The following is a 259,831-nucleotide window of genomic DNA, read 5'->3' as shown; positions in this document are numbered from 1 at the left end:
TAAACAGAGCTCTTATGTTTAGCATATCTATATAACGCAATTAAATGGTTAGGCGCAAATGTGTTGTACACACAGCGTGTGCAGAGGTTCAGGAGCAAAAGTCCCATGGAAAACTTGTCACGGCAGACCCGATGATGTTTGCATGAACATGCTTTTCGGCTTCTCTTTATTGACTACTTTTCACACACAGTTGCTGTACACATGCAGCTTTAGCTTTCCAGCACACAGCCCGACACATAACACAACAGTGGAGAGAGCACAGACTTTAAGGTGGCGAGTCGTGATTGCGGACACTCAGGTGCGTCCACCTCTTCTGCAGAGGCACTGTAGGCCAATAAGGATGGCGGCTCAGTTTTTGTTTGCTACATGGATAATTTAAGTTCAGCTTTTTTAATTAATTTCAGAGACCTTCAACTGGATGTCTTTCTTTTTTGTAAATTTTTTTTTTAAGATTTCAAAATGTGTTCATTACAATAAAATTTCATTTTCTTTGTAGCACTTCATGGATTTCATAAGCAACACTTTATAGTTGTTTATACAAAGCATAAAGGTAAAAAAACAATGTATGCAGTGTTATGTTCATTTTAGATGTCAAAAAGTATTTGCGGCTCCCAGTGTTTTCTTTTCCGTGGAAACCGGGTCCAAACGGCTCATTGGGTCTTAAAGGTTGCTGATCCCTGGTCTATAAGGTCTAAAAATTGATGCTATAGAGACCTAATCACCCAGTAGAATATTTAACCTGTCATATGTGTCTTTGGCCTATTGTCCATCACTGACATATAACAACTGCTCCTTATTAAAACTCAAACGACTGATTACACATCAACACTGACTTGTCAAAGTTCTTTTAAAATTATATATAAAATTGCTAGCTCAAGTTGATGACAGAGGTTACAACAGAGGTTTGTCCTTAAATGTGTTTGTCTTGATAAGTTGTTGGTAACTACTTGTAGAAGACAACAGATACATTGACCAAACCATCTGATACATAACTCCAATTACCTCCCAGTGTTCCTTAAACCTGTTATTGTGTGTTATGTGTGCGTTTGAGGATTTCATTTAGTAAAATCTTACTTTGCATTTGCAAATCCATATTTTGAAATTGCAAAAACTTTACAACAATGATGGTGAAACCTACTTAACAGCAAAGCCAGACACAAATGACCAGTTTTCTGGATTTTTATTGGAAACACAAGGGATTATTTGCGCAGAATTGATCCTCTGTCCCCTACGTTCAAGCATTTCCTTTGACAGTCCCGTGCCCTGCACCAGTTTATTCTGTTTTGCTCCCTCCCTGTCTCGTCTCGTGTGATTATGTTCAGCTGTGTTTCCTGCCTGTTTGCCATTTCCATAGATTTTACAGCACATAAAGGCTCTGTCCCAATTTAGGGTCTGCACGCTTGAAGTACGCATTTCAAGTGCGGTTACGTCACTGCCACGCAACGACGGCTGTCCCAATTCGAAGTGTACTTCAAATGCATACTCCAAATGCGCCGTCGATTTCCCCAAATATCAAACGTGGTCCGGTGCACGCTTCGTGGTCCCATATATCCCACAATTCATAGCGCGGCGGTGGGTGTGGATAATTTTGTCGCAAAATACGGCAGAAGGGAGCGGCCGAAGAGGTTTTTTTTTTCCAAACTTTATTGAACTTATAAAGCGAACAGTCAGTCATTCCAGTTCAGTTTGTACAGTAGACATACAAGGCAAATAAGAGTAACAATATACAGTACAATGAAATAAGGTTGAATAAATAAAGGATTAAAAAAAGAAAAAAGAAAAAAGGGGGGGGAATGTGACAGACTTCATAACAACTTTGTACTTGAAAGTTGTGACAGCTCATTCGTTAAACATTTCTGAATGAATTTCAATCAATGATAAACCTTTTTTATTGGAAGTTAATTTAAGAGAGTTTAAGTAATATTCAATTTCAATCAAAAACAAATCAAATGATGGGGTTGAGTTTTGAGATTTACATTTATGTATATGGAATTTCCCTAATAAGATGGAGCGGCCGAAGAGTGAACTGTCAAAAGTACTGAATATGACGTCACTTATTTATGTGCGAATGTTTAATAATTAAAGTCAGTCATATATCCACAAACACAACAAGCTGAAAGTCAGTGATTGATATATATATATATATATATATATATATATATATATATATACACACAAAGCTGTATGTAACGTGTCTCGCGGTTAGTATCATGGTTGCTAGGCAACCTGAACAGCGTGACGAAGCGTATACCGTCCCATTTCACAAGCCACTCACTTCCGCACTTCTCGTACTTATAGTACCCCAGATAGCAAGGAGACATTGAACAGATGTTGATTTTCCATCTGAACCATCAGAATCGTCAGGATTGAAATGTTAACACAAAACCAATGTTGAAACAACATTGAAATACTGATGAAACCTGACACTGACATTGAAATAACATTGATTCACTGTTGTTCTGTCATCGTTGATTGTTGATCTATTTATAGTTGACAAGGTGACAACAATCACGTTGAAAAACCAATGATTTATGGTTGAGCGGGAAATTGAAGCTTCCACCACTTGGACTATTCCATAGCACCCCTCTCAGTGGTACATCCCTCCAGGTAACCATTGTCTTGTACAGTAGAGCGGGACATTCGATTTACTCTCAGCGGAATTGACCGGAGAAGGCATCAGTTCATGCACTGCACTGGCCTGCACCACGATTAGTATAAGGTAAGAATGAATGAATTTTCTTCTATTCGTTATTTCCACGGTCGCATTTGAATAACAGTAAAAAAAAACTGGTTAATGTACAGTTTCGGACAAAATGTGGGAGCCCGAAATCGTGTCTATTACAATCCGGCAACAAGTAAATTGCACTGCGAACAAAGTCTATCAACAAAGAAAACATTTTCGTTTCATACTTTTCTGTTATATTCCCTTACAAAACTAGCGTTAACGCTTCGAGGGTTCCTTTGTTCTTGCCGTCGCCTCGGCGCTTGACCCAGACTTTCACTCTGTAGTTGCTTTTTAGCATAGTACTACAAAAAAATTGTAAATCTGTGATATATGATTGATAAACGTAAAGGTAACTGTATAAATGTGTTCAATGACTTTGTTACTTTTAATGATTGGTGAGCACCCGCTTCGATTCGCACTCAATTCAGACTTTATGTTGCACGCTCACCTAACTTTACGTTGCACGCTCACCTAACTTTACGTTGCACGCTCACCTAACTTTACGTTGCACGCTCACCTAACTTTACGTTGCACGCTCACCTAACTTTACGTTGCACGCTCACCTACCTTGCGTTTGCACCTTTTGTCCACACGTAAACTGTGTTTTCATTAACTGAAAACTGAGGCTACGTCCACACGTACACGGCTATTTTTGAAAACTGAGATTTTCCGTTTTCGTTTTAAAAAATAATCCCGTCCACACGTAAAGGCAGAAATGAAGGAAAACGCTGCTAGGAACATGCCAAAGCCATTCACACATAATTCACGCACTGGTGATGGCAAGCTACATATACAAATATCAAATATATGTGAGTTAGAACAACTTATACTTGAATGCAGAATGTTACACCGTCACTTATGGATATATTAATTTTTTGCCTCTCACTGCTTAAGCCATTAATTTTTCTAGAATTGTTTTTTTTTTTTTTTAAACAGATGCGACCTCACAAAAGATATTAACTATGCTGTCAGACCTGACGAGAGCTGTGAACGAACTGCGTGATGAGGTCAGAGCCATCCGCAATACCGGCTGCAATGATTCGGTAGATGCTGGGGTACTGCCTCTGGATTTGCCCTTGCACAACATGGAGGACCTAAACAATGCAGAGGCAGCTCTTCAATCAATAGAGGCAAATAAGGCAATGGTAAGTATATAAAGTTTATGTACACTTTGTAACTATAAAGTGTAATAGCTGTGATTTAAATACATAACAACGGCCTGTTGATTAAACACACAAGCACTTGCATACACATTTAAGACATGAGACACGCTAATTCCATCTATTGAAATGTGTCTATAGGTGAGACGCCTTGCCTTGATTGGAGGGACCACACTGGAGGTGCGAGTCCGCCGTGTAATGGCTTATGCCATTACAAACGAGCTGGCCTCGTTACTAAACTGGGCAGGGAAAAAAACCAAGGACCAGACAAAGCAAAAAAGGGCATTTAAAGATACAGCGCTCTGCAAATGCATATTTGGTAAGTTTTACCGTTTTTTTGCTATATTACTTTGTCTTTCTTAATAACAAGACTTTCATGTCCGGTTAATCTGGAGATGGAGTCTTTGGTCTTTGGCTTGTTTAGTCCTCGGGTTGTAGTTTGTACAGCCCAAGGACCCCATGTTTATTTTGTTTTAAAGGATACACGGCACACTATGCTAAGACTTATCACTTTTTCCGCTCATAGCTCTTTGGGAATCAAATGCAGCAGTTTGCAGATTTACGCCTGGTGACTTTCATGTTTATCAGCCTAGGAGTTTACATACTTTCTCCCCGCTGAAGACAGTTACAGTGGGGCAAAAAAGTATTTATCATGTGCTATAACATGAGCTTATTCATGTGCTCTAATTCACTTTTTTTGTTTGTGTGTGTGTGTGTGTGTATTTTTGTCCTAGATGGTCTGACGCAGCAGTTAGGGGCAAACTCTATGTCCGAGTTTGTCTTTGCACAAGCAGTGCAGAAATGGCTCCGGTACGCCCCATATCGTTTGGGTGGTGCAGGACGCACATCATGCATCCCCATCCCGAAGTAAAAAATTACAAATTTATGTTAAACATAAATGTAAATAGAAAACTGTGTTTTAATAAAGTATTTAGCAAACGAAACATATGCCTATTGACCTTTTTTTGTTTATTTTTTTTCTCTGTTACATCACATGCAATGCTTTCTTATTTTAGGATAATAATATTGACATGATACATCGTGAGACTTTTGTTTTTTATAAAGGGTGTCCAATTTGAGGAATAAGTACAATTATGTGTTTAGGTGGTTTAAGTATTGATGGAAACATGCAGTAGTTTAGTATTGGTTAAAATACCTATAAAGAGAGGTAGATTTCCAGTCATGATTTAACTGTTGTTTTAATAAAAAGCAACTGTGCGAAAGAGGTGGAAAATCAACACCATAGCTCAACAGTGTTTCAATATCAGAATCTGACATTGTTTCAATGTCAACAGTATTAGAAAATACAACGTTGAATCAATGTCAGGTTTCAACATTGATTCAACATCAAAACCTGACGTTGTTTCAACATTAAAAACGGGTGCAAGAGTGACGTTAGGTCAACGTCACACTTCAATGTTGATTCAATGACACAGCCTGATATTGACTCAACAGTGTTTCAATGTTTCCTTGCTATCTGGGACGCACCGTACGTAGTGCGCGTACTTCAAGCGTGCAGACCCTGAATTGGGACACAGCTAAAGAGTGACATCAGCCCACAACTTCTGCATATGACAATGAAGAAAGACTCATACTCTGCCTATCCCGGAGCCTGAGCAGGGAAACTGCTTGTTTCTACCCGCTTTGTGTACTTATTGCTCTTTACATGATAGAGCCTGCATTTTATCTTCTTTGGAAAATGCTAGTTGCATAAGCCAGGACTGAAGATGTTAGGGCGTAATGACACAGAGGCCAATACGGAATGCAGCAGGCAATTTCTGCTATGTGGTACCTGTAGGCTAAGACTCCGGTGAGTCAAGAGACAATTTGTAATCTGATAACAGTTTTGGTAATGTCACACGACATACCTGATTACTTTATTAACTTTATTTGACAAGTATACCAGATTTAACCTAGAAGTTGATATGAATGTAATAGTTTAAGAAGTAGCCACAGTATTAAAGTGTCTTCATTCTGAATGCTGCACCTTTTTTGTGCTTTTTTTCTGAGACACAACATAATAATAAACAGAGCTCTTATGTTTAGCATATCTATATAACGCAATTAAATGGTTAGGCGCAAATGTGTTGTACATTCACACTATTTAACCAAAGATATGAACCTAATTAGCTAGGATGCATGAAGCCATACTCTTTTGATAAAGTTCAGGACTGAACGACTGAACACAATCAAATGAGGAGACAGGGGAAGCAAAGCGGAACATGGAACACACAGGGCACGAGCCTGTCAAACTAAAACAGGAAGTATGGTGCAGACAGACGAAACCCAGGGAACAGAAGGAGAAGAGAGAGGGAAAGGAAGCAAGGGACAGATAGAGCGAGAAAGAGAGAGACCAGACCCCAAATACGAATGTATACAAATATAATTATATATTATTGTTGTTATATAAAGGAACATGTGTATGAAATGTAAGTGGCACACTAATTTCAGAAAGTAATAATAATAATAGTTATTATAATTTTTATTATTATTATAAAGTGAAATAATAGTCTTAGTTATAACATAATATAAACAGAAAGTGATACCTAAATTTCTGTTGTCAGCTCCTTTAAATGCAAGTCCGAAAAATAAATGAATAAATAAATAAGCTATTATAATTATTATTTATTCATTTGGCTTGAAAAAAGTTTGTTTTGGTACAACAGAGCATCAGCTTGATCCTAGATCTGCAAAACCTGATCTTACACTTACACCAACTGCGCTATCGTGGGGTTCTCATTTGTAACTCATTAATCAAAGTCAGTTTTGGTAGATTACACTGATGACTATTAAAACAAACTGGCTATGTTTTCGTACATCAAGTCAATCCCATGATGAGGCTGAAGGAGCGAGTTTCTTTCTGCCTCCCATTGATTTGAAAAGCCTCACAATTCAAACCAGTGAGAGGCAGCTGAAGGAGAATCGTGCTTCTGATATAAAGACGGAACACGTTGTTAGAAATTGCTGAGGACAGTCTGTGGTCCTGAGAACTGGGGGCTGCTCTAAAACAACCAGCTTTATAGAGAAAGAAAAAACAGTGCTAAAAGAGAGTGGATCATTTCAATATAGAGACTGTCTGAAGGTGAACATATTTGTCTTTCTAAAAGTTGCACACAAAATATGCATTAATTTATTTATAAATCGTTTCTACTTTGGCATCCAGTACAAAAAGTGAAATAAAAATAATCTTTAAAAAATGTATTTAGGAATTTTAGGAATCTTTTAGAAAAAAAAATCTTGTGAAGTAAGACACACAGAGTAGTGAATTTCAACACGTATATATTTTACTTGCAAGGAAGGAAAAACATACACAGTGAACGTCTATGCAATTACTCATTGGGGCAATCCCGCCAGTTGTATTTATACACTTAACAACTTTATGCCAAGATTCACCTGTGTGCAGGCAGGAGAAGGAGCCAAACGCAGACACGAGGGATAAACTCAAAATGCCACAGCTTTATTGGCAGACATTGGGAAAGCATACACAACTACAATGAAACTAAAATGGGAAAAAGCTAAACTGATACTGAAGGAGACACACAGGGTTGTGTAGATCATTTTAGACCTTTTAGATTGCTTGCTCACATTGCTTTTTAGTAACAGGAAGCTATTTGAATACAAGAGAAAACAAAGCAGGTTAAATAAATGTTTGTATTTATTTATTTGAATCCTTAAAGGACAATAGGTCCGGTCAAATATTAAACATTTACAATATAACTATGCAATATATTATATTAACAACAAGGCACTAAATCAAGCAGGCAGTGTTTATGTTTGCTTATAGCTTAAATGTCCCTCAAATCCTTACTAAATTCCTTACCATTCTTAAATTCCCATACCTATCCTTACCATTTCCACAACTATTTTACATGAATCACATTCAAAGAAACAGAAATTCATGGAATTTTTAGTGGGTCCTTCTAACATATTTGTATTCTTGATATTGGCACTAAGTGTTTATCATTCATTAGAATTAACAATCACAGTACATCATGGACTTTACTGCAAGTATTCAGTTGTATGGTTCAAGGACGTGCAAACAGTTGTCACTTATATTTTAGTTCAGTGCAAGAAACAAAGTTACATTTAGATTTTGTTCAAATTTAGATTTGAGCAACAACATTGTGCACCAGCTTGCTGTGTTACAGTATTGATTATTGTCAAGTTGTGTGAATCACTACAATGTGAATCCCCGTAAAACTGAAGTGAAAAGCTACGTTGTCTTTTGTTTTCTTTACTTAAAGTACCTAAATTCTGTCTGTGATACGACATCTTGGGATGTGTTAAACAACAGAGCAACATGGTTTGGCTGGACACAGGCACAACACATCATGTGAAGTATTGTATACTACTGATAAATGGACAGGTTCTTCTATATAACACTTTTCTACCCTACCTGAGCACTCAAAGCGCTTTATATAGCGTCCCTCATTCACACATTCATACAACGACTTCTTCCTGTGTTTAAGTTCGAGCTAACATTCACACTGTGATGGGTGAATCAGAGAGCGATTTGGGGTTAGTATATTAGGTTGCAATGCAACCATAATAAATATGGTAACAAATTACTTTGTAAAATAATGTTAACCAGTGTAATGTAATTTGTAATTAATTACTTTTTTGAGTGATAAAGCCAACACTGTGAGTAAATATGTGGGGAAAAAAGAACTTCAAAGACGAGAGTAACAGATCCACACTGACCACGTATACATCAGCCAGTGGTGACTAGTCATGAACATTTGGAAATAATGAAATGGAGTGACTGAAGAACAGAGTCATGATTGAAATCAATGAAAACATTAACTTTGTTAAAGTAGTAGGTCTTCCCAGCAATCAGTTTAGGGGAGCTGCAGCGATCATCTCTTTCCAGGATGTAAGGCAAAGGCAGAGCTTTCACTTTGGCCTCCATCCCATGGACCTTCAGCACACTCCTGAACACAATGCTCTGCAGCGACACACTTTCCACAGTCCCAATGTGCACTAAACAATGAGACACACAAGTACTTTACATATACTTGTAAACAGCATTTGTTCTGATATTTAAAAAAAATCTAAATAACAGATGATATCTTACTTTCTTTGCAAAGATCGATTTTGTTCAGATTATCCACAGATAGAAGTCTGGATCCTAAAAAAAAGAACATTGTAGGTGCATTATTGGTTAAATACAGAATCTGGGCTGAGGCATTGAGATAATATGACATACACTGAAGATAAACTTTGTGAGAGAACAGCTCATCAGACACAACAGACCATTAATCATCTTTCTCTGATCCTGTCCTGGTTCATGGATTCTTCTCAGCCCCCCAGCACAGCATGACCACAGGGTGGTGTTATAGTAAAGGTGACCACAGCATCTGAACCCTGTCTTGGCAGAGTAGAGCACCTCTTTGTCCTCATTTGAGCAGCAAATGTCCTGGTTTTTGAAAAGATATATAGCATTTTATGTTAAATAAAAGCATGATTGATTGGACTCATTGAACACTGTGTTAGTTCAGGCAAGCCATAAAGTCAACTTCAGCCTGTAATGTTGATACAGAGCTGGTATCAGGCACATTTTTGGAGATTAATAGAAAATATTACTTTGACTAAAGTCAGTCTGACTGTCAAATATACAGTAAATACCTCCAGCAAACAGTTTCAAGATAGAGAGATGAAGCATTTGAAAGGAAGTGATTAGAATGGTTCATCAACCCTGATAATTATTGCTGGTTCAGATTAGAATGGCTTCTTTTGCTAATAATCTCTACCGAATTGTTGTGACTCTAGCTTTTGCAGAAGGAATCATAAAATGTACACAGAAGATGATTAATCTGCTTTAAAAAAGCCTCTAAATGTTTATGAAAAGTTTTTAACAGTTGGCCAAGTAGCTCCAGTGATGAGTCACTTGTTACATCATGCTGTTTTCATTCACTTTATGCTGACTGTGCTTAAGTTAAATATATTTTTGATTTGTAGTTCAGTTATGCAGAGTTATGCAGTTAGAGAGAGAGTTGCGGTTTCCTGTTTACCCCTCAGGCCCATATCAGTTTCTCTACTTTACCAGTGTTATTCATGTTGCTTCAAAATTACAGACAGGACTCTGAGATAGTTAAAAAGCTCAAGAAATCTAACTTTTCAACAGTTGTTTATTTTTTCCATTTTCATATTGGTCAAATCATGGTTTATGCGTCATTTTGATATGACACCAAGAGGCAGAAGGCACCAGTCAGAAAGAGGCGCTTTAACAATGATAGGCCACTGTAAACAAGACACACAGTGTGAAAAGTTATGGGACAGGGAGGCCAACTTAGCTGTGTTAAATCTAATGACATAATACAGTGGAATACACGAATAAGATGAACAAACAACAGATTTTCATCATCATTACTAATTCTACCTGTGGCTTTTGCAGAATGGATCCGCAGCACTGCGCATCCCCTCCATGCTTGTCTAATGATGTCAGATTGTACAGTGTTCCTGCACAGCACTTCATCTGTGGGTCTTTAATGTTGTAGGCTTTGACCCCACAGCAGTGAATGTTTTCTGATTTCAGATGTCTGGTTGGAAAACAGCGGGACACATTAATATCAAATAAGGACAAAAATAAATAATTATGTCTGTAAGAGGCTGAGTTAGATGAGTCTGTAAGGAGGCAACAGATGAAATGGAGGAAACACACTTTGAGGCTGGAATTCTTGCATGCAGTTCATTTACAAAAAAATGTGATTACCAGGTTAGTGGAATGAACAACCAATGAAGAAACTTGTGCCAACAAACTTAAGATTTAAAAAAAAAAAAAAAAACTATGGAAAACTATAAATCAACTACATGAAACTCTAAAAGGCTTACCTGGTAAGATCCCAATCCCCCCTACTATAAAGGGGCTTGGAACTTATCATTGCCTGTTTGGCAGTCTGGATCTCCAAAGTGGATTGCATTATGGAACAGAGTAAACCTGTTTACTGTTTTCCTGTTTGAGGTTTACTCTGTAAACCTCAAACATCCCAGATAAGTTGAATTGTCAATACTGACAATTTAACTTTGCAATAAATAGTTTTGAATGCATAGGCCCCCTGCACAATTATGTTATAGTATGAAGATGATGACTTGGGAAATGCTAACATTACCAGAAATATGTATTTTATCTAACCTACTTACCACTTGAAACAAACTAATAAAGAAGTGGTTCACAGCAGCATTAGTGTCACATTCACTGAGACAACTCTATTCTTTCGGCTAGATATAAAACAATAGAAATTGCCATCTTAGTGTTTTGTGGGCCATACTCAGTCTTAGTCCTCAAGAGGCATGGGTTATCCTGTGACAGAGTCTTTATGTATAGTGTTGGATGTCATTCTGGAAGCTAACGTCTTCATTTAACAGTCTTTACACAAGCTGTGCACTGAAAGCAGAACATCAGAGCTCCACTTTAAGCTCTCAGTCATTGTCTACATAGAATGCATTTATACCAAATGCACTTTGACAGCTACTGCAACTGGAAACAGACTCAAGAGCAGCCAAAAAGTCAACCAGTTCAACTCCAACAGACATAACCATAAAAGTGAATCCTGAGTAAAAATACCTGGTGAGTTGGGCAATAATCTATATATTAAATTCAAATGTGTCACTTCAAATTGCAAAATACTTAATGATGCAATAGCTAAATACTTTAGCTCTAAGATGAGTCATGACCACACAGAAACAAGACACGGAACACAATGAGACACCACACAGACTGAAAGAAATGTATTTTAAGAGTCCTGGGAACCAAACGAAGGCAGGGAAAAGTTTGTTACGCAACTGTCTCTGTGTCTTAGAAACCATATGAAATCATCAGCTATGAAAAATGTTTCATTCTACTTCTCTTCTCTCTCTCTCTCACTCAGAAGACAATACATTAAACTAGTTTCCATGCTCCCAGCTGCTCTGACTGACTAAATTCAAAACAGGAGCCATTAGATACTAATCAGATAAAACAAAAGAAGAAATCCCTTTTCAGTGGATTTTATCAGCAATGTAAAGCAATATGTCTGTGAAGGTTCTCAGTCATCCAGGCCATCATAGTCAAAGGAGCTTGCAAAGAAAAGCGTCTGGACTTCTTTAAGTTACTTGAAGATGTTTCACCTCTCATCCGAGAAGCTTCTTCAGTTCTAAGGTCAAATGGTGGAGAGTCCCAGATATAAACCTAGTGGGAGTTTCCCCCCACAGAGGGACAAAAGGACCCCCCGATGATCCTCTAATCGCCTGAGCCAAGGTGTGAAACTGGGTGTGGGTCCCAATCAGCCAGATTTTCGGGTGAGTTCATTGTGAAACCTGGCCCCACCTTATCATGCGAATTCCTGAGGTCAGATGGCCCAGGATGTGAGTGGGCGTTAAGGCGTCTGGGAAGGGATCTCAAAACTGGATTATAGATGGCAGAGAGTTGGTGTCGTAAACCCCCGCCTCTGTTCAAAGATGGTCGCTCACAGTGGACATAGATGGCTTCTTTCACTCCTCTTTCAAACCATCTGTCCTCTCTGTCCAAAATGTGAACATTGGCATCCTCGAAAGAGTGTCCTTTATCCTTAAGATGCAGATGGACTGCTGAGTCTTGTCCTGTGGAGGTGGCTCTTCTATGTTGTGCCATGCGCTTGTGAAGTGGCTGTTTGGTCTCTCCAATGTAGAGGTCTGAGCATTCCTCGCTGCACTGTACAGCATACACCACATTGTTAAGTCTGTGTTTAGGCGTTTTGTCTTTCGGGTGAACCAGTTTTTGTCTGAGCGTGTTGCTGGGTCTGAAATAGACTGGGATGTCGTGCTTGGAGAAAACTCTCCTGAGTTTCTCTGATACACCAGCTACATAGGGGATGAAAATGTTGTTGCGTCTGTCTTTCTTATCCTCCCTCGCTGGTGTCTGATCTTCTTTTCTGTGCCTCTTTGCTGACTTTAAGAACGCCCATTTAGGATAGCCGCACGTTTTGAGTGCTTCCTTTACATGTGTGTGTTCCTTCTTTTTTCCTTCAGGCTTAGAGGGAACATGTTCTGCCTGGTGGTGTAGGGTCCTAATTACTCCAAGTTTGTGTTCCAGAGGGTGATGGGAGTCGAACAGGAGGTACTGGTCCGTGTGTGTGGGCTTCCGGTAAACTTCGATGTTGAGGTTGCCATTCTCTTCAATGTGCGCTGTGCACATTGAAGAGAATTGACAGCGTCTTCATTAATCCCATGCAAACGTACACCTATCTGGAACAACCCTGACATATTACAAAACAATAATATGATAAACTTTTCAGATTGGAGTGGCAAAGGAATCAAATATTTAGAACATATACTAGAAGGAACAGAATTTATTTCATTTGACAGACTAGTTACACAATATGGGATCAACAAGAAAAGATTTTTAGAATATCAACAAATTAAATCCATAGTAAAAAAGAAATTTAAACCGGGTCAAGTTGAACTACAAACACCACCAAGTGTGGTTCAATTTCTTACTCTTAAAACCCCCAAATTACTATCCAAAATATACAGAATGCTTTCTAAAACAGATGAATCAATATCACTTCCTATTGCAAAATGGGAAGCGGATTTATCAGTTAACTTAGACCTAAACTTCTGGTCTCAGATTTGCTTAAAAACCTTTCATCTAATTAGAAATCCCAGTCTTCAATTAATTCAATACAAAATACTACATAGAGTGCACTATACAGGTCATCGGATATTCAAGATGGGCTTTACGTCTACCAACAACTGCTCACACTGCCAAACCAATTCACCGGACAATTATATCCACGCTCTTTGGTTCTGTCCACCAGTTCAGAAGTTTTGGCGCGAGATATGTGAAGACTTATCGAAGTGTCTGAAATGTAACATTCCAACTTCCCCCTTAGTGTGTTTGTTGGGCAGCTTAGATAATGTCACTTCAGAAAAGAATATCGCCCATATGGTTTTCACTGCCCTATGCATAGCCAAGAAAACAGTCCTCATGAACTGGAAAAATAAAAATAATCTTAATTCTAACCAATATAGAAATTATCTATTAGATTACATTAGTCTTGATACAGCCTCTGCCACCACATCAGATCAATTGCTCTGGGCTCCTTTGATCAGTTCCATCACCTAGTGGGGGTGGGGGGTCATAGTTTGGTCCCGCCTTCACTGTTGTGATTGGTGTGGGGGTAGGGACAGGCTTAGGGCGTCGGGGGGTTCCCCGGAGGCATTTTCCTTGGGGGGCTCAACCCGGGGTAGCGGTCATGTCTGGTTAGGGGCTCTGTTGGCTCTCAGGTGACTGTTTCCTCGCGGCTGCGTGCAGCGGGACTAGGGGAGGGTCTGTGCTGACGGACGTGGGTTACTGACCTGGTAGCCTGGCTGCCCCTGGGTGGGTCTGGGATGGGCGTGAGGTTCTGGGGGCGCTCCGTCTCTGGGCTGGGGCCCGGGCCGGGCCTCGGGGGCTTGGGTCCTGGTTGGTGTGTTGCCGGGTTGTGGGCGGGTGGGTGCATGGGGGCCCAGCCCTGGAGCAGGGTGCCGCCGGTGCATCGAGCCGCCTGGGGGGCTCTTCAACTGGTGGGGAAGATTGTCACATCTTGCAGGAGCTTTCCTCTCCTCAGGGGCTCTCTCTACAGGAGGGGGAGATACAGGAGAGGTGGAGGAAGATCTCAGCCTGGGTGTTTATTGTCTTATGTAGTCTGGAAGAAGAGTGGATGGTGGGGTGGGTGCAGTTTTCTCTGTGGTGGGGTTGGGTGGACTGTCCTGGGCTCTGTGGGGCCGGGAGGCGCTGCTGCGCTGGGCCCCGGTCTGGATGGGCCCGGGCCCCCTTTCCCTGGTGGGTTGTGGAGTATGGGGTGCCTACTCCGCGACCCTCCGGAAGGAAGGGAGGGGCAAGTGACCCCTCCCTGGGGCCAGCTCCCCCGCTGACCCCAGGGAGGGGTCACTTGCCCCTCCCTTCCTTCCCTCCCCATCTCCAGCTGCCTCCCTCTTCCCGCTCCACCACAACCACCCACACATGCAGGACCTTGGAGTAGGGGTATGTCACCAGGGTGCAGAGGAGGCCACCCCCCCCCCCCCCATCCCCTTCTGGCTGCCTCTGCCTCAATTTTATCCCACAACTTAGACATTCACATTACTCACACTCTCATTACACATACATATAGGATCTTGGGGGTGGGCACGATACACGGAATCCAAAGTACCATCAGGGTGTACACCCCACCCCTGGCGTCGTTGCCCACCTCTCAATGTTAAATACACGTAGACATTGAGGGCCAGAAGGAGGGACCATGTGCTTACCTGCTGCTCTCTGGCAGGTAGCTCCATGCCCTCCTGGGTTTTAAATGCACCTTAGAACACACATGCATCAACACTACAATGAGCGGGTGGAGGGAGGTTTGGAGTCTTCTCTCACCCCCATTCTCTGCGACCTGCTGGAGCGGGGGGGCTAGGAGGAGGAGTTGGCCATCCGACTGCGGTCTGGAGTGTGGGGCCTCCCTGCTGCTGCGGAGTCGGGGCGGTCTGCCTCCCCCCACCGCAGGGAAAAGGGTAACACCACCTGGGTCTGGGTGCAGTTCCCCCCCTCCAGGGGCAAGGGTACCTAGACCCGGGGCTTAGAGTACGCTTGGGGAGTGTGATCGTGTGTACAGCGTCTCTTTATGTCTGTCTCCACGTTGGTTGAGTGTGGAGTAAGTGTATATGAGAGCATGAGGGTGGGAATGGATGTTTGTAAATGTGTGTGCCTGTATGTCTGTGTCTATATGTCAGGTTGGGTGTCAGGCGCCACCTCTCTGGGGACATCTTAGGCCCTCCAAGGTATGGAGGCCTATCTCCCCCTACCACCACTTCCCCTGCCAGTGGCGGACTCCCTCAGACATCGGTGCGTTGGTGGTTCTTTGTGTCCGGGGATGGGCGTCCAGGTACACACCGGCTCACTCCTTGGCGGCCTGGAGCCTGGGGCTTGCTCGGGCCACTTCGGAGGTGGGGTGCCCCCGGCCTCTCGGCCTGGGGCTCGGTCACTCAGGCACGGCTGGCTGCCGGCGGAGCTCACGGGCGCGTCACTGCAACTCCCCCTGGCTTCTGCTCCGCGGCTGCTGAGTGAGCCCTCATCTGGGACTCTCCTCAGCTCTTTCTGGGACAGTGGCGCGGCTGCCCCTCTGTTGGTCTTCCTTGGTCTCTTGTGTTCTGGGGGCCTCTGGATGTCTGGAGTTTTGATCTCCTCCATACCTGCTTCATGCCCTGGAGGACGGGGCTGTGGCCCCCCCACACCCTCTAGCAGATCATTACATGAAGGAACCTTTTAAAAAACAAAAAACAAACGCGTCCATGCTCACAGGTGTACACACGGGTGATCACACCCACAAACTACACCCTTTTTGGCTCCTACCTCAAAGCACACTGTGTTCTGTTGATCTTATGTGCTGCACAATAATGTTTAATATTTAGTATTTACTGTCATATTCCCATATATCATTGTGATGTTGTTTATTCTATCACTCTTGTTCTCTTCTGCTTGTTTTCTTTTTTCTTTCTCAGCAGGTGACCCAGGTGATCGATATATGCATTTTTTTTTTCTTTTTTTCTTCTTTTTTTTCTTTTTCTGCCCATTCTGTTGGTTTTTGGTTTTTGCCCTTCTCCCCCGTCCCTCTTCTCAGCTGTTTCTCTTTCCCTCTTTCTTCTCCCCTTCTTTCCCCCAGTCAAGTCTGTCCCGTATTCAGTAAGTGAAAATAAAATAAACAATAAAAGGTGAATCAAATGGACCATTATGGCAAGGCTGGGATGGTCAATTTGGTAAAGTAAATCCGTTGGGCATCTTTCTTTGCCTTTAGACAACAATTCTGATGGCAAAAGAGCCAAACGGGACAGGCAAAAAAAAAAAAAAAAAAAAAATGTGCACAGCGCAGTCCAGGAAAGGCAAACAGTTATCCTTTGTGTCTTCCCTGGTGAACTTGATGTTTTTATCCACAGCGTTAATGTGCGCAGTGAAGGATTCCACTTCTTGTGTCTTGATTTTGACCCAGGTGTCGTCTACATATCTGTACCAGTGGCTGGGTACTCTTCCTTTGAAAGAGCCAAGAGCCTTCCTTTCCACTTCCTCCATGTAAAGGTTGGCTACAATAGGTGACACGGGGGAGCCCATAGCACAGCCATGTTTTTGTCTGTAAAAGCCTTCGTTGTATTTGAAATATGTAGTGGTGAGGCAGAGGTCTAACAGTGTGCAAATCTGATCGGGTGTGAAGTTGGTCCTGTCCTCCAAGGAGCTGTCTTCTTGTAGTCGTTTTCTGACAGTCTCCACGACCTCCGTGGTGGGTATGCAAGTGAAGAGAGAGACTACATCAAAGGACACCATGGTTTCATCTGGATCCAGGGTAAGTTTCTGGACCTTGTCGGTGAAGTCGGTGGAGTTCTTGATGTGGTGTGGGGTGTTCCCCACGAGAGGAGCAAGGATGGTAGCAAGGTGTTTAGCAATGTTATAAGTGGCTGAGTTTATGCTACTGACTATGGGTCTGAGTGGGACAGCTTCCTTGTGGATTTTAGGAAGTCCGTAAATGCAGGGTATGGCATCCCCTGGGTAAAGGCGGTGATATGTAAGGCGGTCAATAATTCACATGTTCACATTTTGGACAGAGAGGACAGATGGTTTGAAAGAGGAGTGAAAGAAGCCATCTATGTCCACTGTGAGCGACCATCTTTGAAAAGAGGCGGTGGTTTACGACACCAACTCTCTGCCATCTATAATCCAGTTTTGAGATCCCTTCCCAGACGCCTTAACGCCCACTCACATCCTGGGCCATCTGATCTCAGGAATTCGCATGATAAGGTGGGGCCAGGTTTCACAATGAACTCACCCGAAACTCTGGCTGATTGTTACCCACACCCAGTTTCACACCTTGGCTCAGGCGATTAGAGGATCATCAGGGGGTCCTTTTGTCCCTCTGTGGGGGGAAACTCCCACTAGGTTTATATCTGGGACTCTCCACCATTTGACCTTAGAACTGAAGAAGCTTCTCGGATGAGAGGTGAAACATCTTCAAGTAACTTAAAGATGTCCAGACGCTTTTCTTTGCAAGCTCCTTTGACCCCAATGTAAAGCAAGTAAACAGAACACATGCACACAATCACCTGTGTCCATTGCAGCAGATCTCAGTATGAGGCTGGTAAATTTCTATCCCACAGCAGTGTTGTCCTGGGCTGCCGTGAAACTGAGAACAACACATGGTCCCTTTAGCCGGGTTGTAAGGAATACCCATCTCTGAACATTCCTCTCCATCATCTCTGCCCTCGTACAAGCTCTTATTACAACACAGAACTCCACGTTGTGCCGAGCCATACGGCGTCTCTCCACAGCACTTGAAGAATCAGATATAATACAGTAAACTGTGCAAGCAGACACAACCAGACTCTCTAGTTTACACATTCAAAGCTAAACAGAGAAATGCATGAGTTATGAAGAAAAAACAGATGAAAAATGCAAATTAAGAACATAAAACACTTGCGAAAATTCTGCATTACATACATGTAACATCCATGCATTATGTTTCTACAGTCTTTTAGCCTTACCAGACTTTTGATCCTTTTGCATTGGCAGTAATGAATACGGACTATCATGGTCCCCGTGTCTGCCCGGCCGGCCCCGCAAGGTTACATGTGTTTTTGTTTACTCTCTCTTTCTCTTGCCCTGCTGCATGGGCGGAGCTCTCTGCGGGCTCCCGCCCTTGGTCCACACACCTATTGCCCATCAGGCTGCCATTATGTGTTTGCCATTTAAAGCCAGGACGCAGACAGTCTCATCACTGGATGATTGTGCAAGACACGTTAGTGAGACTCTAGCCTCAGTGAACTTTTGTGTGTAAATCTGTGATTTTGCTTAACCAATCTCTCTGATGAATAGTTTTCCCGGACCCATAAACTACCCGCTGTGTGGACGTGTGTGAAGAAGAGAGCGTGTGTGAGAGAGCTTCCCCTTCCCGGATTTTCCCCCTGGACCCTAGGAACCCCGCATTTCCTCCACTGTAAATATTCTGCACCTGGTGATTGTGTAAAAACAAAAACTCTGTTTTTGGGACTGAACTCTGCTCTGCGCTTGAGTTCCCATCATTGCTTGTGACACGGACGGTGTTAAGGGAATTTTACACGTAGAAAACAGAGATAGAATCCAGCCTCTGGCACTGTGTGAAAGCAGTGGCCTGGACCTCTGAATTCTGTTGTCAAAGAGTAGCACTCTTGCCAACTTTCTACATTGTAAAGCTATATGATTGAATTTAATAATAAAAGGTATGTATGCTTTCAAACATTTTTCTGCTTCAGTAAAACAGTGCTTTAGATTTTCAACTTTCAGTGGAAATGGTGGTTTGATCATTTTTCCCTGTAGGGGCTGGGGAGCAATTAGTACATTACCTGATCGATCCAAGGCTTCCACGGAGATACACGTCCATCGCAGCAGACCTGAGTATGTGGGTTATACACTGTAGCTGTGGCCTTCCTTTGACCTAAACAGGGTGGTTTAGAGAATAGAAAGAGGAGAAAGGAGATATAGCGAGCAAGTTTTAACTCATTCACTCTTTGAAGTCAGAGCTTATGTGTTTTCACATCCTTTGAACAGTCCTGAATTTCAAGTGATGTAAAAACATTGTTACACTTTTTGATTTCCGCTAACAATGAACGAGTTCAGACAGACACCCAGAATTCTTCTGATTTCCCCCCTCTTATTTCTTGCATAGTCATGATCTCATCATCTCTTAATTTACCATTAGACCCGTGACCTGTCAAGAGCTGGAATAAGCTCAAGAATGTGTATAATAACTGATAACTATATGAGCAATTTCTTCTTCCTGTTGTTGCTACAATAACATATTAATGTTTCATGACTATCAATGCAAGTTCCTACAAGAATGATCATGACAAAATCACATTATTGTGATCTCATAGTTTGTTAACTTGGACCAAAAAAAAAAAAAAAGGCTAGAAATCCTAGAGCATGGCTCAGCTGATTGTAGAAGGGGGGTGGATGAATATGTCAAACACAGGTAGGAAGGTAAAATCCTTCTTTTTATGTTTTGCTGCTACTGCTTCTTTGGGTATCATGTCGGTTTGCATTCTCAATACTACATTCCACTAAATCCACTAAAGGTTCTTTAAAACAATCTTCTTTCTTTTGTTTTAACTGTTTACCTCTAGAGGTATTTTCCAAAATTATAAGTACCACAGAAACAAATGACGCGTTCAAGTAATTCTTTGTTTTTTTACAATGATACACATAAGACAAACATGACAAAGACACAATTGCTCACTCAGCTCTAACTGCCTTGTTGGGGTGAGGTTACTTGTTCAACTTACTCTACTACATACTACATACACCACAGAGTGATGTAATACAGTAGTAACAACCAAAAAAACTACAAAACAAAGGCAAACAAACAAATAGATAGTGACACCTGAGTTGTCGAGTGAGTGAGGCTTGTGGTTACTCTCACAGCAACGATTTTGCTTTGGATTGTAACACGACGACCCACAGAGATGTGTGTTTGGTTCAGTGCTGTGGATGTGTGTAAAACAAGCAACAATCAACACAAAACAGTCCATATCACATTAAAAAAAAAAATAAAAAAAAAGAAAAGAAGTATGGAAACAATTTGTTTTATAATGTAGGCTGCACAACTTATATTCAAATTTTATGCACATTTCAGTGCAGTAATGGATTTAATGATTTTCTAGAAGTTTGGTTGGTTTCTAATCCTTGACCTCCAATCATGCTATAGTTATATTTTTTTGGGAGTCAGTGGAAATGGAAAGGATCTCCTAAGTGTCCTAAGCATTATTTTTAATCTTTCAGGTTATTGTAAAGACATACATTCTGACCGAAATAAACAAACAAAAAATGTATTCCCAAACCTAACCAAATATTTTAGTGTCTAAACTTAACCATCATGTATAAGTGAAAGTAATCAGGGAGCAAAAACAAAGCGAAACAATGTGGAAAACAGAAAACTTCTTAACTTTCTTAACTCCAAAAAACCTGAACTTAATTTTTTTGACCGTTTGAGAATATAAAGAAAATTAAATGAATAGTCAAAACAATCCTTTGCTACTTTGTAAAATAGTCATACTTTGTGTTATGTCTGTAAGTTACCTGCATGATTGTACATCTTTCAGTGGAGTGTTTCATTCACACTAAAGCTTGCTCAAAAGGGCTTGCTGAGTTTCTATCTGTATAAGGTTCTTAACTATGTAAAGTGCACTGACGGTATATAAAGTGGAACTATATTGATTGATTAAAACTTTTTATTTTGAACATGTTGAAAAAAGTACAACAACATAGAATTAAAAGAGACAAATAAACAAAACAAAAGAAAAGAAAAACGAGGAACCACAACCAAACGTTTTCATTAACTTACCATTTGGGTTGGAGCTTGAATATCTGAAAAATAAAATAAAAGATTTAACACACACACACACACACACACACACACACACAGAGAGAGAGAGAGAGAGAGTCTTGTTTTCATATCTTCGTGGGGTATCTCGTTGACATAATGCTTTCCCTAGCCGCTTACCCTACTCATCAAAAATAAACGCCTAATCATAACCCTTAGTCTAAACTTAACCATAACCTAATTGTAACCCTGACACTAATTGTACCCCCCCCCCCCCCCCACACACACACACACACACAAACAGATTTCTGTTTAATAATTAATTTTAAAAAATAGGATTTTATTCCTGATTTGCCTCCTTGTCCCTTTTTTCAAACTTGACATTTTTATTGTTACTTCCAGAGGTCCCCTGGACTTCCCAAGAAACACAACACCTACCTTCTGTTTCATACCTGTGGATATAAAGCACAAAGAGTTTTCATTAACCAAAACAAACAAACAAAAACCCCTATAAAACCCCTATAAAAGTACTATACTTAATTTGAGAATCACAGTGTGGTATGATAAGTGTTTAGGTTTTTATTTTGTTAAAAATAAATGACAAGTTCTGATATTAAAATATAGTTGACTCACAGCAAGACAAATTCGTCAACTGTACTTCAGCACTATGATTCTTATAACAGCAGCACTCAGTTTTGACGTTGAACTGGCCATGATGACAGCACACATGATCTCTGGACTTCCTTGTCAGGATCTTTTTATCATTATTTGGACCACAACACAACTTATTTTCCATATTGTAAATCTCTGTGGAATCTCTGTTTTTTAGATTAAATATGTTAATCTCAGTAAATGATCAGCTCTTTAAACTAAATGCTCGGTTTACATGTTTTTCATAAATGATATCCATTAAAGACTGCTTTTTCATTCAGGATTATAAGGTCTTATCAGCTCTACTCACCTTCACCACAACTTCCATTCTTTGGTGATGGTTTGTTGAAGTTGGTATTTCCACTTGAAAGGCCTGTAGAGGGAAAGACAAAGTCAACATACAGGCTTCACTCACAGTAATTAGCATAAGCTTCCTTTAACCATCCAAAGGAAAATGGAAAAAGGAAAATTTGCTGCAAGCAAACTAATCGAAAGCTCTTTTTTTTTCTTTTTTAGCAAATGTAACCATACATACAGTTTGACATACCTAAAGACTGATATGTAAAGTTGGACTCAAACTACAAAAAAATGTCATGAAATCCATTCAGCAAAGTATGACATGCTATTATGTACTGAGCTGACCTGGAGTGAAATTCCTGACACAGCAGGATGAATCCTTCGATTGTATCTCCAACTTCTCCTCATTTGAACAGCAGCACTGAGTCTCAGTGTCATACTGGCTGTGACCGCAGCACTCATGGTGACGGGAATTCCTCACCAGAATTGTCTTATTATCAGCTGGACCACAACACAACTGTTTGTCCTTATCAAAAACATCTGTGGAAAAGATCATTGTCTTTTTTTTTTTTTGACTTCAAATATAACTCAACTGAGAAGCTGCTCCAGTATCCTCAAAATGTTTGAATGGAGTACATTTCACAGAATTGTAAAATTGTTCTACTGAAAAAACAATAATGTTTCTGTGTTTAATTAATAACATTTCACTGACAGCAATGATTTGTAATGAAGATGTAATTTAGTCTTCTTTTCCAACTGTGTGTCTGCTCACCTTTACCACAGCATTCAGCCATTGGTCCAGGTTTTGATATGATGGATGATTGACAACATATTTCATTGACTGGGTTGTAGGCCTTCAGGTCACAGCACTTGGACGCCTTCTCACTCAGACCCTGAGTAATACTAGCTGTAAAAACAAGATAACTTATTGTAAACAACAGAAAATTTGTTATGGCGAGTGGTTTATGGTAATGAAATCACTGCAAGGAAGTTCAGAAGTTTAAAGAAGCAAACAGTTGAATCTAAAAGTATCTGTCTGTGAAGGTTCTCAGTCAGATAGGTCATCGTAGTCTGAGGAGCTTGGAAAGAAAAGCGTCTGGACTTCTTTGAGTTGCTTGAAGACGTTTCACCTCTCATCCAAGAAGCTTCTTCAGTTCTAAGGGTCAAATGGTGGAGAGTCCCAGATTTAAACCCAGTGGGAGTTTCCCCCCAAAGAGGGACAAAGGACCCCCTGATGATCCTCTACCTAATCACATGAGCCAAGGTGTGAAAGCGGGTGTTGGTCACAATCAGCAAAGATGCACAGAAAAGAAGATCAGACACCAGCGAGGGAGGATAAGAAAGACAGACGCAACAACATTGTCATCCCCTATGTAGCTGGTGTATCTGAGAAACTCGGGAGAGTTTTCTCCAAGCACGACATCCCAGTGTACTTCAGACCCAGCAACACACTCAGATAGAAACTGGTTCACCCGAAAGACAAAACTCCTAAACACAAACGTAACAATGTGGTGTATGCTGTACAGTGCAGCGAGGAATGCCCAGACCTCTACATTGGAGAGACCAAACAGCCACTTCACAAGCGCATGGCACAACATAGAAGAGCCACCTCCACAGGACAAGACTCAGCAGTCCATCTGCATCTTAAGGACAAAGGTCACTCTTTCGAGGATGCTAACGTTCACATTTTGGACAGAGAGGACAGATGGTTTGAAAGAGGATTGAAAGAAGCCATTTGCGTCCACTGTGAGCGACCATCTTTGAACAGAGGCGGTGGTTTACGACACCAACTTTCTGCCATCTTTAATCCAGTTTTGAGATCCCTTCCCAGACGCCTTAACGCCCACTCACATCCTGGGCCATCTGACCTCAAGAAATCACATGATAGGATGGGGCCAGGTTTCACAATGAGGTCACCCGAAACTCTGGCTGATTGTGACCCACACCCATTTTCACACCTTGGCTCATGTGATTAGGTAGAGGATCATCAGGGGTCCTTTTGTCCCTCTGTCCAGACGCTTTTTCTTTCCAAGCTCCTTAGTCTAAACGTATCCCGGTCAAAACTTACATTAACTACTGATTTTATCTACTGTTCTGATTTTATCTGTTTTGATTTTATATACTGTTTTGTTTGTTTGTTTGTTTGTTTGTTTGTTTGTTTGTTTGTTTGTTTGTTTGTTTGTTAAGTGGGTTTAGAGCTCTCCAACTGGGTCTAGACTGGGTCTAGAGAGTATTTTAAATTCAGGGAATTTAAAATAGAAAGTAGCTCGTCCACAGAAGGACTGGTAGCTCGCGCGAACAGGTGTGAAATGTGTGTGTTTAGTTAGTTTGTTTGTTTGCTTGTTTTAATCAATTTTAAATCATGCTTTTTATTTGTTTTTGTTTCTAATGTCTCTGTAAAGCACTTTGAATCACCTTGTTGTTGAATTGTGCTATACAAATAAATTTGCCTTGCCTTGCCTTGCCCGGTAGGTTTTTCTTATATTTGAGCTTAAAATCTCTTGCTTGGAATAAATTATGGGCTGGATGAAAACTGTGACGATAAATTTTTAATCTTTTGTTGTATTTCTTCATGTACTACAACCATTATAAGAAAGAAATGGAAGAATGCAAGAATGACTTAACGAAAAACGAAAATAAACTTCTTCTGCCGAACCCTAACCCCGTAAATAAATTGAAACATCTAACACTAAGCGCTAGCAGATGGATCGATCAATGATGAATATTTTTTTGGCAGACTCTTAAAATTTAGATGTGGTTGTCTTCTATATTTGGATTGTAATGAACCGCTGATCTGTACCATAAGTCATCCTTGCAGGGGTTGTCGGAACTGTATGCGCAGTCGCACGAAGGACAGATGTGCTCAGAGGCATGCTCCGTAACGCGTATAGAGCAGTCTGTCGCGGCAGGAATAAGTTGTACAAAGTCCATGTAAGTTACGATAATACTTTGATAAGTATGATAAGTGTGTTTCTAATGTAAGGTATGTTGCTGCGTTTGTATTGTGAGCTATCTGAAAACCTTTTTATTCTGTATTTACGTTACTTACATCCATGTGCTATTTTTTAGCTAGACATGTGTGTCATGCAAGCTAGCAGCACCCCATGAGAAATGGGCCAAAGTGTTTAAGTGTTTACCGGAGTTTTGCACCCTTGGCAAGCGGACTGAGGTATGTGATGAGAGATGATCTGTTGTTATATTTTATTTAACTGAACTGTGTAATCCCTTGATGCTGTTTGAAGTAACCCCTTTTGTTTTATTTAATCTGTGACTGTATATCTCAGAATTACTTGTTTGAACTTGCCTGAATTAACTTAAGCTCATTGTTGTTATTGCTCATTGTTATAGTTCAAAAGGTACTGTACGGGTATCAATTTTTTCTTATTTTATAGTTTTCACGGTGCTCAACGTCCAGAGAATGAGCCGTGTGTGGTGAGGAAATAAATGGCTGCACCCGTTAGAGACTCTTCTGTCGTTCTTGATGCCAAGGGCTGCTACATGGATGTTTCTTGTCTTATAAAGCACAATATATATGCTTCAAGTTGAATCAAAGTCATTGCTGATTGGGTAAGGGGGTTAAACGTAATGTAGCTTTTCAAACCAAAGTAGGAAGTTTATACAATCATCTGCAAGTTTAATTTGTAAAGTATTAATATTAACCTTTTTAATCTCAAGCAGTGCAATTTAACATCTCTGCAAACTGCAGCTACCAAAACAGGAGTTTAAAGAGACCGTTCTGATTCCTGAAGCGTAAATGAAAACAACAAACCAGTAAAACACTGAAGCTGCTTCTTTACATTCAGTCACTCTGGTTCTTTCACATTTACAAAGTCAAATTAACATTGGCTTTTAGTTAGCTAATTCACAAATTCATTACCTGTGATGATCTTTCCATGTTGAACTTTACAACAAGTGGCTGTAGCAGGATTGTAAGGCTCCTTTCCACAACAAAACAGATTTGAACCTGGATGAAGTTTGTTTTCACAGCAAGCAGCCTCCTGGATGTCATACTGTGTTCCATTGCAGTCTTTTCTAAAAAAGCACAGATAACAAAACCCAGGATATTATCCCTGTCACTCATTTCTATTCCACATACATAACATTATAACATAAGAGTAGATTTGGTGAAGGTAAACAAGTTTAAATCAAAAGCAATAGACAGTGCAGGTGGTGGAGGTGAAGAAGAGAATGCACGCAGGATATATTGGACAAAGGATAAAGAATGTTAAATATGAAGCTGTCAGGCAAGAGGAAAAGATCCCAGATTAGATTTGTGAATATATTGAAGGAGGAAATGCAGAGGGCTGGTGTGATAGAAGAGGATAGAAGAGATAGGGTGAGATGGAGGAAGATGATCAGTTTTTGCAACTCCTAAAGGGAGCTGTCAAAAAAAGAAAAAGAATCTATAACTGTATGTCAACAGCAGTGCATTTACACTCACTATCTATTTCATTAAGTATACTCGTTCTGCTCCTTTTTAATGCTAATATCCAATCACCTAATTAAAAGGGAGCGACTCAGAGCATTTAGACATGTAGACATGCTCAAGAAAACCTGCTGATAGTTGAAACTGAAGTGACTATGAACATGGAATGGTTGTTGATGCTGGAGAGTCTGTTCTGACTATTTCAGAAACTGAAATCACAACTTGTTACAACCAAGAAACAAGATATGCAGAAAAACATCTCTGAACATAACATGTCAAACCTTTAAGCAGAGCACGCCTGCTCCTCCTGTCAGCTAGGAACAGGAAACTGAAACTAGAATTCAGGACTCACTAAAATTGGAAAACAGAAGACTGACAAAATATTCTGATGAGTCTCAAACCATATCAAACTAGTTTTTTGAACATGACAAGCTCACTGTACTTAAATGACTAGCGCAGTCACCAGTTCTCAATCCAACAGAGCACCTTTGGGATGTGATTGAAAGAGATCTCTTTCAAAGAGATATCTGCAGCAAATGTTTGACGTTATCAAGTCATTATTCACCAAAATCTCTGAAGAATGTTCCCAGCAACTTGCTGAATGTATACCATGAAGGGTTAAGTCAATAATCCAGAAAACAAACTTTACATAAATGTCATAAATTGATTTACATAACATTAAGTGAAATTAGTATTTGATGCCCCACAACCTGCCCATAATTCTAGCTTCTCAGGAAGCCCGAAAATCCTATAAAAAAGGCAGCTTTTTTATAGGATGTGAGCTAGGAAGAGTAGGTGCTTGGTTGCTCAACCATTTGCAGAACTTCAAAGTAATTTGAAATGTGAAATGACCTTTAAATTCTGTATGTATATATGACATGTCTGCTTCATTTTGACAAGTAAATGATCATTTTAGGAAAACTAATCTTCTTTGTTTTTCTTTCCTCCTCTCTGGAGGGATTCTGTCATAGGCCAGTTTGAATTGAGAAGGCGTGGTCTAAGAGTATATAAAGGTGGACTGCTGGATGAGAGGTGGATAGGTTGCCATGTTGGAAGTTGCTGTGTGTGTGTAAAAGATTGGCCAATAAACTAAGGTTGCTCTCTGTTCAGTCAGGTGAGTTTGATGCCTGTGGGTTTCATAACACACATCTCTGCCTGTTTGCAGCAGAGGCGGAGCCAAACATTTGAAACACCCGGGGCTTAGCCATAAAGGGTAGTATGCATGTGGGAATTTTTTTTTTTTTTTTGGGGGGGGGGGGTAGAAATGAATGAAAAAGATTAATGGGCTCTGTTTTGAGTTTTGTTCAAAAAAGAATGACTTCATATAGGAAAAATATATATCACATATCACGTATCACCTTGAACTAGTTTTTTAATTAAGCAGCAAGGCAGAACAAAGTCGGGGCTGTATCAAGACACGAGGACTAAACCCCAATTCAACCAGACCCAGAACTGATCCGGAATTAAAACAGGACTACAACAGTTCAAAACCAGGACTACTGAGGACTTAACCAAGACAGAACCACAATCAGAACTAGATGATAGTAGCACTAAAAATCATCATAGACCTGCACTACACTTATTTTTTAATTCTACCAAAGTACAATATTTAGATTGAAAAAAGTTTATATAATTATTTAGCCTTGTTGTGCAAACATTTAGTCTTGTTGTGCAAACAAGCCTGCAAGCGCATGGCACAACACAGAAGAGCCACCTCCACAGGACAAGACTCAGCAGTCCATCTGCATCTTAAGGATAAAGGACACTCTTTCGAGGATGCTAATGTTCACATTTTGGACAGAGAGGACAGATGGTTTGAAAGAGGAGTGAAAGAAGCCATCTATGTCCACTGTGAGCGACCATCTTTGAACAGAGGCGGGGGTTTACGACACCAACTCTCTGCCATCTATAATCCAGTTTTGAGATCCCTTCCCAGACGCCTTAACGCCCACTCACATCCTGGGCCATCTGACCTCAGGAATTCGCATGATAAGGTGGGGCCAGGTTTCACAATGAACTCACCCGAAACTCTGGCTGATTGGGACCCACACCCAGTTTCACACCTTGGCTCAGGCGATTAGAGGATCATCAGGGGGTCCTTTTGTCCCTCTGTGGGGAGTTACTCCCACTAGGTTTATATCTGGGACTCTCCACCATTTGACCTTAGAACTGAAGAAGCTTCTCGGATGAGAGGTGAAACGTCTTCAAGCAACTTAAAGAAGTCCAGACGCTTTTCTTTGCAAGCTCCTTTGAAACAAGCCTGCACAACTTAATAAATATAGAATTTGAAAAATAACAAACCTAAAAAGAAACACTAGGTACTAGATACATGAGTACCTATGATACGGTGATACTTTTGGTAAACAACCATTTGACTAACATGTGTGTCTCACCTGCTCTTGTTCCATCTCTGTTCCTCTCTCTCCCTCTTTGTGCTGACAATCATCAAATATACAGTTGAAACCAGATATTTACTTACTCTTGAGATAAAAACACTTTTTTAATTGTAACATCAAATCAGACTAAATGTTTATTTTTTTTAGATTGATAAATATAAAAAACATATTTGTTAACTTTAAGAGTAAAGAGAGAAACTATCTGTATTTCTTAATTGCAAATGGCACCAAATTGTATTCATAATTGAGCCACACTTATGGAGCTCCACAGTTCTAGCGGGCGATCGTGGCTCAAGAGTTGGGAGTTTGCCTTGCAATCGGAAGGTTGCCGGTTCGAGCCCTGGCTTGGACAGTTGTGTCCTTGGGCAAGACACTTCACCCGTTGCCTACTGGTGGTGGTCAGAGGGCCCGGTGGCGCCAGTGTCCGGCAGCCTCGCCTCTGTCAGTGCGCCCCAGGGTGGCTGTGGCTACAATGTAGCTTGCCATCACCAGTGTGTGTGAATGGGTGGATGACTGGATATGTAAAGCACTTTGGGGTCCTTAGGGACTAGTAAAGCGCTATATAAATACAGGCCATTTACCAGTTCTTTTCCTGGTGTTTTTGTTGACATCTCTTAATTTTCCCATTTCAAAGAAACAGGCTCTGTGTTTTGCCTTATATGCATCCACAGGTGTGCCACCAATTTACTCACATGGACTCTACTAACCTATCAGAAGCTTCTTCAGCTCAGAATGAAATCGTCTGGAGTTTTCTTATTAATTAACAATAAACTTAGTGTATATGTACTCCTAAATTTGATGAAAGTGATAAAAATAGACAGCTCTCTCTCTCTTTATTCTGACATTTAACTAATTCAAAAGATATTTCAATATTTATTTAACCAAAACAAAACAAGTTTACTCTAAATTGATGATGTACAGTAAAAAAATGTTCTTGTGTTTTCCATAAAGTGTATGTAAATATCTGGTTTAAACTGTGAATATACTGCTGTGTATTGAAATTCCTCTTGTTTTGCACAGAAATATACTGAACAACATCCAAAGCATAATATATAAAATACTACCAGAGTTTTTTCTTTGAAAGAAGCCCCTTATGTCCATTCTTGTATATCAGTACATTACTGAAACTGATTTATTAATTATTTGTTGATTCACTCGAAGAGCAAGTAACGTAATATTGGTCAAGTGATCAGTTGGATATCAATCTTTCGTGATACACCGTCATATTTACATTATTTGTACAGTACGAATGATTTTCTTTGGTACCTGGTCGAACTTCAGCTCTCCTCTGTCTGCCTGGCTGCGTTTCTCTAACAGCGCACTCGCAGGCAGCAGCTGCCCCGCCCCGCTTAGTGTCTGAGCTCGGATCATACCAATATTAGGGGGGATTTACGCACAGTCGTAAATTCCCGATGTGTGCACTATGTGCTTCGAATATTGTGTGAAGTTTTTGTTTTATACAGTGTCAGCCAGGCATCTAACTATGAAAAGATTACACTCCAAAAGACCCTGGGCTTTCTGAAAAATCAACCCGTGCTTAAGCCCAGTAAGCCACCCCCCCCGCTCCGCCCCTGATTCTGATAGTTTCCTATTTCCAGTGTCTTGTGTTTAGATTACTTTAGTTTACTGAAATGTGCTCCAGAGAAATTTTCAGAAATACTTTATGAACCAGTCCTGGTCCAACAGTCACTTTACACCAATGTGATGTGAAATGTATAATTTACTTGTTTGTCTATTTAGTAGTTAAACTTTTAACTTGAACACTATATATTTATTGATGCTGGACTCCCCCCGCCCCCTCACCCCCCTTATTTGTTTATCCTATTCTTCTGAGGAACATCATAATCGTCATGGGTTCCCTGAGCCGCCAGGTCAGTGCTTGACCTAATAATGGTCGAAATACATCACTTTTTGGGGGGGTTGTTTTAACACAACTTTTGAGAAACAATTGAGAAAGAGTCGACTTACCGAGAACAGTGGTTTTTGGAGGCTGCATTTTCTCCAACTGCAGGCTCTGCCAACAGATGCAAAGTCAAAGGTGTGAGTCATGGCATTAACAAGCTAAAACGTGTTAATATGTCAGCAGGTGTTCTAAACGAATATAATACATTCAGCATTGTTCAGACTTTAAAAGGTGAAAAACAAAAACGCCCCCCAGTTCTTCTTTAGAGACGAGTACAGTATCAGTTTACCGCATACACGCATAACTCTCTGCCAAATCAATTACCTTTCACTTTTCTATAACGCCCCTGTAAATTATTATCTTATGACGAAACACAGGCAGCGCATTCCCGACAAAGGTTTGCAAACACAACTGAAAAACAAGTGAAAAACACAAAGCAAAAACCCAACAATAATAATAGTTTGGTACCTGGCTATGGAAACCTTTTCTGTGTACTTTCATGAAATTCTTTCATAAAAAAAGAAAAAAAAAAGCCCCCTCTAAGCATCCACTCACCGCTTACTCAGATTATTTAAATTAATATTTCAAATAGATTAAATAGGCTTTACACATAAACAAAGAGCATTTATTTTTAAAATAATAATGCTTTAATTTAATGAGTATATGATTTACATTTTAAATTACACATGGTGCTTTGTTTTATCTCCACTTTCTTTAACACAGGCAAGCTCACAACAAACATCAGTGGCCCTTTATTCTGAGCTCATTAAATAAATAAATAAAAATAAAACCTACTTACCATGAGCAGTGCTGAAGTCAATAATTAAACAAACTGAAAGAACAGGCAGATAAGAATTACTGTAAAGTTAAGAAAAATAAATTATTCAAATTATTCAAAATCTATTTCAGTAAAGGTGTGAAATTCACCTACCAAATCCGAGAGTCCAAAACGGAATCATCTGGGAGCCTTTTGGTTATCTGACACTGAGATGCAGAAGAAGAGGCAAACAGCTGCTTAAATACTTTTAAGACCACGCCTCCCTTGTGACTAAAAATAACCCTAATATCATGCCAGGGCATGATGTCAGGGTTGATTAAAAAAAAAAGAAAAGAAAAGGGAAAAAAAAGAACCTCCACTGCAATATTCATTTGTAAAACTTCTGAAAGTGCAGCATGATTGGGGAAAATATGCATTTTTTTTACTCCCGCTCATTTGCTGCGAGTAAGGGCACCCTCCGTTTCTGAGGTGCGCCTGTTGCTTGCTGCACAGAAAGAGGGATATTCAATTCAATTCAATTCAATTTTATTTATATAGCGCCAAATCACAACATAAGTCACCTAGATACATAGATACAGAGAAAAACCCAACAATCATATGACCCCCTATGAGCAAGCACTTTGGCAACAGTGGGAAGGAAAAACTCCCTTTTAACAGGAAGAAACCTCCGGCAGAACCAAGCTCAGGGAGGGGCGGCCATCTGCTGCGACCGGTTGGGGTGAGAGAAGGAAGACAGGATGAAAGACATGCTGTGGAAGAGAGACAGAGGTTAATAACAGATATGATTCAATGCAGAGAGGTCTATTAACACATAGTGAGTGAGAAAGGTGACTGGAAAGGAAAAACTCAATGCATCATGGGAATCCCCCGGCAGCCTACGTCTATTGCAGCATAACTAAGGGAGGATTCAGGGTCACCTGGTCCAGCCCTAACTATATGCTTTAGCAAAAAGGAAAGTTTTAAGCCTAATCTTGAAAGTAGAGATAGTGTCTGTCTCCTGAATCCAAACTGGAAGCTGGTTCCACAGAAGAGGGGCCTGAAAACTGAAGGCTCTTCCTCCCATTCTACTTTTAAATACTCTAGGAACAACAAGTAGGCCTGCAGAGTGAGAGCGAAGTGCTCTAATAGGGTGATATGGTACTACAAGGTCATTGAGATAAGATGGGGCCTGATTATTTAAGACCTTGTATGTGAAGAGCAGGAAGCCAATGAAGGGAAGCCAAAACGGGAGAAATCTGCTCTCTCCTTCTAGTCCCTGTCAGTACTCTTGCTGCAGCATTTTGGATTAGCTGAAGGCTTTTCAGTGAGTTTTTTGGACATCCTGATAATAATGAATTACAGTAGTCCAGCCTGGAAGTCATAAATGCATGAACTAGTTTTTCAGCGTCACTCTGAGACAGGATATTTCTAATTTTAGAGATATCCCAGCTGTCATAGGGCGAGAGGCAGGGTACACCCTGGACAGGTCGCCAGTCTGTCGCAGGGCTAACACATAGGGACAGACAACCATTCACACTCACATTCACTCGCACATTCACACCTAGTGGCAATTTGGATTATCCAATTAACCTATCCCCACAAGTTGCATGTCTTTGGACGGTGGGAGGAAGCCAGAGTACCCGGAGAGAACCCACGCAAACACGGGGAGAACATGCAAACTCCACACAGAAAGACTCTTTATAGCCTATTAGTTTTATTTGCGAAGGAAATTAGAACAAACATCCTAATGAGTGATTTGGCAGAACTACGTTGTATTTATAGAGTTGCTAATTATTTGGCATTATTGCAGGCAAACCAGCCTATGAAATGGATTAAACACATCATGACTGGGTTCCAGTGCTACACAATGAGCACTCCGAAATCCCTGCTTCAAACATACCACCATGCCAATCAGATTACTTATTCCGTGTGAGGGTGAAGAGGTGACCCTTCTGGATAAGATGGTGAAGGTTTGCTGCATTTTGGTGAACAGTGTGGTAGTAAAACCAGGGAAAAATGAAACTTGCTCTTGTTAAATATTCTTAAGTCTTGTGCTGTATAAATAGCGGTAATTTTTCAAAAGATACAGTAAATTAAGTAGTGTTAGTAGTGGGTGATATCGTGTAAACGCTGTCATGATTTTGTGTAAACATTTTGTCATTTTCTATAAAGTGGTTTTAATTTTTTTTTTAAAAGGCAAAAATTGGTTTGTTTCTTTATTCAACTTTTGAACAGTGGTACTCAGTCAGTACATATTCAGTAAATGCAAATTATTTACACAGCAGTGCACTACAGGCATAAATCTAGACCCCTAGATAAAACATTATGGGTCATTCCCACAACCCACAGCTTTACTGCGTTCCAGCAAAGTATCCAATAGCAGTGACAACTCCTCCACAGTAGCAGGCGGGATTTTTCTTTTTTGAGGACGGCTCCTTTTACCTTTCAATACGGATGGTCTGTTTATGTTTTGATCGAGAGCCTTTTTTTGGGCAGCTGAAGAGGAGAAGTCTATCTTATGGCCAACCTCTGGCTGTATCTTGGTCATATTACCAGGCAAAACCCAGTATGCAGGTTCATCTGTAACAGTCCTTGTGCCACGGATCAACACTGTTGCTTCTACTTTAAACAGAAGAGCAGTGACATGGCTGCAGGTCTCCACGACTCCGGCCATACAGGTGCAGTGGGCGGCTTCAACCTTCCCTGTGATGCTCACAATGACCCATGGCTGCAATGCTGGTTCATTCAGTCTTTGAGAGTGCAGTACCTGAAACATACAAAGTTAATTTAAAGACAAGAACTATGAGCCAAGGCCGACATAAATGTGTTTTATCTACTTTCTAATCCATTTATCATAAATGTAACAAAGTGTTTAGAAAGTGAGCACATACATGTAATTTTTCCTTTTTTTTTAATGCATCCATCTATAGAACGCTGCATGTTATATTCTAAATCTGCCTGTTCTCTTTCAGAAACCTGCCTGCAGAAAATGAACCTAAAGTATGTAATGCAAGGATGTAATCACTTGCACTTCCCAGCCACCGTATACAGACAAAGATAATACAAAACCAAGAAAGACTACCATACAAGCTATACCACAGGCACAACATACCCTTGCATCAATGAGGTAACCACTGGCTTCTCTGAAAGATAATACTATACAACTCAGTTACTTATTAAAATTTCTTCAATCTGGATGGAATGAGGTTAAAAAAAAAAAAGTCCTAAGGACTGTGATGCTGTGATGTCCACTCCAGGCAAGATTTTGTTGACGCACACTTGAATGCGCCAGAATAGCAAATGTCTGTCTTTATTGATGTGCTCAGACTTACTGACGATCAATCAAGTGAATCTGATTAAGAGCACCTGACTGCTACATATCCTCTGAATTCATATGGAAGTAAGGGTGTACTGTGAGTAATCTTGTGAAAATCTTCTTTTTCCCATGAGTGTAAATAATTTGTGCTTTGTGTCTATACAGGGAGTGCAGAATTATTAGGCAAATGAGTATTTTGTCCACATCATCCTCTTCATGCATGTTGTCTTACTCCAAGCTGTATAGGCTCGAAAGCCTACTACCAATTAAGCATATTAGGTGATGTGCATCTCTGTAATGAGAAGGGGTGTGGTCTAATGACATCAACACCCTATGTCAGGTGTGCATAATTATTAGGCAACGTCCTTTCCTTTGGCAAAATGGGTCAAAAGAAGGACTTGACAGGCTCAGAAAAGTCAAAAATAGTGAGATATCTTGGGGATGCAGCAGTCTCAAAATTGCAAAGCTTCTGAAGCGTGATCATCGAACAATCAAGCGTTTCATTCAAAATAGTCAACAGGGTCGCAAGAAGCGTGTGGAAAAACCAAGGCGCAAAATAACTGCCCATGAACTGAGAAAAGTCAAGCGTGCAGCTGCCAAGATGCCACTTGCCACCAGTTTGGCCATATTTCAGAGCTGCAACATCACTGGAGTGCCCAAAAGCACAAGGTGTGCAATACTCAGAGACATGGCCAAGGTAAGAAAGGCTGAAAGACGACCACCACTGAACAAGACACACAAGCTAAAACGTCAAGACTGGGCCAAGAAATATCTCAAGACTAGTTTTTCTAAGGTTTTATGGACTGATGAAATGAGAGTGAGTCTTGATGGGCCCGTGGCTGGATCGGTAAAGGGCAGAGAGCTCCAGTCCGACTCAGACGCCAGCAAGGTGGAGGTGGAGTACTGGTTTGGGCTGGTATCATCAAAGATGAGCTTGTGGGGCCTTTTCGGGTTGAGGATGGAGTCAAGCTCAACTCCCAGTCCTACTGCCAGTTTCTGGAAGACACCTTCTTCAAGCAGTGGTACAGGAAGAAGTCTGCATCCTTCAAGAAAAACATGATTTTCATGCAGGACAATGCTCCATCACACACGTCCAAGTACTCCACAGCGTGGCTGGCAAGAAAGGGTATAAAAGAAGAAAAACTAATGACATGGCCACCTTGTTCACCTGATCTGAACCCCATTGAGAACCTGTGGTCCATCATCAAATGTGAGCGTTACAAGGAGGGAAAACAGTACACCTCTCTGAACAGTGTCTGGGAGGCTGTGGTTGCTGCTGCACGCAATGTTGATGGTGAACAGATCAAAACACTGACAGAATCCATGGATGGCAGGCTTTTGAGTGTCCTTGCAAAGAAAGGTGGCTATATTGGTCGCTGATTTGTTTTTGTTTTGTTTTTGAATGTCAGAAATGTATATTTGTGAATGTGGAGATGTTATATTGGTTTCACTGGTAAAAATAAATAATTGAAATGGGTATATATTTGTTTTTTGTTAAGTTGCCTAATAATTATGCACAGTAATAGTCACCTGCACACACAGATATCCCCCTAAAATAGCTAAAACTAAAAACAAACTAAAAACTACTTCCAAAAACATTCAGCTTTGATATTAATGAGTTTTTTGGGTTCATTGAGAACATGGTTGTTGTTCAATAATAAACTTATTCCTCAAAAATACAACTTGCCTAATAATTCTGCACTCCCTGTATGCTTTGTGTGAAGCTGCTTCATTAGCAAAAGAAAATATTTTTACTTTTTGTTTTAATGAATACTTAAAAAACAAACAGACAAACAAACAAAAACTTATCTTTAACCAGTTCAAAATGTAGAAATGTATTCCTTTAAAGTCATTTCGATGTTTTGAATGTATTTGTCCACTAGATGGAGCCAAAATACTTCAAACCCATGTTGTCACCATTTGAGTGAAAAGAAATGGTGGCTTGTTTGACTTCTGGAATCAGTTGTTTCGTTATTAAAATCATCTCACACGTAAATTAAACATCTCTATCCATTTAAAAAAAAATTTTAAAAAAACCTAACTCCACGCCTTCCTCCAAAAAGTTTTCGAATATGTCAAATGTTCACCAAAATAGAAAGCAAACAGCCATGCGAGGTGTACCAAATGAAGTGGTCAGTGTATATGCTGCATTTATGAATAGGTACCAGTAGAAAGGTAGGGATGTGACCGGATGCAACGTTGCGCCAACATACACTACCGTAAAATGTAACGTATGTGAGGAAGAACGCTATGCTTTGGCGACCTCTTGAGGCAAAAAAGCACTCGAAAGAACTTGTATTGACTCGTACTGTACCTATGCGTGCTGGGACGCCGCTCATCTGTTTGGAGGTTAACTCGAGTGATTTGAGGTTCTGGCGCAATGGCAGGTAAGGCGATTTGTCATCTAAAGCAAGTTGTAGCTACTCAAATGTGAACACATGAACACATAACTGAAGTTTTAAATCACACGCAATTAATACAAACAAGCAGCACGGGTTGAGGAAGTTGGAGAATGGCTATAGCGAACACGGATCTGACTGCTAATTGAAAACTTCATTTTTTCTCTCTTTTTTCTTCTCTCTCTCTTAGTCATTAATTATTCGTTGCCAGAGCTCAGGATGAAATCAAACTTGACCTGGTAGTAAGGCAAACCACCGGTTAAAAGCTCTGCTGTCATTTTTTGGCACAGCTGCAGAGTGAAAAGCAAAGGAGATCCTCCTCCGATCTAAATCCTGTTTAGTATCCGCAGAGATTGTGTTTTCACAAAACGCATTGGCCCAAGTGATGCCCTTAGAGGAAATGACGTGATACTGTTAATTGTTCTGCTTTTTATTTTATTTGTATTCTTTTCCCTCCTTTTTTCAGCGCGAAATCGTTTGTAGTTTCACTTTTGTACTGCCCACCCACTTTTTTTAATAATCGGTTTACATATCCACACAGCGCGGGATGAAGATCACTGGCCAGAATATATCAACACAGATTTTAAAAGTTACATTTAGTTATAAATTAGCTGCATTTATCTCGAAAAGGAAATATTTTTAGAAATATCTTGTGTTTTCAGATGGGAAGCACGCCACTGGAGTGCTTTTAATATGCAGCACTAAAATATTAATTAAATCTCAAATCAGGTACACCTGTAAAATCTAATGCAAACCAAACAGAGCTTTATAAAGAGATCACTGCTCAAACTTGCAGTTTTCCAAAAAATTCAAACAAACACTGGTCAGACAGCTGAGAACTGAGCTTTCTAAATCACAGATGTGTTTCAATCTGTGTACAAGCGTGTTGACTAATTTTTTACCACTTGAAGTCACCTTAAGAAGTCAAAATGAGAGCAAATTATTCAAGTTGTTACGTGAGTTTGTGTTGAATCATCTTAAACCTGATAAATGGGATTTTCTTTCTCCTAGAAAGCGCAAGCTCGATGCTTGTGCGGGTGAGGAGTAAGTTTGTTGAAAAGACCTCCAACCCTCTTCTTAACCAGCTCCTGGATGACATTTTGGAGGATGGCATCTTGAATGATGGAGAGAGAGAGTCAATAGTTGAGGAGAACAAGAACCGAGCCGACAAGGCGCGCTGCCTCATTGACACTGTGAGGAAAAAAGGAGATCTAGCCAGCAACAAGTTGATTCGTCACCTTCAAAAAAGAGATCCTATGCTTTTCGCTGAGCTGGGTCTGACTGTCTGACCAGGTGAGATGGGATACATCAGTGGAGCTTATCAACACATATGAGCAAAAGGAGGCTTTAACCCTGATTTTATAGAGTCACAAACTGATGTTGTACTTTGACACTGAAATACAGAAATAGGATCTATCAGGCTTTGACTTTGGTTGATGCCACTTAGGTTATGTTTAATCTCTACGCATTGTTGTTTGGCACCATGTTTTTTGTTTTTTTTTTACCGTTACCTGATTTTTCGTATTTATGTTTTTATCCACAGGAGGAAACGAAAACCTCGTGAACACTCATCCCTACTGCCGAGACTTTGTGAAATAAAGAGATGTGCAGTGAACATGCTCATCTTTCATCATCATTACTTTTCAAAGCAATAATATCAACATGAATGATCACATCTAAAGATACAATACTGTATCTTAATTTTTTTTTTTACACTCTAGAGCACTATTATATGATGCTTTTATATTTTGCCAACGTGACAATCAGAAAAACAATCTATTTGTGCTCTCAAATGTGCATGAACATAAAACTGTAATGTTTCCAGGTTCCTCTGTACATTATTTTTTGCATGTGATGGATGAGAATTACAATCTGTTTACGTTAAGATCATTTTATAATCTAGTTGAATTAAATCTCAACGACAGTAAATGAGCTTGTGTGTTTATTATATAGTATGATTCATTTGCATGTACAATGACATGTGGACCTTTATAGCGCATGACGGTTTTTTTGTTTATGTTTTTTGTTTGTTCGTTTTTTTTGTTTGTTATGGCTCCCAAGTGAATGGTTAGCATGGGTGCCACGGTGTTTTATAATGTTACTGTATAGTTTTAGCCATTATAAGGTACAGTTTAATGATCCGGGTTACTCACATCAAAGTAGGAGCACCACAGGCCTGCTCTGACTTTTATACAGAAATTTATGCACTGTGCGGTACTACTATGTAGGTCATATGCGGAAAGGAGGAGCCTTATATCGTTCATCTCTGATAGCAAACATTACGCAAGCATAATCAGGTTAAAGTCAGCAGCAATTTAAGCAGGTTGGCCACACAAGTTTTGAGCAATGGCAGGTAAGAGCACACGGACTAAATGCATTTTGTTCTACGTTGTCATATATGAGTTTAGCCAGCGAGCAGGAATGCAGCACAATAGGCATAAAGTGTTTACCACCACTGGATTGTGTTACGAACGTTTTGCGGAAGACAGCGGCGGAAAATATGTATTCTTACACTTTCGACAAAACAAAAGTGTTTGTCAGAGAAAAGTTTGAATAGTGTGATTCGACATTTGTTATTTTCATACTATGTTTATGCCAGATTGGATCCATACTTTCGTTTTGCACCCCGGAAAACTATTCCCGCCCGGATGTCTGTTGTTGAAAAAATCTTCTAGTGGAAGGTTTTCAGAGATGAGAGAGCGAGGGTTTAAGTTTCTTTGTTGACAACTATTTGCGTTATGTATACACACTGAATCCACGGAGGCTGTTCTTTAAGTACAACTTCTAAAGATGGGAGGTCACACATTTCCAAAGTGCGACAGGATAGCATATAAAGTTTGTTTTGTTTTGTTTGTTCTTTATTAAAATATCCAAATTTGTATGTTGACGACAGGCATCGGTAATGGTTTCGTTATGCACTAAAACAGTAGCTTCGTTTTTACTCTGCACTTTATGAGGAAGAAGGACATATCAGCCATTTCCTCCGTCAATCCGAAGAATACCGGGCGTTATAACAAGGCAGGATGTCCTACGTAGTGCGCAAACATTCACTCTTTGCACGGAACCAGCGTTAGAAATGCTGAAGTGATTCATGCACATGAAATGTTGTAGATTAGCGCTAATATCTCAGGGGATCATTCTGTAAATGTGGGTCTTTCACCGTTAACTGCATTAAGATGCCGGATTATTAGATACAACTAATATATTTTACTTTGTTACAAAGCAATAAATCTGTACATAGATCGCAATGTTTGCTTTTAATTAAAAAAAAAGACTATTCAACTTTTAGAGTCATTGTGAAAACCGCAGTTTGTAGTGATGCTGACATGTGTTATGCGTTACTGCTCCCCACCACAAAGTGAAGCGTCCAAAGACGATAATACAGCTGAAAAGGCTCAAACCGAGCAACCCCCCCCCCCCCTCAACGTATTCGATATATTAAATAAAAACAGCAAAATGTATACATCGCCCATTTAGTTTGAGACGAAAAGTTTTCAAAGGTCAGCAATCTTTCTAAACATTTCTAAAATGACATATTCTCTATTCTAGATAAGGAGCTTGGCAGGGTACGGTCAGACTTTGTGACGAGTGTGTCCAAAGCGGTTATAAAGATGCTGCTTGACGACCTCGTAGAAGATGGTGTGCTGAATGATATGGAGAGCGAGTCAATACTTGAAGAGAATGACAGCAGGGCTGATAAGGCGCGCTGTCTCATTGACGCTATGAGGAAAAAAGGAGACCGAGCCAGCAGCAAGATGATCGTTCACCTTAAAAGTAGAGACTCTTCTCTTTACGAAAAGCTTGGTTTGTTTTGCAGTCAGCCTTCTCAGGCAGGTGAGAAACCTTAAAAAATATTTTTATTAAAAAATATAGTGCAGAAGATAATGTAATGATCACACAGGTACAAACAGAATAAAATACATTATTTCAAGCAATAATCTGTTTTGTCAGCCTCAGCTCCAGATCCTCGGGAGCCACCGGAATGGTCAGATACACTGATCCACACGACTGAGAAATTCTGGAAGATGAAAATGGATGATAAAAGTGTGAGTCATTCACAAACCTCATGCAAAATATCTCAGTTTGATAATAAGAAATAAAGTGTTTTCTTATTAAAGTTAATGTTGAGACACAAGATAGATTTTTCAACTTTTTTCCCTTTATTTTTGTTTTGCAGATTTACCATGTGACCAAAGACGCCTTTAAAAATCGCGTAGCTCTGCTGATCACTAACATGAAGTTTACTGATGGGAAATTCAATAGAAATGGAGCTGAGAAAGATGAGGAGAACATGAGGAAGCTGCTCTCTGCTCTGGGTTATGAAGTGGTGAAATACACAAATCTCACAGGAAAGGTATTTTTATTAAAAGGGAAAATCTGGGGAAAATTTTATGTCTGGTTTGTTTTGAGATACAGGAAGTTATGCCTTGACTTTTTTTTTTTGTTATGTTCTTACAGGCTATTAATAAGGCTCTAATTGACTTCTCCAAACATCCAAAACTCAAAGATACAGACAGTGTGTTGGTGGTTATAATGTCTCACGGGAAGCTAGGAGCAGTCCTTGGTGTCGACTGCAAAGAACCCATTTGTGATAATGAGGAACAAGATGCGTATGAGGTGAACAACATTTACAAGCAGTTGAGCTCAGACAAGTGTCCTGCACTTCTGAACAAACCCAAGATCATCATCATCCAGGCCTGCAGAGGAGGTGATCACCTTCTGTTCTTACAGTTACAAAAAAAGGCTTAAGTTATAGATTTGCTGGAGTCTTCTTATCTTACAAGTACATTGCATATGTTTCAGAGGAGAGAGGAGGTGTGCTTGTTAGTGACTGTGCAAAGCCAGATCTGGTCTGTGATGACGTGAAACAGCCAAGTCCATCCCTATGTGCTGATGAAGAGGGCTTAGAAGACGACACTCTACGATGTGTACACAAGGAAAAAGACTTCATTTCTCTTCTCTCCTGCACTCCAGGTCAGTGTAGCTAGGCAATTATTAAAACTTAGTGACACACACACAGTGATGACACACATGAATCTGTAATGATAACACTCCCCCCCCCCCCCCCCCCCAAAAAAAAAAAAAAAACCTGTATCCAATTTCTGTCTCTGAATTTTCTTTCTGCAGATACTGTGTCATATAGAGACAGGAATCAAGGGTCTATCCTCATACAGTACATTGTTCAGGTTTTCAACACCTTTGCACATCAAGACGACGTCGAGGAGCTCTTCAGAAAAGTAAGCGCTGCAAGTGTAAATTGTTTTATACTTATTGGAAGCAAGTCTCATTACTTCACAACCATGTTGATACTGCTTGTGACATTTATGTGGACAGTTACGTTAAAGCAATATTTAAATTACACTTCAATTATCACTGGGAAATAGTGCATGTACAGTATTAAAAGTAAAATAATAAAAGGTTAAAAAGTTTGCAGAGTATGGCCCAAAAGAAGGCTTTCAAAGCATTTTTCATCTCCTGGAAGTTACGCTTACAGGAATCAATAAGTGCCATATCTGTCACTTGTGTTTCTGGAACATGTGGAAAGTTGTATTGCTATAGTCAAGCAGTAATTACTTTGTTCTCGTGTCATTAGTGTGATAATGTTGTACATTATTACTGTGATAATGTCGTACATCATTTTAATCATACAGGTGATGCAACGCTTTGAAGACTTCAGTGTTCAAAACAGGAGACAGATGCCAACAAAAGACAGATGCACACTGACAAGACGCTTCTACTTCTTTCCAGGCCTCTGAGATATTTTTACAGTTATGTAACTCAACTTTGCTGCCATTTCAATTGATGTTTTTAGTGCTCAGAGTTAGGTCATTTTATCATTTCCAAAGAACTACAAAGAGATGCAAACCTAGAAGCAAAAAGATGATATGATCTCACAGTTAGACAAAAATGGCCACAATAAGATGCAAAATAGCTACAAACAGATGGAAAATACAATGATAATAAAAATTTTAAAAGAATGAAACAAAGCTGCCATCTGTCTGTCTCCTTTGTTAAAAAAAAATCCTGATGACATTTCTAGCTTCATGTGAGACCCATGCACACAAAACACATCAACATGAAATATCCTCTATGTGGCAATTGGAGACGGTTGGATGGACGAACTGGAAGAGACGTCCAGCAGAAACAGGGTCAGAGAGGGACAGACATACTCTCTTCCACAGCATGTCTTTGTCCTATCTTCCTCCCTTCACACCATCTTTGCAGAAGATGGACACCCCTCCCTCAACCTGGTTCTGCTAGGGCTTTCTTCCTGTTATAAGGGAGTTTTTCCTTCCCACTGTCGCTAAACCTCTTGTTTGCATAGGAGTCCATATGATTGTTAGCTTTTCTCTGTTTTCTTTGTATTATTTTTTTTCTATTATTCTAGAGTAACATGTAAAGTATCCTGACATAACTGTTGCTGTGTTTTCATGCTATACAAAAATAAAGAAATAAAAATAAAATGCGCTTTGCTTTTATTTTCCACTCACTGCCTTTCTCTCTCTTTGGATTCATACACCACTGCTGCATTTAACTTAAGGAGTTACTACACTCTGCCTCTCTCTCCTACAGTGTCTTGCTCTCAATTCTTCTCATCTCTGCCCTTGTCGCCACATCTTCCTGTTAAAAAAGAATCCACTGGTGTTAAGTGCTTGTTCAAAGGGGGTCATCTGACTGTAATTGTGCTTGTTTGTTTGTTTATATCATAGGACCTTTAGCCTACAATATAAATTGCCCTGAGGTGACAACTGGTATACTGGTTTAGGGCTTTTGCTATACTGCTCCACTTGATGGTCATAGCTTAGAAGATTTTTTTTAAAGGATCTTTTTTAATTTTCAGTCCTTACAATGCCCCAGCAGGTAGGGGCACCAGCCACTGACAGGGAGTGTGGTGGGGGAAATAGCCCCCACACCTGGGGATGCCCGAGACTTTCAGAAGGAGGTGAAGCCTAAGACCCAGCCTGACACATACAGGTCCTTCTCAAAAAATTAGCATATAGTGATAAAGTTCATTATTTTCTGTAATGTACTGATAAACAGTAGACTTTCATATATTTTAGATTCATTACACACAACTGAAGTAGTTCAAGCCTTTTATTGTTTTAATATTGATGATTTTGGCATACAGCTCATGAAAACCCAAAATTCCTATCTCAAAAAAGTAGCATATTTCATCTGACCAATAAAAGAAAAGTGTTTTTAATACAAAAAAAAAGTCAACCTTCAAATAATTATGTTCAGTTATGCACTCAATACTTGGTCGGGAATCCTTTTGCAGAAATGACTGCTTCAATGCGGCGTGGCATGGAGGCAATCAGCCTGTGGCACTGCTGAGGTGTTATGGAGGCCCAGGATGCTTCGATAGCGGCCTTAAGCTCATCCAGAGTGTTGGGTCTTGCGTCTCTCAACTTTCTCTTCACAATATCCCACAGATTCTTTATGGGGTTCAGGTCAGGAGAGTTGGCAGGCCAATTGAGCACAGTAATACCATGGTCAGTAAACCATTTACCAGTGGTTTTGGCACTGTGAGCAGGTGCCAGGTCGTGCTGAAAAATGAAATCTTCATCTCCATAAAGCTTTTCAGCAGATGGAAGCATGAAGTGCTCCAAAATCTCCTGATAGCTAGCTACATTGACCCTGCCCTTGATAAAACACAGTGGACCAACACCAGCAGCTGACATGGCACCCCAGACCATCACTGACTGTGGATACTTGACACTGGACTTCAGGCATTTTGGCATTTCCCTCTCCCCAGTCTTCCTCCAGACTCTGGCACCTTGATTTCCGAATGACATGAAAAAGTTGCTTTCATCCGAAAAAAGTACTTTGGACCACTGAGAAACAGTCCAGCGCTGCTTCTCTGAAGCCCAGGTCAGGCGCTTCTGCTGCTGTTTCTGGTTCAAAAGTGGTTTGACCTGGGGAATGCGGCACCTGTAGCCCATTTCCTGCACACACCTGTACACGGTGGCTCTGGATGTTTCTACTCCAGACTCAGCCGACTGCTTCCGCAGGTCCTCCAAGGTCTGGAATCGGTCCTTCTCCACAATCTTCCTCAGGGTCCGGTCACCTCTTCTCGTTGTGCAGCGTTTTCTGCCACACTTTTTCCTTCCCACAGACTTCCCACTGAGGTGCCTTGATACAGCACTCTGGGAACAGCCTATTCGTTCAGAAATTTCTTTCTGTGTCTTACCCTCTTGCTTGAGGGTGTCAAAGATGGCCTTCTGGACAGCAGTCAGGTCGGCAGTCTTACCCATGATTGCGGTTTTGAGTAATGAACCCGGCTGGGAGTTTTTAAAAGCCTCAGGAATCTTTTGCAGGTGTTTAGAGTTAATTCGCTGATTCAGATGATTAGGTTAATAGCTCGTTTAGAGAACCTATTCATGATATGCTAATTGTTTGACATAGGAATTTTGGGTTTTCATGAGCTGTATGCCAAAATCATCAATAATGAAATGCTTGAACTACTTCAGTTGTGTGTAATGAATCTAAAATATATGAAAGTCTAATGTTTATCAGTACATTACAGAAAATAATTAACTTTATCACAATATGCAAATTTTTTGAGAAGGACCTGTAGACAGGCATGTTTTCATAGTTTCCCAGAGCAGACACTTCCAAGTAAGGCAGGTGAAGGGAGGGGGATTACTTGTGAATTGAAACTTACTGAACTTGCTTCTCTTCTTCGAGATCTTGCAATGATAAGAATATCTGTGGTCTTGATGCAGTCAACCCTACAGGCATAGTTCAGTGTATTGGAAACACTCAGCAAAGGAACGGTAGATGGAAAGAAAATTATTATATGAAATGAAGAGAGATGGTGATTTTTCTCTGGTTATGTTTTTTTGTTAATTTTTTGTCATTAACGTATAATATTGGCCATTAAAACATCGTAGAGTTGAAATGTTCAGACAAGTTCAAACATGACTTGACATGTTGTGGTAATTCAAAGGACACAGAAATGTTGATACTGTCGGTAAACTGCTTTTATCTCATCTTTCTGTTTTCTTTGACAGCAGCCCAAGTTTCACTTTTACTTCCTGTTCCTTATGTCTGCCTTCTTTTTAAAGCAAGCTGTTTTGATCATAATTCAGTATACACAAAATGCGTGTAAGTTAGGAGTGAAACTATCTGAAAATAAATTGAAAATAAATTAAGTTATAAATGCAATTTTGGAGAGTTTATATGCCTAACGTGCAGCAGATGAACCTATGAAAGTAAGAAGAAACATTGTCACAAAAGCAGCAGCTTGCCTATGCACTAAAACAGGAAGAAGAGTTTATGAACTCTTGTTCAATACAAGTTAAGGCTTAAATAAAAATGTTAAAAATGCAAAAGCTAGTTGATCCTTGAATTTAAAAACATCTTACATTTCATTAACGGCTCTATAACCACTTATTGGCATCTCTTTGTTCCTAGGAAATCAGGCAGTGCTGTCCAAAACAGCACACATGAGCACACATAAAGGTTTGCAAATGGTAACATACAGAAAGCACAAGTAGTGCAGGAGGTGCTCAGGAACATGACTCTTAGAAAATATAAAAGATGTGTTCTTTGCAAACAAAGATATTTGTCATGACTTCATTTCTAAGAGACCACTGCTCAGAAGAAAAAGAAAATATTTTATGTTGCATTTCAAGTTTGACTTGATTACAACCACTTCCATGGAAGTGTGGTTTCCACACAACTATTAATAGATAAAACATCTTGGCAAACACACAATCATTTGTACATGCTGGAGGACACAGGTTGCAAATTTGTGAAGTAAAGTTTATGAAAGATGGCAGGTAAGACAGAAGTTATCATGATCCATGCACTTTCCAAGTGTTAATGTGTGATAGATTTTGATTTTGACATGATTATTTGATCTCATTCTTCCCTCTAGATAAGGAGCTTGCCAGAGTGAGAGGACGGTTTGTTGAAAAGGTATCAAAAGCCCTTCTTAAACAGCTCCTGGATGACCTTTTAGAAGAGGGTTTGCTGAATGATGGAGAGACAGACTCTGTGCTCGAAGACAACAGCAACAAAGCAGACATGGCCCGTGCTCTCATCGACATGGTGAAGAGGAAAGGAGATAAAGCTAGCAGGAAGATGATCGAACACCTGGAGAAGAGAGATCCTACACTTTACTCTGAGCTGGGTCTGTCCTGTGGTCAGCCTCCTGGTGAGTTCACCCTGTTTGGAAGAAGGAAATAAAGAATAAAGTCTGAACAGTGCTTTTGCTTTTTCCAACTGCAGCGTCTCAGAAGGAGCAAAGCTGGTCGTCCAAACTCATCGCCACAACTGACTCTTTCTGGAGGACAAAGCTGAACGATAAAAATGTTTGTCATGACTGTTCAAACACTTTTAACAAACAAGATTCAAATTTGGAATACTTTGTAAGTTTATACACTTAAATTTTACATTTATAACAGTAAATATTCTGTCTTTACATTTGTATTTTTAGATTTACCCTGTGGCAGAAAAGTCCATCAGCAGTCGAGTGGCCCTCCTAATCACTAATCGAAATTTTTCTGATGAGAGATTAACCCGAAAAGGAGCTGAAGTTGACGAGGAGAACATGGATAAACTTCTCCGATCTCTGCATTATGAAGTGGTCAAATACAAAGATCTCACTGGAAAGGTATTTAAATACTAATCTTTTATTCTTTCCTAGCAAATTACGGCTGAGTGACAAAATAACTGATGCTGGGACTTTTTGTGTTCAATCAGATGATCGATGAGGCTCTGATGAATTTCTCCAAACATCCCAAACTCAAAGAGACAGACAGTGTGTTTGTGGTGATTATGTCTCACGGGAAACGGGGAATTGTCCTCGGTGTCAATCACAGAGAAGAAGTGGAACCAGATGAATTCCCTGTTGACAATATTTACAAGTACTTGGGCTCACAGAAATGCTCAGCACTGCTAAACAAACCAAAGATCATCATCATCCAGGCCTGCAGAGGAGGTGACTTTCAATCATTTCATCTGACCAACATCCACAAATGTCCTCGTAGCTACAGTTTGGACCTGAATTAAAAGCATGCTGCGTGTGTTGCAGAATCTGGTGGCTCCGTGATGGTTAGTGACAGTGCAAAAGTGGTCTGTGATGATGTGTCACAGAGCCGCTTTGATGAAAACAGCATTGTGGATGACTCTACTCGATATGTGCACAAAGAAAAGGACTTCGTTTCACTTCTGTCCAGCACCCCAGGTCAGTTTGTCTGCTGATGGGTTTCATTATGCAAAAGATTTCTGACATTATTAAGATAAGCATCTGAAATTTGCACCAATAACACACAAGCATAGTCTCAGTCTCAGTTTTCACATGATTTCCTGCAGACACTGTTTCATACAGACAGGAAGACCGTGGGTCTTTTCTGATCCAGTTCATCAAGGAGGTATTCAACACGTGCTCTCATGAGGACGACATCGACGAGCTCTTCAGAAAAGTAAGTACCTGAAAACTCGTTTGGTGATAGTGCTGCAGGCAAACAGATGCAGTCACTGGTTATGTTTTCATCACACAGGTCATGCAACGCTTTGAAGATTTTCCCTCTGAGAAACTGAGACAGATGCCAACCAAAGACAGATGCACTCTAACCAAGCGCTTCTACCTCTTTCCAGGCCGCTGAGACAGGATTGAATTTTGGTCAAAGGAAACACATAATAAGTGCTAATAAGTACATTAATGATTTCATGGATTATCACTTCCTAGTAATAAGGGATTCATACTTATCTGTAGTATAACGAGGGATATGCATTGATTATTGTGAATTATATGTAAAATATTGATTTCTTTGTTTCTGTTTTTACTGCTTTGTGAAAGTGAATGTGAGATTTTGTCAACTTTTAATACGTTTGGACATTTTAGTAGCTATATGAGTGAGTGTATCATTTACATTCATCAGTTGTTCTTGTCTATAATGTCATCACTGTTACTGTTATGTGTCTAAATAAGTAAATGAGCCCTTAGTTACAGTAAATGAATCTTGTATTAACTAAAATGTTAACACCAGCGGTCTCCAACCTTTTTTGCGCCACGGACCGGTTTATGCCCGACAATATTTTCATGGACCGGCCTTTAAGGTGTCGCGGATAAATACAACAAAAATAAAACTAGTACCGGTACCGAAAAAAAGAAAATTTATTCATAACACACGCGAAAAGACCAAAGAAAACCGAGTAAACGATAAAAACGATAACTAAATAACGCTGAAAACCGATAAAAACCCTGAAAACCATACATTTCACACCTGAGCCTCAACTCTCGCGGCCCGGTACCAAACGACTCACCGGTAAAGACATAAAGACCTGGATGGCTGCTAACTTTCTGCTCCTTAATTCTGATAAAACTGAGGTTATTGTACTCGGCCCTGAAAAGCTTAGAAATATGGTATCTAACCAGATTCTTACTCTGGATGGCATTACCTTGGCCTCCAGTAACACTGTGAGGAACCTTGGAGTCATTTTTGACCAGGATATGTTCCTCAATGCACATATTAAACAAATATCTAGGACTGCTTTCTTCCATTTGCGCAGCATCTCTAAAATTATAAATATCCTGTCTCAGAGTGACGCTGAAAAACTAGGCTGGACTACTGTAATTCATTATTATCAGAAAGTTCTAAAAAGAACTTTCGGGTGAGAGAAGGATGGCCGCCCCTCCCTGAGCCTGGTTCTGCCGGAGGTTTCTTCCTGTTAAAAGGGAGTTTTTCCTTCCCACTGTCACCAAAGTGCTTGCTCATAGGGGGTCATATGATTGTTGGGTTTTTCTCTGTATTATTGTAGGGTGTAACTTACAATATAAAGCGCCTTGAGGAGACTGTTGTTGTGATTTGGTGGTATATAAATAAAATTGAATTGAATTGAATCATGTGGGTCTATGACCACTGGTCCAACATATAATTATGCTTAATACAAGCATTTTGTTAGTAACTCAGATTTTTATTACTGCACATTAATTATCTTTAATCTACATGTGGGCTACAATAATAGAAATTACAAGTATATAAAGTTACATATTTATAGAAATGTAATTATTTATGTAAAAGTTTTAATAAAATTGCCAATAGGAGGTGGTTAGCTTGTGATATTACTAATTACTGTGACCTAAATTTACTGTTTTTCTATTGAAGATCCAGTGGCAGATGAGTTATACATTGATTTAAACACATTGTATAGACTAGAAAGCTTTAGTAATTTATACCTGACAGCCCTTGTTATTTATGCTTTTTGAATAGAGTTTTAAGGAAATACATCACTTTATTTTGTATTTTAATTAGAGTGAAGATTTAAGATTGTGAGGGCCCAGTGGGATTTTCAGTTTTTTAAGCAGGCTGCAGCATTTTTGACTGTGGGAATGAGCATTTTAAAACATCTTAGTATAGTACAGTTACTGACATATTAACACATTCACATTCAAAGAAATCATTAGATGCTTCCTAAACTTGTTCATCTGGGGATGAGCATGTCTTTACTTTTATGATTGGCTAGCTGACAACAGATAGGTCAAAAGATCCTTAACTGGGTGGAAAGAAAGCGTGAGCTCGTGCCTTTAAAAGTTGTGCAGTGTTTTGGCCACATCCTGTATGATGGTGGTTTTCAACCTTGGCCATCTGATGTAGCCCCCACCCTCAAAACCCTGTTAGATGGGTTAAAAATAATTCCCTTCAGCACCACCTTATAAACACCTGCACTGTTTTATCTCTTACGCTCAGTGCATGCAGCCTACCTTTGTAGCAAACTGCCTAAATCTTTAATCAGTTGGTAGTGGGTTTATATTTCAGACATGCATCTAAAATGTTTAGTTAGCAGTCCATATAACAGCTATATTCATGAGCCTGTTTTAACCATTTATCAGTTCTCTTTAGCTAAAAATTTTATTCATTTATTGAGAATTTCGTGGTTTCAAGTGATGAAATGCTGCATGAAAAGCATGGTTTGCTTGTTTCACTCAAGCCAGAAGCTAGTAGTGCAAACGTTTTCACTGATGATTTCCTGCATCTCGGTGCATCTCTTTCTTTACAGGAAGATGACCCTGATGGTGTGAAAGTAGTTTTGCAAATAGGAAGTAGCTTTCTTGGTAAAAAAAAAAAAAAAAAAAAAAAAAAATTGAAAGGAAATCCACAAACCTGAAACTCTGTAACATTAAGTGTACAACTTTGAAATGCCTTCAAATACTAAAAGAAAAAGTAGGTGAAACTCTGGTCTCTCTCATGCAACATTTAGAGGAATTATGGGTCGCACAAGACTTTTGCTCAATTTAAGGTTTAAAGAAGAATAGAATTAAGAATAACTCAAAGTATTCATTTGGAATCTAAGAAAAAAAAGTGCATACTTTTAGTGGTATGCAGTGTAAAATATCTGAATGTTCAAACTGACTGTAAAGTTTTATCCATTTAATTTACATTTTCAAAACTGAACTTTAAGTTCTTAAATTTTAATGGTAACGGCAGTCTCTTTAGCAGCTCTTCAATTCTATGCAGAATAGTAAAAGTATAAATAAAAAATGTAAGAATAGCAGTAGCAGGGTGTAATAAAATCAGTCTAAAAGGTAAAGTGGAGAGGGATAAAAGGTAGTGTTCAGAGTGGGTTATTTTCCTTATTATTCAGCTGGTCTTCTTGTGCCAGTCACAGTGTATATCTCTGTCATATCTTGGTCATATGCACTGTGATTCTGATGACACCCTTAGCAGCTTTGTCCACCCTCTGCAGGTCCTTCCAGTCTTGTTCTGTGTGTACCAGGCAGTGCAGCACTATGTCATGAAACGACATACAATACAATACAATGTTGTAACTGATGTAAACCAACTCATGTGAGGTAAAATACAAGCAGATGATGGTAAGTTGGTGTAATGAGTAATTGAGATGACAGTGACAATTACATTTAACTTGTAAATTAGAGCAACCACAGCCACATACAGACATTATGTTAACTGATGATAGTGAATGTCTGGTACTGTTTCTCTGTGTTAAATCTGTTAAATAAAAACTCAATCACTTCACATATTTGATTATCACAACAGGCACAAGACTACAGAGGAAGTAATTGTCATCTGATTTAAATGTGACAAAACGGGAAATTGCAGAGTCCAGCGAGCTAATATAAGGTTAGGTGCCAAAAGGACAGAGCCTGCGCCTAGAAGAGGGAAGTAGGTCGGAAGTTCATGTCTACAAAAACAACAAGTTCAAACTGGAACAAGTGCCATTAGGAAGTAAGAGGAATTACACTCTTAATTCTGTATGAGAAGTTTAAATGTAGATTTGAGTGCAGGGTAACCAGATCCAAATAAATTTAAACCAGGGCGTAGGACGTGAAGGATAACATGCGACATGTTGCTAATGCTGAGTTGTCTGAAATATGGATTTATTCAGCTTAAAGCAAACACGCAAAAACTTTGCAGGTTTGACAGTTAGCATGTGAAGAACAAATACTACTGCAATTTTCAAATCTTCAGTGTAAAGTTAAGAAATACAATAAAAACAAAAGGAAGCTGAAGTTTCTTCATATGGTCTTTTCTGCCTTCTTGCACTCATTCTCGCTTCTTCTTATTTATTGTGTGACTATATGTCATACTTTCCACTTGTGAAACTGAAAGAACTCCACTAACTTTACTCAGGTAGCTTCCCAGTGTTTCATTGGGCAGACATCCCTTTTCTTTCCCAAATTTTCCATCATATTTTGACAAAATCACTGCCTTAGCAGATTTTAAGGCTGTGCAATTTCCCCTGTTGAGTAGAATATAATATGCTGAAAAGTTACCAAGATGCATCATGACAACCTTCCCTGCTTTCAGTTCAAATGGATAAACAGTCACATGCCAGAGAAGTGTTGATTTATTTAACAAATATTGCCAATAAATGTGTGGGGCATCGTCTCACTATACTGGATAAGGGAAAAATAGATACAATACAGTACAAGCTATAGGTTAAAAGATGGAACTGAGCACTGGACACATAATATAGTTGGCTGTTTGTGGATGGTAATGTTGGCTTTGTTGTTAATGTTACTTTTCTGCACCATCTAGATAAATGCCTGTTCCTTTTGAGTTCTTGAAGTTGTTAGTTCTAATAAAAGAAGACTGCTACAATTTTCAACTTTATTTAGGGAAATGTGACCAGCAGCAGTGATGCAGTTTTGCCATCAGATGTGGTCCTCTGGGCTTCCTTTAAACATACATCTGCGCATAAACCTGGAAGAACTCATATGAAGCTACCCAAGTGTTGCCATTTCAGTTTCGGCTTGTCCATTCAGCAAGCTAAACCTAGACACAGAGTGCTGCTGCCTGACCTTTCTTTTAGAAGTGAAGGTGTGTTTTCTATGAAGTGGAAGCATATCCATATTCAGATGTGTCGCAGATCACATCAGAGGCAGTGAAACGTGTAAACAGGTCTGTGCAGGTTCTGTAATGCAGGTAGTCTAAGAAGTTTGGAAAGAAAGCGACTGCACTTTAGATTTTGTGAAGATGTTTCATGGGCTAAACCTTTCAGTTCTAAAATCAAATGGTAGACTGTCCCAGTTGTTAAACCCTACTTGGGTACCTTGAGAGGGTCACTAAGCCAGTATTAATTATGTGGATTGTCACAGTGAAACATCTTCAAGAAACTTAGTCCAGTCATTTTTTTCCCAAGCTCTTTGGGTCTAAACAGATCTTTGTCATTTTAATCTTTATTTTGCATTTTTCCCATGCCACAGAAAACGAGAAATTGCTGAAAGCGGTATTATGGCTACCCACAAGTCCCGCTCTGCCCCAGCTTTCAGGTTACTGCACTTCTGCTGCTGATAGAAAGCTAAGGACAGGTTTGGTTTTTGCTACTAATGATGTGTTGGTGCACCAATAATCCTGCTTTGTGCATTCAGGTTCAAACGTTGTGTATGTGCTTGACTGAAGAGTCAATGGTGCAAAGCGACCAACTGCAGGATTATGACTGAACTCCTCAAAATCAGAATCCTGTCTAGAAAAAGTGACATCATAGTCAGTTCATCTTGACAAGACAGCCCGTCCAGACCAGTGAAGGAGAGCAGTTTGGGACTGGGCTGGAGGAAGGCTGAATATTTGACGTCCCTCTCCAATTTTGCAATCATGTTTGTGGACATTCTGGTGCTTAAATAACTTGCTACCAACACATCAGGTCACCATTCACGTTTTCACTGGTATTGGACTTCTGGATATATTATTCCCCTGTGGAATCATGTGTGCAAGGCAAACTACAAACTCAGTGTAATTTTTTGGGACAAACTTTACTTAAAAAAAGAAAAAAACAAGACTCATTAAACAAATAAACCCATGTCATTACAATACAACACAAAGGCAACAAGTTGAGTAGGCAACATGGTAACATGGTTGCAGTCTGTGCTGTCTGATGTTTCCCCCCAAAAATGATATGAGTCTTTTAACAGGGCTACTTTGGGTTCATGCTGATGCATTCATTGACTCAGTGAGTTCATCAATGGAAATAAACATACAGTAGAAGTAGCTTGACAGGATAATATGCAATGTTTAAACCTTGGGGTTTACAGAAACGGCAGAAATAAACAAAAGGTTTGTCACTTCATTAATCCAACCAGACTAGACTCCACTTTAACAGCTTATTTAAATATACTGGCAGTGTTAGAGAGCTTTATATTACTTTAGAAAACAAAGACACATTTGGCTACCAACAAGCACTCATGTTTTCATCCAACGACTCACATACAACATGTTCAGACATGTAGCTACCAAGGAACTTGCAAATATCCTTTCAAATCTTATATATGCATGCATGCACTCAATCACACTCAACACTGGAGCAACGGTCAAAAATGCTGCACAACCGGTAAGGCCAGATGAAATTAAGTACAGTAGCGTTGCTTCTGTCAACTACAAGAGATGTGCAATTAGAAAAAAAGTTTGGCAGTGTGTTAAATATACGAGCAAAATACCCAACATCAACGTAGCTATGTTCTTTTTGATGTATTCCCTTTTGCAACAGAGTACAAAACACCACTTTACAGTGAACTAAACCATGCAGGGCTTTTAAGAGGGAGGTAGAAGACATCAGAGAGAGAAAGTAAGAAGACTACAAAAAAGATAAATACATGTGCAAATGAACAGAGGTCTACAGATAACATAGCTCTGAAAACATAACCGATGAGTTACCTGTCACTTTGCCTGTACAACACAAAAAAAAGACACATCTGAATCAGTGTCATACTTGGAAGTTGGAATGTTTTAGTATAGCGTTACATTTCATTTAGTAACTTTTTCATTCAAGAAACATCATATCGTTGACAACACTCGACACTCTGATAAACAGTTTGCAGCACCACACATTTACAAAATAGCAACTCATGCGAAACAAAAACAAAACACCTCTGGCCCTGTACACTGTGTGTAAAATTTATTGTACATTATGTAACGTATCTTTTGCTGAACACGTAATAGATTGCATTTGTTAAAACAGGAAATTGGAAATGTGTGTTATTCTGCTTTTAGCTCTGTCGTGTGACTTTGTGTGTTTTTTTTAGTGTGATCGTGGCTGAGGTTTAGCCCAGTGTTCCCCCAACAATGGAAGCAATGACGACTCCCAGAATGATACAGCATATAATAATCATAATTTTCTTCTGAATGGTATTAACAAATAAAAGAAAAAAAACATCCAAAGCAGCAAATGGGGAGCAGAGAAAACATGTTAGTTATACTGTTTGTGCTTTACTTGAACAGAGTTAATAATAATTTGAACAAAATGCAGTTTACAACAAAAGTAAAAGAACCGAGCTGGGAAAAAAATGCAATTTAATTCATTCTAATAATGCTGGAGTGTGACCAAAATGTTACATTATTTCTACATCTTCTTTTAAAAGAAATCTTTAAATCCTGCATTTTGCTCATACCATCTGTCATATACACATGCCACAAACAGAAATCATCTCTGTGGTTAAAGCCATCACATGCACAACATAAAAAGCATCGATTTGGCTCCATCTAGTGGTTATCCAAGAATATGCAAGCAAGACTGCAAATTTATCAAAAAGTAAAAATCCACCAAACACAAACTTCACTTTTAAAACGTGTTTAGCAAAGGTCCCTCTAATGAAGAAGTTCAGCGTGCAGCAAATAAATCCTGTGGACTTGCACAGTTTCCAACAACTCTTAAAGAAACCGTTTAAGGAAATATGCCCTTAGTTATGAGTCACATACATCTCATCACATCAGTATAATAAGGAGAAAATAAAAGTTCAATTAAACACATCATCTCTCTCTATGAGACACCCTCATGCAGTTCTAAAGTTTTACATATCAGGACATAAACAAAATCATCTGGTTATTACAGCTAAACTAAAATTATCCATCCATTCTCTACTGCTTATCCTTCTCAGCGTTGCGGGGGCGCTGAAGCATATCCCAGCTTCCTGAGGGCGAGCGGCAGGATACAACCTGGACAGGTTGCCAGTCTGTTGCAGGTCTAACACACAGATATAGGGCAACCATTCACACTCGCACTCCCACCTATGAGCAATTAGCCTATCCCCACTAACTGCATGTCTTTGGACTGTGAGAGGAAGCTGGAGTACCCGGAAAGACAAACATGGGGAGAACATGCTAATTCCACAAAGAAAGACTTAAATTAGTTCATTCAATTTTAATTTACTCAATAAACCAAAACATGTGACATTATTTGTTTAAAAAAGGCAAAGTGCAGAAGCAGTGTGTGAAAAGCTAAGTAAACAACATGATTCAGTAGTTCGTAGAACCAACTCCAACAGCAATAACTTGAAATAATCATTTTCTGTACATATTTCTCAGCATTTTATATTAATGTTTTTTTTTTTTGGCTTACTCTTCTTAACATTGCTTCAGCTTGTTGAGATTTATGCGCATTTAATGAAGCACAGCTATTCCACCAGAGCATTTCAATCTAGTTGAAGTCTGGACTTTAACTTGGCCATTGAAACACCTTGATTCTTTTCTTTTTCAGCCATTCTGTTGTCGTTTTGCTGCCATGCTTGGGATCATTGTCAGTGACTGTAAGGTGCCCAGCTTCTGTGGTTGCACAACCCAAATCATCATGAGGTGTTTGATATGCTATAGGGTTAGGGGGGTTAGGGTTAGCGCCTTCGGTGCTAGGCCCTCAAACTGGTCATCCTTCTGCTCAAAGACCTGTTTCGGAGAAATGAAAATATCTTGATCTCTGAGCTTCAGGGAGAAAAGTGCCCCGACGCTCTGAAAGGACACGTCAAAGGCACAGCGTTAACAGAGAACCTGGCGACCCAAGACTCGTTCCCAACAACAGAGAAGGATGAGGGACAGAGCAGTACACAGGGATGGTTCTCGTTGAGGCATAGACCTTAACGAGAACCCTTCTCCACTATCAAATGCATTAGATTAGCAGCACGTGGCTGCTACTTACCCTTTTAATTCCTCTGAAAGTATTAAGAATGTACTTAGTCTTTCACACACTGGTTCTGCATTTTGGATTTTTAAAAAATAAATAATGACACATATGTCATGTGTTGTTATTCATCTGAGGTTCTTTTTACCTCATTTTAAGCTCTGTAAAGTAACTGACTAAACCTTTAAATGTGCAACTATAAACTTACATTTGTTTGTTATAAATCCTAATTTCACTCATAAACTATTAATAGCTTATTTAATTTACCTGGTCATTTCAGATTCATCGATATATCGTGGATGTATCGGGTGAGAAGGAAATAAAATCTCTACATTGTTGCAGTATCTTAAAAATCATGATTAAAAAAAATCACAATTATTAAAAAAAACTAAACAAAAAAGAAAACATCCACCCAGCTGTTAACACATCACCACAAGTCAATTGTTTTATATTTGTTAGACTTTTCCAAAAGCAGAAATTGCACGGAAGCATAAACACTACAGATGAAAACCTGGAAGGGAGAATACATTTTTGGAGATTGCTGTAATTCCTGATCACTCCTCCATAAAGTCACTATGGCTGCGAAACAATAAAATCTCTAAGGCACATATTTGACCAACCTAACTCAAAAGTGGATTTCCCAAAATGTTTAACTATTTTGTTTTACCTTTAGTAATACATCATTGTTAAAACTAATTGGTAGTAAGCTTATTTTGATGACCATTTTAGTAATAATGCAATCATCTTCAATTTGTGTTTGTGGGACAACAGAGAGAAACATGCACATGACAAAGCTTTGCAACTCAAACAGGCCAAGCACAAACCGTTCCTGGAGCTGAAGCACACATTAAGAATAAAAGTTGATGCAGATTATATTTGAGTGTTCATAGCTTGCTGCACAGACCTCAGACCAGTAATGCAATGACTTGCTTCCCAGTTCACAAGCAGTGCTCACTGCACACATTGCAGAGGCCACCATACAGTACATTTAACACATGAACAGTTGTGTGTGTTTTTTTGGCATTCATGTCACTCATAATGACTGTCCTGTCTGCCATGTGATGATTTTTTTTAGGCTCCTAACTGAGTCCCACTGCGAGCGAAATAATGAGGATGGTGATACAAATCGCAACACAAACTCCTATCAGGATCACCTTCTGGATGGGGGACCATGGGGAGGGAGAACAAGGAGAGCACAGCGTTAGATAATGAGTCAGGGGATTGAGAGGAACATGAGAGAGACAGAAAGAAAGAAAGAAAGAAAGAAAGAAAGAGAGACAGAAAGAAAGAAAGAAAGAAAGAAAGAAAGAAAGAAAGAAAGAAAGAAAGAAAGAAAGAAAGAAAGAAAGAAAGAAAGAAAGAAAGAAAGAAAGAAAGAAAGAAAGAAAGTTTGCAGTCTTTAATTATAAATGGGGAAATAACCATGTAGATGACCCTTGCACTGAGTCATTGGATGTGTGCAATTTATCTAATGTTGAGCACCTGGTTAGACGTTGACCAAGAGGTGGCAGAATTGCTCCATTGTGTTGCAGATTGTTTAAAGGAAGGAAGACTGCCATGATTCCTTTCAAAAGCATTTGTCAAATGTTTATATACTATGGGAACAATCAGCTTCACATAATCCTGTCCAAAGATAGTGAACCTCCAGAGTTCATGATGTAAGATGATACATCTGGCTTTACTAGCAAACAACTATTCAAAGATGACAGTTTGTGCATTTTCTTTATATGCACTAAACGTGTAAAATCACTATCATCTGTTGTGGCTCCTTGTCATGCCTCTCCACCAGAATGTAGTGTTCATGTGTTAAAAGTGACTCTGGTTGTAAAGGTTGAATTAAAAATACATACAGGTTGTTTTTATTCCATTTCCTCTTAAATACAAATATGAAGATCATTTTTCTTACCAAATTGAATTGTTCTTAGGTCAGATTCTTATAGGCACTCACCGGCCAGTTTGTTATGTACACCTATTCAAATATCTAATTAGCCAATCATATGGCAGCAACTAAATTCCTTTAGGCATTTAGGTCATCTAGACATGGTCAAGATGACCTGCTAAAGGTCGTGATAGGGGAGCAGCAGTAACTCAAATAACCAACTGTTACAACTACAGTATGCAGAGGAGCATCTCTGGAGGCACGACATGATGTGCTACAGCAGCAGAACATCAAACGTTTAGGCTGGTGGTATAATTGTGTGGAGGATATTTTCTTGGCACACCGTAGTATCAAATGGTCACGATTTAAACTTTGCAGCCCATCTGAGTCTTGCTGTTGACCATATACTTTCCTTTCCTTTCCAGGGCTATATGCCATGTCGTAGAGCTCAAATCATCCCTACCTGTTTTTTTGAACATGGCTGTTCTCAAATGTCCTCCACACTCACCAGATCTCAATCTAATAGAGCATTTTTGGGTTTTAATTTTTGTATCATCATGGATGTGTAACTGACAAATCTGCAGCAGCTGTGGACTAAAATCTCTGAGGAATGTTCTTAGAACTGTGTTGAATCAATAAAAGGAAGAACTGAAGAATTAAGGCAGTTCTAAAGTCAAAAGATGCTCCAGCTCAGTACTAGCAAAGTGCACCTAATAAAGTGTCCGGTGAGTGTATATGCTAAAGTTACTGAGGCTGAAAGTCATTGCTGTAGACTTAAATACACTCACAATAACCACAGTCCATACACAGATACATGACAGGTGAGCATGCACAGCAACCACTCCACTATACACATGCACCGATTCCGACTTTAACTACCACCGTTCCACATGACAGCACGTTTTTCCGTTTAAGCAACTCACCCTCCGGGCTTTACTCTGGTATTTAACAGCCTTCTTAGTGTCTGATACCGCCCTCTCCACATAGTCTACCGAGTGCTCCACATTGTACTCAATGCGGTCTATCATTTCCCCCTAGAAGAAGTTAGTTACAGAGGAGGTGTGGAGGACATGCAGACAAGAAGAATAAAGAGGAAGCCAGATATGTAGGCAGGAGGAGGAGGAGCGGATACAGATGGAGGCAAGTGACAGGGGAGGAATAACAGATAAATGAGTAGGAGAGAGAAGAAAGAAGGAGAAGAAAAAAGAGAAAAAGAAATAATTATGTCACCCGTCTGTTGGTCTTTTTGAACTTTTTGCATTTTGGGATGTTGTCCTTTCCCTGCTCCACATAATCCTGGGCCTCCATAACACAGTGCTCAATGTTGTTCACGAGGTTGCCCTGCACAAGAATCAGAGATGGAGACACATTAAGGTAATAGTAAGAAGAAATCTGTAGTACCAGCAATGTTTAGATTTCATAAATATGTTTCAAAGCAACCTGACTAGACTAATGAAAGCTATCATTACATGAATGTCATAGAACACAAAATAACTGTGATATCATATCTCTTATCATTTCCATTGTATTGGTAACAAACCATGATTAAAACAGCATTAATCAACAAGATAGAAAATCATAACTTTTCACATTAGCACTGACCCACAATCACTTGACAAATCAAATGGCTACTAAAGTGACCCAGACTGCTCTCTGTGCATGCACTAAAACAAAGACAATTCAAAGTCCACACAGGTGAAAAGTCACGAGTTAGAGATAAATTACCTTGCTGTGTTAGAAGGGGAACAACGTTCTGTGTTCTCCAGAGCTTAGAGTCATTGGAGTGGGGGCAGTGTTGTGTAGTGAAGAAGAAAACAGAGGCGAAAACCAAGAGAGTGGGAGACAGAGAGAGCAAAGCTGAGAAGGGTAGATTTAACAATCACACTCCAGTTTAATCTTAAATCATGTGGCACTGAGAGCATAAAGGGTTAGTTAATTGAGCTGTTTAGAGCACACACATACAAACACCCATTTCCACTGAATTATTAGACGTTTTCCCGCTAAATGTTATTGCATTGTGCCATCAGTGTAACCAAAATCAGTTTCATGTAACGATTTACTTCAATATTTCACATATTTTCTTATTTTTCATATTTTCAAGTGTTCTCTAACTCAGAATCCATTCTGTACAATTCAGGCCGATTATTTCTGATGAAGGAAATAGTTAATCTCTGTGGGGGTTAAGCCGCGCACACACACACACACACACACACACACACACACACACACACACACACACACACACACACGCAGCAGCCCTTAAGTTCCACACTTTGCTACGGAGACAAAAGGCAACTCAACACTTAAAGAAAACCCGAATATGTATCAGAAAATTAGGGAACTGTTCACTCCATGAGGCTAATGTGCAGCATTCAAATTTTGCAACATAATAAAAAGACTAATCCTGAACAGCTCTAAATGCATGAAGCTAAAGCCTGAAATATTTAAGGTTTATTTATAATTAAAAGCTTTAACAAAATGTGACTCTGTTAAGTTGCCAACTTGAAAGTTGCAGATGTCAGATTTATTTTCCAGCTAATGATCGCAGCAGGAGAATTATTTATAAAAAAAAAAAAGAAAAAAAAAAAGAAAAAACTGTCCAAAGCCAGAAATCACACGTGGAGATAATCACCAAACTCCAATCAACTTATCTTTGAGCCAAAAATGATCTGTTCCCCCAAAACTGTCTAAATTTACTGAGATAGTTTGCAAACAGACACCCAGATGGAGCTGAAAACATAACCTCCTTCCAACTGTGTTGGCATAGACAAGCCCTCAATTACACTAATACACTTAAAAACCGTTCTGCAAAATGAAAGACGTGTAGTTCCTTGAGCTTTAATAGGCAGGAGCAGCATGCTAGCATGCTGAGCTGATTAATGATTTTACTATTAATGAACACGGGGAGCTACTGAACCGCTGCAATGGCAAGATGGCCCTTTCTGCATGTAGAAACCAGTCATTATGCATCAATTGGCAGATGGATTGTCAGTTATAAACATATTGAGCATTTGCATGTTTGTTTCATTTGCATGCATTTGGCCGAGACTCAAGCAACACAGCTGTAGAAACAGAAAGGGAGAGAGAGAGATTAGTGTTTTCACCTGGCTTTCCACCAGCATGGCCATGTCCATGAACATGTCGTGAAGCTCCCTGATACTGTTTTCCAGCTTGATAATCTCATTGTGCCGCGTCTCGATCTCATTCATTGCTTGCTGGGTGATGTTGTCCATAATTATCTAAGAAGGTACAAAATTAAGGAAGTAGTGACTGACAGGTGCATTCTTTATGTTTTGCTTTTTTGTTTTTTGTAAGACTTACCCCCGAGGTGAAGATGGCTGGATTGTCACTTTCCAACATGCTCTCCAGCTCCTCGTTTGTTGTGTTTCTTCCAGCTAAAAAGGCAAAGCGCACAAACTTCAAAAAAAGACCGCCAGCTTGCTTAAACTTTTAGGGATAACTGTAGGTGCATCGATATTTCATTTAAAAGGTTTCCAAAGAGAATGAAGACCATATTAATAAAACACTAATATAACGCCCTGGACGATAACAGTCATCCCCTCCTGGTCTATATGCCAATTTGAGGATTAATTAAAATAAAAGCTGTTTGCTCATCTTTTACACATACTTATTTTCCATCCTCTCTCCATCCGTCTCCACTGTACAGGAACGGCAACACTGGATGTAATATGTAAAAGATTTGTCCAGGCAGGAAAAGGGTTAAAAACAGATGTAATAATAGAAAAACTGATCTGAATGTCGCAGGGTAAATATGTGTTCATACATCTGTCAGTATTTAACTAGACATCTCAAATTATCTCCAAGCTAAGGTTCAGACAGAAAGCCATAAACCCTGCAATTCAAACATTAATGGGCCTACAGTTAAAATATTGCTTAACTACAGGAGTGAGCCATCGGACTTCTCATTGCACTTAACCCCACATCTCTGACATTTGCAGGCCAGAAGTTTTGCATTTTTCTGATCCAGCCACACTAATGTGAACATGATTAATGGTGTAAAATACCTCGAGAAACTAACAGTTCAGTTTTTTGCTCTGTGTATATCCATTTGTTGATGTGTTTTGAAGCAAAACATTCACGGTCTCCCTTCTTTAATCCTATCAGCACGTGTCATTAACGTTTGAACGAGGATCTGTGGCTACTCTAAAACCTACAAGTTAGATTTTTTTTCGCTTTTGACAAATCACACACGGTAGCTCAGCGACTGCAGCTGAGTCAGAGATATCAGTCTGCATCTCATTTGTAGTAGCTGAGATTGAATCTGATACTCGCTGATCATCTTTTGACATTTCCCCTTCAACTGTCAGACAGGCAGAACATGAGTAAACACGGCTCGTATTCATTTGAATATGAGGCTTGTGTAGTTTTCTTAGCATGAGGAGCAGAGGAAGACGGAGAACTATCACCTACTTATTTAGCAGTTTATTAAGTTTGCTTTAATATTTTCAATCTCCCATCTCTTTCTGTGTGACAGCATTTCTTATGGCTTCTTTCTGCTGATGAGTTTGCTCCTCATCCATCTTTATTTTCCCCGACAGAGTTGCCCTACTTTACAAGCATTTCCCTACACCTACACTAATACTCTCGTTTGAGCGCTGAGTTTGCATGCAGCGCTGCTCCACTTGGGCTCCATTACTGCCCCACTGTTACTGTAAGTCATAGTCAGACACTATCAGCAGCATTTCCAATCTTTCCTTTGCACATTTTAAATCCTCTTTGGGGTTGCATGTGAATACAGGACTTTCCCTTTCTTCCCTGTGATGACACACGTGATGACCCATCAAATAGTAACTCGATGTACAGAGCTGAGCAGTTAGTTTAACTTCTCTCGGCTACGGTTAAAAAAACAAAAACAAATAGCAGGCCAAAGAAATCTAAAAGCTTTCTAACAACACTGTCTATTAAAAAAAAACTAGTGGTGAGAGAAACACTGAGCTTTTTTACTAAATAGAAGTACAAGAAAAAGCCATTTAGAGAAAAAGTTCAGAAATATTGTTGTAAAAATGATTTTAAATCATCAAAACTGCCCAATAGGCAAAATGGATTAAGATTAACAAATTAAATTAAAACACTAAGAAATATATTTTGAACATTTTCAAAGCAGATATTTTGACTCGCAGCAGGGACAGCACAAGTGCCTTCATGATGGCTGCATTCCATTTTCTTCATACTGGTTCACTGCTGTGGCATGCTGGGATATTATGGGGAAATCATTAATTCTGCCTGTTCCTTCCCTACTGCGCCACATCACAATGTCTGTCTAGAAAAAGATCTAAAAAGCACGCCATCTATAACATTTCTCCTATGGCCTCAGCGTCACAGGCCTAGAGACCAGTGGGTGATCGCCTGGCAATCACAGTTTGCTAGAGAAAAATGTGCACGTTACTTGTGCTTTAATGAAATTGCTCGCAAAGAGGTTGTAGTACTACACCAGAAACATTCTTGTGATTGCTTTGAACGCCAACAGGTTGTTGCGGTCCCCTGTAGTTGACCTGTAGTGTCGTATACTACAGGTCAACTACAGCAAGCTCAGGCAGCCACTTACCAACATGTCGGGAAATTCTCAATGACTGGAGGTTGTCAGCAACTGATATAAATTAACATAAAAGAGCCCTTCAAATTACACTGTGCTAATACAGCACTTTAATAAATGTATTTAGCTCATTTCTGCTCCTGGGGTATACTGAAACAGCAACCACAGGGGCTGACAAAAGAAGCCAACTGGAAGTGCCAAAAACCTGCAGTTCATCTAGTGGCCACTTGAGGCTGCTTACCCTTTTAACTACTCCAGAGATAATCTTAACATGCTCACAGCCTGGTACAAAAATGGTTTGGGTCTCTACAGTGAATTTCTGCTTTCAAACATCTCTCCAGGGGATTTATTTCTTCCCTTTTATTTTGTTCAGGGATAGAGTTATGATTGCTTTGACAGAACGTTATCAGCAATAGCTGTCGGCAAGACTTCGCCTCCACTAATTTGTGGCACTGAGCTGGACCCCATGACAGTGTGTGTGCTGCTGGTGCCTTCTGGAGTATTTTTAATGGAATTATGTGACAAATATTATAACCCTCTATGAGGTACAGCCCATCCAAGAACTATGTACTTCAAATTGGTTTAGTTTAGAGAGAATTTCTGTCTTTTTATTAGTCTGCTACATACTGTAATAATTAGCTGCTATATGCACTCACCAACTACTTAATTAGGTACATTTATTCAGCTGGTCATTAATGGAAATATCTATAAATGTCTAAGCCCATCATTAATAGTTTTATATTTTCTGCTAGTATAACGTCACTCCAAGAAGAAATGCACTTAAGTAAATTAAAGAATTTTAAAGTATTTTATAATAAGAAAAAGCATCAAAGCATTACTTAACCTATCAATAAGCGTTAGGGCGTGCTGATGAGTTACAACACATAGTGACCTCAGTCTGTCGCAGTAAAATGTGCAGCACGGCTAAAAGTAGAAACGCTGAAGAGTGATGCTGAAAAACTTGTTAATGCATTTAATACTTCAAGGTTCTACTTTAGTAATTCCCTCTTATCAGGTTTTTCTAAAAGCTGAACCTGAACAGACTTTATTAAATCTAAAACATAACAGAAAAACTACTAATAGCGACTAGAAAGAGAGACTGTTTCTCTTTCCTGTTAAACTCAGAACTGAATTTAAAAGCCTTCTGCACAGATACAAGGTCCTGAATAATCAGGCCCCATCACAACGTATCACCCCAGCAGAGAACTCTCAGACTGCTAGATTGTGACTTGTGGTTCCCACAGTTTGCAAAAGTAATGGAAGGCAGCTATCAGGCCCCTCTCCTGTGCAACCAGATTAGGCTCAAAAAATTCCTTTTTGACTCATAGCTTATAGTTAAGGATGGATCACGTCACCCTGCAGCATCCCTTAGCAGTGCTGGTAAAGGCAGGGAATGACAGACTTGCCATGACGCAATGAGCTCTTCTCCACTCGCCCCTTTTCACTCCTGATGTGTTTACATGCCACTAATGCCGGTCATTAACGTGTCTCTTCTATAGTTTCTTTTCTCTACTCTTTCTCCTCAGCCCTGCAGTCACAGCAGATGGTCGCCCCTCCCTGATCCCTCCCCGGCCATGGCAGGGGGTCTCTTCCCATTAAAAGAGAATTTGTCTGTCTGGAGGTGGTGTTTATTGGACTTTTCTGTCTAATATTGAAAGGTTTGTTTTTTCCTTACAATATGAAACACGTTGAGATGACTGCTGTTGGTGCTATATAAATAAAATGAGTCAAATTGAACTCAAGACTATTCAAACTGGAACTCCTTGGGGAAATTGTTTTGTAGATCAAAGAAATTTATAGTAACCCTGACATGGTGTGACCAGTTCTTCTGTGTGATATTAAAAAGAGTGTAGCGAGATAGTAGTTTGACACTTTGTGCTTTGCTTTTAACGATGATTTTATTAACTTGAAATTCTTGGAAAAAGGCAAATAACTCCAGCTCCTAAAATTTCAAATAATTAGAAAAAACACAACTCAATTCATTCACAGTAGCTTAAAGTAACAGACCTGCACAGCTTGCTTTGTGAACTCTTCTCATTCTTTCTCACCACTGGACCCCTGGGAGGGGATTTTAGAGGCAACAAAATCTGGATTCATGATCTAATCAGCGTGTGTGAGAATGCGTGTGATGAAGACTGGTGGTTGCTGTGGGGCCTCAGAGACAGAGCAGGTAGCGTGATGGTGACTGATGATGGTCGGGAGTCAGAGCCGATGATTGCCTTCACGAACAGAATTTTGATGAAGCCGCACGCAAGCATCCATGGCAGTGTCCATTCACACTTCTCTTTATATACACAGAGCGCATCATGTGCAATTCAAACTTCATATCCATATCAAACCAATGAATTTCATTTAGTTGTGAGTAAGTGGTTGCACAGTTTCATTACCATGCTTAAGAGACATGTTGAGCAATAACATTTTAGCAGCATGACAAATGGGAGGATGAGAACGAGGCACAAAGAAGAGCGAGAGGCCACATTCACTACATCGCTGTGATTGGTTTCCAGTCCTCTCTGATAATAATCGCTCTAACATCAGACTAAAACTACAACATTGAGGAGGGTCAGAGAGGAGTGACAATGAGTCATGCATAATCATGAAGACAAAAAAAATTGAGGCACACTACCCTACACTATTTATCTCACTTCCTACACACACACACACACACACACGTTCCTCATAGTTTTTTGTTTTAAGCCATGACAGTCTCTGAGGGAGGCTCTTAGCTGTTACCATGGAGACCTAAACCCTGAGAAGCCTAATATGAAGCCAAGAAGTCTCACTTCACCCATGGTGTTTATGGGCTATTAAATCATTGATACTATGTTGCTACCAGTAACAGCATTATTTCATTTCCATTGTTATATAACACAAATCAAGCGAGACCCTCCAGAAGCAGAGAGAAACGGCAAATTGCACAACCAGGCACAAGAACAAGAAGTGTAATTTTCTAGTACATTTTGCCGATCTGCACCCATGTAAAGGAGATCGATCTCTTTTGTTCCCGAGGCAGGTATGTGGCGTACATCTCTGTCTTTTCCGCTGGCGTTGCAAGCGCGCTCCTCCTAAGCTAAAAGAGCGTCCACTGAGAAATAAAACACAACAATCAAATGTCAAAGAGACCCTGCAATGCCTGTGACCAACATCCACTCCACCCTGCTGGCCTGGCCTCTCTGCTCACTGCTGCAAAATAATGGAAGCAAAATAGCATATCAAAATATGCATTCTCAATCAATAGTAAACTAAAATGCAAACACAGTGGATTAAACTCATATCAAAGTGCTTTAAAAGATTAGCTGAAATTCCATGGGTTAGTTCAGCATTTGTAAAATGCACTCACTTGCTGTCTTGCAAGAAATAGTAAAGATTTATATTTCTCTAATATTCAGCTTTTGAATATGAAAACATACTGTATTAGCTGAGCATGAATCCTAAAATCAAAAAACAGAGCCTGTCTCTACCTTAAAAGTATAAAACTGGATAACCTAAAGGTTTAAAATCACTAACAAATTAATTCTTACTCTTTTTCTAGTGAAAAGAGTGAAGTAAAGGCCACCGTGGACCCAGAATGACGTGGACCCAGCTGAAGAGAACGGTCCAGAACAGAGTCCGTTGGCGCGGTGTTGTTGCAGCCCTATGCTCCACCAGGAGTCTACAGGCTTGACGATGATTTAAGTGAAAATAGCATACAGTTTTATGGTTTTAATAATGTGTCTCCGATACATTAAAACTGTTTGAGTTCAGGTCTGAAAACCAAAAATTGTATTCATCAATCATTCATTTTCTTTCACTTATCCATTTCAGGGTTGCGGTTGGCCTGGAGCCTAACCCAGCGGGGTAAACCCTAGACATGTACCACAGGCCTAACAAGAAACACACAGCCATTCACATCTAAGATCAATTTAAAGTCACCAATCAATCTAACATGCATGTGTTCACACAGTCCCAAAGAGTTCCTGAAGTAAAAGTCATGGGGAGACAATGCAAACTCCACACAGAAATGTTGCATAACTCAAAAACGTCTTGCTGTGAGGCAATGGGGCTAAACACCACAACACACAGCGGTGTTGCCCAAATTTTATTGATAGAGATAAAATTCCAGAAGAATAGAAATGCATTTTTATTAGAAATGATGCATCTAGATCTATTTAGGACTTTATTTAGGACATTATAAGGTACTCAAAAAAAATTCTGACAACAAATCTGTGGAGGAAACACCAAAGACGGCAGTTAAAGGAGATGATAAGTGTTTTCATGCACTGACATGAGTGCACAGCTGAGGTTCACGGCTGTTGTCGCAGATAAATCTAACACTTGAGGCAAAGATACACATAAGTAAATGTATTGTTTTATGGGTTTATTGTAGCCTTCACATAACTTGACATGACAGGCGTTTTTGCGGGACGAGCCAGAAACACTAAACACCACCAATACTACCAATTTTGCTCATTTGTAAAAGACATAGGAAAGAAGAACATAAGGACGACAAGAAGTTATGAACCTTGTTTTAAAGCAAGAAAGTTGTTCTCAATTACCCGAAATAACTTCTCGGCACCGTTACTAATAGCAGCAGCTTCAAGAAAGACTTTTTTAGAGTCACTGTTGATCAGGGGCAAAAATGTTGTCTGGACAACAACGTGTTTACATGACAGTGTACCTTTCCTGTTTTCTTTTTCATGCATGTACCCAGCGGGTTTGAGTAGGAGTGAACAGGAAAGGGGATGAGCAGCAGAGGGAACATCAATACTCGGTCTGACAGAGCAGACTGTTTCCCTCTGTGTGACACACTCTCATTGATTCACAGACGTGCACACATACACATGTCAAAGGTGCAGGCACAACAGAAAAAGGCCACTTGCTACAAGACCCTAAATGATTTAAACAGTGTTAGATTCAACTATTATGGACTTCTTCTCATTCTTAAATCCCTAAACTCCAAGTCCGTCTTTATTTCATACTGATGATTTCCCGATCTTTCTTTCCATCTCTGTGCTCTCTCTCTCTAACTAATCCCTTCCTTGACGACAGGTGAGATCAACTAAGGCCTCCTGTGACTCCACCAGCTGACAAATCAAATCCAAATGGATCTAGATGAGCTCAAGGAAAAAGTGAGTCACATGCGTGTGTTTAACTTCACTAGTGGATTTGCGTTGTTCTTTTTTGCGCACTGTTGTTGTTGTTGTAGTCTACATATATTGGGTGGAGCTCATGCATACAGACTGGTTGCATGTGTCCATCTAAACTGACAGATGGCCAGAGGAAATGACATCTATACCAAGCGCCGTGCAACATAACTGCCCTTGCTCTCCTCTGCTCTTGCTATTACATGAGTCACTGTCTCTGGATGCTCGTGTGCATGTGTGTTTTTATAAAGGTGACTCTATCATGATTGTTAGGGGCAGCTGGCACAGTGCGGTCTGCCAGGATGCTGTGTCAGAGGCCATGCGAGGTGCCTGGTCCAGGAGCCCAGCGCCTACAGCTAATACCTGTCAAATCACATTACACATACAGCGTGTCACGAGTGAGATGAGCTCAGATCTGAGCTGCAGCAACCTGGCATGTGCATGCATATGGGTGTGGGTGTTGGTGATCTATGTGTTTTGGAAAGTGGTTTCAGTGTGAGGGTGGTTGTTTTGGTACACTACACAAAACAATTCAAAATAAAATATGGGTGTGGGAAACTGAAATTTCTCTCTAAACAAAATTAAGAAAAGACTGCATTTTGTAGTCTTTTCTCCACAAGTGTTACTGATGATTCTGTGGGATGATAATGGTTGGACACACTCTCCAATTTGTATTGTTTTATGTGTGCGTGTGTGTGTTCAAGTTTAAGCTGAAGACATTCAAATGCGACTTTGAGAGTGAATAAACTGAATATATTTATAAATTAAATTTGAATGTCAGCCCAGCTGAGCGAATGTTCTATGAATAACGATGTGCTGGAAGCTGTTGGAGCAGCTGCGAGATGTTGCGATGATGAAGTTTTCCTCCTGCCGGAATTTTTTAAAAAAAAGCAGAAACCTTGAAAACAGAAAATGTCAAAAGAACCTGCGCCTAGAATTACAACGCTTCTCGCTACACAAGTTTCTCTGATTGAATTTGATCAAGTCAATCAATTGAGGTTTGAGGGGTCATAGTGTGTGGTAAACAGTGTGCAGAAATACTAAAGCTCTTTCAAAAATGGTGAATACACCTCAAGTCTGCACACAGTGGCAGAAAATGGGTACAGTAGCACAGCTGGATGGTAGAGGAAGGGTGGAGTGTGTGGAGGCGAGTGTCAGGAGTGATTTGTGACAGAAAGATAACAGCAACAGTAACAGTGTGTGCAAGATGGTGACACCTGCTATGATCGATGTTTTATAGATGGTGGCGCTGATAAAAACACAGGTCTGGCTGGAGGTAACAGACCTAAAGATGCTAAGATTTTCACTGGCAGTGGCCAGATAATTAGAAATGAGTGCATGAGAGGGATAACTCAGGTTAACAATTGTTGAGACATATTTAAAGACACAAGGTTGAGATGGTTTGGACATGGTCAGAGAAGAGATGGTGGATGCACGGGGCAACTGATGCTGAGCTGTTAAGCAGGAGGAGAAGAAGATGACCACAGAGAAAGTTCACAGATGTAGTGAAGGAGGTCATGCAGACTGTTGGTGTGGCAAAGGATACCAGGAATAGAATGACGTTCCGCATCCACACTATTGTTTTCATTCATTTTCACAGAGTTGTGCGTCCACAATGGCCAAAAACACTTACGTTCCAGTACTGCGCATGCGTGAAGCACAAGATGTTGAGGAAAAGCAGCGAATTTTTTAAATGGACTAACAATGAGGTGGAGTTGTTGCTGCGAGTAACACAAAAGTACAACGTTGGAAAAGCGAGTGAGAGTTAAAGAATTTGAAGAAAAGCTATCTACATGTACAAACTAATATTAGTCTTTAATAGGGCTGTCAAAATTGAGAGCAAACATAACAACTGATGTGCAATGCCCGCCGCTATCTTAGTTTAATTGGTCACATGACTACATCACATGACTAAAATGTGTCATCGTTTTCGAAAAGGCTCCTGGTTCGCTGTACACACTGCGTCGCGAAAGCGGCGTTTTCAAATGTATCCGCTTTGGAGAACGTTTTCAAAAAGCTCCGTTTTCCTTGACCAAAACGTCGTCTCAGTGTGGATGGAAGGCCAAAACGGAGAGAAAAATATGCATTTTCAAACGAAAACGTTTTAGTGTGGACATGGCCTAAGGCACATTATCTGCTGTGGTGACCCCAAAAAGGGAGCAGCTGAAGGAAGAATAAGAAGGAGGAGTGCGTCACCGCCAACTGAGACCCTCTCTGTGCCTGTGTGGGTCCTCCAAGGCTTCTCTGGCTTCTTCCCATAGTCCAAAAAAATGCATGTTAGGTTAATTGGTTATTGTATATTGATGTAGGTGTGAATGTAGGCATGAATGTTGCTTTAGGCCCCAGTGCCAGCAGGGATAAGCTCCATCTCCCCTACGCTGGATAAACAGTTCAGGAAAAAAAGGATGCAGATCTCATTTTTAGCCTAATTAACATGAATTCAACATCTGAGCAATAAGAGGGAGGACAGATATGAAGAGGACGATGCTTGGCCTGAGGATAAAACACATGCTAGGAAATGTGGGAAAAGTGATTATGACAGAGATGACTAAAGCTGACCATTTTGTTCACAGTGTAGCAACAGCACACCTACACAAGAGTTAGATGTTATACTGTACGATAAGAGGGTGTGTTCTAGGTGGGATCAGACAAACCAGATAGAAAATACAAATTAGAACAACAATTAAGATGTTTTTATCTGGGCTATGAAAATAGATGTAGATGTTCTGAATCTGTGCAGTGTTCACACAGGTACAGTCACAGTTTGAGGGGTGGCGGTGGCTTTAGTCTCCTGGGTCTACTCACTAATCTCCAGCTGTCTCTGAATGCGTCCCTTGCAGCGCTCCCTGTAGTCCGACTGAGTGGTGTTGTATTCTGACATCACCTCGACAAATTTACGGGACAGTGTGGAGTGCTGCAGAGACAAGGAGAAACAACAAACCACTTCACCTTTTTTTTACTGTCTGGCGTCATGCTGGCGCCAGACAGTAAATAAGAGAAGTAAGAATAAAGTCAATGCTACGTGAACAGGAGTGTAGCAGTGTACCAACTGCATATTACACACTAATTATATGCAAATGTAGCGTGTTCAGAATGGAAATAGGACAAATAGGCCCAACAAGTATACTCAAAGCAGTGAGTATAATACTATACTATGAATACTAACAGAAACACTTGATATTTTCATGTGCTGTTTGATAGACACCATTAATCCACATTGTAATGGGAGGAGGTAACCTCTCACATGTGAGTTTTATTTGTGATTACGGTTAGAGTTGGGGGTTTGAATGCCATGATGTCATCATCTGTGAAGTTGTCTCATCTTTGCTGATTGTCTGAGAGAAATCCAGCGATGTCCTCACAGAGTGGGGAGGGTGTTAACTAAAGTACTCAAATATGGCTCACCGTCATGCAGTAAGATGCAACTGGAGCACAGCTGTGATTCTTCTGCTTCCCTGAACTGTACCTGTGTTTTACGTATCCTCAGGTCGGCCGATGACCTGTTCTGCCCCTCCTCTTGCTCAATGGTTTGTTGGATACCTGGGCAAATGCACAAAAGTACACATTTGATCAACAGACAGCTGCTCTCTTTGAATAAAGCCTCCAATGCTGTCTGCCTGTAGAGATTAATTAAATCATACACAACGTACAGATTAGATGAATTAACAAAGATACCAATGATTTAGCTGTTCAGTAGTAGTGAAAATAAGGGTACGAATCCGTTGATGATACCAGAGGAAAGACGAGGAGGTTAATAAAAATCAAAAATGAACTGTAACCACGAGAGCAGAACTGTGCTCGCAAATCCTCATGGTACTCTGCTAAATAGATTATGAGGAACGGCAGTTCATTTTGTGTGCAGATCTGGCATTTTGTCCTGAGGCTAGAGCAAGAAGAACGGTCCAGAGGTTATTAAAAATACAAGAATTCAATATCTGGAGACCACAAACATACACATCCAAATTTATTAGAAATCCAGCTATTTGTTTTTGAGATACCGTGTTACAAGGTGGACAAGGGAAAGGATGAACTGTTACAAGAGGAAAGGCTAGGAGGTCAAATCATAATCAATAACACTCTGGAGGCTGTGAATTTTTTACTGCATTCGGTCAATGCTTGTGAAGCTGGGAGTGAAAGTGCTGGACACTTTGTCAATAGGGGAATCAAATTCTAATTCAACACCTGTAATCAAGAGGATGTGATCTATGATCTATGTATTAAACTATAATTATAACCCGGGGGTGGTTATTATATCTACGTATAATAATGTAGTAATGCACTAAGATTGCCATACATGCATGACACAAAGATTAACTAATCATACGTCAAATCAGTCACTCAGATGAATAATTGATGATGTGGAAGAAGCAGTGACTATTAAGAAATTCATCAAGGTACAAATTACTGGGGTGACTGTTCCCGTTCTAGTTTTCCAGTGACATGTTAGTGTGTAATAGTCACTTTTTCTTGGCTGCTTCTTCGCTGTCACACATCAGGAAGATGCTGCCGAGCATAATAACGTAAATGAAAGGCCATCAGAGGCCACGGGAAGTACTGTTGCTGAAATATACAGAGATGCAGCTTTCATTTAAATCCAGTTTTTCATTTAAGATGGGATTAGATGGCTGATGAAGGCTGCTACACCTTCATGGACACATCTTACAGTGAGATGTGCAGCTACACCTGACTTGTTACTGTAAGGGTCTGTGCTCGTTTCTATTTATACACACAGCTTCAGTATAACAAACTATCACAGCTCATAGGGTGTTAAAAACATGATAACTCATAATAAATTACTTGCTTTCAGGATCTCTGAAAAACGTGTACGATCGGTCTTGATCGATTCAGCCACTGGGGATGCTTCCTTTTTGCCAATTAACTACAACTGTGTATTATTTGGAAAACCCAGACAGGCTAGAGGAGTTGCTTTATTTATTTAACACAATAATTGGTTGTGTCACAAAGGAGACATTGTATTTTAATTGTTCCAGGAAAATCCACGATGGGTTTTTGATTTACTTTAACATAATCAGTATTGTGCATCATTTAGAAATCATTTCAAATTGGATTTTTGCCTTGAATGTGTTTCCAAAACCACTGAGAGCATGATTAAATCCACTCTTTGAGCTTGTTAAGTCTGTGTCTTCACAGTGCCAGGCTGCGCTCAGTACAACCTAAGAGTGGGCGATCGTGGCTCAAGAGTTGGGAGTTCGCCTTGTAATCGGAAGGTTGCCGGTTCGAGCCCCGGCTTGGACAGTCTCGGTCGTTGTGTCCTTGGGCAAGACACTTCACCCGTTGCCTACTGGTGGTGGTCAGAGGGCCCGGTGGCGCCAGTGTCCGGCAGCCTCGCCTCTGTCAGTGCGCCCCAGGGTGGCTGTGGCTACAATGTAGCTGCCATCACCAGTGTGTGAATGTGTGTGTGAATGGGTGGATGACTGGATATGTAAAGCGCTTTGGGGTCCTTAGGGACTAGTAAAGCGCTATATAAATACAGGCCATTTACCATTTAAGAGTATTTATAACTCTAGGCACATATAGCTAATTAGGTACATCTTGTCCACAGCACAGAAAACGATCCTTTGCTTCACTACTCATACAAGTTTTTTCTTAATAAATAGTTTAGGTGCATGAAAATAAACCACTAGCACAAATATAAGAGGTCCTCAACAGCCAAAGCAGACTGTATATGCAGTACTCAATGCAGTATTGGTATTGTGAAATTGAAAATGTTCATTAATACTATAATTTCCCATCTTTATTCTTAACTGGAAAGCTATTTAAAAAGGCATTTGGTACATTTAACAGTTTTCTAGGAGGTACAAAGAATTCACTTTTTAATTGTCTTATTTTTCAATTTTGCTATTTTGATGCTTAAACCTACTTATTTGAATTCTTGGTATTTCTTGAAATAAACTTTCTTTAAAACTAAGTGAACAATTGACCTCACGAGTCACTCTAAAGCAAAAATAAGCTGCAGACACCTTACAACCAATTAAAAATAAATAAATCAGTGGTTGCCTGGTGATTCCGGTATTTTGTTATGTTGTTGTGATTATGCTGATGATAAAATGCCAGATTCAAACAACTACTTCAAATAAATAAATAAAAAACTGCATTGAGCCAGTTGTCTTGACTTCCACAAGTGCTTGCCTGCAGAACTTCAGCAGCGATTAATATAATAACTTTATGTTCATTTTGATTTACCAAAATGACCATAATTCAAAAAGACCAAGATCAACCTCTGAACCATCTGTTGTCTGTTTGCAAAGACATTTTGAATTATTCATAATGGTTAAAGAATACACATGAAATACAGTGGAGAAAATAATTATTTGGTCGTCTGCTGAATTTGTAGTTTTGCTCACTTACAAAGAAATTTTTATAGTAGTTTCATTTTAATGGAGGGAGACATAATATCAGAAAAAACACATTACATAAAATATATAGATTGAATTGCATGTCATTGATTGAAATGAGTATTTGATCCTGAAGCAAAACAGGTGGAGAACACTTTGTTGCTGAACACAGCGGTAAGCTGTTTAATTGTTCTTGGTCATCAGGTTTGCACAGATTTCAGGAGGGATTTTGATTCACTCCTCTTTACAGAAACTCTAAATCCTTTAGATTTCTGCTGTTTCAACCCCCCAAACAGATTTTCTACCGACTGAGGTCTGGAGACTGGAAAGCTCACGCCATGACCTCAAAGTGCTTCTTATTTAGCCACTCCATTGTAGCCTTGAAGACATGTTTTCAGTCTTTGTCATGCTGTGTAATCAATGGTGTTCTGGGTGACTGTGGTTCCAACTGCTTTTAGATCATGAATAAACTCCTCTGGTGTAGTTTTGTGCTGACCCACCACTTTTCTCATGATCATCCTGACCCCATGACCCATGAGGGTAACTGATGGTCATTTTATATTTATTCCATTTCCAAATTATTGCACCAACAGCTGTCAATGTCAATTCAATTTTATTTATATAGTGTTCACTAAGCTTATTGCTGATGGTATTTTAGCCCATTCCAGCCTTATGCAGGTCTACAATCTTGTACCTGATGTCCTTTGACAGCTATTTGATGTTGCCCATGGTGGTGAAGAGGTCAGGACAGGTGTGCTTTATGCACATAATGAGTTGATTCACTGATTCTGATTTGTATGCTACATCTATGCTAGCCTGAGTTCTCGCAAGGTAGGAGGGGATCAAATACTTATTTCACTGAACAGCATGGAAATCAATTTCTAACTTTTATGTGTTGTTTTTTCTGTGTTTTTGGTCAATATTCTGTCTCTCTCCAATAAAATGAAACTATCATAAAAATTAGAGACTGCTAATTCCAGCGAGCAAACTGAGCAAGGGGTTCAAATAATTATTTCTCCTACTATATATAAAAAGTAACTGCTGTTGCTCCCTCTTCAGGATCTATCATAGGGTGCACTCTGAGGTCACTCAGTGAAACACACAGAAAGCAGCAACACAAAGGTATCCTGTGGCATCAAATGACGTGAACTGGAGTGACACAGTGGACTGTGATGCAAGGCCTGGTCTGCCTGACAGCACTTTGTCAAGCGTGTGCCTCCCGATACATATATGTATGCTTATCTTTGTGTCTCCAGGCTGTAGGCATGCCAGATGAAGGATAAGGCAATCATCTTCTAGTTCTGTGCACCGAAGTATATATTTATCTTCCTTTAATACAGAGTATACCGTTTCTTTACTGAATCTATGAGTGTAAACCAAGTCGTCTGTCAGCTGCCAAATGCTATACAGTTCACTGTCTCATTATGTCTCACTTGTTACCATCTCGCCGATCCTAAGAAAGTACCAGGACCACGAGATAAACCACTGTGCACACATATAATAAACAGCGCAAGAAAATTATTTTACATGGTCATTAACCAGTTAATTGGTCTCTAATGTATGAAATTAAGATATTCAGTTTGCTAACACATTGAAAATGCTTGTCAGAATCTCTCTAGTCCCATGTTGGCAGTCCAAAGCCTTCATTTTTCAGTTTACAGTGATGTAAGTCAAGGAAAAGCTGCAAAATCTGAGAAACTGCAACCTTAAAATATTTCAGACTTTTTGCTTAAAAAAAAAAAAGATAGAAATTAAACATTTTACTCCTGGTAGTTTCATTCACAGTTATTAGAAAATTCCTCACATCCTTGTAGACAATAAAACAATTTTGAGCATTTATTACATAAAAATACTGTCATACTCAAAAGTGCAATAATTTTTGGATGCCAATCAGAGTTTTGGGAACCAACTGGTCACTAATTCTCAGAACAAGGCACATTTAAATAAATTAAACAAATGCAAAAAAGTTGAAGCAGCATAGAAAATAATAGTAGCGGCTCTGGCAGGCGAAAAGAGAAAGAAAGTATACCCACTCTTTAACTTGGAGCGTACTTTGTTGGCCAACTTCTTGATGTCTGCCATAAGATCCTCAAGTTCAGCTTTAGTTTCTGAGAGGAGATGAGACAAAAAGGAGAGGATGTGTTAGTGGATTACATACTAACTCAGCCAAGCACATAAACCACTGGGAAATACGATTTCACAGGCACCGACTCCATACTGACACACAGGAAGTGTCGCTCCCAACAGAGACAAACATTCATCACTTTCAGTCCACAGCAGCACAATTCATCCTTCTTTAACCTTCCTGCCTTCTTGGGACCTTTTTGTGCCACTGCTATGTGTTAAATGGCTGCCATTTCCACTGTGTTCAGTGGAATATAACCAAACTTGCCACAGGATAGTTTTTACCTGTCAATGTTAATATTCCAGTGTGAATTCCTTAAATCAGCCTAAAATGGCTGAGCACTCACTAGCTGGACAACACACTACACAGCTCACTAGCTGGCCAACACACTACACAGCTCACTAGCTGTACCCACACAAAATGGCACTCTGGCCCAGAGCTCACCCTGCTCTGGGCTTAAATACCCTTAATTGCTGATGGGAGTCAGCTGTACAGGAGGGAAAGGTGGCACTTCAGGCAGGAGGTAGTGGGACACGCCCACACAGGCACCCTCAGGAGAGAGAGAGGCCCTGCTAGGGCCGTAACAGACCCCTGGTGAGGACAAAGATGTGATCGTAGCAATAAATCAAATCACGATGGATGAAAAATCTGGCCTACAACAAGATGAATTTAGTATATTTTAGTATATACTGTATAAATTTGATATAGATGATGGAGTTACTAATACATTTAAAATCTCTGCCGGCAGTTTGTACTGATCGTTTAATACGCAGAAAATGTTCAAATGGAGAAAACAGCGGGTACTAGAACTGGAACAACTGGTGTAGCTTTGATCAACGATGAAGACTTGAAACATTTGCTAGTTTCAGGTCAAATCAGTATAATATGTTATAGGAAACAGGGAAAAAGGTAAAATTTATTTTGTGAGCACAAAGGAAGTTTTTCTCTTCAGTGAAACCTTCAAAAGTCAGCAGCAGTGAAGGGCCCACTCAAGTGCTTTCCATGTTCAGGTTATCACAAATGTGAAAAAGGCACTGGAAATACATTTATTTTCTGTAGCAGTCAAATTTGTGGCTTTTTCCATGTAAAAGGGCCACTGAAGCATTAACCATTGCCTGTTTAAAGGCTGAATACATCCATTTACACTGAAGAGAATTCATCTTTTTTCATATATGGATCTACATTTTCTTATAAATGTGCAGAAGTGCATTTTCATAATTTTTTCCATGTGCATTCATCACCAACACAACCTCAATTAACCTCAATTTATTTAGGGAATGCTATTTCGTTGTTACAGTGAAATAATTGCATGGCCTCATATTAGAAAGTACGTTGTTAATCATTTGCTTTATGACAACGACAGCAGTGGAGGAAGTAGCAGGGAGATAATAACATTTACAGTGCTGTGAAAAAGTATTCGCTTACTTCCTGGCTTCTTAGTTTTATGCATATTTATCACACTTAAATGTGTCAGATCATCAAACAGATGCTAAAATTTAGGAAAACATAACCTGAATAAATACAAAGTGCAGCTTTGAAAGCATTATTTCATTTATTAAAAGAACAAAAAAGCTCTTCGATCTTACTTGACCCTGTGTGAAAAAGCACTTCCCTCCTAAACCAGATAAGAACTCCAATCAAGATCTGTGATAATTGTGAGTTTGTCACATCACTGTGTAGGAATTGTTGCCCAATGTTCTTTGGAGATTTTTTTTTGAATTGCCGCCTCTGTGATGCCAAAAACAACCTGACCCATCAGGGCATGGACAGAACACCTCTGGTTTCATCTGGAAATACAAATCATTTGAGTCCCGCAAGTTGTTGTGCAGGATCTCTGCTGATGCTACTTGTTCTATTAACCTTCCCTAAAACGCTCAATAGGTCTGAGAACTTGACAGTTTGGAGGCCAAGTCAACAGCATCTTGGTATTTTGTATTTCTTAGTTTTTGAAGTATAGCAGGATGAAATGTGACAATGAAAACTGCCATTTCCATAAGTTTGGTACACATCCAAGCTTTATTGTGTTTACACAGGTGCATCCACTTACAGGTATCCACAGGAGCTGTTGCAAATCTTCTTACAACTGCCCTAATGCAAATTAGTGTTAGCTTAAAAATGCTGTTTAAGGGTTAAAGTAAAGTGCTACCCATTGCTTCAATTTTCACTACGGAGGGGAGAAAAAAAAAAAGTCAGAGAAAATGGAAAAGCTTTCACACATATTCCCTCTCTCTATCACACACACACACACACACTACCCTGGAGCATTAACTGCCATTTTTAGCACATTGCAAGGGGGTGAGAAACTCATTTATCATCTTAATGCCATAAAAGAACCAAATCTCCATATGTTAACAAGCTGTAGGAGGCCAGCATGAATAAAAGATTCTTCTAAAAAGTTATTCCGGTCAACCTATTCAATCAAAACAAACCGCCTGCAGTAGTTCTTTCTAATGAGTTTGTTTCTGCGTAGTTCCCTCCTTTTTAAAGCTGAATAAATCACAACGATAAATAACGGCCAGTTTTAGCCCCACTAAACTAAAATTCGTGCTAAACATCTGAACCCAATTAGAGACACAGCCTCAGTGGATAATTTGATTACACAGTACGAGGAATACTTCAATCACTGCTACATGTTCAATTACTGAAATATAATATTTGCACATATCTCTGATGGGAAAGAAACTGAGAAATGTGAAATCATCATCATCTCTTCCTCTGAAGCTACAATACAGATCCATATTATATGAATGCTCCTCATGGCAGTCTGGGATATAATTTTAATGATTACGGACAGTCAGAAAAGCCCACATGGATGGCAAACTGAACTCTGAAAGGAGAATGTTATATTTGGATTTTAGTGACACTGAATAATACCATTCATACCATACCATTTCATCTAAATCCTAATCAGGAGCTCATTCAAACAAACCCTCACTGATGCGATAATGCAAAAGATGGTAAACCATTTATAGACTGATCAGCAAAGCACTACAAGACTTTAATCTGCTTAACAGATGCATTTCCATATCAGCAGACATCAGCCTGTGGTACGTACAGCTCAGTGAGACAAAGCTGTGGACACACAGAGTGCTGGCTGATAGGTGTCATTTCACATACAGCATTTTTGTTTTGTTTGTTTTTAAACAGCAAAGTGGAACATTTTCATTACACGGACAGCAAACACACTGATCACCCTAAAGTCTAGCTTCAAACACATCAAGAATAAATCTGAATCTATTTTTTTTTTACCAATAAATTAAAAAAAAAAAAAGAAAAGCCAACAATAAATTTATTGTATCACCAAAGACTTCCTTAAAGCTCAAGCCTGAAAAGCCTTTTCATGATGTGTATCACTGATCCAGACGCACATCCTTGCAGGAGATTGTGTTTAAGAAATGCCAGAAAATACCTGTTTCAGTAAACGAAATGAAACAAAAAAAATTTAGGATATATTCAAGCGTCTTTTTGAAATGTGATGCACAAACACTGGGCAAAAATCCAATTAATAGCAACTGAAAGATGTAGAACGAGAACCTCGGGAATAGAACCGTGAGCACAGGATCATTTTCCAGATAAAAAAAAACAAAACAAAAAAAACTCATAATGGAAAGACTCACTCTCTTGAGTTTACAAAAAGTAGATGTGGAAGAAAAGAAGGGGGTTTAAAATTGTTCTTTTAAGAGGACTATGCATATAAAGTGAGATCATGTATTCTGTCCCTTCATTTACATTTGTAAGTCTCTATTTCATAAAAGAAATTAAAGGTGGGAAAAAACACAGAATTAATGTAAGTCTACCATATCAACACTCTCCAGCTACAATAAATAATAACCTACCAATGTTTTTAAGAAAAGAAAAAGAAAGCACAAGTTAGAGTACCAAGAAATAGCTACTCCACTCAGGAAATGAGCAATTGGGAACTAGATCCTTGGTATGTGTTTGAATAAGCCCATATAGCTTGCAATTAATTTTGCTGCCTGTGGCAACAGCAAATACTGAGTTTGTCAGGGTCAAACACTAAGGTGGTGGGCTGAGAGCTTCAAGGCAAAATAACAGTGTATGTGCTATGTATGCATGTGGACATGTGCACACTTCTTCATAAGGCTGATTAGTTTCAGTTGTGTAGGACTGAACACATCACCGATACATGACATCAGGCAGCTGGGGGCTAACCTTCTGTGTCATCCCTCATTTTAAATGTCAATATAGCAAGTCTCACTATTGACAACAGCTATATGTTGTGAATATATGTGTAAATAAAAAAAATAACAAATGAAACCAAAACAGACTTTACATAGATTCTCACAGATATGTGAGGAAGAAAAGGCATGAGAAACTCTGCTTCAGTATCTGGTGCAGCCAACTTGTGCCGCAGTAGCTGCTTATCAGTCCTGCACATCAATGTGGAAGAATTTTAACCCATTCGGATCAGAATGGTCAGAAATTTGATCAGAACACATTCATCTTTGAGATGGTTGGTTTCCACACATGAACTGCTCACTTCAGGACATTTAACAACATTTCTGCTGGCTTAAGGTCAGGACTTTGACTTGGTTGTTCTAAAACACCATTGTTATTTTTCTTTGGTAATACAACTGATGTGCTGAGGGTTACTGTCTTGCTGCAAAGCCTGCTGGTAAGATTCAGTTCACAGACATCATCCTTAGAATAGCTATAATATTTCAAAATGTCTTGCTCCATCAATCATGGGCAGCTATTCTTGCACAGTTGTGGCAAAATAAACCCAAACCATGATAATACTATGACAATGGCAGTTTTCATGCTGGAGTGCGGTCTTTGTTCCTTTTCTCCAAACATAAAGTTTCATATTAATTTCATCGGTTCATAAAACATTGTTCAAACAACTTTATGGATTCTTCCTGCGATCTTAAGCAAACTGCAAGATGAGCTTCTTGCAGTCTTCACATACACACCAGTTTCTTTTGATCGTTGACTCATGAACATTAATCAATGTGCGAAGGTCTTTCGTCTTTTTGGAGTCTTGAACTTCAATCTGTCTGACTGTGGATGGGTGAAATCTAAAGTCTTTAGAGACAGATTTGTAACATTTTCCAGTCTGATTAGCATTCATGACTGATTAGCATGAATTCCTCTTACTCTTACTTTCTAAAATGTGTTGGGATTTTGATTGTTCTTGAAATAAAAACATTGTGCTCATTCATAAATGATTACAACTTGAAATAAACCTGTAGGCCCGAGTAACAGGTTGTGATGTGATGTTTGTGAGCGGTTGGTTGAGGTTGTTGGTAGTCACTAGGTAAAACTGTTTGCAAGGAGATACATGGCACACTGAGCCTAAAATCTCTCTGCGATTGCTTTGGCCACTAGCAGATTGCTGCAGTCGCTTGTAGTTTGCATGGAAGACACTGAATTGCCTGCAAACCCGCTAACTATTCACAGGGGATTTTTTTCACGTTTGAAAAAGGGAACAACAAATCAGAGAATGTCTGCCTTCAAAAGTCGCACCTTTTCAAGCGCGTGATAGTGATAGAATCGTTTTTACTTCAATCGTCTCTGTTTGAGGGCTTAATTTAAAAAAAACTTTCATCATTCATATGTAAAAAAGTATAATATTGTAAATTCATTGTTTAATTGGGTTCTATGAGTTTTAGAACTAGTAATAAAATCTGCTGATGTCATATTTATGCAGACCATCCATCCATTCGCTTCCACTTATCCTTTTCAGGGTTGTGGGGGGCGCTGGAGCCTATCCCAGCTGTCATAGGGCGAGAGACAGGTTGCCAGTCTGTCGCAGGGCTAACACACAGGGACAGACAACCATTCTCGCTCACATTCACTCCCGCATGCACACCTATGTCCAATTTGGATTAACCAATTAACCTATCCCCACTAACTGCATGTCTTTGGACGGCGGGAGGAAGCCAGAGTACCCATGCAAACACGGGGTGAACATGCAAACTCCACACAGAAAGACCCCGATGGTGGAATTGAACTCAGGACCTTAGCAACAGTGCTAACCACCGAGCCACCAGGCTGGCTATTTATGCAGACAAACAGCAAATCTCAAACTCAGAGAACAGGACAGTTGTGTAGGACTGAATAGAAAATGATGCCTTCTTCTCCTTGGTGTGTGTTTCTCTTGCTAATTAAGCCACACACAACTACTTCTGCAGAGTTTGTGATAAGACAAACTCAAGGAGAAATAAAATATATATGTAAATTTGTGGACGCATTTCACAAACCAGCAAAAACAGACTGGCTGTATAAAGACCAGGAGCAGGAAAAAGAGCAGATGCAAAGGACGCACACAGTATGTTGGATGATTTGGTCAATGGGAGGACAATGCAAAGCTTTGATTAACAAGCAGATGAAGAAGCAGAAGAAAATATGGACATAGCTTCTGGGATGGCAAAAGTAAGGGAATGCATCAGATTGTTAACTCTGTATTCTTTCCAATGGGCACCAGCAAAAATGTCAACCTGTAAATTTTGGTTGTATGACAGTCTATAAGAAAAGCTCTCACTGCTCATGTGATCTATGACCTCCAGTTACTCAATCATAAGTTTCAATTATTACAGTGTGATGCGTAGTTTGGATTTTATGCTCTCTATTAAAGCCAAAAAAGGGTGACAAGGGCGGGAACGCTTTACCGTGCACCTAATAAGTGACTGACAAGTTGCAGTTTCTCAGTTTTCTGATCAAACATCAAAATGGGAAGACGCTAAGTTTCTTTTACTTGCAGTCTGATTGTCAGATACAAAAGAGCCTGCAAATGATTTCGTTTAAATGATGGCACAGATCTTCCCAACTTCAATAATCAATCTGAATCAAAAGTTAAACATCACAGATTGCAAGAAATTTGTTATTATACCCATTTATCTTCAATAAAATGAAGAGCCTTTTAATTTGTGGATTCTCCCCCCACTGCAGTTAAGGTTCATCGTTGTGCCCACTTATTCATGTGTTTGCACTACTTCGGAAACTCAGAGGGGTGTGAGGTTATTAACAAGCGTGTCTCTCGGTTCTGTGTAACCATAGCAACCTCCGGTCACCTGTTCGATGAGGTCAGCTACCAGTATTACAGAGAAAATACCATAAAAACTGAGCTTTGTTTGAGGCTGTGTGTGATGTGTTTGTGTGTGTGCATCCTGTGCGTGCGCTAAGGAGTTAGATTAGATTTCCCGCTTGTGGTTACCAAACAGAGGAGGCCAAGCTGCTGAATCAAGTGTCTATTCAGCCTCATTACTGACTGTGTGAAAAGAGGAAGAGTACAGGAGCTGATGAATAAGCAGAGGGAGAGGAGAGAGGGAAGCAAATTAGAGGGCAAAACTGAGGAGTCAATTGAGCTGTGGCATCACACTCCATCCCTCTTCCAGACGCTCTCAAATGAAATCTTCAGGTCATGCTTGTTGCCATCATTAAGACTGTGTTGCTATGGCGATGTCTGCAGTCAGTCCTCTCGCCAGCTTCAGATTGTTTCAAAGTGACAGAGGGAAGGAGAGCGAGAGAGATGCTACAAGGCACGGAGAAATGTAGAAGCTCGGAGAAGAACAGTGTGATCACATATCAAATAAACGCAGGAAACACAGGAATTAATTTGTTTTGAAGGGTAATAAAATTAGCTTTTTGCAGGATTTACACTCACGTTACTCTGGTTACTCCAGCTATAATCAATTTATTCACCGCAGAGCAGTCTTATGATTTTAAGTTTTGTTGCAGTTTTTTGTTTCACATTTTGTCGTTTGTACATCTAGTACCCTGTGTTTCATCATCTTTATCTGCCGTTGTTTGTTTATGCATCTCTTTTTTATGTCTGTGTTATAGTAACATCCTGTTTAATTTGGTAACAACTTTTTGTGCATCTTTTACTTCTCGTCTTTACCTTTTAGCCATCTGTGTAATTTCCCACCCAGATCTATTAGGTTTCCCTTGGATCTGGGTTCCCACTTCATTCATCTGCTTTTATAATTTTTCAGGTTTTGTTAAAAATCACAGTAACCATCTTTCCTTCGAATAGTTCCTTTAAGCGTCCCATGATGTTGTTGGCTATTTTACTAATTATTGACGCAAAGCAGAAACAAAACAGATCAGACAGGCGTGCTCAGTTAACTCTTCCCAATTTCAGTCTAGGTATTAAAGTATGTAGTCATTTACAACTTACAACACACTGTTACAACACACACTAAGACACACATATGATTAAATTGGTTAAATAAACAAACCGTTTCTCCCATGTGTAAACGCTGCAGATCTCCACTCCCACTTGCAAAAATAATGAATTAATTTAAAAAGACAAAAAAAAAAAAAAAAAAAAAACCACAAGGAGACACACACACACACACACACACACACACACACACACACACACACACACACACACACACACACACACACACCAGGCAAGTCAATGACCTTTTTCACAGTGGACTGACAATCACAGAGATTGATGACTTAACAACCAGAACGGTGGAGATTTGAAATGCTCATTTTATCAAATCTGTTACGGGAGTATTTAGTAATATCTTAATAATAACTGTTCCTGACCAAGACATCACGTGACATATAAAACAGCGGAGCAGAACACCATTGAGCTCATCAAGTTAGGGTGGAAATGCATAAAACAAGGCTAATGCAGTAATGCAGTGCTCCGGGCAATTTGCTGTGTGTCTTCCCCTCTTTCCCTGCTTCCTCAACTGTTCCTATCATAATAAAAGGTGCAAAAACCCAATAATGATAAACATTCAAAAACAGTGAAGAAAAGTGGATTAGAAAGAAAAAAGCAAAATGTAAACGTTTATGCCACACTTGCAATATTTTGCCATGCACAGACAACATCAGTATTGATTTCTTCAGCTGTTGGAAATAAAAAAAATGTAATATCACTGTAGAAATAATTCCAAAAACTTTTCCTTTAACTTTAAGCTATCAGTGTGAGGCTGTTCCTGATTATCAGATTGATGATATCTCAATTAAAGCTTTGAATCAAAAAGCAAACCTCCTGCAGTGAGCATGTTCTTATCATCCTATCACTTTCCTCAAAGGTGATCATTAAATCGTATCATGTGAACTGAGAAAAAGATCCCAGAATCCTTTCCAACGTTAAGCTTCTAGCCTACATGAACTATTACAGCAGGAGTGTTTAACCCTTCATCAAAACACAATCCGAGGTTGCTTTTCACATAACATGGGTAACATGACACTGACAAGATACCAAGCTGCTTCTGTTTCCTCCTCTCTGATGCAGGGTCAATTGGTGCCATTCCAATCTCTAACTTGCAGCTATTTATCTTCTTCTTCATCTCTCTCTCTCTCTCAGCTCCCTCTGTAAATATATTACCAGTCCTTTGTGCGTTTGCTCCGCTTATTGATCGTCTAGAGTCCAGATGCCTGATGTTTCAGAGAGACAGTGTGAGCTCATCCCTCAAATATTACTGACATTTGCCTTACTCCAGAAATGCTGTCCTAACATGGATAATGGCAAACGGAAAGCACAGTTACAATTTAACCACTAAAGTACTATGCATACAAGAAGTGTTTAAAAATAGAGCTCCTTCCTTCCTTTCCTGGGTTAGATTTGAAATCTCTGAGTACGGACTTATTTCTTTCCTGTAACTTTCTGTGTTACAGGAAAGAAATAATATTGTGTTTGGAGGAAAGAGAAAATGGCAACTGCACTCTTCATCCTGTTGTTTTTTTATTTTATTTGGTACTTTACAATTTACGGCACTTCTCATGTGTAAATGAGTGAACACCATCAATAGCTGCCTGGAGAGCTCGTCATAAAAATGATTCTGAATGATACTGGGCCTGCCCCCTGCATCGCTACGACAGACGACTTTTCTTTTTTCCTTCCAGCACGGTCATTCATAACAACTATAACGCATTTGATTTTCAATACAGTCAGACAGCACGTCAAAGAGAATATGGGTCCTTCTATAAAGCTGTTGGGGACTAATGCTGTGTACTTGAAAAGGTTGCAAGAAATCAGATAAATGCACCTTTATGACTTGAGAAGCTCTACAGCCAACTCCTCATCTTAGCTTTGGTTGGACTGGTTCCTACTTGTTCTTACAAGTAGCATCTAATGTAGCTGCTGCTAGCAGCAGACCAAGCAGGGTCTTTTTTAGTCAGGTGCCTATACGGAGAAGCCAAATGCCTTCGTTCAAAAGTTTTATGGCCAGACGAGACAAAGACTGAGCCATTTGGTTATAACGAGGTATGTTTAGAGCATGGTGGTGGTAGCATCATACACGGTTCTGTTTTGTTTCCAGTGGTACTGGTATATTGAGGATAAATTAATAAAGGAGGAGGACTACCCCAAATTCTCAATGTTTGACCACTTTCTAAGCAGAGTGGTCAAACATTGAGTCAGAATTATGCCAGAAGTTTTTTTTAATTTCTTCTAAAAGCATCTGATGAAGTTGCAACTTGCTAAGGTCATTAAACATGTTTGCTGTACATTCATTCCACACTGGAAAAAGAACAGTTCAAAGAAATCATTAAAAGCCCAAAGATTACTATTCATTCATTCATTCATTCCTTCCTTCATTCATTCATTCATGTCCACAATAAGTGGGTAGTGGTGCAATGGATCACGGTTGATCCGTAATCCAAACCAATCCCACTCCACGGTTCGGTACGCACGTGACCCGAAGATTCAAAAAAGAAGAAAAAGGTCTGCGTATGGTGTGCGTGGTCAGTCTGTCAAGCGATAGCTAAGTGGAGGAGCAGAGGAGTTTGCGGTATCTAAGCAGCCCTTTGCCGCCCAATCCGACCGGGCTAAAGCTATTACAAAAGCTATTGGGGTGTTTAGCTGCAGATGGGAGGTCGTATTCAGTTGTGCAAAACAAGGGGTTTAAACTAGTCAACGCGTTAGTTGACACATTGACGCCGTGCAGCCCCACGCACGGGGCGATCCATGGTAACTAGTTAACGGAGATTTGCCGCGTAATGCAGTTATGACATTAACGTCATTTTAACGAGATTTATGCTGACAGCACTAGTTTAAACTATGATGAAGGTGCTTGAGCCACGCTATGACATCCCGTCGCGCGTCCACTTCAGTGACAAGATCGCTCCCAGCATGTATGAGCAGGAAAAGTTTAAAGCTATGGCTGATCTGTCCCACCATCTTCTGTTGCCCTAACTACAAATGGGTGGACCTCCAGGGCAACGGAAAGCTACGTGACCGTGACCTCTCATTATATCACAGCATAGTGGTAGATAGAAAGCCCTGTACTGCCCTACATTGCACCTTAATTTGTTTTTATATAATTGCGTGGAATAAGTCTTGAGCTGAATGTTTTTTAATAGGTAAAAAAATACTTAAATAAGTAAACGGCGAGTAAAATTTTTGTCGTCTTCTTTTTTTCCCCCTGCTGATCCGAAAATTGATCCGATCCGTGACGAAAAAAACAAAACATCATCAGATCCGAACCATGAGACTTTTGATCCGTTGCACCACTATAAGTGGGTGTACACTTGTGATCACAACCGTAAATCAGCTTATGATGCTATAACACTAATCCTGAAAATCTAAAATATTCAATCTCAGAACTCAGTTTAAATGAATATGTCCTACACTCTGTGCTGCAAGAAAACACTGGTCATGTTATCTCTTTGGTTACCGCTCACTGTAGAGCACATAACCTCATTATGTCTCTGCTAACAAACCATTTCCTTCTCTCCAAGAGCCTCCCTTTGCCCTGCAACATCTTCCAAGATGATACGTCAGGGTTATAAAGAATTAATATGGTAATGATATGGTCACTTTGAAACTAATGCAGATCAGACCACTAACCCTGCACGGCATCGCTGATCTGGCTCTACAGTCGAGGACAGAAGGCACTCAGACTGATTTATCCCTGTGTGAATACGTTATCTTACCACCTTTGACCTCCATTGTCTCTTAATGTGTCCCTATTCTTGGTTGCGATAGTCCGCATTACAATAACCTCACTTTCATAGAGATCTTATTATTCAACAGTAAAAAGCCATGTCTTTGGAGGCTATAGCACCACATTATCTCAGCTCAGACATAATGAGGGAGATGTAAGAGAAAAGGAAACAGAGTGAAAAAAGAGAGAAACACAAAGAAAAAGACAGCTGAGGGAGAACAAAGAGAATACAGAAAGCTGGGGGAACTTACACAACACTTTCAAATTCTGGTTGAGGGTGGAGGAGCCTTGGCAAACAGCACTCCGAGGGTGGGAGCAGACCAAAAACTGACTAACTAGAAATAGTAACACTCACAGGCTGCAATTAAAACAAGCATCTCCAGTGCTGTGAGTTGAGGACTTTTAAGATTCAGGGGAAGGATGCTCTTTACAAATTGGAGGCTGAGATGTCAGAGGGTGCAAACGCATAAGTGGCTGGAAAAACAGACTCAGAAATGTTGTCAAATAACCTCTCAAGTATCAGTGTTAAAGGGCAGATTCTCTGCATCCAAGTGCAGATAAGAGTCTACTGCTTTATTGTGTTTCTGAGGTGCATATAACAACTGTACCACTCGTCCTTACTGTTATATTGTAGGGATAACATTCCCAGCACATCACAAAATATGTATAAAAAAAATGCCAATGTGAACACTGACAGAATAGACCGAGTCCCTCTGTTTACATAAATTTCAGCTAATGAGTTTGAGTCTGGCGTTATGATTAGGGCTGAACGATTATGGAAAATAATCTAATTGCGATTTTTTTGCCCCAATATTGCGATTGCGATGCGATATGCGATTATTTTTTAAGGTCTTTGTCTTCTGTATTATTAAACAAAGACAAGCAATACATCATATAGTATGGCCAATACTATATTACATTAATTTTAAACTGTTCTTTCCTGGAAGACAGACCTCTGTTATGATGACATGAGGTGATGCATGAATTGATGACTGACATTTTTATTTAACTTCTTCAATCACAACAGTATATTTGAACATACACAATAGTTTATTTTTAGCTTACAAACATCTGAGCATAAAGTGCTGACAAGGAACCCTGGTGTAAACATTAAAATGAAAGTCAGTACAATGTGCAGATTGCAGAAATATACATAAACAAAATCAGTGGCTTTACCACACTCAGTTTTTCGACATCTGTGAACTACTAGACAGTCATTCAATTAAAAAATAATATTAAATAAATAAAACTAATAAATAAAAAATACACACATCTTACTGATCTCTGCAGTCAGTAACATTACACATAAAGTGCAAACATAATAGCAATTGTATAAACACACACACAAACACGCCTTTAAAGTTTAAAGGCGTGAAATTGGACGGTCTAGTTCTGATTAGCGTCACCGCTGTCTCGGTGGAGTTTAATAAACTCGGCCGTCTGCTTCTTGCTATCTAAAATATAACCAGACACTGGTGTAAATTCTCGACTGTCTCATATTTCTGTTTAATAAGTTTTCTGTTTGACGTTTAGTCAGCTGTGTGAAAACCAAGGAGGAACCCACCCGGGGGATTAATAAAGTTTTATTTTATCTAATCTAATAACTTTAATCTCAGCCAAACCGATTTACTCACGAACAAACAAAACACTGAAAAAAGCCCAACAATAACATTTTTAGGTTGTCTAAGTGACTTATATATTACGTTTAACCCGAGCAGCGAAACTCCGCGGTGATCTGAAAATGATGTGCCGGGAGTTGTGCCGTTCTCGGCCGCATCAGTAACCCTCGAGCTCCCGGCTAGCTGTCGAGCTGGTGGGTAGCAGACGCCTCTGAAAACGTCGAAGCACTTTTGCAAATATGGGATATCTTGATAAACCGAGCAGATATTTGATGTTTACACAACTACTTTCTCGCCTGAAAATATGTTAAAAGTTTATTTTGTGACCCAGAAAGATTAGTATGAGTAATTTTAAAACTTAGTAGCGGCCGCCATTGCTGGAAACTGGAGTTTGGCTGGGCCGCGCTATGAATTCTGGGATATGGTAGTAATTTGGACAGCCTTCGGCGCGTCGCTGTGACGTAATCGGTCTACAAATGCGGCCTCAGGAGGATGCAGCCCATGAATTTGGACATGTCCAGAGTATAATCGCAGCCTTTGCGGTTAGAAAATTGCACTTGATCATGTCGCGATATTATCGCAAATGCGATATATCGTTCAGCCCTAGTTATGATTCATGCAAAACTCTCCAGCCAGGAGATGTAAGAGAAAACAAACATTTAAAGGCCCTTCGCTGGTGTTCTGCTAGCTTTGCATCAGTTTTAACATCACTTTGCTATCTGTGATAAAATATTCACCACCGCTTTTGCATGGTCAATAATGAACCTCGATGCTAAGAGTTGTTTACTAGTGGAGCACCACTTCAAGGTCTTACACCAGGCTGTCTGTCTTAAATGGTTTTAATGGACAGATGAGGAAGGCATGTTAAGTGCACTAGGATCAATCATTCTTCAGGCCTGGCACACAGTCGCTGCTCAGGATTCCTCCCAGAGTCCAAACACTTTGTGGCTTCCTGTGTCATCTAAGTATGGCTTGAATATATTCTCCCTGTGGTGAATGGCGTGGTTGGGATGGTCTTCAACTTTCCCAACTAGGTGTGTTCAGTGGTCATCCATAATGTGCTCCATTTTTGCAACAGGATAGCACATACAGATAATGGAAGGATTGGTAATCTTGAGATTTACTTCTATTCCCAACAACCCAGACACCTGAAAAGCCAAGTGCTAAAAAAAACCCAGCCTGAAATTGTTTTGTTTTTTTTTCCTTTTTGAGCTCTGTGTCTAACAGCTGGTTAGTGCAGCTTTCTGAACTCTTAAAAACTGAGCAGATCAGCTACTTTCCTTCTTGTCTTTTCAAATACAAGTGGATGCAATTAAAATGGGTGCTAGTAGTAAAGTACAGTAAGGAGAGAGGCATGGATAATCCAATCCATGCCTCAGTTTAAAAATCAGCAATTAAACCATTCAGATAATGAGAAGGAAACATTAGCACTGATTTAGGGTGTAAAATCCTTTGCATTTATGATGAATCACTGCTGCTAATTGCTACATGAATAAAATCCATCATTTATGTCCAAGATGCTGAACAGTAAGCACTGGCCATCCTCTCCAAAGCTATACATACTTGACATGTAATGAATAAAAGGTTAAAAAGAAAATGCTGAGGGATTTTCCCAGCATGTCAAAGTCAATTTTACGACTGTTTTTGTAACCGTCTTTGTTTAACGGATCGGGTTGTGACTGGTAGTTTCAGGATCTGCTAGGCTACGTTCACACTGCAGGTCTTAATGCTCAATTCCGATTTTTTGATCAAATCCGATTTTTTTTACTGCTCGTTCACACTACAAATAAAATGCGACAGCAAACGTGCTCTAGTGTGAACGCTCAAAGCGGCCCGCATGCGCAAAAGAAGATGTCACACACAACGCGCTCTGTTTAGACCCAGAGCAACAGTATTGTTTGACTGATGGCCCTTAATATAAAGACTTCGGACTTCACGTTTCCCAATTTTTGCTTTAAGTTGTTTTGTTATTTACATAATAATGTAAATAACCTAATAATGATCCTTATTGCTGTTTAAGAGAGGAGCGGTGCTTCAAAGGATAGCTGCAGATTTCTGTCAGAATCTGCAGATTAAACAGTACAAATAAAATGTTTACGTTGTCTTCCCAACAGTTTCACTGACATCTACGCTGGATGGCCAGGAAGCGTTCGCGATGTCGTATCGGGTGCTTCTCCGGCGCTGATAATTGGCTTCAGTCTTGTGTCGGTGACGTAAAAGACGGATTTAATGCGACTTGACCGTTCAAACAGCAGTCGCTTTCTAAAACATCGGATATGTATCGGATTCAGTACCACATACGAAAGTGACCCAGATCGGATTTGAAAATATCGGATTTGTGCCGTTCACACTGTCATAGCATGATCAGATATGGGTCGCATAGGGTCAAAAAAATCGGATTTGATGCGCTTTCGCCTGCAGTGTGAACGTAGCCCTAGTTGGGTCTCCAACTAGCCAGGACTTTCCCTGGACCAAGCATCTCCCTTCAATTTGACTGACTTTCTGAGTATTATTTAATAAAATCACTCAGTTAATTTAATGCTGCTGTTTGGACGACCTTTTTTTTAAAATGGCTTGACCAAGCCATGAAAACAGTAACAATGAACTGCACGTAGCCTACGATGGAAAACAATGTCGAGCTGCAAAAACTGGTCTTATATTTGACAAGTTTCAATTCAATTGATGTTTAAACTAAATGGGTAAATACTTTTATTAAAGCAGCATACATGCAGCTTGTCACACAGCATAAAGAGGCACGAGAAATTAGAAGGAAAGCAAGCAAACACATCCATGTGCCAAAGCACAGTAGAATCAAGCTCTGCTCAGCATCAGCCGAGCTAAACACCTTCTGTAAACATGAACTGTAATCTATTATCAGCTCGTGAACACACTTTAACATTCAGCAGCAGTGAAGCGAGCAGCAGACCATATGAATGGTGGCTTTCAGTTTCCACAGCGGGCGGTAATGCGTTACTAGAAAACACACAATCTCTGAAAGCTACTGATTATCATCCATAACAACCACAATGTCTCAGTGTCACAAACCCTAATGTGGATTAAAAAGGTGCTTTAAAAACACCTGAATACTCCCAACTGAAAATAACTGCATGCCTCACTGTATCCTAGAAATTTCACACTCTCCCGGGACTAACAGAGTGTGGAGGACGTGGATGCAACTGTGTAGGAAAAGTAATGAACGCTGACCTTTTGTTATATATTCTGCCTCACTGATCAAAAAATGAGAAGCTGTGCCCAACAGCCAGTGCGACAAGCTAAAACAAATAATGCAATCATTTAATTGTGAATGGAAAAATCAATAATGTTTCTAAATTTAAATTTGCAGCTTCTCTTCCTGCATTAGAGGAATGCACTCATGAGAACATATGGGCTTAATACACATTATGACACAGATGATTACAGAATCCATCATCATTTGTGAAACTTCTATTCTACGCAGCTGCAGAAAACCGTCCACACAAACACATAATTAACTACAAACAAAAAAGCACACAAACAGCATACGGCAATTCCCCTGAGGTAATTTTCTGTGCTTCATTCAGAGGGGTGGATAAACTGAGATATGGGATAATGTGTAATGCAGGGGCGAAAGTAACACCGCAAAGAGGCTACATGCATGACAATATGTGTGTGCGTATGAATGTAGGATCTACGCCTGTGGAGTTCTTGAGGAAACATCTCGGGCAGTGAAAGTTTGCAGCAAGCAGAAGGGGAAGAAGAGGAGGGATTCGGGGTTGTGAAGCTGGCCAAGCGCGCAGCTCCTGGGGAGATGTTTTTGAAGCCATGGTGGAAGCACAAATAGATTAATAGATCTCTATTAAAACAAACAAAAGTAAATAATCTTACATATTATATAGTACTTCATCAGTAGCAGCAGACTGGATAAAAAAAAAAAAAATATGGCAGTGTTTTTCCTCTCTCTCTCTTTCAATATAACGCACAACCCACTACTCCCATTTAAATGCTTAGGCCGCTTTATTAGGTACACCTTGCCCTTACTTTTACTTTCAGAAATGCCTTAATTCTTCAAAGCAGATTAAATGAGCTGCTGGAAACAGTGATCAGAGATTTTGCTCCATGTTGACATAAGAGCATCACATAGTTCCTGCAGATTTTTTTTTTGGCTGCACACCCATGATGTGATTCTCTCCCAAAGCTGCACTATTGGATTCGGATCTGGTGACTGTGGAGGCCATCTGAGTGCAGCGCAGTGAAGTCATTATCATGTCCAAGAAACCAATTTTAGATTGTTTAACCTTTGCGACATGGTGTGTTATTCTGTTGGAAGCAGTGATCAGATGATGGGTTCACTGTGGTCACCAAGTGATGGACATGGTAGCAGCAATGATAGGACACTAGTAGAGTTTAAACACTGCTCGACTGGTACTAAAGACAATATCCCCACACCTTTACACCACTACAGGGCCAGAACCGTTGACATAGGGCACAATGGATTTATGCTTTCATGCTGTTTAAATTCTAATCCAACCATCTGAATGTTGCTGGAGAACCTGAGACACAAAAGACCAGGCAACATTTTTCCATTTTTGATGAGCCCGTGCAAATTGTTGCCTCAATTTCCTGTTTTTAGGTGTCACTAGTGGCACCCAGTGTATTCTTCTGATACTGTAGCCCATCTGCCTCAAGATTTGACATCTTCTGCATTCAGAGATGTTTTCCTGCATGCCTGGGTTGTAACAGGTGGTTATTTGAGTTACTGCTACCTTTCTGTCAGCTTGAAACACTCTGGCCATTCTCCTCTGACATCAACAAGATATTTTCACACAGAACTGCCGCTCACTGGATATTTTCTCTGTAAACACCCGTTTTTATGTGGGGGGAAAAGCAACAGAAGTTAAGAGTCAAGATTCTTGGATGAGTAGCAAAATACTTGTGCTAGAAGAGGATAAGAAAAGGACAGACTCGCCTATTATGCATCAGCAAGGAGGTAAAGTTTGATTTGATGGGAGGAACCTTCAGAAGCAGAACTGATTCATCTTACCACGGGGGAGGAAAAAAAAAAAAATCAGTGAATATCAGCAAGACTTTCCATTTTTGATACAGCAGTGAATGAGCGTAGGTCTTGCATGCATTAGATTTCACAATGAAATGCCACTGTGCAATTACTTTTGATGACACACTCCAGCAGAAGCAGGGAAATGTCAAAATCACAATTAGAACCACAGCAGCCAAAACAAAAAAAATGATGTTTTCACACAGGCACGCACAACCACACTCACACACATATACACATGCAGACCTTATAATGCACAGATAAACGATGAAATTGGAAAAAACAATTGTGTTCCCACCAGGATGAATTGAATCTCTTTTTTGAGATTAGTTTCTCATTAGGTCAACGTTTCAGTTTTACTAAGACTGTGGCTTCTGATCATGAAATAGCAAAACAAATCCATTTCACATCATAAGATTAGCATCTATTATCATGGAAATGTTATTAGTTATTTTAGTGCTAATCATTTAGGGATCCCACCAGCTATTATATGAAGACTTAGCCAGGGACAATGTCCAAAACTCTGAGCCAGCAGATATCCACGGCAGCACATCATGTTTAACGTGACGGGCATTTTTATGAATGCAGATTAATTTAAAAAGCTGCTCCAACACTAAACTGTTGTCAGAAGGTGGTTTTGAAATTGAATTTCATAAATGTTTTCCTTCCTTTGTGGAGAATTTTTATCCAGTGCCTGTTTAAAGAGATTAAGTGCTCCTTCTTCTATCAGCTGTTCCCTTTAGGGGTGGCCACAGTGGATCATCTGCCCACATCTCACCCTATGCAAAGCATCCACATTTGCCACAGCAACCTTCCTTCACTATATGCATGAACCTCTGTGGTCTTCCTCTTTTTTCTCACGCCTAGCAGATCAGTCTTCAACATCCTACTTATCATACTACTTATTAAATTTAGTCATGCCTCAGGTCCCAGAAACAGATAATGTAAGGAAATGTAACAAGAAACACTGATGTAGGGAAATTACTGCTAAACCAAAGCAGTAATATGTAATATGTAAATATATGCACAAAAACACACAGGGTATAAAAATCCTACTCAGCAAACGAATGAGCGTCCTGAATGTACGTTCCAGGTTATTTCAGTCGCCGTCAGTGGTCACAGTGCAACGGGTAGAAAGTACAGAACATAACGACCTACCTGTAATGAACAACCCTGACATTTACATCAATCGTTGATTGATGTACGGTTCTTTAGCATTTATCACAAAGGCGCACACACGGCTCTGATTTCATTCACAGTCATTTCAGTCAGGAAATGACCTGCAGGAGAATTTGTATCATAAATGCAACACCTTTCCTCATTGCTGCTCCGCTCAGTGCGTCCATCTGCACGCTCAGGATAGATAAAGGGCCCATCTGATGCCTGCCGCTGCAAGCACATAGATATATTTGCAGGCGGGAGGGGAGGCAGGGAATAAGTGAGGAGGAAAGGAAAATTATTAGTAGGAGGTGTCACTAGCATGAGTAACATCCCCCTTGTGTGAACAAGGGTCAAGATCAATGCCCTGATATAAAATGAGAGAAGAAGAGGTGATGAGAGATTGTGGAGCAAAAAGACAGCAGGAACGATGGATTGAGTATCCAGCACAGACTGAACAAAAGCAATGTAAAGAGGGGCACAAATGGGCAAAGAGACAGCAGAGAAACTGGGAAGTATGAAATATGGTTAACAGCAGCTGAAAAGGAAAATGTAGCAGTAAAGAGTGATGGAGACAGAAAGCAGAAAAACTGAGAAAAATGGAGAAACGGGAAGGTAAGAGATTTCACCGTGAGGGTATAAATGCCCCAAAAGCAGAGAGAGGACGGATTGGTGGAGCGCTTTGAAACATTTTCAAGGTCCTCTGACTTCTACTGAAGTCTCCAGTCTGCACACAGCCTTTCTTGCTCTTTCTGACAAATTTTTCTTTATTTCCTCAATTTCTTTTAAATGACACAGTCATTTTTCTTCTCTTTGTTCAGCGGATTCTGCGACGATTATCCTGCTTTTGGCTGCCGTCGTACATTAGACGGCAAACTGTGACTTTTGGCTTTCTTCTCTTTCTCCTTTCCATTAAAAGCTTCTCTGACTCATTACTGAATCACTGCAGTATTAAACATTGATGTTATCATTAAACAGTGATAGGTGAAAACAAGGGGTCAGTCGTAGTAACCTCGGCTGAATGAATCAAGAAATCAAGTCATGGCGAATCACTCTTTCTGGAAATAAGGGAGCAACAAATCGATGGGTAAAGAAAGAAATTAAAACCAACACAACATTTAGTGATTTGTTAAGGTTGTTTTTAAGCCTTCAAAGCTAGATTGAGATCTGAGGATGGTTTTGCACAAGCGGTCTCTACCTAGCCCTGTGGTCGGGCGTATCGTGTGTCTCTGCACTGGTATATTCTCCATTTCTTTTGATGGTTATTTCCCCATTAATGTTAGTTTACATCAGTGTGGTTGGTACTGCACATGGCCTTATCCTTTTACTTTGTTGTAGGCCCCTTTTTTAAATCATTAAACTTGCTCTAGTGGTGGCATCTCTTATTTTATGATTTTGGGCGGTAGGTAACAAATGGTAAATGGTAAATGGCCTGTATTTATATAGCGCTTTACTAGTCCCTAAGGACCCCAAAGCGCTTTACATATCCAGTCATCCACCCATTCACGCACACATTCACACACTGGTGATGGCAAGCTACATTGTAGCCACAGCCACCCTGGGGCACACTGACACGAGGCGAGGCTGCCGGACACTGGCGCCACCGGGCCCTCTGACCACCACCAGTAGGCAACGGGTGAAGTGTCTTGCCCAAGGACACAACGACCAAGACTGTCCAAGCCGGGGCTCGAACCGGCAACCTTCCGATTACAAGGTGAACTCCCAACTCTTGAGCCACGATCGCCCCAAGTTTAACAAGTGAGAAATAAAACTGTGGATATGATTAATAAAAACCCATTCAAATTCTGGATAAATTAGGACTTTGGTTAAAAGAATATAAGTTATAGTTTCACCTGAATGGAAACTCCTAAGGCAGTCGAGTCCCATCAGAACAAAAGTACAGTATTTCTGAGGCAAGAGTTACCCTGAGTATGTCATTTTAAAGAGCTAAACACTAGAAAACAGAACAGAAAAAAGAGCCTTACTCTCATCTGGGTTGGGTGAGGCAAGGATGGCGCTGTGCTTCCTCTTCACCTCTTCAACTTTCTCTGCCAGCGATTCGATAAAACCCCGGATCTCTTCCACCTGTCAAGAGAGCGAGACACAAAAAGGTGCTTTAGATCTGCTCCGTAGCAGGAAGCACCTGTGACTCACCTGGCAGATGCTGTGAAGACCACAAATATGAAAGTTTTTCCAAGTTCATCCAGCCTCAGTCATCATTTCTCCATGCAAAACTGGACGATTCTCTTATTTATACCCTGTTTAATTCTGACACAGATTTCAAGATCTGGCTTGTTTGTACTACAGACTGATAAGTGAGCTAGGAAAAGTTTTCCCAGTAACCCGCTGCTGCCTCCTACATATCTTACAGATACACGAGTGCTATCGACAGCAAATAAATGGAAATGAATGCCTTTAACCCAGTCATTAAGCACACTGACAAAAACTGATCCTTGAAGTGCATCATATTCATCTCCTCCTTTGAAGTCCACTGAGGTTCAGGACTGATATTCTACCCCTTCACCTCTCGCCTATACTTCCTGCTGCCTGGCAGCCAGCTGTGCCGTCTCTGGCTCTCGGTGACAGCCGGAAAATCAGCGGGTCACATCTGTCAGTGACTTCATCAATCTTTACTTTCATCTCAGTCCATCAAACTGCTGATCATTTTCTCCTCCTTTACACCTGCTCTGCTACAGGCCAGCCTATCCCATGTCATTCCGGTCATTTCCTTGCACATCTCTCTGGCTTGGCTTTTTAACTCTAATTCCACTTTTCCTCTGTCAGTTTTCACAGCTCTACTACAAACCTGAGATTTCCCCTTCTCAGCCCCGGTGATTATTCGCCAGTTATCTCTTTAATTGGTTTCTGATTGGCTCTGTTTTTTAATAACATAATTGGCTCTGAAAGACAACTGGGAGAGAGACCAGACACCGTGGGTGGGTCGCTTAGGTGAATGCAGAGTTAAACGTCATGGGGGAAAGAGAGCAAAAGTTAAAGATGTAAGAGAGTGAGAAAGGACTGGAGAAAGGAAGGACGCCAAAGAGAGTAGAAGATGAAACCACTTTAAGCTGCCTCGGTTTAGAAATCACACGTTAGTGAGTCATGGCACATCTCTCTGCTCTTATAAGGCATCAGATAAATTTTATTGGTATGAGAGAAAAACATGATCAGATGAGGCTAAAAAGCCCACAGATGTGTAAAAACAAACTGATACACGTACTTTGAGGGTAGTTTTGCAACTGCTTGTGACTTTTTGACCGAAGACATTTGTTATTATTCTCTGTGTCTTGTACAAATGTCATGTTAAGCAGCCTTAATCCCAGCTGGATATTGCAGTAATTCATTAGTTTTAAGTTATTCTAGTGTAAAAGTCTCATTTTTATCTGGTAAGGAGAATGATTAGGAGCCTCGAGGCCACAGCGAGTCTTTCTTGCTTTGGCTCACTTCATTCTTGCATCATCAGGTGAAGCATAAATGGGCTCTGTTGCACAATGTAAGAAAAGTAAGACATTTTTTGACAAATAGCTGAAGATGAGGATCTTTTCTCTGCCTTTTCTTTTTTAGCTCACTGTTAGGCACTTATTTTCTTCGAATTATCCATATTTAAAAACATTTTTTTCAAAATTGTTCATAATTTCAAATATCAGCCTCATCTACTATCCATCTTTAGATCTTCAAATTAAACTCTTTCTACAGCATCACAATTTAGATTTAGTTGCGTCTTAGAGTAGTGTTTGCATCCATCTAAACGATCTGATACTCAGACAACGCCAAAGCAGATTAAAGCCTCAACATATTGCATACAAATGTATTCACACACTTGCTGTTGTGAATACATAAGAAATGATTACTTTATAGCAGGAGTCTAATGATTCACATACTGTGCAAGTCTTGAGCCACCCATCACGTCTCTATGTTTCTTTAGGAGAATGAGAAATAGGAGAAGCATGCAAACATATATGGAAACACAGAACATAAAGCAAAACAATTCAGCTAAACTTGAGTTGTATTACATAAGAGCTTACTCATAATCAAGTAGCTCTTCACCTTCCTAAAAGTCATTCCAAAGTTCATCTTGACACCACCAGGACGGAGCCTCCACCGTGTTTTGCAGATGGCTGTAAGCGCTCACTGTTGCATTTCTCTCATGACCTCCTGGATACATATAGACCTCAGTTTTCTAAAAGCCACACAATGTGGAAAAGAAGTTTTCAGTAACTGCTCTTTTGGATATAATCCTTTATTAATCCTTCGGATTAATAAAGTATTTCTGAAATTTACTGGGGGAAAAAAAACAAAAAAAAAAACACTGTCAAACATTTGTCTTTTGTATTTTTCATAGATTCAACTAAACAAATGAGAACAAGTGATGCATTATTGTACAGGCTGCTAGTAACAAAGAGTATAAAGATATCATTTAAAATTGGCTCTTTCCCAAGTTATTTTTATACACAACACTGCTTCATACCTTGAGACTTCCGTTGTGGTTTGGCATACAACCAAAAAAAAGAAAGGAAAAAAATATTCCTATGAAGATGATCAGATACAAGGACTTGACTGAAAATAAGTGAGGAGCAGATTATGTCTAAAGAAAGACCTTGAAAAACTTCAGAAAGCCTGAAAACTATTCTTCAAGGCAAACCCATCTCCTCGGAAGCAAAATATAAAGAAAGGGGTGGCTCAAGACTTTTGCACAGTACTGTAAACATTTATAAAAGCACGTATCAGAAAAAGCTTGCAGAGAAAAACTGCACTGCAGATTTTCATAATCAACAAAGTAAAAACGCTACTTAAATGTAAAAAATAGAGCTTTTTAATCACTTTATTGTGAACGCATGTCCGGGCTAATGAGCTTCAAAGACGAGCCACATCACATGAAGCAGATCCTAAATTAATTTTCTAATTAAACTAATTAGAACTTCTCTGTGTAGCCACTATTTCAACAGCACTAATAAAGATTACGGAAATATAAGCAATTCTTTTAGTTACAATTTTCATTGTGTGACATGTGGGATGCAGTTTCAGTGACTGTTACATAATCGCATAGTAATCGCATAAACAGGCATGCACACAGATAGATACTAAGCATGACCATAGGTGGCTACATTCATCTTTACAAAAATTCCACAACATAAAATCAATATGCACACTCAGTGTTTACAGTGTGACTCAAGGTCACAGTGGTATTTCCACTGTCCGTTATCCCTGCAGATCACTAGTGAAAGCTTAATTAACACACCCAGTCGGGGTGGAAGCCTGACCGCGCCTGCTCTTCTTCTGCTCCACTCACCATCTACATCTCTCTGTCACATATTGATACCCGTTCTTCCTCTCTGGTCTTGCTGTCTAACTTCTCCTAACGACTCTGCCACTCTCACACTCCCTGAAGCTTTTAGCTCAGTGTCAAACCGCTCTCTGTGGATCCCTCTGTCTACATGTTTCAGTCAAACTCTGCCTCCTTCATTTCTTCACTTGAGACAGACTGAAAATTACAGACAGATAAAGAGGGCTGTGTTTCTATATCAGGGATACAGACAGTCTGTCAGAAGCGGGAAGCAGCAGAAGAACATAAATGAGACAAATGTCAGAGAAATGGCTGCAGCCTGCAGCGATCCTCCGGAGCTAAAACATCCCATAATTACAGACTTTTTGAAGCTATACCCTGGATTACCTCTGTACTGACTGTCAAACCTCAGATTCAGGAGTTTTAGACTTCGCAGCTGAAGAAAGAAAGAATAGAAAACTCTCTGCACTTTCTTTTTAAATATAAAAATGTGTTGTTCTGGTTGCTGACGTACAGGCGTAGCTGAGAGATACCAAAATTGTTTCATATTTTGCATTCAACGGGGCAGCACATTGGTGCACTGCTTAGCACTGTCATTTTACACAATGAAGGTTGTTGGTTCAAATCCATGATCTCCCTGGGCCTGTGTGGGCTTTGTCCAGTGCTTCGCTTTCCACAAAAAAAAAAAAATCAACAACAACAAAAAACAAAAACTGGTGATTCTGAACTGAACAGAAAAACTCTTACTGTGATGGGCCATCTACCTGCTTCGCTAGTGCCCAGCCTCCAATGCCATGACACCCTTGATAGGCAACATCGGAACATTAGATAAGCTTTTAAACAAAATGGACAGCTGTACCAGATGTGCCAGATTGCTGAGTCACAAGCCGATTGATGATTCTCTTCCTGTTTTAGATGGTGCTCTTCTATTGTGTCGTCCCCCCCCCCTTCACCGTATACTAGCATGTGCACCAAATATTGCCACTGCCACCTTAGCCACCTGTGATCTTAATAACAGGGAATGTTTTAAAAGGTGGCCACAGCTCAGACTCAGAAAAACAAGGGAAAAAAGAGAGCATACGTTTTGAGCATGAGTCTGCACAGTGACTAAGCATTGATTCTGGCACTGAACGACATTTTTCCAAAACCATTTCCTCCTTTTTTGCTTTGAGGAGAGGGGTACAAACACTTGGACATGTCAGTCTAAAATCTTCAATGTTTTGAAGACATGATTAACAACATTTTCACAGTCAAATTATTGAGTGTCCCTTCTTGCCCTGTTGATGGGGACATGAATGTTTCATCGCAGCATGAAGGTAATTGCCTCCAAAATCCTGAATGATTTAAAGTAATCATTCCCTGGTAGAAAAGTGCATGCCAGAAAAGATTAGCATGGCAGAGCCACCAGAGACCATTCATTCTGGTGGTCACTGGTTCCAGTTTATCCTTAGTCCTTTTCCTGGTTTCCGTGCAGTGCCTGTGTGGGTTCTCTTGCTCCCAGAGTCCGATCAACCTTGAATTTAAAAAAGAAAAAACTAAAAACTTTAAGTGGTTAAAGCACCTGAGGGACCTGCTGCAGTAACAAGATAACACATTAGTAGTCATCTGATAGCCGCGAAGCACATGAACGAGCCACTAATGGTGAAGAATGAATGAAGCAGCCGATGCCGAGCCAACTACTACATGCATAACTTCCCCACTCTGTGCGCATTAACATTTTTGCTCCATTTGAGAGACCACTGTAGTAGACAAGCTCTCGATTTTCTGGTTAATCTGCATTTCGTCTCTTGCCCATTCTTTGGCTCATGAATAAAATAATAAGACTGTGGACAGAAGCAGCTGAGGTGGCCTGTTTGATTGACCTGTGATCAGATGACTCCAAGCAAGAAAAGGTTTTCCGAGGATACGCACACAGTCAGAAGAGGTATTCACAGACTAATTACTCATTTATTATCAATATTTACATACTATAAGGTGCTTTTTGATTGCCTCTGCTGCCGAGTTTCTCCAAAACTGAGCCAGTTTAACACAAACTTGTTACTAAGCTCAAACATTTGGCAGGGTGTGCACTTCACCACATTTAAATTTACATGAAGTTATGGTTGATGGAGAAATCTAAAAGCTAATGCTGGAAGTGGGTGGAGAGTAGGGATGGGTATCGTTTAGGTTTTATCTGATACCGGTGCCAAATCGGTACTTTTGAAACGGTGCCGGTGCTCAAACGGTGCTCAAACCGGTGCTTAAAGAATGGAGAACACAAAATTGGTCCAAAAACCTCTCATGTTCAGCTGTTTTTTGTAAAAATATAACAATGTTAGCCTTTTCTGCAGCTATGGGGCATACATGGTATCACTCTTGGCTGGAAGCAGTGCTTAAACAATGGAAAAAACACAAACTTTGTCCAAAACCTCTCATGTTTAACTGTTTTCCACTTTTTCTTTGGTCATTTTAGCCTTTTTAGCCAGGGTGAAGGGAGTATCTGCCATCAAACAAGAGGACAGCCGCATGTAGCTATGATGATGTTTGCTAGTTCACCTTACATGCATTAATGTAATAACGTGGTTAGCCTACTCAACGTAAATTAGCTACTCACGCAGAGAAGAACGGCTGCTGCCACCATCATCCGTCATCATTTCTGCTACACTGGCAGGGCTAGGGGCCAGGACTCTCCTCTTCGTGTTTTTGGGGGATGTTGCATAACAGGCAACCCACCCGCAGTAGATGTGCTCGGTGTGAGGTCTCGCAGCAAGCTATCAAATACGGCGCATTTCTGGGCTTTTAAAAAAAACGCTATGCGTCGCCAGGTGTTTCATCGGATTTGAGGTGTTACCTCCTTTGACAGTATCACAGTATCAGCTTAAAGCACTTGTTGCAGGCTGCTGAGTTTGCATATTTTGCTGTGAAGTACAGCCAGACTTTTGACCGCTTCGCCTTGGACATTTTTAATCTGTAGCTCTGATCTAACAGAACGTACGTACCTGGCCCCGCCTACTATCCTCGGAAACGTAAAATGATTGGCTAGAATCTAAAGTGTATCACAGCTCAGGAAAAAAAAGCACCGAAATAAAGCACCGAAATGTGCGCTGCTTTTCGGTCTGGTTACTACCGTTTATGTCAGAACCGGTGCCATCATGGCACCTGTTGTGTTTACATACACTGCTAAGATGGTGAAGGGTTGCTTACAAGGGGGACTGAATATGAACATATACTCAGTTACCAGTAGGGGGCTCTGTGACTAAGGATGATGGAAGGAGAGAAGAAGTGAAGTGTATGGTGAGATGTAAAATGGCGAACTACTGCTGAATATATACGTTCCATTACAAACCAAGCCGTCTCCGTTCTTCTGTCGAAACACCACAAATTGGCGACGAGGGTGAGTGCATCAGTTCCGAGTCCACCATCTTTTCTTCCACATGTAGGTGAGCCGCCGATTCCATTTACTACATGGCGGAAAATATTCGACAATTACATGCTAGTAATCAATGCCACGGGAGACGCATGGCCGGATGCTAGGAAACGCGCTGTTTTGCTACACTGCTTGGGCCCGGAGGGACAGCGGTTATTCTACACGTTACCGGAGCAAGGTGATACATATGCTGACGCCATGAGCACACTGGAGAAGCACTTTGTGCCGAAAGTGAATGTCGTGGCGTGCCGTCATACATTCAGACAGCGTATGCAACGAGCGGATGAGACTGTTTCTCAGTATGTGGTGGCTCTGAGAGCATTAGCTTCATCTTGTAACTTTGGACTAGAGCTGGGCGATATGAGATTTTTTCATATCACGATATGTTTTTTTCATTTCAGGCGATAACGATATCTATCACGATATAAGCCAAATAACTATATTTGTAAGATTTAAATGTGCCGTTGCTCACAAGTAAAATGTGAAATAATCAGCAGCTTGTTTTTATTTAAATATTTATTCCCCATAATAAGTTCAACAGGGTAGATGTACTTAAGGAACATGAGACTTTTTCAGATAAATAAAGGCAAATATTGCAAACTACACAAAAGGCAGCCGCTAAAGCGTTTAAGTTTCAAAATAGAACAAACAAAACAGACTACTAAATTGTCAATTCCACTTAGAAACAAAATATTAATTCTAAAAATAAATCTTAGTTTGTTTTACAGAAGAACAGACAAAACTGACTAACTTTTGTCAATATCAAATAAACTGAGAACTAAAAGGAAATTCTCAATCTCTCCTTGTTGTATAGCTTAGCTTTTCAAACAGTTTTAACAGTTACTTTAGTCTGACAAAAGCCGAATGACGAATTAGCGCTTCCAGTCAGAGACTGAGGCTACGTCCACACGTACACGGGTATTTTTGAAAACGGAGATTTTCCGTTTTCGTTTAAAAAAATAATCCCGTCCACACGTAAAGGCAGAAATGAAGGAAAACGCTGCTATGAACATGCCAAAGCAGCAGGTGGCGCTAGATTCCTAACCGTGCCGAAATGCTGGCCAATCAGAAGTCTAGAAGCCTCGGTGGGAAAAAGTAAACAAAGCTGGGGCATAGAAGCAGAACCGAGTCGTATGTGTGGACGGACAGTAACTGTGTGTATATGTAAGCATTTAAACACTGCAGAGAGTAGAATTAACAGTAACAGTATTGTAGAAATTCATTTCACCGAAACAATAACGTGGCGCACAGTGTGACGCATGCACCAGTTTATTGTATTTCCAGACTTGCTTTCGGCACAATTTACAGTGCACGCTACTCTGTTTTTTTGTCAGACTTGAAATAGCCGAAATACCTTCACACTACGGAACTTCTTTGGCTCTTCCGTTCGACAATCTCTCCGGCATTGGAACCATCATCTGTTTTCTCTTCGGTCACGCTCGGTTGATTTTTCTAGTCGGCACACTCATTTCCTCCATTACGCGCTGGCTCCATTACCCGCTGGCTGCTTCCCAAACAAACACACGTGCGGCTTGGCACTTGTGCTATACGGTAACAAGTCACGCGACGTGACTCTGCGGCTGTGATTGGTTCGGCTCCGCGTTACTTAATTTGGATTGGCTGACCTTTTTTTTTTTTTTTTTTTTTTTGAGGACAAGAGCGGCGAGGTCTATCGCGATAGCTTAATTTCTCTATCGAGTAAAAGTTATATCGCGATACATATCGTTATCGTTCTATCGCCCAGCTCTACTTTGGACAAATGGAAAGTGAAATGATAAGAGCTCAGTTGATCTCCAATGCTCATCTCAGCGCTGTGAAAGACAAACTGTTACTGGAGGATGAACTCACACTGGATAAGGCTCTAACTATTGCAAGCCAGGTAGAAGCAGCAGTCAAAAACGCTACTCTACTCTCCACACCCGGCTCGTGTCCGACCGCGCCTGTTCAGACAGTCGACGCGGCAAATTCCCACTCTCACCAGAGGAGAGGACCTCGCTCCGCTAAAGGCTGCACTCCAGACCAACGCAAACGGGGAGGTTCAAAGCAGCAGCAGCGGAAGTGCTTCAGGTGTGGTTCTCACAAGCACTTAGCTAATGATAAAAACTGCCCGGCTGCTTCTTCAAAATGCAATAACTGCGGGAAAAAGGGACATTTTGCCAAGGTATGTAAGTCGTCAGTCAGTGAAGTGAGAGAAGTAGTGGTTCCAGAATTGGCAGTACTGTGCGTGCAAGATGCTAAAATGATGGCAGCTATTCAAGATAAGCTTACCTGCACTGTCGACATTGAAACTGTACAAGGTGGCTCTAAGACAGTAGAGCTGATAGTAGACACTGGAGCTTCTGTGTCTATTCTGCCAGAAACTATCTACAGACAGTATTTTGCAGACTGTTCACTGGTGCGACCTAAAGTCAAACTAGTTACTTGTGCTAAAGATGAGTTGGCTGTGATGGGTTGTCTGCCTGCATCAGTTGCACTGCATGCACAGAATGAAAAAGTTCCTGCTTCCTTCTACATTGTCAAAGCTGGTTCCCCGCTATTAGGCCTCGACCTCATTAGAGCACTGAACGTCTGCATCGTCGGAGGCAAAGTGGACCGTATTCAGGATGAAACTGCAGATGAGCCGGATTCGTCTAACCAGAAGTCTGCTGTGTACAATGTTGATCCTATTCCACCAGCTCAACTTGGATGTGTTAAAGGGTTCATCCATAAAGTACAGGTAAACAACAATGTGCGGCCTGTACGCCAAAAGCTGAGACGCCTGCCATTAAGTGTACGTACAGAAAAGGAGGCGTTAGCCTGTGTCTGGGCGGTGGAAAGATGGCGTACATATGTATGGGGCCGCAGATTCACACTTCGTACTGACCACCAAGCTCTTACTACCCTTCTCAGCACCAAAGGTATGAACAGAGCGGGCATGAGAATCGCACGATGGTCTGCAAGGCTGATGTGTTTTCAGTATGATGTGCAGTACCGTCCTGGTGTTCAGAATGTCATCGCAGACTGCCTCTCACGGGTTCCCCTGATGTACTCCAGCACTGACATTGATGCTGAAAAAGACCTTCTCTTGGAGATAGCTGAAGTTTCTCCTCTCTTGACAGCGACACCGTTGACGGATTTTAAAGCTGAATGTGAGGACTGCCCTGACCTTTCTCTGCTGCAACAGGTTATCCGCTCAGGCTGGCCTAAGGTGAAAAGGTCTCTCCCACCTGAGATACAGCCGTATTTCCTGGTGCGACATGAACTTGCTGTGGAATCACCGTTGGTTTTCTGGGGGACACGTCTGGTGGTCCCAAGGTCCCTGCGGGAAAAGGTGATATGCCTCGCACACGAAGGTCACCAGGGCATAGTTCGCACAAAGCAGCGGCTCAGAGAGCTTTACTGGTGGCCATGCATGGATACTCAAGTCCATGCGATTCTGTCATCGTGCTCAGTCTGTCAATTGTGTGACAAAACGGCCAAAACTGCTCCTACTCCCTTACAGCCGGTTCAGTTTCCAGATGGTCCCTTTCAGCATGTGGCCGTTGACATTGTTGGACCTTTTGACCGCGGGTCGCAGGACTGCAGGTTTGCCATCATACTGGTCGATTACTTCAGCAAATGGCCAGAAGTAGCCTTTACTTCATCAGCTACTACAGACACTGTGATTAGGTTCTTGTCTTCAGTTTTTGCACGGGAGGGAAACCCTTGTGAGCTTACCACAGATAATGGACCACAATTCACTTCATCTGCCTTTGCTGATTTCCTGACGGAAAGGGGCATCAAGCACATCAGAACAAGTGTGTATCACCCTCAAGCGAACGGGTGTGTTGAAAGATTCAACAGAGTGCTGAAGGACTGTGTTCAGGCTGCACAGGTGTCCCAGAAGCTGTGGAAGCCCGCCGTGACAGAGATGCTACAGAATTACCGTGCTACAGCTCATGCAACGACTGGAGCAGCTCCGTTCCAGCTTCTCAGAGGGAGACCCATGAGAACAAAGCTAAATGTCCTGCCGTTTCCCAAAGACACAGGACAGTATGACCAATGCAGGGCCAGAGTCTCTCACCAGCAACGTAAGAGTAAACGCTACACTGATGCAAAGAGGGGGGCAAAACCTCCCCAGCTTGTGGTCGGTGACAGGGTGCGGATACGTAAACCTTTCCGAGTGGGGAAGGGAGAGAGACAGTTCACTGATCCACTGTCAGTGCAGCAACAGACTGGACTGAGCACCTTCATCTTGAGTGATGGAAAGAGATGGAATGCAGCCCGTCTCTCACTCTGCTGCGCAGAGAATGCTGAGCCGTTGCAGGCTGGTGACGAGGTTGAAAATAACACAAGAGAAACTCCTAAAAGACCTTCTGTTCCTAACAGACCGAGACAGTTACCAGCTTGGACCAAGGATTATGTTATGAAATGAGTTTAAAAAAAAAAAATGAAAAGAAAAAAAAGTGAAAAAAACACGCTTGAGCTGTTGGGTGCTAATGTTAAGTTCCATACTGCTAGTTCTGAGGTCCAAGTATAATAGAGGATTGATTTACTGTGATTTATTTGTGAGTTTTGTGACTTAAGGTTGTTAAGTTACTACAGTAACCTTAACGGTACAAGTATTCATTATAAAGGACGATTTAGGCACCAGAACAAGATTGTATGTTAAGATCACGGGTATAGTTCAAACACCCAGTAATGTTATAAGTGAAATAGGTATTGAAAATGCTGTCTGGTTGCAAAGTTTACTACTGATAATGTTCTGTGCAAATAGTAATGTTGCCATGCTAAGTAATACTGAGGTAGTAGAATTCTGTGAGAATGAGGAGAGATGTTGTGTTTACATACACTGCTAAGATGGTGAAGGGTTGCTTACAAGGGGGACTGAATATGAACATATACTCAGTTACCAGTAGGGGGCTCTGTGACTAAGGATGATGGAAGGAGAGAAGAAGTGAAGTGTATGGTGAGATGTAAAATGGCGAACTACTGCTGAATATATACGTTCCATTACAAACCAAGCCGTCTCCGTTCTTCTGTCGAAACACCACAGCACCGGACACCGGTACCCATCCTTAGTGGAGAGGTGGAGTGTGTTAAACAATCGCAGGCAGTCACTGAGCACATTTAATCAACTCACATCTATATGCTGCCCAGTTGCATGAATTTGTGCTTTTGATGACTTAACAACAATATTGTGATGATAAAAACAATATTTCCATCACACGTCGGTAAAGAAGGCTGCTTCTTCTCCTTTTTGACGCTTGTCTGTGCTGAAATATTAAATATCTATACAGACGTTTTGATTGATCTCCTTTCAGCTCAGTCACTGATGATTGCGGCTTTTTGGCGATGTGTTTGTTGTCTCACGGCGCTTTGAAAGCTCACGTATCAAAGTGCTGGTTGCCAGACCTTTTTCGTAACTCAAAAATGCTGCTAAATGCCATTCAACCTCGCCCAACCCACCTTTGTAGCAGCATTTGCAATGGTGATTTAAATACTTCAAAGGCAAATCCCAGGTGTTTTAGAAAATGAAAGTAGTGGCGCATATAATACAAGAAATATAACTGCCAACAACACAAGTAATAAAAAAATTACACTACTGTTCTCACAGTGAACGCCGTCACCGGGTAAAAACAGGCCTGGCACCATATGAATGATGATTCCCAGTGGGTCTCCCTCTCTCTGGGGCGGAGATGTCAACTGCTGCCATGCTGAAACGAGGCCCTCCCTCTGAGAGCTATAATGATGTTCAGCTTGTACTCTCAGCAAACGTGCATGGCACGCACTGGGAACACGCTCCCAAATGTATGTGAAAAGAAATTTACGCTGTGGAAAATTATTATTTTATTCTCTGATGAACTTGTAAGTTTGCAAACGTGCAAAGAAGTGAACAGTCTAATTTCTATGGTAATTTTATTTTAATGAAGAGAGACAGAATATTGACGATAATCTAAAGACTACAATCAGTATTGTTGAGAGACTCCTGATCTCAACTTCTATCTGTATAAAGCGCGTCTGTGCACAGAATCAGTTTCTTGCATTCCAGCCTCTCTACCACCCTGGACACGATCAAAGAGCTGTCAAAGGACATCAGGGGAAAGATAACAGGAGGATGATCGTGAGAAAAGCGGTGGATCAGCCAAAAACTGCATAATGAAGACAATTGGGTTTCCAGTCACCAAGAACAGCACAGTGTCCCCAAGGTCCCACTGCTCAAGAAGGCACATGTACAGGACGTCTGAAGTTTGTCAGTAAACATCTAAATGACTCAGAAGGCCTGGGAGAAAGTGCTATGGTCAGATGAAACCAAAATCGAGCTCTTTGGAATCAACTTGACCCACAGTGTTTGGAGGAAGAGACAGCTGTCCCACAGGACACCAACCCCACAGTCAAGCACGGCAATGGAAACATTATGCTTTAGGGCTGTTTATGTGCTAAGGGTACAGGAAAGTACAGGAGGGACCAATGGACAGGGCCATGCACCATAAAATCTTGTATGAGAACCTCCTCTCCTCAATCAGAACACTCATGTACGAAGTTGTCACTGCAGTGGTTGGCAATAAACCTAAAGGACTGAGAGAGTTTCTTTAAAGAGGAGTGGGCCAAAATCCCTCTTGAGATGTGTATGAACCTGGTGACTTCTTACCGCTGTGCCGGCTAATAAGGGTTTCTCCAACAAGATCTGCTTGGGTATCAACTACTTATTTCACTCAGTGACATGCAAATCCATTTATCACTTTTATGGAACGCGTTTTTGCTTTTTAAAGTTTTAATTTTGGTTGATATTGTGTCTCGGGGGCTGTTACGGCACTATTCATTGCTTGGTAAGTGAGCAAACTTACAAATGTAGCCGGGGATCAAATAACGATCCCCCGCTGACACACAAGCTCAGCATCTGTCGTGCCACGAGGAAAGACTGAGAGAAATACATGAAAAATATCAATGTTATTCAGAGTTGGGCGAGTAGAGCACTGGTGTGATTTGTTGAATCAATAAAGGCTTTTTCAAATGAAATAAAATGCAGAACAATTTATGCCACACCAGCAACAACATCAACAGTTATAAATCATAAAAACGCACCCCAGAGAAGACAAACGGCATGAGATTGATTACAGCGCTCCAAAAAAAACAGCACGATTAGATTCAATATCAGCAGAGGAAAAACACCCGGGCATGTTGTGGAGTAGGAAATTACCTGGACTGACAAGTGATTAGCCTTCAATGAGCCTGATAATGTGTAAATGGAGAAAAAGTGATTGACAGCAAAAAAAGGAGAAGGAAGGATCAGGATTGGGAGAGAAACAAACCTGTTCAAAGAATTCGTCCATAAAGCCTTTCTCCATCCCAACAGCGACTTCATCTTCCTCCTCAGTCGTCTCCTTCCCCTGGACACACACACATACACGAAATAAAAAAAAATTATACACATATATATTAATACATAATCTTAATACAATTGAATTACTTACATTACATGAACCAGTTAAATAATAAAGCAATAAACATGGTTAATAACATTTAAAAAAAAAAAAAAACACTAAAACAACATGTAAACATAATTTCTATCAACAACAACACTGATGATGACTGAATTGGACCATGTTAGGTTGTTTTTACATAATTCAAGGTTAAATGGAACAGTGAGAACACTCCCCCCCTCCCTCCTCCCAAACCTCTCCAAACATCACCTGATTAGAATCAAGGAGCACTTAATGACACTTTTAATTAGAACCACAGGTCGAGTGATTAGCAAGTCATTATTGAATTAGAACCTACGAGCAGAGAAAACCTTGACTTCTGCACCCCTCTACCTTCACTCATGCACAGATACATGTAACCATTTCAGCTTAAAGGAGCAGATTAATATTTTGATACCACTCCTATTTCTCTGTAGTTAACACACCAAATCATGCAACAGGTTAGACTTTAATCGGAGGAAACCAGCTGTTGTGACTTCGTCCAAATGGTAATAAAATCCCCTTAGCAGTTCTCCAAATTTACATGTGACTTAATAAAATGTAGAAAAATAAACCCTAAATAGCAAACTAAAAGCTTATTGTGGAAAAAACAAACAACAGGGTTACTCAAAGAAAAAGAAAAAAAAAAAAATCACAAGACTGGAACCTGTTCAAACTCAAATTCTCAAACTGTCCGACTCTTCTAGTAATTCCGGTTGTTTTCTGCTGTTACTGAGGTACATTCACGTCACTAAGGCCTGAACATTCTCAGTGAATAAATCAAAGCTTGGACGCAAAAACATAAAAACAAAAAGTTCAAAACTCTGCAAACTTTTCGCAGTCTGGCATATGATTCATTCTGAAATGCATGCTTCTAATCACACATCAGCCATTATACTGCATTAGTGGGATCTCATGTGGCCTCATCTCATTCATCACAGCCACTGTCAAACTAATTTGGTTCCCCATTAGTGGCCTATGAGATCCATTTGCTTATCAAGGCTGTGAGGACAGAGTGCAGTTTTCATCTTCTTTTGCCTGAAATGACTCCTTACTCTTATCCCAGAATTTCCAAACAGCAGTAAGAGAGTCCTGAATTATGCAAATGATGCTTCCCAGTGTCTGTCAAAATGATGACTTCATTTCCTCTCAAACCTCAAAATAAAACTGTTACCAAAATAAGAATAAGATTAAGAGTCCCTAAAACTTTAAAAACTCTTTAAACCATTAAATTAACCAGTAAATATTTAAAAACTTCAATGAATCATATCCAGATATTATTTATGCTCTCCATGTGTATGGGCAGCCAGCCAGGTTCAACCAGACAGGGAAACAAATGTGCAGGCATTACATGCATCAGGAGGCAGGAAGCACAGGAAACTTTTGCATCAAGTGATCAATTTCCAGTAAAAGAAATGAGCTACTTATCCCTTGTTAACTGTTTAACAATGGATCAGCAGGATGCACATATACATCATGCATTACTGACATAAGTTTGTACAGCTGATACTACCAAACATTCATAAATACATTTATATTCTCCAGCCACTTTACTCCTTGTCAGTGTTGGACTGAACCCATTTTGTCTTCAGAGCTGCCTTAATTCACTATTTCATAGATTCAACAAGTTGCTGTAAATATTCCTCAGAGATTTTTGTCCACATTGACATGACAGCATCACACAGTATCTGCAGATTTGTTGGCTGAGTACAGTGAACTCATTGTCATGTTCTGAAAACAAGTTTGAGATGATTTAACCTTTGTGACATGGCAAACTGTGGTCAGAAAGGGAAGGGCATGGTCAGCAACAATAGTCGGGTAGGCTGCGATGTTTAAATGATTTTCAGTTGGCGATAAGAGCTCCACAGTGTGCCAGGAAAATATCCCCCACACAATTACTCGCCTGCGGCTGCCATGCATGCCTCAGCAGCCTGGTTTGTTGACACAGGGCAGGGTGGATTCTGATTCTACCACCTGCATGCTGCAGGAGAAATCGAGACTCATCGGAACAGGTAACATTTTTCAAATCTTCCATTGTCCTATTTTGGTGAACAGGTGCAAACCGTAGCCTCGGTTTCCTGCTCTTAGCTGACAAGAGTTGCAGCCAGTGTGGTCTTCTGCTGCTGTAGCCCATCTGCTTCAAGGTTCAACATATTGTGCATTCAGAGATGCTCTTCTGCATACTTGGATGTATTTATTTGTATTATTTGTGTTACCATTGCCTTCCTATCTGGCCAATCTTGCACTAGCATCCATGCAACATTCAAAGTTGTTCAAATCGATTTCTTCTCCATCCTGATGCTCGCTTTGACCTTCATGCCAGATCCACTGAGTTGCTGCCATGTGATTGGCTGATTGAAGTGTTAATGAGCAGCTTAACAAGTGCACCTAATAAAGTGGTCAGTGAATATAGTTGCCAATGTATGGTGGCACTGCAAGTAATTTAAATACTGAGATTCATCTTTTTAAAGTCATTCTAAAGTATGAAAAATTGCTTCTGACTCTTTTTAATAATCTTTAATAATCTTTAATCCTACAACTGTTTACAACTTGCATAGTTCCCATTTCTGTATAGCTGTATATCCCAGATTCTGTAAAGTTATTTATTTCATTTCATATTCTGTATAGTTTTTCATATTTATATCCTGTTCATATCCTGTACATAGCTTGTACTCACTACAGCCTGTACATACTTATAGTTATAGAATATTCACAACATACTTCATACCGTGTACATTATAACATACCATAATAGACCCATTTCTGTAATATACTCACATATCTATATTATTGCTAATATATATTGTAATATATCTATATCACTAAAGCACTTCTGGATGGATGCAAACTGCATTTCGTTGCCCTGTACCTGTGCATGTGCAATGACAATAAAGTTGAATTCTATTCTATTCTATTCTATTCTATTCTATTTATTCAGCGAAAAGCATTAAAGTGTCAGAACGTCAGAAAATAAAGTCTGCGTAGGAGATTTTTTGTAGATTACAACTGAAAAATATGATAAAATGACTCAACGAATCTAATATGACTTAAATCAAATCATACCGCTTCTTTTTTTATGTTCTACCACGCAGACACTGAAAGATAAAAATTGTGAAAGTTTGCGCCTGTAAAAAAATAAATAAATAACTGTATTAAAATGTCTTCTTCAATGCCATTTCTCTTTGAAGAGGGTTAAAATGTGATATGCTGACACAGCAGGAGATGGGGAGGAGACATAAGGAAACCAGACGAGAACAACTGAAGAAAAGGAAACAGTTCCTGAGAAAATGCTTGTGAAGACAGACTTTAGCAAGACAAATGCCACAGATCTAAGCGAGAGGAGTACAGAGATGCTGTAATCCCACTAATATCTAGACCTACTCAAACTAATCCAAGTATACACAGAGTATATATATTCACTACAGGTACAGTAAATTGCTAACAAACTAGAATAATAAGAATAAAGGTCCTAAAAGTCCATTTTGAGACCTAATCTTTAATGTGTTGGTATGGCACTGATGTGCATTCACGGAGCTGCAGACTTTCAGAAGCAGCCAGAGTAGAGGCGGCAGCAGCAGCAGGAGGCAGAGGAGGAGAATAAGCAGGGAATCAGAATAGGCTCAGAGCACCAGTACTGTGTTCAGCCTCCACAGAGAGATGCTGTATCTCCCACAGAGAGAGGAGGGCTTTGGTCTGGTTTTACTTTGTGTGGTCAGGAGGAGAGAAGACCGAGTAGCGCACCTCAAACGTCCTCCTCCCACCAGATCTGAAGCTCCTGCTGAGCCACAAAGAGGCTGGGAGAGGCCTTTAGTGCCGCGCTCTTCACTGAGCCTACAGACTTGACTATCCACACAACAGATGCTCTGAGCAAGACACACAAACATGCATACACACTGTAGCTAGCACACTGGCAATATACAGCAGAGGGTAAACACACAGAGAGAATGAGCTTTATATACAAGCTGGTCCCCCATCATACCAGAACCTTTGAATGCTTGCTGCCTCTGGGGCTCACACTCGGGTGAAACTCCCCAACTGTGGTGTAGTCAAGTAGTGGCCTGATTATGGTGTTTATTAGATTAGAGAGTTGATGCGGGCACCATGCCAGCAAGATATCGCTCTATGAAGACAAAAGTGCCTGCACAGACACAGGAGGAGGAGGAAATGTAGTCCAAGTGTGAGGGAGGGAGAGATAAAACAGGCATAGTGAGCAGGCTGCAAGAATCACGGTTCCTATCACCAAGGTATTAAAGGAAAAAAAAAAAAAAAAAAGAGGGAGAACAGGGGAACAAAACAATTACAGAAAGCTGTTAAAGTGCATTAACATGTGCAACAAAAAGCCATGCAGGCAATAGTATGTTGATGTACAAGAAATCGGATTAAATAAAGGGGGTATGGGGGGGTGGGAATAAAATATGCTTGCAAGCATGTACGCTCTCAGACTCTGTGCAGTGTTTTATATGAAAATAAGCTGAGTAAGACCAGTGAGAGACAGTTCAAGTAGACACCCATGTGAGCAGTACTTTATCGTCCTTTTGTGTTACCATATTAAAGCAGACCCGTTTCCTGCATCTTTGTATTGCAGCCAAATCAAGCAGCTTCCTGCAGTCCCATTAGAAATGACTCATAAAAATCTGTGTCAGCTGCACAGAGGAACACTGAGTGTATAACCAGATTTATTATCCCAATACAGCTAGGTAGCATTCATTATAGATGTGCGCTCACTCAGTGACACGCAAACCTTTGATTATTTATTCATTTTCCTACAGTAGACAAACACCAAGCTAGAAACAGCAGAATCTGAACGATATAGTAGCAGATTTGCGCTCAGTTTGCAAAGCCCTGCTGCTCACAGGATATTTCGAATCTGCTAGTAAAGGAGGAAAAGAACCACGACTTTCAAACTGCAGTCTTACAGCGAGTTTTGCATGGGCTCAAGCGCCATAAAGTTTGTCAGAGAGTGAACACAAGACTCTGTATTAAAGTCCTTCACCCCTCACTTCACTACAAGGGAACTAAATGGGCACGTGTCCTTCCAGGTCCAAGTGAACTGGAAACTAATTTTGTATTTTTCATTCATTTCATGTTTTTTAGAGTTTCAGATTGTCTTTGGTCATTTCAGTCTATTAAAAAAAAAGTGAATAATTTTAGCATTACCTTATTGCTTTTGTTTGCTTTTTTTAAAGTAATATGACTAAGAAGCAACAAATAAGATGCCAAATCTGCTACACGATCAACTCACACTGGTTTTTTGCAGCCATCTTGATTTTGCACATTATTTGAATATAAACCCCTGTTCTGAGGCTTAATGCTCCAACTGGTCCCCACGGAGATAAACACTGAATAACTAGCTCCACAAACCGCTATGGCCTGTACTCATTCAAGCCCTCGAGACATTCAACGCTCTACGCTTATATGCAGATCTGCGTTCTGCTTATATGCATTCAGGAAGGTCTACCAGCAAAACTAGCAAGTGAAATGTTATTTTTCACTTTCGCTTAAAGCAGAAAATCATACCCAGAATTACTTTGTTATGAAGGGCACAATTACATTTATCTGTCACCAGAACAACCACCGCAGGAGAGTACGAGTAAAAACTATATTTAGAGGCTGTGCATGCACTGATCTGCCACAACATTAAAACCACTTCACCTGCCTACTATTGTGAAGACTCCTCTTATCCCGCAGTAAACAGCTGTGACTGGTCAGGGCATTAACATGGCATTTTTGGGGTCTCCTTAAAGTCTGGCACCAGGACATGAGAAGCAGATTCTTTGGGTTCTATTGGTTGCAGACATGTGCAAATGCCTCCTTGATTAAGTCGGGATCTAGGGGAATTTGGAGGCCACATCAACACCTTGGGCTCTTTGTTGTACTCCTGAAGACGTCGCTGATGAGTTTTGCAGTGTGACAGGGCAAAATGTCATGCTTCAGGATACCGCCGTTGCCATGAAGAGTTCGCAGTAGAGGGTATTTATGTCATCCTATGTGACCAAGTAATAAAGTTTTCCATGCAGACCACTGCCTTGTTACCAGATAACAGATGTTAACCACTTCACCTGGGGCTAGGCGATTAATTAAATATAAATTTCAATTATTCAACTCACAACTATATTGTGAAAACAGAAATAAATTAGGATAAACTGTTGCTTTTTTGCTTCTACTTTTGCTACAAAGATCTTCTTTTTTTTCCCTTTTATTGTGTGTTATAAATTCAGACTCAGCCATTCGCCTACGGCTGCCATGCATGCCTTTAAAACCTGCAAATCCACTGCCACCTGGGCCTCTCTTTGTCCCCGACTGAACCAGCAGATGTCCCGTGGTGAAAGCAGGCTACCAGGAACTGGCAGTTACCCTTGGACTACAGGCTTTTTGATCAAAAGCAACCCCCTAATCAGGGCCCAACTCTGTATCCTGTGCCTCTCGCAACCTCTTTTTTATTTTCTTTATCTTTATTATAGTTTAATTATGTTAAAAGTTTGAGGAAATCTGCTGTAAAGTGACATCTTATTAAACTCAGTCACTGCAGGGCATTTTGTTAAGTTAATGACTATTCGTGCTAATTAACCTAAATAACTGTGATTATCATTTGTTCTAAAATCGAACGGCTTTACCGTCACCTGTGAGTTTTAACGTTGTGGCTGATCAGTGAATAATTAAGCAGTCATCAAGTTGTTGCCTTGAAAATAAAAAAATAAAAGAATGCTGCAGTGACTGACTACACTGTGCTTTGCGTGCTGCGATTCCTGGCTACTGCTACATCAAATGTTCAAACAATCAGCATTTAACCTACACATCACAGGTGAGCTGTTGGATTTTTGCAGGACTGCACACAAGTCAATCCATATAAGATACAAATTCTTGTACCAAGTGGACATAAACGTAATGCAGTGAATACCGTGAAAACCCCAATAATAAGATGAACCTCTATGAGCAAGCACCTGGAGATAGTGGGAAGGAAAAACTCCCTTTTAACAAGAATAAACTTCCGGCAGAACCAGGCTTGGGAAGGGACAGCCATCTGTGGCATAGCACTGATGGTACAGAGATGGTGCTGACACATCGAAATCACAATTTCACAAACCTCACTGATCGATTGATCCACTGATTGGCTAACTGCGTGACCGACTGATGAACGAGAAGGACACAGCGTAGGGCTATCGAGACAGGTTACACAACCATGGAGCAGTATGGGTGATGAGAGGACACAGGAAGTGATAGACTGAACCAGAAGACCAGCCAACTGTAAAATTAATTCAGGTCTTTTCACATTACTGTTCCCTCTTCTCTCATATAGAACCAGCAGCAGAGAAAATCAACAAGTCTCCATCTTTAAGGGCACATACACTAATGGCAAGTGTGAATTTCAGCAGATGCAGTCAGCTGGAAAAAGCAATGTGGTTCATTTCTTCGTATGCACTGGTTTGTCCATTGACTCCTGCTGGTAACGCGCTTTTAAAAAAAAATACAGCTCAATACTGCGTTGATCTAAGATATGAATCTAAAAAGGTGCTTTGCAGTTTTGGCCTTGAGTAAAAACATAAAATATTGTGTAAGCAATCACACAGAAGAACATCTACTGTTCTCTTTCTTATCAATCATCTGAGCTCAATACACCACCTGTCTAGATTTTCAACACTCAACAACACTCTGCAATCAAACCACAGCCAATTTACTGAACTGGCACAAATCGAAAGAAGGAACTCACCAAGGAAAAAAAGAAAAAGACAATGACAGGCTATTCCTCCTTCCAGGGTGTCAAATGCTGCCATCAGAAGCTGCTGGCATCACAGAGATATGAAAAAAGGTATTGTGCCAGCTACAGCAACAGAGAGACTGGTCTCACTCCAACTTGACACATGTGGATGATTTGTTAGGACCCACTTTAAATAAACTGCAGGGTTCATGTTGCAAAGGGGAGCATGTTTAACCCAAACCACAATCTTTAAGCAAACAAGTGTGCAGCTTGAACACAGAATTAATTTACAGAAAGAGCTCAACTTAAACATATCTATATCTATTAGTGGATTTAAAAGCATCATAAGGATACAGTGAATGAGACTTGTGGATGTTTCTCTGAAGTGGCCACGAGTGTTTTATGTTTCGTGTTGTGGGTAACTAGTTTATGTTGAATCTGTAGCATTTTTCGAGATTTGTTTAGTTTGCATGGCTGCTAACATGGACAGGTGAAAGAGATTTGATCTCAGTGGGACTTCCAGGTAAAATGAAGGTAAATGGTAAATGGCCTGTATTTATATAGCGCTTTACTAGTCCCCAAGGACCCCAAAGCGCTTTACATATCCAGTCATCCACCCATTCACACACACATTCACACACTGGTGATGGCAAGCTACATTGTAGCCACAGCCACCCTGGGGCGCACTGACAGAGGCGAGGCTGCCGGACACTGGCGCCACCGGGCCCTCTGACCACCACCAGTAGGCAACGGGTGAAGGGTCTTGCCCAAGGACACAACGACCGAGACTGTCCGAGCCGGGGCTCGAACCGGCAACCTTCCGATTACAAGGCGAACTCCCAACTCTTGAGCCACGATTGACTTAAAAGGAGAGATTGTGGGGCTTCTGAACAAAGGCAGTTATTTGGCACCTACGCCAACCTAAAACATGAAGTTTTTCCTCCAAAAGGGTTAAAGAATCAACACAAGAAATAACATTTTAAAGCCAGTCATTAAAACCCATTTAAAGACGTTTCCTGGAGCCAAGGGCTAACAGGGTCCTTTTAGTGGAAATCTCTTGTTCCAATCTTAGTTCCAGAGCTCTAATCATTACTTTTTTGCTATTACCATATTATAACAGCTAACCCTAACCCATCGTGCTGGCTTAGCTGTTTGGCTAAGCCAACACGAGTTATACTACATGTTCCTCCTTCATATTTTTTTTTTTTTTAATTTTGGGGGTTTAGTTTCACTTTAGTTAGAAAAGGATATGCTTCATAAACTAGATGGGTGAATGTTTTATATTCCATTAAAAAAAAGAACAGATGTGGCTGAGGTTAACAAGACTGTATTATAAGCTGTGCCTACAGTGTACAGAGCACGCGGTAGATAGATGAAGGAGAATAATGTGGGTTGGAGAACAGATGCAGCGCTGCCACTACAGCAGCACAGTGTCAAAGTGTGAACATGTGCAACAATTTCCCTTTCCTAACAATCCTCCTCAACGTCCTCCCCCTTTAATGGTCTTCCTTTTTCTTTCTCATTCTTCCTGTCAGTCATTCTCTCGCTCTCCTTCCTCCAGACTCCAGCTTCACTACAGAATCATTACAGCAGTGAGCCCACACAGCATGGACTCAGTTACCTTTGTCTCACTCTCCCTCCTCAGACCCGCACTGTTTGTCTTTTCTTCTTTACTATCTCACCATCTCTTGCCAAGACCACCAATTGCTATGTTGTGTATGTTGTGATACCTTGCTCTCAGAAGTATCAACATTTCATTCTGCTAGACACTCACCAGCCACTTTATTCGGCAAATCTTGTTTTGCCTTCAGAACTGGCTTACTTCTTCATTACACAGACTCAACAGGGTGATGGAAACACTCCGAGATTTGGGCCCATGTTGACACGATAGCATCGCATAGTTGCTGCACATGCTGCTACTGAGATCTGGTGGCTGTGGAGACCATTTAAGTACAGTGGATTCTCGTCATGTTCAAGAAACTAGTTTGAGATGATTTGAGTTTTGCAATCCACAACTGATCCACAAGTGGAATATGCAAACGATGCGATTGTGTTTTTCAGACCAGAGGAGGAAATACTTCCAATTTAGAAATATCGTAGCATCAGAGTGATTTAAACCTGTCTTAATACGAAGTGGCACACAGTTATTGGTTAAATAATATCTTATCATGTTCATAGGAAGATTTCGTGTGAATCCTGATTTCCTGACCAGATTTCCAATGTCTGTAGTTCCTACAGGTGTCGTTTTCTGCCGAAGGAGCTCACGAGATGACTGACCTTTTAGACTAAACAGTGCATGCTTACTCCCGTTATGGCTTGCTCATAATTGGCCTATGGGTATGGATATGAATATATAAGTGACATGCTGTTCATACACAAACTTGTTTGCCCTGAGCATGTGTGTAGGAAACAGTGGATCGTTGGCCAGTCTTCACCGTTAAAGGAGTGGGTGAGAAAATGTCATAAAAGCTCCAATTGAACTTTAATGACAGATCACAGGCAGTGAAAAGATATGCTGTCATCGTTTATACTATGGCTTTGCCCACCCCTAGTCTCTTCTCTTTCTTCCCTGGGGAATATATTAAGTGCTTTGCTTGGTATCTCGCTTACCATGAGGGATTATGACAGCACCAATGCACCACTAAAGCAATTATATTCCAGATATGGAGGAAATGTAACTGAAAGTGAGAAGGATGTCAAAGAAATCAAGATGCAGAGAAACCAAATGAAGGAGCGATGAAAGAGCTATATGACAAGAAGTGGAGGAAAAACAGGCTGTCAGGAAGCACCGGTTGAAACAAAATGGCAAATTTCAAACAAAACAATTACAGCTGTTGATCTCCATTAACTGATTACATTTTGGTATTTAAGTCAGGAATAAATAAAGTTAAAAGTGCCCTTGATATCTCAAACCCAAGGTGGTGTGCTCGAAGCTACAGAATTTAGTTTCTGGTGATGCAAGTGGAAAAAAAAAAAAAAAAGTAGAAAATCACTGAATTTGTTCTCTAGTCTTGCTTGAAAAGTGACTTTCATCAAAATATTAAAGTTATGTTGGCGTTAGAGTGTTTGCTCATCAGTTTAACCGTCATTTCAGCTTTAAAGCATTTGTAATAGTAAACGCAGCCAGATTCAGGGTCGTCGCGATGCAAGAATTTCAAACCTTGACTGCAACACCCGGGTCGATTGTAAAAATTACGAGGCATAATGTGTTAAGCTACAGCCTGGATTTTTTCCTGTTTATTCGTTAAGGCAGACTGCTACCATTGATGGTAAACTTTTTTAACTTCAATCAGGGACTTTGAAGAGAAACATAACACATTTTAGACACAAATAACCATTATCCTGCTAAATTACCACTGTTGTTAACATTATACAGAGGCAATACTGATAATGTGAGAGCGAGGCATCAAATGTTATCGGTACCACTTTATTGTTAGCCATAGCTGCTACCTTAGTGATAACTTGAAGCTAAAGGAGGCGAAAATGGCACTGTTGCAAATCTAACCTAATCCAAACATACAAACAAAAATAGCCACCATCACACTTTCAGTATTTTAGTAATAAAAAGGTACCGTAATTATCCGTTCTGGTGGTATCACTCTTCTCTTTCTCTAAAGAAATAGCATTTGCTATCTATAAAAATCAGGACCCAGAGGGATGAACACCAAACTGATGTTACATTTTATTTTATTTATTACACTATTGTGGCTGAAATAACTTGGGTATCTTATGAATCTACAGAGAATAATCAAAAAGAATAAAAAAAACAAACAAACATGATTTTGTTTCTCAGGCTCATAATTATACTGCTCTGGTTTGACTCCATGTGCAAAAAGAAAGGTTAAAAAAAAAAGAAAAAAAAAAGAAAAGAGTACATAAAGCTTCCTGCTTTGCACCCAACAACAGCTGTCACGGTAAGCAGTTTGTGAACACAGAAAAGCATTTAGCATGAACAGGCTGATACTTTATTATCTACAACAAAGTATCCATGAATATTGATTTTAAAGATTCCTGATGAACAGAAACACAGATGTGTAAATGAGAAGCTTTTCACTAGAAAGTTTTCTCAATCAGTTTAAAAGTTGATGGTGTCAGGATGGTATTCACAGCTTCAGCAGTTCCCGAGGACTTACTGATGCTGTTCTGCAAAAACATCTATTTTCAGTAATTGGGGAAAATTGAACCAAGTTACTAACACAACAGAGAGACAAAAACAGGCAATTTAAATAAAGTTTAACTTATTAAAAGAGTGCTGGAGGGACACAGCAGCAAAAATCCAACAAAGTAAAAACTATGAGAAAAGAAAATAACAGTCCAAAAGTTGATAATGAAAGCTCAACTCAGAAATAGGAAAAAGACAGGAAGGTTGATGATTCGACAGATTAACTTAGGGAAGGCATAAAGACAAAATATGAACCAGGGAGAAAGATAATAAGGCATAACTGAATTCAGTCGGGTAATAATGATGGCAGGAAGCAAAGCCACAAGAAGGAAGTCCCTTGAAAATAAAATAGGAGGTGAAAAACAAAGTAAGATACAGGGACACCCGGAGGACAGAGAGAAAGGAAAACACTAAGAAATATGTTGAATGTTGTCATTTCTAAGCCGTGCCTGATGACCGAAGGTGTCTTTTGATAATGATTCTACGACTGACCAGGCTATGGCAATACTCATATCAGCCTATCACTACGAATTCATCACATACAGGTGCTTGTGAAGGACCACTAATGTAACACTTGGTGGAAGCAAAAGTAAAAAGTGGGTAAAATAAAACAAAACCAAACACAAACTTGTGTCTCGGGCCCCAGTCACACAGGCCTACAGTGAGGTCGACGACCATCGAGCAGTCATCGAATGGAGCAAACGGAAGAAGTCTTCAGGTTTGCTGCTCTGAAAATCTCCTTGCAATTGCTTTGATTAGCAGATTACTGCCCAGTGTTCATATGGAACACACTCACCTACCAGCAGACATTCGCTTACTTCTAGCTGAACAGTCACAAAACTAAATGTTCACCTTCAAAGTAAAAGCTGTGCTTTTTCCAAACGTGTTGGCCGTGGTAAGGCACAACTTTTCTAACTTTTACTGTCTGTTATTTGCGTTGTACTTTCTGAAGTATCACTATTACCGTCGTCCATGCATACTCCAGACTACCGCGGCAACCTCCTAGCAACCAAAGAAATCAAAGGTGGTTATGGAGGTTGTCAGGGGTGGTGGTGGTGGTGAGATCACCAACCAGTCTGTATGCCGGGGTGGCCAACCCGCGACTCTCGAGCCACATGCGGCTCTTTGCCTGGTTTCATGCGGCTCTTACATTCATATCAAAGGTGGTTGTGGTTGTTGTTGTTGTAGTAAAATGTGCTTCAAATCTTCAGTGCAGCTTCAGCTCACTCCATGCTAACCTCGACCAGGAATTTTGACTGAACTTCGCAAGCACGAGTTGTGATATACAAGACAAGCCTCAGTTGGCAATATTTGCACGCTCTGTGTCAAACGATTGTGTGATCAAAGAAGAACTCCTTGATATTGTGCCATTAAAAGACAGAACCCATGACATAGATGTGAAAGAAACCATGATGGCTGCATTTGAAAAAGCAAATCTGCCTATAATGAAATTAACTGCAATAGCCACGGACAGAGCACCAGCTATGATGGGATCTGTGAACGGGCTTGTGGGGTTGTGCAAAGCTGACCAAACTCTTCCTGAGTTTTGGAATTTCCACTGCATCATCCACATGGAGTGACTTGTGTCTAAATCACTCAATTTAGATAACATCATGAAGCCTGTGATGGAAATCGTCAACTACACCCGCACACATGCGCTTAACCGCAGCCAATTCAAGAATCTCATCACTGACTTGCCGCTGCAGTGCACTGTGAGGTGGGTGTCAAAAGGCCAGGTACTCTCTCACTTTTGGATGCCGTAAAACTGTTTATGGAAGAGAAGGACAAGGACTATCCCGAGCTCTCGGACCTCAAGTGGGTTATGGATCTGGCCTTTTTGGTCGACATGCTGTGTCACTTGGACAGACTGAACCTGACCCTGCAGGGTAAGTTAAAAATGCTGCCTGACCTGGTGCAAAGTGTGTTTGCGTTTGTCAACAAACTGAAGCTGTTCAAGACACATATTCAAAAGGTAGATTTATCGCAATTTCCCCACTCTGCTAAAAGCCAGCGGGCAAGTCGCCAGCGCTGCCCTGAGTAAGCAAAGAGCCAGATATGAAACGCTGGTTGAAAACTTGCACGAAAGCTTTGTGACCCAGTTTCATGATCTACAATTGAAAAGGCCATAGATTGTGTTCCTCATCAACCCATTTAATGCACAGATGGACTGTTTGAAAGTCCCGCTAGTCACAGGTGAAGCTGCGGCTGAGTTGGAGATGATCGATCTTTGTAAGGAGGACCAATTGAAACCTGCTTTAAGGGAAGGGACCATTGAGTTCTGGAAAAGTGTGCCAATGGAAAAATACCCCAATGTCAAACGGGCTGCGCTTAAGATACTGTCAATGTTTGGGTCAACATACGTCTGCAAGTCTGTGTTTTCTACCCTAAAACATGTGAAATCAAAGCATCGACCTGTTCTGACTGACACTCATTGCTTCGAGTGGCAACAATGGAATACAAGCCAGATTTGAAGAGGATTGTTCAAGGCAAGGAAAAAAGTGGCTCTTGGTCTCTGACTGGTTGACCACCCCTGCTCTATGCGACTGCGACTCAGGCCTTAAGGGCCCATTAAGTTCACCATTTTCACTCAGCAGCAGACAACAAAAGTGACGTCCCATCCGGTGGTACAAGCCGCACTTTGGTGTTCTTTTTGGCTGGTTGTGCAACTCTCCGTTTTAATGATATATCAGTAAAGAAGCTATACAGAGGCCATGTTGCAACAGTCTCGAAAGATGAGGCTTTCTGGAAGGGAAACAAAATACAAGCTCAGGGGAAAAATTAAACCTCTGTGACTTCATTGCTTCCAGTCTTGTCTTCTTTTGCTGTACCTGTGCTGATCTGGAGGTTTCGTCTGAGTGGCGACATCTGTCTTTCTGGAGAATACTGCAGTGAGTTCTCATGCCTTCAGCGCTGATATAAACAGTACAGAACTGTGGCAGCATCTATTTTTACTCCTCTACAACCAGATACACACTTTAACTTTTTCTTCTTTTTGAAAGTGGCCTATGAGCTATTAACACCTAACAATGAGGCACCAAGTCACATGAGCTTGAAACACACCTTGTGTTTACCTGAGACAGCAGTGGCATCTGATAGAAGGTGACTAGAGCGTGTTTAATAAAAGCAATCGAAACCAAAGGAAACTGCAGGGTCCGCGACAGTGAGCACAAATATTGTTATATGTTCTTGTTTACTCCAGAGTACTTAGTTAAAAATATCTGTACCACAATATTAACTACCTACAAATGCAGACAGAGCTAAACCGGGACTAATAAGGACAATGGCAATTCACAACCTTAATCACCAAGAAACATCGGTGATAAAAAGATGTTATCGGCACAGCTACAGAGCCCTTCTGCTGCCATTAATTATAAGATGATGAGAAAAGAGGGGTCAGCACATTAAAAATTCAATTTTAGCAGCGGTAACAAAGATGACCTGAAGCTAAGTCTCCCACAACAGATGGGAATAGTTTGATTACAGAATCATCTATTTATTATTAGGATTTCTTTTAGCTCATGCCTCTTCGAAGCTGCCATCCTTATGAGAAGACGCAACATAATTTTGGCACGCAGAAAACGCCACAAGCAACATGGTGATTTGCATTAATTCTAGGAGTCAATATTCAGCAAACAGTGGTACAAACGACAGTCCATTCACACATATCTAATGTCTATTAACAGCCAAGAGATATTGGATATCATTGCAACTGTCACCTCATTTGCAAAGACAGACAAGTCTCTGGTGAAATGCCAGATCGGTCACACTCATTTCATGGCTCATTAATGCAATTATGCAGCATTTATCTGTTAATGAATAATGTGTTTGTGTCAGTCTGTGTGCCTTTCTGATAATATAGTGCAATAACAACGTTAGTTTATTCCTCAAAGCCATAATTTTACAGAAAAGTCTCATTTGTTGGTCACAAGCAGAAACCAGCCAGTTTGCCCTGCAGTTTACAGAGGCTCAAAGCTTTGAACGACGACAAACAAAACCTCTGACCCCCCCTAGGATCAGCGTTCAGTTCAACAGCCACCAAAGTGGCTTCTTTTTCCTCACTGCCGGTAGTGTCAATAAAAAGGGTCAACAGTAAAGTTCAGGTCCGGGACAGAAGAAAAAAAAAGATAAAGACACAGAACAAAATGCAACAAAAAAGGTGGGTAAATGAAATAAAAACAAGACTTTTAAAGACACGAATGGGCTTTGTTGACAACTGTCCTATTAGTTAATGTGTCACTCCAATGCCAAACAGGTAGCGACAGTGATTAGCCCCAGCATTCAGAGACATAAAGAGCTGCCTGAGCCAACAATGGCTAACAAGGCTGTCTAGAGAAGCGAGGAGGGATAAAGGAAAGGAAAAATCTAGGGGAGGACAGGAAGCCATCTGATAAATCACTGATAGGAAGAGAGCAAAGAGCAATAATGGCCGAACTCACCATTGCATAGAGAAAGAAAGGAAAAGAGAGGCTTACTATTAAAGACACAGAGATAGGAACAGAGGCAGATACAGTCAATCAAATGACAAGACTGAAGAAAAAGAGCTGATAAAATGTCAGGGAAAAAAATCTGAAGGCGAAATTAACTGTTACAGGTGCAGCGCTCATAATGCCGGCCTAAACGAATAACTCGCTGCTGCAAAATGATAAACAATCACATTTGATTTATAACAGTCCCTGTGGTGTGTGGAATCTGTAATAAACTCATCAGTGTTTTTCCCTTTAGGTTTCAGAGCTCGAAGAAGGCTGACAAACGCGTCACATCATCACCATCTGTCACCAAATCACTGCTGGGCCAACTGGGAGTGCTGGGACAAGGTGAGGGGAGGGAGGAAGCCGTGTGGCCATCCTTATTATTAAGTCGGGCGGCTTTAGGCAGCAAGCTAACGAGTTATTGGGAGAGCAGAGTCGTAGGCAGGTGTTGAGCTCATAAAGTAGCTTTATGTGCATATGGGCAGTGTTGGAGCAGAACCTGTACCCTCACACAAATATGAGCAAAACTCAATTTCCTGCCAAAATGACACACGAGCACATGGCTGAGTAAACTTGCAGTGTGACACACACAAAGACACATAAGCAACAAAATCTGTAAAGCTCACAAGTCCTCCGTTTGCTCCTGATATGCTTTGTTTCGATGTGAAAAAGAATTCTTATATAATGGGGGAGGTTTTCTAGCTGAATGGGTTTGCTTATTTTACACTGAAGAACTAATCACAAAGTCCAAATAAGTGATAACACCAACACTTTTAGAAATCACCAAAAGTTCTTAAATTAAACCCGCAAAGCAAGTGTTAACAAATGCAAATACTATAAGATAGTTATGATCAATACTGACACAGAGCAGATACAGGACACAATCCACTCTATTTCTTTAGTCTGTGCAATTATGGTAAAACAGGCTCGTGTTGTTTTTCAGAGAAATGATTCAACTGACTTCCAGATGTTACATTTAGGCAAAAAGACTGCTGCCCCGAGCTCAATCCCTCCACCCTTCATTTCATGATTTGGAGACATCATCTATTATCTTGTTCAACTACAACACATACAAATCTTTGAACAACCATCCATAATTATACACACACACACACACACACACACACACACACACACACACACACACACACACACACACACACACACACACACACAATGCTGTGAACCACTTCTCATTTCTTTATATTTTGCTTAAAAAAAAAAGAAAAAAAAAAGGGAAACATGCACATCTATGTATTGACACATGTGCAAAGGACTCAGTGGCACCGTGTCAAATGGAGCAACAAAGCCAGATTTGAAATCTTTGGTTCAAATTGTTGTCAGTATGTACAGAGAAGGTCAGGAGCCATCTGTGATACACGGTAAAGGCTGTGTCATGCTTTGGGGTTGCACTTCAGGCAGTGCTGTTTGAGAGCGTGTCAAAATGGGATGAATTATGAACACAGGAAAAGTACCATGAGATACTAATGCACCATGAGGTACTATCTGGAAAGCATCTGATTGGCAGCAACTTCATTTTTCAGCATGACAGTGATGCCAAACACACTGTCATCTTGACAAAACAGAACAGAACAATAGGCAGCAAACATCCAATGAAGCGCTTTGAACGTCCTTGAAGAAGCCCAGAGAGCTACTGCAACTGTACCCAAAGACTACTTAAAGAAATTACATGAAAAGAGAGTTCAGGCTGCTGAAGAATAAAGGTGATCATACCAAATACAGACTGTCGAGCTAGCTACAACTCTGTTTTTACTTTATAGACTGTGTCTCTTCCAAGTATGTTTGCACATTTCAATAAATTGCTGCAATTATTTCTCACTTTCCTAACAAAATATAAAGAATTAGTGGTGATTTAAGACAACTGCACAGTACTCTATGTAGGTTTATGTTGTGGTGACTGCTGGCTAAGAAAGAAACCTCCACATGTCTCCCTTAATGTACTTAAGCCTAAATAGGTTGCAACACTGACTGAGTCACTAGCGAGTGGTCATCATGAGTTCCTCTAGTTTCTATTCCCAAAGCGAGGATGCTCTGTTATGCTGCTAGTCCACAGAGATCTTGAAGTAAAAGTTCCTGGGATCATGGGAATCTAAGATTTCCCCTAGTGTTAAGGTGGCCTCCCGAAACTCCCAAATCTCATTAAAACCAATACAACAGTGGAAATAGAAAATCCAAAGCAAAAATAATGAAAAGCCACAAGAGGTGGGTTTATGAGCATGCACAATATAGAACTTGATCTTCTCCCATCTTGTCCACCTGAGAGGAGAAATATAAAAAGTGCAGTTATTTGCAGAGCTACTTTCAGGTACTGGGTGCTAAACAAACCAATGAGTAGGCTACAAGTTCTTGTTCTTGAGCTTAAGTGTTGGCAATAAACTGACCAAGCTCGGCAGACTTAATTGCAAAGGTCTGCAAAATATTTCTCTAAACACATCTCTACACGAAAGCTGGAGCTCTGAAAAAGTCAGGGCGCTGATAGATTAAAAATGGATCGTTTATCACATAAATACGACTGATAATTGTTTCTTCGCTTTTCTATTATTATTCTAATAATCTTTCGTCTATACGATTGGTCAGCCACACAAGGGTTTTTGGGTCCTGGAAACTTGTAAATATATTTAATATAAAAATGAGTTTAAAGTAACTATAGAATAATCAGAAACTAAATTACTGTCACTGCTTACTGTTCGGTTTTTGACACAATCCCATCTACAGCCGGCCCTTCAGAGACAGATAAGAATCAAGAAGCCACATTAACTTGAAGCTGAAGAGGAAACCAATATTAATCTAATGCTGATGGGAAGCAGCTCTCTGTGACTTGCAATTTATTCCAGTTTTATTTGGTGCAGTTTGTCTGAAATAGGTCTGGCTGAGCTTCTCCAGCTGCCATTTCTCAGACACGACGGATATGATCAAAACTGATAAAAGAAAATAGAATCAGGGTGTTTGTGGACTGGCTGATGATTCACACTGAAGCTGCTGAGGAAAATTTGGACTATTTCTCCATCTTTCTCTTTCTCAATGATACAACTGCATCTTTCCAGCACTCCAAAGACATAGCATGGCAGGCTGAAGGCACGCCTCTCTCTCTCTCACACACACACACACACACACACACTTGGCAATGCTGGGTTTTCTCCCTTGTGACCAATTCATAGCTAGATCTTCACTGAAAACTGAAGAGCTGCAAATTGTTTCCCCTCTCCTCAGCTTAACTGCCAATTACCCAGATCTGACAATGGCCACTTTACCACCACACACACAGAAAGTAGCCTATATGAAGCTGAAACTAACATTCCTGTGGAGGATGCTACTCAGTGGCTGTACTTCTGTATCAGTCAAGCCAAAAACCTGTTAGCCATCCAATCACACGTCTTCTTGTTACCACGTTAGCTTTTTTTAAACAATTTTTAATTGTTAAAAAAAAAAAAAGAAAAGAAAAAAAAACAGCTGGCAGAAAGTCAAAGGGTGCAATTCAAGATTTCAAGGCTTTATTTCTCATCAGTGGTAAGAATAAATGGTGTCGGAGTTCATTTCCACAAGACTACATCCCTAATAAAGCACATTGCAGGGGTTTGAAAGACAAAACGTTGCGTTCCTTGTTGTTGGTGTTTAAAGGTTCTTGGATAAGACCCCTGTGACGCGCAGAGGGCGGACATTTCACAGGTGGAATGGGCGAGCTGGGACCAATTTCCCCACTCGAGTCACACACCCATAGTTGGTCAGATCGATCAAACCACACTGCACAAATTAATTAATATCACTGGTGGCATATTTCCAAAAAAAATCCTAAAAGGAAACCAGCAGTGGATTAATCAGCGACACCAGAAAGATTTGATGCTATTAAGTACAAAGTCTTAGCCGATGACCCTTTCTTTAGCACCAAAGAGCCTTTAAACTCATTTCACAACACTGACAAAAAGATCAAAGGGGCCATTGAGAAAATGACTTTTACTTTGTTTTTAACATCTAAAACCATTCCTGTCTGCTGCGCTTCATCCCGATTTACGCACAGCAAACCATGGCAGCAATACGCGCTCGTTTCCTACAATAAAACGTTACATTTGAGCTTCCATCAGGACCCGAGAGTCACAACTGTTGCTCACTCCGCGCACCTCGCTCTGTGGCCAGGAGCTTTCTGAGCACACATCGCTCCATAAAAAAAGCCCGTCTGTTCGCATTAACAGGTGGATGCTGAGCAGAAAGCACACAAACACAAACTTACATGTTTAAGTTCTTGCATGCGGTCCTTCATGATTCCCCGTTTCGCCGGTAAATTGTCGTTATTCCCTCAGTTCCCGTTGTCTTCTGGGTGTATGTGACGGTGATGGAGCGGCGGGGCGGAGACCGACGGGTAGACGTGAGCTCGACCGAGAGGAAGAGGCGCGTCTGGCGGCAGCAAGGGGCGGTGATTTTCCCCCTTCGGTTCGGATGCTGGGATGGTGAGACCACTTTACAGAGCTGGGTGACGCGCAATAAAGGTGAAGCGAGGCCTTCCGCCGTTAACCCATTACTCACCCACAACTTCCTCAATCCGGACTAATTGACTTTATTTTATTTATTTTCTTCTTTATTCTTTTCGGAGCTCTTTTATTATTTTGGCTGCATATTTAGTCCGACTGCATGAAGGTTAGTTTGACACAAAAACCAAAAGCACTGGGAGCCTGCCTGAGGGGGGAAATTGTGTTGACTGTGGTGAGCAGGTTCGGAGATAACGCCCAGGTACTTTGCATTGTGCCAAAGCGAACAGCGACCCCTGTTGAAACAGACGGATATGGCAACAGTACAAGGAGCTCGAAATGACCCAGAAATATTGCCTTCAATAACATATTTTTGTATTTAAAGCTCCATTTGAGAAAATATAATTCAAAGAATTTATTTCTGTGTGTTTAGATGCTTGATAAACTCAATCTCACTACAACAATCCTGTTTTTTCCCCCCTTTAGTCAATATTTGTTGTTTCCTGAGCAAATTAAAATAAAGACAAGGTCCAAAGAAGCATTAAAAATAACTCTGTATTAGTAGAAATTTTGACATTATCACAATCTTCCAGCTGTTTTTTCTTAAGCATTTATTCAACTCTTGGGTGGGCTGGAGTCTGTGTCACTGGTCCTTTCCAGGCACAGAATCCCTGCAGTACCATACACCACTAAAAATGGTGCCAACATGGTGCAGCAATTTATTGAAATGTGACATACTGTATATAAAGCAAAAACAGAGCTTGTACAATTTTAACAAACTTCAAAGTCAGTAGTTAGTACGACGACGGTTATTCTTCAACACAGCCTGAACTCTCGTCGGCAGCTTTCTTGTTATTTCTTTAAGGAGTGTTCAGGAATAGTTCTCCAAGCTTCTCAAATCACATTCAAAGCTCTTCTATTGGATGCTGGCTGCCTTTTTGTTTTGTTCTCGGTCAAGTTGTTCCCACACTGTCCATCCATTCGCTACCGCTTATCCTTTTCACGGTCGTGGGGGGCGCTGGAGCCTATCCTAGCTGTCATAGGGCGAGAGGCGGGGTACACCCTGGACAGGTCGCCAGTCTGTCGCAGGGCTAACACATAGGGACAGACAACCATTCACATTCAGATTCACTCGCACATTCACACCTAGTGGCAATTTGAATTATCCAATTAACCTATCCCCACAAGTTGTTCCCACACTGCTTCAGTAAAATTGAGGTCCGGGCTCTGGGGAGGCCAATCCATGACCGATAAGTGTTCCATTTGTGCCCAGCAGAGGCTTTCCATATGATATTGCGCGCTGCAGCAAAATCTCACAGTACATTTCTGCGTTCATAATTTCATCAATTTTGACAAAATTGCCAACACCACGTTTTACAGACTGCTGTAGACATTCACTGTTGTGCATCTCTCCTGACCTCCTCCGTACATATTGATGACTGTCCTTGTGTAGTTTGGCATACCACACCCTTTTCTCCCCATTTCCTTTACCTAAGAACAACTTCTCGACAGCCACCTTTCCACTGAGCTTCTGATGAAGCTTCAGCAAACAGTAGCTCCTGTGTTAGATCCTAGCCCATTTTTCATAAGGACATGACTGTCAGGTGGTGCTGCAGATAGTTTTTTTTTTTTGTTTGTTTTTTTATGCGTAGATCTTTTTACGGGGAATCTTCTTACCTCTCAAACTGTTATCTTTGATGTTCTTCATAGATTCAGCTAAAGAAATGGGAACACATTTTAAGTTTGGGGTTTTTTTTAGCAATGGGTTGCTAGTAACAAATATAAAATTGGTTCTTTGCCAACTTGTCTGTTATGTACAGACAAAACACTGGGTCATCTCTTGAATTAGATGCCTTCCTATGCTTGAATGATTCATAGGTCAGCATTTAAAAAAAAAAAAAAAAAAAAAACACATTCCTCTGAAAGTGGTCAGATAAAAAGGGCTGGACTCAAAAAGCTAAACAAAAGCAAAGAAATGCCAAGTGTCCAAAAAAACCCCAAAAGACCAACAGAAAGTCTGGAGAACAGAAGACCACTTCAAAACCTCAAGAAAGTCTGGCTCCTTGGAAGCGAAATATGCAACAATGAGGGGTGACTTAAAACTTGTGCACAAAAATTAATTTTTTCTTAGCTGCAAGAAACAATAATTTTCCTCCATTACAAATGAGGCTAGTTCAGTTTCTCCCTTGTAAACGCAGCTCCTGAAGTTTATTTCTTTTTAACCTGATTAACTACCATTTTTTTCATTATTAAGTCATTTTTATAATCATAGCTCCCTAATAAAGGCAAATTCATTTTGTGGCTCTTTCTTTAATTTCTTTTATGAGCTAAAAATAAATAATTAAACAACCTCAATACATTTTTTGTTTAGTTTTAATTGAGAAAACATTGCAGATAATACAATAAACCACAAAGATATGGCCACTTATAAAATTGCTTAGATTTATTTATACTGTTTTGCTTTTTCTTCACTGTGGTTTTTGCCACCAGCTGTGAGTACACACACATTTGTTCATGTACTTCCAGCCAAACTGAACATTGTGAGTGCAATCTCACCGCTTTTAGCGAGGAACACTCGACCAAATATAAAAACGACTGGCTGTAATTGCATTTTGCTCTTGCATCACATCCACTTGAATTAAAGGGCTGAAAAATAAATCAGAGTCCAAACACTCTGCAGTTCCAGAGGTGGTTCCGTGTGTGCGTGTGTGTGTGTGTGTGACAGAGGAGGGCTAATGAAGGCGCAGCTGCATGAGTCAGAGCTAGAAATGAGGTCTTCGCTTACGTCCAGTGTATTTAGTGTCGGCTCGAACCTCCCTGCAGGTTAACAAACACACAGCAGAGACAGAGAAGCCAGTTAAGGTGCATTATAAAATACAGGCAATAAAAGGTAAAATCCAGTTAAAGCTAAACTAAGTACATTACGACATTCAGAGCTTTAAGCTCGGCATAATGAATTCAATTTTTCGTCCTCTAAGAGTTGAAAATACACTCATGCACACACCGTCCCTGTCTCCTCCTCCTCTCCTTCTTTTCCAGGATCCAGTCTCGTCCCTTCTTCAGCGATTTTCCCTTCATGTTTCTGAAACGACATCTTTACAGCGACAAATGAATATTAATACTTAGCATTAGATGCAAAACATCTCACATATCCAGTCACTTGAGTCTTACTCTGTAAAAGGGAGGAAAACCTGCCTGACAGGGTTTTAAGTCAAGCAGGACAACGACCCTTTCTGTCATTTCTTTTGGTCTTTTGGCTTCATAAAGGCAGGTAAGACTGAACCTGCACTCATCAAAGCTGAGACCAGTTCACTATCCTATTGCAAAGTAATAAATGGGATGATTTATACGGCTGCGTTATCACAAATCATAAGCAAATCACCAATTATCCTGATGAGAATAAATTACAGCTGTAGCAAACAGTCCCCGACATCATTCATCTTTACTGATCATATTGTTTGCTGCAGAAAAAAAAAGAGATGTAGCAAATCCTTTGAAAGCTACTACCACACAGACGGGAAATAAAAAAAAAATGTAAGGTTGTTAAAATCCCATACATTCTTTCCTTCGGCAGTCAACAATGAACAATCAGCAGAAAAACACATTAGAAAACACTCAAGTGGCCTCGGGCTGAAACACATTGCATATGTCTACATGAAACACAAACACACAAAAAACTGTAAAAACACCAGAGATTGAAATAAACTGAATTAACAGCTGTTATGTCAACCCATGCAAACAGCTTTATGAAACAGTCTAATTGCTCAGGGTTGGCAGCATCGCCTGCAGTGGACGTCTTTACCTTTGTCCTGAGTACTGAACCTGGTTTGGAACAGCTTTGTCTGACGTTTCTGATCCCAGTCCCTGAAATACAGGAAAAAGACATTAACATGATCATCATCTGGCTCAAACAAAAGGCAGCAACCCACAACATCCACAGCTTTTCTTACTTTGGGAAGAACTCCTGCTACGCCGGCAAACAGACACAGGAAGAACCTGGAGATAAACAGGAAGCGTGTGTGTAAGAAAATGTAAACCAGCCAAACAGCTCCAATATGTAATCATACATCATGCAGCCAAGTCCCCCCTGTTCTAATTAGCCCTGTGTTGTGAGCACCCTGCTACCAATTTCACAGCCTATTAGGAAGGAATCAGTTGCAGACGTCAAAATAAAAAGGAGCCACTTCCAGTAAATACTGACTTTTTTGCTTTTGCACTGTTGGGGTAATCCACCACCATGCCTCCACTGAAACCTGCCTTCATGGCCTGTGTTGTTATCAGCTCGAGCTTTGGAGAGAAAAGAGGAAGGTGGTAAGTGAGTGAAGAGAAACCTTCAGGCTGTTCCTCTGCTGACACAGAGCCTTCATGGAAACACAAAGAGGGTTTTTTCCCCCTTTTACCTGTTCTGAGTTCTCAGGATAAAGCTGAAAGACTGCACGTGAGCCTCTTGACTGAAAGAGCAAAAAGAGGTTATAAAATGTTTTCATCAAAAATAAGCTTCCTGGATATTTGAGTGATAAAATCTTACCAGACATGAGTACAGAGTGCTAAAGAAGGTGTAGAGTCTCTTTGGAGGACTGTGCGTCCTTTTGTCTGCATTACAAAGCCACTGCAGGGCAGAGATACTGAAACAGGAAAAGAGTTTTTTAAAGGGGTCATAAATCATTCAAAATTCCCAGGAAGAGCCTGACTTATAAGCATCCTTTGTGCTTTACCTGACGCAACCATCAAAGGTACCAGGTCTGAACGGCATCCCGTGGCCCATGTCTCCCAGTACGAGGTCTCCTTCCACCTCTCTGTCCAGTGCAACATCTGTCACACAGAAGAGAATTACATTTGTTTAGAGTTTATGTATTTCTTGTGGTGACATAAGTGCACAAAAAACAACCAACTGTAACCGCATATTGGATCTGTTATCATGCTTAAAATACATTTTAGGCTTAAATTTCATTAGCCAATCACATGGCAGCAACTCGATGTATTTAGGCATGTAGACCTGGTCAAGAAGATCAGCTGAAGTTCACTAAGCATTAGAATTGGGACGAAAGGTGATTTACGTGACTTGAATTAAGCATTTTTGTTGATGTTATCAGGGCTGGTGTGAGTATTCGGAAACTGCTGGGATTTTCCCCGAACAACCACCTCTAATGTTTGCGAAGAAAGGTCGGAAAAATAAAATATCCAATAAGGAGCAGTTCAGAGTTAAAACATCCTGTTGAGGACAGAGGAGAATGGCTTGACTGCTTGGACTTGATAGAAAAGCAACAGTAAATCAAGAGTATTTTGAAACGCACAAAGGTCTGAGCTGTAGCAGATGGGCTACACCAGCAGACCACCACACCTGGTGCCATACCTGTCTGCTAAGAACAGAAAACTGAGGCTAAAATGTACATAAGCTCACCACAACTGGATTTAAGAAACATTGCCTGGTGATGATGAGTCTCAATTTCTGCTGCAGCACTTGGATGGCACGGTCAGAATTTGACCTAAATGACATTAAAGTGTGGATCCCTCCTGCCTTGTATTTACAGTTTAGACTGCTCGTGGTGTATTGTGGCGGGATATATGATTTTGCACACTCTGAGCATTTTATACTCTAGTTTTATGACTACCTATAAGTGTGTGAATGTATTGGATGTCCTGAAGCTAACAATGTCTTCCTTTAACTCATCTAGTTCCAGTCTGAAGCCAGACTTTAGGAATATTTTTGGAATATAGTCAAGCTTTGGCACTATATGTTGGGAAAAACATTACGTTTTAACACACGGACATCAATAAAACAGGAGGCTGACTGTTCATTCCCTTCAGGGGTGTTAGATTATGTCAGTATTTAGCTGCACATGTACAAATTTTTAATGATATATTCCGTATATCATGAGTGATATAAAGTTTGAGTGTCAAACGAACCCAACATCGCGGTGCTGATGTCGACTCCGACCCAGTAGTGTCCCTCTTCTGACAGGTAATCTCCGCTGAGACCGGAGCCACACCTGAGAGGCACAGACCAGATTGTTTCTCATCACAAATACATCAGATTACTGTGTCACATAACAATGAGTTATGTTCAAACTAAAACTCATAACAATGACTTTTCTACAACACCAGCAGACATTCTGACTTTTGCCACATTTCAACCTTTAAGTACCACGAAAAAAAATGGTGCTTCAAATAAATCCGGGAGGTACAAAACCCTCCACAGCCAATCATAAATGTTTACATCCCCCACCTCCCAAGTTTTTAGACTAAAAGCACTGCGCCATCCCCTGAGCAAGAGGCTTCTTGGAGGATAAAGATAATATCCCAGAAACTATTGGAAAATGCCCCTTTCTCAAAACTCAGTTTTTCAGGGATTTCCTTAAATGCTTTACTTCTTTTTTCTTTTCTTTTTTTTTCTATTACTAATAAAGAATTCAATAAGTTTGATTGGAGCTAGTTCTAAACGTGCATTCATTCATGCAACAGTACTGCCAATATGCGTCTACCTGTCAAAGCACTGCTTAGATTACTGATGAGCCTTTCATGTTATTGTTAAGAGTAAATATGTACTACCATGTTACATCTCTAACTTAATGCACTTGCTATAAGTAAATTCAGCCACTCACTCACCCAACATCCAACAAGAAGCAGGGCTGTCCCTCTGGCAGGCTCAAAAGCTCCACAGCTCTCTCTGACATCTGGGTCTGGATCTCAATCATTCGAGAGCTAAGAAGCAACAAAACACAACAAGATTTCAGATCTTTTATATTATTAAAACATTTTTTGGCAGATGCTAACTTAATTTTCTCGCTTATGAACACAAAATCAGGCAACTTGCTGCTAACGCACAGGCATAAAACTGTCCTCTATTCTGTTTTACTGTAAATCCGTCTGAATCAGGGGAAAAGGGGGGTAATGACACAGCTATACCCCTTTTTTGAAAGAGGAAGGGTGGTTCATACATGACAGCCACAAACAAAGACTCTTTAAGTTGTTATATGTTTGACCCAAAGGAGTTTTAGGTGTTTGAATCTTTGGTCAGTGTCCCACATCAAAGTAAGTTAGCCAAGGTGGGATGAAAGAGGCTAAACACGGGGCATCTTTAAATTTAGTCAACAAAATGTATCCTTTCCTGAGGTCTTCAAATTAATTTATACACTGAACAACTGTGCAGTAATGAGCATTCACCCAGAGGTGCAACTAATGAGTTCTCATTAACAACCCACTGTACCTGGTTTGATACAGATTAACGGATTGCTCATTTAGTCCTAAAACCAAACGCTTTCCAGTTAAACATAAAAAAACCCATCAGTCAAGAAGCCATGAAGGCAGAATAAAAATGGTTTAAATGAAGTGTCTCAATCATATACAGAATGTATATATAAAGTGCAGCGGACAGTAAAGGGGTTGGAATAAAACTACTGAGATTAGATTCTTTATGTTAGAAATGCAACCCTAACAAAAAAATTAAATGAAGCGCACAGTTTAATTATGTCAAAGGACAGAAGAACTGAGACACTGGATAAAAAAAAAGAGCTGTGTGTTACATATAAACATGTAACGTAGTCACAAACATAGTATCGTTACATCCACACTCACTTTTGGGAGTACTTCTTGGCCTCCTCTTCATTGTAGAACTGCAGAGATTAGAGCACATCAGATTGACAGATCAGTAACACCTCAGTTTACTCCTACAACCCTGCAGCTGCTTCTCTGGTGCTTCAAGCATCATTTAAACCAGACCAACACACAGCTCACCAAATCACATCCTTTGAAAAAAACAAATTACCGACTCATGTTCACTAAACAACCATTTAAACCATGTCTTTAAAGCTGCTTCAGCTGGAGGCCTTTAAAGAGCCATTTATAGATTTAAAATGCTCCTGTAGAAGAAGCACCGGCAGAAAACAAAAGCTAAAAAAAAAAGAATAAACCGTCCGACTGACCACATCTGGAGGAGCTGAGTGTTCGGGTCGTCGACAGCTGGACGCCATGCTCGCGTCTACTTGTCAATCGTTATGTTACGGGAGTAATTTTACTTAATAAACAAGCTGCCTGGTAGCAAAAGACTCACACGTGAATTATGTTGACGTCATTCACAAGCGACGGCACGCCTCTTCTTCTTTTGCACCGTTTGGAACGTTGGAGCGCTTTACTGCCACCCTCTGACCTGCCGTGCCGACCACCCTAAGCTTTCTAAAATAAATAAATAAATAAAATAAATGAAAACATATGAAAAGATCATTTTTTATTATCAATATACATTTTTACTTTGATCCTAACATAGTACTATTATCTCAAATTTTGACTTAATTCTCAAAATTAGAAATGCTAGTAAAGAAAAGATTGAAGTCGAACTGGAAGTTCATTTTTTTTTAATTAATTGAGAATAGATTGTTAGAAAAAAAACGACTAATACTTTATTGTGAATGTGGTCCCAATACTTATACATTATTTTTCGTAGCAAATTTGCAATACTTACTACTTCAACTTAAAATCTGGATCTTGGATCTTTCGACTTTAATCTAGCACATTCTTTTATTATTGCTGTTGATTTTGAGAGGGCAACATTTTGAGATAAATCTCAAATAATAATATTTGTAGATTAACTGTAATGAAAAAAATCAGATTTAAATCAGATTTATTGCCATATTTTTAATACTATATTTATTACATTATTATAATCACTAATTATAATCATTTTTGGCCCTCCATATCATCACCAACTTACTGTTTATTTTTAATATATCTTTTCATCGTGCTGCATCTTTGTGATATGATTTATTGTCTATTTTTTGCACCTTTATCCAGGTTCTCATTCCTCTTGACTCCAACAAAAACAGGAACTTTATGCAGAAACTAATTCATTCATGAAATCCTCTTATCCGTCTTACTTTGCATCCAGAGAGATAGAAACCCTTTCCTCTATAAAATTCACGTTTAATTAATCACACAGTAACAAAGTTGGAATTATCTTATCAAAGGTTGTGACGCTGTTGCATGGGTAGCTACTCTGTCTTTTACATTACAAAAGAAAATAAAAATAATGTTTTAAGAATGAGAAATTGTCATTTCATTAAAAGAAAAGGACTTAAATTAAAGCTCTCTCAAATTTTTTTACATTGTAGAAGATAAAGATAATCAATTGTCCTAATTTCCTTTAATTTTACACGAGAAATAAAGTGTTAATGTTGATCTTTATGTTACTGGTGCTCTGCTAAATGATTGGTCGGTTGTGTTTGACTACTTCCTGTAAACATTGACTCTGATTGGGTCCTCTTTCTCTCACGCGCCGGATGCTGCAGCTGTTTTCCGGCCCCTGCTCGGTAAAATGGCAGAGGTCGGTCAAAGGCTGGGGAACGGAGTTTACCGGCTGTCTGCTCTCAAAACCAGCCAGAGTCGAGCCGTGTGCCCCGGAGGAAGTCCCGGGTGTCTTATAACAAACCATGCCTTCGTTTCCGGTCGGGTTACAGAGAAATCAGTCCAGTCAGCTTCAGAAAGCACAGAAACACTTCTCAGGTCAGAGAAAGTTTCCACAGTGAAGGAAAGCGGGAGTCAGGTGTTGGAGAGTGCGGCTGCCTCCGGTTTCACCGAATTTTTAGAAAACACGGGGAGCCTGCGAGCTCATAAAGCTGCTCTTTTCCTCCAGAAGAAGCTGCTGCTTTGCAGGATGAGACTGTGGACGACAGCAGCTGTCTCCATCCACCCTGACGCCTTCAGGTCCCCCCAACAGCGCCGAGCTCTCTGCACGCTTACCTTCATCTTGGCAGATCCTGGATCAGACAGGCTGGGAAGTGGACACGGACTGAGATGTCTGAATCTGCTCCATGACGCCCTGAAGTCAAGTTTCACAGCAGCTAGAAGCTACAGCTGGAGGTCAGAAGACGCTCCTCTGCTGCACAGGAGCAGGACTGCCTATTATGACATCCTCAAAGTGTCTCTCAGTGCCACGCAGTCTCAGATCAAGACGGCTTACTACAAGCAATCCTTCATCTACCACCCTGACAAGAACCCCGGGAGCAAGGAGGCCACCCAGCGCTTCTCTGATATCAGCGAGGCTTACACCGTGCTGGGAAACATCAGCCTGAGGAGGAAGTACGACCGCGGCATCCTGAGCCGGGCAGACATCCAAAATGCAGGCAGACCCTCCAGCAAGGAGGCTTCCAGCAGATCCACGGGCTCCCAACAAAAACCTCAGCAGAGAGCCAGACAGTTCTCCCAACCTGGAGGGAGGCCCATATTTGATTTTGATGCCTTTTATCAGGCTCACTACGGGGAGCAGCTGCAGAGAGAGAAGGACCAGAGAGCCAGGAAGCAGCGGATGGAGGAGGAGCTGAAGAAGCATCATAGCAGGTGGAGGCAGAAGAAAATGATGGAGGTGGCTGTGGTAATGCTGCTGGCCATGGCAGGGCTAATTATTATCAATGTCAACGGGCCTTGAAATAGAAGCGGCAGCCGGAGGCGCTTCTGGGGCTGCACTTTATGACTCTCAGGGTGAGGAGGTGGAGACGGGAAGTGTTTGCACAGTTGCTGACAGCTGAAGAGGTTCAGTTGTTTTCAGGAGTAAACAAACCGTCTCACTCGGATTATTTAAGCTGTTTCAAGCAGCAACTTGTTAGGCTCCGTGTCTGTACTGTATACTGATTGTTTAAAAACATGGGTTCATTTCTCAAGTCTTCGATTGAAAAAAACCAAAAGAGTTCTTGCTTTTTACAGTCATTCCTCCTGTTCATGCTTAGTGATGACAAAAAAAGAGGCCAGGCTTCATTTTAATAGTTCACAGGACATAGAATTGACCTTTAAATCACGCATGATGTGTTTTTATTGTAAGCGATGTTGGACAAAAGCCCCAATTTTCCCCTTCCAGTCAAAAAACTGAAGCTAAAATGAGCCTTCAGCTGTCCCCATTTCAAAGAGGATGTCCTCTTGAAAGACAGGCTCTTTTGTTGGCAGCTCACTATTTCTATATCTGCCTGAGCTCAGGGTGGAACTGCTTTTCAGGGAAACAAAGAGACTGGGTTTTGAAGGTTTTGAAAGTTCATTTAAGAAGAGGATCGCTTAAATCCAACAACCTGTGCCTACGCTAAGTGGAAAATCAGGTTGTGCATTTGTCTGAATGTCCCTTTTTTTTTGTATGTATTGGTTCATTGTGAGCACTATGCACACATGGTGTGAACACGTCCTTAATGACCAGTGTAAACATGAGGAATGATTACAGAAAGCAAAACCTGGTTGAGACAGGCAGGGATGCTGTACGACAACAACTGAATGTTTCAGTTTCTCCACGTGTAGAAGGGCGATGGATCGAAGGCAGTGGAAACTGTAAACCACCCCACAGGTTGGGGACTTGAATGTAAGTCAGGGGTGTCAAAGTCATTGTAGTCACCGGCAGCCCATTTTGATCCACAGTCGGATGATTGGAGCGAAACCCGCATTAAACACCACAGTGGACCTGCAAAAGCACAAAACCTTCACATGTAGCTGTTGTAACTAACAAAAGCAACAATAACTTTGACCCATTTTCACTCATGTACAGTGATGTTTGTGGATTTTATGAACAAGTTAAAGATGTCGCTGCTGTCCTGTAGTGTAACGGTTCGTGTTACCAGGGCCCTGCATTTGACACCCCTGATACACCCAGTGTATGGGTGATGTCCTCATTACCTCATTTCATGTTTTTATGTCTTAAGAGGTCAAAGCTCCAACAACACCTGTAGTATTAAGATTACCCTGATGAAGGCAGCAGGCTGGTAAAAATCACAAAGCTGTTCTTTATACTGCAAATGTTGCTGGAGCTTTGACTTCTTTGGACCCTTTTTCTTTTCTGTGCATCTATGAAATAGGTGTAGAAACATGTTGCAAACCATGTACCTGGCATAGACTTGGGTTAGTCTTTCTAGCACCTATACTATTTTCTGTAGTAGCAGGCTGAAGTCAGACAGCTTTTGGTGGTTCAGGTTGATTTCTGTCTATCAAACTTCTGCAAAAGGAAGAAGATCATTCAACTTGTCCTTCCTGTATAATGCACAATTCTTTTGGCCTTCCTTATACTCCAGCTCTGTAATGTGGAAAAATCACTTTAGTAAAATTTGAAGATTATGGATTTTTTTTTTTTTTGTCCCACTGGGGAAAAAAAAGATTTGGTACCAAATATATATTTTTTTCCATACATAAGTCAAAATTTAAAATTACAATCTTGTTACTTATTTTGACTTTTCAGTGGCAAAAACAAGTTTCCATATAAGATTAAGCTGGTATTAGTTGCATTACATACTTGCACCTCCTTCCATGTATTTTAGTGTAAATATGTTTATGTATTGTAAAATTTAAATTTAAAGTCGATTATTATGTGTGAGGAAAGCTCCAGTACGAAAAATACAAAACTGTGCAGTGCATCCCTTTTCTTCCTAACTGATTCAGCATCAGGGCAGAGTCTGTTCCAGCTGCCAGAAGCAGAGGACAACAACACGGAGGGCTAACACAGAGAGACAAGCACTCATATTCACATTCACACCTATGACCAATTTAGAATTACACGTTACTCTAACATGCATGTGTAAAGGGAGAGAACCTATAAAGGTACAGAGATAAAGTCCCCGGCCAAAGAACTCAAACCCTTCTTGTATTCTCGCTGTGAGTTGAAAGCGCTGCAGTTACCTAATAATTACCTGAGCCGAGGATTCAGCCCAGCTTAGAAGCGATTACGTTTTAGTTTCAGAATCAGAATCAGAAAGGGGTTTATTGCCAAATGTTGAGCAGGTTTACAACATTAGGAAATTGCTGAATCCAGATTTCTTTTTCCTTGTGAGATAACTGTATCATGTCCTCATGAATAGAAATTAATAATAAAAAATGCATTATATGATACTGCATTGGTGTTTGCAGGAAAATAATTACTACTTAAATACTATGTGCACAGAGCACCCGTGTTTGTCCCCCCCAATGTTACAAGAGCTGACCTGTAGAGGGCATCTGAGCACAACGAAATGATCACTAGGTTACAGCTGGAGGCCTGACAGGCTCCCAGAGGCTCTTTGTGTGAGTATGAATGCATGCAAGCTGTAACATATTAAAGACATAAAAGCACTACAAATATTGACTCATGTCTTTAACTTGTTGTCTAGCATAAGTCAAACATTTGTAAACTGTGGCTTTTTAAATTGAGATCACTGGCCACCCTGATGAGTCTACGTGGGGAGCATGAAAGTATGGCAGGTCATTTTATGTCAGCCGTAGAGCTTAATTATAGAATAAAGGTGGGTGGTTGCGTTAAATATAAACACACAAACAGCGAGCAAACCCACGGTACATATGAGTTTTCATACCTCTGTTAACACAGACTCATAAGTAGGTCTCTTTTTGTCTCTGTGCTACTTTCGGCACTTTATGAGAATATGTTTGTTGAAACTCTCAAGTCTGTTACCTGCCTGAACTTTTGACCTGTGACGTCTCAGCGGGAATAACTGGAGAAAGCGTGCAAAAGTTTGTTCACATTTTATTCACAGAAATATAAAGTAGTATGTCAAGTACATCACTTTGTACAAAATTGCACAGACTCTTCAAAACTCAGCCAGACAACAGAAAAACTCGGCTGTAGGAGTGTTAAGAAAATAAAAGGGAGACGATGAGTAATCTGCGATATGTGAGATGGCTTTCTTGCAAACAAACAAGAAGAATCAATCAATTGTACATAAGTAAGACTCAATAGGAAAAATGTAATTTTACAACGGCTGAGGAATAAATATGTCTCAAAAATAGGATTCAAATTGGCACATGAACCGCTCCGTCCGCTCCTCGACTGCAATCACCTGTGAGGCTACATGGCCGCGCTTGAAGGGGCAGTTAACGCTTGATATGTTTATTACAACTGAAGAAAAGTGTTGCATATGTGCCACCTGTTACAAACAGCTGCTCGCTTGGCTGTTGCACTGTCTGTTTTTTATGCTTTAAGGAGAAAGAAAAAAAAAAAAGACTGACATGTTAGGAAATATGCTTGTTCACTGCCTTGCCAAGAGATTGCTGAGATGACTGACAGGAAATGTGAAGCTGCAGTTGCCAAATTTATCTTTTAGATTATTCATTAGAATAAGAGCGTAACAGGCAGAAATCTAGAAGGAAAAAACTCCTCATCTGCCCTCTGTAATCTAAGAGCCTTTCATCTGATGAGCACTAGCATATGCACGTACTTTGAAGGGTTCTGCTTAATCTACTATGCCAACACTTTCCAGATGGACTTAAAATTCTCTATACTGCACAGTTAATCTGGCCTGAAAATACCTGTGATTGGACAAAGTCTCCCTACCACAGGTTAGAGTTTTTAAACCTTCAAAACAAAGCCATGAGAGATGCAGGAATCCAATCATAGTTTTCTTGGATTATTGCTCACTGGTGCCAAAATCATGTTGCCTGCCCCAGTTTTAAGACTGGAGGTAAAGAGGGTTCAGCTAAGATAGGCTGACTCCATTACAGGTGACAATATCCATCTATGAGCTTCTCCGAGGCTCATTTATGTCTCCTTTATTTAGCACAAATCCCAAACTGCAAGTATGTGCTCTGTTTGGGCGAGCTTGCAGGTTGCTTGGAAAGTAGCTCCAGCCAAAAATTAGTCCAGCATGCAATCAGAACATATTGTTGTACATGTTACACAAGCGAGTCTTGGCCAGGAAAACTGCTCCCTGTGTTTCCAGTCTTTGATTTAAATTAGCTACCTGTTGGCAGCGTGGCTTCACAGGAAACAGAACTTCCTGAACTACGGGGCACTTGCAAGATAGCCCAGAATCAACTTTGGTCCTGTGGTAGCTGTAACATTCATGTGGCCAAAAAGCATTTCAAATTTTGACCATGTTTTTGAAAAAAGTGTCTGACACCATAGATATAGTTCAGTTTTTACTTTCCAGAGGGTCACCTAGTGACAAGTCTGGTTTCTAGACATCAAATAAGCACCGTGCGATTTCTACCAGCAATCACCTGACAACAGTCACCACTTACCACAATAACCGACTGCTTTTTACACTCAGGCGAGTTTCTGTTTTAGTTTGACTACAGTGCTAATGTCAGTCCGAGTCACAGCTTTGGAAACACGCCTCCGAGGGAGGATGTCCTGTCATAAATCCCGTGTGGCTCTAGCTTGCAACGAGCAAAATCTGTTCCACTGTAAGAAAATCAAAATGACTGACAGTAATTTTCCGAAAATTGAAATGATCCGGCGCAGGTCCAAATAAGTTCTGCTAATGTTTAGCTCTGTTCTGTCCCATTCATTGAACGCTTTGCTGCTTTTCACTCTCCAATGTAAGTATAACAGAGGCAGTGATAGGAAGTGACGGGGCTCTGGTTGTATTACACTAATTAGTTATTAGCAATATTTCCAAAAATGTCACACTTTTCCTTTTGTGAAAATGATGTTTTTCTTGAATAATTTTCTGCATAAAGCTTATTCCCATGTCGGCACAAATTAAAGCAGTGATGCCATATCTGTCCATTCAAGCATGGCCATGTAGTACCCTTTATTTAACTAGCTGTGTCATTCCAGGTCACACCCAAAAGCTCACCTGCAGGCCACATATACAGTGTACAATACTGCTACCATTCAAAACAACATGTCCCAAGTCCCTCCGATAAATGCTGGATTTGGTATAATTATATTTTCAAGGCATTACTTTAATGTGATCTATATAAACAGGATATCTAATCTACAGGTTATTCATATGCTGAGCGTGAATACAGAACCGTCACCAGATGGAGGGACCCCGAAAACCATGTTTCAGAAACACTACTGTAGCACACCAATCATCGAAAAATATTTGCACTCTACTACACCACCACACACTCATAGAAATACCCCAGTAGGACGACAAAATTGGAGCCACGCTTCCCTGTTCGTGCAGACTTCTATTGTTCATGTTCCATTTAAACAGCTTTAAACTGATTTGTAACACAACATATGACCGTGTGTGTCTGTGTAGAAGAAAATGCTCTCAGTATGCAGGTATGCAGGTTCGGTATGTCAGATAATTGTCAGGCACTAAGACCCTTTAGGCTGTACATGTTTGGGAAAAAACATCTCCGAGCTAACACTAACACACCCATGATTGCTGTACTTATGTTAGTGGAGAGCAAAGACCCAGGGCAGGACTCTGTAGGGAAAGCCCACAGGGAAAGTGAGGATATCCGGGACGGGCTCAAAGCAGCTTTACAAACATTAACAGAGCTCATAAGGGAGGGGCTGTTTCTTCGGGGTCATTTTAAACTCGCAAGCCTTCAGCAGGGTGGTGACACGGGCTCTGCTCCCAGGGAACTATGGGTAAGGGTGAACGGGAAGTGGTCAGTAGAGATGAATCAAAGCCATATGACTCTACTGGATGACTTCCTCTTGCTTTCTCCACCTACGATTACATTCACCACAGCCTTTTTCTGTTTTTTTTAAACAGCTTCTTCTCAACCTTAACCCATCCTTTCCTACCTGTAGCCCTCACTGTTTCCCATTAACCGGCATCCACAGAGAAATCCACAGAGGCGGAGGGTTTTTATGAGCATGGCCACGCTGCTAAGGATCATTATCATCCCATCCCTTGTCAAATCAGAGGAACAGGAAATTGCCTTGAAATAAAAACCGACAAACTGGACGCTTAGTGATCCAGTGATTTGGACCATTTTCATCATCAGCAGAGGAGAGCCCAATGTAGCTTCCAACTTTCTGGACCTGGCCTGGGTCATTTAGTAGAAAGAGTACTGGTTCTCCACAGCTCGGGCCCTGCGAGTCCCATCAGCATCATGATAGTCATCAGATGTACCACTAGAGGCCTCCAGCAGACGTTCAGAGCTATTGCTCCGGCTCTGCAAGCCTCCACCTACTCCTCCTCCAGTACCTGGGTCGCTGCGGGAGAGGGAGGGAAGGGCGGTGGGTGAGGAGGAGGTGCTTGAGGAAAGTGGGGCATCAGATGGAGGCCCCGTAGGTGCTGCGATTCCAGGAAGGTGAAGAGCTGGCTGGGCTGAATCTGTTCGGCACATTGCATCCCTGGATGGAGTAAGGACTGGAGGCGAGGTCACATCTGTAGGAGATTGTGGGGAGAAGAAAGGGATCCTTTTAATAGAGGACATATTAATTATACAGAATATTCTCTGCTACTGCTATTTGTTTGCTGGCTTCCATTAAGAGAGTTGCTTGTAAAAAGCTTCTTCACAGAGCAGTGTGTAAACACAGGCGGTGTGAACCTCCTTTATTATCCTTTCTCTCAGAGGGCAATAACACCGACAACACTGTTGCCAAAGACACGCCTGACCAGCGTATCAATAAAGTCTTTTACACCCTGAATCAAACCCTCACTGTGTGTGTGTGTGCGTGTGTCTGTCAATGAGTGCGTGAGTGTGTGCAGCATTTGAGGAAACAGAGGACTTCTTTGTGACCACCAGAGTGGCTAGGAGCCGGAGTCTCGGCCTGCATGCAAAACTCCTGCGGTATAATCGCCCCCTCACTCTCCTGTACAGGAGGGCATTTATCTCATGCCAGGAGAGTGGAGGGCAGAAGGTGGGGGTGGGTCTTTTAAATCCAGTATTGTTTACATCTGTGTTTACCAGCTTGCAGTTTTCGAATTCTCTGCCTTTGCTGGTGCATTGCAGTGTATCCAGTTATATTACCTACATCAGATCTGTGGAGTAATGACGCCACTGGTTTGACGTTACACTTTACAGTTACAGATTTATTACAGTTAAGAGTTTAGGTCCAAGCTTATCGATTTCCACAAATATTCTACGTATAAAACTGGTGAGTGAATCCTTCCTAGAGCCGACAGCTGGATGGTGAACGGGTTGAAACAGCTTGCAGAAAAGCAAGGCAGCAGTGAGCAGATGGGAAATTCTGCAGCATAAATAGTATAATATGTTACGTGTATATGATGCAGTGGAGCTCAAGTTGCTCGCCTGAACTAGTTTGCAGGGTTCATGTGATAAACAGTGAGATATAAACAGGTCCAAAGCTCCACAGGAAACCTTACGTGGAGTCTGAGTTTGAGTTCATAACAACCTAATAATCATTAGTGTTAATGATTATTAGGTTTGTGAGTAAAAATTCAGCAAATTAGCAGCTAAAATTATATTTGCCACTTTATTAGGTACATCTGTTCAACTGCTCATTAATGAAAATATCCAGTTGCCTGATTACATGGCAGCTACTCAGTGCATTTAGGCATGTAGAGATGGCACGGCTGAGATCACCAGCTGAAGTCCAAACTGAGCATCAGAAAGGGGAAGAAAGGTGATTTAAGTGACTTTGAGCATGGCACAGTGTTGCTGCCAGATGGGCTGGCCTCATTATTTCAGAAACTCCAGATCTACTGGAATATTTTCCCACAACCATCTCTAGGTTTACAAAGAAACATACAAAATCCAGTGAGTGATGACAGCGATCAGAGGAGAGTGGTCAGACTGCTTTTCGCTGATAGGAAGGCAACAGTTACTTAAATAACCACTTTTTACAACTAAGGAATGCAGAAGACCATATCTGAGTGCTGAGACTCAAATCATGGGAAAGTACTAGTAATAGAAGGTATACCAAAATAAAGTAAACGTCGAGTGTACACAACATGTGTTGTAAGTTACTGCACTGATTACCTGTGTTTGAGCTCCGCTGCACTTGTACATAGGAGCGTAATGTGATGTCAGCTGAGCCTCCAGATTCAAGAGGGATGGGGTGGGCGTGGAAGTGTCGCAGCATGTCCGATACGGTGTGGAACCAGAGGTGGTGGACGTGGCACTGCCCATTCTCATTAACTGACAGACGCAAGTGCTGGTAGGAAGAGTGGAAAGGTGGAGGGTGGGGGGCATTAACAAGTAGAGAGAGGAAGTAGAGAAAGAAGAGGAGAAAAACGAGAGACAAAGCAAAGTGCGAGACACAGTGAGCATCAGAAACAATCAGACAAACCAGACCAAGATAGAGGTCAGGACATTATTTGAGAGACTTATTGCTGTGGCAGACCGCCCAAGGCTGACACCAGAGGAAGAGGTGGCAGCTGAAACTTCCTCAGCACTGCCGGCTGGCAGGATGTGATGTGCAGGGATCATGTTACATAAGAGAACATAAAACATTGACATTACTGCAGCTTTTCCAGAGCCTGAGCAACTGCAGTCCCCAGAATTCACAGAACAAAACAATATGTATGTCATTTAGTTAAAGCTGCCAATTTTTTTTAATTAACGAAAATAAAAAATAAACATTTATTTTTTCCAGCTCACCAGATAAAACTGAAATCATTTCCAATGTGCAAGTTTCAGTCACATGACATTGCAGATCGTCCATCTACTCATCTCACCTTGGCTTTGCCCTGGAAGTTGAAGGTGAGGACGTACTCGCCCGGACGCGTCTCGCTTTGACGAATCACAAACAGCCCGTGGCTTCTCGCCCCACCGGCAAGCACCAGCTGAGCTGCACGTACGCGGGACAGCGTGCCATGGAACCACGGGTAACCTGCCAAACTGGCATCTCCATCTGAGTCTTTTGATCCTTCACTGCCACCTAAGCAGCATCACAGGAGAAACCACGGTTTATTTTTCCCCATCTGTAATTTTCTCATGTTTATTTTCTCGTAAACCTGCTTGGATCACCCTGTAAGGAAAATAAAATGAATTCATCATTACCTGCAGAGGAGTTGGAGCCCTGGGCCTCTGGGGATTGGAGGAAGCGCTCTAAAGGCATGTGAGATGGGTGCTGGGTAAAAGGAGGTTCCCTGCAACGGACTGAGGAGGTGCTGTAATGCTCTGCTGCTGTAGAGCACGATCTCTCGGGAGCACGGTACACTCCTAAACATGTTTTTATACATTATTGTATTGGTCAGTGTCAAAACATGTTCACGTTATGTTACACGGTGCTGCATCGGAGACTAAAAAAAAGTCTCTACGCTCACCCTCAGAAAGCAGCTCGCAGCTGCAAGAGGCCACCATGGAGCACTCTTTGGAGGCCTGACCATGAGGACAGGACGCCAACTCGATGTCATCGCCGCTGTCACTGTACACAAGCAGTTGGGTCAGAAGAACCGCAGGAACGTATACACATCCACACACATGAGCAAACAAACATCAGTGAGTCCTAACAGACGACTCTACACAAATCCTACAAGCACCTACACAAGCGACCTTTCTGTTTATGTCCTGAGCTGCACTGACAAATGTCCACTCGTCCAAGAAACTGGGCAGGAATGTCCGCGGTGCAAGCTCGCCCATGTTTATGCTCAAGAAAGTTGTCAAAAACTCTAGTAATTGGATGATTAATGACTGTGTGTGTTCACCCTCCTCCCCCTTTTCCCGTCCACTCTTTCCTCCGCCCCCGCTTCCGTCCCTCTCTCCTTCTTTCCATCTTCAGTCAACAGCAAATATTTATCTGGTGGTTTACCCGGGGTCTATGCAGTCCTGGATGTCAGCAACCCACGAGTTTTTCTGCAGCGAGTCGATGGTTTCCAGGATGTATTCTCCCCCGTTTTCCACCTGTGGAAGCAGCCAAAAACTGCAGTCATACACCGAGCTGTGTTCAGTGCACCACGTCAAAGCAAGAAAAGAAAACCCCACCAAAAAACAGGTGAAGTGGAACTTGACTTCAGCAAAGTCATGGTGTACTTGATTTGCATACCAGATGTTTTTTAAGTTCTGTTTCATATGTAGGGTTTTTCAGTGTTATTGATGTTAAGCAGGAAGTTGTTGTGCACAAATATTTGTGTATTTCCTACCTTAAGAACAAACGTGTTGTCCTTGTCAGGCATCTCCAGCGGCATGGTGGTCCGCACCTCCACAATGGCTGATAAAGGGATGCTAACTTTGGGCTTTGAGGACTACAACATACAAACAGACGCATATTAAAAATAGTGTACATACATGCCACATACTAAAGGCATAAAGTAAGCTTGTTGCACTTGACACCAGTGAGTCCCAACAGGTCAGTCAGGACTGAGCCAAGGTTGGTAAGATGAAGGTGTTGGAACCAAATAAACGCATTTGCTAATATACAATAAGTTGATTTTTTAAAATGCTCTTTAACATTTGCCTCCAAAAACTAAGGACACAATCTAAAGTGGGAAAGTTGCTTCTGAACTACTCATACTTTCTGTTGCAGACATGTAAAACATCCTTCCGTTGTGTTCTGAAATTGTGAACCAAGCCCTGTTTCAGATGACCTTAGACTATAAAAGTCCCAAAGCAGAGGAGGCAAATATAATTGGTCCAAAGTTAAAAAGAAAAACATTGGGTTACATCCTACAGGAGGTAACTGCAACACTTGTAAAAGTAGAAACTGTGTATTTTTCTAGCTTTAAATTAGTAGTGCGGTAGTTTAAATAGTACCACTTCACCACTTTACCCCCTCTCTTTAGTGTGAAACACACAAAGATAACTTTTCCAAACCCTCAAACTTCGCTCTCATACATGATAATTAAGGGGCAACATGCAGTCACAACATTTGGTTCAGCCTTAGCAGTACACCCACAGATTAAATAGGACCGCTCAGTTGAAATTAACATTCATTTAAATAACTTTTAAATATCTCCATGGCTCAGATTTTCTGCAGTATCTCATTTCAAAGCCTGTTTTTTGGCGATTATTCCTGCTGGCTGACTAACAAATACGACACAGGAAGGCTTTATAAAAGCGTGAACACAGAAAACATGCTGGCCTCATGTTCCCCCTCTGCAGAGAGTTGGATCCAGATGACAATCGCAGCAGATCCGGTGAATGTGTGCCGAGGTTGTGAGCCGTGAGCTGTTTCTGTGTGTGTTTCAGGAAAGGCGGAGTGGGAAGAGGCTGACTGACTGATGGTCAGTCAGAGGCTTTTATCAGCTGATCTGTCTGGAGAAAACACCGTCCTCATCTTGATCCACCTGTGCAGCTGGCTCTTGTCCCCGCCCACAATCCCTCTCTTTGGATCAGATGTCAAAAACCATTTCCTGTAATAAACTATTTCCTGTGCAATCTAAGTGGGCTCCGTCTGTCGAAAAGCCAACCAGTGCACATAGCAGTTTGTGCTTAAAACTCGAATAGTGTGTGGTTATTATCTGAGACAAGTGAGAAAAGTGACTTTGAAAAGGGGGCTTGGCTTCTTTCAAGGGCATAGAAGGCTCTGAGTTGGTATAATGACAGGACGTAAAACAGTTTGAAACAAGACGAATGCATGCATGCAACAGCTTTCCCTGACTGCTGTGTATATGTGCATTACTGTGTTTCTATATTAGTCACTTTCCTGAAAGTAAAGGCTCTGATAAATAAATATTTAGCATTTCACAATGAATAATGCATGAAATGAAAGCTGCAGTAGTGACCAAAAGTACACACATGTTTTTACTTATTTTCTGCCCGTACAAATACAGTTACAATGGTGGATGCTGATATTAAATAATGCAAAAGATTCAGAAAATGAGGTCAGCATATAACTAATCCCTTGTAGCCAATAGCGGAGGCTTCAAGTGATAGAAGATAAAACAGCTTGTTTCAGATAAACTGAGCAGCTTGTCCTAGTATAAAATAAACATGGACTGTTTTGAACTATGAATCATGCAAAGCTACTCTAGTGAAGTGCACCTCTCCTTCTCCTAACATACGAGGTTTTAAATAACCAGGCCCCATCTTTTATTGAAGGCCTCATAGTACCATAGCACCCCTATAGACCACTTTGCGTTCATACTGGTAGTTTTCTTGTGGTTTGTAGGATATTTAAAAGTAGAATGGGAGGCAGAGCCTTCAGCTTTCAGGCTCATCTTCTGTGGAACCAGCTTCCAGTTTGGATTCAGGAGACATTTACCCTCTCTATTTTTGAGATTAGGCTTAAAACATTCATTTTTGATAGAGCTTATAGTTAGGGCTGGATCACGTGTGCCTGAATCCTCCCTTAGTAACCCTGCAACAGGCCTAGGCTGCTGGGGGCTTCCCATGATGCACTGAGTGTTTCTTTGTCACTCACTTCTTTTCACTCTCTGTGTAATTGTACACCACTTTGCATTTCATCAATAGTTATTGTTAATTTTTGGCTCTCCTCTACAGTGTGTCTTTTGTCCCGTCTTCCTCCCTGAGCCTGGTTTTGTCTGAGGTTTCTTCCTGTTAAAATGGACTTTTTCCTTCCCACTGTCACCAAGTGTTTGCTCACAGGGAGTCATCAGATCACTGTATTATTGTAGAGGCTTTACCTTACAATGTAAAACGCCTTGAGGCAACTGTGGCTGTGATTTGGTGCTATATAAATAAAACTGAATTCAACTTAACTGAATAAATAGTGTGGAGCTAAAAATAAGCACAATAGTTCCACCTTTAAAGCTGGTCCTTAGGTTAACTGCCTCTGCTGCTACTCTTCCTCTTTAGTTTGTGCAGGTTAGTTTTGTGGTGCGAACCAGAGCGGGTTATCTCAGGCATTGCTGCTGTGTCATAATGCAGGCAGCGAAAGCGTGCTGCAGTGTGCCGTCTCTGCCACACAGAGCAGCCAGCAGATAGATGGACCTGACAGGGACGGAGCTGGAGTCAGAGCCAGGAGCGGGCAAGAGTGAGATTTTATGAGTCAGTTTATCTTTCATGCACTGTTGACTCTGCACTGTTATGACTTGTACTGCGCGAATACGATGGCAGTGATAAAGCAAGTCAGAGAGTTGCAGAGCAGGACCGTCGAAATGCATGTGTTTAATTAATGTGTCATCAAGGCTGTAACCGCCGCTCTGAAGTCTCAGGCTTGTTCACAGCTGATAATAATTTTCCCAGTTTGGATGTTAATAGAAGTTAACAGATGAAACTGCTTTAGAGCCGTCATTACGTTTTTTGTTCTTTTTGTAGTTCTTAGCAACTTGGCAGAGTTCGAGTGACTGACAAAACTATTTTGGTTCCCATTTTCAGTTGGTCACTGCTGACAGTTTGCCAAAGGCGCGGAAGCGATCGATATTTATTTTTTGCACATGAAAGGGAAACTTTGTGATCCCCTCACCTTATAGAAATCAATGTAAGAGCTTCCTCTCTCCCTCTCTTTCCCACAGTCTCAGCTTTTCTACTTTCATACCCCCCCACCCCCCGCACGTCTGCATCCCACCTGTCCTTACCCCTCTCCCCCATATTCCCACCAGCCATGATCAAAGGACAGTGGCAGATTTACACACAATCAGCTGCACAGCCTTGTGGCCTACTTAAGGTCAGGGGCAATGATCTGGAAATCCCATATAGACAAATGTGAAGGGTGTGTGCACACACGTGAGCGCGTGGTTTGAACTGTGTCGTTCTGCGTCAGCAGGGCTGGATCGCCCAACTAAATTTAAAACTAGAATTTAGGAAGTGCTACTACTACTGGTTATTTTTATTACTTCATCACTTTTTAAACATTTTCCTAATCTATAAATAGACTTGAGGAACTAGAAATGCACTAAGCTTGGAAAATTAAAACTGCTAAAGACAGAACTCGCAATACCAATAATGGCTGTGAAAAAAACTAGTTTCTTTTTCCATACCATTATCTGTTTTTGTTTTTGTCAGCTGGGTATGTTGAGAACACTGAAAAACTTTAAAATATATGGAGATGAGGACAAATTACTAAAAATTAAGAGGAACTTAGCTGAAATCTTATTATAATAACATAAATCTCTGTTTGTTTGTTTGAGTCTTCGGCCGCCCTATCATGATCAGGGGTTGAGCAACCAAACGTGGCACACGGGTACAATCTTAGGTCCCGAAAGGTTCATATTTATACTGGATATACATGTTGCCTCGCAAACTTCTAGCAATGGGCTGAAAAGACTTATGTTTTGCATTTATGCAACTACAACATCTGAAAATAAAATAAAAGCTTCTTATAGTTTTCTTATTGTCTTCACATCAATAACGGCTCACGTATATACAGAACAACTGAATTATACATCCTAGCAACCACATAGCAACAGGCTAAAATGTCAGATTTTTAGCATCTAAACAACATCCAGCACTATGTCTGTGCTGGTTCTCAGTGATTCGGGTCAAACTAGTCTTTGTGAAGACACGTCCCCTCTTATCCAAGAGGCCTCTTCAGCTTTAAAACAACTGGAGTAGAGACCACCCCTTTGGAGGTGACCCACTACTGACCATGTGAGTCCTCACATGAACCAAAGGCCAGTGTCCATAGGTGAAACCTCTATGAGACACTACCCCGCCATCATGTGAGGCTATGACTCATGTGAGTCACCTGAGAGGGGGTTGAAATACGTCATTGTGTAAGAACTGAAAGAGCCTCTCGGATGAGAGGCCAAACATCTCCACAAACCAAAAAAAGTTCAGCTGCCTTCATTTTCAAGCTCTGACCACCCATATTTATTCATCTCTGACGGAGATTAACTATATCAGTTTGTCAAAAGCACGAACAGGCCAAAAGAAACACGCCAACAACAACAACAACAACAATCTGAGACACTTAAGATTATTGTTTTAGTTGACTGATAAGAAAAACATCTTTCAGGATTATTATTAGATTAAACAACAAAGAGCTGGTGTCCACTTCTCAAATTCTAAGGATTTCAGGTTTTGCACACTTTTTTACATTTGAAAGCCAAAAACAACTATCTGATTAATGCAATAATAATAAATAATAGCTGATCCATTTTCATCGTAATCATTTTTTCCTTAACTCTCCACCAGAGATGGGTCAAGAAACTTGATACCAGATCCAGCCAGACTAGCCCGTACACGACTACTGGTAAGTGCCTCGGCAGACGGTGCTGTTATGGGTTTTTATGCAACGTTAATTCATTTTGACATAGATAATGTTTTCAAATTCCTAACTGACCCAAATAATGACAAAGCTGCCGGTCTTAGGCGATTATATTTGACATTGCTGTGTGTTTACATTCGGTTCTCTGGTCATGGCTGACTGATCAAACATGTGAGCCACATGAAAACACAGCTCACTCCAGCGAATGACGCTGATAGGATATGCCAAACTTAAAATGCAACCTCCTCAATTTATTATTAACTGAAAAGTCTGCAGTTAATAAGTTAGGGTTAGGGCATCATTATTAACCTTTTTTTTTTTAATGCTACTAGAGTTTAGGCAAGCAGCAATCGCAGTGGAAAACAGTCAGCCTCTAAAGTCAAACACCTGCTCAGTGGTTAGATAAGGAAACCCAGACAGGGTTAGGCATGTTTATCACAAAAGATTTAAAACCTTTCATTCCAGCACAGTTTCACCTTTCCTCAGCTGTCCTATTTTGTCTATCATGGTTTTTAAAATGTCTAGAGCAGGGGTGTTAAACATAAGGCCTGGGGGCAAGAATTGGCCAGGCAAAGACTCCAATCTGGGCCATTGGATGTCTTTGGAATAACTGAAGGAGAGTGAAGATTTTGGACTTTTATTGTATTGTTGTATTTTCCTGGTTGTGTAGCTTTTCCTACTGATAATGAGCTCATCCATTGCCATTCATACACAACGTCAAAGTAATTAAGTAGTAGATAAACATTTAAATAAAAGAAAAGTTCCCATCTACTCTAGAAATGATAGTCTGGGCCATGAGCTACCAGAACTTTAACTCTGTAATTTTACACATTTAATTTTTTCCATCCATCCATTCGCGTCCGCTTATTCTTTTCAGGGTCGCGGGGGGCGCTGGAGCCTATCCCAGCTGTCATAGGGCGAGAGGCGGGGTACACCCTGGACAGGTCGCCAGTCTGTCGCAGGGCCAACACACGGGAAAGACAACAGCACTCACATTCACACCTAGTGGCAATTTGGATTAACCAATTAACCTATCCCCACAAGCTGCATGTCTTTGGACAGTGGGAAGAAGCCGGAGTACCCGGAGAGAACCCACGCAAACACGGGGAGAACAAATCAAAAATCAAATCAAATCACTTTTATTGTCACATCACATGTGCAGGCACACTGGCACAGCACATGCGAGTGAAATTCTTGTGTGCGAGCCCCACAAGCAACAGAGATGTGCAAACTCCACACAGAAAGACCCCGGCCTGATGGTGGAATTGAACTCAGGACCTTCTTGCTGTGTGGCAACAGTGCTAACCACTGTGCCAACCACTGTGCCACCGTGCTGCCCATTAAATTTTTTGTGCTGACAAATTTCTTTCATTTATGACAGCAGCAATTCTTTATCGTGAAGAAAAACTGAGATGTTCTATTGAAACTGCACTTCTTTGGCTTATATTATCTTAAATATTTTAAATGTTTAGTTAAACTTCGGACCTTTAACTGGTCCGGCCCACTGCCTGTAGGCTGTGACATAAAGTGAGTTTGACATCCCTGGTCTACAGGGAGCACCTGACCTCAGAGGCATGCTTACTTTGTACACCTTCATGCCTGCTAAGTATAAAGTTTAGACAATAAACATCACTGGTTAGCATGCCAATGTGTAATAAGAATGGGCTGCTGTTATGATAAGCACATTCCAAGTATTGATAAGAGTATCAGTGTTGATATACCTTGGGTGGTACATAGAACTCTAGCAGGAACCTCTCCCCTTCCTCCCTCTTTGCCTTCCTCAGCAGCAGGCGGCACTTCTGCCACTGTGCAGCACCCATACAGTTTGTGTCATCAGCCACCATGTATCTCAGTGCTCCCTCTCTCTGGATTTCCAGGAGCTCAGCCTTGTGGCCTTGGGAACCCCGTGGAAGCCGAAGCTTTTGGGACCACTTCTCCCCGCCCGCAGCCTCCCCTCCTCCTCCCCCATTAGCCTTCCTGGTCCCAGAGGGCGCATCGGGTTCAGGGGAAGCCCGTCTATGCCACATTTCCTTCACCCCATCCACCACACACAGGCTCATGTTCCTCAGGGAGAAGCCCTTCTTGAATCGAGCCTTTGGGTGACTGACTGAAACGTCCTCTGAACTGCGAGACTGTCCGAGAGCGGAGACCTTGTGGGTCGTCTGAGGGCCCCTGGAGGCAGTGGTGCCGCTGCCTCCCCCATTTATTCCTCCCCCTCCGCTGTCCATACTGTCCAGGGAATCACTCGAAGCCCCGGCGTCCTTGCGTCTCTGGTAAAGGTCGTGACCGTAGGACAGCGGGCAACCCTGGATCCCCAGGAAAGGAACGATGCTGTACTTTGTCGCTGTGTTGGAGCCGTCCTCTCCCGGAGAGGATGCTTGGTTTTCCCGGGCCTGGGTCAGCGCTGCAGAGAAGCACTCTAAGAAGTGTTGGGCAAAGTGCTGCGAGAAGCTGGCATCGGCGCCTGGCGAGTCATAGCAGGGGTTCTCCGACAGAAAGCGCTGGAACTTGTCAGCGAAGTCTGCAGCAGAGGCTCGAGCATGGAGCTCACAGAACTCTCGCCAGTCGGGCAGCGGGCACGAGGAGGAGAGCTCGGGGCTACCGGGCAAAACCGCTCCGTTCATCACTGGGCCATGCCAACCCACCGAGGAGAGGCTGAAGGGGAGGAAGAAGAGCACAGTTAGTGTGGAAACTATAAATGGACTGCGACATGAATTTATCCATCTCTTGGTCTTGGATGTCACACGCAACAGTTGTGGCACAGCCTGCATGTGTGATGGCACAAAGAAGAAGATGAGGCAGACTGCAAACCAGCTTGTTTGTCATTACAATATTTACATCTTAATCATATGAAAAATGAAGTGATTTTCAGTGAAATATTTACTAATAAAATATTACACATTTTTACTTTTTTTGCACTGTTAAGCAAAACAGCTTCTTCTATGATTTATGTACACAATGTTAACAGCGTTATAGGATATGTGAAATCAGCCTATTTGTCATTTTTCTAACAGACAATTACATTTTTTAATAGTTTATTTATCGTAAGAAGATATTCAATCTAAAAGAAAAACCTCTTTAAAATATCAATCTATGAGGATATAAACGCCACCGCGTTTCTAAAAAGCCAGAGAATGACAGAAAGCGTGCCCCGAGTGTCCTCAGTTGCCGTTATAGCTCTGGCGCACAAACAGCCCCCCATTTCACTGTGTTGGGGCTTTATTCACTTTGACTTTGAGTCCAGATGTGTGACAGTCCAAGATTATGAGCAGTGCTGGCATGCCATGAAGGGCTGAAGTTGCCATGTGCGCAGATTCGATGTGACAGCGGATCGAAAGGAAATGATCCACAAAAGCTCGGTCTCTATCACTTCTGAGCCTCGCCAATTGATCATTTGTGACGCGCGCTGAGCTAATCTGAACGATCTGGAAGTGTGTTCTGTCAGATCAGGTTAGCGCGGATTGCAAATTCAACACAAACCGATCCTCTTTACATCCTGTGTGTCTCACTCGTTGGCGCTTTTCTAAATAATGAGTATTTATGAGAGCTGCTCTGATCCACTCATCCTTGCATTCCTCTGCCCTCCAGCAGGTGTGCGTTTGCATGATTCACTCCTCAACCTACCCTCTCTGGCCCCAGCAATGCCAGAGCGCAGCACATCACTGCAAAAACTCTTCGCTGCACAGTCAGAGTCATACCATCTTTGTGTCAGTAGCAACATCCAACGACAGTTTTCACCTCCCTCCCCTTCTCACTCCCTCTCTCTGCTTCAGCGCGCGAGTGACTAACACAGCATTAGCAAAGAGTGCCAAACCATCAAAAACACGCTGGTTTGATTATTTCTGTAAAAGAACGCAGATAACAAAGAAGTTAACATGTGAGTGGGCAGGCCGGGCAACATACACAAAGGGACAGCTAACACTCCCCGCGCCGCGAAGGCTTATTCTCAGAGCTGCCGGGCTTCTCTTGGCAGTTGACTCACAGTAAGAGCTCAAATGTTTGCTTACTGAAATTGCACTCTTAAACCAAATCATGCATACATTTGCACTGCAGAGTTTCCTGGAATTTCTCTGGCAAGCAGCTTTGTTGTCATTTTCAAAAGCATCAGTGTGGGTTGTCTTTTCAGAAAGGATTAGCGCTCTCGCCGCTGGAATGAAGTCTGACACGCATGTTCAACTACAAGCCAGTCGCTTTCTTTCGTTTCTTCTCCCACAGATCTGAAACAAACTGTTTGCCAGATCACAGAGAGGATGTGATAAAGGGAGCTCACTAGCACATCTTAGATTCTAAGACCTGGTGTTAAAATTTTAGAGGAGTGCGGTGATGGTTAGAGACACTTGAAAGTAAAGGAACGGCTCAGATTAACAAGGGAAAAAATGAGAATGGTTAATGTTTTCCTTTAAACTGCAGCTATTCACAAATCTATGGGAATTTGGACTTATTTTACTCCTTTACTTCATTTAAGTGTGACGAAGCGGGTGGGTCAGGGGTCTCAGTTTAAACAGATGTACAAGTTATGGTTTATTTTAGTCACATCTTCTGGATGAACCTCTTTATACTCCTCACCAGTTACCCAGTTCTCATCTATGACCCACCAAAATAGTGTTTGTGGTGGCTCGGGATTTAGAGCAGGTCGTCAACTATTCAAAACATCAGTTTGATCCCCAGCTCGTGCATCTGTATACTGAAGTGTCCTTGAGACACTTCCTGAATGCATCCATGTTTCCCATGGATTGCATGTGTGCATGAGAGTGAAAAATGTGTCTTTGGATGCAGCTTACGTTGTAAGAAGCTTCTGGGTTTAAACCCATCTGACGACGATCATCAGGTTAACTGGTGATTGTAGTGACTGTCGGCGTAATCGTAAATGCAGAGGGTGTGCCAGCACGATTTAATGAATTCACTGAAACTTGATAAGTGGAAAAAAACTGTTTTTACTATAATACGTGTACTGATTTTCCTAAATCTTACCTCTGACATATATCTGCTATACAATATCATTTTTAAAAAAAAATGTTTTTAATAAATAGAACTACAATTGAAACCAAAGTAAAAGAAAACATTTTCAAACAATAAAAACTAAACTGAAACAAGAAAACCTGTCCTGGAAAAACTGTTAAAAAAATAAAGTTAAAATGAAATCCGAATTAAAAACTAATTAGAAAATACAAAACTATAATAAATCTGCTGAATTCAGTTGAACTAAGCATAAAGGAGTCTTCATGCATTGAGTCCACACAATTCACTCTAATTTACAAATCGCAAATTAGCAACAGATTAATGTTAAATGTCCAAAGTTGCATCTATGCCTTTAAAGGGTTAAAAAGATAATCCATCAAGCTCCACAGGAATGCACTGCACTGTCCACTGGAGCAAAATGTAACATGTGTCACTGCAATTACCATACTTTACTTGAAACAGAGGAGGCCTAAAGACGTTTTTAAGTTTTGATCGCTTGGGATAAACATGCAAACTCCACCTATAAAGACTCCAGCTGGACAATGGATTTGAACACAGGACCTACTGGCTGTGAGGCGACTGTACCACCAATACTGAATAGTGAAGAAAAATGAAAGAGAGGCACCGAAATACATCCTAAGAGGTATCAGACAGACACAGTGGTCATTTTGTGACTCTGTTCAGTTTCACAAACCAAAGAAAAATCATTTGTGAACCTAAAAATGTAAACTGCATGTTGCTGACTGGAAATGTCAAAGAATAGAAATCAGCCAGTCAAATTCGGATGGAAGGTAAAAATATTATGACTAGCAAATTAAGACAAAGTGCATCATTGATTTCAGGTAGGACAGAACGTATTAGGCATCCACAGAACAGTATAGCTTCTGGAAAGAGTGACAATGGACCTGAACCCAAATCCATTCATTTACCAATTATTACAATTAACTCTTATTAAATATTATAAAGACCATTCAAGCCTAGATTTATTAGAAAGTATACAGGGTGATTTTCATAACTCAACAGTACAAGGTTTGCTTTTATAATGCCTTATAACTGATTATAAAGCATTAGTAAATGTCTTATTATCCCCAATGTTAAAACTTATTAGGAGAAAGTTGCTAAACGTTTAAAAGTAAAAAGCTAAATTCTCTTTCCACTCATTCATGAACTTCATTCACGAATCTATCACTTCATTCATCTAAACATCCATTCATTCTTTCTTTCACGGCACACAAGATTTAACCCAGTGTTGTAATAATTATCTCCCTCGCCTTGTGTGTGTGTGTGTGTGTCTGCTTGTGTGTGTGTTGCTGTTGCTGTTGCCAAGGCAAGAAAGTCAATATCCATTCAGCTATTTAAAAACCTGCACTGGGCCCACTTTCCACTCATTCAGCAGAAAAACAACAACACATTGTGAGGTGCGATTCTCACACTCCTGCCCTTCTGTAAAGATGAGGATGCGCCTCTCTCAAGGATACTGAAATGACTACACACACATACACACACTAACACTGACACACTCAGTCATCGAGTCAGCATGAAACTCAAGCCATGAGACGCTGGAGAAAGTGGACGGCATTATGGTTTTCTGAGGCTCAGCAAACTGAGACTGACTACATACTGGAAAGACACACGAGGATCTAAAGTTTAAATGATGGCAGAAACAGCCAAAGCAGAGTGATGGGGGGAGGTGATGCAGTGCGGATGAGAGAGGTGTGTGGTGGAAATAGTTGAGCTCTTTACTTGAAGTACTGACCAGAAATGTGTTTTGGGAACACATTTTTTCACTTTACATTTGACCTGAAGCGGAGGGAAAGGTTCAACTCTTTTTCCTAACGTTTGTTTGACAGATGTACTTCAGACAGTTTAAGTTTCATAAACCTAACAACACATTAAGATTAAACTGATATCTTTAAGTGAATATGTTGTGCTCTGGCCAATATATTCACTCATGGCTTGAGTTTCATGCTGACTTGATGACTGAGTGAGTTAGTGTTAGGGGGAAGCATACATCTACAACTGCGTTAGCCTGTCTTTATGTGCTGCAGGAGAGGATATCTACAGACAGGAGTAGTGCTGTGATGGCTCTGCCCAAACTCACTGACAAGAAAGGTACTAAGAGGAGTCAGGTATGGAAATACCTCGTGGACACCTGGCACTGTCTTTGTGGAAGCAGTTATTTTTCTATGGGCTAAAATGTTTGTATCAGCTAATGCTACATAAAAGCTTAAGCTAACGTAATGTAGCATTAAGTAGGCTACTCAGCAACCATGCTAACATTTTACCCTGTGTCCTTTGAGCAAAATATAAAGTCAACATTTTAATGATATAGAATGCCACTGATTTAAAACCACTTTTTAATAAAGGAGGTCATCTATAAGTACACAGAAAACTTAGGCATGGAAAATCCTGTCATACTACTTGTATTGTCACAGACCTGCTACATTTCTGTTATTGTGACTTCCTGTGTTTTCTCCACTTGAAAAAAGCAAACACTATGTTGTGTTGCTGGTGATGCAAAAATGTATCTACTTTGCTAAGGCACAAAAAAAGAAAGTAGTATTGAAGTAGAAAAACAGCAAAAGTCAAAAGCAAACGTTTTGGAGTTTTTTTTGTTTGCTTTTTTTCAAACGTTTCTAAAAAGTCTCATTTTTATCAAGCTCTTTGTAATATGGTTACAAAAAGTGAAAAGTTCATGATAAACTACACCTATGAATGGCTTTTTTAAAATTACCATTGTTTGAGAATTCGGGCATAAAACGGCCTTCGCGTGTTGATCTGGGATGTGTGTGAGGAACATATTCAGCATTTTAGCTGCTAAATATTCCACTGCTGACAGCAGCGAGTCACCTGTTTCTGCTTCTAATTACAAAGGAGCAATTTATAGGTTTATCACAACAAGCAAACTTTTCCTTTAACTCTACTTTAACTCAAAGGCCGTTAAATTTACTGTGGAGTATTTTTCTGTTGTTGTATAGGTACATTTGATAAAGTAAAGAACCTGAATACTTTTTCCACCACTTGAAGGGGGCATGTGTTTGCTCCACAGGCCAGCTGCTAAAACAATCAGTGATGTGTGGAGGTGGAGGAGACAAGGGGAGCGTAAAGAAAGGGAGACAAACTGCAGGATGGGGGGAGCAGGGGCACCCTGTAGTTTCTCACATTGCCGCGACTCCCCTCAGATTTTTTTTCAGCTCCAATGATTTGGAAGCAAAAGAAATAAAACAGACTTAAGGGGAGTCGTGGGGAATCTAAAAATGTTTACCTCCATCCTCCAGGCCTCGAAAGGCCCTTTTCCTTCCTGTTACTTGTCCCTATCGGTTGTAAAAATCTACCACTCCTGTGCACCCACCACCTCCTCCTGCTGGTGCGTTCCCCCAGGGGAGGGGGCAGATATCTCTGTCAGGTGGTCGGGAGCTCTGTCTGTAACTGTAAACTGACTCTGGGGGAGACTGCAGAGAGATTACTGTGCAGGGAGAAGTGATTGGCTATAGCCTGCAAAACACATCATACAAAATCCATTCACTTCATGTACCTTGTAGAGCTCTCACAGGACTGAACTGAGCAGAGGTAGGAATTACACATGCCTGATTAATACTGTGGTGTTTTGGGTAGTAATATAGAGCTACTGAGGAAATGATACTTTAGCTAAGCGGACCGGATGCACATGGATTTTTATTTATGTAGCCATGTCTACTTCTGTGCACTTTCAGGGATAAACACTGCACTTGCCTTTTAACAGACTTATATGCCCTATATGCTGCAAGCAGCTGCGTGCCAGGAGCACAGTCTCTGCGATTGTCTGATGAGGATGATTGGTGATGTTGTGCTCCCACTCCAGGGAGTTTGAGCCCAGACATGTTTTCTAAGATTAGCCTGCTATACAGGACAGCACACAGCTAGCAGCACACTCAGTACAGTGATGTACACATACAACATCTTCAGCGCTCTCTGAATTAATTAACAATGTGTTCTTATATAAGATGGAAATATGGCAGCGCTTTGAAATGGACAAACGATATACTGTTTATGTGTTTATGCTCTGTGTGTGCATTTGCACACAGATTTGTGCGCACCATTCATACATGCCAAAGCTAAACAAACTCAATGGACACTTTATTAGGTATGGATTGATACTACTGGGTTGGATCCAACAAGCTGCTGGAAACATTCCTTGATGATTTTAGTCCATGTGGGCGTGATAGCATCACAAAGTTCCTGCACGTCCATGATGTCAATCTCCCGTTCCACCACATCCCAAAAGTAGATTGGATGGAGATCTGGTGACTGTGGAGGCCATTTGATTGTGTTTAAGACACCAGCTTGAGTTGATTGCCCTTTGTGACATGTGCATGACCTGTAGACAACAGAGCATGAGTACACTGTGGTCATATAGGGATGGACATGGGCAGCAACGATGCAAAGGTAGCCTCTGGTTTAGACCAGATTCTGACCCTACCTCACAAATATGGCTGCAGAAATCGAAATCTAGACCAGGCAACGTTTATCCAATCTCCACCAGAACCAAAGCGTTGCCTATTGTCTGGTTTTGCCCGTGTGAAGTAACTATAACAGCACAGCACTACTATAAAAGTATAGAGTTGAAATAGATCCCCTCCCATTAATGAGTTAAAACTTAAGAAACAAAACAAGAAAAACACATTAAAACAGTTAAAACAACCAACCAATTCTGGATAAAGTTAGTCAGTCAGTACTAATACCTGAAACCATTTTAAGACCATTCAAAGTTGTACTGCAACATACCTGCACATCAGCTGCCAAACACATTAATGTTAAATATTGGAGTTGCTCCATATAGTGCCTTTAAATAAAGAGATGAATCAAAATGCTTCATGCAAAATTAAGATTTCCCTTTGCAGCAGAAACATGCTGCAGAATAAACAGGATAGCTCTTTTGTTTTGATACTTCACGCTAAAGGAGGACCGAAGCAGACACAGGAGGAAAGTCACGCTGACAAAAAACTGACTCACCTACAGAAGACACAATACGGATTATTACAGCAGTCTTCCAGGTGTGTGTAGGAGTAAAGATAGCAAAAGAGAAAGAAGGGTACTATGCACTCCAGGTTTGCCACTACAGACGAAGAAAGGATGATGGGAGTGGAAGGAAAACCAGAAGAGATGTAGAAAAAAAAAAAAAAAGAGTGAAATCCCAGGAGAGAGAAACTCGAGATAGAGAGGTATGATAGGGAAGGGGATTAGACGCTGCAGCGAGAGAAAGAGCAGAAATAGAGGTCAGCAGTGATAGACCCCGACCTTCGACTACTTTTAGATCTGTTCACTTCAGAGGAGCTGGTCAGTGACCTTTAACCCAAGCGGTGATAACCTCATTTCTCCCCAAAGCTCCTGAATGCCTGGAAGAGTTTCTGTCCTGTAACACAGGACCACCGCAGAGAGCGTCTATGTTCACTGGACGGGTGATGGCGCACGCAGACAGACGTTATGAAAGCTATACAGCCCTGATCCAGACACTGATATGCCTGAGCTGTCTGTGCGAGCCTGTGTATGTGCGCGCAGCGGCAGACAGATACAACAATGATAAGAAGCCAGTGGTGATGGAGATCGAGCATTCCTGAGGACCAAATCACCAAACTGTGACTGCACACAAATAAACTGAGTCGGCTCACCTGTGGGAGTTTTTTTCCCAGACGCTACTAATGATGTAGGTACGGCCTCATTGCTCAGATATTAAACACATAAATTAGCGTGTCCTCTGCAGGCAGACTTTCCTCTCTCTCTCTCGCTCTCTCACATGCTTCCTCTGGCAAGCGGTGACAATGTAAATGTTGAGTGAGCTCAAGCATCCATATGGCAGCCAGTGATAAAGGACGAAGTGTGTGGGAGATGCACATTGCACCACTGACTTCCATTTCCTGTCTCTCACCCACCAGGTCTAACTAATTTCACAGATGACCACAGGCCTCTCACAAAGAAGCACACAGAAGGAGGAATACTGTACAACCTGTGTGAGCGTCGAGTCTTTCAGCTGCTGGACTAGATGGGCTTTTAATTTGTGGTGAAGCTGATGCAGAAAACAGCACGATGATAGTGCCGACAGAGGTTGGAGACAGCCGCTTACACAGATCTATGTAACATTACTTTGTGGTTAACTTCAGCCGTGGATTTGTCCCTGTAGTTTTCTTATGAAGTCATCGTATTTCATCTTTTCAGTCTCACACGCCTTAAATGATGTAAAGTAAAACGTGAGCAAATCTGAATCTGAATATTTAGATCTGCACAGAAATCTAATTTTCATTACTGATCAATCTGTTGGTTATTTTTATAATTCGTGTGCCTGTGTGGGTTTCCTCCAGGGGCTCCAGTTTCCTCCCACAGTCCACAGTCATGCATGTTAGGTTAGCTGTAGATATGAATGTGAGCGTAGTCGCCACCGGTGCTCTTTAATGGACTCGCACTCAGTCCTGTTTACCCCACCCCTCCCTGTGCCAAAGTAACCCACCACCCTGACGCTGTTTCAGTTACACAAGAAATATTTTTTATGTTTATCTAACTGATTGAATATCATATAATAAATAGCTAAGCTTAATAGGCATGTCGGTACATGTCAAAGTTTGAGTAATGGTATCCTCAAGTCTTTTTTAACCACATAGAATATTACAAAGGTTTCTCCTAGAATCTGAGCTACTTTCTGCACAGCCATGTCTACAGTTTACAGGTCATGGTCCAAAAAGGAGAAAATATCCAATGAGCACCAGTTCTTTGGGTGAAAAGTGCTTTACTGATGTCAGAGGTCAGAGAAGAATGGCCAGACTGCGTTGAGCTGATAGGAAGGCAACAGTAACCATAGTTACCCCCAACATATGCAGAAGAGCATAATGATGTGGGGATTTAAAATCCTAGTTAAACATCACAAAACAAAAACAGCACCGCCAGTGCAATATTAGAGAATTTAGTTAGAAAATACGGGAATAATATGCTGTTTTCCTTCTATTACTTCAATAGAAAACCATAACCTAGAGACAGAGACGCAGTCCAGCCTCGGAGGAGTGTTAGCAGAATGGTACAATGATGTAAACATAACAAATACGAGCAGGCCCGCATCCTGGTCCAATCTGACTGATAAGGCTTCATATTGACTGACTGTCTCACATAACCAATAAAAAGACACATAAGAGAAAGTCAATAGTAGGCCTATAACAGGCCCACTGCAGGCCCGGGGAGCCTATTTAAAGCCGACAGTGAATCGCTGTGCAGGCTGCGCACTGGACTTCATGAATGGGAATCGGCAGCAGCCTCCTGCTGAATGGCTGACAGACACAGGTCCAAACGCGGGCGATGAATGGGAGTCCGCGTGTAGAGTCACGAGCTGGTACACTGATTCTGGATCCTCGCGAGCGGAACCGGACTGTACATCATACCAGATCACATCAGGCCCCCCGAGCCCTCCTGTGAGCCACCACACCGACTCCCCCAAGTCTATTAAACAGATTATCGGAAAAGCCCCCCTTCTTACACCGCGACCCCCCTCAAAACCAGGAAGCCTCACACCCCCCCCCCCCCCCCCCAAACAAGCCGCTATCATCATCAAAAGACCGCACTCGCTCTCTGCCTGGCTCTGAGCGCAGGTTTAAGCTGCGGGGATGAAGCGGGTTTAACACCCAAACAGAGCAGCGTCTTCTCCGCCTCAGCACCTGGAGGTGTGCTGCTGCTGCTGCTGTCCTCGACAAATCACGATGCTGACTCCTTTCTGCTGTCAGCACGAGCACACGAGAAAGGCTCTGCAGAAATGTCTAACCCTGCGCGTCAGGATGGTCCAGACGCGCTAAATAAGAAATAAAACGCAGCGACGGCTTCTGCGGTGCCATCAGCTCTCACCTCAATACAGGAGTGCTGTCATGACGCTGGTGTGTCTGAGGCGATCCCGGTGAGGTTGTTCACTTTTCGGGATCAAACATGGTCATTCCCCGGGCTCGGCTGCTGTCTTTACGCGAGCTCACAGCCGGTCAGCTCTACCTCCATCTCCGCTCGACGCACTATGCTGCTCCTGCTGAACGCCTGGCTCCGCTCTCCACAGACCACCATCAACCAGGGAGAGTCACAAAAGCTGCTACTTCCGCTTACTGCTTTCAGAATAGAGCTAAAAGTTTAAGGGGAAGGAATGAGTTGCCTGTAAAAAGCTTGATTATATATGTTCACAGACACGCCAAAAGTAGCTGTGTCTGGGTGGAAATTGGAGGACGAGGACATTTTTTCCTAAGATATTAACATGATGTGTGACGTGCCAGTTGTTCTCCAGCTCCTTATTGTGAATTATAGAAACCTGAACAAGCTTGGTCAATCTGACAGAACAATGGGATCATGTGGTTTTGTTGATTTTCTTAGTGGTACTTTTATAATCATATTCTGGAAAACACTATGAAATACAGACTAAAGTTAGATGAATGTATTGTAACACAGCTATGATTTAGGCGAATTATATATACCACAAACTTGTCATTTCAAACCAAAGAATCTTGATTTATTATGTATGAATTACCCAAATTTATACTAGAAAACAGGAAGAATTTCTTATATAAATAATATTAAACTAAACTAAGGTGGTACTTGGTTACTATGAGTCCTTTTTTAGAAAGCAATGAGCGTTCAGGAACATAAAAAAGGAAGTATACCACAGATTCCCTAAATTACATAATAACTAATAATAAAAATACATTTTATAAACCTCTGTAGCAAAACAGAAAAGTGTCTTCCAAATAATTTCAGTTAAGTTCAATCTCATTTATATCGCACCACATTACAACAACAGTCAGCTCAAGTGGGTTCATTCTGTAAGGTAAAGGCCCTACAGAGAAAACCCCCCTCCCACAAAAGCAAGACTTTGGCAACAGTGGGAAGTAAAAGAAACTCCCTTTTAACAGGAAGAAAAATCTAATTCACTTAGGACTGAAAGGTTGAGGGTGAGTGGAAGAAGACAGGACAAAAGTCACACTAGAAGAGAGGAATAGATTAATAATGAGTAATGAATAAAGTCAGTGATGATGATACTCTGCAGTGTTTCTACTTGTTGGTCTAGTAGAAAACGAGCTTCTAGCTGTTTTTATCATTAGTTTTATGATCAATCAGGATTTCTATCAATATAAGAGAAAATTTTCCAGGGAAGTAACAAAAGTGGGGCCGTTTATAGTTTTGCTTTTAATGCAACTTTCAGATCACACAATGCTGATTTCTGTATATTAAACACATGTGTTCTTCATTGGGTGATCACAAACTGACTGAAGCCTGGTTTCTATGAGTTATAGTGCACTGCGCTCTCCGTTATCTGAACATGGAAATACAGAACTGAAAATACATGCTGTGCAGTTAAACTGCTTGGTTCCTTAAAATCATTTTTAAAGATAACTCACTCTTTGTTCAGATTTAGCATCCACAGAAAACACACACACACTTTCGTTGCAAATTTTTGAATCACTTTCAGCATTATCACGAGGGTCTTTTATTTTGAAGGCGCATTAAAATGCTGTCATTTTCTGTGTGTCTTCGGTTGAATTGACCGCATCTTCCTGCACTGGGGGGGCTATGTGTGCGTGTGTGTTACACTGATCTATTTAACACTGCCCTTAAAGGAGCCACACCCTTTTATTGTTGCCACTGACACAATGCTGGATGCCCTGTTTATCTGTGCGTGCTATTTAAAGAATAAGTACGTGGAAAAATACATTTATTAGTTTGAAAAACAGGATATTTGATCCATTCTTCAGAGCGTGCACAGACACAGGGGCATATAAACAAATCAGCTGACCACAGACCCAGATTCACAGGAGTGGAGGACAGTGTGGGCGTCTTAAAGGAGTCCCACCTCTTCCTCGTGTTGCCCTTTAAACCAGAAACCCCAAAACAGCACTGGAGCAGCTCACCAGGGGTTCCAGGACAGCGTGTCAAACATCTAATTTTACTCTTCTGTTTGCTTTGTGTTGTCAGAGCTGATGATTAAACTGATACTGAATACTTTTATCACGAGTTCACATCAGCATGAAAGCAAATGAGGTCTGTAATGTGAACATCTAACACGATAATCAGGGATCCAAAACATAATGAAGGAAGGAAAGCTAGGATCTGATGTGCCACAAATTAACACCTTCAATCCAAAACAATTAAATCTGTCCATAAAAATATGAAAACATGTTCATAGTTTCGTAACTCTCTTCCTCCTGCTCCTCCCCAGGAAGAACTATAATCCAGAGTACATCCTATGTGGGGTTAGGGATTAGGCTCATACTTCAGGGAAGTGACAGAAAACCACAGACAAAATGGGAAATGACATTTCCCTCTGTGCATGTAACAGAAGTATTTTCAGAGGATCTTTTCTTCCATCACTTGGCTGAAGAAAGCAAACAGGTCATGTCCGCAACATCTGAAATAAAAACCTTGGGTGATGGGGGTTTAGTTTTTCTTTAAGGGGGGTTTGTCTTCGAGGATAATATCTTTTCCAGTTGGTAAAGCTCTTTGAGCTGCGTTTCAAACATGCAAGGTTAAACAAATAAAGTCAGTTTGTCCTTTATTACATAAATGTTGTTTGGGCCAAATTAGGCTTTTCACGTGGCTCTGTGATGTTTCCGTCCCAGTGGTGGGGGCACACAGAGTTTAGCTTCATGATAATCCTCCCTGAGAGGATTGAGTCTGGTGGGGGGGTTAAGGACTAAAATAATGGCCTGGTCAGGCCACAGACAGGTGGTAGTGGGAGTGGATGATTTGAAAGGTCAGTATTTAATCTGAGTGTTTCCTCTACACCTGCTTTAAGTCAGAGCAGTGACAATGTGATCTTGTTTTTTGAACTCTTTTCTCAGCTATTAAGCAGCTCTAAGTGATCTGTGTAATGATTCGCAGTATAGACAAATGATGAAAGAAAAGCATGGTGATTTAAAATGGCTTCAACGGTTTACAAGTCTTTGTAAAGTACTAATACCAGCCCAGAGACTTGGTGTCTGAGGAATATGGTCCCAAGAAATCATGAATTTAGATGTTTTGTGTCACTGTCTCAATAGAGACTACACAGAATTACCTTAACACCTGGTTCTTAGTTCTTATGACTTCACATTTGGAAAACTTTGGCTTTTATTTCACTATAAAAATGTCTTATCAGCTTATATGTTATGTCTTTTTATTTAATACAGTATGAAGTAAGCTACTTTGAGCTGCTCCTTTATTTCCCGAGGGGTTGCCACAGTAGATCGATCTGCACGTTTGGTTTGGCACAGATTTTTTTGCCCTTCCATCTATCTGGGCTTGGGACCAGCAGTACATTAGCTCGTAAGCCCCTGAGGCTGGGTTTGCCTCTCCTGCTCGGCTTTGAAATAAGGATCCTTTGCATGTAAAGCAATTTTTACAAAATATTTTCTTAAATCCCTTAAATATTCCATGGCATGTTGAAGGATTCATGTACATTAATGCGATAAATATCCAAATTGTCAGAAGACCGAAAGGTTGGTACTAAAACTGGACTCAGGGGCAGGAACCCAGAACAGAGACAGGATGTTTCACAATGTTTATTAGTTAAATTTGAAAGCGTGACAAGGACAAAAGGCAACAAAAACACAGAATTTAACGTTGCGAGGCCTAGTTAACGTGGCTAGGTGGATATGGCCTGTATTTATATAGCGCTTTACTAGTCCCTAAGGACCCCAAAGCGCTTTACATATCCAGTCATCCACCCATTCACTCACACATATGGATCTACAGAGGGGGAACTGGGCCAGAGATGCAGAGTGGAAGGAGGCAGTTAAGCAGACATACTAAGGAGAGAGGACATCGGAGTTAGGGAGGTAGTGGAGAGGAGCTCTGAAGATGGTGAGTACATTATATAACTTTACTTACTTGGAGGAAGTGAGCGATGAGAGGGGGTGACGTGAATCCGGAGTGAGCTGAGCGATGTGGAATGGCTGACCTGAGGTTCACTCTGGTTTGATTGCCTGCAAACAGCTCCAGGTGTGTGGAACTGGAGGAGGAGGTGGCCCTGCCCAGGGGTGGATACCAGGTAGACTCAGGAGCCTGATGGAAAATTCCAGCCACCCACCCCGGACCATGACAAAAATACTTTTTCACAGTACTGTAGTAGCAGTCCACCCTCCTTTGCAAATATGGACACTTTTCACACAAAACCCAAGATGGTAGTTGCAATAAAAGTAAGCCTGAGGCTTCAGGCTGTGGGTCTACAAACCGGTGGGTGATTATGAGCGCTAGAGTATGACCATTTTTTCTTCACAGTCTGTGTTTGTTACACATGTTCAGACACACAACTTCACACATGATTTTAGTTTTTGATGACTACTAACTAACTGCTTTTGCTGTTCCAAAGACGCCACGTCCCAGTGGCCCCCAGGATTACAGGCCCGTGGCACTGACCTCTCACATCATGAAGACCCTGGAAAGACTCATCCTGGACCAGCTGCGACCCATAGTCAGACAACGGTCGTGTCCAAATTCATGGGCTGCATTCTCCTGAGGACCCGGCCTTCGCGGTCTACGTGGGCCGGGTCCTCAGAAGATCGGGTAGGCCGGAAGTAAACGGCCGTGAAATTGGACGGTCTAGCCTTCTGATTAGCGTCACCGCTGTCTCGGTGGAGTTTAATAAACTCAGCCGTCTGCTCCTTGCTGTCTAAAATATAACAGGACACTGGAGTAAACTCTCGGCCATCTCACACTTCTGTTTAATCAGTTTTCTGTTTGACGTTTAGTCAGCTGTGTAAAAACCAAGGAGGAACCCACCCGGGGGATTAATAAAGTTTTATTTTATCTAATCTAATAACTTTAATCTCAGCCAAACCGATTTACTCACGAACAAACAAAACACTGAAAAAAGCCCAACAATAACATTTTTAGGTTGTCTAAGTGACTTATATATTACGTTTGTCACGGCCGGGCGGGTTACACACACAATTCGGCGTGCCCGTGTGGCGTGCTGGCTAGACCCAAGCGCGGCGAAGGCTAGCGGTGGGTTTGGAGCAGGCACGCAGTTATTCTAGTAACGATCAGTGCACGATGCGTGGCTTCGGAACGGTCGTTACCGACAGAGAGCGAGCGGAGCCGGGAAGAGAAAAAGGATTGAAGGGATAATCACTCACGGTTGCTGAATCAGGCGGAGACTGACGTCGGCAGAGTTTCGGAGCTCCTGACACGAAGAGAATGATGTCTGAGCGGCGAACAGGTGGGTGGCGTCTCTCTTTTAACCCCGGCCCCGTGATCAGCTGATCACCGGCTGACAACGTTTAACCCGAGCAGCGAAAGTCCGCGGTGATCTGAAAATGATGTGCCGGGAGTTGTGCCATTCTCGGCCGCATCAGTAACCCTCGAGCTCCCGGCTAGCTATCGAGCTGGTGGGTAGCAGACGTCTCCGAAAACGTCGAAGCACTTTAGCAAAGATGCGATATCTTGATAAACCGAGCAGATATTTGATGTTTACACAGCTACTTTCTCGCCTGAAAATATGTTAAAAGTTTATTTCGTGACCCAGAAAGATTAATAAGAGTAATTTTTAAAACTTAGTAGCGGCCGCCATTAGCCGGAAACTGGAGCTTGGCTGGGCCGCGCTATGAATTCTGGGATATGGTGGGCCACGAAGGACACACCCGACCCATCCTTCAAATTCGGAAAAAGGAGCACGCATTTGTCGGCTGCATTCGGAGGGGTCTACGAATTTGGACAGCCTTCGGCGCGTCGCTGTGACGTAATCGGTCTACAAATGCGGCCTCAGGAGAATGCAGCCCATGAATTTGGACACGACAAACATCTGGATCCCCTTCAGTTTGCTTATCACCCTCGTCTCGGAACAGAGATGCCATCATCTACCTGCTCAATCGTGTCTACACCCATCTGGACCAGCCGCTGAGCACTGTGAGGGTCATGTTTTTTGACTTTTCCAGTGCTTTCAACACCATCAGGCTGACCCTCCTGGGTGATAAGCTAATAGCGATGCAGGTGGATGCTTCTCTGGTGTCCTGGATTGTTGATTAGCTGACAGGAAGACCACAATATGTACGTCTCCCACAGTGTGTGTCTGACAAGGTAATCATCAACATAGGGGCGCCACAGGGGACTGTCCTCTCCCCATTCCTCTTCACCCTCTACACCACAGACTTCAGCCACTGCACAGAGACCTGCCATCTTCAGAAGTTTTCTGATGACTCCGCGGTGGTTGGATGCATCAGCAGGGATGATGAGACAGAGTACCGGGCTGTGGTCGGCTCCTTTGTCACGTGGTGTGAGCAGAATCATCTGCAGCTCAACGTGGCAAAGACCAAGGAACTGATCGTGGACTTCAGGAAGACCAGGAAACACTTGACCCCTGTTTCAATCCAGGGGGTCGGTGTTGACATTTCAACCAACAGACTTAATAAACTGATTCGTAAGGCCAGTAATGTTGTGGGAATGGAGCTGGACTCCCTCAAGGTGGTGTCGTGGAGGCGGATGTTGTCCAAGATAAAGACAATGTTGGATAACACCTCCCACCCACTCCATGACATGCTGGTCAGTCACAGGAGCTCGTTCAGTGAAAGACTCAGATTACCGAAAAGCACCACTGAACGACACAGGAAATCATTCCTGCCTGTGGCCATCTCCCTGTACAACTCATCCACTTAACACACTGTTTACTGCAACAGCTACACCCTTCTTGCACATGTTCTTTTTCAGCTATTTATTAATACGTGACTTTTATGTATATATATGCCTGTATATATTGTGTTATTCTTAGTTAGTGCATTGTCTGTCTTTGTTAATGTTTGTTTATAATGGAGCACTGTAACGAAAAATAATTTCCCCTAGGGATCAATAAAGTATTCTGATTCTGATTGTGTTCAAATCATACAGAGCAAGAACAATGTTTCATTAATCAAAGACGAGTTTAAGGAACATTTGATTCCTTCACCTACAATAATTAGATGAAATAATTTAAGTGCATGACTGTCACTGATTCAGCTGGCGTGTAACTGCACACATAAAAGTGTAAACTGCATGCAGAACCACAGTTTTAATGAAACTATAGGTGTCATTTATGTAAGCTGTTATTATAAATGCAGTATAAAGTGTAAGACTAAGGTGAGCTGAATGCTGAGAAACCTTCCTGCTTCAAAAGATGAATGGAGGACGTGACAACAAAACTAAATAAACACATTTTAGAGGAAGCATGGAGAAATGTGTTGGGGAAAAGGACTCAATTTCTGAGAGTGTGAATGAGATACTTTTAATCTAATGAAAGTGTGTGGCACTTAAAAAGTTTTAAAAGGGGTAAAAATGACAGATAAGAAACCTTTTGGTTTGGATGACCATGCGGGAAGCAGCCTCTCACTGCTGTTTTCATTAGCAGTGATGAAGAAATGGAGACAGAAACCTTTAAGCTCGTTATTCTCAATTCAAGCCCAGAACAGGGCAAGGAGCCGCTTAATGAAACAAAAAGAGACCTGGGCTGCACGAAGGCTCTCTCTTTGTCTCTCTCCAGAGACCCTCGCTTCTTATTGATCCTTAAACACTTCCTGCCGGAAGGATGAATCGACAGAGGCCTTGAGGGGGCAGTGGCCGCTTCAGCCTAATGCTCATCCCCAGCTTCCTCCCCGGCTATGCCACATCACATCTGTTCTAGTCCTGTTCCGTCAGTGTCTCAATGCCTCCAAATTACTATCACATTGTTCCTTTTTAATTCCTCTCATTGTGCCACAAAAGGTCACCGCTTTCCCTTTTGTCCTTTGTGCTCACATACTGCACAGCTCGATGGCAGAGGACCCGTAACGTTACTGTGCACACAAACAGCACAGCCTCCTCAGTGGGCGTCATTGATCAGAACGCTGTATATACCATATTTAGACTTCAGATGGGTGAGACACGGGTGGGAGAGAGCTGGAAGACCAAAAAGGAAGGGAAAAGAAGATGCTTTTGAGTTGATTTCCTGTGAAAGCATCTAAAGTGGTTGAGATGAAGATTGGTCTCCTGGGGGCTGTTGAAGGATCAATGTGTCAGCGGGCTTTAATAAGAAACTGCTCCTCACTCTCGCCGGACCAAAAACAGGCTACTGAGGTGCACACAAAATGTCCTGACTTTGAAGAAGAAATACTTTTCAGTAGAATTCACCAAAAAATGTGAAAGTGTAGCCTGTGTGCACATTTCTAAAGCTATAAATGAGGTTTTAAGACAATAAAATGGGAAACAAAAAAAATAAATTGACCCCTTACACCTGACACGTTGGAGGGGGGTTACAGTTTAGTGCTTTCACTTGAACACTGCTCTGAAATAACAGAGAAAGTTAAGACATTACCATATCAGCATACTATTAAATACCACCCAGGGAGGTAGTTTGAGTTGCACTGTGTCATCCACTTACCAGACAATTTATTATGTACACCTGTTCAACTGCTCCATTAACACAAATATGTAATTAGCCAATCACATGGCTGCAGTTCAGGGCTTTTATACATGTAGACATGGTCAAGATAATCTGCTGAAGTTCAAACTGAGCATCAGGAAGAGGAAAACATGTGGTTTAAATGGTTTTGAATGTGACATGGCTGTTGGCTGATCTGTTGGGACTTTCCTGCACAAATATTTCCTGAGTTTACAGAGAATCATTGAAAAAGAGAAAATACCCAGAGCAGCACCTTGTTGATGTCAAAGGTCTCAGGAGAAAAGCCAAACTACTTTGAGCTGATAACAAGGCAACTTAAACTTAAATAATCAGTTTTTACAACCAAGGTGTGCACAAGAGCATAACTGAAGGCTCTTGAGCCTCAAAGCAGGTGGGCTACAGCAGCACAACACCACACTGGGTGCTCCTCAGCTAAGAATGGGAAACTGAGGCTACAATTACACAGTTCCAGTTAGTTTTCAGAGTGGATTTGATATGATATTCAGTTTTAGTTTTCACTTGCTAAATATGGGTGTTACGTTCCCCTGAGGGGTCTAGGCAGGGAGGGGGAAGTAACAAAAGTGACCGGGTCAGAAAAAGGAGTCAGGGAGGCAAAACGTTAAATAAAACAGTTTTATTGAAGTAATTCAACTAAAAGAGACGGACAAGCCGTTATCACCATAAAAGAAACAAACAAAACTCAGGCGTCGGTCAGTAAGGCAAAAAGTCAAAAGGAAAGCGCAGCTCACTAGCTGGAAACACCACAAGACACTCAGCTCACTAGCTGGGCCCACACAAAATGGCACTCTGGCCCAGAGCTCACCCTGCTCTGGGCTTAAATACCCTTAATTGCTGATGGGAGTCAGCTGTACAGGAGGGAAAGGTGGCACCTCAGGCAGGGGAGGTAGTGGGACACGCCCACACAGGCACCCTCAGGAGAGAGAGAGAGGCTAGGGCTGTAACACCCCCTCCCATAAATGCAAACCCATGGTTTGTCAAATCACAATAACCAAAAGTGAGTCCATAGCCGTGTCAGGACGAAATGCAGGCTTTCCACCTACCAAACCGCGTAGCAACGGTTAGGCATTGCCCGCGGAAGCTGTCAACCCCATCTCAATGGGTTCAAAATACTTACTGAGGGTGGCCGCAGACCCTCAAAACAATGTCTCATGTGATAGCCAGGGCTTTTTTGAGCCATCACATGTGGAGAACACAGCAGGCAGTCAGAAGACCTTACTGCAACAGTTTTCAGACGATTGCTCAGGTCACGGGTACAGGCATGTTTGTTAGTCAGGGGTGCAGGTCTGAGTGGTGGTGTTATACATGATCTGTCCACCTGCAGGTCATTTTGAGGAACTGGGACATTGTCAACCAGCAGCAGCTCAGGGTTAGGTGACCTCTCACACTGACTACATGACACGATTGAGCAATTATGCTCCAAGTGTAGCCTTTTACTAGGCCTGGCAACCTTGTCGGTTTGAGAACCACGACCAACTTTTCTCAAAGCAGGCCCTTTTTGCTTTGAGTCGGCGTTCCGTTTGAGTTTCAATTTTGAACAGTCAGCAATGAGGTGTCCAGGGTTGTGGCAGAAGAAACAAAGCTTTGTTTTGGGTCTCGAAACCACAACTTTTTCAGCCTTGTTAGCTGGCTCCCTCCTAGCTCTCCAAGATGTGTTACCGTGAGAAGGGATGTCACATTCCACCGCGTTTGTTTTATGAGTTAGGGTAAACCCATCCGCCAGTATGGCAGCCTGCTGTAGAGTGGAAACCCTTTGCTCACTTAACAAGAAATAGACTCAGGAACAGAGTTTTTAAAATCCTCCACAAGCATGAGCTCACGTAACGACCTCAAACTATTAACCTGGCTTGCAGAGCACCACCTACCAAAAAGCTTTGCCTTCTCCCGAGCAAAGTCAAGGTAGGACTGACCCTGTGCCAACTCCAGACCTCGAAAGTTCTGCCTATAGGCCTCAGGCACAAGTTCATAGGCTTGGAGGACGGCACTTTTAATCTTTTCATAAACTAGGCTGTCCTGCCTAGACAGACCAGAGCAAGCTTCCTGAGCCTTACCTGTGAATTTACACAGCAACATCACCCCCCACACACGTCTTCAGGCCACTGTAATGCAGTTGCTATGCTTTCAAACACACTGAAGAAGCTCTCAACACTGGATTCACAGAAAACGGGAACCAGGTGGATGTTATTGCTTACAAACGAGCTTCTAGACACCTGTGCACTGATGGCTTCATCAGCCATTTTAGGGGCCGGAGAAGGGTTAGAAAACACACCCTAATTAAGACACAACCACACCTCTCTGCCAACTCACTCCAAAACTACACAACTTAGTTTAAATGACCAACTTACCTCTTACAGTTTACACAATAAACAAACAACTTACCCAGTTCCTAAGCACAACAAACTTTACCTATCTTCTGGAGCGTGCCGGGCTCGAGGCAACTTGAAAGGCGAAACTTCAGCGACTGGAGCCCTGAATTGCCTACCCCCGACAGAGAATTAATCCCCACCCAGGATTACTCCAAAAACAACAAAGGCAAAATAACAAAAGAGTGCCCGAAGGAGGAACTTAAAAAGCTCAGCTAGACACTCACCTACCTTAACTGGGAAGTTATTAATCTCTAAAAGGTGCCAAAGCGAGATAATCAAAAAGAAAACCAAATCCAACACAGAACTCCCTTTTCAAATATCCCGGACGAGCCCCCACTTGTTACGTTCCCCTGAGGGGTCTAGGCGGGGAGGGGGAAGTAACAAAAGTGACCGGGTCAGAAAAAGGAGTCAGGGAGGCAAAACGTTAAATAAAATAGTTTTATTGAAGTAATTCAACTAAAAGAGACGGACAAGCCGTTATCACCATAAAAGAAACAAACAAAACTCAGGCGTCGGTCAGTAAGGCAAAAAGTCAAAAGGAAAGCGCAGCTCACTAGCTGGAAACACCACAAGCCACTCAGCTCACTAGCTGGGCCCACACAAAATGGCACTCTGGCCCAGAGCTCACCCTGCTCTGGGCTTAAATACCCTTAATTGCTGATGGGAGTCAGCTGTACAGGAGGGAAAGGTGGCATCTCAGGCAGGGGAGGTAGTGGGACACGCCCACACAGGCACCCTCAGGAGAGAGAGAGAGAGGCTAGGGCACAGATTTGACTGGGGAAAAGAAAGGGGAGAAAGAAAGAGGGAAAGAAAAACAGCGGGGAAGAGGGACGGGGATAAAGGGCAAAAAACAAAAACCAACAAAATAAGCAGACAAAAAATACATATATCAATCACCTGGATCACCTGTTGAGAAAGAAAAAAGAGAAAACAAGCAGAAGAAAAAAAAGAGCAATAGAATAAACAAAATCACAATGATATATGTGAATATAACAGTAAATACTAAATATTAAACATTATTGTGCAGCACGTAAGATCGACAGCCCAGCCCGAGCGAGCCCCAGGCTCCAGGCCCCGATAAGCAGCCACCAAGGAGTGAGCCGGTGTGTACCTGGACGCCCATCCCCGGACACAAAGAACCTCCAACGCACCGATTCTGAGGGCGTCTGCCACTGGCAGGGGGAGTGGTGGGGGGAGATAGGCCTCCAAACCTTGGAGGGCCTGAGATGTCCCCAGAGAGGTGGCGTCTGATACCCAACCTGACATATAGACACAGACATACAGGCACACACAGACACAAACATCCATTCCCACCCTCATGCTCTCATATGCACTTACTCAACACTCACCCAACGTGGAGACAGACATAAAGAGACGCTGTACACACGATCACACTCCCCAAGCGTACTCTAAGCCCCGGGTCTAGGTACCCTTGCCCCTGGAGCGGGGAACTGCACCCAGACCCAGGTGGTGTTACCCTTTTCCCTGCGGTGGGGAGAAGCAGACCGCCCCGACTTCGCAGCAGCAGGGAGGCCCCACACTCCAGACCGCAGTCGGACGGCCAACTCCTCCTAGCCCCCCCGCTCCAGCAGGGAGGGTGCAGGGGGGATGCCTCCCCTGCACCCTGGTGACACACCTTTACCCCAAGGCCCTGCATGTGTGGGTGATTGTGGTGGAGCGGGAAGAGGGAGGCAGCTGGAGATGGGGAGGGAAGGAAGGGAGGGGCGAGTGACCCAACCCTGGGGCCAGCTCCCCCGCTGACAGTCAGTAATAAAACTAATACTGACAATATTTCCTGTATATTTTTAGTGATGTCATCATTTCATTTAGGTCAATGCTGATAAATCTATTTCCTTGTTTCTTTCTTTCTTTAAATTGTTATTAAAAACTGGGACAAAGCATAAAGATGACCTCGTTTCCTTTACCAATCAATTTATCAGAAACAGGTTTAGGAGCTTATTTGGTTTGTCAGATGATCCCAGAAATACTCAAACAACCAACAGACACAAAACATCTGAAATGACACTACAGTTTTTTAAAAATGACACCAAAAGAGCGAAAACAAGAATGCTGCTATTAGTTTGCTTTTCTTGCTCCTATTCGTATGGGCTCCATGGAGCTTTTAGACCTCTGGGTCCATTTAATTTGTTCATCCGAGCACCAGCAACTAAAAGTCAGTCTATTATTCTTTAAGATGTCTCTTTTATGTCTCTCAAATTTGATGAAAGTGGAATATGAATACTTACAAGAGTGACCTTTACTCTTTTCTGGGGGCCCTTGAGTGTGCGGTACAGACGGAAAGTTGCCTGTTTGATACTCCAGCCTCGCTTCTGAAGTGCTTTTGAGAAGTGACTCATATTCACAAACTGGAGGAAATAATTCAGCCTCTGTTTAATAAAGACAAGATCTTTATTTCTTGTTTTCCGGTTGGGTTACAGGCTGGTGTTGGACCTCGTCACACAGAGTCACAAGAGTCGGTCTGACTCACACCAACTTTCACTTAAAACACTTTCACAGGGGCGCCAAGAAATTAGCAGCGCTGATCCTCAGACGACCTGCTGAGTAAAGTGTTGCTGTGTGTGTGTGTGTGTGTGTGTGTGTGTGTGTGTGTGTGTGTGTGTGTGTGTGTGTGTGTGTGTGTGTGTGCAAGCATTTGTGCATGTGTGTTTTCAGTGTCACCCTGTACCTGACTTTGCATCACCTCCTGCTGAGCTGGCAGGAGGTGATGCATGATGTGTGCAATGATGTCATCCCAGCCACTCTGGAGCTCAGCCCAAGATAGCACAGTAAACCACACCATCAATGACAGTGTAAACAACACGAGGAAACAACAACAGGAAGGGAAGCGCGTCAGTTGCGTCAGTGCTGGAAAGTGTCTGCCAATAAACTTTCTGGTGGAAACAACAGAGGTGGAAAGCAGGCGTGTTTACCCAAACACTGTGCTTAAATATAGTTTTGCACAGGTGTGGCTCACAGAGACAATGTTGAACCAGCTAAAACACTACAATGCTGCCCTCACAGCAATATGAATTTATCTAATCACAGAACACACACACAGTTCCTCATGATAAGGGGCTTCCTTTTGATACTTTACAGTATTTTTGATGGCTTTCTTTTCTTGTCTTTCTTTCTTTCCTATTAGCTTGAAGCAGTCTAGTCCTTCTTCTCTGAGCTCTGATATTTTCTCTTTTTCAGATCATTCTCTGTAAACTCTAAAGATGGTTATATGGGAAAACCTCAGTGGGTCAGCAGATTCTGAAATACCAGATGGACTGGTTTTTGCAAAGTCCCTTAAATCTCTTTCTTCTCCATCCTGATTCTCAGTTTGAACTGCAGCAGATTGTTCTGACTGTGTCTGCATGCCTAAATGCATTGAGTTGCTGCCTTCTGATTGCCTGATCAGATATCTGCATTAACGAGCCAATGAACTGGTCGGTGCATATTGACCCTTTTCATTGTTACTGCACCAAATAAGGAAACAGTTCATACTTAATAAAGACGAAATTTATCTAAAACAATCTTGTTTTTCATAATGATGAATAGAAATATTCACCACTAATTAGTTTTACCAATACCTATAAGCCCATTTTCAGCAACCATCACTGCTGCGCACTTGTGTCATCCAAGTTAAAAGTCTAATTAATTTTGTTGGCATAGTTGTTGATTGAAGAAGCAACAAATCTGTCCATTCAGGTGAATTTGGTTGCAGTCTCAACAAAGTGTGATGTCAAGCATTCTTGACCTAACTATAGAAAACTAATTTTTATGAAATTTCATGTCACACAACAGTGTTTACCACTCACTACAATTAACTGCACAATCTTGCTCAAACCGCCTAATGAAGCTGCCAGCTGAGGATCTGTGTGGTTTCTCAAACTGCACACGCAGTTGTGCACGGGTGGGGGGGCTCCCACTTCTCCTTCTGTTCCAGTTATAGCCAGTTTCCACTGTTCTGTGACAGGAGCAATCCACACATTTATTTGAAAACTTTTTTTTTTCATTTCCTTTTTTGTTCTTGCTCATTCGTGCGTTTAATAGCGTCCTTTTCTTAGAATAAGAATGCTCTGAACAGCTTAGCACTTTAACATAACAAACTAGCATTTAGTGCCACGGGAACACAAGGAGCGATGGATGCTGAAAATACAAAACTAGTAAAAAACCTAAACCAGTTCAGATTTCCTTCTTCAGCTTGCTCCAAACTGGAGAGGAGAGGCTGATCTGATTAACAGCGACACAAAAATCAAACATTTACTATTTTGAAAGGTTATAAAAGAGAGAAAAATGACAAATGAGCTGAATGTGATAAGAAACAGTGTCTGCTGAACTGATAAAGAGGGTCAAAGCACAATATTAAAGTTAATCTATTTAAATGAAGCCACATATTATGTCGTTTGAACAAATCAGTCATTTTATTTCTTAGTAAATTATATCTTTTTTCTGTGAATTAACACGAACCACACCCACCCATAACTTCTCCTGATGAATGGGCGGGGAGAAGACTGGGGTGGGGGATGTCACAAGAGAGACCAGCTCCATATTCAGCATCTGGACTGGCTGATTGAAGATCACGTGTCAGAGTGATTCAGCCAGACGATGTCAGAGCAAATCAGAGCGCTGGGGAGCGTTAGGCATGGAGCCACCTGACAGAGGAGGCCTGTTTCCATAGCAACACCCACAGGGGGGTGGAAGGGATAGGGGGTGAGGGTGATTTAGAGGGGTGGGGGGTAAACTGACTTCATGCAGACAGGCTAAAGACGGAAAAGAGGAATGGGACCGAGAGATTTCCGAAGGGGATTACGAGAGGTTGAAATAAAATGAATGAGACCTCCCCGGCACACATATAGGCACCAAACTCCTTTAGCAACAAAGACACACACACACTCCCACACACTCTTTGTATCCATGCAACAGTCCTCTGCAGCAGTTTATGGTCTGAGCTACTTAGTGACACAAAGGAGAAAAATCCTGAATGGTGTGTTAGTTCAATGAAAGCTCTGAATGAGATTTTCACAGCCGCAGAGAAATGAATGAAGATGATGCCTCTGAATGGGAGCGATGTCTGGGGAAGAAAAAATAAAAAGGTCTTACCTGCCAAGCTGAAGCAGGATTCATGGGCACTGAGCTGCAGCCTGCAGGCTCCACTGAAAACTCTTCATTCATTTAGGACACAATGTCAAGGAATTTAAGCCCGTAAGGCCCCAAAACCTGGAGGAGTTGCAGAGTCAGTTTGAGCACGCGTGAGGAGCTGATGTTTAAATGTGTGCGTTTAACTTAGAAACCGACTAAAATGTGAGAACAAAGTGAATGTTGTTAGATTCAGGTGTTCACTTTTTTACATAACAGTTTAACTATTTAGTTGAATTACATGGATTGTAGTCTCCAGTCTGTGAAAAAGAAAGTACACGCCCCTCAGTCACTAGCTTGCAGGACCACCGTTAGCAGCAATGACTTGAAGTAATTGTTTCCTGTGGGATTTTATCAGAAATTCTGGCACATTCTTCTTTACAGCATTGCTTTAGTCCATTGAGCTTTGCAGGCATTTATTTACACACAGCTCTCTTAAGGTCTCAACATGGCATTTCATTCAGGTTGAGGTCTGGACTTTGGCCGTTCCACTGTGTGCACAGCGTGCGTGGGATCATTGTCTTGTTGTGCGACTCCTTTACGGTCCAAGCTTTAGCTGCTGGACAGTTAAAATACACAAGAGTTCATTGTCAGACTCAGGTGTTGTGCCAGCAAAACAAGCCCATCTCATCACCCCTCCACCACCGTGCGTGACAGCTGGTATGAGGTGTTTGTGCATATCAGCACAAAAGCAACTAATAGCATATCTACTTTGATCTTTTTAGTCCAAATGACTTTGTTCCAGATCTTTTTTGTTTTATTCAGATTAAAATCTGTAAACCTAAGCCATGGTGCATGTTCTTTTTGAGAGGAGAATCTCTTCGTCACCCCCCCAAAACAAGTTATACTTGGTTCAGTCTTTTTATAAATGCAATGTATTTAGCATTAACATTTAACATGCTACTTGAGGCCAGTGGAGTCTGAGATGTAGCTCTTGGGGTTTTTGTAAATTCCCTGAGGATATATAGTGTTTTTCTACTCTGAGCACTCAAAGTACTTTATACAACTTGCCTTATTCACCCATTCACACCAGCACTTTCTTTCTATGTTTAATTCATTCATGTGTAATATCTTGCCTGAGGATATTTGGCATGCAGTCTGGAGCAGCCAGGGATCGAACCGCGAACCTTCCAATTAGCGGATGATGTTGTAGTCTAAATCTTACTCAAAAACAGGTAATACAGTGTTTTTGTTTGAGTTGTGGGTCGGCTAATGAGAAAAATTATGGGTTGTATTTTTATTGTAGCTGCTTTTCAGTTGTTCTGTTATTCACTACAGCAGGTAGCGTCACGTGTTTGATTTGGCAGATTTTTGCGTCAGATGCTTTTCCTGATGCAACCCCAAAGGGGATTTGTGTCTCCTTTGGGGCTCTTTTGCTTGTTCGGTGAATGTGTAAACACCTACATTATGGAGCCAAACAAAAATCCCATTAAAAGAATTTATATCTAAGATCTAAAGCTGTCACTTTGATCTTCACATATTGGAAGCATGAAACTTTAATATAGTAATCCAAAAAAATTTCCCTACTAATTAAAAAAAGAAAGAAAACATGTCAACATCAGATCCATGTCGTGCCATTAAAGACACAAGTGGAGATGTTGGGAACACTGTTTCATTAACAGGAAACAGAAATCAGGGAAGCTGCAGGCAGACAAAAGCAAGGCTACAGTCAGAAGAGTCAGCTAAATAATTCATATTGATAAAAAGAACATAACTTTACTGCCCTCTGCTGAACACAGGATGGAAAGCAAAGGGATTAGATGATCCGCTGTCCTCTTCTTTCATGTGCACTTTCGAACAGCCTCAAAACAAGCATGGCAAGGCGAAAAATAAATAAATAAATGAAATGCTGAGGCATCAGTGCGCTGTCATTAATGAGAGGACCCGTCCAAGTGAGGCGGCCTGTCCACTGCAATAAAAATAACATTGGGCCATTAGGCTTACTTAAGACCTTTGTAATTCCACAGATGGAGGATGTTAATATTTATGCTGCTGACGATGGGCAGCTGGAGACGCTGAGATGAGAGATGTAGGAGAAAGTGTGGTGGGGACGCGTGAGAGGAGAGGCGATGTGAAAAAAGATTGAGGTCAAAGGTGAATGGCGGTCTGGGGGGCAGAATGAAGCCGTAATTGTGCCGAGATAGCCCTGGAGCCTGCTCTGATTGATAAGCAAAATGGGGCTTAAGATAGAGGCCGGAATGGTGGAGGAGGAAGTGCACGTCTGAGTCTGCCAGCCTTGTTTGTCTTTAATGGCAGTGAGCTGTGGTGCTCTTTAAGAATTGCCTCTCATGAATAATGCAGGTTAATTCAGTCATGCTAAGATGTAGGCAGACTTCAGAGGGACCGCTGAGGGTCGAATCACTGATCTGTGAATTCATTCCCCGTCTTTATTTAGACGGTTACTCTTTTTTTTTTCCTTCGTCATGGTGCAGCTGTTACACAAACCCAACAACGCTTTTTTTTAACGTTCATTAACTCATTAAAAAGATCCCTATAATGTTACTGATGTGCTCTTTTTTCGGTAGCACGTTATACTGCTGCCCACCACTGAGAGTGTAATTACCTTGGAATTACAACTCGGGGTTCAGTATGTTGCTCAGGGATAATTTGGGCATTCAGACTGGAGCAGCCAGGAATCGAAACACCAACCTTCAGATTAGTTGATGCGCTACAGCCGCCCCAACGTGGTAGGTAGGTGAATATAGTTACATGTAAGATACGGTGTTAGTCCTTTTAATACTAAGGAAATGATCAGTGTCAGGCCTAAGCTTGTTCATTTCTGCTTTAGAACACATTTACTTATCTTTACACTCAGAAAAAAATCCTAAGAGAGATCTGGACACTGATGTTTTTGGCAGTGGAACAATTTTCTGCATCATCATCATCATTTATTTATTTATATAGCACTTTAAAAACACACCTGGTAGACCAAAGTGCTGTACAATACTAATAACTGCTGTTATTTGATTCTCTTCTGGGTTGTGTCCAGCTACAGTAGACACAATGCATTTGGCACTGGAGCAAAAATAAACTTATAGTCCTATCTAGTGCAACAGATAGTGAGAGAACATTGACACATTAGAGAAAGTACAGCCTGCTCAGGAAGTTCACCCTGTCTCGGCAGCTGCAGATACAGATACGAGTCTACGCAGCGCCGACTGAGCACATCCATCACGCTCTGGTCAGGTTCAAACTCCAAAGAGGACAGAGACAGACAGCTGACAGGCAAGTCTGCAGGAAAGCGTCCACCTGCCCACTGTTGACTTGAGTTTGAAGGCACTACCTGCTCCAATGTCTCCCTTTTATATAGCACTACAGGTCTACGCTACAACACAGCCAACAGTTTTTACCCCTCTTGCCATCACCCAGACAAAGTAGCAGAAATTACAAAAACTATTACTTCTAAGGAAGGAAACCACCATACAAGTCAGTATTACACAGCACATAAGCAGACTTAAGCTTGATTTTGAGTTCTGTGTAAGATCTAGGTCCGAACTTGCTACGTAACCAGAGAGCAATTAGTCAAAGGTTTCTTCCTGTCAAAAGGCACTTTTTCCTTCCCACTGTCCTACTTCTCCTTTCTCTGGATTATTATAGAGTCTTTACCCTACAACATAAAGCAGGCAACTGTTAATGTGATTTAAGGTTATATAAATAAAACTGAATGGATTTGTATGTATATTATCTTCGGCTATCTCACACACCACAAGATGAAGATAAAATGAGACTACAAAAGAAATTGCTGTATAGTCTTTATTGTAATAGATGTGCAATGACAGAAAGGGAGAAGAAAGCAGGTAAACACGCACAATGACGTTGAGTATTAGGATCACAGACTCAGTAACCTTTAGTCTATTACTGCATCACTCAGCCGAGGAGAAAACGGTCTCCTAATAACAAACAACAGTAACAAACCATTAAAACTAGTACCTACCAATCACTTATTACTCCCATTAATTATTCGAAATAGAGCAAAAAGGAATGAAAAAATCTTAACTACTGTATGTGTTGTTCCACCACCAGGATCTGCTCAAAAATCCTTCTATATAACTTCAAGCTGTGCTTTTACCCACCAATCAAACTTAATGTTAATGTCTTAATGGTTTAATGTTAACCCCACCAACCTAAACTTACATCTTCAGTTCCAGTTAAACACACTGCACAAACAAAAAAAAGAATAAGGAGTATCGTGGTCCCTTCAGTCCAGAAAGGTAAAGAAGAACTTCATTAAACCTGCTTTAAATAGCACATGTCTCATATATACTGTTAATGATTGACTTTCAGTATTGTATTATCTAATCAACGTCAGATTATGGTTTTGTATATCACCTGCAACTTACCAATCATCAAGTAATCAAGCAACCCTTTAATTTACAGTTCACAGCCCTAAACTGCCCCCTAGTGGTGAAATTAGCTACTGCAGGAAGAATAAAGGAGCTGTAAACTTCTCTAAGGAACATGCATGCTGCTCAGTGTTGATGTCACCGATGCCATGTCATGATGTCACCGTGGGTCGGCTTAAAGGTTTGGGTCGTTCTCATGGAAACGGTGGATGTGGTCAGCGTACCTGAGACAAACAGCGAAGCACTCGTAAGGGTCAAATAAAACATCGCATTTATCTGCTGTATTATGTGACGAGCTTCTGACTCCGCTGCAGGAGGCACACTCACTTTTTCGCACAGAAAGCTGAGCAGTCTCTGCCAATGCTCTCGCTCCAAGCGGTCTTATACAGCACCTGAAAATAATCACAGGTGACAGGTGAGTCCTGTTCCTCTGAAGCTGCAGATGTACCTACCGGAGGAGGCCACGCGGTACTGAAAGCAAACCTACCAAGAAGACCAAACAGTGCAGGAACAGAGTGTAGAAGAAAGCAATGGTCCTGGCCATCTTGTTGGAGAGAATCACACGTCCCTGAGAGACGCAAACAACCGGAGAGTGAGATGAGAAGTTCACACGGACACACAGAAGACGCGTCTGATGTTTGATTCAGATTCTTACCAGGCCCAGAGTTGCTTTATCCCAGGGGCTGAGGCTGAGGTATCGGCGCTGACGCTCCTGAAAACACACCGCACAGAACTATGACGACATCTCCCGGCAGCACGTGTGAATATAAAATCTAGAGTTGATTTATTTTATGATAAAACAACTGTTTGTGGAATATTAATCCATGTTCTTCTTCACCTGTTTAGACATCACTCTGCATTTAGTCATTATTTATTATCACTATCTCATAAAACAAAGAAACTCCTCTAAGAAATGACAGCGTTTAACATTTTTATTTGATCTCAAGTGTGTGACTTTCACCCTCTTGCTGAAGGAAGCAAACGGATCCAGTCTTTCCTCGTACTGGGAGGAGTAACGCATCACGGTGTCGTCGCTGCCTCCAGCCTGCAGCAGGGAGGAAACACAAGAGGGAGGGGAGACCGATCCAAATTAAGCATTCATCAGCCACTGAAACACCCAAACTGGGTTTATTTTGTGCCAGCAAACCAAACTGGACATCAGAAAGAATCTCTCAGACATACTCTGCCTGGGTAGCTCTGCAGAAATTTGATTTTCTCATAGAGTTTGATGTTGTCCGCTCTAAGGCTGTCCAGTTCATTCTGCAGGGCCTGCATGGTCTGCTGCATGGAGCGACTCTCCTACAGGCATCAGAGGGAACAAAGGGAAGAGGAATTAGCCCTCCAGCGAAAGAGACACATGAATATACGTGTGTGTGCGCGTGCATATGTGTGTGTGACTCACAGCTTCCAGCTCCTGGTTGCGAGAGCGGAACCTCTCCCTTTGGCTGGAGATGATGGAGAGCAGCGAGTCCATCTGGCCCTGAGGAAGCTCAGGCTGGGCGCTCACACCTGAACCTGCAGATAAAGCAGCACTTACATGCCGGGAATCTTTTCCTCTATTTGCATGGCTAACGTTTCAGATCAGACAGAGGCGAGCGAGGTTTATTTGATTATTAAGATAGACAGCGCTCAACTCACCAGACCCTCAGGTTTTAACTGACACACGAAAGAAAAGCACTCGAACGCCTCTAATCAGGTGAGAATCCAAAAAACAGACAAACCCCCTGCGGAGCATCCTTCAGCACATTTATCTGACTTCAATTAGAGAAGCTGTGCTAAAGACAAACTTCAGTATCAAAGCTGGGTGAATAATTCGGTTTACGAGGCGTGCCAGCGGTAGGCTTAGAAGGGAAAAACATTAAACTAATAATTTGTCATTTTTTGACACGTAGAATAGAAATTTAAGGCAACAGATGAGCCAGTGCCAACAGGCATGTGAATGCAGATTTACCATCAGTGATCTGTAACGACTCTTTTCTTAATTTGGAGTCTTCTTCCCTTTTTCTCCGCTCTGCTCATGGTTTTGAAATGTGATAATTGACTCCAATAACACTGAACATTGAATATTATCTCTCCATCCTTTGCTTTATCTGTGCGTTAATGAAAGCAGAGGTAACATTAGCATTAAAATGTGTTTGAAAAATAAATGTAAGGTGTCATAAAAAGGCGAAAGTGCCTGCTGGCTGCGAAATATGCAAACAGGAAACATTAAGTGTTGTTGTTTTTTTTCTCGGGTGGCTGTAATTTTTATGCACTTCCACATCTCGTCTACCGTGAGCTGCGTTTTCAGGCAGAAAGCTGTTGAGAGGCGGCTCATTCACACGCATGAAAAATGTGCGCAGCTTTCTATTTGACTTTTAAGGACTCAACTATACATTTATGTGACGTTGTGAAATATAAGTGTTTTGTAGCGTGCATGTCAGCCGCCTTCTACTACAGCTTATTACAGTTTTATTACACAGGTGTTGTGAGGATTATGAAAAGCTCCTTGGCTGCAAATAACCCTGGAAATATACAAATTACATTATTAGACCACCATCCACTGTAAGGTTTATGCCACTGCTGCCTTATATTAACTGTACTGTAATGACCAAAATCTTGTTTTATGTTTCATGTTTTTTTTATGGTTAATCAAAATAATATTTTTAATGCTAAAACAGGTTTTTTTTCCTCCATAAATTTAATTTTATTTCCAATCATTTCAATTTTCAAATTAGTTTTACAAAAAAGATGAAAAAACAAACAAACAAACAGTAAACCACATATTATCATTATTATTATCATAATTTAACTTAGATGCAGTCATTTATTTGCTTATTTCTCAGAAAAGTCCTATTTGGGTATAAAACCATGAATTCAGTCTGTTGTTTGCCAAATAAGTCATCTCATTTTTAGTTTCTGACCATTTCTACAATCTCTATATTTATTGGGGGTTTTAATGGTCTAATAAATGTGGTTTTTTGATTTTATGGTAAATGGTAAAGTTGTTTCACAGTGACTCTTTATTTTAATATTTTTTTTTAGTTTTTTAAATCCTTTGTCCTTTCCAACGATTTCTAAACAGTTTGATATTGTCACCACTTTGATCATAAATTAAACTGCGGGGCCACTTTATGGCTAAAGGTGGCGTTTCGTTTTGGGATGACATGTGAGGAATCCAAATAACAAACAAACACATCATGATCAAACATCATCAACTTTCCATTTCATCCCGGCGACCTACCGATAAAGGTCGCAGAGGCCTCTTTGATCGGCTCGGGGATGTTGCCCATGTTGCTGACCTCTGACCCGTCTGCATCGGGGCGCGGCAGGGAGGACATGGCTTGGACGGTGCTCAGGTCGTGCTCCAGCTTCAGGATCAGCTCCTTCTGCTCGGCGCTGGTACGCACCGCGGCTGCAAACTCCACCTGCAGCTCAGAGTAACGTCCTGAAGACAGACAACAACTTTAAGACCATCTCTGATTCAAAAAACTTCCCAACTGTAGACTTAAAAAAAAAAATTATAATAAAACATAACCCAACATAACTCACCTGTAGCTGCTGATAAAAGGCAGAAGCAGTCCAAAACATCTGTGAAAGCCCTTTTCTTTGTTTCTAACAAGCTCAACTGATCTCTTTCTCTGAGAATACTTCTTTTACAGAGTGAACGCGGAACAGAAAAACAGCCACAGCACACTTTTAGTATTTGTATAAAAGAGATTTACTTCAATTATCACACCTAGGGTGCATGTGAATAATAATGATGATGAATCAAATGTCAATCATAACAAATACATTGTGAACATTTCATACAGTGATATTGCTTTTCAATGTTGTAGAAGGGACTGTTTTACAGTGCTGAGAACAAACAACATGATACGTTTAGTAAATAGAAAGATAAAGAAACAATGATACATGAGGAAAAACAAACCAAAGGGAGGGAGACCGTGAAGGAGTTAAAAAGCATCTCAGGAGTGACGGAAGTGTGGAGAGGGACGGGGAAGGAGAGAGGGGGAGGAAACGACTTTCAAAAAACATCTTGACCATCCCTTTACAGTCATGCATCCTTTTGTACTACAACACACACGTACGCGCACGCACACACTCATTAAAAAAATAAGCATTGGGAGAAAGTGATGAGAATTATTACTTTCACGTTGTTGATGACATGTTGGGGGGAGGGAAAAAAAAAAATCAAAGAAAAAAAAAAGAACAATACTCTGAACTTGCTAAAGCCTCAACAAGCATCTTAAAGCTTTCCAAAAGGGGAGGGAAGAGGTTAGGGTGGGGGTAGATGGGGAGGAGGTTGGGGGTGGGTGGGTGAAGATCTCCCCAGGTCATTTTGGTTGTCAGACTACACTGTGGTTTAAGCTATGGGTGAACTGAAGCGACGACACTAGCAATGTACAGGGGTAAAAAAAAAAAAAATGCAACATTTTAAAAAGTCAGCGACCTTTTTCCAACAGAAGAGGATAACTAACGTCACTATTTGGCTTTTTGCTTCCTCTTTTTTTTTTTTTTTTTTGTTTGTTTAAATCTTAAGTCTTGTACTGAATGAAATGTTTTTTATCCCGGAGCCGATCTCCGAGGCTTAAGCGTGAAAGACGACGGGGAAATGATTTTAAGACTTAAAACAATAACAAAAGCCATGTGAGTAAAGTTAAAAGGGGGTTAAGGGAGGGGGGGAGGGTTTAAAACATGAGTGTATTGTGCTGTATTATGTGTGTATGTATTACTGAGTGTGCTATGCATACAGCACCGCTGATTCAGAAAGTGTTTCCTTACAAAAACCCACTTCATAAGATATATTTTAAAAGTATTACAAAAAACATCTGAGGTCTCTCTCTCTCTCTCTCTTATTTTTTTTTCTTCTTTTTTTCTCCTGAATATGGTGACCAGTGCTGCTGTTCGGGCTTCCATTACAACTAAAAACATGTCAAATGAACAACCACTACTTCAACAGATCATACAGTAAAGCTTTACGACTTCAGAAAACATGATATGATATACAGCATCTGTTACACCTTTACAATGTTATTCAACAGTGTATAGAATCATCTGATTTAAATTTGTAGAAAAATATCTGTGGATCATGGAAAAGTCCTGAATCGTCCCTTCTCTCCTCCTGCCTTCAAAACAAAAGCATACCGTGACAATAGTGAATTAATAGCTACTCCATCGACCGTATTTACACGTCTCTCTCTTTTTTTTCCTCCAAATAACCATCAGAATTGGCACGTGTCATTATCAATACCTGTAGTGCCGTTTATCAATGTCACAGCAAACCTGACACAAACAGAAAAATACAAAAAATGCCCTATGAATAAATTCAGTGTTATTACAGTGTATGCCATTTCTGCATGCTTCCTCCTTCATTCAATGCTCTGGCCTTTTTCGCTGCTAGTCAGTTTATATACAACGTAAGTAATGCATTGTGGGAAAAAAAATAAACAAACAAACAAACAAATTAGTTTGTAAATAAAACCCTCTCCGGAGAGCTGATGGAAGTCGAGTTTAAAGTACCGTGAGAAACAAATTTCAGGTCAGGACGCGAGATGCATCGCGAACGAATCGGGGGGAATCCTCTACATCTAATGACATCACTAGTTTGGTGCCCTGCTTGGCAGTTAAAGGCACAAATCTGATGATCTCACACGGTTCGGGTGAGCGGATGGATCAGGCTATTACAAAAAAAAAAGAAAATAATTACTGATGGGTTAAGTGCTCATACTTTACAGTAGCTATTCATCACCATAAAACAAACACACTGTGGCTGTCCAGTCCAAGCGGTCCCAACAGAAGGCAGTATCACTATTCAGCGCGCAGCAGGGGACAGATGTCTCACATCAGTCGACGGCAGGGAGAGCCGACGTTTGGGCGATTATTTTTTAACAACTAACAGACGCTTTGGAAAGTCCGATTTAAACTTTTGACGGGCTGCCGCCTTATCTCGAGTATACGCTGAGGGGAAAGTGGGAGGCTATAAAAAAAACGTTGGGATTTGTGAATAGAAAACAACACGTTTGATACTCATGATATCTACACCTGCACAGGACGACGGCCCGCCTGTCACACAGTCATCTGTAGTTTGAAATAAGGGTTGGCTGGACAGAAACTCAGTTTAATCACATAGAAAACATGGGTACAGCTATCTTATGATTCTTTTTTGTTGTTGTTTTTAGTGTTACAATGTGGATAAGCATCTGTGCTTGGTTTACAACCACTTTTTTTTTTTTTTGTTTTGTTTTTTTTAAAGGCATACACTTCCCAGGATCCCGGGATCGTACTCTTGTTGTAGTGTTTACAGACCCTGTCCTGGTAAGTCTTACAAAGATCCTAATAAGTGCTTCGTTACTAACTGCAATAGAAATTCTGCATAATCATAGGCTGGCTATCTCTGCTCGATCTGGCGTAGCACACCTGCTAGCTGGTACACTTCTCTAATCTCAATTTGGCAGATATGACCTCTTTCAAGTTAACATGCGTTCGTATGTTTAGGTAATTTCACTTGACCTATTTGACAAAGTGTATAATTTGGACCAGTTAATTAAGTTAATGTGATTAATGAGTGGGCAAGGTCTACATCTAAAGAAAGCTGCGTGCCCTGCCGAGCAGTAGTGTTGGGCTTGCCCAGGAAAAGAAAAAAAAGGAAGGACAAAAAAAACAAACAAACAAACAAACAAATATTATTGGAGGATAGAAAACAGGAAAACAGATATGCTATCATATATTCACTGATCTTGATATGTCCTTTGATTCTCTAGCTAGCAGTTTCTTTTTGTGTGTGTGTGAGCATAACAGTTGTGGTAAGAGCTTTTTATGCTTACGGGAGCATGAACTGTAGCAAAACACATCTTTCAAAAGCTATTGAAATGACACTAAACTTTAGGATTCATGAATATACAAACAAATGAGAACTAGTACATCTTTGTAAATATTAACCAATACTGCCGGCAGTCTATACGTCTAATAAAAATGTTACTTGCCCTCAGGAACAGTATAATCCCTTAAAAAATAGACAACTCAAATGATAAGACATTAAATGAAAAATACAGCACCTATAAATAAGCGGAATAAAAACCAAACTATAAATGCAAAATAGCAATAAAACCAAGCTACAGTAAATCATAGTATTACACTACTTTGTGAGAAGATTAATGTAATGGTAACGCATCAAACAGCTTAAAGAAGGGTGTCAGTTGTGCACTAGTAGTGTGTGCAAGATACGAAATATGACCCCACTCATCGGAAACACTGAACACTCGAGTCTCACGCACGCTTTGTGCACACGCATGTATTGACGACAGGCGTGCGTGCACATGCATCCACGCAAACTCTCACGCACGCACACAAACACACAAACAAAGGGGAGGCAGTGGGCTGACAGGCACTGAGGGCTTGTGTGGGACAGGGAGGAGGTGATATGCCTTATAATTTGTAGTGTATACAGTAGAATTCAATGCAAAAAAGACTTACATCCCTGGATACAGGAGAGACTGGAGGAGAGTGGTAACTACTCACACCAGGGTTGGGGCGAATTCACCAGCAGAAGTTTCTGCACGCTGCAATTCATTTGCTTAAAAAAAAAAAAAAAAAAATACCCATTTTCCATCAAGAATTTCATTATTGACAAATCGATCGGTCCAATTCTGAGTGAACTGACCTCAACCCTGACTTACATGCAGGCAAATAACAAATGCACACAGACACACACGTACACACACTCTTCCTGATTTGGCCTATAAAAAGATGTGTGTTTGTGAACAGAGAAAATTTTGTCGGTGGTGCGGACATACACGCACACACGCGCACACACACACAAACACACCCACCCAGCAGGTCCAGTGCTGGGCAAAGTTGTGACGTGCACAACCAAAAACAACGAGAGACACGTATAGTATCACCATGTCAGACAGCTACAGTACTACGTGAATTCATTGTATGTCAACAATGCAACATTATTCCATTCTAAGGTTGTTGTTTCTTTCTTTCTTTTTTTAAACAGTAACTTGTTATTCTTGTCTTTTCTGTTCTTATTTTGTACTAATTAAAAATGTTTCCTAAAATTCCCTATTTTTGTACTCTTTAGAGTCAATAGACTGTGCAATCTCTTATTGGCAACCAAATTGCAATATTTAAAAACAAAACAAAGAAAAAACAGATCATCCTTCATCCTAAAAAGAAGGGTTTAAGGAGGCAAAAAGAGGGGTCCTTCTTTCCTTCCTTCCTCTTCAGATGAGTGTGTGTATTTTGTGAGGAATTACACATCCTTCTGGCCATCACATGGCTGTCAGCAGGATAGGATATGGGACACAACAGGTCAAAGTTCATCGTTCTTACACCAGTAACCATGGCAGCTCAGCCAGCAGGCCTTCAACTACCCTCTTAAGAGTGTAGGAGTGAGATTAAAAAAATGAAAACATGCTGCCATTGAGAAGAGAATACACATACACACCATTTCTTTTTTTTCCTCTTTTTTCTGGGTGTGTATACACTCTCGCACACACACACAGGTGCACACTGACACAACCCCTAACATACAAACACACGCACACACACGCAGTGAGTGAAAAAGGCAAAGGGTTTGTAACAGTCACTCTACAGTGTGAAAAATGAGGCATCTCACTGAGTGAGGGGAGGTTTGTGGACACTTGGGAGGTGAGAAGAAGAGCGGAAAAAAATCTCCTTTAAGAAAGTGAGAGTTCTTGTAAGAGAGTTCCTGTCTCTATCTATCATCTATCAGTGTCTATCACTGTGACAGCTGCTGTGTCAGGCCTTGCCTGTGTTACTGAGTCCAGGTTTCAACCCCAGCTGTGGGTCAGACCCCAGCTCAGGACTAACCAGTCTGGTGCACCAGTGGCTGGTGATAGGGGGAGGTACAGCAGGGCCAGAGGCCAGCAGGACGGCTAAGTGCTTTTCTCAGTACAAAAACAAAACGCAGTTTTTAAAAACAAAAACAAACAAAAAAAACCAGGAGAAACAATTAAGTTCTCTTATTTTGTTCTTCTACGTATTCAGTAAATCTTCTTTTTAAGGGTTTTGCCAACCACTCTTTGTTTCTTTCCTCTTTTTGGAAAGCTTCTACGTAATAAAAATGGCTGCTGAGCTTGACTTTGGCTGTGTCCACTCTCCAACTGGAACAGAGCAGGAGGGGTCCAAGGTTAGAGGTCGTGAGGTTATGAGACGAGAAGGATGAAGGATGATCAGGGGGAGCTAGAACTCCCACTCTGAGGGATCCTCTTTGCTGGCAGCCTTCTCCAGCCTGTGGATGATGTTATTGAGATTGGCTGCTTTCTTCTTGCGCAGATTGTTGTCCCTGGGGTTCCTGGCAGGGCCAGAGGCTGGGATGTTAGTACTAGAGGCAGAGCTACTGGAGGATGCCTCTGTGAGGCTGAAAAGCCCCAGTCCACCCTGTCCACCGCTGGAGCCCGGCCCGGCCAAGCCTGTGGCGGTGCAGTCTAACTGGGCAGGGGAATTATTAGAGCCCCCTGCCTCAGACTCAGCCTCCATGTCGTGGTCTTTGCATGCTCCTCTGTGATCCTCCAAGCCAATGCCCAGAGATTGGCGTGTCTCCACTGTGCCCTCAGATTCCGTCCCATCGCAGCTGTCCCCTTCTCCTGATTTGGACCCACGGAGGGAAGGCGATCCCGCTTCGCTGCCAGGCCCTACCCCTCCAGCTGCCTGGATCTCCTCTATGAAGAGCTCTCGCCGAATACGTGACCTAAGAGGGAAACATGAGTTCAGTCACGCTAATTAAATCCTGAAATTCAATTTGTGGAATACAATACACTCTACTAATGTCAAAATATTTTCGATGAACAGGGAACAGCTTACGCATTTGGACTAACAGTGCAACAAAAACACAATGTGATCTGGCAGAGTCGTACACAAAGATTTAGACAATTCATTTATCCGCAGATAAAGTCAAGACGAACCCACTAATGTATTTCAATAAAACAAGGAATTTGAACAGAGGTACTATTCACAAAGACATGAGATCCTTATCGTGTTAACTTCAGGTAAACTATATTTAATCCATCAGAGAGCAGCTAATAAATGCAGAACAACAGAAAGAATTTAGCAGGAGTCCATCTTTTTTTCTCCTAAATGCTGACCTGTAGTTATGGAACCAGTTGATAACAGTACTGGTCTTTAGGTTGAGCTGGGAGGCCAGCTCCTCAATGGTTTTGGGGGAGGGGTAGGGCTTCTGCTGATAAGCCTTTTTCAGAGCCTCCTTCTCCTCAGGGCCCAGCACCACCCTGGGCTTCTTCAGCTGCTGCTGCCCTGGGCTCTGGGAGCCCTGCATGTACTCTGACCCCACCAAGCCTCCGTCCACAGAATGGCCATCACTCAAGGAGCTCAGCCGCCTCTTCATGTATGCTGGATGGGAAAGAGGGAGAAATGGGTCATCCAGTGAATACATTAATAAATCTACAAATGAATGGGGAGTTTCAATGATAAAGCTGGCAACACCAGTAAAAACCACAGATGCAAACTACAGTGCATAACAGAGACATTTCAATACAAGTGAAGGATTACATTTAAAAATGCATAAATAGCTGTACCACATGACATTTAAGCAGTTATATAAAATGTGCTGCATTAACATATAAAGACAGCAGAGCAGCAGAGAGGTGGGACTTCAGCTGGAACATAAACAGGTAAAAGATTTGTCAGCAAGGTTTGCCATTCAATAAGAAAACACTGATTGCCTTTGAATTTCCGCTGTTAATGTGTAATCGTGTTTCCATCAAAAGCCCTGAGGCAGGAGATGGAGTCTCTCTTCTCGGCAATAACCCCTATTACTGAGCTCTGAATCAGCTGCAGTTGAGCCAAGCTCAATGCAGATTAGCAAGATGATGACAAAGACTTGGAGTAATAAAGCTGCTCTGTTTTCATACAACGTAACAGGTCTGACAACTAATGCCGCCAGCCTCCCAATCAGCCACTAGGTGGTGCTCTCGTCTTTCTCACCAGTTGTAACAATGAATGCATCTCTTCCATTTTACAGCAAACAAGCAGCACCGTTCACTCGGGGCGCCAGCAACTGAAAATGAACAGCTCATGGCAGCTTCGTATGAGGTTGACATTTTCCCAACCCCAATACATGCTGCCAGATACATTAGTGTTGCAGGGAAAAGCCCCTCAGAGCAAGGTTAGAGCGCTCTCAAACTTGTGCGCCGCCTCGCAGGCTTGCACCACAAGGGTGAGAGGTCAAATGTGGTAACTTTGGACTAGGTCCATGTCTTTCCTCTGGGCTCTGCTGGTAGCCAGAACTATTGCCCATTGCTATTTGGATGCATTACTCTTGGTCAATAATCTAACATGAAGCTGAATGTAGTGCAACCCCACCAGTCCAACCCCCCGACCACACAGGCGTTAGGTCAGTTGTGTTTTTCGCCCTTGTGCGTAGTTTGTGATATCAGCAGGGTAAGCTGATCCTGGACGGCTGTGCCCACTGGCAGGTTCAAATATCCATACCCTGTTTGCTTCAAGTGGGCAGTGCGGGGTCACTGTGAGGCAGCGAGGAAGGAGGGGGAGGGTTATGAAGCAGGCCTATTGGGGGTTTTTGATTCCTAAACGTATCCTCCTGACAGAAAAGAGTGCAGGATGATGGAGTGATGGAGCGGGCAATGGGCTAATAAATGATAAAAATACGAGCTTATAGACACTGATGATTATTATGTTGATGACGATGATGAAGAGTAGTGCTGATGACTGTGAGTAAGCAGGCCCCCGGCAGTCGCCTAGCTGTCACATTGAATACAGTACGTGATGTCTGCAGTCCTGATTGGTACTGACATCACACCAAGATGACTGTGATCTGCACAACATGCTCTGCTGTCCTGCACAAAGGATATTGTGTGCAGATGTGCATGTGTAATTCAAAGGCTGCTGCTTGTGTGTGGTTTTTTTGCTTTGTTTTTTTGTGAGCATATTTCTCAAATAAATGCATGCTTAAGCACAAAACATGAAAGGTTTTCTGAGCCTTTCGATTATTATTTCTGACAGCATGCTGTGCTGTATATAGAGTATGCATCTATTTCTACTCATTGAGCTTTTTGTTACACACACACACACACCTTTCTTCTCCAGGCGTTTCATGTCCATAAGTTTCTCCACGCTGTGTGGGTCCTGGAGCCAGAGCTGCATGCGGACAAAGGGCTCCCTGCCCTTCAGGCTCAGCTTGTGCCAGGGTTTAGGCCTGGCCAGCAGGTCTGAGACAGAACCCTGAGTCAGACCCAGGATAGTCTCCCCAAACAGACGCTGACCTGGTTTGGAGAAAGAAAATGGAACCAGTTAAACTACACAGAAAAGTACAACACCACAATTGAGCATAAGAGCAAAAAACAACAACAAAAAAAAGGTCTTACCCAGGTTATTATCGGTTAGCACCTCCTTAACCTTCTTGGTGATGGCATAGGTATCAAGCTCAGGAGACATTGCAACCATCTCCTGGATGCTCAGACCCGAGTGACCTGGTAGAGGCAGCGGGGTGCCCGGCTGAGACTCCCCACCTGAAGGATCCTCAGACGGAGGTTTGAGACTGGAGGACTGTGACGCAAGTGGGTCCCCAGTGAGACCATTGACAGATTCTTCAGCTGAACTGAGGGGGGACTCTGGAGCGGGGCTGCAGCTTGCTGATGTCTTGGGAGTACCCTCTGCTCGAGCACGACACAGAATGAGAAAGTTCGCACAGGTTAGGCGACGTGTAACTATGCGAGGCGACACTAGTTTCATCTCCTCTCCCTGCTGGGTTCAGGAGGGACTTCAGTCAAATTACATCGACTAATTTAACTCCTGTTGAACAAACAGCAAAGGTGCTTAAGTTTTCAGTTTGAAGCCTTTTTGGCTTCCTCCTCCTATTCCTTCATCTCCCTGTCTCTGTCTGTGTAGTGCCGCTGTGCAGCTCAGCAGGCTGGAAGAGAGCAGTCATGAGGAGCTGTCAGTGTACATTAGCTGCTGTTTACACCCCCAGAGAGAAAAAGAGACACACACGTGCATGTACGCACACGCACACATGCGCGCAGACACACACATGCAGAGCTGCCATCTGGCGCTGCAACACTAACTTGTCTATGACATGACAAACCAGCAGCTTGCTGGCTGACACTGCCACAGCACTGGGGATGTGGGGGGAGGAGGGGGATAGTGGGAGGAGAAGTGAGCAGGAGGGGGGAGACGGTGGGTGGGATGGAAGCAAGAAGGACGAGGGGGATGAGGAGGGGGGCGGGTGGGGTGAGTGACAGAGTGACAGTAACAACTAGCCACTAGCTCTAATCAGGCTTTCAGAGTAGCGTTCCAGCATAATATATGGTGTGTGTCGGTGTGTGTATTTGCATGTGATTTGTTTACCTTGGTTCTGAGTTTGCTGGATGTGTGCGTTTTGCCCCTGGTCTCCGTTGAGCCAAGGCTGCATGCGGAGGTACGCCTCTCTGCTCCTCTGGTTCAACTTGTTCCACGGTTTGTGTCGAGACAGACTGTCGGTCAGTATACCCTAAACCCCGCGGAGGGAGAAGACTTCAGACGTGCAACCAATGGACAGTCAAAGCAAAGCCATGAAACTCTGGAACTGCCCCTAAACCTCACCTCTTTAGAGTCCTCCTGGTTGTGGTTCTCTTCTCCTATCTGGCTGGACATGGTCCTTCGCGGATCCGTCTGCATGTTGCTCCACCACTGCTCTCTCCAGTAACCTGCTCCTCCGGCACTTCCGGAGCGGGACAGTCCCTCTGAGCCCCGACCCATCCTGAGAGCTCCATCAGCAGACATATCGACCCCCGAAGAGCTGCGGCCCTCTCTCTTCACGCTGGAGCTAAAGTCCAGAATTGGAGACGGGGATGAGGGCGAGGACAAGAGGGAGCTGGGAGGTTTCTTGAGGGAAAGGGCCAGGGGGTTGTAAGGGGGAAGCGGGGCGGTAAGAGATGAGCTCAGGATGTCCCTCTGTGATAGTGACACTGATGACGAAGAGGAAGATGATGCTTTAAGGATGGGCTCCAGTGCGGCCTGTTGGGCTTCCATCTCCCTGCGAGCTTGTTCTAGGATGGAGCGGATGGCTTCGTCTGATCCGCTCCCCCCTCCACTTCCTATTCCACCTCCCCCTTTCAGTCCTGCATAGGACGGCTGAGCATGAGACAAGTCTACAGAGAGGAGAAAAACGGCCTTCATTACAGACACAGCCATCATGGGCACCTTAAATGCCCCGGAGAAGACGGGGGGGAAAAAATTAAATAAATAACTCCAACTTACCAGCTTTCTGCACCTGCAGCTCTCTTTTGGCCTGCTCCAGTATGGACTTGATAGCTTCATCAGAACCTGCCTCTGGGGTGCGCACACGAGCGGTGATGTTACCTGGAAAGAGAGGATGAGGGAATGGGAGGAGACGGAATACCTCGTCAGATTAAAACGCTGGGAATACTAACAGAACAGATAAAGAGGAGACGCTGATGGAAGAATTACACCATAGCACAGCACAAAGAACAACATTCCCACCACTGAGCTTCAAGGCAACTACACTGGAGGGATTGTCATAATTTCTCAGGTCCCTTTAGAGCTTGCACATGCACACGTGCTGCAGGGTTCGTATAGTAAATACTCCCCGCAGAATAACAACTACCAATAAAATCCCTAAATACACATGCTGGCTTTTCCTTTGACGCAAGTCACTGAAACTGTGCGGTTACCTTCAAGGCACATTTATATCTGTATGCCTGCCCGCAATTAATATATGGCGACATAGGCACACACAACACAGAAACATCCCAACACAAACATGCCACACAGACAGAACGTGCTAGAATCTCCGTGTGTGAAGGGGACAGACCTGTGTGTGAAGCTGTATCGGAGAGGGTTCTCCGCTTCGGAGCGTCCTGAAACACTCGGCTAAGCTGGGGCTGGCCTGAGCCCTCTGTTAAAAACAATATACCACACACTATGTTACAGCACTTGTGTGTTTTTTTTCCTTTTACAGCTAGACTAAATGGTGCCTTACAATGCTCTGCAAACATAATAAGTGTCTGTTCCTTCCAATGCACATTATATAGTACCATAAATGCATTGATCTTAACCATCTGTGGCCCAAGTAGGATTCCAACTTCTACCTCCAAAAGTTATAATAAAGCCACCACAGAGACGGCCTAGTGGCAGCTATCAAACATGGGAATACCAACATGGACCATCTATGACTCGCTGGCAAATTGTGGTATATTTTTTATGTACCTCTGAGACCAACTTCAATCAGCAATGTCTTGATGCGTTAAGAAAGGCAAGCCCAGGCTAATCGAATCTACCCGTAGTTAACAGTACCCCTGCCTTTCTCCTAGTTCCCACCGATCAATACTATTGATGTGTGAAAGGTTTCTGTATTGACCACGATAGCTAGGAGAGGCTCTTGGGATCAGTGCGTGACTAGGAGCTCATTCAAAAAACACAGGTGGGGCGGCACAGAATGGGAGTTAGGAAAGAGAAAGAAAAATAAAAAAGCTAGTCCATATTGACAAGCTAATCAGTTGCTCTATGCAGGGCTTTACACACATACACACAACATGCAAGACACACACACTCCCCCACGCACAGACAACAATACAGGAACGCAGACTCACCTCTCTGCCGTCCCTGGATGCTGCGCAGAGCGAGGATGTTCTGCTCATCGGCGAGGAACTGCCTCATCTTGTGGAACGGCTCCTTCCCCCTGATGGTTAGCTTGTTCCACGGCTTTGGTCTGGCCAAGATCTCGCTGACTGATCCCTGGGACAGTCCCAGCACATAATGACCAAACACACGCTGACCAATGTTGTGCTTGATCAGCTGCTCTTTCACTTGCCGAGCAATCTCCGCTGTGTCCATGTCCTCCCCGTCCAAAACACTTCCTGTATTAGCATCAGAGTGGCTTGGTGATGGGGAGGGGGCGCTGCCAGCTGTACTGCTCCCGTTAACAGGAGCCATGTCAGGGCTGGCTGGAGGTGGCTGGGGGCTGCTGGCTGCTAGAGGGATGGCAGCAGACCCTGAGCCAGGGGTGGAGGTAGGGATGGAGCTGAGGGTTGGCGTGAAGGGGGTGAACAGTAGAGCCCCACTGGGGATTCCAGAGGACTCCTGCAAGGCTTTTGAGTAGAAGGTCTGGAGCAGCTGCCGCTGAATCAAGGAGTTCAAAGCCATCTTACCACCCACCAGAGGGAAGACGGGGGAGTAGAAGTCCTGTCCAATGCCCGTAGGAGCGAAAGGGAGCGTTTCACTGCTGTTGCTGCTGCTGCTGGTGGTGGTGGTGGCAGTGTTGAGAGGGTCCGTGTGAGTGCGAGACAGGGGGCGCTGTGAGGAGGACGGAAGAGAGGGAGGGGGAGGAGGGGGTGAGGAAGAGGGGTCGCTTGGCGCGGTCTCCTCCTTCGCTGTGGACTCTTCTGTCCCTTTTCGCCCGGCTGACCCTACAAGAAAGGTCAGACACACCATGCATTATGGGGGGAGTCAACAAAAAAGGGGTTCCAAAACGAGAGAGAAAAAATAAAATAACAAACGTTGAAAGTTGTCTTAATCAAGTCTTTTTCAAATTAGTGAACTCTGTTTCCTTTTTTGCCAACCCCCCCAGGCAAGTGCCCATGCATTTGTGATTTCAACCTTTCTTGTAAGCCACAGCCTGGAGGGAAAAAAAAGGACAAACAAAACAATTGACACTGTGCCACTTAGGCAGATTAGCTTGGCCCAGGGCTCAGTCTCTTTTTCCCTCTCTCTCTGCTGCAGGCAAAGCAGAAGTAACTGGACAGAGCAAGATGATGTCCTTAGATAGCCAATACACCAAGTCCTCTTCCATGCTGCTGCAGTGTGTCCTTACACACCGATTTATTCCATTGTAGGTGTAGTAACATTGTTTTTAGTCCAGAAAAATACATCCAGGTGAAAAAAACATAAATAAATAAAAAAAACTTCTGAAATTAGTTTGGCTTAACAGAAAAAAGACGCATGTCACCAAAAGACAGACTGCACAGCTCTGCTGACTCAAAACAAAGGCCCTCGGCTGCTTGTCTCCTAGAGAGTTCTACTGAATACATTTTTCTATTCACCAGAACAAATACAGACAAAAAATATATTTTCTCAGTCTTGTAACTACTAGAACCCATCTTGATAATAATCGCTGGGAGAAATATTATTCTAATGCATAACCATTGAGACTTAACATGATTGAGTAAGACAGTAAGCTCCTCTCACTGTGAATGTTAATCAATTCAAAGCTATTCAGCTATTCATGCCTAAAGCCATGACATTTCAAACCCATAAACACTGTTGCAGAGGGCAAGAGTCCTAATGTCGGGGGCATTGCACGTTGTCCTCGTTCTTGTGTAATGCGGCTCCGTTACCGTTCAGGTTGACCTCCTGCTGGGGTATTTACAAAACACCAAAGATGCCTTTTCCTCCCTTCCATGAAGAGCGGGACTACACCAGCAACATTTCCAAACCATGAGAAAGTTTTGCATGACTTTTGCATTATTATTTTTTTCGACCAATGAACCTGTACATGTGGGCTGCTGTGGTGCAAATAATTCCGCAAACATTACGAGTTAAGTATTCTCAGAGAAAGACCATCTATATGCACACAAGATTGTATGCACTTCCCTGATGACTTGAACTGCAGCTAAAGCCTCATAATCTCCCTTGACCTTCTCTCTTTTTTTTGTTTTGTGAAAGCAGTTTGTCCGGTGTCGATGAACCCGGTCCTTACAGCAACATAAGACTTACCGCTGAGCTCGGTGTTGGCGATGCGCAAAGCGGCGCTCTCCGATTGAAGACTTCGGTTCCTCTCCAGTAACAGAACCTCCAGGGGTTTGGATGAGTCCTGGCAGAAAGGAGATCAGAAACAGAGGGGGAAATTAAAGCTTTTGACACAGCTTTTCTCCAGCCTCTCCTCTCAGATGGTCATGTTTACTGATCTAGTTGTGCAATTTTTGCTTTGTCAATAACTTAGTGGCTGCAACCTCAAGTCTACAGTCTGCTGCTTAGTCTTACCTGCACAGAGTCGGATGCTCCAAACTCCATAGCCTTGAGGATACTGAGAAAGGAGGGAGGGAAAAAAAGCAAGCATGAGAAAACCGCCAAATATACACAAACACACAGGATGCTAACTTTTCTATGTCTTTCTTTTTAATGACAAAGAGCGAGACTGACGATACAAAACTACAAACACAAAGGCTTCGCCTACGTAAGGGCACCCAATTGAGTTACCCACATTAAATGAAGAGACACATCTTCTGTTTACTGCACGTGTCTAAAGACATCAGACTCGTGCAATAAACAGATCTGTACAGGACACACAAATGCCTGTGTTCACTCCTCACCTCAACTCCTTCTTCACCTCCTCATAGTCAGCTTGCTTCTGCAGCTTCTCCTCCAGCTCCTACACATTGCAAAGATGCAACAAAGACAATTAAAACAATAATACAAATCAACACTTGGATCTCAGTAGATCCTGCGTTTCTATTATTTACTTAACTCTACACAACGAAGGGTGTAAACTGGTGAATAGGGTTAAGCAAACGGGAAAAAGACAAGCTACGTAAGTTAGTAAAACTTACGTAGCTTGTCATTATAAATGAAAAGTTAAAGTGGCTTCCAACCAAAATCAGATGTTTGTTGCGTTGGTACCTTCAGAACTTTGGATTTGCTGCTAAGCTGCTGTTCCAGCTGTGAGATCTGGGAGCTGGTGGTCTCTCGGAGTTTGGTCAGGCTGGCCTGCAGTCTCTGCACATCTTCCACCAGCTGGGCAGTCTCTCTTTCTTTGGCCCTGAGCTCCGCCTCCAGATTTGAATGGGACGCCACCTCTTCCAACTGTTCCTAAAGTCCAAAAAGTTAGGCAGTTTAATTGAGTAAGTCTCCAGCCACATATAGTCTCAAGTTCTATCAAATGAATAATTTCATCAGTGGATGTTTTGTGTGAAACAAAGCTGATCAATATTGATTATCTTGTCAAAAGGCTTACTTCTTCAGATTCATAGCCACAGATGATGCAATCAATCACAATCACTTCATACCAAAGGAAAGTAGATAACTTTGGCGGAACAGTAGTAGCTGTACACTAACCAAGTCCCATGTCTGCAAGCTATTGGTTAAATCCAATAAATCAGTTAATCCATATACCAATCACATCTTACTTCTTAAGGAAGCTTAACTGGTTACTCCAGCATCTGACCTTTAATACCAGTGACTAAAGTCTATCCATAAAGTGAGGCTTAAAGCTATAGTCACTAGGGAGACCAGGGCACGGCAATAATTACTGTGACCAAATGCAGTGAACCAGCAATCTGGTCTGCCACCACTCGCAGTCAGTTGCCATCTTTAAAGCAACTTGCATTAAGATGGTAATAAAAAGGCAAAAAGACTCTTGCTGTGATCAGTGTGTAACTGAATGGGTTGATTTGGCAATTACATAAAATCTGTTTGTGATAATGGTGATCAACTGTGGCAAATCTATTGGCATCTACATACAACGAAACTCACATTATCTACTCGTAATCAGAATTCAGTCAGAACCTCATGGATTTGTAACAGAAATGAAAATGTTCCTCCACAAATAATGATATAGTTGCTGCAGGACAGTGATTTAAAAATGATGATGTGCACAACCTAACATATATACAGAAATATAACCAGAAGCAGGCAACCACTTGAGCCAAGCTCCCAACTGCAGAGACGGGCAGCTGAGTTGCGTTTATCGGCACATGCTCGCTCAGACTGCCAACACATTGCAATCAATCTGTCTGTGTTTAAAAATTAAATGGCAATTATTTGCAAACCTTCACCAATCTGTCAGAGTGATGGCAGTCGGTCCGAGCTGGACTGTGTGTGTTTGGAGACAGGCTGCCTCCCACAAGGGGATCTATGCAGTCGCCTTGCGATCAAAAGTGGTCTGCTAAAGGTCGATGGTGTTGCATGCTCAGCCTTTGGATGATCAGTTTGTTCCAGCAACGACTTGCAAAAGATTTATTTAAATCACTGAGCAACCACCTATTTTTCCTAGTGGCAAAGAGGTTGCCACCCTATTTTTACTCTAGTGTGACTGAGCCATTAATCAGTCTGTCAGTGTAGCATAAAAAGGCCAAGCTGATCTTTAGCCTATCAATCCAGTGAATGAGTGAAACGTGTTACCGTGTTTGGGTCAGCCTTGGCCGGGCTGCTGAGCTGCTGGGATTGGTTGCTCAAGGACAGCTGCTCTCTGACTGACTCTGCCTCTCTCTGAGCTGCTTCTGCTCGCTGGAAAGAAAAAGAAAAGGAGAAACGTTCAGGGAAAATCCTGTGTCGCAGGTTCCTACAGTTAAAACACTATTAATCTAAAGTTTAACGCAGATCACTTCTGTGTGAGTTCAGTGTTAATTTTAATGTACACGCTTTCCCGTTTTCCCTACTCAACCTGTCTCATTTTTTCCGCTAGCCCTGGAGAAAAAATTAAAGAGCTATTTAACACATCCTTCGAGACAGACAAAATGGGAATAGTGAGCCCAAGAAAGCGGGAATAAAAGTTTTTGTTCATATGCAAAACCCCTCCCCTTTTACTCTGTTTAAAATCTGTCAAATCGGTGACCGTTGCTCATTGACAGCAAAGACATCTGTGAAGGAGAGGAGTACAATGCTGAATGCACAACACTAGCAATCAAACTGAACAAGTTTTTCAGTACACAATCTTCTATCAGTCAACTGCACTTTTTATTTGGAAAGCGAGTCAGCCCCTTTCAGCGTAAATAATGATATACTTCAGAGTGGAGGGTGGCTGGAAATGCGATGTACAAATTTAGAATGACAACCAAGAGCGAACATTTCCTTAATTAAAAATCTCAAGTTATTCCTGAGCATTGAGATGACACCCGCTGCCTGGTGTTTACTGCTAAAGTGCCGTGCTCCAGTAGGGAATCATCTACCACGCCGGCCAACTTGCCATCATTAGGAGTTACAGGGAGCCGATTCCACAGTGTTCCTAATTGCAACCATATTGAGAGCTGTTATTGACTGGGTGGGAGTTGGACTGCTAGTTGCAAAAGAAAATCCTGTTTTCCATTTTCTTCTTATAAAAGCATATAAAAAGTCTGTGACTGAGCTGGAGGCCATGCTGTCATCCTCTGTAAACCTCAAATCAGAAGTGTGAATAGAGTGTGTGTTTGTGTGTGCGGCATTATAGTCGGAGCGTTAACCTTTAGGCTAATATTAACATTACATGCCTATGCTACCCCTTTAACCACAAATCATACTCTTGGGCTAATAATGAAAGTTAACAACAATGACATTAACAGATACCACAGGAATATTTACAACACGAGGGCAGAGGGCAGACCGGGGGGCTTATTTCAGCTGGATGGGTTTAGTAGGTGTGTAATAAACAAGCAAAAGAAACAGCAACCCTCGCAGTGATAAGCAAGCCACATCTCATGGATTCTCAATAGACAGGAATATTTCGATATTTTTAAAGGTCTATTTTTCATGTCAACAAACCCACAATAGAAAAAAGACCAAAACCACCTTTCTGAGATTCTCTCAGCAACAGGCCCTCATGCTCTTTATGAAGGTTAAAGAACAGTTTCTTTAAAAAACAAAATAATATCCAAAAAATTATGCCCACTGTGACCTTAATCAAACCAAAGCACACTGTGCAAGTGTACTTATTATAATAGCTTATTAGAAATAATATTTATACAGCAAAGTGCTTCACATATTGGATAAAACCACACATTAAATATGTTTCAATGCCCCCGACTTACACAATTTCAAGCATATGGTCTTAAACACACCAACAATAAAAACATTTGTGTGACCAATATCGTAAAAATAAAGCGCAAGTATTTAAGAAAAAGTTAACCCGTTTAGCAGACATTTAAAACAAACCACAGATTTCTGAAGGATTTCGGAGACAATAAGGAATCCAAAGTTCAGCTGCCAAAACCTCAAAGACTCAATTTAAAGTAAACGGTTAATCAGAGATCGACTGTCATCACAAAACACTCAAAATAAAAAGCAGGAGCCTGGCCATGCAGGACTTTGTATGCGATTCATTGAATTCAATTAAAATGAACGCTAAACCTCACTGCAATTAACATGGAGGGGTGTCAAACACAAGGCTCGGGTGCCACAATCAGCCCAGCAAAGTAAGAGATAAACAATTAAAGGACAGAAAGTCCCTATCAACTATTTTTCTGTTGACAAAGTTTCTTTTCTTTTTTTTTCTTTTTTTTTTTTTTTAAATGGGTCCACAATAAAATAAATGACACACAGTGGATGTGTGTTAGCACAATAAAAAACTTGTTGGTGGTTTGGTCATGTCACATTTGTTTAGAGGAAGCTAAAATATAAAATATCACTAAAATAAATTGTTTTAAATCGGTTTACCTCATGTTTGCCTCCACAACAATTTCAGCCAGCATTTGTTTGGTCTACAATTTAACAATGAAACTTGTGAAGACAACTTGGACAGTGTTGCACTTAAACAAAAAAAAAATACTATTCAGTATTAAACCGAGCGGGCTACCTGATTGGCTCTTTCCAGGTCTGTCATCAAGATCTCAATCTCATCCGCCCTAAGAGACAGAAAAACATGTGTTGTTACTTCAGATAAATGCACAGAGGATATAAAAAAAACAAAAAAACAAATATGGATAAATGAATGATGACGACTCGCAGAAAGAGAGGTGCACAGATTTAGAGCATCCCGGTACGGTGTCCATTAAGCTACTGTCTAAATTTCACCTTAATCCATTGATTGTGAACTCCATAACCCAAACAGCTTGTATATGTGCGTGCATACATGTATTTAAATGTGTGTGTGTCTATGAGTGTGGGTGTGCACATGTAAGCCCCTAAACCCAGGCCACACTAAAACAGAGGGATTACATTAATAGAGCTCTAAGTCCTAATACAGCAGACTAATCTGCTATGAAGCTGTGTGATTGTGTCTGACTAATGGTCTGGATGGAGGCCATGGTTCACCTCTCACTTGCTAGAGGTCAAACAGCAAGAATACATCCCCGTAATACCACCTCTCATTGGACTTTGGGAAAAATATTTTAAATAATCCCTCCATCGTGAGAGACGTGGATACCTGGCACTTTTCTGTGAACAATGAGCGGGAACTGAAGAATACAGAAGCACAGCGAATGTTAATATTTCGTAATGACAACTTTAACTTTGAGTTAAACTACAATTGCCTTTCTGTTTTTGAGTTTTCAACATGCGTGAATATGTTTCCCAGCACGAGGAGGCTTTGGAAATAGTGACCTCACCGATGGTCTATAACGCAATGCAACGACATGGCATAAATGCGTGCGTGTTTATTTAAGACATTCCTCGCTGATAAGAATACGCGAGTGGCACCGAGTGGAAAGGCGTGAGGCGCATATGTGCACTGCGCGTCCATTAAGACCTTTTGATTTTATTGCAATCTTTTGATAGTGAACCCAGTAGCCCACGCAGCTTTTGTATTTGTGTGTCACAGTATGAGAAACAGTGTTATGTCCCATAGGCTTGAGTACTACTGATTTGAATGTGTTTAACAAAACAGACACAGTTGATATTAGGTCAACATTGTGCCACAGGCAATGCAGCAAAAAGAATCAGATGTGGGTGGGAGAGCTTTTCACTCTCCGCTTTTATTCTTTCCCTAACAGTTAAAAGGATCTAGTATGTATTTAAGCAACATAATAGTACACTACCTCAACAGCTTTTATCCCGTCTTAAGCTATAGTGTGCAGGACCCGCAAGCGCACTCAAATCGCGCACCCGCGCACACAAATGTTAAGGTCAGAGAGCCAACAAGCTAGAAAAGCTTGTAATGGAGAGCGTTTATGGGTAGTAATGCAACCCAAATACACCACCGCTCCTGCTCCAAATGTGATCATTTAATCAAAGTACAGATGCACAAAGTCTTCTTAAATAACCTTTGGATTTGGCTGTATTTGGGAATTATAAAGGCAAAGCTAGAGGCTGAGGGCCAAAGCAGATCACAGGGAAGGGATTTTCTGCATATCCTGATACAGTCAGTCAGTCAGTCAGTCGCTGGGCAGGGCAGGAACTGTCCGTGGCCCGCCAATGCACCCGCTGGAATGACTTCATCAAACACTGGAGAGTAAAAGGGGGGGTGGGTCCTTCGTGATGATAAAGTCTGATTTTATAGCACCCAAACTTATCTATAAAACACCATACAGCAGCCACAGGGAGGAGCTATAGAGTAGATACACAGCCAAAATGGAAAACGCACACAATCAGCGCACACTCAAACACACTTGCACACACTCTTTTGTACCATGAAAGCCAATGGGTGCACCCAGTGACATCAGTGAGTACTATAGGACTTCTGAAACAAGCCCAGAGCCTCTGAGGCCCTACTGTACTTCCTCCATCTCAGACAGGCCTTTTCATCTCCTATCATCTTCTCTCTTGCTCCTCACTCAAGCGCTCCTTTTCTTTTCCACCCTTTGCCTGCCTCCATCCTTTCCCCCTCAACCGTTGCCTTCCCATCGCCCTCCACTTTTTTCACCCCCTCCTTTCATCTTTTTCTTCCTTCCACCTCCCCTCTCTCATCTTTCGCCCTCTCTTCCTCGGCCTCTGTCCTCGGTGCCAGCAGGATATTCCCCTGATTTAGATTTTCATTTCCCTCCTCTATCGCTCTCTTATCCCCTCTTCCTCGCTGAAGCCTCCGGCCCCTGGCTCGCTTTTTGCCCTCCAGCTTTCATCACTCCATTCCTTTTCTTTCCTTGGCTTTCTCCACATTGCGTTTTCACAGCGTGTTACCTTGGGGATTTCAAGGAGGCTTAAAAAGAAGCTAGCTGTGAGACCGTGTCTGTGTGTATGTTGTGCGCCATTTTGTGTTGTTGTGTGCTTGGGCTGGACACCGGAAAGAAAGCCCTATTGACCGGTGCCTAATTATCGGCAATTAAACGGATTTTAACCAAAATGTTATCAAAGCCTCCTACATGCAGATAAAGCTATGCGCAAACATACAGAGGAGTCTCCGCACACTCAGCTCACACACTCACACACACATACACACACAAAGCATCCTGTGGGGCTGGAGATCAATATATCATTAATCTTTAACAGGGACTAAACGGGTAAAATGCGGCCAAGCCAGACCCTCACAGCGTCGACACAGAGAAGGGGGGGGGGGGGGGCTACGCTACATCTGCAGGCCCGCCTCCCGCTGAAGCTGAGACTCTCCGGGCGCTGCAAACATCGACCAAATTCTCAGGGAGTGTGTTTGTGTACGTCCACGGGTGTTTGTGAGAGTGTGTTAGTGCTTATTTTAAAAGGCAGATTACCCAAATGCAGCGAGAGGATGGGGGGGATTTGTCACGCAATGTCCTCCTTAGTGAAAAGTTCAGAGCGAGTGTGTGCGTGTGTGCGCGTTTGTGTGTGTGTACCCGCACGTGTCTGTGCGCTTGTGAGGAGAGAAGCGCATGATATGTATGTATGCGTTTGTGTTTCGCAGTGCCAAAATGTATGCAGTTAAAGGGTTAAAAGTTGTGTTCAGCCAAACACTGGCGATTTGCTCAGCCAAGCAGTAAACGGGGGAAGGACTCCAAGGACTGGGAGGGTGCAGGGTTAGAGAGGGTTTGTGTGTGCTTTAAAGCGTTGCATTAAAATTTCAGATCACAGCACGCCACATAGTCAAGGACCCTGACTGCCTCGGGCTCACGAGTGAGTGAGCGAATGAGTGAGTGTATACTTGTACGTGTGTGTGTGTGTGTGTGTATTTATGTGGGTGGGCATGTGTTTATTAGCTTCTGTAAGCAAATGGGACCTACTATAAGTGTCTTTTCAAAAAGTGTTTTCTTCTGACATAAAACGAAGAGACAAGGACGCCAAAAGAAAGCGTAAAGAAATGTAGGAAGAAAAAAAAAAAGAAGTGCAGGAAAGGGGACGGGGGGAGGGAGGGCCTTCTGATAGACTATGAAACATATTGATTAGTGCTATTACACCGTGTGCAATTTCGTCCTGTGGTCTTTCCTCTCACACTAAAAAAAAAACCCAAACACCTAATGCAGGAGACAAACGACAAAGTGTGCGAGTGAGCGAGGTAAGAGGGAAAAAAGGAAAAAAACAGGGAGAAAAAAAAAATTGTGAGGAAGACAGAAGAGGGATCGATTTGTTTTTAACAGCCAATCAATTTAACAACTCTGTTAATGGAGAGGCACAGTGAGTTTGGGGCCAGGTAAATGGGATGGGGTGGCGATGGTGGTGGGGTGGCCTTAAAAGCCAAGTTGATACTCTCACGTACTTTGTGTATGAACACAGGATGCCCTTGACCATTTTATTATCAGTCCCTGGATTTAGCCAAAAGAGCTCATATTTCAGCCAAGGCAGGGTGATCCCCCCCTTCCCCGGAAATGTAATTTTTCAGCTTTGCGTATGCGATTCTGGTGCTCACGAGGTTCTGGGTCCTGCTGCTAACCCAGAGGGAACGAGGAGTGTGAATGTCATAAAGTGCCACTTCACAGTGCGGAGTGCTGACATGGAAAAGCTTCTGTTCTCATCCTCAACACTACTATAAGATCAATAATGATAGATGCCCAAAGCTCGACTGAAGCCATCTCATCTTACAGGTCCTATTAGAAAACATATGTAGCTTTCAATCTGGCACCTCTCTATCAAGTCTCTGATGAAATCTGAAAGCTCTTTACCCCATTAAGACATCAGGCGCCTATATAAGACTTGTACGTACATATCAGGTCTTAATGGATTAAACAAAACCACACACACATCCGCGCGCACAAAACAAACTCTATTTTGATGTTTTAGTTTGGCTGCAGAATACATTACAATCCCTTTCAGTATTTACAGTGCATGGGTAATGCCGGGATTTGGAGGCTGCTGGCTGTTGTGGGAGAAAATCCAGCTGTTAGGGAGAGAAGGGGGAGTTTCCATGCAAGGAGATTCACTAAACAGGATGATTATGTCAGGAGGAGAGTATGGAGGAGCCAGAGGGGAGAAGTCACCCGCAAACACACATAGATCAGTGAGGCACGTACTTTGCTGTGGATTCCTCGTCATACTTTGTCTTCAAATCAAAGAGCTCGGCCTGAGTTGTTTCAAGTGCTGCAAAAGACGGTGAGAGACAGTTAAGGGTTTTCCTGGTGCAAAGTGAGCTGAAGAAGCAGATCCAGACATGAGCGATACTTTTTAAAAGAGCATTAAAGGTGTAAACATTATCTTTGACAGCTTCTTACTACTAAAGTCTTATTTCACACGAGAAACTTTGGCATTTCTGTTTCTCAGTGATGACAGCTGAGATTTTCTTAGATCTCCAGGCCTCGCAGACACCTAGTCCAGATGTGTCAGATTAACTATGAGTGTTAAACATAATAATCACCAGTAGCTGTTTTTTTTTTTTTAAACTCATTTTCACAATGGGTGAACATTTATTGAGAAATAGAGAGGAATAGAGGGAATCTATTATGATTTCCTTTTTTCTGTCACACAAAGGTGGATGATCACATTACAAATGACAAGTTTTAAGTAATATGGTCGGTGTATGTGGATGTAACCCCTATGAGCCCAAAGCTCCGGTTAAATATATTCTTTTTTTCTACTTTGGGATCTGCATGATATCACTGAGAGGGGATATCCTTATATGGTCATCTCGGGAACGCAGCTTTGCCTGGGAGCACAGACGCTCCACCCACCTGATGTTTCAACCCTTCTATTTGTCAGTCTGAAGAAAGCTGGATTAAAGGGAGGTGGAAGGGAGCTAAAACAGCTTGTTTCAGGACAGCAGAATACAGGGCTTCACGGGTTTAAGGTAAACAAAGATGACGCTGAACTTTTAAATCATACAAAGCTACTCTACCAAAGTACAGGGATAAAAATATGGAACTGGAGATTAATATAATAAGTCCCCTTTAAGAAGTTTTCAAAGGCTTAATAGCCAGCCCAACTACACTTTCAGTGATAAGAGCACTTTATCTAAAGGTGGGTAAACAATCCCCAGGTGTGTACAGGCTGCGTAGGCTGGTACCTGTCTGTAGGGACCGGGCTTTCTGTTCGGCCTCCTCCAACCTTGAGGACATGGAGTCCTGGCTCTCCTGGAGTTTCCTACAAGAGACCAGGTAGCAGAAAGTCACAGTCAGTCAAGAGATACTGAGTCAGTAAATTCTGAGCTCACACTTTGTGGCAACTGCGACTATTCTCTATTTTCCCACCATTTCTGAAGTGTTTTCCACCCTAAAATCCTCCCAACACAACCCACTCCTCATTAAGCAGCCCTATTAGGCAGGAATGTCTGGCCACTGGGGCACACTGCACCCAGGGGGGAGAGAGAGAGAGAGAGTGCGCGAGGCTTGACTAAGGGAGAGGGGGGAGGGGGCGACAGAAACCACAAGGATAAAATAGATTCATTCTTAGCATATAAAAAGTTGGGCTCTGCTGAGAAATTGCCACTGCGTGTAAAAACATCAATAATCTAGCACAAAGATGGTCTTTATGGCACTCTTTGATGCCCCCCTTCCCCGCCAATCTGTCTCTCCTGTCATCTCTATTTTTCTGCCCTCTACTTCATCCTTTCATCTCCCTCACTCTCTCTACCCTTCGCTCATTCCTTGCAGGATGAAATGCATCGGAGGTGCCATCCATTTACTCCCCCCCCCCCCCTTCTCTCTCAGACACAGGAAGTCAGCTCACTGCAGACAGGAAGGGGCCCATAAAACACTGACGTACAGGAAATACAATTGGACAATTGATCTTCTACTGTACGTATGAAAGGGACAGTGAGCTTTAATACAGCTTCGTCAAACAAACGAGATGACTGACAGGAGGAAAACGTGCTTTGTAAAGTCCATTTCATATTAGTAAACTGTATACGTCAACTTGAAATGAGGACTTTCATCAGAGGGATGGTGTTTTAAAGACTGCAAGCAGCTTGTAGCTTGGAGAAAATCCATAGCGTTCAGTGCATCGGGTCTCATTCGCTTAGAATTACAGCGGAGACTGTTTGGAGTCAGTATATCATTACTAAATCTGCATGGTGAGAGTGCGATTTAGTAGTAAAACTGCATATTAACATGCTTGAAGAGGAACTCCATACTGTGCAGCTGAGCACTTGTGACACGCTGAATTTAATCTGTTAATTCTGTCGGTCTCAAACTTTCATTTCATTGCTGATAAAAACGTTCAGGTCTGACGCATCCATCAGAGCTTTTTTAGCTCTTGTTCTCCCTCAGTGAAAATATGCTGCGTCTTTAAGCCCCGAGGCTGCAGCGGCTAATCACATGAAGCCTCATCACTTAGATGTCTGCACATCTCTTTTTTATTTGATTTGATTACTTCAAAATAAGAGCACACATTATCCAAGTTAATATGGGATCACAAGATAGCTTAAACTAGTTACTGTTTTTTGGGATCCAATGTAGAAGCAAAGGAGCCTGAGTTAGTTGTTACGTGAAACAATATTCCTGCCTCAAGTCCATTATACTTTAGGCCAAATTGGCCCTTTTCTGGAAAATGGCAGTATTAAAGCATTTTAGCCTCACTAAGCAGTTTTTTTTAAATGTCCCTAAAGCATCCGGAAGCATTTTTTGAGCTTATTACTGCCCCCGTCTTCCTGTACACCTGAAAATTACACACTTTAACAAAAAAAAAAACCATTGTATTGAAATAAAGTAGTCTTTATCAGCAAAGCATATTTTTGCACAGCAGAGGCCCATGGCAGCAAAATATCCAACATAACGGCTGAAAAGTATCTTGGTAAACAGAAAATGGGAGTGGATGGTGTCGATTCCCATCAAAGCGAGAATGGCAAGCGCCCACATGACAAAAATGCTGGCATTGTCTTTTATGCAAGTTATCTCCATTCCTACATTTGTGCGCAGGAGGAAAGCAATAAGCAACAATTTGTCGATTAGACTGATAACTACTGAAAAAAAGAGAAAAGAAAAAAAAAAGAAAAGAGCCCTTGGAGATTTGCTTAAGTAGGAATTAGTAAGTTGTGAACAGAGAGCCCTGCTAAATAAAGTCTGAAATCTTAAACCTATCATTCAAAGATAAGAATCAGCAGTTCTGCCTGAGGGCACAATGACCCAAAGCATTCAAACTGCAAAATAATGCAGAGGTTATTACTTTAAACACAGCTGCAGCAGCGCACATACGCACATAAACATGCGCAACTTTTACCTCTCCTTCTCTGCATAGTCGTTGTGTAGCTGGAGCTGCTTCTCTTGGGCCAGGTTCTCGGCTTGATTCTTCAGAGACTGCTCGTACTCGCGAATCTTCTCCTTCAAGGCCTTAATGGTCACCTCTGTGGAAGAGATTAGAGCAAAGAGGCGAGCACCGAGAGAAAAGAAGTCAGAAACGTGAGTGATCTAGATAGAAAACACAGACAGCAAACTATGGCACTTTTCTATATATCTGATATAAAATAGCAGTGACGATGTTTTTAGCGAGGTGTTTGACCTTTGCCTAAGAAGCAGCATTTCACATCCTGCATTCTTCCTCTGTGAGCACAGATGAAGACCTTGGCCCCCATGGCCCCGGTTTGTATGTAATTTGTATAGTATTTTTTTTTTTCTCTCATTTCTTTTCTAAATGTACTTGTATATTGTTCACATGTTGAAATAAATTACCAATCAATCAATCTTTGAATCCGCAGCTGCCGTAGAATATTCAACTATCACAAAGAGCAGATATGCTGCATTCATTAGGACTGCATTAGTACCGAAACCCCATAACCTGCTGCCGGCTGAGCGCTGTATGGGGCAGCCTGAAATAAATCTAACACATAACTGGAGTAATAAATAGTCCTCCCTATGTGTGTGTGTGTGTGTTTCTCAGAGAAAGATATAAGTGAGTGAGACAATGATATAACGCATTGCTGCTCGCTACCTTTGACTGAGGGCTCTTAGCACTTTGTGTGTGTGTGCGTGTGATTTAAACTCCAGTCTCACTGCTCTGACACATAATCAATAGAGGAGAGTCCCCTCAGAGCCCTCTTACCCCTTAACTGCTTAACTGAACTTTAAACATTTAGGTTGCGGGGATCAATGGCCCCTGCACTCTGTGTGTGTGTATGTGTGTGAATGTGTGTGGTGTGTGTGTGTGTGAGAGAGAGTGTGCGGGCGGATCCGCGTGTGTGTTTAACAGGAGTGGGAGTTCCACAGTGTGTTTTGGGGTTTAAATATCCCCCATCTATTGAGGCGGGAAGGAGGGATAAAGGATGAGGGAACAGGAAAATCAATGGCAGAATGGAACCCTGCCGCTATCGAGCTGTTCCAATTAACTCTCACTGAGGAAAGGGGGATTCCAAAACATTCCCCCGTTCGCTCGCTCACTCCTCCTTTTCGACTGAAATTACACCACTTTTTATTACCGCTTCTCACTCATCTCTCCCCGCTGTTGTCAGTTTCTCCATCTTTAAGCGGATGTAGATCATTGCATTTTTTTTTTTTTTTTACATTCCTCCAACTCTGTCACGTCTTTTTCATCCTCACGGGAAACTTTTTAAACGTAAACCTGTGGACATTTTAGTGTTTAGGATTTTTTTTTCCACATATCTCAATGTATGTCAAAGAGGTATAAACCCGCAATGATGAGGACAGATTTCAAGTAAAGCTGCACAAACAAGGCAGTCCACGCACACACGCAGGAAAGAATTCTGAAGCAAGAGTAGAGACTTTCTCACCTTTAGTCCCCTGAACTTTAAGACATTTCCACTTTCGAGAGAGCTATAAGCTAAACCGAAAATATGTCCAGAAACTGAAAATGTTGTGTTCATCTTGCTTCACATACTGCTCGTTTTTTTTAATGAACTAAAACTACCTTTTCATACACAAGCAGGACAAAATTTTCCACTACACTTTTCACACACAGACTTGACAACAAGGCCACCAAAGTGTATCTGCCGATTCAATTTAGCAATGTTTTCTTTTTTAATCCATTAGAGAAAGAAAACAACTCAGTGGATAGTCTCCTCAGTTATATTTTCAATGTTCAGTTGCTGCTAACCAGCTGTACTCCAACACTTCCTATCTACAGGGCTGCTGTAGTGGCCCTCCTGGATATCACTTTAGCTGCTACTCCAACAAGTCTCTCCTAGACTTCAACTACCACAGCAAATCTGCAGCAGGTGACTCAGTGAGTCCGTATTCTGCTCCAACCAGACCCTCCTGTTACTGCAATTAGATGCAATCCAGGACAGGATGACTGGTCCACTGTAGGTCCAGCTGGGCATATTGTTTTTAATTTAGTTAACATCCTTTTTTTTTTTTTTTTGAAGAAGAAGAAGAAGAAGAAGAAGAAGAAGAAGAAAAAAAGAATCGCTCTACAACAGCTTTACAAAAGCTTTTCACTAAAACCCAGGTTACACAAGTTCTCTTCTCATTTAATTTTTTTAAAGTTTATTTTTAGGTTGCTGGGAAGAGGGATGGATAGCACAAGTGTAAAGAGACCAGAAGTGTAGGGAAAAGGAAATGACATGGAGTGAAGATCTGGACTCACTGGCATTAGTGTCTGTTTTTTTCACAAACGAGCGTCAACATAAAACACCGGAATGTGAAATTTTGATAAGTATTAACTAGTTAATTGTATGGTCTACATCTACTTCTGTCAAAGTCGGGAAAATCCCATAATGTGTGCCTGTGCACGCATCCGTCTCTAACCTTGGTTTTTAACCTCTGCAAACTCTTTGTTGTAGTCCTCCAGTGTCTCTCGAAGTTTGGTGTTCTCTGTCTCAATGTCGTGCATCCTCTGGAGCTTCAGCTGCAGCTGCTGAGCCAGCTCCAACACAGGTACAGGATCTGGTAGAGAAAACACACACCATGTTAACACACTGTAAAGCAGATCAGACAAGCAAGGGCGGCAAGGTGGTGTAGTGAGCTAGGAATAACTACATTCATGGCCCTGTGAGAGAGAGGGAGAGCTTGCCCTGGTGAAGAGTCCTTGGGCAAGGCAATGAATCTCTAGCAGCTCCAGGACAACTGTTCTGGAGCCGACCCTGACCTCTGATCCCCCTTTGGAGGATTAGTGGTTAGAGCAGAAACCAAAACATATCGCAATTACCAGTCATACTGCGATGAGGGGAGAACAGTCTGACATCTTCAAATCAGAGCTTGGCTTTACTTTTAGAAATAATAATGTGGCAGTAAATTCTATTTAATGTTAGTTATTTATAATAAACCTGTTTTCAAACTACTCTCCATGATAGAAGGTTCAATACTTTAGAGTAGGGATGTCCAACTCATTTAACATCGTGGGTCACACACAGCCCAGTTTGATCTTAGGTGGAACTGCATGATAAATGTGTAAAATTACAGAAAGAGTCATGATAGTTCATTGCACAGATTGTCCTGTAATTATAAAATATAAAGTTTTTGTTAATTTACTGTAGACTCACTAGTGGCTGAAAAGCAAGTGCTTTCCTGTCATTCAATTACTTTGGTGTAGTATGAATTGCACTGGGGGTAGGCAGTCTTTATCAACAGGAAAATCTTAAAAACTTGTGAAAATACAGTTTAAAGGCCGGATTCAAGTGTTCGTCGGGCCGATTCAAGCCCCCGGGCCTTATGTTTAATGCTCCTGCTATAGAGTAAAGCAGCTTAACCTTGATGCGTCTTCATCACTGGCTTCTCACGGCCACACTTAAATACATTATTCTCACTTACTGATAATGACCTAAAAAGAAAGTCATCAGGCTCTTATAACATCAGAGCACTTCGGTGATTAGAAAAGAACAGATCAAACTTCGTACTTATAAGTCACTGTTGGTTTACCCATTCTTTCCTAACAAAACTTTATCCATAAAGTCTATTGAACGATAGACTATCAGTCTTTGTATCAAGCGACCATTGTTGAGTTAGGAGATTAACTTTGGTTTCTGTATGCGGGAAAAAAACATAATGCGTCAACTGTTGGCGCAGCGGGAGAACCGGATAAGTAGAGGCACACAGTAACATAGAAGAGACAAATTAACAGGAGAGATTACTGGGCTATGATCAGTTAAAATGTTTCGCTATGATGCCGCTTGAAAGCGAGAAAGAAGAAAAACATGGGAGCAGACAGATGGACAAAGCGGAGCTGTAAAAACAGGCAATGAGAAAAGGTAAATACGAGATTAAAGAAACAGAGACAGAAGGAAGAAAGGCAACTTTCTGGAGGCATTTTACCAACATCTCTGAACACACAGCAGGGTTAACTGTCAGTGTGATGAAGAGAGGCCTGTCAGTCAGGCCAATCACATCTGATTGGTGCTCATGGGTGGCAGACTGGTGACAGGCAGCCAAGAGACGCAGGCGACGCTCATCAGCATGCCAGCTAAAAGAGCAGTTTATGTGTGTGTGTTTGTGTGTGCGTGTTTATGAGTGTGTGTGTGTGTTGTACAGATAAGAGGAACTGACAGCTTACAGCTGGGGGTAAGGGCTGTGTGTGTGCGCGCGCGTTTGTGTGTGTCTCATGTCTGACGCAGTTAGATATCTTAACTATGCTAATGAGAGATCAGCAGAGAACGATTGGGGAATTTCATGCTGATTTTGTGCTGTCAAGGTGACACACCATGCAGGGCTTGGCTCTGACACACACACGCACGCACACACCTCTTCACATAAACACATGCGTTTGCTTCCAAAGTCTCACAAAAAAAAAAATACACACAAGTACAAACACTCACTAACATAACTGTACGCCCTGAATTTGGACTCCTATCTGCCTCTGTGCCCTTGAAAAATCAACTTTCTCTCCCTCTTATCAAACCTGTGTCCTTCACTTGGACCCCCCCGCTTCAAATCAACTGTACAGCCTGTTAAAAGCAGTTTGACTGGTGGGCCACTGGTGCTGAACGCTCTCGCCAGACACCTTTAATCTAAACCAGAGCACACTGGGCTGACTAACCAGGCCTTCAGCTGATAGAAGACAGAACAAAACACACTGTTTCCTCTTTCAAGACTGCTGCATTAGTCAGGCCGGTCTGTGTCTGTGTGCGTGTATGCATCAGGCATTACATCATTGTCTCGCTGCAAGTTAAGAATAGCCCCGTCAGAGCTGGCGCTGACTTATTGGGAGCAGTACAATCCAAAGATATTACTGTAGGTCTATCCATGTGGGAATATGATGACCTCCTTACGCTATAGATGAACTCAACTCTTTCATTCCTGCATACGCGGCCCCTTCAGGGCTCCCGAGCAGCTGAAAGTCTCCTACCAGCAGCACTGTGGCTGTGTGTTCTGCAGCTCTCGGTGCCGCGCGGCCCTCCCTCAGCCTCAGTGCTGCTGGATGCGACCGCTCGTGTATGTGCACACTTTGCCGCGGCCAATTGTGGGCACGCTTGTCATCCGTATCAGGACGCACCTTCTGTTAAGACCCTATAACGGCTATACCAATGGGGATGAGGTCTCCTGGGGACATATTAAGGCGTCGCACACGCCTGGATGAACAGTGAAGCAGCACCAGAGGGACGGTGTCACACGTTTTCTGCGTTTTTCCCTGTTGCTGCTGTCTGCACGGATGAGGGAAGGTCTCCCTGATTGCAATTCCGGACTAGGGAGGAGTCTACACAAACACACTTGTATCATCACTAAGAGCAGTCTTACCTGGGACATCGATTATTTTTTTGTACACGTTCAAGAAGGCGGCCTCTGCTTCTTTACTCCTCTTACTCAAGGCATCGATCTGCAAGGAGGAAAAATAAAACGTAATTGTTAAACGTCAGTTACCATACACTCCAAAAGCAGGCACATTAATTTAACGGTGAGAGCCGTCTACATATCTGTCTATCCTCACTATGCCTTGGTATGTTGCATGAGATCGGGGCCGTCATGACAGCGGCCACGTTGGTGTTTCCTTCCCGTGAAGTCAGTTCAGCTGTTCAGCCGATGACGGATGCGTTTCGTTTGCTGTGTACGTGTGTTCGTCTATCCGTCTGTCCTCGAGTGAGTGTGCCTAAGTCCTTCAGTCTGTTGTGTGTGTGTGTGTGTGTGTGTGTGTGTGTGTGTGTGAGTGAGATGGCGAGCCTGTGTGCAAATGTGTGTGTTTGTTTCCCCTCCAGCACACTGACATCATTAAACAGCTGGCTCAGTCTTTCCAGCCACAGCAGGGGCAGATTATTCAGTCAGCTCTTAGCAGCAATACAGTGTGGATCCATTACTGATGCAGCCATTAACACAAGAGGGCACGGCATGCATTCCATCACCGATATTATTGAAACGGACAGCATTAGATTGGATCTATAAGAGATTAATTCTAAAATCATACTGGAGAGGGGAACTTTTACGCTGTTGTCAATGCTGAAACATGAGGCAACGAGCTCTGCCATAGTCTCTGTGTCACACTTCAATATGAGAAGCAGACAGAGTAGGCGAAATGCATCTGAAATCAAGTCTAAATCGAGGGAAACAGATGCCAAATAAAGACATTCAGATGGTGCTACTGTACTGGGCAGAGCTACAGCTGACTACTCTGGCTCACGCACTCAGACTAAACAGCCTGTGTTTCTCTTCCAACTCCTCCAGCACATTCACTGAGAGAAAAGGAATAAAGACAAAAGCCTATATAAGTCCAAATATAAAGTCTTCACATTCCCAGCCAAGCCAGTAGTGTAGTTGATGGGTGGTTTAGGGGTTCTTGCCACTGTAAACAGAGCGGGCTACATGTAATACTGCCTGGGCTCCTATGGGAACCTAATAAATCTCTTCACATGGCTTTGATTCATCTCTAGTTTTTTAGCCGCAAAACATCTGGCCCTGAGTAGGCTGGTGCCAGCACACCACCCCTCCCTCTTTTTTTCATTTCTCTGTGTCTTTCTCCCCGTCTCTCTCACAAATTCTCTCTCTTGTCACTTCCATGTTCTCTGACTCAGTCTTTTCTTTTCCTCAATTTGTTTTTTCCACTGTTAGCCTTTCTCACATGTTTCTCTGTCACACTTGAGTCTCTCTTGCATGCTCCTGCAATCTCCCTCCTCCCTCTCTCTCCAATACTAATATCTCTCGTTCTCACATCATGCTGCATCGTGTACTTTACCCTTCTTCGTGTGCTGTGTGACACTGAGCGATCAGAATCCTCAAATGCATGGCCGCTAATGGGAGATTACAGATACAGAGCACTAATACCTTTCTCACACACACCAACATCAAACCTGTCGAAATGTCCGTGCACACGTCTGTGTGTGTGTTTGTATATATAAGGGAATGTGATCAGAGACTTAAAGTCATGCCACACAATCTCATAATAAAAAAGAAACATACAAAAACCATCACACACGCACAGAAAAAAAAAAATTATCTGCCAATGGCACCGAAGGAAGCCAGCTGCGTGACTGTACAATGACTGGGCCAAGGTCAGTGGTACACTAGCTTTATATAGCCCAACATGGGAGGCAGGAAATAGACATTTAATGTAGGACACACCCTACAGTTAGAGGCAGGTTAACTGCAGGACCAGAGCCATTAGAAGACCACCCAGGATTTGCAAATACAACCCTGCTGTTCCAAACTGCAGCTCTTTCAACCAATCCCAATGACATCTGCTATTACATGCTCCCCTGCCCCCATCCCACACACACACACACCAAGCAAAACAAATGAAGTGACACAAATGATACCTCACCAGTATCAGTAGGTTACTGATGAGAAGTGCTTGCAATTGCAAAAAGGTATCCCTGACAAGTCCACGCACACAAACACATACGTACATACGTCAGCACCTTGTGCCACCATCACTCAGCACCACCTTGCTCCCCTATCTAACCCGTAGTGTGTGAAGGGCATCGGGCTGACCTGTGTGTGTATACATATATATCTGTGTGTGTGTGTGTGTGTGTGTGTGTGTGTGTGTGTGTGTGTGTGTGGCCCCAGTGGAGTCTGATAAGGGGAGGCTATGGGAAGCAGAGACTGAAGCCTTGGATAATGGAAAAGCTTATCTGATCGATGGACCAACAAGGAACACTGAGTATGCAACATACACACACAAACACACACACACACACACACACACACACACATAACCCGTTTACCAAACTGAGGCCTTGTGGAAACACTACTGTTATTGGTAATAATTATGACCCGAGGGCATCCACCTTTCAATGACAAAGATTAAACAGAGTATCAAGACCTCCAAGTTCCTGGGCTAAAACTTTTTATTGTTCTGTCTGAGTTCTACATTCACTTAGTAAAGATTCACCCTCCTGGGTAAAATGCTTAAGGATGAGTTACTGTGGGATTTCGACAAGACCTTCTGGCTTCTGGTGCTGTCTTGTCCTTGATCAAAGCATTGAGGGGTAAGCAAACAAAGACGGGCTAAAATTACACATTCTCAGAGCAACTCATGTCGTGGCATGCAAGCGTGCAGAATAGGCGACTGATTGATGGGCTGCTCTAAGACTGGCGCGGGTGTACAGTATTATCGCAATAATCATAAGATAATGTCCTTCTCAGTTCCGCGACCACCCACTACGCGTCTCAGCGTGTTCTGGTGTGCACGCCGTCGAGGTGTGTCAACATGAGGATTGTGGAAACAGCTGACAAAGCCCCAATTATACCGCTGCTGTTTCTATTCTCTAAATAGACTGTGGATCATCAGCAGAACATGGAAGAACCACTATAAATTACAGCATTTTTACATAACCACTGGCTGTGGTTGTTGCTCTAACACAAGAATATGGAAACTAACCCAGTGTTAAACTGTAGCACTCTATGGCCAGTAGCAAAGCAGCCCTGTCACTATCTATTGAGATGATTTTCTTTCTCTGTGTGTGAGAGTGTGTGTGTATGTGTGTGTGTTAGAGAAAAGATTCTGCTGAATGTCCACCCACTCCAACCCCAAATAACGCCCCAGTCTAAACCAGCCGCTTCCACTCCTACCCACTGACTTTCACATATGGGAGCGAACTGGAAATGCATGGCTGCCAGTGAGGAGGAGCCACGATGGAAATGGGCCAAAATGACGGAGGAGGAGGATAGGAGGAGGAACAGCAGGGGTATGATATAGCACACACAAAAGTCACCTTTGATTGGTCAAGGTACACAAAAACCTTGGGCAAACTTAAAGTAAACATGCATGTGCCACAATGAGCAAAAATGGCTCATGATTCACCAAATCAACTGAAGAAAAAAAAAAGAAAAAACAACAACAAATATCCCCCCACAGAATCATGCAGACAAAGTCTGAGGAAATAGCACTCGGTGAGTTGTGACTGGCTAGAGCTAGGGTTTTGTGGTGCCTTTTTTTTTTTTTTTTTTGCAGGATGCAATTTAAACACACCCTCGGGCAACAGGACTTCATGAATAGGACAGAAAATCAAGAGCAGAGCAGAGCAAAGAAAAGAGGGAGAGGAAAGAAGGGGAAATGAGATAGTGGCAAGAAAGAGAACAGGAGATGGCGAAGTGAAGAGGGGAAAGAGAGAAGTGAGAGAGAAGAGATGATGATTGAAGACAAAAGTTAAAAAAAGAAAAAGAAAAAAAGGCACTGCGAGAGGAAGCAAGTTAGCAGTTAATGAATGTCAAACAGGCTTCATAAAATGCATTATTTGATTACTTTGCTTGGAGCATGTTATGGATATCGCTGTGTCAATAATAATTTCCAAAAATAATCCACTCACCTCTCCTTGGAAGCTCTTAAGCAAAGGTGCAACCTGTTTCCGTAAATCCTAAAAAAAAATAAAGAGGAGATTAGTGAGTATCAAAAACAGAAGAATCAACTGAATATTTTAATCCTTAAATAGCACTAAATAACACAGGGACAAGTGGCAGAGATGCACAAGTTGTATAATGACTATGTAGCAATCGAATAAGCTGCTCAAGCAGTGACCGTTCCTGCTGCTGTCAACCTCAATGAAAAACAAAAGAAAAAAAACAAACAAAAAAAAAAAAACACTGCGGTGCGTGAGTGATGAACATGATGTTAGGGAGGATGCCAGGTTTGTACCCGGAGGTGTTCCGGCGGACAGCGTTTCTCACATGAACAGGTGCAGCACCACCTGGGCCACCCAGGGGCAGCGCTAGCGCACGTGAGAGTGAATGAGCCGAGGAGAAGGCCTACTGTTAATGCAAATCATGTCCGCGCACCAAATTTTATTTTATTTTTTTACTATAACGGAAACGCTCCTTATCCTCCCAAGTCCCATTGCATGACTTTCCAGTACAAGTCAGCAGTTTCAGATTAGATACCCGGTCGAGCACGTATCAGGGGAACATGCAAATCACCGTGCTGTTAGCTGAGCCCACATCCTGACAAACTGAACTGGAGCGTATGGTAAAAAGCGCGGCAGAATAGGACATTCTGTACAGGAACACTTGATTCTCACAGTTTGTGAATGCACGCGCACTCTCAAAACTGCCTAATGAAGATGTGAAGTAGGGCAACGACAGATGTGTGCTCGGGAGACTCGGCGCCTTTTAGAAACCCTCTGCCTTTAAAAGCCTAGCTGAGGCTGCAGGGGAACGTGCATCCCAAACTGACCTGGGACCAGTGTCTGGGGCCAGGCCTAATCCCAGGTTGGTCCAGACAGGCCGCTTGTCTGGGGCTGAGGACAGGTCGTGACCTTGGTGACCCCGCTTCATTGTTACCTCATCAGGGGTCGTTGCGGCTGTTTGTCTGGGCCAATTCAATATCCCCCCGCTGAGGGGTAATGACCTGCACCCTGCCCCCCCCTCAAAAAAACCCTCCTTCCCTCTTTTTTCTCCCTCTAACACAGAGGAGATGAAGAGCATGGAGGGAAAAAAAAAAAAAAGACCCACCCACACAAAACACCAGATAAGTGTCAGCTTCATCGTTTGCATTCTGATAATATTCTAATTTTACATTTCAGTTTCCTTTTAGTTTTTCGATGACCTGCACTACAGCATATTTGGATTCATGAAAATACAAAATATAAACAAAAGTTCACTTGTTTGGAACATCTATGCCCCCGTTTTGCTGCAAGGCAATGAAAATGCAACATTTAAGGCACTTTTCACTTCAGTATCTCACACTTTGTGTTATCATCAACTCAGCGCTGATTCACAGAACCTCTTATGAAAATACAGTAACCAAAAAAAGTAGTCCAGCAATAATTGCCGCCTTTGTTGAAATTATAATCTTCAGCTTTTTTTGAAGGAGTCTGCGCGATGAGTCAACTCGAGGCAACCATAAATTTTTTTTTAAGAAAACCAAATCATATGAAGTCGCTCTAACAATCTCATTAACTTTGAGTTTTTAGGTTTTAGTAGCTGTAAGCTTTCATAAATGCTGCAGCAACCTCAATGATTACTTACAATTATTATACTTTTGCATTTTTCTTCTTTCGTTTTTGTGTTTTTGTTTTCGATTTGGTTTATTTTCAGACAGTTTCCAGATGCGGATTGATTGTTTGGGGGAGAGAAAAACGTTTCGTTCTTTTCAGTGTTACTTTTAGTCTTTAATTACTTTAGTCTGGAGTGCTTTAGTCACATTTTTCAGAGGTTCAGAATAGAAATACGAACATAAACAAGATTTTCTAAAGGATGTTCATTCACACATGTAGACATCTCAAGTCTCGATAAACACATGGCAGGTAATAAAAGCAAATCAGACCAAAGTGACAAAACCTAAAACTGAAGATTTCAGTATTTTTTTTACTCTATTTTAGTTCGATTTAAGTTTAGCTTTTGTTTGTATTGAGCTTAACTAAAATGCTTCATTTACACCTACTTTTAGCTTTTAGTTAATTATAATAACCTAGTGTAGACTCAAACAAAAACAAACACACGCAAATACCACACGGCACCAAGCGACTCCTTCTGCTGAACACCGGAGTTTTAAACCCCTCTGGTCCACTCTGCGGTGCTCCACCCCCTGCCCCCTCCACTTCCAAAGATTTATGACCATATAACAACAATGCACACAGACACCATGGTCAATGTGTGTGTGTGTGTGTGTGTGTGTGTGTGTGTGTGGTGAGGGGAGTGGAGGGGCCCAGGCAGCAAGAGATGGATGGCTGGTGTGTAAGCTGCCGGCAGACAGCAGACAGGCCAGCCCGAGGAATCCTCCAGGGAGTATGGAACTCCCATTCGCTGTCTGTCTGGCCTGCAGCTAAACACTAACATGTGTGTGTGTGTGTGCACGCGCACACCACACACACACACACACACACACACACACACACACACACACACACACACACACACACACACACACACACACACACAGTTGTTTTACTACCACTGCCTCTGGCTAGCAATCTTTGGGACATTTTACAACCATTCCCACCCTTGCCTTTATAACAGTGTAGTAGGGAAGTCTTGACTAACTAAAAGGAAATTAAGAAGTGGTTGAATAATTTAGGTGACTTAGGAAGCGCAGCAAGATGTAGTCTCTAAAAAAAAAAAAAAAAATTCAACAGCGTGTCAGTCCTAATGAATTATAAAAACTTTGTTTTCACGCTGCATTTCTTTGCACTACTTTCAAAATGCTACAAAAGCCTGCGTGAGTGTGTGTGTGTGTGCGTGCATGCATGTGTGCGTTATTATGCAGACCATGAGTGCAGTTCACACCGAGTACAGCTCAGCAGACTAGACACAGTCAACGTGGGCCGGTCTCCTGGTTGTTGAATAATGGATCAGAGACGGACTCCCGCTCAGCCTAATGCAGTCTGATCTGATGTGACTGTGATCTCCGTTGACTGGTGCGGACCACAGAGAGCTGACAGCCCGCTTTATAAGCTGGTCAACCACACACATACACATGCAGCCACGCAAGCGATGGAAAAAAAAAAACAAAAAACAAAAAAAACGCGGCTCCTCAAATGCACACAAGACGATCGGGGCATTTTTAATCAAGCGCGGGCCATCACACGTTATGAACCAGCCTGTTTGGTAGGCAGCCTTGATGCTTCTGTATTTCCAAACGCCCGGAGTTTTAGTGCTGATTCCTATTGAGGCTGTTACAGCCCTGTAATGAATCCTGTCGCTCGTCTGGCCTGGCTCAGATTCCTCCTCCACATACCAGGGAGATGCCAGGGGCCACACAGACGCCAGAGGAGCCTTCCTAAATCACAGCCTTGTTACACTGATGAATGTGTGTGTCCTGTTCTGTGATCTAGGCTATCTGCCTCTGTGTGTTTGTGCCTCTGCCTTCTCTGCATGTTCTCTTTGTGCATGGCTCCCGCTGCCTCTGCATGTGTGTTTCTCTCCCTTTGTGTCTGTCTTGCCTCCCTGTGTGTGTTGTTAGCTGTGCGGTTATACTTGGAAATGAGATTAGAGATGAATGTGTAGGGTGAAGTGAAATTAGCATCCTTTGTATGCAGGTACAGTTTCCTCCCGTGTATACTCCTCTACAGCGGGTGGGCTACATGCTGAAGTCAATAGTCACAATCCCCATCCTGTGGTAACTATAATAGGCCTACTGTCAACTCCGCGGAGAGTTGACAATTTTCTATCCACTGTCTACTCCGTTCATACATAATTCATGCTGCCATCAATAATTCACCATGGTGACATTACCAATAATAACACAACAATACTTTGTTTTTGCTGTGAGGTTTGAAATATGTTGCCTTGGTTACAGAGATGAAACAAATATTCCCTGGAGGAGTGATGGGAACACAGGAACAGGACAGAATTCCCTCCTGATCCCACTTAGTAGTGTTGTCTCTCTCTCTCTCTCTCTCTCTCTCTCTCTCTCCTGCTCTGCTCTGTCACTCTCTCCTTGCCTCCCTCTCTCGCGCGCACACACACTCACCGACCACACTTTCTGCTCGCATAAAAAACTAGGTCAGATAATACAAACTCCTGAGGGGTTTTCTGTTTTGTCTCTTTAGGATTTCAGGGAAACTAATGGAGAGACTATTTTTGGGAGCCAAGCCCGCATCTCTGTTCCGTCTACTCCTCTCAGTAAATAATCACGGCTACATTTATGAAGAGGAGAGCAGACACCGAGAAACGCCGAGGCCAAGCGTGATTGTCAAAAGAATTGCGGGGCGCACTGTACGCGTGGCTGTGTGTTGGTGCTCGCCTGTGAATATCCGATTTTCTCACCTCTGGAGTGTTCTTCTTGAACTCGCGGCTCAGGTCGATGAGTTTCTTCCTGGACTGTTCGCTCTCGTCCTGTCTGTTGGCAAGCTGCGTGGCGGTGACGTCTAGTTCTTTCTGCAAGACAAACAGACAGGTTGTTGTTTTTGTTAGTTGCATTCAACATTTTATTACACTTATCACTACTGTAATGGTCATTATAATCGTAATCATTGTTATCAATTACGATTAAAAGATGGGAGCTGTTTTATGACTAGACTGCAAACTGTTGGACCTATTTGCTTTGCTGATATTATTCAGAATGCTGCAGTAGGCCGAAAACACGGCCACAGAGTAGAGGTTTCTAAAAACTAAACCTTTGATGTGCTTCAGCTTGTGGCCTTCATTGGGGTCTACACAAAACATATTACAGCCAGTTTTAAAAATTTGAGGCATAAAGTAAAAAACAAACAAACAAACAAACACACACATATGATTGGTTGCTTTGTATTTTAAATTATTATTTTTGACCTATAATATGTCTGTGACCACTCTGGCACAGGCCTATCAAATCATAAAGTTCCACTGGTTTTGCTGGAGCATTAACCTGTTCAGAAAGCAGAACCACAACACCAACGGCCCACCAAGGAAAAACCTGAAGGCCTTTCACCCTGGCAGTCAATCAGTTACCGCTCTAACCACTACTAGTAAATGCCCAGGCATTTCAAACCAATTATTGACTACCAGGTGACTCCTCACCACATAACAACAAAAACACAATTATCAACAGCAGCAGTTGTCAAGGCTGAACGGAGGTCCCACCTTCGTCCACATCCATTTTGCACTGTTATTAATAGCTATTTATGGCACTTGTTCCAGCTGATGGGCCGTGTGCTGACATTAACAAGCCGTTCAGGCCTTGTAAAGATTGTATCTCCGCTCTCCGCTGAGTGTGTGAGAGTGCTGCTGGATTATGTTTCGGCTGGATTCTTGCTCTCCGTCATGCTCGCTCCCTCATTTTTCCATACTCTCTACAGATCATCTACTCACTCATTCAACCAGCAGTTCCTTCTCTTCAGTTTAAATCTCTCTTCTGCCTTTGCCCCGCCTCCCCTTCTCTCTCCCCCCCCCCCATTCACCTCCTGTGAGGCCGCCCACCCTTGAGAGTGATTAAACGCTGCTGAAGGGCCGTTATGCTAACTAACGCACTAATCATTTAATACACACATTACCACAGGGGCCCTTGTGGCTCAGTCTGCTGACAAGGTCCCAAAACACACTCACGCACACATGCCCACCTCCCCACTTTGCCTATACACCCCACCCCCAAAAACACACAAGAAATTTCAACCCTCTGAAGAAACAGTGTGATCAAGAACTAATTAGGAGATTTTTTTCCCCCTCCATCAGCATTACGTTTAATTCCCTGACCAGCCGTGATCTCGTTTTAACCACAAACCATGAAAAAGTATAACAAATGGATTCGGTCGACTGTCCCCTGCAATGGATTTTATGCAGGAGAAACAGGATGTTTGGGGAGAGAGAAAAACAAAACAAAAAACTGCTCACTTGCTTACATGCCATCTTGTTCTCACTGCCCATGGAGCAGTTGATGTAGCAGCCTGTCTGCCCATGGCCATGGAGCAGCTGCACTATCTGTTAGTGAACTCGAGCGTGCGCAGAGGCTTGTGCATCGCTTGATGAAAGGAGGAACCTGATAAATTTTAATCATGTTAAATTAATTGTCAAAAACTGAATGTTCTAGTTCATGAACAGTGGTGTAATTATTGCATTGGTAAAGATTAGCTACAGGAACAAGAATACAGGGCCCAGTATGTTCAAGATACAAGGATCAAATTGATATGACGACGATATGATGCATGAAGCCTTGTTTTTCTGATCAGCGTGGACTATAATCACTCGCTGAAATTTTATTTTAAAGCCTGATGTGAATTCAGCTGGAATTGGCAGCAACGAGGGTAAATTTCAGTGTATCCCCGAAGTGTGGTTGCTGTTAATCATCCCAGCTGTGTGATTAGGCACATGGAATACATTTGGAAAACAGAAATACTCCCTCTGCAATGATGTGATGCGAATTCTGCAAATGTGAAATAGTATGGATGGCCGATAGAGCGTAGGTAACGTCTGAATAAGCCCATTACAACTGCTTTCATTTCTCCACTCTTATTTCAACTGTGGGTTTACAGAGATCATAACTTTCACACTGCATGGCTCCTTTGTTATACACTGCTGTTCATTTGTAGCCTTTCACAGTCACTGTAAACGCAGGGCTTATAGTATTGCTTACTCAGATGAAGAAAAATCCTGCAACAACATTGTCTTTTTATTGACAGGAGCTCTCAGGATGCATTCCGATATGCACATTAGTCCACGAATTTTATGCAAAACGGTGTTGAAGGAATTCAACAAAGCAGGTAAATCAATTCATTTAAGCTGATCAATAAGATCCGTTTTTGTGCTCATAAAAGTGAAATATCCACAATCCTCCACTAGGGCTCTGCTTTAAGAGGTCATGTGCCAATCTCCAACGCCCTTGATTCTGTCCAATCCCTTTCCAATACCCTGCATATATCCCAATGTGTTACCAAATCCTCGCTCCAAAAAAAGAAAAATTCTCACTGCTAAGCTAAATAAACACATCACACATGAAAGAGGATTGATTCAGTGCCAAGTGGGCAAGTAATTATGGGCATGGTCTTAGTTTGGGGGGAGAGAGGGGGGGGGGGGGGGGGGGACATAAAAAAGGACCCTCACACTCAGTCAGGTTTTGACTATGCAGCAAACCCCTCTGCCCACATCAGCAGACACAGGCAGACTTTACACTCATCTTGCTGATAGAGCGTAACATCGGAAAGTGCACAATCCCCGCTGCCTGCTCGTCACACACACACACACACACACACACACACACACACACACACACACACACACACACACACACACACACACACACACACACACACACACACACACACACGTGACCATTAGAAAACCATTAACATTTCTATATTAAGCTCAATTTTACTGCACATGAAGTTGTCATGTTTAAGCACGTTAGTGAAACACTGAACAAACAGTTCTGTGTTTTCTCGGCTGGATGCTGTTTTTGTATGAAGTGGAAAATTAAAAAAAATTATACTGAACACTGGTGAGGTCTTTGATTCCCTCATCCTCCTTAAAATATATATAAAAAAATGCTTCCAATGCCCACTTCTTTCTTTCATTTTTGTTTCTAAATCAAATTCAAACTTGTTAAGTTTCTCGCATTGGATGGTGTGGACTACAGGAGTCAAACTGTCATGCCACATTTCCATAGGGCAAATATATTCATAGCTGTAAAATGCTGCCGCTCTCTTCGCCATATCTCCAGGTTTCCTGGGAAGTTAGCTTGTTGACCAAGGGTTAAAAGAGGCGGACACTTTTTCCACAATATGAATGTTAATGTATAAACTCTAACCATCCGAGCTGCCTGAATTATTTCGTTAGCTTCATAGCATAAGTGCCTAAGTCATTTGACTAAGTCAATGACTTAGGCACTTATGCTATGAAGCTAACGATTTGCAGTTAGGACTGTCAGTGCTTAACCAGTCCAGCTACGTGATACTTGCTAGCATGTACTCTGGAGTTTATGTTACCGTCCTGACTAAAGATAGCAGATAGCTAGATTAATAGATGGCTAAATAGAACCACGAAGACCCTTCATTTTCATAATGAAAAGCATGGTTACATGTGTCACTATCTATCCGAGTCACCACAGCGATCACAAACAGCAACAGCGTGTGCAGACTGGCAGAAAGGAGTGGGCAGTGCCTTGGCAAGTTTCAGAGCTGAACAAAGAAGTCAGAAAGGACAAACATGGCAGAAAAAAAAAACCTAAATAAAAGAAATCTAAAAAGTCTTATCCTTGCAGTTACTTATGCTGCATATTTTTAACTAAATTTCCTGTTTTCTATTTATTATCACAGGGTTTTAAAAAATGCTTCGCTACATGTTATTTTAATGACTTTGATAAAGTTTATTAGGCTCAAAACTTTGGAGGTTGATTACTGTTTAAAAAAAAATGTTTTTTCAAATTTAAAAAAAGGCTTCTCTACAGGGGTTTAAGCCATCTGGCATTCAACTGGGATTTTCCTTCTATCTTGTTTGACATCAGTAACAGACATAAGACGCACACACAAACCTTACAAATTAGTCTGACAAGGAGACAAAACCCTAAAAGTGAAGATAGAAAACCGGGTAAATGAACACAATCCACATTTTGCATTACAAGACTCAAGAAGAAAATGCATTTCCTTTAGATAATGTAAATACTTCAGTGAACAGCCTGCAGACAACCATCAAGCATGAAAAACTGCTGGGTTTGGGGCCTTCAGGCTCAGCCTCTGAGGTCAACACTCTCTGGCTCTCCTTGGCTCGACTTTGAAAGATTTTACTTTTCATTTAAGAGGGAAAAAAACTACTTAATATATTCTATAACTGCTCATTACAACACCAGCGCTATTTTTGAATCTGCACTGTCTAGTTTTTAGTCGAGGAAGGAACGTGGTCTGTGCAGGGGAGCATTAAGTGGGCTGTAATGTCTGTGTGATTGCTGTAACAGCCCTGCTTGGCTTGGCTGGACTGGCCCACAGCAGCAGTCCCTGTCCTGGTTCATTTGGTCGTCTGGTCAGCTGTAAAGACGATTGGAACAGATTGCCAACACTCCCTAGAGAGACTTCAACACCGACTTGGCCAAGAAGCCTCTTGCACACTGCTCCACACGCGTGTGCTCTCACATGAATGCACAGACAGGCCGCTGCAGTAACTTGGGGAGCCCAGTCTTTCCACATTCTTTTGAACTCCCGTTTCAAAAGAGGAAGTCTGCTAACATGTTCGCCCGGCGGAATTTGGCACGGGTAGCCACGTTCGCAGCGAGGAGGAAGAGGCTGCGCTCGACATGAAATGAGCGTCTCTCCATCCTACCGCTGCGGTAATATTAGTAATCGCTGATAAGAGTCACGGGTAAACAAATCCCATTACCAATGGCCATCAGACCCAAGGTGTATGTATGTGTGTTCATCACTCCTAATGAAATTCCTTACACTCGTCTGCAGGCAGAGAGAGGCCTTCTATCTGACTAATTCACTCTAATTACTCTAATGAGCCACAGGTGATGATACAGTGAGACTGATTAATTAAATGGGAGGCCCCAATCAGGCATGTCTTATTATACCAATCATATTGACTACAGCCTAAATGAGATAACAGGAGACAGACGCACTTTAATTGAGGTATCAAAACTTTGTGGAATTTCTTTTGCCCTCACGCTCCGACGATGACGAGACAGATAGGCTGGTGGAATGACAACAAAGTTATTGTTATGTACACAGTGTGAAGTCGATCTGCAGCTGCCGTCTGTGCTGCCAGGAGCGTACGGTGACCAGGAGTGCATGCCGAGGAGAGAACAGCGCACAAGGATTTGCTTCAGCTCCTTCTCTGTAGAATAATTGGGACTGTAACTGCTAGAAACACTTTGTTTACACCCCGTCTGCAGTCACACATGCCAAGTAGACTGCCACTACTCCTTTAGTCCAAACACCATGTAGGTTAACTGCGCCACATTCGGTGCATGTTTTACACATTAATCTAACGGAGTACCACCCTTGAATTCGAGCCAGGCGTAGAAAGGGACAGACAAAAATACATCCGCTTCTTCTCAGTAATATTAACACCATATTAGTCAGACTACAGAGGAGGGTACTGTTAAAAAACAAAAACATATTAGCTTTCTTGTGTTCATTACAACGTGAGAAGCCTTTTCCTGCCTCTGTGCTTGGCAACATGACACAGATGTTTAAGAGATGAAGTTTTCTGTCTTGCCAGTGCAGTCGCTAATCTTTCCTTTTATCTCCGACATGTCTGAGGCTGTTATGTGGTTATGATAGTAAACAGTAAAGGCGTCTGGAAAGATGTCTTATCTGAAATCTACGAGGCCTACCTTTCAAACTCCCAGCACAGCTTTCCACCCCCTATGCGGCTGACTGTTTTGTATGCCAAACCCACTGTGTGTGGGGGTGGAGTCGCGGGGTGGCAGCTCAGTCAGGAGCGACAGCCACGCTCGCTACAACGACACGGTACATGATCACAGATCACAGGCACGCCCCCTCAAAACACAGCACAACAGCAGCACAGATAAGAGACTTACAATCCTGGCTGCCTGTCTGCCTTTCTACCTTTGACATAGCGGGGTGCACAACTTTAAATGTGCCAGCAGATACTGTGTTCACAAAACCACACAGAGTTTGAAGACGCAAGTTGTATCTACCTGAATCTCTGGTTTTTTTTGTTGATTTTTTTTTTTTTTTTGGGGGGGGGGGGGGGGGTGCTTTTCCTCTCACCCATTGGAGTGAAAGCCACAAAGTTTTCCTCGCTACAAGAGTTTTACTGACAACTGAGGAGCACTTTTTTTTTTTTTTTTTTGGTGTGTGCTTTTGTGAAATGGTGTGCACGTCTCTTGTGTTTACGTGCAGAGCGGCTGGGGGCGGGGGTCAGCCTAACACTCTCCATAGTCTAACAAGACGCTTGTGGTCCCTGAGCGTTTTGCTCCTTTTTTTGAACACAGATCCATATCTACCAACAGCACAGGAGCTGTCAAGACTCACCTCAGCGATGCTGACGCAAGCCTGGATCAAAAACAGCCTTTTTACACCGCAGCTTCGTTTGTATTGATCCATGTTTCTCTGCTGAGAGACTGGTTGTTGTTTTATCTCCCCAACATCCAAGCCTTAACTCTCCTGAAGCTTACTGAGAGCTAGTCATTATTTTGCCTGACCTATCATCTGACAAGGGGATTCAGAAGCCCGGCCTGAGCCTAAATACAAATATAATGAGACTAAGATGGTTTCTGGCATGGAAGAAGTGCAGCTCACTTGGTCTCATTTTGCAGAGTTTGAATTTAGCTGGAGGCCTGTGTCACAAAGGGTGAGTGGTGTGGAGTGTGCAATGGGAGGAGAGGGGTATGGCGATATGCTAGGGTGTAATGCATTGGTGAAAGGGCAAGATTTTTCATCCCTGCGTTTACAGGGTGGAACGGCTAGGATATTGAGATCTGAGATAGGATCAGAGGGTAGTGAGCTGTTTCAGCTACGATAAAGGCCACGCATTACAAACACAGCGCTGATAGAGAGAGAGCGAGAGAACCAGAGAGACATAGAAAGAGAGAGAGGGTGAGAGTATCGCACCTCTCATCCCTGAATTAATGCCTCCACTCTGCCAGGAAGCCATTCTGTGCCAGTGAGAGGAGATTGGGGAGGGGATGAGTGCACAGATACGGACTAAAAAATGGAAACTGCGATCATGGAAAGGGGCGATAGGGATTAATCAAGTCTGGAAGAAGAGTGTGGCTCTTCAGGCCCGGTAGCACACACACACACACACGAGCCCGGGGCCCGACAATTTTAGAGTGCCGCCATTACTTTAAATGACTTCAAATGCAGGTACGAGCAACAATTGGCGGATAATCGCGTTTTTTCCTGGCTCGGACCTGGCCATTTGGGAGGGGTGAGTACACACCCAAGCACGGCCGGTGGCACAGGTTGCGCCTAAATTGTTTCATAAAGTTAAGGCAAACAGCCTGTGCTACTTGAATTAAAAACAAGTCTGTTCATTTCCCTGATATTTTTGGCAATTTGATAAATAAAAATGTATTTTAAGCTTGGAAAGATTAAACCCCCACTTAAAATATTTTTATCACAGTCCCAGTGAATTTCTTTTGGTGGAAGGCCCAAACCTCTTCAGTGGAAGCCAGAATGTTTTATATGCAAGGTTAAAAAAAAAAAAAAAAAACCCTGATAATGACAAAAAAAAAAAAAAAATCACAGGTGCAAGATAGCAGTGTAACGGTGCAAACGTCCACACCTTTTTAGCTTTCAAAGTCTGTGAGCTCTGACAATGGAGCAGTGTTCAAAGTTCCTCTAATTCAGTTAAGATTTGATCTGTTCTCAATTCGTTAGCCTATTTGATTTGTTGTAATTCACTTTGACTTCCATATAAGGACGAGGAGCAGCTTCGCACTGTTGGCACAGTTACAAGACAGTGAAGAAAAAAAAAGAGAAAAGAGAGAAAGAAAAAAAAAAGGTGTGCATCACTCTCATGTGCCTCTGGTACATTAAATCCCTGCTCTGCGTGATGCCCTTTTTCCACATTTTAATTTAGCCTCGTCTATCTGTTGTATCCAGTAATTTTCTAGACGCCTGATGACACATCAGCGTGAGCTGTGCCACAGCCTATAAACGCAGCATGTTGATTTCTTCGCATAAATTAAAAGCATACATCAAAATGCCTCATTAGTTTAGACATATCTGTATGTCGAGACTCTTTAATGTGTCCAGTCTGTGCTGTCACTACTTTCTAGTGTGGCCTTGCGTCCTGACTGAGTTTGACACCCATGGTCTATACAATCAACATCAACAGAACATGTCCCAGGGCTTAGTCTTACTCAGCCTTTATGAGTAAGAGTTTGCTCTGTTCTGCTTGCATGACTTTTGAGAGGAAAAGGCAGAGGAACACAGTGCGAAAGAGAGAATGAGCATAGCTAATCCTTACAGTAATGACAGAATAATTAGCTTGCGTTAGGCTAAGTAATGGGTTGTAATTATATCATTTATTCTGTGTTGAGAGAATGTGATATAAAGCCTGCACAATGAAGGAAGAGGAATTGAGCTCAGTGGGAAGTAGGATGGAGCATGTGTAAGAGCGCAGGCTCTTTCTATTGATTGATCCAAACATCAAACGAACCACTAGAGTAATGGGGGGAGTGAAGGACAGCTAAAAGCTATTTGGAGCCTTCACTGCATAAAAGACTTGACCTGTTCCACACAGCCTACATATCAAAACCATCAAACAGCAATCAATAGACCAAAGCGGTCAACTCAACAAACCGTCACCCTACTAAAACATCAAACCCCCGGCCCAAGCGTCAGATGATAGGCTACACTCAGCTTATCCATTACCATCAGATAAAGAGGAGATAAAACACAGAGCCTAATCCTTTCATGTGTCGTGACAGCCACAGCAGCCTCCGAGGCATTCCTTCAGTCTGGCTCTCAAATAGTTTTATGGCGGAAGGCAGCCATTCAGTCAGCCAGCCAGGGCTGTTCTGGTCTGTTTGTCTTATTTCACAGTTTACACGCTGTTTTATAGGTAGTTATTATGGTCGCCATGGTGATGCCATACGTTTTTATGGTCTTTTGGTCTGAGGGCAGAGAGTGTAATAAACGAAAAAACACACACACACGCGAAAACAAAGACTCACAAAACACACTCCTGCTGTGGAAAGGTCTCCCGTCCCTCCCTTCCTCCCTCCCTCACTCTTTATCAGTCGCACCAAATGCCTATCTCTCCTACTTTCTGCTTCATGTGAAACATGGATAGGCTAGCGTAGATTTGTCCTCACTCATTCCACATCTGGAGCTGATCAGAGGGCCTCCTGGAAGTTGAGGCCTCTGGGCCTATTAATAACCATACCACTGAACTCAGGGTCAGACAGCAGTCAGCGGATGAGCCTGTGTCTACTAAACACAGTCCCTTCCCCCTTCCTCAAGAGGCAACTCTCACTTTTATTTTTTCCCACCCCCGTTTTTAAAAGCTCAGCAATGTACAGCCAATTTTATGCTTTTTAACTGGGGCACACAGACTCCTCCAACTCGAGCAGGAGCTCACAAATTATACGCAAAGAGCTAAACAACACCTAACGTTTCAAACCTCTCACCTCGGTAATTTAGCTTTAAAACTAAAACAGATACGCGGCAGGAAAACCGCCTGCATAAACTGTGACACCGTTTTCTCTCCTCTTCTCTTTTTCACCCCCATTTTCACACAAGTTCAAGTTCAAGGAGGCTAGACAGATGGTGAAGTCATCATCTGTTAGCTCTAAAGGTTAGGCCAGTCAGACAGCCCAGGTCATACTGGGGTCTTCAGGGTCAGAGTTCATCCAAACCCTGACTCCAGTCAGACAGCTGCTCGGGTCAAAGGTCAGAAAGAGGTTAACGTACCGTCTGAGGACGCTCAATGAATTTAGCAGATACAGGACGTTCTTCGTATACAATTTCCCAAAGCCATGGACCGGCCTTTAACTAGGGTTAAAGTAGCAAGGACCCACTGCATCCACTGATGTCCACTATAAATAAAGTTTTCACTTCATTAACATGACTCAAATTAGAAAGATTTCTTTTGTGGTTCACCTCAACAGCACACAAATTCTCCTGACTTGAACAAAAGTTTTGCCAACCTAAGAAAGAACTAAAAGTAAACCAGTGAACACTGTACCAAATGCAGAAAACTATTTGTTAAGCACAACCCACCCCCATGTAACACACACACACACACATATATACACACGCACCTGTGAATACAGGGTAGTTGAATCATCATAATCGGTGGTAGTTTTCTGCTGAGCCCAGCCAGCAGTCTGTGTTATTTTTAGAGGGCTGACACAGAAGCAGGCCGTCCATTTACTCCGTGAGCTGGCAGCAGGACTATCGCAGCTCTGGTTGCTTTTAAACTACCAAAATGGGAATGAGCTCAACACAAACACGGCAAAGGTGTGGACACTTACTGAAATTAAGTTAGCTCATATTCAGAGCCATTACTTAAACATTAGGAGCCTTATAACATAAAACTGTGCATGGAAAAAACAAGAGAGCCTAAATCCACACACAGCTACTGAGGGACAGGCAATCAATAAAACTCTTTACCTAATCTAACATCTATAACCGGCTCCTTATTAAAACATGCCATTTCTAGCCCTCATATTCTGGGAGAATAAAGGCTAGAAAGTGTACAGAAAAGAAAAACAATAAATTTCTACACCTATTCTTAGATTGATGCAATGAGTCCAGCAACAAAACCCCTGATGGACTGAATAAGAAAGTGAAAAAGGAGACTGTAACGGAAAGTAAATTGGAGTGAGAGCCGAGTCTAAAGGGTGAAGGCTTTTCCCACCTGACTCCACTGATGTATTGAGCCTTAGGGCCGGCTATGGATCTAGCAACTGAAGCCATGATTGACATTGAAAATTACACAGAGTGAGCTATTAGCAGATAGCTGCCCATATCATAATTCAATCCCTTCACCATCAAAGTGCACCAATATCATAATTCAATACTGAGAACCATTAGCCCGCAGCATACCAATATCATAATTCAATCTAGAGGCCATCAGCCCTTGCCAATATCATAATTCAATACTTGGACCATTAGGACACACCAATAGGCCTATTAGAATTCAATACCTATGGTCAATGATCTAACAGGACACTGATACTGGTGTCATGGGTTGACATGGGATAAGGTCTGCATAAGGCTCCTCAGAACCTATTTAGCCGAGACGCCTTGATAACAGTGAGATAAACAGCACTAAAATTAGGTAGGACAAGTGGTTCACCAATAGCTTGGATACAGCAGTCAAGCGAAGGCCACAGAGTAACAGGGTTTTGGCCTTAATCCAAAAGAAAGAAGAAAAAGAAAATCACCAGGGCCGTGACAGGTTTTTAGGTTTTTAAGTGGGGATTTATTTACTCAAGATGAAAGTAGGTTTTTATTTATTAAAACACCAAAAAAAATAAGAGGAAAATGCAGTCTGTTCTAGATTAAGGCAACATAGACTCTTTGCATTAAATATATGTACACCAGCCGTGCTTCTGTGTGGAGTCACCCCCCCCCCAAAAGGCCCACTTTGAGGCAGGAAAAACCCTGGAGTCTCTGCTGCAGAAACTGATTTTGACACACTCGTGTAGAACTACATTAGTCAAACCGTTAAAAAACATGGCCCCCAGTGTGTGACCATCTGCAGTTGGGCTAAATTATCACATTGTGGTACCTTGTGGAAATGAGACTCCATTTCGTTTTCTGGTCTGCTGCCTCTGTTTATGTTTCCATGTTAACATCTTGTTTAAACTCTTCGAAATGCCTCAAATCTCACCCAGACGCTTCTTGCCGGGTCATCAGAAATCTGCTACTTAACAGCCAATCAAACAGCTTCTAAAAGCTCAGATTTCCTCAGCTGCTTTAAGTCAGTTTTTTCACAAAAGCATTATTCACGGGGGGTGGGTTCTCACCACACATTTCTGAGGTTACCACGCTTAATTGTAATCTTCATTTATTGCATGTGGAGTGGAAAATGACTCTGGAGATTGTAAAGTAAGGCAAAGACTAAAAAACACAATTAATTACTTGAATGATAGAAGATCAGGGAATGGAGGAGATTTAAAATATTTTACAGTAGCGCCCCTAAATGTTGTTTGACAGGTACACATTAAAAATATGAGGTTCAATCTGTAGGTCACATACATGTAAAAACATGGGAGGCATGTAAAACATATGTAAGTACATATAAAAAAGGGGTATGAGTGGACTGCTTTGTTATAAAAGTGGATCTAAGCCTCCAGTCGGCGTTCACCTCTCTCTCTGCATTTTGACTTTCGCAGCAAACTCAAGACAAGACGCATTTCCCTCTCGGGAATGCAGGATTTCTGTTTACTGAAAACCTTAGGCTTAATATTACAAGATGAACACCAGACTCTGCAGGAATACATCAGCCTCTGAGGCGCCGTTTCAAGTGCGCGCTTGATTTTTAAATAAAGTGGGCATCATCCTGGAACAAGTGGAAAGAGCCAGTATATTCCACAGCGAGCCTAAAGAGAAGTGTCCGCTCACAGTAGCCCCTTGCTCTCTCTGCTGGAATACAGAGCAGCGTGATAATGGATGCTTCTGTCATGAGATACGGTGAAACTCTATGATGCTGTAGGTGAGAGAGACTCCAAGTGGGTCTGTAAATAATGCCTGCCACTTGAAAATAGGTCTCTGCAAACTGCCCCCTTATGCTCTTGCTGCTGGTTGTTGGGTGTAAGTTTTTGTATTATGCAGTGGAAAAAAAAGAAAAAGCAGGAAGGCGGACGATTTTTACATGGGCCCACATTTTGATCCTGGATAAAGTTTCTCTAAATATTATCACAGCTTCCAAACTTTACAGTGATACTGTTAAGGGTGCAAGCTACTGATCTGAGCTGGTAAACATATTGCCTACAAAGAGTTATAACAGAGATTTTATTTACTGCTGATGTTTGAAAACACTTTTTAAATATATTGACACCCTTATTTTTGTGATTTATTCGCATGGTTTAAGTAGTTTAGTGTTTGAGCTGAATACACACTGATAAAAATGGAGATTGGTAAAAATGCATTCCCTAATGTTCAGAAATTATACCTCACACACTCATAAACTAACACTATAAAAACCAGGGAGTATATTAAGCCCCAAAGGCATAACTGTTGTAAGAAAAACAAGAAAAAATGTGAGGAAATGTGAACATCTTCATGTCGTATCCACGCCCTGCGTTCAAATCATAGCAGATTTTCCGTTTTACCTCACGTTTTCAACATAATAAATGTTGTCTTGGGTTAAACAAAACTGAACTTTAATGTAATTAAACCGTAGTACCACAATGGAATTACTATAAAGGAGACAATTATTTCATTTGGTTTTTGGTTTTCTGATCGAAAGAGGGGAAAAAATGACAAAGATGAACACAAAAACATGAGGTTATATTTTTATATAGCAGAGACTTTTTCAAAAAGGTAAAAAATCTGTTTGGTGCGCACTTTTGCATAAAGCCTGAATTGAGAGCTGCTGACTCCATCTGTTTGGCTGCCCCTATTTTTAGACTCCTGTTAAGTGCTTTGTATCTTTTGTTCAAACATCAGATGACACTGGTCCAAATTTCATTTACCCTGCCAAAGTTAAAATAACAAACAAACAAAAAGAAAAAAAAGTCAGATTATGCCTCTCATGCAGGAATACATTTAATATTTATAATAAATCGGATGAAGTGAATCTAAACTAGACACTCGTCTCTTCGATTCAGAGGGAGGGTGAAGAAAACCGAGCCCGAGAGTGACGTACGCGTAATCGCTGAGGAGTTGGGGAGTATGGGCCTCTGCTGAGAATTAACCAGTGATAAGGTCCATGAGAAGTTTGAGTTTTATTTCCTCCCCCCTGACTTTTCTGAGAGCTGCACCTTGTTGTCTCCACACGTTTACACTATAACCTCTCAGAAAGTAAGATGACAAAGCTTCCCACCAGAGTAGACGGAGGACAGCCCAAAGACCTGACATGCACTCGTCCTTCTGTCTGACTCATGCTTAGTCGCTCACCACCCACCGACACACAGTGAAACCTCAGTCCCAATGCCAGGTTTTGTCACTGGGCAGAGAAGCGGTTGGCTACAGTAAAAGCATGACGTGATGCCCCCCTTCCTCTATGCTCCCCCAGCCTGTGCAGCAACAGAGGGGTAAAAATATCCCACCAGTGAGTTCAGACAACCAGCTCATAAATTAACACTAAAACTCCTGCAGACAACAGCGAGCCAGTCGCTGAGAGATTTAAACCACTCAGGTTGCCACTGACCATGGCTCTGGGATCAACTTACAAAACCCTTTTCCAAAATTTACCCATTAGGAGGTGGTGAATAAGAACTGGGGTCTATATCAGCTTTCATCCAAGTCACTATTTAGCTGTCCACTAACATAGCGAACTATTTTTCAAAATGGCTCTGGGGGTGCGTTGTTCCAGGAAATGTTATGAGGTGAGATGTAGGCTATTAGGCCTAAATTGGGAATTGTGTATAACAGAATGGTCTGTTCCTAATTTTCCTCGCTTTCACAGAAAATACGCAAACCATAGGTATAAAGGCCCAGCTATTCACTCATATCTTATTAAGGCTCGCCTGTAATGAAGCGCAATCTCTCACCGCTCTCAAGCAGAAACGCAATGTTCCAGCAAACTGCTTGACTGGGTCAAAAAAAAGGAAGAAAAAAAAAGGAAAAGGAAAAAACAACAGGAGAGAAGAGTGATGATCCCCTCTAAAGAAACTCAACTCTGTAATGGACGGACAGGGATTACAGACGTTAAAGCCTTCTCCATCTGTAATTCACTGTCACCCTGCCATCATCTCTGAATCACTGATCCACTTTGCAAGTGTGCAAGACCTTGCTAAAAGCATCACTGTTGCACCCATTTGTGTTCGTAGTGGTGGTGGTGCTGGTGGTGGTGGTGGGGGGGGGGGGGGGGAGAGAGAGAGAGAGAGAGAGAGAGAGAGAGAGAGAGAGAGAGAGAGAGAGAGAAAAAAAGGCATGCAGAGAAGACAAGTTAACAGCTCGCTATGCTGTTTCAAAGCACTCTCTGTCCTGTAACAACCACCTAGCTAGTTTCTCACACAGGGAATGGGACACACTGATCAAATAGGATTTTAATGAACATCAGCAGTCGGAGCCTGAGGAATACACGCTATGATGGCTTAAAGCTACTGACATCTAGCTTGAGTTGGATTTTCATCATCAAAAGAAACAAGAAAAGAAAACATTCCTTTGCTGGTGCTTCTCGCACAGACGAATCAGGCTGCGAGTCTAAGTACGGCGCGAACTGCCCGTCGATTACAAGGAGAGGGAAGCAAATTCGAAAGCAAGTGGCTGACAGAGCCGTGTGTAGACCACGATCATATCATGCTAACCCCCACATTATCCTCCCAAAAAGAAGAAATAAAATGGATAAGAAAAAGGTCCTTATCTGAAGGCTTTCCTCTAGGAGCCTCTCAGTGGGAGGGAGAGTAAATAAGATGTCATCAATAATAGACAGTGAATGTTCTGCTCTCTCTCTCTCTCTCTCTCTCTCTGTCTCTCTCTCACACACACACACACACACCAGCTCCGACTGATTCCTATCCTGCAGACAGGCCTGCCAACCGCCAGCCTTTTTGCACACGCTCAGATTCACTGTCCTGACTAATCGCTTGTGATAGGGGCCTTTGCCATAATTACCCAGGGCCTTATCACAAACTTATGCGATGCATTTTTCATGTCCTGGCTGCTGGCAGTGCCTTCACTGTCCGTGCTGGCAGTCAATCTACGAAAAAAAGACTGATCTCAGACAAATTCACACACACGCGTACACACACCAGTTCAGAGTGGGCAGAATAGGTGAAAGCAGGGTGAAGGGCCAGAGGAGAAAGAGAGAGAGAGGAGAGAGGGAAAAAAATATAAAAGGAAGGGAGGGGGAGGGAGGAGAAGGAGCGAAAGATTGGAAGGGAGCAGGAAGGGGGTGGGAGATAGATAGTGAGGAAAGACAAGAGAAAGCAGTCTCAATTTTTTTTTTTTTTTACATAATGCATGAACAAGGGGGCATGAGTAGGAGGACTGAACAGGATCAAATAAATAGGAGAAGTGAAGCCTTGATGATGTGGCGTAAGTGCAACACAAAGCCCCGCTGGGAAGACTTGTTCACTGTCCTTTTGTCTACCCAGTCATAGGGGCATCATGACCTAAATAAAAGTTTAAACCCCAAAGCCCATGCGGTTTGCAAAATAAATGTATGAACAATTGGGCCAAGCCTACATAATGCAATCTTTATGTTAATGACGACAGCAACTGGGGCTACTAATATTCATAAAACTGTGATTTAAAATGCAGCAATGCATGTAAAATGCCACGGGAAAACACAACAGTGCCATTGTCTACACGTCTTGTGATAGGTCAAACACGCTCTAATATACACAGGCTATATTCACGCAATGAATAAGGCCCAATATTTTCCTCGTACCCCCCCCCCCCCCCCCTTCTTTCTTTCCCTTCCTGTGCCACGGATCTATCTCCTCCGTGCACGCCGAGATTAGCGAACGTGCGCGCGCGAGCGAGCTCGAGCGTGCGAGGCTGGGACATTTCTGGGAGTTGATCATAATCACAAGGTCATGATCTATCACATTTCCAACGTTCGTGTTTTTAATTGCGTCGCGTCAACAAACACTGTCCCGTCCTGTCCACTTCCCACAGACGTGGCAACGTCTGTGAAAACCTCACTGTGTGTGCAGGGGAAACCGAGAAAAAAAAAGACGGCCGAGTTCATCAAGCATAATCTCTGACACGACTTTAATATAAACTGTTTCACAGCCGTTAGCCGATAAGGTTGCTAATGTTCCCGTCCGCTTTCAACTAAACTTACAGATGTGACAGTTAAAAGCAGAGGGAGGAAAACACAACTAAAAACACTGTTGTGTGTCTGTGCTGCCCGTCTCAACGGTTGGTGTCACCACAGCGCCACCGTATAATAAGTCGCACTTATTTTTTCCCCCTCCGAAATTATCCAACCTTACAACGGCTAAAGCGTCGGGCTAACTACGGCTACTGGCTCCGGTAAAAGTTGAAGAACACGCAATAAAGATAGCCAGCCGTGAGCTTTCCGCTAAAGCGCCGCCGTTTGGCTTTTATTTCGGCGCATCCCCGCGGCGTCGCCCCGGCTTGCCCAGTTGCAGTGTCCGATCGATGTTGAATTGAACAAAGAGGATCAATTTCTGATCAGCAAGAGAGCCACTTTCATCAATGTGAGGAAGAGGTCTTGAATTCTCTTCCGAAACACCTCCGAGGCGGTCGCGGAAAAAGACCAGAAACCCGGCCGCCGAAAGAGGCGAGGGGGCCGAAACGAAAAGAAGCGGAGGCGATTTAAACAGAGGCTGAACTGACCTGTAGTTGTTGTAAGTCAAAGCGCTTCCAATATTGAAACATCGATCCTGCATTGGCCGCCATCTTGAGACATATTGAGACAGGAATGAGATGCTGATAGAGAGCGCGGGGGTTGGAGTTCAGTGGAGAGGACCGGGCGGCCGGAACACCCGGAACGGATCACATCCGCTACCCGCCCCTGCAGCAGCTGGCTCACGGAGCGGAGTCACCTTCCAGGAGTGTCACCTTAATAACGCCATTATAATTGCTTAAATAGCATTTTATCAACATTCAGATATTACAGGTAAACAAGCGAATCGGCATTAAATTACTCCCAATTTTATCGCGCTGAAATAGGCGAAGTTGTTCAGCGCCAGATGAGCCCGTGGTTCGTGCTGTAGCTTGTTTTTAATCAGTGTGCGTGTGTGTGTGTGTGAGTGTTACGGAGAGCAAAGATCATACAAAAATAATGCCAGGAGGCTACTTGGAAGCCATATCTAAGATAAATAAATAAATATATATATCCCACCGGGGGAAGCAGCCAGGACCAGTGTTGTTCCTACTGACTTTACTGTGCTGGAAGATCATTTCAAACCACAGTTAAATCATTTTTATTTTCTTTTTTTACACCTACAGTCAGTGTGCCAGCAAATTCAGCCAGCATTAGAAAAAAAAATCAACGTCCTTTCAGTAGTAGTTTATGCATTTTTTTTTACATCAAAAAAATAAAACTTTCATTATTCAAGTAGCACACAACTTGTGTTTCGCAGTACTAGAAAAGTTAACATGTGCCAAAGTCAGCTGCAAAAATATGGCTCACCTTGAATTTAAGCATAATTTAATTCATTAGGGCTACTAAACATAGAATAGAGTGGGTGGGGGAGGGGGGGGGTAACTCTAAATATATGGCCACAATTATCTCAGTTAAATGATCTGTTGCAAATGTTTTGTTTTTGTTATGAAAAGATTGGATCTAGTGTACAAATAGTAAAGAACTGGTAAAAAGATGAAGTGACCTCCAGCTTTTGAGCAGGTTATTTCTTTTAGTTTAGTTTTCTCAGTTTGCAATAATTTGATTAAGGACATGAGCCTTAAGTTTAAGGAATTCTTCAGCGGCACAGATATTAATCAGATTAGTTAATCAAATAAGCTTGTTGTGCTGTTAATCCAGTGAAGTCAGCGCTGCAGCATTCAGCCCAGTGGTCACAGTGTCACTGTGCATGTATATCGTTTGTTGATGCGACCTTGAGCAATGCACTGAACCCAGGCTGCTCCTGAGGCGTCACTCCTGCTGACCATGTCCTCTGACCCTCTCGGTGTGTGGACGTGTCTCAGAGGGATATGCAAAGAATTTCTAATTACCCTGTATGTATGGGGTGCCCTAAATTCCTGTGTCAAACTGCACCGCCTCGTTCACCTTAAAACGCATCACGCCTCGGCTTCGGGTACACCAAACCAGAGCCAAGCTGCTCAGGTTTATCAGGGTGACACATCTGCTCTGCACATTGTTTTCATTTTTAGCACTTTGTGGCTTCCCAAATTTGACTTGTTGAGTGTGTTTTGAGGCCTGGCAGTGTGGAAAATCCACGCCTGCATTCACACTTTGGAGGGTTTTGTTGTTTTTTGTTTTTTTCCTTGAACGCTTGGAGCATTTAACAAAAATATTTCATAGCTTTACCCCCCCACCACCCCCACCCTCAATCATTTTCATTTCTTTACAGCCATTGCACTCTAATTGCTTTGACTAAAAATAACATGAGAATTTGCCATAGATAATAACGCCTCTTTCACTGCATTTTTGTGAATACAAAGGTGGGCATTTTTGTGCTTTGAATTCGCTCAACTTTCAGGCCATTAGTTGATTTGATTTGAAGCTGTTTGTGTCTCCCTCCTCCCAAGAGTATGAATGGTGCTCAGTACTCAGCTGATATGTAGCCTTAATAGCTTTGCCTTATTTTATACTTCATTTATAGACATAATACAGTGAATTAAAGGCTGGCTTCAGTTTGCTAATCACACCCAGTCACATGCTTTTAATAAAAAATGGACCGAATTGCAGTTAGGAATCAGTCACACGAAGAAATGGATACATCTGCTTTAATTTAATCACTGGGACATAATAGAAGTGTGATTCACATTAAATTGCTCACTAGTCATTTTTAAATACTATTAGCAATTGATCTACAAAAGGAAACAATGAATGCTGTTTAGATGTGCTTATTTTTAAGATAAAACTGCATATGAACGGATAAATCCTGTGTTTAATCCTCTCATTCCTTTCCCTTTGTTAATCAGTGTCTCCTTGTTCTGGCCTCCCTGACTTATGATGCTACCTATCATTAAGCCAAACCAGAAATACAGGTCTGAGATAATCCGTACCAGCTTAGTTGCTTTGCAATGTGTCCATTATGCTGTATTTGTATAGTTATCTCTTCCCATCTCACAAAGAAAACACTGAAAGGAATATGATGCGTGGCTTTCACGCGGCTGGCATTAGTATGAGGAGTAAAACAGAAAGGAAAAGTTACGTGTGCTGATCGATAAAAAACATGGGACATGTACATGCAAGGGACAAATTAAAGCAATAATAACCAAACTTAGTAAGGTGCTGGGTCACAATGTTTCCGAGTCTCTGGGAATCAACTGGAGGGATGAACACCATTCATCCAAAACGGATTCCCTCATTTGGTGTTTTGATGATAGTGGTGGTGGGGAGAGCCGTTTAACACACCAGTGCAAAAGCTCCTGCAGGTGTTCCACCGGGTTGAGATCTGGTGACTGCGAAGGTCACACATTGAATTATTCACATCATTTTCACAATCATCAACCGGTTTTGTGACAAACAACCAGAGTGAGTTTTTATTGATTCGCACTGACCTTTCGTCTAACAGCGAAAAACGATCCAAATTGTGCAAGAAAAATTCCCCCAAAAGTACAAAAGAGCCACTGCTGGTGTACATGAGTCAATTTATACTTGGTTAATGTTGTGAGGAGTTTAACCCAGATTCATGTTTTACTCTAACCAACCTGTAAAATATAGATAAATATAATAACAATAATAAGTCAAATCTAAAAAAGGATCCTAGTTGGACACTCCTGAGTGAAAGTCTTCTGTTTTGACCCAAACACCTAGCTTGACCTCCCCCCTTTGTGGACTGCTTTACACTTTATAGTTTCTCACCTGACTTCTAAAGCCTTGAGTGGCAGAAAGCAAACTTCTCCCCTTCATACAACATCTGTCTTTAAGATTGCTCTTCTGTAATGTTTGAAGGAGCGTCACGGTCATCAGTTGTGTACCATCCACCATGATTTCCAGTGGATCTAAATGCAGATGTCCTTTAAGTCAATGAAGCAAATAACAGTTGAGCGTTGTGACTGAAGCTTCTGCCCCTTCTTTCAAAGGGATCTTTTCCTCCTTCCATTGTGGTAGAAAATGAGAATCCACTGGGCCTGCTCAGCATTTATCTACATGCCACGGAGCATGAGTGGATGTTAATTGCTTAATTGTACCATGCAGTGCACCTGTGTGGAAACATCTGCACTGGCTGTGTCTCTCCACTCATTTATTCAGGGTTTTTCTTTTAGATAGCCTCATTTATTATTGCAGATGTTTTGCTTTGCACGGGATGACTAAATTAGTCAGATATTGTGATTGGAGTGCCTTTGTTTATCCGTGATGCAGTCCATGTTCAGTACAAGAAAAAAGAAACACTGTGGCAGACATGAGGCAAAAAAATAAATCACTCAAAACTCTGGAACAGTGAAATATTTTTAAAATCTTCCTTTCAAAATCAGTCATTACAAATAAGGGACAGTTGTATAAATAGGATAGACCATAAAATAATTAACAATAACCCATGACTAGACTCTTATCTACGCACATAAAAAGCGTTTTCTTATCAGCGAGACCATTAAATGTTGCTGTGGCTAATGGTCACTTATCCAAACAGAACAGAGGTCTTACGCTTTTTATTTACATGAATTGCTCCAAGTGTTGATGCCAAATTGTTGTCAAGGTGTAATGTGCTAATGTAATTTAGCTTTAAAAGGAAAAAAAAAAGATCTTTCTAAAAAAAAGATCTTTCTAAAAAAAAGATCTTTCGCACAAGTCTACAAGCCGTGAACATTACCAGTCAGTTGATTTTGTGCTGCGCTCTTCTCAAACTCCGCATTTCAACACACAGCATCTCCATGAGGATTTGACTGAAGCTTCACTTGGCTCTGGATTACTTTGAAG

The 259,831-nt window shown here is 41.7% G+C and overlaps 8 protein-coding genes and 1 long non-coding RNA gene across 15 annotated transcripts; 4 read left to right on the top strand and 5 right to left on the bottom strand.

Annotated features, from left to right (window-relative positions):
* Positions 1–2,578: 2,578 nt before the first annotated feature.
* LOC145420139 (uncharacterized) lies at positions 2,579–4,829 on the top strand. The gene is made up of 4 exons (XM_080288942.1): positions 2,579–2,719; positions 3,662–3,870; positions 4,027–4,204; positions 4,620–4,829. The coding sequence occupies exons 2-4, from the start codon at positions 3,688–3,690 to the stop codon at positions 4,754–4,756; spliced, it is 498 nt and encodes a 165-aa protein (XP_080145068.1). The 5' UTR covers positions 2,579–2,719; positions 3,662–3,687; the 3' UTR covers positions 4,757–4,829.
* A 2,492-nt stretch (positions 4,830–7,321) lies between these two features.
* Positions 7,322–32,780, bottom strand: LOC113035666 (uncharacterized). Of its 2 annotated transcripts, none has more exons than XM_026191273.2 (16): positions 31,808–32,780; positions 31,676–31,708; positions 30,942–30,987; positions 26,029–26,183; positions 22,924–23,058; positions 22,497–22,691; positions 22,165–22,227; positions 21,642–21,655; positions 21,225–21,247; positions 20,265–20,365; positions 19,228–19,319; positions 17,953–18,032; positions 10,265–10,424; positions 9,139–9,301; positions 8,960–9,013; positions 7,322–8,865 (listed from the first exon to the last, which is right to left on the bottom strand). In XM_026191273.2, exons 1-16 carry the CDS (start codon positions 31,833–31,835, stop codon positions 8,615–8,617), a joined length of 1,593 nt encoding a protein of 530 aa, XP_026047058.2. In that variant the 5' UTR covers positions 31,836–32,780; the 3' UTR covers positions 7,322–8,614. The 2 variants fall into 2 exon arrangements, with proteins under 2 accessions (XP_026047058.2, XP_026047057.2); XM_026191272.2 differs by having other exon boundaries at positions 17,953–18,179; positions 31,808–32,777.
* A 6,719-nt stretch (positions 32,781–39,499) lies between these two features.
* On the top strand, positions 39,500–49,307 carry LOC113036933 (uncharacterized). Its single transcript, XM_026193548.2, has 15 exons — positions 39,500–39,701; positions 40,898–41,182; positions 41,300–41,394; positions 41,526–41,702; positions 41,807–42,056; positions 42,152–42,322; positions 42,476–42,585; positions 43,000–43,096; positions 47,214–47,510; positions 47,585–47,667; positions 47,793–47,969; positions 48,059–48,296; positions 48,390–48,542; positions 48,671–48,780; positions 48,859–49,307. Exons 1-15 carry the CDS (start codon positions 39,695–39,697, stop codon positions 48,961–48,963), a joined length of 2,355 nt encoding a protein of 784 aa, XP_026049333.2. The 5' UTR covers positions 39,500–39,694; the 3' UTR covers positions 48,964–49,307.
* Positions 49,308–54,553: 5,246 nt separating this feature from the next.
* LOC113035759 (syntaxin-1A-like) lies at positions 54,554–135,542 on the bottom strand. 3 transcript variants are annotated; one of them, XM_080288568.1, is made up of 11 exons: positions 135,113–135,542; positions 114,390–114,467; positions 100,414–100,513; positions 78,649–78,723; positions 73,726–73,799; positions 73,065–73,173; positions 62,904–62,977; positions 62,687–62,821; positions 60,813–60,923; positions 60,506–60,616; positions 54,554–55,934 (listed from the first exon to the last, which is right to left on the bottom strand). In XM_080288568.1, exons 1-11 carry the CDS (start codon positions 135,140–135,142, stop codon positions 55,857–55,859), a joined length of 975 nt encoding a protein of 324 aa, XP_080144694.1. In that variant the 5' UTR covers positions 135,143–135,542; the 3' UTR covers positions 54,554–55,856. The 3 variants fall into 3 exon arrangements, with proteins under 3 accessions (XP_080144694.1, XP_026047227.1, XP_026047228.1); XM_026191442.2 differs by lacking the exon at positions 60,813–60,923 and having other exon boundaries at positions 135,113–135,281; XM_026191443.2 differs by lacking the exons at positions 54,554–55,934; positions 60,506–60,616 and adding an exon at positions 58,640–58,860.
* A 2,160-nt stretch (positions 135,543–137,702) lies between these two features.
* bud23 (BUD23 rRNA methyltransferase and ribosome maturation factor) lies at positions 137,703–143,487 on the bottom strand. Of its 2 annotated transcripts, none has more exons than XM_026193553.2 (12): positions 143,398–143,487; positions 142,923–142,960; positions 141,954–142,049; positions 141,255–141,337; positions 140,063–140,159; positions 139,876–139,972; positions 139,748–139,798; positions 139,549–139,634; positions 139,298–139,343; positions 139,150–139,211; positions 138,352–138,441; positions 137,703–138,164 (listed from the first exon to the last, which is right to left on the bottom strand). In XM_026193553.2, exons 3-12 carry the CDS (start codon positions 142,040–142,042, stop codon positions 138,110–138,112), a joined length of 756 nt encoding a protein of 251 aa, XP_026049338.1. In that variant the 5' UTR covers positions 142,043–142,049; positions 142,923–142,960; positions 143,398–143,487; the 3' UTR covers positions 137,703–138,109. The 2 variants fall into 2 exon arrangements, with proteins under 2 accessions (XP_026049338.1, XP_026049337.1); XM_026193552.2 differs by having other exon boundaries at positions 143,270–143,441.
* A 1,144-nt stretch (positions 143,488–144,631) lies between these two features.
* dnajc30b (DnaJ (Hsp40) homolog, subfamily C, member 30b) lies at positions 144,632–146,574 on the top strand. Its single transcript, XM_026193599.2, has one exon. The coding sequence runs from the start codon at positions 144,655–144,657 to the stop codon at positions 145,762–145,764; it is 1,110 nt and encodes a 369-aa protein (XP_026049384.2). The 5' UTR covers positions 144,632–144,654; the 3' UTR covers positions 145,765–146,574.
* Positions 146,575–151,129: 4,555 nt separating this feature from the next.
* On the bottom strand, positions 151,130–177,929 carry sh2b2 (SH2B adaptor protein 2). Of its 2 annotated transcripts, none has more exons than XM_026192322.2 (9): positions 173,818–174,029; positions 162,723–163,656; positions 156,035–156,136; positions 155,704–155,795; positions 155,219–155,319; positions 154,953–155,114; positions 154,628–154,830; positions 153,930–154,104; positions 151,130–152,371 (listed from the first exon to the last, which is right to left on the bottom strand). In XM_026192322.2, exons 2-9 carry the CDS (start codon positions 163,623–163,625, stop codon positions 152,037–152,039), a joined length of 2,073 nt encoding a protein of 690 aa, XP_026048107.1. In that variant the 5' UTR covers positions 163,626–163,656; positions 173,818–174,029; the 3' UTR covers positions 151,130–152,036. The 2 variants fall into 2 exon arrangements, with proteins under 2 accessions (XP_026048107.1, XP_026048108.1); XM_026192323.2 differs by lacking the exon at positions 173,818–174,029 and adding an exon at positions 177,814–177,929 and having other exon boundaries at positions 151,894–152,371.
* Positions 155,718–157,270, top strand: LOC145419976 (uncharacterized). The gene is made up of 2 exons (XR_013901245.1): positions 155,718–155,886; positions 157,080–157,270. It is a non-coding gene; the product is annotated as an uncharacterized LOC145419976 (long non-coding RNA).
* A 24,210-nt stretch (positions 177,930–202,139) lies between the features above and the next one.
* On the bottom strand, positions 202,140–255,973 carry cux1b (cut-like homeobox 1b). Of its 2 annotated transcripts, XM_026193484.2 has the most exons (23): positions 255,616–255,973; positions 238,076–238,186; positions 233,683–233,730; positions 229,682–229,760; positions 226,760–226,897; positions 224,280–224,403; positions 222,130–222,206; positions 221,144–221,210; positions 216,649–216,697; positions 214,284–214,388; positions 212,784–212,972; positions 212,477–212,535; positions 212,148–212,190; positions 211,881–211,977; positions 209,759–210,574; positions 208,981–209,064; positions 208,407–208,508; positions 207,750–208,297; positions 207,516–207,657; positions 206,534–206,821; positions 206,243–206,431; positions 204,275–204,539; positions 202,140–203,880 (listed from the first exon to the last, which is right to left on the bottom strand). In XM_026193484.2, exons 1-23 carry the CDS (start codon positions 255,676–255,678, stop codon positions 203,373–203,375), a joined length of 4,191 nt encoding a protein of 1,396 aa, XP_026049269.2. In that variant the 5' UTR covers positions 255,679–255,973; the 3' UTR covers positions 202,140–203,372. The 2 variants fall into 2 exon arrangements, with proteins under 2 accessions (XP_026049269.2, XP_026049270.2); XM_026193485.2 differs by lacking the exon at positions 208,981–209,064.
* Positions 255,974–259,831: the final 3,858 nt, after the last annotated feature.

The sequence above is a fragment of the Astatotilapia calliptera genome, chromosome 14, assembly GCF_964374335.1.
Source record: "Astatotilapia calliptera chromosome 14, fAstCal68.1, whole genome shotgun sequence".
Lineage (NCBI taxonomy): Eukaryota > Metazoa > Chordata > Actinopteri > Cichliformes > Cichlidae > Astatotilapia > Astatotilapia calliptera.
Note: the sequence above shows the minus strand (reverse complement) of the source record. Positions and strands in the feature narration are given on the sequence as shown.

Excerpts from the sequence above, each read along its gene's own strand:
- LOC113035759 (XM_080288568.1), bottom strand. The coding sequence starts at position 135,142 with ATGAAGGACCGCATGCAAGAACTTAAACAT. Across the intron at positions 78,724-100,413 it reads CTCACCCAACCCAGATGAGA|AAACTAAAGCTGAACTTGAG; the intron begins GTAAGGCTCTTT and ends ATCTCCTCTCAG. Across the intron at positions 60,924-62,686 it reads CCATGCTGGTGGAAAGCCAG|GGCAACCTCGTGAACAACAT; the intron begins GTGAAAACACTA and ends ATTCTTGTGCAG.
- bud23 (XM_026193552.2), bottom strand. The coding sequence starts at position 143,317 with ATGGCGTCCAGCTGTCGACGACCCGAACACTCAGCTCCTCCAGATGTG. Across the intron at positions 140,160-141,254 it reads CATCAGCACCGCGATGTTGG|ATGTTGCACTGGACAGAGAG; the intron begins GTTCGTTTGACA and ends TCTGTGTGACAG. Across the intron at positions 139,212-139,297 it reads TAGCAGGAGTTCTTCCCAAA|GGACTGGGATCAGAAACGTC; the intron begins GTAAGAAAAGCT and ends CCTGTATTTCAG.
- cux1b (XM_026193484.2), bottom strand. The coding sequence starts at position 255,678 with ATGGCGGCCAATGCAGGATCGATGTTTCAATATTGGAAGCGCTTTGAC. Across the intron at positions 229,761-233,682 it reads TTAAGAGCTTCCAAGGAGAG|ATCGATGCCTTGAGTAAGAG; the intron begins GTGAGTGGATTA and ends TCCTCCTTGCAG. Across the intron at positions 212,973-214,283 it reads CCAAGGCTGACCCAAACACG|GAACAGTTGGAAGAGGTGGC; the intron begins GTAACACGTTTC and ends TTTGGACTTTAG.
- sh2b2 (XM_026192323.2), bottom strand. The coding sequence starts at position 163,625 with ATGAACGGAGCGGTTTTGCCCGGTAGCCCCGAGCTCTCCTCCTCGTGC. Across the intron at positions 154,105-154,627 it reads ACTTCCAGGGCAAAGCCAAG|CACTTGCGTCTGTCAGTTAA; the intron begins GTGAGATGAGTA and ends TCTTCCTACCAG. Across the intron at positions 152,372-153,929 it reads GCAGCGGAGCTCAAACACAG|ATGTGACCTCGCCTCCAGTC; the intron begins GTAATCAGTGCA and ends AATCTCCTACAG.
- LOC113036933 (XM_026193548.2), top strand. Across the intron at positions 42,057-42,151 it reads CATCCAGGCCTGCAGAGGAG|AGGAGAGAGGAGGTGTGCTT; the intron begins GTGATCACCTTC and ends CATATGTTTCAG. Across the intron at positions 47,970-48,058 it reads ACAAAGATCTCACTGGAAAG|ATGATCGATGAGGCTCTGAT; the intron begins GTATTTAAATAC and ends GTGTTCAATCAG.
- dnajc30b (XM_026193599.2), top strand. The coding sequence starts at position 144,655 with ATGGCAGAGGTCGGTCAAAGGCTGGGGAACGGAGTTTACCGGCTGTCT.
- LOC145420139 (XM_080288942.1), top strand. The coding sequence starts at position 3,688 with ATGCTGTCAGACCTGACGAGAGCTGTGAACGAACTGCGTGATGAGGTC. Across the intron at positions 3,871-4,026 it reads TAGAGGCAAATAAGGCAATG|GTGAGACGCCTTGCCTTGAT; the intron begins GTAAGTATATAA and ends ATGTGTCTATAG. Across the intron at positions 4,205-4,619 it reads GCTCTGCAAATGCATATTTG|ATGGTCTGACGCAGCAGTTA; the intron begins GTAAGTTTTACC and ends TTTTTGTCCTAG.
- LOC113035666 (XM_026191272.2), bottom strand. The coding sequence starts at position 31,835 with ATGATTCCGTTTTGGACTCTCGGATTTG. Across the intron at positions 19,320-20,264 it reads TCACTCACTCGACAACTCAG|GTCAAAGGAAGGCCACAGCT; the intron begins GTGTCACTATCT and ends CACCCTGTTTAG. Across the intron at positions 9,014-9,138 it reads TCAGAGAAAGATGATTAATG|GATCCAGACTTCTATCTGTG; the intron begins GTCTGTTGTGTC and ends TCTTTTTTTTAG.